Below are 234,011 nucleotides of genomic sequence, written 5' to 3'. Positions count from 1 at the left end.
TTTTGAAATGAAAAGTTAGTGGCACACACACACTGATCACAATCAGAGTGTTTAAAACTGTTAACCAGTGATGGGCCACATTTCTGTCAGTTCGTTCTTGTTTTCGAACAAGTGAAAGAAAATGTTTGTTGGGAAAGAAAAACAAGATTGCAACCAGACCAATAATTAACGCTGTGGAAAAAAGAATAGAAAATAACCCAACTTTGTGTTTTGACTTTAATACGACCTTGCTATGCCATACTACTATGTCTTTAGATGCTGTAGAATAAACAATGGATGCACAGTTGTAGTTGTTTAAAATGTCCACTAGAGGGAAGCAAAACATAATTTTGATTAGGAGATAGAAATGGTGTATATACTCAGATTAGTTTCTCACTGCTAGCTGAAGCTAAATGTTACATTAGCCGAGTGCATCACTGTGAACAAACCCAGAATGGAAGCAGCATGTTTAGTGAACAGGACTTCTTGCTGTTATGCAAACGCAGTTTATCCCAGCAGCCGTAGATCAGTGGTTTGTGAGATGGCTCCCAGAAGGACACTTATTGCTTTTGTCTCAGTTGTACTGAGTGTTTATCAGAATATCTCAGCACACTGACATGTTGGTATTATCACACCTGTCAGCTGCAGTTTGGGTCACAGAAACCTTACAAAGTTACTTTAAACCAAAGTTATTTATGATCAGCCTCAGCCAATGAATCTGAGACAGACAAAAACCATGTTTTCCACAACGTTTGATGCTTCAACGTTGTGAGATGAGATTTTTTTCTATGCTATATTAGAGCATAATATAAAGCTTTTTCAGTGAAACTTTGAGTTTCAATTTTGAAAGTGTTTTATTTTTCAAGATTTCTGCACTGTAGGACCAAAAAGCAGTTTCTGGTTTACATCTTGAGTGCCTGGGACCAGTTCTTTACCAGAGCTTGAAGGTTGTAACCACTGTTTGTTTTCTTAGTGTCCATTTGCTTGAAAGAGTTGGCTAAACTCTTCATGGAAAAAGAAATCTGGCCATGATTCAATTTTTTTATATTTTGAGCCAAGTTATAATTTTTGCCTCATGACACGGTGCTCTTTGCTCCATCTGGTTCTGGAAAAAAAAAGTTTTATCACCAAACTGCTTTTGGGTTGATGGCTAAAGTCACTCTGATGGTTTGATGCTGGTTGCTTTGGAGAGGCAGCTCTGCAGATGGATGGTCTCAGGATGCTTTTGCTCTTGGCACCAAACAAGATTCAACTTTTCCTCTCAGTTTTACAGTTTTCTCACTCTAAAGGAGCTTCACTGAAAAACACCTTTCTCTCAGTCCCACAGTCCAACCCTGGTACTTCATGGAGAATGTCAGTCTGTCCTGATGTACTTCTTGGACAGAAGTGGATCTTTTCTGGTTTTCTTAGTCTGTGCAGAAAAAAACACAACTGACCAAAAATGAATTTGTGTTCTCAGTGATTGGTAATAATAATAATAATAATAATAATAATAATAATAATAATAATAATAATAATAATAATAATAATAATAATAATAATAATAATAAAATACTCCGCATATGTTTTCAGAATCTCGTATAGAAGAATCCAGACTATCAATTCATAGGATTTTCTGCCAACATCTTGGTCCCAGATGCTACACCACACCTTCAGGGGTTTATGGAAATGATTGATTGGTCAGAGATTATTTAGCAGGAAAATAAGATGAAAACAAGACTGGGCAGGTGGTCATAATGTTATACACTGATGGATGTCCATGGGCTTTCTCCAAAGCCTCTGAACATGGAATTGTTTTCCTCTTTCAAAATATCATGGACTGCAGAAAACGAACTGATGGTAATTTTGATTTCACCCGCTAGGTGGTGGAAGAGCACCGCTTATCCTCACATCCACGAGCTGTTGGATTTAATCATAGATTTTAAATTAAATTTGTTCAATACACGGGCTCATGATCTTATTTGGTTGGCTGTCTAATAGATCTTTTTCATCACACTCAACCTTTTGTGAAGTTTGAGGATCTGGACATAGTGATTCAAATATTTGCAGTAAAGGTTGTATTTACAGTGTCTTTTAGGCACGTGGGTCAAAATTCTCGGACACAAATGAAGAAAGTGAGGCTCAAATTTCTTTTGGAGAATCGTTTTATTACTTCGGCTGACTGGAGCTCAGCTGCAGGAGCTGGAGAGGAAAGAGACTTTATCCTGGTTTAAGAGAAAAGACGTGGGAAGCTCCAGAGGGAACGGGCTTCAGGAGCGGTAACTCTGTAACACCGGAGTGAAATTTGCAGTCACCAGGGCGGCGGTGGTGACAGAGTAAAGGGAGAAGGGAGATAGGCAGAGAGGGAGAGGGGAGCAGATACTTGGGAACGCATCGCAGCAGGACAGACAGTCGACTCTGAAGGCGCTCAGCCGGCGACGGAGACGGAGGAGGAAGGTAGGACAGCCTGATAACGACCCGACCATCCCGCAGAGTTGGAGAATGTAGGAAAAGTTAGAGGCATGACCGGAAAGGCGCAGCATTTATGGTCCGGTTAAGCTCGGCGTAATTGATGACTTTTTGTATTGCTCAGTTGTAGTTCCATTTCTATTTTGGTATTGTGGTGTGTGTGTGTGTGTGTGTGTGTTCAGAGCTTGAGCATTATTAATAGTTACTTTATCAAGAAAAGCCTTTTTTATGCGGCGATAATCCAAAGAAATTGGACTGAAGGACAATAGAATAAAATCGCTCTGGCGTTTTTATTCGATCCATCCGTCTAGTCTGTTCAGTGATCGATTTAAAACACAAATTCCTTCAAATCTATTTTAATATTAAGTGTGAAATATGAGTTGCTTTGCGTGTTTGCTCAGAGGTGTCAGGTGTGCAGCGTTAGCTCAGGTAGCTGAGTGGGGAGTCCAGGTGTCTCTGTACGGAGGGCCAAAAGAGCCACAATACTTAATACAATATTTTATTTATGTGATTACTAAAAATACAAATGTATTAAATAAATAAATGCATGTGTATATGTACTTATTAAATATGTCAATATGAATAAAAAGTTAATTTAAAAGGGGAAAAGTACAAAGCAAAATAATTCTATTCATTGATGTCTAAATATGTATTTTTAAAGTCAGTGTATATTTTATGCCTCCATTGTGTGTTTGAAAAATACATTCCCATATAATTACTTACATCTCTATTTATTTTATCATGCTACCATGAACTGATCTAAACTCTTGGGTTTGCTGTTAGGCCCTGACTTCTGATTTGCCATCCTGAATACCAGCTAACCTGCAGACCAATCACCTTGTCCATTGCAAAATTAGCCCCACCCACAAGATTCATGATTTGTTGTGAATAATAATCAGTGTATGGAAATTTTAAATTTTATTTGTGTCTTTAAGGACACCCAAGACTACTTCAGGGAGCAAACACAAGAAAAATTTATAAAATTGAAACATTGAAACAATATACAAAAGATTACAAGATCAAGAAGTTATTCACGCATGAATTTATTGTATTTATTTTTGGTCATTTAATTGATGTTGATGATCACATGCAGCATTTATAAAAGGAACTCCAAATTTCTTAGGATTGTGGCACTCCTGGGGCTCCATACTTCTGGGTATTGCCTTGACAACCACTTATTTATTCATGTGTCACCTGAACTCAACTCACATCAGCTCAAAGGAGAATACTGAACACCTGAACAGTTTTATTGTTTGCATGGTTTACAACAGGCTACATGTGTTTCAGTTGTAACCAAACTGTAGAGTGATACAACATGGACGTATTATTATTTGACTTTATTCACTGAATAACAACTTACATTTGAATAATAGATAATATTTAACATTTTGATGCTTTGCAACAAATTTATGCTTAATCTTTATGGTTTGAGCTCTTTTCTGTGTTCTGTGGGGAGAAGCAGGACATAAATTCTACTTATTTCTGAAATCTTATTTTTTCAACTTAATGTTTGCCATCTGCATAGATTAATAGTTTCCAGTTCAGCAATTTAAAGGACATAAACCATACAATAATATTTGCAGTCAGATGTCGCCTATAAACAGCAGCACAGAATGTACCACATCCATAAATCAGCCTCAACATCGCAGAGGAAGAAATTGTTACAAAACAGCATTAAACACAGATTTGTTCCTTCTTATTTAGAAATAAATACAGCAAACATGTAATGTATTGTTATTTTTGTTAATATTTACATGAAGGTAAAATTAAACTTCAGCCAACATTATGTGTTATAAAAGTTATATATTTGCTAAAGAGTTTCTTATCTATTTAAAAATTAACAAAATGTATATTACCTTACTCTATTTTTAAGATAATGAATAAATCTATAAATGGTAGAAAAAAATCTTACTAATATTTTCAAAACAAACAGATTATAAAACCTTTGACTGTTTACTGAAAGTAAAATGTGTCAGTGTCTTAACAAGCCCACGCGCATAATATAGAATTTAATATTACTCTTTGTTGTTATGGCAACTTAAGACCATAAAATGAAAACATTAATGAGAGTCTAATAGTTGTTGCTCCTCTTTTATTGCCAGCTTCTATTGTAGCATTTCAATCAGTTAAATAATTTATTCATGAATCCAAAGTCATGAATAAGATTCAAACTTTAGCACACCTTTGGTTTACTAATGCTAATTAATTAAAATATAACTTAAGGCAAAATTATGTTAATGCTAACCCTCATACATTTAACATTGTGAAAGTAAGAAACTGAGACAATAGTACCTATACTTCATAATAAAATTACTCCAGCAAGAGTAATAAGTACAATATAGTAAAATACTCCTAAAAGTACATATTTTCCAAAAAGATACTCAAGTAAACATAACTAGTTACTTCCCTACTCTGCTGTTTGGCGTAGGAGGTTAAAAAAAACATGCTGAACACACCATTCCTACACTAAAACACGGTGGTGGCAGCATCATGTTGTGGAGATTCTTTGTTTTAGCAAAACTTTTGAGCTTTTTTAGAGGGGATGAGAACTCAGATGGAGCTACAGTAAATACAGCAGAGGTAAATCTATTAGAGGCTGAGAAAGACTTGGACTGGGGGGACGTTCATCATTCAGGACCCTGAACGCATCACCGTTAGAACAGTGATGAGTTTGTAGACCTGCTGTCACTTCTCCTGTTTTAACAGATTTAATTTCAAATTTGTATTTATGCTCAATGTTGTCCGTCTTTGTCTTCATGTGAATGTTTCACACCTGTTACCGCTTCAAGATGGAAAACTTGAGAGTTTTCTAGTTTTCACACACATATAGAAAATGTAACTTTAAAATAATATGAATTAAAATAATCATCTAATTGTAATATATTTATGATAAAATGCTTTAGGTTCTTTGTTTTGGAAGTCATGTTTCTGGCAGTTTGTCCTCTCAGAGCCTCTGTCACTCTAAATTCATTCAGAAACAAGACGGTTGGAGAAAACCCTCCTGAAACGGAGAGCCCATTTTTAGCAGACGCCTTGACTGACAGGCTCAAATGGAACTCAATAAGAGGGATCGAGAAATGAATTGCAGATACAGTAACTCCTCAGGACTGTCATCTGAAGTTTCACACTCGAAGCAGAGCATCAGGACGGCTGTTATGTAAAGATGAAAAACTGTAAACTTATGGAGAAAAATGAGTATAAAGTAAATAAAGAACTGAAAGCTGATAAATATTTCAAGGAAGAATCAGTTTCTCACCAAACTGTTAGAATAGCTATAATTCAGGAAGTACGTAATGATTGAAAACTGATCTGTAAATCCTCTGCAACAATGTTTAGGTTTATTTGAATAATAAACCTTGCTATTGTTCAACCAGATTTTTAGATTTTGTTGATTTACTTACACTTTTTCCTGAACTTTATTTGCTATGTGAGGAAATGATGACTATTTATAGAAACAAGTTGTACTTGAGTTTGTATAAAGTAGTTAAATAGTTTATTAATTCATGTTAAGTAGAGTAGCATTTATCAGAGAGTCACGCTTTGTGCACATTCACCAGGGTTATCAGTACTATAATACAGTTTAGTAGGCTGACTGTATGATAAACACACAGAAGGGATTCTGTATTGGAATACATATTACACTCGTCCATTTTATTAGGTACGCCATGCCAGTACCAGGTTGAACACCTTTCATACTTTCATATATATTCACTAAGGTGTGGGAAACATTCCTTTGAGATTTTGGCCCATATTGACAGGATTGTTGCTAATTTATCAGCTTCAAATGCATGATAATAAAAATCCCTGATGTAGTCTGTTGGGTTGAGATGTGGTGACACCTCAGGACCCTGGATTATAGTAAACTCATTTACAACAAACCAGTAAGAGAATATTTGAGCTTTGTGACATGGTGCTTTGTCCTGCTGGAAGCAGCAATCAGCGGTCAGGAGGCACAAAGCTCGTCCATTAAGACGTCCACCACACCATTACACTGCCATGACCAGCAGCCTGAACCGCTGATACGAGGCTGGACGGATCCTCGCTCTTATGTTGACACCATATTGTGAACCTGCCATCTGAATCCTGCAGCATAGAAATTTGTCGGACGAGGGAACGTTTTGCAGCAGTCATCGACCAATTTAGTAGATAGTATAGAAATTGTAACCTGATTGCTGTTCTGTGATGACAGGAGTAGCACTCAGTGTGGTCATTACCTGATATCGTCCATCTGTTTCAAGGTCTGATGTGTTGTTCTATTTCATATACCTTACAAGTAACTAGTGGTTATTTCAAGCTGCTGTCTGATGCCTTTCTGCCATCTTTACTCCAATTTGTCTGTTGTCCTCTGACCTCTGACATCTACAAGGCATCTTGATTCACAAGACAGTCAACCAGTACATGGTTAGTGATATTTTGACTGTTCTGTGTAAACTTGAGATGATGTGAAAATCTCAGTGGTTCAGCAGTTTTTGAAGTACTCAGACTCATCTGGTATCAACAACCTTGCAATGTTGACAATCCCCCTTCCTCCTCATTCTGATGCTCAGGTTGAACTTCAGAAACTCGCCACACTGGATGCCTAAATGCATTCAGTTGCTGTTTGTGTTTAACACCTGGAGCTCATTGGAGCTTGACATATCCCTGCCGTATTTTCACTTCCTTCTGCTTCTGTCTGTTGAAGTGGCTGAGATGACAAGTTTGACGGACAATCAGCAAATATGGAGCTTTTAACGGCAATAACGCAGCACAGTTTTACTGGTAATTTTAAAACTCCTTAATCTGTTTCAATCTGTTGGAAGAAAGCTTCATCCATGTGTTCTTTTTGTCTTTTGGTATCTACATAACATTCTCTGTATCCCATGATTACGATCACTGTCTGCTTTCCACTTTTCCAATTTTCCCAGCCAGGTCTCTGGTGGTCCAGCTGCGTGTGGTCATTAAATCAGCCAAGGCTCTCAAGCAGAACCGCAGAAAAAAAAAAATCCTGTAGAAGAGGGGACGGCGGTGAAGATGGTTTTACTCTGCCAGTTGTTTTACAGCATTGCTTTCAGATCCTTACACATATAAAGCTATGTTTTCTCTGAATTAATAATGGGATACAGATGGTTAAATATGAAATCATTGACAGTTCGTATCTAACATTGCTTGAAATACAGCAGGTGCCTATTAGCTAATAGGTATTTGTTCTTGCCTTGAATGATTTCAGAAATTGTAAAGTTTTTAAGGAATGTTTTGTAGGTTCTCATTTATAAATTGCAGAGGAATTCATAGAAGATTTATTTATTTTTTCATGTTTTCCCTTCACAGTTTCATTTAGAACAAAAACAGAAATAGTGTAGTTCCGGTTCTGACAGGTCATAGTTAGTCTTTATGCCTGAACGGGGGCTGAGAGCGTGCAGGGAAAGACGGCGCAGGAGACACAATAAGAGTCAACAGGACTGGAGGCAGGACTGAACAAGGAGAGAGGTCAAGTGTTGAGCTTCAAAGGTCATCCATCCTGAAGAGCAGCTGCTAAATGGTGCGTTTTGGTCTTTCAAGCAGAAGAGACGGTCAGCTGTTGGTAGAATGAACAACCTTATTCCAAAAACGAAGGAAACTAAAGGTGATGGATGTGTCACTGTTGGCTTTTAGCATCAATCTGACACGGTCGTGCATATTTATACTCTCTGTATCCACACAGGTCTCTTCTGGTCGAGCTGCTCCAGGCTCACTGCGTCAGAGAATGGAAAGCTGACAAAAAGCTTCTCTGCTTTTTGTCAGAGAAGCTTTTACCCTAGAGCATTTAAACGAGTGAAAAACATTTAAAAAATTTTGGAGCTTTTTATGTAACACAACCAATCTCATAATTTTAGATGTAGAAAAGGTTCTTTTTTTTTAAATAAACGTTTTGGCAGATGTGAGGTCTATGTGGGCTGAAATGATTTGCATAAAGCTAATCTGTGATCGATTCCAGTCTGATTGTTAGCATCATAATGTACTGCCAATGAGCAGGAGAAGACACGAATAAACAGGTAGCGCTACTGTAGGGTAGTATCTGCCAGCTCTTCGATGTTTTGTTCATTTTCATAAGAGCCAAATACAGAATTTTTAATATAATACCACCAGGGATTAATAAAAAAAACATACATTTTTAATTCAAAGATGTACAACCATTGCTTGTTTGCACAAAGCAAAAATCAACTCTTTTGAGCATTATCATGTTGTAACTTTATTCCCTCATCAAAAACATGCCTTGGTTCTTTCATGAATGGTTGAGAAATCTTTTCATCTCCATGGCAACCATTCATCTGTGCAAAACACCTAGTTGGACTTAGCCTCGCCTTAGAGGCACAGCTCCTCCTCAGAGCTGCAGTTTCCACCTCACAGGCCACCTTTCCCCTGCCACTCCTCCACTCAGCTCCTTCAGACTAGCCAGCACCAATTAGTGAAACTGCACATCTGCTGAGCTCCGTTTAGGAGCTACGGCTTAGTGCAACGCTGGTAAAAATGTTGCTAAAGGGTTAATAGAAGAGTGATGTTATGACGACTTCCTGAAGGCAGAGTTTCAGAAAGAACAGAAGTTTTAAAAGAGACATCCATCCATCCGTCCGTCCGTCCGTCCGTCCGTCCGTCCGTCCGTCCGTCCGTCCGTCCATCCATCCATCCATCCATCCATCCATCCGTCCATCCATTCATCCATCCATCCATCCATTCATCCATCATCTACACTCACTTATCCTTGCAGTCATGAACAAGGCAGGACCCCAAGAGTTCACCGTAGACATGCCACTAGTCCATCCCAGGGTGACACAGACTATTTGGTCTCTAAATTGTCCTACATGGCCGTGTGTCTCTACTAACAGTTAAGTTTTTGTACTATCAACTGCTCCAATGTGCAACAGCCTGATAAGACATTTCACATAACACAAATGTGCTGTAATGTCGAGGCGACATCATTTTTGACTTTTATGTTCCGTTTGCTTTCTCTTGTAAGAATGTATTTCCAAAGTGAATAATTAGCAGTCAGCTTTGTGCTCAGGGCATGCCTGGTGACTCTATGAGCCACCTTGTTCTTTTCACCCAGCTCCTGTTGCAGGAATCAGGTTTGCTGAGTAAGACTTTTATAGAATTGTGTCATGTTGTAGATGAAGAGATTGGAGGGTTGGGATATTCTCAGCTCATCAGAGCATTGCCTTCATCCCATCTTTCTTGACAAAGCCGAAGTGTCTGCCGCTCTGTGTTTGATCAGTGTGTTAATGAGTGATGTCCTTTTGATGAGCGCTGAGAGTGGACAGACTTCTCATTGATTTGCTGTGATAATCCAGATCTGGCTTCAGGCTGAGGCCCAGCGTGCTTCCTGTGAGAGGGGTGCCTACGAGGTTGAGCCGAGTCAGACACAATTGCCTTGTAATCAATAATATTGAGTGCTGTAAGCCAGCAGGATTCAGGCATGTGGCCTTTTTTGGAGGAACATGTTGGGTGCAGACGTTGCCCATAATGGCTCTGAGACATTAAGTCACATCTTAATACACATACATGTACATCTAAAAAAAAATGTAACATTGAGAAAACGTCTTTATGCAACTCATTTCAGAAAGTGAAACGAATATATAGATTAGATATCTATGCCTTTTTTCTCTAATCTTGATGTCTCAGTACAGCCAATCCTCCAGGGGTTCGGGTCAGGCCAGTTTGCTGGTCAGTTGAACCAGTACCACCATGGCCACTTGGTCACTGGATGACATGCTGACCCAGATCATCACTGACTAGAAGCTTCACACTGGATGTGAATTTGCTGCCTCTCCAGTCTTCCTCCAGACTCTGGAATCTTAATTTCCAAATAAAATGCAAAATTCATTCTTCCCCATGACCATGTAACCTACTGACCCAGACTGACCGATCACTCAGAGACTCAGAAAACCTTTGTAGGTGTTTAGAGGTAATTAGCTGGTTAGACAAGCTAGACAAAAGAATATTGGTATGTTTATCTACCTTTCTACACCACAAAATAAACAGTTTTTAACATGTTATGGATAAAATGTAACCAAGTAGGTAGAATGATAACACTAAGAGCTGATTTTTAGTAATGAATCAAAAGAGTCGATTGCCATCAAGTGAGACCGGCTAGATGGCGACTTATCTTCTCAAAAATAGGAGAAATATTAAGAAGAGGAACCAAATCAGCCCACTTATGCTGAGGCATCATATTTATTTGAATGACAACACTGAGGACAGTTTGAATACTGAGTTTGTTTCTGCTTCTGTTATGATTCTGTTCGGTAGATTTGCTAGCAGTGTTTAGTTCAGTTATTTATTTATTTTTGTTTAAAAAAAATAAAAATTTGACTAAAATATTACACAAAAATAGGAATACCTGCTTTTGCAACAGAACAAATACATACAAATAAGGCTTCTCATAACCAAATGCAACAACATTTATTAACATTCATATTTGCCAAGTTAAGCTTAAAGATAACAAATTATGAGCCATTTGGGAACCAAAATAACTTGATCTTCATTGGGAGTCGAGCAAAAAGAGCCAAAGTTTCCATCTCTAGTTAACACAAATCTTGAAAATGACTCCTGTGATGCAGATTTATCTCTGAAAAGTCTCTGGTTTAAAATCATGATGGTATATTTGAAGATAGAAATTGTACTTCTTTCCACTGTAAGCATCAATTAACAAAACTTGATGGTATTGTCATGGTTTTTCCTGCTATACTGCATAATTGTTTGCAATGCACCATCAGTTTAGGAAGAAGGGATTCTGAAATGTACCAGTTATCTTTAAGGCCAAAGTTCAATACATTTCTTTATGATTTTAATAAAAACAACAGTAAGGTAGATCATGTCCAGGTGAAAAAAACAACCTTAAACAAAAACACTGAGGTTAGGCAGATGTGATGGAGGATGCTTGAGAGAACATGAGTTCATTGCCTCAGTTGGGGCAAAGGGTAGTAAAGGTTTGATAGATGGTGACATTGCAGGCAGTGAAGTGAAGCAGAGCTGCAGATGCTGACCATCATCTAAGCTTTATGCTCTCCACTGTGACTCCATGATCCAATTAAAGGGCTTCTTTCATTCTGATCACCTCCTCTGGATTTGGCTGGATTTTAGAATTTAAATCATTAAGTTGGACTGAATACTGAGACCTAAAAGCCTTTCTGACAGCAGCTGACAGCACTTTTTTATTTCTTTGACCATTAGAAACCCTTCGAAAGCTTTGCATGAGGGAGTTCAGTTTTTCCATGAAATAATCAGGCCTTTTCATGAACGATGGCACCCACAATCTGTTATTGATGAATTGGTTTTAATTTTTGAGTGTGGAAGCTAACACCAGGCCTCATGCTCGGAAAGCAAAAGGCGCTTTGATTGCCACCCTCCCCCCCACATTCTCTCCACACCACATTGTGAGTGGAGTGATTGGAGCGACGCGTACTGTATTCACCATAAAACACATTACTTTGTCAGACAATAGCCTGGGTCTGCTATATAAGGCCATAAAATGAAACTAATTAACATGCCATTTTCTGTTATAATATTTCAAGAGCTACCATAACTTAACAATAGTGGAATACATAGTATGTTGAACAGAGGAGCAGCAGGAAGTGCTGTTCAAGACGAATGCAACATTTTCCTCACTATAGTTAGAAGGAACATATTGTTCCAGAAACGCAGGATAACAAAATAAAGATGGACTCCGATTTGTTATGCTCCAAATATTAGGAGGTGACATTTAAGAAACTTTAATTTAAATTGGCATTTCAGAGACAAACAACTTGTTTATTAAGAATTTAAAGCTTAAAGAAGCTTTAATTGCTTTAAAATTGGTTGAATTGTTCAAGGAGAGTACAGAGTAGCTTTCTGGTGAATATTTTGATAGTCTTGGCTTCTTTCTATGTACAGATACATCTACACAGTGTAGTCTAAAATGTAACCATAATAATTATTTCAAAAGATTTTCCACCTTTAATGTGACTTTAGTTGAAACATTTACTCACTATAAATTATGATGAACCTGGAATAAAGTCCAGCTGTCAAATTCATAACTTTTGTCTAGTTAAAGGCACAATTTGCAAAGGATAAAAGAAAAGGGCAAAATAATCAAAATCTTTTTATTGTGGAAAAGTGTGGAGTGTTTCTACTAATTATTAACCTCCTTTTAAGTGTGAAGCATTTTTATACTAAAAATAAAACTGTGTTTTTGGACATCAAAATAGGCATATTTTTAAATAGAAAATGGTGTGAAAAGCTCAACAAGTTATGCTTTTCTGCAGACCAAGTAGATTTTGTCTACAGAAGCAGGAGGAAGATGGCTCAGTGCTGAGCCTGGTCTAAATTACAAGAGCCATGTCTGGAACAAAGTAACTCCTCAGCTTAGCCACAGTCAAACCTGGTAGTAGCAGCATCATGACCTGGTGTTAATTTTCTGGTTGTTTTCGATAAAGTGATGGAATTACAAACAGTTTGTCACTCAGATCCACTCAACAGCTCCAGGTTTCAGGTAGAAAGTTAAAAGTTTGTTCAGGAAATACTGAATATCATGTTTAATTGACCAGATTCATATTGTTACATTGGTTTAAACTGAGACTTGTGCATTTCTGTGATGCACAAATCCTGCTGTTACAATGAGGAGAGACTCAAAAGTTCAACTGCCTGGTGGGTTTCAAACTCTGTGCTGATAATCACTGACAGCAACAAGGAACGACACACTCCTTCACTAAACTTTACAATATAGATTATTACCATAACTTTTAAGTTATAATAAAATTAGATTCTGTTTCCCACATTTTGTCACCGTCAAGACTAGTTTGCTTAGTGTGGTGCATATGTACTGCTACACTGGGTAAATGATAAACCTTGATACATATTCAGACAAGGCAGGTAAATAAGCATTATCATCCTTGTCTTTAAGGATCAATTATTGAAGAAAAGACTTACAACCACAACAGTCATATCCAGGTAATTAGACGAGTCTTTGCCATGGCAGCAGATGAGCTCTTAGTCTGTTTGTGCTGCATTTTGCCAGACTGCTGGATCGAAGCCATGAACACAGAGTGGCTTGGATCAGACTTAACTGACTTCTTCAAGGTCTCAGCTGTCTGAAGATGAAAGGTTGCTCAGTGTTGTTTCTGCAGTTTTACTGCACAGGCTGACAATGGCCTGCGGTCTCAGTTTGTGTTTCAGGTTAAGCGAGTCACACCAGCAGTGAAAGGAAGAACTCTGCACTTATTCACTAAAACACTCCGCATACACAACCTCAAATCACCAACAAGATTCGAACCTTTCTGATTCAAAATGAGCTGCTGGGGTTTCCTCTGCAAAGAACCAAAGTTATATTTAAATCCTAGTCTGAAATCAGTTTGTCATGTGTGTGTGAACTTATTTTAGAGTTATGGGGCAAAGTGTGTAATTCAAAAGACCATCCAAGTTTTCCTCACACCCAGCTGGTCTGTCTGTCTCAGCCTGTAATCATCATTCATAATGATGAAGCCATCATCTCCAAAATGTCCCCAAGCGTTAGAGAAAGGAATGGTGACAAGTCAAGGAGGCGTGTGTGTGCGTGTGTGTGTGTTTGTTTTTTACAGCTACAAAATGGACAGGCAAACCCAAAGTAAGGTCTCCTCGAAATATAAATCAATGTTATTGTTCAATAATATTAAATAGATGTTATATTATTTAATCGTTAAAGACACATTGGGCTGCATGGTGGTGCAGGTTTCTGTCTTCCTGCTGTTGGGCTTAATTGACTGTCTTTTCGTGACAGGGAGGAACTCTAATTATGTTAAAACATATTAAAACAGAAAGCTGACATTTTTATCTCTTGTGTTGTAGGGTGGATTCACATCAGCCCTCTTTGGTCCATTTTAATCCAACTTTAGTTTATTTGCTTTGAAAGTCCGGTTTGTTTGGGGGGGGAGATATGGACCAAAAAAAAATAAAATCTCTGGTCCTACAAAAAGGTCTCGCTTCAGTTGAAGTGAACTCTGGTTTGGTCCAAATGTGTATGTGAACGTCAAGCGGACCAGACACCGCTCTATAAACAGGAAGTGGACTACAGCGCAGAGCATTCTGGGTAAATACAACCTAAACAAGCATGAGTCCAGCGCAAGCAGGAGAAATGGCTCATGGTCTTTTACCAAAGAGAAATCCTGCAAAGGCTAAAATCTGACTGAGGACGTTTATCTCAGTGTCTTCAGAGGTTTTTATGTCATTTCCCTCAGTTGTTCCTGGTGCAGCGCCCCCACAGGCGAAGGTGGGAACACGTTTTTCAATTAGTTTGATTCGTTTGACTCAGGGAAGTATGAAAGCACCTACTGAAAATGTAATGATTGTTGCAATTTTGGTCCCCAGTCGAACCGAGTTAACTGGACTATCAGGTGTAAAAACAGCTTTAGATACGATGAATCCATTGTTAGCTGTGTAATGTGAATAAACATGTGTACAACTGAAACCTTTAGAGTATCTCGTTTGTTATAGGATCAAATTTTTAACCTGATCAGGTAAAAGGAGGAAGCGGTCAGGAGTTTTAAAATGGGTCACAGAGAAGACAACAGAGTCGAATAAGGTAGGGAGCATTGCACATCGCCATGCAGGCTGCATGCTCACAGGAAACAGAACAGAATAATTCACAGGAAACAGGAATCCAAATGAAAACAAATGTATCTTTTATAAACACGTGAACAGCTCATAGAAACACCTACATTCACAGAGTGATCTCATATATTTATACAACACACACTGACAGACCATTCTTTACCTCAGATTTTGTTTTCACTCCCCTGTATGTATGAGCTACTCTGTATAAATTGAATAACCTACATATTTCTGCATATTTTTCATCTTTAAGAGCACAATGGCACAAAACCGTGTTTCTGCTGGATGTGTCACCTTTAACTCTGCTGTCAGTTTACTCTGAAGTTCTTATCATAACATATATGCAACAAATTAGCGTAACAAGTTTTAGTAAGAAAAAAAGATAGTGCAGAAGGAGAAAAAGGTAAATCAGTATCAGAATAATTTATTATAGATTATTACAGAAATGTGTTTTAAAGTAGTGCTTTTCCTGCACATGTTCCGGCTCTTTATTCATTTTGCATTCAGAGTTTATGATTTTCTTTAACAGTCTTTATTTTTGCACAACATGGTTTACAGAAAATAAACTAACCATGAAACTGATTTTTTTCTGTTTGTGTTTTTCCTGCAGGTGTTGGTGATGTCGTGGGGTTCGTGTGTGGGTTTAGGGGGCAGGATGACGGCTGCCAAGATCCTCCTTCCCTTCCTTGTTCTTCAGTCATTTTGTGAAGGTGAGTCCTTCTTCCTATAAACAATAACTGTGCAAAGCTGCAAAGACTAGAGTTTCATTTTTTGAGATTTAATGTAAGAGAAAGGTATTCAGGCTGCATAACTTAAAAGGTGATCACAGGTTCTGAGCTCAGTGCATGTGCTTTATTTTAAAGTCTTCATATTCTCAGTTGCAGAAAGTGGAACATAACGCTTTCTTGCAGTTTTCTTCTGTGTAAATCTGTGAATTTAGACTTCAGTTATTTAAAAAACTGTAAGACCTATGTAAAATAAAAAGAAAAGCTTTAAAGAATCTACAGGGCTATGAATAAATGTTTCTCTTATAAACGGTGAAAAACAAATTGCTTGAGGTTTGATCACAAAACTTTAAAGTAGTTCTTCCCAAGCTATTTGTAGCAAAAGCAGCGCCTCCATAAACTCTAGTGCCACCATCCTGGCATACATTTTAAAATGGAAATAAAATCACCTGAGCTTTTTTTCCAGGCTGCTGAGTCGTCACATAAAGACAAAACTAAGAAAAGAACATATTGTTCCTGTTTATTGGCACAGCAGATTTGAATGGTGAAATTTCCGATGTAGAAAACCAGTGAAGTTTTCCTGAGGTTTTAATTCCAGGCAGAGAAATCACTGCACTCTCATCAACAATGACTTCAATTGTTGATGAAGGATAGATTTGCACTTCTGATGGTTTGAATCTTATTTACTATTTTACTTACAGCACTGTACCTTTGTTTGTGAACATTTGGTGTTTGAAAGAATTCAAGAAAAACTCCTGGTATATTTTTGATGAGGAAGTAAAATCATAAAATGATGTAAAACTCAAAAAACTTGATTTCACACAACACCCCTCCTTCAAGGTGTTACTACGCCTTTTCTCCTCTATCTTGTTGCTCCCTTCGTCCCTGGTTTCTTTCATCAAGCTCATTAGCACACTGACCTTGTGCTAGCTTCCAGCGCTGCCTCTCTGAACCAGCAAATTGGATTGATGATCACGGTTGTGATTATTTTGTTGCTGTAATCCATCTGCATTTCTCTATTCATCCGGTGCTGACTCACCGTAATTAAGCCACAGGTACAGAGACAAGCCCATTAACCCGTCTTTCTCGCCACCTTGCATCCAATAAAGTACACTCCAGGCCACACTGACAAGCCAGAGATGAGCATCTTATTCCGCTCATAAGGACACATGACAGCAGGAAAACCTCCTGCTTTGAAAGCAAAGACTCAGTCACTCAAGCATTCTCACTTTAAACAGTTTTGAGTCGTCCCTCATCAGCTTCCGAGTGTCGGTTGTCGACCACACAACTCAGTTGATCAAAGACCATTTGTTCACTGATCTTTTAAAATAACCTGTGTGTATCATACCGCCTCCTGACACCACAGAGAGCTGCCCAAACACAATTAACCCAAAAACAGCCATTTAAAGAGTATAGTGCTTGACTGGAATAAAACCTTGTTTTCAGATCAGAAAGAGGTAATTCAGAATAAAGTTACTGGAAGAATAAAACCAGAAACGATGTAAAACACTCATTTAAAAATAAAAAAAATACTGCAGGCTTTAAAAAAAAAATTTCATAGATTAATCAGCAATATTTTCAAGTAGAAGTTAAACCTGCAGGCTTTGTTCTCCGATTATAATGTACATGTAGTAATTATAAATAATTTCAGATTTTATATGTCTAGTATTTTGATACTCTGCCCTCCTCATATGTTTCTGTTAGTGGGAGCTAATGTTTATGTGAGCTATGCTACTTTAGCAAAACTCAGATGACCCAGCTTTCTACTAGCATGTAAACGCACCATCTACAAATCTGGGAGCTCCCGAAGCGTGAAATGAGTCTCAAAAATACTCCTGCACTCGTAAACGGATATGTACGTAAATGCAGTTTTACGTGTGTGTACCAGGTGACTTGTGTGTACTTTTTCAACATTTGTAGGTTTATTTTATTTTTAAGGTTTACAAATCCAGGATTACACACGCACAGATATTTTTACACACGCACAGATATTTTTACACACGCACAGATATTTTTACACACGCACAGATACTTTGAGACTATTTTCACTCCATATGAAACGACTGATATTTTTAAGAAGGGTCTATTTTACACAGGAGTGGTGTGTCCAGTGTTCTGTATACACTGCAAAAACACAAAATCTTATGAATCATTTTTTTCTAGTTTTAATGCAAATATCTTAGTGCACTTAAAATAATACAAAACTAATTTACAAGTAACTTGTAATAGGAACTTGTTATAAGTCAATAATTCCTTAGATTTGATGAGTTGATAACTGGAACCAATCTGCTAATAATCTGCTAATAATCTGCCAGTGGAACAAGACACTTTTCCCATATTATCAGTCATGATAATATGGGAAAAGTGTCTTCATTTAGGAACTTGTCTAGAGTCAATAATTTCTTAATATTGATTAATAAAGTACTAATTATAAGTTACATAATCTGCCAGTGGCACAAGACACTTTTTCCATATTATAATTTATGGGAAAGATGCACTTTTTCCCTCATAAATATGGGAAAATTAATAATATGGGAGAGTGGAACAAGGCACTTTTCCCATATTGTAATACAAAACACGTTTTTGTTGAAAAGTTACTTGTACATTAATTTTATCTTATTTCAGGTGTACTAAGATACTCGTACTAAGATTTTGTGGTTTTGCAGTGTAGTGTTGGTTTTCTGCATGTTTTTGATTCAGACCTGTTTACTCTGAGAATTTAGTGTAGGTTTTCATTTTGTGCCAATCTCTTTTTAGTTTCAGATGATTGACTGGATAGAGCTTTGTGAGAAATTCAAAGTTTGGAGTTTTGTTTTATTAAATTTAAAATTCTCTACTTTCTCCCTGAGCTGCTGTGGTCCTCGGTCTTCATGATGCTTTTTGTTCACAAATTTCTCTTATTATAACATGGTTGTAATTTTGAAAAGACTTGTATCTGTATTGACTAAAAGTAATCCCAGAATAAAGCTCCCTGTCCCTCTCCTACAGCAGTAATTCAGCATACATTGCACTCAGTGATGCCAACCAAGTGGTACACAGGTAAATGTCTGCAGTGAAACTCAGGTGAATTGTGGCGCGTTGCACTCAGTGATGACAACAGGGATGTAATCATCGTTGTCACTGCAGGTCATGAGGGAATTAATTTTGGAGAAGAGCTCTGCTTCAGCCTAATATTTTCCCAGCTTCTGTTGATTATTATGCCCATTTGCTCATTAGAGTGTCACAGAAAAAGTGCCAAATGTTTAATGTAGCCATTTTAAAAAGTACGTTTCAGACCCATTCTGCATCCCAGCAGCTGCAGAGGGAAAGCAGATGGTGAAATTAAAGATTTACCTTTGCTTTCAAGAGGATGAAGACAGTTTCAAATGAAACATGTGTAACAATACATACAGTGGAGTTATGAATCCCTGGTCTGTGGCCAATATACAGTGTAGTTCAATCTGAGTCTGGACTCACCATGCAGTCATCTGATGAAATACAAAATGAAAAAGTAAAGAAATGACTCAACAACAAAATATACAACTTATATAGTGAACTGGTAAAAAATGACCACAAAGTTGGTTTGTGAAAATCTGCCTGACTGGAGATCCACTCAGTGCACATTTTATGTCAGAATCTTTCAGCGACAAGTTAACTAAAAGGTTTGCACTGTTCACAAATGAGGCCAAATTTATGTCTTCTGACACACAAGCTGCTGTAAACTAACATGTCATGATGATAAAATAATATCACAACAGATTAAAATATTCAGGAGAAAATGATATGATGCGTTCCACAAAAAATCTGTACATCCAACATACAGTACAGACCAAAAGTTTGGACACATTTTCTCATTGAATTCAATGAGAAAGTGTGTCCAAACTTTTGGTCTGTACTGTATATCTAATATATTTTAGGTTTAACATCTGCTGAGTAATTCATTTGGAGACGTCACATGTGGAAAAACATTCTAACAGGGTCTTTATCTAATAAACAGATGGATTGGATTGATGATTTTGGTTATGGTTATTTTTTTGTGATTGTTGATGCTATGAGGTATAAATACCTTTATTCATAGCTAAACAACTGATGCACTGAAAATACAGAAGCAAAACTTTGCAGCTTTTAAAGTGACTCATTCTGCAGGTTAGTTTAACCTAAATAGTGTTCATGTGCTTCAGTTCAGACACCTTACATTACAACACGTTTTCTCTATAAATGAATATTAATGTTTGAGATTAGTTGGACATCTGCATCTTCAAATATCAAACTTTCTATCATCTGAATTCTGTATTCTGTTTTCAATGGCCTGAATATCTCAAAATATTGTAGGCATGAACCCAACAGACTCAGTTCAAGCAGCTTTTAGACCATGATGTTTTAAAATACATTTAGTATTTAGAAATCGTTGTCTTGATTTAGCAGACCAAGCGGTTTGCTTTTCTCCATGGTCTAGTCCTAAAACCTACAGTGATTTTTAAACATATTTTGTGAGCAGAAATGGAGTCAGCAGACGATGAAATACTGTTATTATATTCATCATTGTGAATTACTTTTTTCCTTCTTCTCCACAGGCTCCAATCAGCCGCCACGCTTCCTGAACTACTTTTTTTCAACTTACCTCCTCATCTATGAAGACATGCCTATTGGTGAGTTTGTCAAGTGTCAACATGTTACATTAGATGTGTGAATGGAGACTTTAGAAGAGTTCTTCACTTCTTTTTAAACCTAAATACTGCTCAAAGCTCCTGCTGACAGATGCTGTGGCAAAACACTGAGAGGCTTTATGTATTCTGTGCATTCTTTTCCAATGATATGGCAATCTAGAGTTTGAACTTCCGATAAACATCACAGACCTCTTGGACTGGATGTGATATAAATTGAAATGGCTTTAGTTACATTCTTTTCATTTTTTTGTCCAAGAACTTTTTTATGTGGGTCATTTTTTTCTGAAAATCAAAGACAAGGTTGTGTCCAGTTCCTGGTGGAGCCGTTATTCTCGTATTTATAATGCTTGGTTGGTTGCAGTGATTGACAGGGCAATTTTAAGATGTCTAGCTTTTCATCCTCTCTTAGTGCGTTATTGGCTTAGAATTAAAATCCCTTTTATAGGATTGATTTTTCTTGAAGTTTACCTTTTTTCATCTCATGATCTTTACTCTTCTCCACTCTGTCAACACTCCAAGTGCGAGTATTTTATCGTTCTCGTCCTCAGTTGTTTTCTGTGAGTGGGAACATGTCTCATATTTCCTGTCTCTTTCCCAGTTTTGTCCTCTACATTATTGTTCATGTATATTTGTCCCTTGACGAGGACAATGTGTGACATACACTCAGAAAAAATCTAGTATGGTTTGAATTTTCATTGGTTCATGGAGGTCTGGCTGTTGTCACAGATGGGTGGTCTCAAAGAGCAGCTGAAGATTGTTTCTCTTCAGCTGGTTATCACAGCATAAATTTATCTAATGTAGAATCAGTTAATTAATAGCAAGTGGATGCAAAGGTTTGGGGTGCAAATGTGTTAAAAATTTATTTTTATACACGGTTTCTATAGAAAAGTTAACATTCAGGGACAATAAAAGAACTGAAGAAGGAATAATCTTTAAAAGTAAGAACTGTTAATAAAGACTGATGAAGACATTACAAGTTTATGCTTTTATAAAAGAAGAATCATGAGCAAAAGATGAAAGAACTAGAGAAGACAAGTTATTGAGAACTGTTTAAACTCAGATTGTCATCCCCTAATCAAACGTTTGACAGTTTGCATTAAAAATTAAAAATCTGTAGGAAAATTTTACATTCATGTCATTTTCTGTCAGACATTTACACTCTGATGTCCCTCTGATGGTAAAGGCAAAATGATTTCTGTCTCTGAACGTGGCAGGATTGTTCTGCTGCACAAACAATCCACTCACTGTGCTGCAGTAAGGCGGCCATTTTTACATTTCTGCAGTGGTTTGGACCAAAAGGTCCAGTGAGAAATCACAAAAAAAATCCCCTGCGCTAAATTGGAGGATCTGATAAGACTCTCATTTCCCAAGGGACATGGAGCACAAAACATGGGACACTAAAGAATCATCTGGACAGTCCTGATGGCCTCCAACATTAAGCAGACTGTTACATTTTATGTATTTTTATGTTTTAATATTCTTATTTTTATGCTTGTGTTTTTGTGAAGCATTTTGTGATTTTAATGTCTGTGATCGGTGCTATTTAAATACATTTTACTGACTTTTACTTTCTTACTTATAAAGAAATCCTTCTCTTATTTTAACACTTTTAGCTCTTTTTGGGAGCTTTTGATCTATGGTTTTAAACTTTTAACCAGCTTACTTGTTTATTTTTTAGTTTTTCAATAAAGGGCCTATTTTTTCTTCTTTTTTGCATTGTGTGGCCCGACTTATAACCTGCTTACAACTGGGAACATAGTTTGGAAAACCTTTTAGAGCATAGCACTCAAGTGAGGAAGCATAGCACTGCCTCACTTGAGGAAGTGATTACATTATGAGATTTTTTTTTTTTTTTTGCAGTCTAGCCTCATTTGAATCTGTTGTATTGGTTGTAAAGAAAAAGTCGGTGTAAATTCAGTGTGAAAAGGCCCCTGGACACCTGATTAGTTTATTCTGAAGGTTTTACACTGTAGAGTCCAACTATCACTCTGCCAGCAGTAAATCATTAACATTATGAGCTCAAGGACCTTTGCTCTATATAAACGCAAAGTTGTTTTTTAAAGTGTAAGACCATTCTAGACGCAGGGCTTTGTTCATAAAGTGAGCTTGTGTGCTAACCAAAGAGGGACATGGATGTGTTTCCCCAACCAATATGCTTGGATTGCCCTCTGGCCATGAGTTACTGCTCTCCTGTGAGGCAGCTGGGCCTCGGTCCAGTCCCGCCCTCCACCAGCCCATTGAGCTGTCAGTCATGTCCTTGGCCTGCTCAGTAATGGCTTCCCCCAGTGATGTGACTGTGAGGCTGGATTGAGTGATCAGACAGTGACAATTTGTCAAGATTATTGTTTATTAGCTCAGCAGATGTCCTCATCGAGGTGGTCCTTCGGTTCAAACACACACACACACACACACACACACACGCCCACACACGCCCATGAGTAAATGCTTCCATAATCTTTGGTGCTGGATGACGAAGTTATGCTTTTTTTAAATTTAGAATTACACGTCATCCTGTAAACTTGCCCAAACAAGTATACGTACCTGCTGTTTTTTTCATTAAGAACGTAAAGTAACAAGTAACTCTTAGAACTGGTGTTTTTCAAAGTGAGGTCACTGTGGGGCCTCAGAAAGTTGTCTGGAAAATGAGGGAAAAAAATAAAAAAGAATCCTGCACATTTTTAAATCTTAAATTCAAAAGTTAAAATATTTTTATTTAAATGTTGTTTCTGATCTCATTTTCTGATTGGCTGCCAGTCAGATCCATTAAGTGGATTTTCTCCTGAACCCAAAGCCAAACCTAACCCATAGCAATGGAAACATTTCGGACAAGAAAAAGACCATAGGGAATCCCAGATAAAACTTATAATCAATAGAGAGAAGTGTGATGAAAAGTTGTATTATCTGGTAACAAAGTCATAAGACATTATCTGATAAGAAAATTTTACACCATTGAACTCATGGCCATCTAAAATCAGAAGGTATGAGGCAGCATTTATGCTAAATGGCTAATAATTATTGAGTGTTGAGTAAAAAAAGTTCTAAAAGTTGATGATTATTTATTTTCTAGAGTTGTCTGTGGGTTTGCACAGGGGCCCCTGCCCAGAGGTTAATGCTCTTTGGGGGGCCATGGCATGGAAAGGTTTGAGAACTCCTGTTTAACCAAACTGTACAACCCCAACACATCGCTCAGGTTTCCAGAACTGCTCACATTAAGTTATCATGGGTCTAATTTGGTGACGTCCTGGCGGTGATGGAGCAGCATCTGGTTCATGTGAGTAGTTTGTGACGTGACAGCAGCACAAAGGAAATATTGATACTGTAGGACAGAGATGAGGAAAACACTCCTCCAGTCAAACTGATCCACCACACTCTGGTGGCGCTACTCCACCCTGCTTAGCGAGCATATCAGAAAGCTCAGTGCGTGACCTCTTTAGCAGCAGACTCAGCACTCCGTAGCGTGAAGGCAAAGATCTAAACACGGCTGTTTGATGTCATTTCAGAAGCAGCAGGTTCACAAAGGAAACTGTGTGGAAAAATGTTGTCAAGATGTAAAACATAATCGACAGAAGGACCTGGCTGGGTGTGAATTCACACTGCTGACATGCGCTGAATAATGCATCTTACATCCCAGTTTTGTCCTGTCTCTATTGTCAGCAGGAAAAAGAAAACATTCTCACTTTAATGCATGGATGACACACGACCAAGGAGATGGAAGTTGTGTATCTGTTGCAACATGTCTTAGATTCCTAGATTCAGATACACGTGTGTGTGTGTGTGTGTGTGTGTGTGTGTGTGTGTGTGTGTGTGTGTGTGCGTGTGTGTGTGTGTGTGTGTGTGTTGTGTGAGGGAAATGAAATGTGTAATTAGACAGAGACAACACTTTGATTAAGCGCTCTCATCTTCTAATCCACTTTGCCCTGATTCGGCAGATTAAGCCCTCTGCTGAGTAATTAACTTATGGAAATACAATATTTGTTGGAAATAAGAAACTTCCACAGCCTGCTGGAGTGTTTGCTAATGTTGTGTATTGTGTAGTCTGTGCAGACTTAACGTATTAATGTGTTTGGAATAAATTATTGCATATGGTCCAAATCAATTGTTTTCACTGAGAGAGTGAGAAACCTCAGAGAAGTGAGAGTAGAGCAGAGGTGAAACTTGTGGCAAATTTGATTACTTTAATGATGCTGAAGGATTTAAAACAGTTGTTGTGTTCATTGCAGTGAATCCATTAGCTCCTGGTACTCCAATGTTTCTTTTACCTTTCCCAGCCTGACATAAACTCTGTTTCCTGCAGGGGTTTTGCTCATGCATCAGTTTCATTATTAGCAGGCTGTAAACTTGATGAAATGCAGATGAGAAGAAGCTTGAGTTCTTCTCCATGTATCTCAGACTTGGGCCAGTCAGTGTTGCCTTTGCTTTTTCTTTCTGTCCTCCTGCTGCTGCATTAGTTATCATATTGGTGAGTCTGTAGGAGGTTTCCTCACCTTGACATGTTTCCATGCTTTAGCCCAGGTCTTCTGTATACTCCCTATCAGCCACTGTGAACTCAGGAAAACTTTGAATGCAGCATCATGTTCTGGTTTGTTCATCTAAATAGGCTCTATAGATAAAAACAGTTTAAGTCTATATTTGACTTAAAATAATCAAAAAATAGGTTGATGCCAAACAAAGCAACTCATTAGTAATGAGTTGTTGTCATCACAGCACGCTCATTGTGGGGATGTGTGGGGGTGTGTGTATTCCTGAAACCTGGATATTCTTCCATACTCCTGGAACTTTCTGCTGTATCAGCCTGTTAAAGTCTTTAATGCCAGCATTGCCACTGGGACAGCTTTGGGTTTCGCACTTCAGCTCAGTTTGTTCCCGTACTTCTTGTTCTTCTCGTGCTTCTTTTCTGCTGTTCAATTTTCCTTGTTGTTTTGTTAGGATGAGATAAAAGAACTGCTTCTCTTTCTCTACTCTAATTCTAAAAGTGAGAATCCAAGTCTGAAGCTTCAGTGTAACTGACCAGGGGTGTGTTAATCCTTAAAATAACTACATTTGGTTTTGACCTGTAAGGGTGACTGCTAATTAGGCAGCTGACCAAGTGAGAATGCACAGAAAGCGGTGTGCTTAGACGTAGCCTGAGCTAACAATGGTTTTAAATGTAGCATCCTGAAACAACTGCCCTTCTGTGTTTTCTGCTAATATTCATGCATTGGATTATGGGATGGATTGTTCACAGTAGCAAGAACATTTTCAGGAAAGGTCAAAAAATGTACATGTTGCAAGACATCAAAACTCATCTCTGGTTCCTCCATGATGTGACTTTTGTACTGAAAGAGCTGGTAGATACTTTCAGCCCAAGGACAATTTCCTAAAACTTCTTGTTCCAAAACCAGACTGATAATCCCAAATTAGCTGCCTTACAGTCTTTGACTGTTTATAAAAGATTTCTACAGAAGAGGTCATCACACATCACAGTGGAAAACAAATATCTCAGTAATTTCTGGGATACCTGGGGAATCCAACACAGCATCTGTAGCGCTTCCATGTGGCTGCGGGTGAAAACAAGACGATCTGTGTGAATGAAACAAAACAACATCCTCCATTACTCCAGAAATGATTGACCCAGAAGTTTCTTTTGTCTGCTAAATCTCTAAACATTATTAATTGTCTGACTGCAGTTTTAAAGTCCAGGCTGTAGAAGCAACACCTATTGTATAAACATTATTCTGAAATTTGCACTTGATTGCATTTGATTTTTCTGCCTTTATTCTTTGTTTTCTTAAAACTGGAAAAATATCATCTCAAAGCAAAATATACATCTTAAAATGTCATTTGAACATAAAATGTTTCATCTTTTTAAAGTGCTGCACAGACATCATAACATTGTCCCTAATGCATCTAATGTGCAAATATACTGGCTGCAGCAGATGTCTCCTAGTCAAACCAGTAGCCTCTGGGTTGGATCCCACTAACAGGATTTAGTTTTAAAACCCACTCCTTTTCCCACAGTGGGCGGGTATCCATGCTGGTTCTCTCTACACTTCAGAAGTTGTTCCACTATTTCATAAAAATGTAGTTTAGATGTGTGAGCAGAATTACATTTTGTAAAAGCAATGGCTTAAATAGCCAGGCTTTTTGTTGGTGTCTTAACATTCATTATGTATCGTTGCCTGAGTTTGTGCTTCTTTAAAAATACGAAAAAGACATAATAATTAACTACCATACAATTACTTTAAGACAAATACAAAACTTAACTATATTAAAAAATGTATGATTGTATTTTGTTTGTACGTTAATATTTGTGCATCTCATATGCTGTACTCGTAAAACTTTTAGATGCAGCTTCTAATCTGAAAAACGATATTTAGATATTTTTCAAAAATATTCTGTTGCTAATTTCATCTGTCAGATTGGTCTAGTCAAAGACCTATATCCAATTGAGAATGTGTGGCAAGATTTGAAAAGCGATGTTTCCAGACAACCTCCATCCAATCCGACTGACTTTTGTTTTGTAAAGCTTGTGCATCTACATCAGCTGGAAACGGTAATATAACTTGAATAAATATATATATTTTACTGAAGAATATGTGAAAACTACCCTATTTTTCAGTATAACTTGGTCTTTATGAAAATCCTGGAGACAGCTTTGTCCCCTTCTGTCCTAGAAACACTTCAAGAAGCTGAAAGGTGACAGAGTTGGTTTTGCTCCAGAGCCTCTGGCTTGTCAGAGACCCGTTGGCTGATTTTACAATAAATTATTTGTAACAGAAAGAAGCGAAACATTTTCAGAGACAAACACAACAAACCTAGATCTTTTATTTTATCTGACTAAAATGAAAGAACTGAATAATTTTTTTACTGTTTGTTTTTTGTTAGGTCTGTTGGATCTAAATGAGTCGATTTAATTGAATATAGCCCAATTTCTGTTTTCTCTCAGAATAGCAGGCTGAGATAAAAGTGGGAATGTGAATAACTGTGTGTGATATCAAAAGTCACTTAAATTTAGCTGTAGAAACTGGATGACCATTACTAGCTGGCAGTGGTTAGATTATCTGACCAGATAACACTTTGAGTTAGACTTAAAACACAAGGACAGAGGACATTATAAATGTATCTGGTCCTTATCAAAGTTTTAATGTATAAATCTAACCTTGGGTGTAGAGAAACACACAGTGCATCCCATGTGTCATTATTTCATAAATTACAATAAAGCCAGAAGGGAGAAACAGTGTAGAAAAATGGAGTTCTGCTTGTTTAGAGGGAAAGTAGCAGCCAGGTTCTGATCAAATCAACTTCATTTTCAATGTGATAAAAACAGGAGCTTTGGTCAATTTGTGATATAACATATTCAGATGTTAGTGTGCATTCACACCAGCTCTGCCTGGTCCACATTAGTTCCTTTTCTCTGGAGAATCTGATTGGTTTGAGGAGATGTGGATGCAGAATCACACAGTGATGTGGACCAAAAAAGTGAACTCTGGTCCTCTTAAAGTCTTGGTCCCGGTTTGGTTGAAGTGAACTTTGGCGCAGTACGAATGCATAGCTGAACATCAAGCAGACCCAAAAGGCCTTCTGGGTAAATACAACCAACACAAACACTCGTGTGAAGCTTTGGAAGGAGAGAATGCTTGTGTTTTTTTCCCCCACAGACAAAAGGGTTTTAAATCCTGCAGCAGGTGACTTGTTGAGCTTTGCTGAAGAATCATCAAATCTTCACCAGCTTCCCTCTGTTTTTGTGATGAGTTGATAACTCTTGTTTTTGTTGGCTTAGTTGCAAAAGTCAAAACTTTCCCACTTAGACTGCAAACTCATCACTTCAGCTTGTGGGTTGATCAAATTTACCCACCACTTCATAAATGAGCCAACATTCAGTCAGTTGGTTACAATTTCCACTTGTGTTCCATATTAATAAAGTGCTGCAGCTTAACTTTTCCACTTCTTCTATCACATTATTTTAGTCTCCCAATTTGGACAGTTTGCTTACTTATGCATGTGAGTGTGCATGCGTGTTTGTCTACACATGCCTGCATTACTGGGTTCTCCAGCGCGCGCTGCTGGTGGCAGATCAGCTTCGTGCAGCTGCTTATCGGGCCCAGGTGGGTCACGGCTGATACCTGCCTGAGCCACATAGAGCAGCTAACCTGGAAATTGATGTTTCACATCAGCGACCACCTCTCTTTGCTCGAATGCAGAGAGGCAGCGGAAATGAGAAGGGGAATTTAAACGTGAATGTGTGTGGGGGCATTTCTGTATGTTTGTTTGTGTTTGTTTCTTCTTCTCTTTGTGGCTTTGAAAACGGAGGGACTGTCAAAATATAAAATGTTAAAATAAAACTCCAGATTTTTCAACTTGAGTTTTTGTAACTGTTTTAGTATTTGGAATAAAGGACATAGAAAACACATGGGTACATTTCTGAGTGGCTCTACTGTCTTTTCATGAGTCTGAAACCAATGAAATTTAAGTTTGGGACATAAAGCAACTTATTTTACCTCACTGAGATGTATTATAAAAACATATCAGTGAAAAGTTTATCTATTTCAGTAACTTCACATGCTGTTAAAATCAGATATGTACTCTCACTTTATAAAAAAGCACATAACTTTTTTTTTTTACCGGATATTAAATGAGACAAAACTTTTCCAGTTTCTGTCAGTTAGAAATATATGATCTTTTTATTTGCTGAGGTTAAAACTCAATGTGTTAGAATAATTATCTAAGTTCATTTACTTGTGAGATTATTTGAAAGGTTATGTTTTCATATTATTATTTTGTGTGTAGTTTACTTGACTCCTTTTCTTCTGTGAAATACTATTAACCATTTTTAGGATGTTTGCCTGGAGGCTAGAGACGTTTACACATTCCTGTGGTATCAGCTTTCTGTGGGGCTGATTGGTTGCAGTCAGTCTCATGCCCTTGTAAGGGCATGTCCACAGAAGGTTCCAGAACACCCTGTAGAAAAAGGTCATTGGTCAAATTCTTTGTGTGACTATGTGAAAAAGCCCAACCTCCTTCCTTGTATTTTCTAATAAAGCCAAATGCAGAGAAAGATTGGGCAGAGTTGATTCCAGACAGTGTTTGTCAGCGGTGTTCCGTGTCTCGGGTCTACTCTCCTCTTCTGCAGAAAAGTAAATTGTGTCTCTGGTTGATTCTTTGCAGGTTAGGAATTAAAATAAACCTAACACAATGGAATAAAAATCTAATAAAATTCTCAGTTCAGATTCCAAGTTCAGAACAAATGCTAACCAAACAAATCACAAAAATCTGTTTCATGTTTGACATAAAGCATAATCATCAAGACTTTTGGGAAGATATTCTGTGCACGGATGAAACAAAAGCTGATGTTTTTTAGATGGTGTGTAAATCATTATATCGGGGGTTACTTGTAAAAACTGATGGAAACTTGAGAGAGCTACGAGGAAAATGTCCAGCCAATATTCTTTACTCTGAGCTAAAGATAGACTTGGGTCATGCAACAGGTCAATTATCCAAAGCACCTGTTGGCAATCCAGCCTCTCCATGGCTGTAACAGACAAGGGGGAGGTTTTTGGTTTAGTCATTCTGGTCTTAAATCCAAAAATAATCTTGAGTCATGGTCTGAAATAAGTAATTTTTTCCTGTTTCACTGAACTAAAATCACTCCCACCTTTAACCTAAAACTGTCACAGTAATGTGTTTTAATCCCAGACTGCCTTTAAGGTTCAGATTTGACATGATTATATGTCGTTCCCTTCAGAAAAACTGATATTTTGAAAACTTCAAGCAGTGTATCATCTGGTATCAATGAGTTGTTTATGTAAAAAAGAAAAAAAGAACTGTTGCTTACCAGCAGCTCAAAGTTCAGAAACATCTCAGTTCATCTTGTGGCTGTTTATTTAGTCCAACTTTTCTTCACTTTGCTCTAATATGATCTGCTTCATAAAACGCTCAACCTTCAGTCTCTGTTTCTAGTTACTTGCAGAATAAAATTGCATTAGTTGCTTGCAGAGTAACATCGGTGCTGGTGATGTGTATGTAAAGGTTATCTTGTCCTTGTCCTTGTCTTGAACGCTGACATTTGTTCTCATAAAGGCCAGAGATTCAGTTCCAGAGAGGGAGAACCGACAAGAGGGTTGATCGCTTCCTGTCAGCTCATTTACAGGCTGATCTCAACCTGAAAGCCTTTTTATTATTTCTTCTTTTAATAAATTCTTTTTGTTGGTTTGGTACAGAATTTGTAAAAATGTATTTTAAATGTATGTAGTCTATGGATGCCACGAGTATAATAATTTATGCACAATTTTTTTCTTTTTCTTGCTCACTTTACTTGTATTTCTTTCAGAACAAAATGTGTACATGTCCTGATAATTCGATTTGGACTTTCAGGCCTAAAATGAACTTTAAAATGATTTAGACGTTCAAAATGCACCCAGTCTTGTGTAAGTTGGCAACAGAAGTGAGTAAGTAGTGAAAATGAACTTTATCCAGCCAGTTGGTGATACATTGTTACTTAGCCATGATAAATGCAAAAACATTTTGCTAGCTAGTTAGCAAGTTTATATTAGTACGTATTGGAGGTTGCAGAAAACAAAGGTGGGTGGATGCTTTCATGCAGCACAATGAGCCTAAACATACAGCCAGAGTAACAATTAAATGGTTAAGACTGGTCCAACACTTCTGAAGCAAATGACAGAATCACATCTTTAGTATGCAGTCAAGTTCTCCAGAGTCCTGCTAATGACCTGATTATCTGACTCAGGTGTGTTGAAATAAAGACACATCTAAAAGGAGCAGAACAATCGCCCCGAAGGCCTGGATTTGTCCTCAGTTCAATTAGGATATGTGTCCAACACCCAAACGGAGGAAACCTGCGATGAATTTGTTTCATCTTCAATTCAAATTCAGCTCTTCTGTCAAAAGTTGGAATCTGGCAGATCAGAACTCAAAGAAAAGCTGCAAATGGTATCAACAACAAAAAAAATCCTGATGGGTGGATTTCTAATCAAGACTGACAGAAATAAAATAAAAAAATAGGAAATGCAACATTTTACATTATAAGACTTAATGATCTAGAAAAGATTAAACACACAAAATTTAGAGCTATTAAATCCAGATCAGCACAAAACAAATAACATAAAAGCTCATTAAGAAGGCAGCTTCACTTTTTGTGTAAACATTTTTGCTCTTATTGAGAAAGAGAGCAGAAAGAAATAGAAAGCAGATCAGAGACAGACGTCTCCAAAACTGATCAGCTGCAGCAGCTGCCATTTCACGTCTCATCTCTGTTTTTATGATTCACCTCAACGCTGTGTCCTTTTTCCCAGATTGACCGGAGAGGTCAATTGCCAATTTGCCAGTGTCAATGTCTTTTTCAGGAAACAATATTAATTTTGCCTAATTAGAACCTGAAGCTAATGAGCGCCACAGATAATGAGTTAATTTATTATCCATAAAACAAGTGTGGTGTGTTATGGGTTTGACAAAACGCTCAGATCGCTGCCACTGCACATCAAATTCAGTCTGCGCTTTAGTAAAAATTAGGGACACACAAGAGATTTATGCACACACCATCAGCTTTAACACACTCAACTTCTCTTTGTCTCAGTCACAGACGCAGTGCAGAAACACACAGTTGCTTTAATATCTTTGGGGGGACATTCCAGTGGCAGAATGTCCCCTCTGGCTCATTGCCCTGACCTTTACCATTACAACTGAAGAGGTAACATAAACCCTTACCCAAACATAATTCAGACCTCTAATCTGAAAGCTCAAACCTTATCATCCACTTTTTAGTTTGTGAAGATGATTGTATGAGAGCTCTTAGTAAAAACCAGGAGACACCAGAGTTTGAAGAATCTTTTAGTAAGATTGAAAATCAAGGTAACAGTTCAAAAAGGAACCATAGTTTTAAGGGTGGGATGATATGAACCAAACTCAACACACTGCCTGGCAAAAATATCACATTATATTATTTCACTTGACCACCATTATCTTTGCTTATGGTACATTTTCACTGTGGGATTGTTTCAATAAACTTCTGCAATGTGACAAGATTTATGTCCATTTTGTGTCACATTCATTCTTACCAAGATTTATGGATGTTGGGAGAATAGAAATGCTTTTAGTTTCACTATTAAACAAAACTCTGAGCTCTGCTGTTCTTCTTTTATTTGGTTTCACCAAACATTTAGGTGATCGCCAATCATATCGTCATCCAAGATTTCTTTTTGACTAAGTTTCTTCTGTTCGATGCATGCTGTAATGCGTTGGACAGTTCTTTTTCCAATTTTAGTTTCTGCATCTCTTTAGATGATCTGACCCTTCTGAAACAGACCAACATGGTTTCCATGAACACAGGATTTGACTTTCCACATGGTTGTTTAAGAAATGAGAAGCTACTCATTGCATCAGTTGGTGTTAAATAACTTGTCAGCTGAAAGATAATCAATCCTGCAGTGATTAGACTCAAATACATTTGCTTAGTTAAATCAAAGTGGCAAGGTGGTTTGTCAATATTTTTGCATGCTATCTCTAGTAACCTCTTGAAAATTCAAATCTGCTCTTAACCACTGTATTGTCTCTGTTCAACCCTAAGACACAGTAGAAAATTCAAATCTTATGACTTTGTGAAGGAGTCACACAATACTAATTTGCTGTCTTAATCTGTGATTTAATAAAAAGTGTGTAATTGAGAGTATCCTGCAGGTTTTGTCCCTTTAATGATCTAAAATCAGTTCTGTAGGTAAGAATCCCTCTTGTCTGCACTGCAGGTCTTGCTTATCAGCTTTGAAGGATTTTCAGATGAGCTTTTCTGTTCCTCTTTGAAATCCAACTACAGTGTAATCTCTAATGGTCCTTCTGTACTTTTTTACCTTTTTTTTTTACAGTTTTTTTGTTAAACGGTGTGAATTAAAATTGAATTTTAAAGGGAGAATAATAAGAAAACTAAAGGTGTTGAAATGATAAGGAGGGGAAGAAAAATGGACGAACAGAGAAGGGAGGAACAGTGAGCCGTCACAAAATGTAGATGCAAAAGTCATGCACATGGAAAGATTGGAATAAAGGCTGGGCAAAAGGGGGAGATGGATGTAAGAGATACTTTGCAGCAGATGGACATAAGTGAGAAAGAGATTCTGTGGAAAGATGGAGATGCACAACTACCCCTGCCTATATAAAGTCCAGCTGGCCTTGGCCTGTTTGTGCAGTTATTCAGCTGCAATGAGCTGAGATGGACCCAATCATGCAGGATCAGACATGCTGGTGCGCTGTCTGGACAACAGTATTACTTTACAACTGTTGTACCATACGGATCAGCAAGAAAAACACCATTATGATGGAGAGCAACAATCTAGTGTGGCGCAGTGGAGATGTGTTGGTTTTTATGTGAGTGAAAGGTTAACCTGTGTGACTCCAGGGAGAGGGGATGAAAACACACAACACAAATTCTCTTTGTTGTGCCATGAAGGAGTTTTCTGTTGTAAATTTTGTGTTCAGTGAACAGGAGTAGTGGTAGAGTAAATATATCAATAAGAACTACACTTAAAAATGCATTTAAAAGCATGTTTAAATAAACAGAACTATGGTAATGTTGAATAGCCCCATGCTATGTGGCAAAGGTGCAGTTTTGTGTATTTTTCAGCCATTTTATAGCATAATTGGTTAACTACAGTATGTTACCTTCAGTTGTTGTAAAAATTTATCAAATATGTCTTGAAAAAATTCTGAAACTCAGTTGTCAGGAGATCATCACACTTGTCCTCTATTAACTTTTAACAACATTTTTACCAGAGTTTCACCAAGAAGTAGCTCTTATAATAAACTCAGCAGACACTCAGTTCCACCAGATGTTTGCTATTTGCTGCTGGCTAGTCTGAAGGAGCTGAGTGGGGGCGTCCTGGGTGACGACTGCTCTGTGAGGTGGAAGCTTGGAAGTTTGAAAACTCTAGCTGTGAGGAGGAGCTGCACCTATAAGGCGGTGCTTGGTCCCACCAAGCGTTTTGCACAGTTGAATAGTTGCCATGGTGATTAAAGGACTTCTCCAACATGCCTGCAATTAGACCTTTTTTCACGACTGCAGATGGTAACCAGTTTTGATACTGCAGAAACAAACTTTTCTTTCTGCCCTATTGCTGACCGTTTCTATGTTGATTCTCCCCAACGCTGCTTTTCTTACAAATCGGATTTTACAAAATGTAAACTGTTTTGTTCTTTACCTTTCATGTTTCTAAACTAATACTCAACCAACCCAGCATGAGAAACAGAAGTAGCTGCTAGCCTCAAAGTTTCCAAATCCTGACTCTTGACCCTTGGTCCTGCCACTCTGCAGCGTCCACATCTACATTTGCAGGCTGGCAGAAACTGGAGCAGACTCATAATTCAGTAACACAGGGGCCAATTGATAAGCATGTAAACAGAGAGAAAGGGGATGAAGGTCAAGAGGGAGAGGCTTTTGTTTTAATGTGATTCTATCTGTGTGTGTGTGTAGCTTCACAATAATGGTGGCATGTTCCATTACCCGCCTGTGATTTAGCTGATTCTCAGATAATTGTCAGGCCTGGTGAGGTCAGCAGAGGGCGGGTGTGTGTAAGAGGGGTTCGGACCGAAAACAGAGCCGCTAACGGCAAAATGGAAACCAAATTAAAAACTAAAGTGAGCAGCTGAACCAGATGAAAGGAGCAACATGTGAAGACGGAAGGAGCAGAAAAGATTTGGGCAGGCGTCAGAAAGTGTCATTGTTGACAGATATTTGTGAAAGCCGGCAGCAATGGTACAATTGTGAGCGGATGTGTGTGTTTGCGGTGCCGTTGTGATGGCGACAGGCCGGAGTGGCTCTGCCGTCACTCCAGAAACCTCCGAAGAACTCAGCGAGCTGTCCGCTTGCTTCAGAGCAGCCTGCGTCCCTCTGTCTGGCCTCCACAACCAAGACAAACCGTCACAAAAACATGACAAAATGCAAGAGGGAGAGAGAGAGAGGTGGGGAAGTTTGAGACGGTGATGGGATGTCGTGGAATGAGGCGAGAGCAAAAAGCTTTCCTGTGTGTTTGCAGGCAGAACTGAGCTGCGTGAGAATCTGCAGTGACAGGTCTGCTTCTTCTCACCAATGCGGGGGACAACTGTCTGCTAATGTCCTTCACTGTCCTTCATCTTTCACAATGTGATTGGTTAGTCACAGCCTTGTCACTCAGTGTTTTCATCATATCACCACTTGGATGTCTTAAAAACCAATCCTGGGCTGTATGTTGGCTCCCACGCCTCGCTCTCATCAGTTCATTCCACACTTTGCTGAATCAGCCTTATTAGAGCGAGGCGATAAATGATTCACATCTTCAAAGTAGTGTCAACATTGAAAGTTGTTGAAGTGATGAGAAGTCTTTTGTTTTGCTTTCACTTTTTTTTGTTTTTACTAATATATTTCTCAAGAAATGTTTTTATGACAACCAGACATGAGTAAAACTGAAAAAGTTGCTTTAAAAGCCCTCAACGCCTGAGGTTGTCCTATTCTGTCTCTCAACTTATTGTGGAAAATCTTGGCACATTTTTTTCAGTTTATTGAGGTTTGCAAACTTAAATGCAACTTAAGGCATTTCAGTCATGCTGAGGTCAAAACTAGATTTTTTCTTTGCAACCCATTAACTTGTGGCTTTGCTGTTTTCTTATTCTAGATTTGCTTCTGTTTGACATCATGGGATAATTCAGGCATCTGTTGCCAGACAGTCGGCCTCAACTTTGTTCCCACAGTACTTTAATTTATGTATGGTCAATTTATGAATGGTTTGTGTTGTTGCTATGCTATGTTTGATTTTTATCAAACATGGTTCTGTTTATTATGATTAAACATCTGCTCTTTGGTCTCATGCGTCATAAGGACGTAGTTTAAGAAATGTTGTGGTTTGTTCCCAGGATCTTCCAGCTTCTCTTTACAAAGAAGAAACTTTCTTCTCGCAACTGTTTTAAATAAACCATACTTTACACATTTTTAATTTTCTAGTAATCCTGTTTAATCAATTTTAAACAGATGTTACTATTTCTTGACTTGCCATGTCCGTATGTTAAAAAACAGATTTTACAAATACATTTGTTTTTGATTCAAGCCTCCAGCATCCTGGGGTAAGTGAAGCATCTGGAAAGCAGAGTTTGATAGGAAGCTATGCTGATATTGGGTCTTTGCTGCATATTTGAGTTGGTTTGATTCTGGATCAGTAGAGTTGTGGTAAAAATTTTTCGACATCCCAACATAAATAATAAAATATGTACCAAGGACCCTACTGTGACACTACAGTGTTTAAATGTCTAGTCATTGATATGGAGGCCATATTTTGCTATGCTTGTGGGGTTTTTTATTGACTTCCCTGCATGATCTGACCTTGGGATGAATCGGCTGGGGCTTCCACTCTGCAGCAGGTGCTTCAAATGTCTTTTGCTTGTGAATAATCTTTCTTCCTCTGAAATGACAGACTTCAGAATCACATTATGACCTCTCCCAGATTGATAGGTAGCAACAATGGCTTCTCTAAGGTCTTTGCTGGTGTGTACTGCCTTTGCCTGATGGTCACACACACACACCTGTATGCTACAGAGCAGAAAACTGACAAAAGTACTGTCCGTGCATATCCTAAACATTTTACTTTGAAACCAGACAAGAACAGAGAGGGTGTAATTAGTTTTTCCACTCACTGTGCTACAGACTGCATCAGCGCTTTCATCCATCCATAGTCTGTTCAGGCTTATCCTTGTAGGAATGCAGGAGCGTTGGTGACATCTCCAGCCTGGACAGGCCACCAGTCCACCACAGGACAATACAGAGACACACAGGACAAACGGCCATGCACACACACACAACAGTCAAGTTTTTACACTGATAGGAACAGAGTCGCTGGAAACAGGATCAGTAGAAGACTAAATGTCTAGTTCCACTAGTTTAATAAAAATATGTTTCATTAGGATATTTGTCTACATTTACACATCTATGTAATGTTTCCGTTCTGTGTAAGTCATTGTGGTGAAAAGCATATCTTTCCACATATCATAAGTGACTTACTGGTGTAGACCTGCAGTGAAAACCTGGAGATGGTAAAAATGGTGATGAAAAATGTGATGTTCTCTACATATCAGTGTTGTTTACAGTCACATGTGTGCTCCATGTCGAGTGGACAGTCCTACAACATAACAGAAGAGCTTGACTGTGTGTTTTCGAAGGTGTGTATTTCACTCTAGAAGGGCTAAAGGAATAGCAGAGAGTGTTCTCCACCCGTCCATGACAGATTTAGTCATAAATCTATTGGATTAATACACGGCCTCCCAAGGACTCTCACTGTGTGCATTATTGAAACACAGGAGTCACTAAAAGCCACACCTAAGCCACTATTTGTCTCTCTTTCTCTCTCTGCCATCGCAGTTATTGATGTCGCAAATACAGGGATGTTTACACACCTACACACACCCGACCATAGGAAGAACATGAATTTAAAAACAATTAATGAATGAAAGATTAGAAGCAAATGTGATTTTGTAATTGCCTTGTTGGACTGCAATTACTTGTTTTAAATTTAGCAGTTTAGGTTTTTTTAGTTCATATCTAGAAGTATTAATTCTTGACAACACAAAAAGCAACTGAAATAATGATTTCATTTAAAAGCTATAAATCCCTTAAACCTATTAACTGCTTGTGCCGTCGTGGATGGATTTGGAGCTTAACCGACTGTTTTCAGGCAGTACCACAGAACCTCAACTGGTTTTAAGTCCAGACTTTTGCTAGGCCACTCTAAATCCTCAATTTGGCTCTTTTTTTTCAGCCAATCAAAGGTAGACTTGCTGGGTTGTCCATATCAATATCAACCTATTTAACTTCATTGTGCTGGAGCTTAAATCATAACCTGAGTTTTGCAGAGGATTTTCCAGTAGCCAGAAGAATTTCTGTTGCCATAAGTTTCTACATATTGATGCAGAAAAGCAGCCTCAGACCATCATACTACAGATTTGACTGTAATGTTCTTTTTTTTTTTTTTTTACAATGCTGTGTTATTTCTCCAGACATGATGGGCTGGAAGAACATTTCACTTTTTTCTTTTCACTCCACAAAATATTTCCCCTAAAATCTTGAGGATTATCCAGATGTCATGCAGTCGATGAGCGATCTGTCCCAGTGTTGTTTTTAGACTTGAATGATGAGTATTAACCTTAACTGAGCCAAGTGGGGCCTGCTGTGTTTTAGATGCTCTTCTGGGTTTTTTCTGGCCTCTTGGATAAGTCATGGGATATAAATCTGTGGGCTTACGTTTTGAAATTTTTTGGCCTTCTCCGTCTTCTCTACTGGTTCTAAGTGATTTCTTAACTCGACATGGGGGACAGACATCAGAAAACTTAACTTACTTAACTTTGTTTGATCTGAGACATTTTAAGTGAGAAAAAAATAGAAGAAATCTGTGAAGGAACAGACACTTATTCATATCATGTAAGACATGTTATTGCACTATTTTGTTCGTTGGTAGCATGTAATATAAACATACAAACATAATCAACCTGCTACTTTTATTTATTTATTGCTTCATAACCCTACAATATCTGAGTATTATCTGCTAATATTCATCTTTCAGCTGTAAGAGATTCACCCTAAATGCAAACATGTACAGCTCTCTTTGTATGGAAATGGATGTTCAAACGCTTTCCAGCCACTGGGCCATTATCATTCCAGATAGATCTTCTTAGTTTATTTCCACGTCTAAGTGGTTTCCCAAAGGCAACTTAAATCTTTAGACAATAAGAGCGCTCACAGCACCTCAGGCCGAGAAAGTAGTGATGAGTTGATTTCAGCTCATTTCCATCTTATTTCTAAAGGAATAGAAGAAAGATTAATTTATTGTGCGTTATACTGGTGGGGAAAGCAGGAGATAATGCACATGCCCCCAAAGAAGGTCTTAAAAGGATGAGCCTGAAAGAATGACTTAAATCCCCTGATGAGATCTGACTCCTCAATTACTGGTAAAGTTCTTCATAGGAGCTGGGTTGACTTACGGGTCAAACGTTGGTGTGAATGATGAAAATTTCAGCTCAGAGGTGAACTCTGCTTGATCAATACTAATATCCAGGTTATATTTTTGCTCAGTGAAGAACATTTATGTAAAGCTCACACCAAAACATTTTCTTGTCTTGACTGTATCGTCTAAAGGCAACAAAAAGTCTGTATTATGAGGAATATGCCTAACCCTCAAGTTCATGACACAATGGTTGAAAAGTGAAGTTATTTAGACAGATAGCAAAGGAAAATTTTACAAAAGATAACATTTTGTGGTTTTAATATTGGATAGTTATATGGTTATTATGTGTTTTAATGTGTTTTGTTTTTGATTTATGAAAGTGTGAAGTGCATCCCCAATATTCACGAGGGTCAGGGAGTTTAACCTGTGAATACCTAAAGACTGCAAATACCTGAAACACTTACAACTGCCAGTTTTAATCGTTTAAGTACCAAATATACCTTAATATGCATTAATTCAGACATTGGAAACCACTTTAATACCCCAGAAGCTAATTTACTGCCTACCGTATCTCCACTCTTCGGGGTTCAGCCAATCAGCACCAAAGAAAATATTAATGAAGCTTTGGGATTGGCTGCTTTCTAAATGCCAGACAGTATGCTCTCATATCTCAGATAACAGTGATTTTTACACATTAAAAAATGTTAAAAAGAGTATTTTATTCTCATATAAGCCGTGGAAGGAGTCCAGAATTAACATTTTAATCATGTATATCATTAGAATAATTTGATGCTATATTGAATATCAAAAAATATGATATTGATGTTTTTTTCTAAACAAAAGCCTGAAAATTTAAAACTAATAAAGATATAATATCTTATGCTTGTTGCTGTCTGGATGTTATCATCTTTGTATGATTGTTTTCTCATTGATTATCAAATTTTCCAGAAAGAACCCAATTCTAGTCTAGTTCTAGTCAGAAGGTCCTCCATGACAGATCCTTTGAAGCATCACATGCTAATTTCTTCCCATTAATCTGTATGTTGACAAATCCTCCACTCCATGGTGAAAATGCAGCGTACCAAACGAGCTCATCCTGCAACTTAGCTGAAGAGTGCGTTTGCTTATGTGAATTTTTGAAGAGTGATTGATGTGAGGCAGTGTTGCTCCATATAGGCCTTGTTGATGTGTTTGAAGGCTCTCTTTTGTCAGCAGATAGTGCAGTAACTTGAGTGGCACCACACTGACTCATCAGCCTGGTGATTGCATGACTTCAGCCCCAAGTCTGACTAGCCCTGAGTGAGAGACCATCCATCAAGAATTTATACAGACCGAGTACAGATCACCGTGCTCTCCAGCTGGTCCTGTGCTCTCAGTGAGACTTAACACTGATCTGAGGTGGCTTCATCTTTTCTTCTGTTTGTCCCTGCTGTGGTAGACAGCTGAACACTGCCCATATACCCATTAAGCCTTTTGTGCCCCATAAAATTCATCGCCATAATTCAGAGCATGGCTGAAATTGCAGAGCTGACAGCGCCTGTCCCAGTGAATCAGAACTCAGATGAACGAGAGGTCTGGAGATGTCACCAACATAATAAATGGGAGTTTGGCCCACAGCCGCTTTTGTTTGAGAAGCCTGCGGCCCCAGGGCAGGGCAAAGGCTAGTCCCCGTCTAACGCGTGCAACTGCTATTGATCCAGCAGGGATCGATGTCCTCTGGCGGCTGATTTAGTTCCCCTCCACTACCTGCTCCGTCTCTCCTGTAAGCTAGCACTAAGTACGAATTTCACATGTTGCTGTCAGCATGTTATCAAATCTTTCATCTCTTTTTTCTGTCTTTTGCTCTGCACTTTTCAGTTCTTCAGCTGTTTTACTTTTTAAGTCTTTTTTTATCCTTATGAAAAAAAGAATTATAATTTCTCTCTCAACGTCAAACATTTTGAGAGGAACTAATAGTAATGAAGCTACTGTTGTTTTTAGTATTAACCACATTTATTTCATATTTTCTTTCTTCTTTTGGGAGATTCCCTTTGACTCTGAACTGGTTTCTTGTTGTTCTCATTTTTACACCTTTTAGATAAATTTCTTCAACATTGAAATATTATGAAAAACATATTTGATACTAATTCATACATTAGTTAGACAGATTTGCACAAAAAGCCATAAACATTACTGACATTTTTAACTGATAGACCAACAAAGAAATACAAAATATTGCTGGTTGCCAAAGTGTTTTATAGCAATAAATCTTAAAAGTGAGGCATGCATTTGTATTTGCAGCTCTCCTGAGTCAACACAGCATCCTTGATCTGTAAAGGGTAAATGAAACAAAGGAAGGATAAACTGTCCACAAAAAGCTGCAATGAGAAGAAGTTGAGTTTCCCCAGATGCTTTATGTGCTTGCTGCTTCGCCGTGGCTCTATAGAGGAAGTGTGAGACTGCAGAGGAAGCCGTGGGTTCGCAGGACAATAGGAGAGAGGGGGGAAGTTGAACGATGGTTCTTTCAGTCCATTGCTCCTGTCACGGAGAAAGTGTTGCAGAGTGGAGGGGTAGGGGCGGCCATTAATGTTCACTGTATCATTCATAACAGTAGTACCGGCATCACTTCCTGCTAAATACCATCGTTTGTCAGAGAAAAGGGCTCAGTGTTACAGATAAGCATTAGAGGAATATCAGCTGTGCACACACACACTTTAACGATGACAATATCTGTGAGGGACTTCCTGTCCTGTTGAAATGAAAACATGCAGCTCTTCTTTTTACATGTTTGGTTTTATCTTTGGAGCCTTTTCCACATAAATGTTTCACTGCTGGTCAGAGCTGATTGACTGTTTGGGAGAAATTACAAGATCAGCACGGTTTCCTTCTTCCTTACAGAAATCTGTTTTCTGACTCAAACTTCTCACAGAACGAGATAAGAACGACAAGATGGGTTTCTAGAAACTCATTCTAGAGAAAATTCACTAAATAATACAATTTTGTACATTTTGCGATCAATGATCTGTGTTTGTTTTTCTGTTTACCCATGCACTATAACCCCAAACAGATATGTCAACGTGTCCATGTAGCCCGGCAGATCAAATCTGTTTTCAGGCTCAAATATTTCCTCTCCAAAATCACAGCCGGGGCAGAAGTGCTAAAAAATATTCCCAATAAATCAATATTTGATGTGAATATTTTCAGCTGTCTTCTGGCTATACACCTTTGTCCCTCCTCTACCAGACGCATTAATAAATGTAATATAATTATATTAATGTGTATTAAATTGTGATAATCTCATATGCATCAAAATAATCAGCATCTTTCAGTGAACAGTGTTTTCAATCTGCATGTCACAAACAGAACCGGCTTATAAATATTCACTGCTGTTTGGTTTGGTTGTAATTTACATAAAAATACATAAGTAAAGGCAGCCTTTCCCCTAAATGCATGAATAATAACTAATGTAAACATTAGTGAACTGCTGTGGTGCATGTTGACTTTTTGCTTGGTCAGACTGTTGATCTTTGGATGCAGTTTGCTTGCAGACATTCAGTGTTCTTGAAAAATCACTTTTGAAGTGGAACACCTGCTCTGTTCTTCCTGGATTTCTCCATTGAGTTAATTCACACTCAGACATTTCAGTAAAGTGTTGGGTTTTCTAAAGTTCTAAAGTTTATGTTTTAAAAGAAAATCTTGAGAAAAGGATGTGTGTCTTCTCATTCTGTAGCTGCCAGATGAAACATTCTGACCCTGGTTCTGCTGGAGGTTTGTTCCGGTTAATGGAGAGTTGTTTCTCTCCACTATTGCCACATGCATTCCAAGGAAAAGTCCATTTCCTGGGTTGCTGAGATATCTATTTGCCAACTGGCATTTGGCCAAGTCGAGATTGGATTAGATTGTATGTAATTGAATCAGAATCTGTCCAGATGATTGGAAACGTCTCAGTTTTATCACTGTTGTTCCCTCGAGTCACCATTTTTAATCTTTCACTTAAGTGCATGTCTACTCACAGGAAGCTGATAGTTATTTTATAGTTGAGAAACCCAAAAGGAGGAGAGAAAAAAAAAACATTATTGATGACTACGAAGTAAAATGCTTAATTTGCAACGTCTTCAACCAAATTATAACTCATACTGAAAGCTGCTGAATTTGCATAAATCTCATTAGACTGCAATGAAAGGGGTTCATAAATCGTTATATTAATTAGTCATTTTTTGCCACCCTTTCATAGGAAAATGGAGTGTATTAATAAAACGAGAGGGGAGGGTGATTGTGAAGCCTAATTGGTTGCTGTGTTAAGAGGTTTGGTGCTCGACTGACAGGTTTGATTTAGTCTGGCTTCACTTCTTTTGTCTGACTAAGTACCTTCAGAGAGGAGTGGGGGCGAGTGTAGGTATGAACATACATACAAGCATTCACATGAGGAATTTACAATCTGCATATTTAAGAAGATCTACCAGGCAAAGAAGGACTGAATCAAAATGCAGATGTTTACTGTCCAATGTCAGCATTCCTCAGAGATTTGCTCTCATATTTATTTTCATTAAGCCGTTTTTCTCTGTCGTGTCTTTGGGCAAAACGCTTCTCCCACCTGCTTTGCAGAAAATTCAGAAGGAATCATTGAATTTTGACAAATTAACTGGACTCTCCTGTAAAATATGAAATATCTTTGTCACTGCAAAGATCCTCAGCAGAGTGAGATGTGTGACTACGTAAGAGTTTTGTACCTTGCAGAGTCAGAAAGGACTGCTAATGCTACACAGGGTCATAGCAAAAGTGTTTTCATTTTAGAAAAAAAATATTTTCATCACTATTACCTGTGGACATGTGAGCAACTTTCAGTTTCTTTTTAACAAAACCATTTTACAAAATAATGTTATACCACTGGGAATTAACATTCCCAGGCTAACAGTTAGCTGCTACCCGGCTTGCATGACACCAAGCGGGAGGTGTGCTCACCTGGACACACCTGGACACCACTTCTACCTGAGACCCAGGGGCCAAAGGTCGCACAAGCCCTCACCTGTAAACTAGTTTTGCACTGAAAACAGTTTTGATGCCTTTGACTGAACAGGAAAAAGAAACTACTGACCTATTGTTAATAAAAGTTGACCAAGGAAAACATTTGATGCCGATTGATTGATTGATTGATTGATTGATTGATTGATTGATTGATTGATTGATTGATTGATTGATTGATTGATTGATTGATTTCTAGAACCAAAGAAGAACCACAAGTTGATTGTTTTACTCACTTTCATTTCTCACACCTTCGTTCACCACTCTGGGCTTATTATCTGTCTGAAAAACATTAAATCATATGTAACTCATCAAGAAATTACTGCACTTTGTAAGTTTTTTTTTATTATTATTATCGTAGTCATGATTTCCACTTTCAGTGAGAAAAACAATTCAAAAAATTGACTTTCTTAGAACTTTCTCTTTTAATGCTTTTTATTTCAGTTTTCTTTTGTCCTTATTGCATGTATGGGAAATGTCAACAAGACAAACGGAAACATTCTTCTACCCTATACGACCTCTGACCCTTGCCCCTCTCCTGCAGGGTCTTCGGTTGCCCAGCTTAAAGCAATGGATCCGGAGGGGGAGCCGCTCATATACGGTGTTTCAGGAGAAGAAGCCATGAAGTATTTTTCTGTGAATAAGGAAACGGGCGTGGTCTGGCTCCGACAGCAGCTCGACCGTGAGGTAAAACATTCAAACATACAGTAGATCCTGAATTCTGCGCCTGGGAATACAGAGAAACATTTAGAAGATATGAGATGGAGAGTAAATTTTCCAGTGACAACAGAGAGCAGCACAGCATATAGAGTTATTTTCTGAAACATGCTTTTCTGTTTGACTGCTCTGCTCTCTTCATGTATGTCACGTCTCCATGGAAATGTGATGCTGATGTCTCTCTTTCTGCACCAGACCAAGTCAGAGATGCAGGTCGAGTTCTACGTGAGCGACCTTCAGGAGGTACGAGGCAGGTCTGATCTGTGATTTTCATGTCACATGCTGAGATCGTGAATATAGCCTGACCACAAGTCGCCTCCATTTCTCTCTCATCTGTCTCACTTAACAAAATTTATGTGCAAAAATCAACTAACTTTCAGCCCACGCTCCCCTTGATCATTTATAATTCCCTCTGCACCATTTTTTGCTGTTAATCTGAGTCCAGCCGTTTTGTGCCTGATGCATATATGATCTCCTCCCTCAGGTGGTGAAAGATACAGTAAACATCCAGATTGGAGACGTGAATGATAATGCACCAAACTTCCATGGGCAGCCGTACACGGTTCATATCCCTGAGGTAAGAAATTAATTGCATATGGAGAAATAAACAAAAATTTGAGCCCATGTTTCATTTCTCTTATCTGTAGTTAACCAAAGTTTTCTTGCAGAAAATTTAATATTTTAAATAAGACAGATTAATGTAAAATGTCCCATATCTGTTCATGCTGATGTTTGTTGTCTGGTAAAAGTGTTCATTGTTTTCCATATTTGTCACATTGTATGGAGCCATGTCAGGAACACAGGGGACATTTTGTTCTTTTGCGTTTCCATGTAAAATTACTGCTTTCCCATTCAATACTTTTGCATTTCCTCACAATAATGTTCTACTCAGTTCATGCAGCCTCTTGAAGTATTTCTTCTACAATATATGGTTTTTGTAAAGGTTTCTGATGTTAATTTCACATTTGTGAAATATCTAAAGTTTTATGTCTTTTTCTTGTGGATGCACCACAAACTTATGTTCAAAATGTAAAAGCAAAACACGTCAATCAAAGGATTTCCATCCCTTTCTGTTTTCACTAAGACATAAACAGAAACTTATCACATAAAAATAACTCAAGGAGTTATTTTCCTGTTATAATATAATATCTCCATCTGACAGTTTTGATTGCGTCTTTTCCATGTTGGCAGTCTAAATAGTTCATTCTAATCTCCACCTTACACAAACAAACATGAACATCAGTTAATAGATTGACTTCCAATCAGTTTCTGCACCAAAGAGTAAAGAATGAAGACACATTTTTTCACTGAGGAGCTTTAAAGTGCGAATTTAACACAAAGTAACGTAATGATTTCAAAACCTCCTGGTGAAACTGAGGAGCAGTTTCTGCTGCAGATGTTGTCCTCCAGCTCATGTTTAGACAGTCAGAATAGCCTCCTTTAAATAAAGGGAAAAGCCTCCCGGCAGCGGAAACCTTAATCTGCACTACAGTAGCGCTTCCTCCAACTTCTCTGTCCTCTTTCCTCCTGCCACCTCCCTCCTCCTCTCTGTTTCTCCATCTTTGTGTCTACTCCCTGCTTTCTCCTCCATCTAATCCTTGATATGAAGTAATTGCCAGAGTGAAGTGAAGGACTTCAAACAGGGGCTTGAATCTACACACAAAACACACCCACGTTTTGTTGTGCTTACACTGAGCATATACCTCTCTCTGAGTTCTCACCAAATCTTCAAAGCCACTTTCTTTTCCTCTCCCTGATCCATAAAGTCAGACAAATAAATGGGAGAAATAAGGAGCATTTAGATGAGGCTGTTTAGATCACCCACAGCTCAACTGATTTTCTCAGGCCAGCTCGTCGTTTTTTGGGACCTGATGATGTTAAATCAGAGCGTTTGATTCACCTGCAGTCATTATGCTAGTTCAGGAGCTCCGCTCATCAAACTCTGAATTAAAACTAGACATGCACCACTTTTTGTGCAGGAGCAACAGAAAAGTTCACTGAATTACAGAAATCATTTTTTTCATCCTTTCATCTCATATCTTCCAGGATATATTGTAGTATTTGGTGATGTTGGTCTGTTAGTTTTGATAGACAGAATATTCATAATTTATAAAATACACAGAGTGACTCCTCTACAGTTGATGATACTAACTGTTCAAACAGAACTAAGTGTTGGTTCGATAAAACACTAAAGTCTTTTTCTCTTGAGCTTCTCTGGGTGACTTCTAATCTGTCATGGAGACACATGGTGAAACTTTGCCTCGGCTCATGAATGCTTCATGAATGTTCAGGGCAGAAACATTTCCTAAATTACATTACTGTTACATTTTAGAGCTGGATGGCAGCTCTTTAACAACTCTAACAACATTCTCCACTCAAAAAGTCACATTTGACAGCTGCACCTTTTAAAAACTGCAGTCTGAAGTCCGTCATGCTTTATCCGCTTTGAAAAGCCTGTAGTTGACATTAGGCAGCGCATGAATATAGGAATAAAATGATCTTTCTGTGACAAATTATGTAATCATCAGTCTTGTAAACATTTATACAGCTGAAGTTATGGCCAAACACTGGATAAGTATATATGTCAGTGCTTGTGCAGTCTATTAGCATCAGTAGAGAAAAGGACATTTCTCCAGAATATTTCTGTCTGAGAAACAGTTTCCAAGTTATTCTGTTTTTATTTAGTGCTGCCATTAAACACTATTTACTATTTAAGTGACAGATTACAAGTTTGGCAGAGGTGAATGTTTCCCGACTGTGTGGTCCATAACTTTTTAATGTTTGCTGTAGTATCATAAGAATGGCCACACAGATGCTTCTTAAACTTCACTCTGTAATAAAAGACTCCAGGTAATTTGAAAATGATGTAAAGATGATTTACCTCTGTGCTAAGTGAGCATCATTACAAAACACGTCTGCTTCTTTAAAGTTAAGGCAACTTTTATTACACTTGGTCACAAACGCATCATTCTTCCTCATTCACCAGGTTACAGGTTACTTATCTTTTTTATGAGATTATTTGCTCTTTGTTTTTCCATAAATATTAGAACTCAAAGTGAGCAGAAGAGTCTTAACACTATTTAATGCAATTTAAGTGGCGTGTGTACTCCACTTAAAGTTACATAAATTAAATATATTAATAGTTCTTTAAAATTAAAGTACATTCTGTTCTGTTCATATTGCTATTCAACAGTAACCAATTTCTGCTAGTTCTCTTTGAATTCAAAATATATTTATCAATAAATAATAAGTAGAAGTATCTGTGCAGATTGTTTTTAAAGGTGATGCATACAGTAGACTATATGCATTTGGTGAGAAAATATTAACTTTACTCTTGTGAGACTTGAGAACTGACTTGAACAGATGACCTGTGAACGTCTCAAGGTGTGACACCAGTATTTAAATTCAGACATGAGGATCTGTTCAGAACCTGAAATGGGTCAGAACATCTCCTCCTAGAATACTGCACTCATCTGCATTTTCTAACTTGAACCGAAACACAGTCATAATCACACGCAGAGTTTGCGTATTTGAATACTGTATCAGAATACTGCAGGTGCAACATGTTTATTCATCAGTCTAAATGATTTGGCGTGCCTGGCTTGCTTGATAAATGAGACACGGCAAATTCGTTCTGATTTCTTCGTGTCACAATAATAATGCAGCACAAATTCCAATCTGTGCACAGAGAGCCCTTTATTAAGCTTTGCAACTCTTCCACTTGTCTCTGACAGACTGGGAAGTCGACAAATGCACATTGTTCATCTCCCTCTAACCTTTTCTGCACCTTATCTGGTTTCCCCACGACTTTCTGTACCTGCATTTTTATGGCCTCATTACCTCTGTGACCCTGGCTGACCTCTAGCGGGCAGAGCAAACATGCTGGGACATCACTTCATCATGCTGTCACTCACTGGACATGCCACAGTAACTGGGGTTAGAACACCATCAGCACATCAGAGACAAAGAGGGGAAAAGATGATGGACGTGAGAGATGAAGGAGCACGAATGAAAGACTGCCAAGAAATTCAAATTATGTGGTTTTACACAACTAAAATGTCACAGAAAATAGGAGATTGACTGAGGCAAGCAGAAAATAGCAGAGTATGTTGTTTGCTGGTGTGGAGCGATAGATGGGAGCCGCAGCGCTGATGAGAAGTTTACCTCGGGCAGAAAGGCCTTGTTAATGTGGGGCTTGAAATGTTTGACCCTTTTCCTTCCTGCAGGGAGAAAACACCAGCCACCAAACAACTGCAATGAATTAGAAAAACAAGAACTTTTTGTACTGGTTTAAATTTATTGTGGATATTATCTATTCATGGAGAGTCTGCTCACAGACTTGAGTGTGTGTAAATAACTGAAGGTAATGTAAAGCACTGTGGTGTCCTCTTGATGAGATAAAGCATTTTACAGTTACAGATCATTTACCATTAATGTTTGATTTCTCTTAGCATTCTGTTTGCTGCCATCAAGTTTCTTTATTCTGACTTAATATTTGATCACTTTCCTATCAAAAAGGTCCAAAGATTTAAGCACAGTCTACAAATTGGCCATATGGTTTATTCTTGCAGAAATTTAAATTTATCCACTTTTCCATGTCTTTTTGGGAAAAACTTTTCCTGTTGAGACCCTTAGCTAAGTCCAAGTATCAATTATCTGACAGAAACTCTCCCACTATGATGAAAAGAAACCAATTAGGAGTTTCAGGAACAACGACCTGCCATGAATTGAAAACTGCAGTGTTAAGGTCCGCAGTGCAGCCAGATTTCCATCTCAGCTGAAATGAAATGAATCTATTTGGGATGGATGTCTGAAGGTGGATGTGTTCCTCTGCCAGTGGTGCTGGTGCGTCACATCGATTGGATGTAAAGATTAAGACAGTAATTCACGGACTCATCTCTTTGGAGATTTTTCCATTTATTGGAACTCCAAATTGGAATAAAATTCACCCATTTGCATTTTTTTCCATTGTGCTGATATAAAACTTTAATAACTAGTTGGCTAAAACTTAAGTTAAAACAAATGAGTGTTTCAACCAGACGTTGAATCCAAACAAGCATCCAAAGTGATTTTGAACTGGATAAAGCAGGCTAACGTCAATCTGTGAATTTTCAGACTCAGACCTGGACATGGACATTGTTACTTAAATTTGGTGATGGTTCCCAATTTAGAGAATTTATTCCTTAAAGTTGGGTCTTCGCCTGGAAAATATTCATTTTAAGTAAACTCTTCCATTTCCATGAACAGTCAGCCAGAATTATGCCAGAAGCTTGTTGTTGGCCACAAAAACTGCATGTCCTCTGCATCTTACAGAGGGACATTTAATGTTACATTAATGGTGATTTAGCTGCAGGTTTATGTTATGTTTAATTATGATGACATGTGACGTTAGAGAAAATTCTCAATGAATTCAAACGTGATCATTGTGATCATTCCCCTGCACAAGGAATGCTTCAAGTTCATCTTTAAAGGCCCGTAATTAATAATAAGACATGACCATAGTGAGTGTGTGTGAAGAGGTTGGCCTGTTCAGCAGAGAGCAGACAGAAATGTGAGTATGAAGGTGAGCAGTGCAGTCTGTGTGTTAATGTGGTTTTAATTTGTGGCTCCATAAAGAGGGTGGAGGGGAGCAGGTGGGCTGCGAGCATTTCCTCTGTCACTGCTAATGAGCTGGCCAGATTTACAACATACACATCCTCTGGCAGCCAGCAGTTACTGAACAAAACAACGAGAGCGACAACTTTTACTAGAAATAATGTTTGGAAACACTGCACTTCACTGCCAAGCCGATGTTGAGTGACAGACTGAGCATAAAACATACCGATATGCACTTTTCATATTCTGTCAGTGGGACAGCTGACTCTATCGTCCGCAGAGCAAAAGGTTTCTGTTCAGCCGGCTGTGAGTCCACTTCAGCTCCAACAGCCTCCCCATCTACCTACATGCAGGTCCGTCCAGCTGGCTGACCCTCACACACTCCCACTGGGAGCCCGCATTTATCTTAGAGCCACTCTGAGGGGATCAAACACCACATAACGTCCTTTTTATGCATTTTCAACAGATGTCCAACAGTTTTGTCTATAATAGTTTTTCACACCCTTATTCTTCAGTTTCTGTTAGTCCTCTGTTTTAAGTCTGAGGTTTTACACTTTTATACTTTTATGAGATACATATTGATGTTCTAAAAACAGCTCAGATCAAACATTTACCTGCTTTCATCATGGGCTTTAATTGGACCCTTAATGAGGGATTTCAGTTTTGATTTTGTGAAAAAAGTCATTTGGCCCCACTGTAAAACCTATCATTGGATAAGTGAAGGTGAAATGTTAATTATTGTTTGTTGAGTCATCACTCCCCTCTGAAAAAATAACTTCAATTATTTAGAGTTCCTAAAATAACAAAAAGTTTTTATTTTTAATTAATGCATGTTATTTTCCTGCAGGAACTGCGTGTGTTGTCATTTTGGTTAAAGGTCCAGCTAAAGGCATAACTCTAAAAGTATTTCCTTATACCATAAGTTAAACTTTCAAATAAAAAGTAGTTCTGTCTCGTTTTATCTTCTTGTCAATATTCCCCTTCATCGTTTACTTCAGTAGATGTGTTGAGGTATCCAGCCTTCGATAACACAGTGATGACCCATATAACATCATACTGCAGACTTTTCAATAGTCTTTATGGAAGGTGCATAGAAGGATTTCATATGTTTGCTGCAAGGCACATCGGTCTGAGGCTCCAAAATGATAGATGACTAAACTTTATCTGTTTACTGTCTCTCAGGTGTGTCAAGCAGATGAAGAAATCTCTCCTCAGCCTCTATTTTCTATTAGTGGTATCTCACTGTCCCTCTGTAACCTGCGCTAAGCTGTTCTGAGCTAACGCTGGTGTTTTCAACCCTGTTGCACAATGCAGAAACTCTCTGGGTAAAAGTCAGATACTGAAAGGAACTAAGGCCTCACATTCAGGAGTAATGTTGCTTCATTTGGGTTAATAGCTTTCACAATAATATTTTACTGTTACATTACTTTATTCTTCGGAGAACGCTACGTTTATTATCGTCTTGTAAAGCTTTGGATTCTGCTCAGTGCTGCCGGTGTGTGAACAGTTTGGGAAAGAGATGAATTCAAAGCAGAATCATTTCAGCCTCCCAACAATTGGCTGCTACTTTCTGCAAAACAAAAATCAGAGTTGAATATAACAGCATTTCACAAACACACACACTCACACACACTTATTTCAGACAATATTGGCAGAGAGTTTGAGAGCTTCTATTATGCCTCTGAATGAGTTGTTTAGGGCTTGATGTGGGCTCTGGCAGCGTAACAGAGGCACCTGCTATTTGATGTGCCCTCTGTTGCTGTCAGGTACAACATAGATGAATCTGTTATATTCCTTTCTTCTTTGCCTTTGTTTGCTTCTAAAAGCTAAAATTCAATCCCTAATCTTTGGTAGCCATGCCCTGTATCTTAGTAGTTTACCATATCAGAAGGTAATTTGTTTATCAGGTGGCACTAAGATTTCTCTTGCAGCAGCTTTTGGAGATCATTGAAATGTGTTTTTGGTGTTCAAAACATTTTCTTTGATATGAAGGCAGAACACATCTGTGATACTAACTGGATGTACAGTACTCTGCAAAAAATATTCTCAAACTCTTTCATTTTCATTTTTAATTTGTGCACAAGACCAGCAAAACATTGGATAATTGTGATTACAGAAAAGGATGCATGATCCTCAACATTTTTTTCCCTTTAAAGCCATTAATCTGTAGATCCACATTTTCCTACGACTCTTTGGGGATCTGTTTCTATCTGCTTTGCGCGTCTAGTTGCTGAAGTTTTTGTCCACTTTTAGAGTTGATTTTAATCTTTTAGTGTTTGCTTTTAAAATAAAAATTAGTACAAATCAACACTTTGCTTCACAGCTTTGTATGACTTCCCAATACACTTTGAAGCTTGAGGTTGTAATATAATAAAATACGATTCTGGATTAAAACAAACTAATTTCTTCTATACATAACCAAACACACTACCCTCTGTAGTCAAGGTTTGATTTTGCTGATAATTATTTGAAACTCTTCCTTCTAACAGTGAGATTGAATGCAGTGAACTGAGAGATGTCTGGTTGACAGGATCAGGCCTCAAAGTGAATTCTCCCTGACATTAAGACCGTGAGCCTGTCGGGAGGAATGGAGGGATTTAGGAAGGGAGAAGAGGAAAAATGGATAAAGCGAGAGACTTAAATGAGAAGCAGTCAGTATTTTGCTCATCTTTGGCCCTGCTTATAATATCTGTCATCAACAGAAAGAAATGAGTGAAGTTTTTCTCCAGATCTTTTCTCCAGATTTCAGTGGCATTAAAACGCCTGTTTTTTCCTCACCTTATATTTTATTCTCAAATATGTAGACAATGGAAATTTCCATTCAAAATGATTTCTCAGGTTTTCTTTCCATCTGCTACATCATTATTTCTGACAGCACTGATTAGAAAATTCCTCTTGCTCATCCTTCACAAGATCATCAAACTTCTACGCTAACTTTCCTATCAGTTAGGTAATACAGATAGACTACATATGGCCAATTTGTTGAGTCCCAGGATGTTTAACCAGCTGTTTGTCCACATATTTCATGCAGAAAGAGTTTCTCCATCATAGCAGTCATTAAAATTTGCAAGAACAAAGAATATAATCAGAGAGCTGTCTGTCTTATGAATGCTGATTCATTTTTGGGCTAAAGTGAGCGCTTGAGGGCAAATGGCTGCCTAAGTGAGCTGTCAAAGAGACTGTTTGCCCTGTACAACAATTTTTCTGTCCATCCTTTCCAGTCCAGAGGTTAATGCAACAAATACTGCCAGCGCATCATGCATGCTGTCACTCGTGAAGGTAAATCACTTCCTATGCCTCTCTTTATCTTTCTGTCATTTACTTTATCCCGCTAAGCATGAAGAGCACCTTGCTTTTGGTTCTGTACAGTGATGGGTGCAGATTTGGCTGTCAGGAAGGCGAACTGTGTTTATGAGTGAGCAAAGTGTGTTTTAGAGACAGAAAGGCGTACAGAGAGGGGGAGCTGTAGGGAGAAAAGTAAGAAGGAGGCGCACACAGAAAGACGGAGTTAAGACTGAGGAGGGAGAAAGGAAGGCTCCCAACGCCATTAAAGTTTGATTCACTCCTCATTTTTATGAATAAATCAAACTGTCGTTCCCTTTCTGCCATTCTTTCAAGTGTGCACTCCCCACCCCACCATGGCCACTTGCACTCTGCCTTTGGCACTCTCCTACTCTTAGCAGGCACCATTGTGAATTCTGACAAGGTTTCGCTCGCATGAAAGACAGACATGCTTCCTGCCAGTCTCTCAGTATTTTGCACCTGCTTTGGTTGATGGCATGAAAAAATATTTGTCCCCTGAAAGATTGTCTATTAAACACTAAGTTTGTCTTTGAAAATAACACTTGTTTCGTCTAAAACCAAAAATGTTTCCTTTTTTCATAACTTATGAAAAAAGGAAAAACAGAAGAAATCTTTTATTGTGGAATATATATTTTTTTACCTCTGTAAAATGTAGACCTGTGAACATTGTTTGAGGAAATGTTCTTTCCTCAGGGGGAACAAAAACAGCCTTGATAACTATAGTCAACTAAATTTTATTTATTTAATTTTGCCAATCAAATCACTCTTTTATGAGTTTTTTCTCATTTAACAGTAGATAGACAGGAGGAAGGGCAGAGAGAAGCCAGGAATCGAACCGGTGACCGCTGCGCTGAGGATGTTAGCTTCCTTTAACTGGTGCACCTGCGCTAGCTGTGTACCATATGGCGCACTAATTATCCTTTTTCTAATACTTAAATACACAAATCCTTTCTATTCTTGTTTATTTCTGTCCAAAGTTTCCCTAAGTACATATTTATAGCCTTTTTTATTTAGAAAAAAATTTAAAAGCCTTGTTACGTCTTTTATTCAGCTAACAGCACAGATTTAGGCTTGACAGTGTTAAAGTAGGTCACAGCAGGCGGAAGTGGGAATCACAGCAAACTTCTAATCTATTTAATTTAACAGATGTTTATGCTCCTACTCACAGCCCATCTTTGTCAAATATCTGCTTAATTGTCAGGCTGTCAGTCTGTGCACAGTCAGATGTGTCTGAGAGCTTAATTGTTTCTTCATCCCATCCCTCCACTAGAGAGCAGATTAAAGATGGTGATTTCTAAAAATGGACAGTAACTTTTCAGTTGATATAAAACATGTTTTTAATTAAAACAATGAGATAATTTTAAGATTACTTGACTTTCATTCTCTATCCATTTTTTCTCCCCCTGTGCCTTTTATGACAGAAAAGTTATCCATTGGTGTCCAAACTTTTTGCTCTGGGAACAAAAATTGGCAAATTTAAACTACTGCGCTGCCAATAGTTTAAATTTGCCTTTGTTTTGGCAAATTTCTTTAAATTAAAAATAATTTAGAGATCCAAAACATATAAAAGGGCTTTGGACTATTGCCTTATTAAAAGAAAACAGTATCAGGTAGCTTTCTGTTATTATAAACTCTTGTGTTGTTAGGAATATTCCAGGCTGACCTCAAATATTAAAATAAAGGCTATTTTAAATTTTTTAGGGTACATAAAGTACATCGTCTCGTCTGTCAGCTCTTACAGTGAGGCTCACAGAAGCTCCTGCTGCTGCTATTGGTAAAAAAGTGATGAACTTGATGTTCTCTAACAAATGATTAATCTGTCAGAGGAACAATAATCTCAACCACCCAAGTTTCTATGTTCTAACAGACAAGCTGTTTTGTTTTGTCAGTATGTTCATGTTCTCAACAATACAGCTGTAAGTGAGAGTTGGAGGAGTGGGCAGGACTAAACAGAGACAGAAGGCTTATACTATCCAGGAATTTCTCATTAACATGCAGCTGTCAAAATGCCCAATGTTAGAGTCAGAAGTGGGAAAGCTCCATCCCACCATAAATTATTTCTAAGCAGTAAAACAGCTTCTCCTACTTTAGCCAGCTAAATGTTTGTATTCTGTCAAATTAAAAGCCAAACTTGTTGGACGGAAGATATAAAATTTCAATAAAAATCTTTCATATGTCAATCTTCATCATTCCAAAAAGGAGAGTGTTCTCTTAATGTCATGCTTTATTTCCTCATTTGTCATAACTAAACTGAAACAGCCACAAACGTTAACTCTCGTTACCCACAATCCCTTTCCTCTCCTTCTCAGCTTTGCATTCTGGGATGTCTCCAACATTAATTAATGAAGTTGTTCATTTGACAGCCACTGCTCCGCTTCTCTCCATCGTCTGTTCAGACCAAGCCTGGAGAAAGCGTAGATGAAAAGTGGATTTGAGTGGGACAGGGGTAAAAATCACAAGTGGTGATAATAATTAATAGACTAACCAAAGAGAGATGAAACCCTGTAGACTGTAATAAAGATACTTTATTAGAAACCTGCACAGTAGTAATTTCAGAAGTCTGCTGGTCTGAATGAGGGAACTGAAAAAGTCTGAAGAGCAAAGAGGATTGAGAAAGATGTTAAGAGTCTCTGACATCTCAGAGCACATTCAGCTCCTCACAGCTGATACCAGGTCTCATCAATAAGATGTCATTTAATTTGACAACACGTTGCCACATAATAATTGAGAGAGAGAGAAAAATGAGTTGAGTTAAATATGGGGATACATGCTTCCTTTCCATAAATGATTTTTATCATTTTCAATTGAGTTTGCTGTAGTAAGGATACAGTTATTCCTTTCATGCTGTGATTTTTCCCTTTGCTTATCTCTGTTAACCAGCAATAAAAGAGTAAAAAGAACAGAACAAATATGGGAAAAATATTAATGTCTTCATATCAACCAGGCATTTAAAAGTATTTGCTGATAGAGTCTCAATCTAACACCTACAAACACCTGATCACTACGTATTAGTTTATTAAAACCTCTTAGCTGTCATGATGACACTGGTGTCCTCATTGACCTGTTGGATAACGTGTAGGTGTTACCATGGATACCAGGGTTTGTACCTTACACAGGGCATCAGGATCTGCTATGAAAAGAAAATCGTCAGGATGCTCCTGACATCAGCATGTACCACCTAGCTAAGTGCTGCACAGCAAAATGTCTTCAGATAGTGATGGAGAAGCACAACAAACTTCAGATGATGAGTTTGTTTCCATTCCTCTGACATGAGGATCAACATTTTCACCAAGTTTCTCTGCTCTTTGTGCACAAATTAATGAAATGCTTGAAATGCACAGCTATATTTTTTTTTCTGTAATGTTATAGAACAGAAACTCCTGATATTATTCATGAACTTTCTGGATTTCCTGCGTAATCATGTAAAATGATGTGGACACACCATTTTTCCAGTTCTTTGTGTGTTCAGCATGTTCTTGATTGCTTGCTTAAATTCTCATATTAATGAATATATAAAAAGTGATGAAAATAGTTTGTGTGTTTGCTAGTTTTGAGAGGAATAGATATTCTGTGCCTCCAGCAGGTTAACAATAAAACCCTAAATGTTGAAACTGCAACCCTACCAACCCACCAGTGGTGTTCCTCAGAGTTCTGTCTTTAGGCTCTTCTTTTTCATCTGATATCTTCTGACTATTTTGCAACATTTGTCACAAACCTAATATTAGTTTTCATTAATATGCAGATGACATCCATCTCTACCTTTCCTCTAAGCCTTTTACTCCAGTTGGTTCAGATTTTTGCTAACAGAAGTTTCTCTATAATCCAAATAATTCTTGACATTTATGAACTTTATGAGCTCCTCAGTACGCACCCCATTCAGTCTTAAACTCTGTTCATTACGCTTAACAGATTTCTTAGCAGAGAGAACTATGAGCCAAGTACAATATCAGATGCAGCTACTCCACATATTTCTGTTTTTGGATATGTTTCATCGAGACATTGATATCTGAAGGTGAGTTTTAATAGAAAGAACTTGTTCTTACTACTGCTTGTAGAGAAAGTGCTATGTTGTGTTTACAACACGTCAGGCGATGAGGCCCTACGGCTCACTGCATCTTTTATGATGACATCAATACTTCATCCATATGGGCTTATCAATAATATTGACAAATACAAAATCTTGTACAGTGTTGTCAGTTATATATAGCTTTATATTCTGTGTTTTGTTCCAGGATAATTACTTGGTCTGAGTATTCTGCATCAGTTCTGAAAAATATGTTGATCATGTTTGTATTTTGATTTTTTATCTTCAGAGTATTTGGAAATCTTTTTTGATTTTTACTTTAAAGTAGATGTTTTGAAATTTAAGTGAAAAGGGTAAAATGAAGTCAACACTTTACAGCTGCAGCATATATGATGGTGGCTCGGTTGCAAAGTCTAAATTCTGCCATGAACGATATTACAAGCTGCCCACGTACATCCATATACAGAAATTACAGGCCTCACTTCATCTGGTCTCTGAATCCTCCATGAATTCAAAAAATACTGTGGACTGATTAAAGTCTGGGTTTTATGGGCAACTGTGACAAATATGGCAAAATAAATAAATAAACCCAGACTTTCTCCTCCCCCTAGGCAACAGACGTTTATATGATAATCAGCTCTAGTCTAATTTGCATTCAATTCTATTTTAAAAAATGACTTCTTTAAAAAGAGAGATGGTGAAGAATAGGAAACATTATGAGAAAGAGATTTCCTTCTAGAGAAAGAAAATAAGCTTGATCGTTTATTGTTTACTCTTATTCATCAGGTAGTTGAGGATTCATGTCATAAATTGAGAAAGTGACTTCCACATCTCTAAATAAAATGATAATCATGGTTTATTTTCCACACACAGATGATCATTATAAGCTCCTGATTTTACTAAACCTGCTCCTTCTACTTTGATCTGCCTCTGGTTCTTATCAGGAACTTTAATCTGGAAAGAAATTTGGCTTCTACTTTTACAACTTGATTTCTGTTTTAGCTAAATGACTGTGTTTTTTGTAAATATTAAGTTTCTCCAAAACCTACAAAATACCCAAAATAATTGAAAAGTTTAAGAACAAGTTAATCATAGATTTTTTTTTTTTTGCAAACGTTGAATAACGTAAAATGTTTCTTGTCTTTAAAGTAGCTAAACTTTTACACCTAAACTCTGGTCTCAGACTTATCTTCTCTAGTTAGGTAAAAACGTTTTCATAAAATGAAGCCCATTGTTGTCTTGATCCAGCTGAGAAAACCAGCACAAGAACTCACAAATACATTGTTAATGTCTTGGTCTCAGTCCGGGACGAAGGAGGCCTGAAGACCAGAGTTTGCTCATCGATCGAATGTTTCAAAGCCCCGGAAACAGAATTGCACCTGAGACTCCAAGAAAATGTGTTTACTGTCAGCACTGACACAGTTTGACAATTTCAAAATGCGAAATTATGCATGGCTTTAGGTGAAAGCTGTCTATATTTATGCAAATGGTTCCATCCCAAAAGCATGCAGTTCTTAAACAGTATGTGTATCACTGTTTGTGCTCCAGTAGAGTTAAAAGGTTACTGTCTCTTGAAAGTTGGTGGTAATTCCAACAAAGTAGAAGAAACCGTAAAGAAAAAAAAAGAAAAGTGCTGCATTGCTGGTTTTACAAAAGAGAAGTCAGAAATATCACAGCAGGTAAAAATTACCCCTTTCTTCCATTAAAGCCTTCCTGACATTTAAATGATTCCTGGAATCCACGAAATATTCTTTAAAAAGCATGTAAAATTCTGTTTAAAATTTAACATGCAGAAAAAGAGCATTCTGATTAAGCTTCAGATTTAATGATGAATAATGACTCATTGTGTGGCTGTGATTGGGTGCACTGGTGACGGGCTTTCCTGCCTGCCAGTTCTGCTCCCAGTGAGCAGGAAACCTGACATGTAGAGAGAAACTGGAGCCAAAAAAACAACCTCAGAGTAGCCTTCTCCTTAGTGCTGTAGAAAATAATAAGACATGTTTAAGTACATATTTTAAACTTGATAACTTTTAATCTGTAAATAATTCAGTTTAATTTGGGTTTTAAAGCTAAAGACTCATTTGTTCACTCTGTCATTTGTCCCTTAATTTTAGATTTGTTGTTCATGCTGCTTTTATTGACATTTTATCTCCTTGTAATTGTTCAACACTTTGTTTGAAAACACTTATTATTATTATTATTATTATTATTATTATTATTATTATTATTATTATTATTATTATTATTATTAAGGCTCATCATATGCAGCAGTACATTAAAAACGTATACACCATTTATTGATTTAGAAACTCCATCCTAAAATAATAAATTTTTAGAGTTTTGTCATATAAAATAGGTCCTGAGAGAGTAGTTCTTTTTTCTGCCACTTTTGTGTTTTCTGTGTGTGATAGTGACAACTTCAGCCTCATGCTAAAACACTTCAGGTTTCCAACATGTCCTCTGTGTGTCTCTGTTGATATGTCATCGGTGCTGTTTGCTTCGTGAATGAGCCTCTGAGACAGAGTACATCACAACGCTGTGCAAAACGATGTGCTGCTTGCTTCTGGATGTAGCAGTAAGTGGATCTGGGCCAATGTACACTCATCTGCCATTTTATTAAGTACATCTGGTCAGTTGTTCAACATGAACAGCAAATAAGCCAATCACATGGCAGAAACTAAATGTGTTTAGGCTTTTGGACACAGTGAAGATGACTTGCTGAAGTTCAAGTGAGCCTCAGAACGGTCTGAGCATGGAAAGAGGATGTAGGTGAATTTGAGCGTGGCATGGCTGTCAGTGGCAGACCAGCTGGTCTGAGTGTTTCAGAACTTGGGGATTCTCTGAGATCTGTCACACCTTAAGTTCCTTAGTACCAAGTAGTGTTTACATACCACAGACTCAGTACTTTTACTGAACATTTCCGTCTCTTTTTGTCCATAATGTACTCATCTTCTGATTGCTACATCCTGCAGGGTTATATACTGTTGTAAAAATATTAGTTCTTTGTCATTATTTATTGATTACATTGATTTGACTTATCATTTACTCAAATGTTGCCCTTTGACTTTATATTTCTAGACAATCTGGTTTCAGACTAAGATGACATCCTGACGGTTGAAGTGAACTTCCACATTGCAGCATTCATAGTACACAGAAAGTTCATTTCCTGTTGGAGACGACAGTTTGCAAAGATAAGGTTGTTTTTGCAGGGTTGCAAAAACACCATACATGTGCAAAGCATGTAGGAAATAAATATAAGCAAGATCATTTTCTTTCTTTGTCAGAGAATGTTCTGACCTACCAACTATGAAACTCTTTGCATTTTCTCCTTGCTGGAAAGTAATTAAAGATCTGGAAGACTCTCTAATTCTTTTGATTTCTTGGCTGTTCTTTTAAATAAACAAAGTTTTCTACTATGCACCAAGTCACAGAGCTCAAATAATCTCAAACTGGTTTTCTTGAACATACGTTCACTGCACCCCACAGTCACCAGACTTAAATCCAACGGAGCACTTTGGGGTTTAATGAAGTGAAGCGTCACTCCATGACTGCAGCCAACAGTTTGGCAGCAACAAAGTCTCTGAGGAATGTTTCTGACACCTTGTTGAATCATCAACAGTCCTTGTCATTCTGAAGGCTGCAAGACCAGCAAGGTGTACTTAGTATATCGTCCAGTGAGTGTAGCTGAATGCTAACCTGTGTCAATAAAGCTTGGCCATGTACTTCAGCCTGTGTTTTATTCTGAATTGATATGGATAACACTCTACAGCTGATAGAAAGCGGGTACAGAAGTTGCTGATTTGGCCCGTCCTTGTACCCGTCCCCTGGGATCCACCCATCTGTCTCTCTCTGGCTCGGTGGATCCCTGCGGCATGCTGGGCCTGATTACCTTTACATTTAAACAAACAGCTCCGGCTCTTCGGAGGCAGCCAGCCATGAGTACTGACAGGGGGGGGGGCTGAGGTCAGGCAGTTGGTGGAGAAGACTGATTAGGTGATAAAAATGTTATTTATTTTCCTTACTGATAAAAGGTTCTGTCCGTACACAGAAACACACACACCATTTTGTACTCTGCCACAGAAAGACCCTCCATCTGCTGAAGTGATTGTCTAACATTTAAGCGGTTAAATACCACACATCGTTGGTCCATCCTAACAAAAAAGACGCTGCAAAACCGAATGTCGATTTTACAAGATGTCCGCTCTCTCATGGAAGAGTGATTGAAACACCATTACCAATTAGTACTCTACATTCTCACACATACTGTCTTTCACTTTATCACATCCACACAGACAAACTCGCTGCGAGACTGTCCTTGTCTCACTCCCTTTGCTGTCTGATGGTGAGAAATCATTTTATCCAGCTGAGTGCTTCCACAGAAATTTGCTCCGTCTGGCCAACGAGTGGACCAGGCGGAAACAAGTGCAAGAGCAAGATGGAAAGAAAGGAGGTTATAATGGGAAACACTTTTTACCATCAGTTTCTGTACAGTACACAAAGACTCTGTCCATAATACTGTACGTCTGGCATTATGTCTTCCTGACCAATTTACCAGAAATCTATTGGATACAGGAGGTCAAATGAATTGTCAAGAAAAGGCTAACTGTCAGTTCTGAAAAGAAAGGACCCAAATGATCACAGGTCTGGAAAAGCAAGAGCAAGCTTGAAATTAGTTCATGGAGGTTCAAAGTACAGAAGCACCACAAGAAAAAAACACAAGAGGACTGGATAGAAATCAAAGTAAGAGACAAACTGCTCTCTAAAACAACTCAGTCAGTCTGACAGAAAGAAAAATCACCTGGAGTCTAAAGCACAATTAGTAGATTTCTGTCTATAAAACATGTTATTTTTCACATCAATATACTGATATTATGAATCCTTTCTAAAAGAATTTACAACAAAATGCAGACAGAAATCAGAACAAAGTGTCAGACATCTTTCTCATTCTCTGTTGTATAAAAATATCACAGAAACAAGCACATCAACTAATCCGCTAGATATTTTGAAGTGTAGCGTTTGAACTCAGCTTAATGAAAAGAGCAAGGAACAGGCAATGAGTTGGGAAAATTCAGCATTTAACATGACAAAGAACTAAAATACTGATAATAATCTAAGGAAATTTGTTTAAATGTACATGTAGCACAATAACAGACTAAGAAACTAAATGCAAAGGGATGAATCTATATGGCAAAATCATTCTACCAATAAAATACCAACACAAAACAAACATCTGCTGATTGTGTCGGTGTATAAGGAAGTAAGTTTGTTGTTTGCTTTCGTAGCAGCTTCATCTATTACAGAAAAGCTTTACAGAAGGTTCAAAATGTTTGTTTAATGGGTTGAGGGCAGGAGGATTAAGTTCTCCCACAAAAACATCCCTCATCTATGTTGTAATTGACTTTGCTTTGTGCTCTGGTGTGCAGGAAGGAACCCTCCTCAAACTGTTCCCACAAAACTGGATCCATGAAAATCTTCATTTCACTGAAGCCCGACTCTTAAAAAACGGCTCCACAACAAACTTTACACTGGATGCAATGCATTCTGGGAATCACCTTTTCCTGGTGCACACATCTGTGACCACGGAGGTGATTGCAATAATGTATGTATAAAGTAAGCTAAGCATCGCTCTGGGTTTTTAGCGGGTTAGTGGGTTTTTTCTCATAAATTTTCATTTTTGCTAAAAAAGAAACCATGTAGATGAAGGACGTTTAGTTCAGTGAATCTGAATAATTGATAAGCTAATTTCAGATGTGAAATATAGCTTTTGAGTGTAACCTCAGTGATTAATGTAGGTGCTGTTGTTGATTCATCATTTCTGCCACAGCTGCTTTTGAGTCACTACCAGCAACTTAAACTTTTTCCCTTGACACAGGAGTCTATCTCTGTGCTTTGTGTCCAGACAGCAGATAACCAGGGAATCTCATTTAACAGGAATTCTGGTTTTCCACTTAAATTTAGTGATTTGCTGCTTTTCACATTTAGCAATTGCTTTGGTTAGATTTCCTTCTTCATAACAGATCAGTTAAACCGTTTCACATTAGCATACTTATATGGAGATGTCTTGTGCAATTGTGCCCGTTATGACAGCGTTAAACAAAAATGCTTTTCATAATTTAAAGTTTTAAAATCATTTAAAAAAATATTTGGTCACTTGGTAATAGCAAAGAATGTATAAATTATACTAAACAGTGATTGAATAAGTCTTAAATTTTTCTTCACTCTATATAATTTCTCATTTTTTTCTTTCTTTGTTACAATACATGACGGCACGTAAGTTATAATAATGTCAATGGCAGCATGACAGGGCGGCGCATGTGGGCGGCGTTGATGGAGGGGACAGCGGTGGAGAGAGGCTGGGAGTGAAAGGGTGAACGGAGCCGGTGCAATCACATGCCTGCTGGGTTGGAAGCGGAGAGCAGACAGTTGGGGAGGAACTGAGAAAGTTGTGCGCAGTGTAGGTGTAATCATGGCTCTATTGTGGGAAACAGTTGGGCCTCTGAAGCTGCCAGCAGCAGGGGGGTGCAGTCCGACCGCTGCCCCTTCAAATCACCATGTCTTTAACATTTCTGACTAAATAAGAACAAAAAGCTGTACTCAGAAGTCTTACAGTTTGCAACGGCTTTTACCAGATTGGACAAAAGTTAGCTTGAACACATTGCTTGGTGAAGAGGGATTTTTGGCTCTCATTACTCAGCTGATCATTTATTGGGGCAGTTGGAAGCAAGACACACATACGGCTGTTTAGCAGGAAGACATTATTTGATCAGTTAGCCAATCATTAGAATATTGGTCAACAATGTCTTCCTAATGGAGGAGAAGCTAACCCTTGTTGCCTTGGAGAATGGTGGGTTTTTGACTTGGATGGTATGGCTTACTGCCTAAGGCTCTATTGTATCAGCTGACAACATGAGTGTTTACAAAGTAACCAAATAGAATTTATTGCTTATTATAAAAGGAAATGGAGAGTAAGAACCAGAGCTGGATAACATGTTGGAAAAGGAAGGGGCCATTCCCAAAATGCTAGCAGGAAATTGTCCAGATTCTGTCTTGGTAGCTTAAAGCAGATTCAGATTCTATTATTGAAGCTAAAGAGCTCCTGAAAACCAGCCACATCCCATAATCCACTCTGCACCAGAGTTTATGCTATACACAATGTAATCTGGTAACCTGGTAACTACTAATCCCAGAGATGTATGCTTGTCACTCCAGATAATAGACCTACAGCTCTGGAGTTAGCAGCAGGTGTTACTGTTGCAGAGCATCACATGATGCACATGGCTTAGCGGCTTAGCATGGCAGCTCGTTTCATGTCGACTCGTTCACACTTTTCTTGAACTAATCTGAAGACAACAGGAAGTTGTTCGGTCTCTCTCGGTATGGACAGGAGAACTTCTGTGCATCATGTGCATCAGCTGACCTCACTCTGATTTCATGTGACCTTCAACATTGTGGCTGAGTTGTTCTTATTTCCAGTCGCTTTGCTGTAATTCCACTAATAGTTGATGCTGGAATATTTAATGGTGAGAACATTTCAGAAATGGACTTATTGCTCTGGTGGTTTTCTCACAGAACTTTTCCGGAATTAACTGAGCTGCAGGGAGAGACCCATTCCTTCCCACATGTTTGTAGAAATAACCAACCTGCCTGGTTCCTGGATTTCATGCATCTGTGACCAGCGGAGTGATTGGAACCTCTGGATTCAATGTTTTGGGTGGATGACTGAATACTTTTGGAAATATAATGTGTTTCCAATCAAACATGGATGGCAATATTTTACACTGATGTGTGAAACCTGTTTGTAAAAACAAAAAAATGAACCTTTGTAGCTTCTCCACTCTGCTGTTAAAACATTTCCGCATCTGATATTGTTTGTTTGTCTGTCTTTCTGTGTATTTGTGACTGTTATTGGCCCACCTTAACACCTCCCTCTTGGTGTTAAGGTGGATGGGTAGTTCAGAGCTTCTTCAGGAATGTATGGAGTCAGATGAAGATTACATCAACTACAGGAAATTACCACCTTAATCCTGGAGAGGATGGCTACATGTGCTTTTACTGCGTCGTAGTAAGAGTCACCACAGCGAAGATGAAGATGTTTTCTAAAGCTGTTCTCAGTATCAGCAATGCAACATTGTCCTGTTTGGTTTTTTATAAAGTCTAATCAACTAAACTGTTTAAATAGGTTATTTTTAACATGGTAACTTTATGTTTCAGTGCAATTTTGACTTTTTCATGTAAATTTGTTTAGTTCTGCAATTTCTGCAACCTCGTCATATTTAAGTTCTATACAGAAAGCATCTAATTATTTATAATAGTATAAATGTTTTTGCGAAACTTTTGGAAAGATGATTTCTTATGTTTCATGCAAACATTTTAGTAATAGTCTAGAGTATGAAATAAATATTGTCCACTATTTCCTATAGTAAGTATTTATTGGTAAAGACACTCAAATGGTTATCTGCAAAATCAATAACTGATAACAGAATTTCACAGAACTGCAGCTCCTGCCTGTCGACGGTGATCTGTGGATCATTTGACTGAAAACCACATGTTGAATATATAAGATTTTCAGAGAAAAAAATCTATACTGTGTCTGTGTTGTTCAAAGTAGAACAAGACAAACTAAAGTCTAAACGTCAGTGAAGTGATTTACTGCTTCGAACTGCTTAAGGTCATCCTGAAGTCAAGCTGGAACTTTCATAGGAAACTCAAGGAATACGAATTAGCTGTGATACAAGTACAGCTGTTGGATTAATATTTTTGTTGGTTATTTTTATTTATTTTTTTTGCATGTCATTGTTTCACTTAATATGATTTCATACATTTTTTCCCTTCTGCACTGGAAGCAACTGATTTGTCTTTCTGCTTCACTCAGTTAAAGTACAGCTTAATATTGAGCAGCAACACCAACATGAATCTAACTAATCTAGTTTAAACTCTCCAGCCTTCCACTGCAGTGACTCCCTGAGAAAGGAGAGAAAAGCTAACCTTTGACCTCTGGAATCCATTAGACTCTCAGAAAGCTCTCAGTGGACTCCCTGATAGCACGTCAGCGTTCAAAACCTTGTAATCCTAATGTCTGTCTAGCTTTGACTCAATGGGCCCTCAGAGATCCATCTGCCATGTAGACCCAGAAATATGACTCACATCATCTTCACCAGCTGCTCCTTTAAACTGAGAGCATAACAAACACCAGGTTTCACAGCAAGGCCAGAGTTAAGACTAAATAAATATGCTCTCGTTTTATAGTGTTTCTTTCTTGTCTCAGACATGAATCCCTTTTGTTATTAATTGATTTTTTTTCTCCTATTACCATCTTTCTCCACTTTCTCCCATTTATGACATTTCTCTTGTTCCAGTCTTATTTTGAGAATTTTACTTGGCAAAAAGCACCATATATCACTCCAACACCTAAATATTACTTTCATATACTTTGTCATGTCAGAAGACATCCTTTACTGCCTACTATTGTTAGCAATATTTCACATTTATTACTGGTCTGCCTATATACTCAACTTCTTCACTGGGAAACCGTTTTTCCCAGACTCAGACTGTTCTGGTCACACTGTGTGTTACGTCATTATGTTTGACATTGGGACATAATTTGGTGCATATTCAGAGTCAGGTCAGATTAAAGGGTCAGTCTTAAATCTTGAATATTAAAATTTGCAAACATCACACCTGAAACGGTCCAAAAATATTCATACCATTGCAACCTTATCACATTTATTCACATTACAAAAAATGTCAAATTCATCATATTTTACCAATATTCTGAATCAGACCAACAGAATGCTGTGAAGAATTGTGAAATGGAAGAAAAGGACATCGATGGTATTTCATTCTTTTTTACATATATATAAATAAAATCTAATGTTGCTTGAATTTGCGTTTGGCTGCATTTAATTGCCTCAATTTTGGAACCCTAAATTCAAAAGCCTGTTGAATATTAAATATTAATGCTGCAAATTTATTTGCTAAACCATTTTTATCATGGAACAAGATTTGAAATATTGTAGCTAAAATCATACAAAGGGATGTAAAAACTCTCCCAAAACGTTGAATCTTTTCTTTTAAATGTTTTCTCTGCGTTTTGCGTCTCCTCTTCTGTTTCTATTAGCAGCAGCTCTCAGACGGGACGACGGCGGTTCTTGCGGTGCACTTCAGATAAGACACAGCAGGGAACACTCTACATCCCTCTTCAACTGTCTCACCCTTTAACATTCCTCTTCCCTGTGGAAATGGCCTCCATTTATTCAAAAGCTACAAAGCGCTGTCAAGCCATATACGCAGGAATATGAGCCGTGACTAACCAATTGGCTTTTGCACCCAGGAAGGAATAGAGGGGGACACATGCGACGCCTCGCCATGGTATCGATGCGATGCCAGCCAGCTCAGCTGCCTCTGGTCTCACTGGGCAAAAACATGTGACCGGATGGTCTGGAAGGTTAAAAAAACTAAAACATCTATAGTTCATGTTTTGTCATTCATTTTCATTTCAGATACAGACAAAGAATCCACTGATTGTGAACTCCAACAAAACTCAGTGAGATCTTTAGACTTTTTTTCTGAGAACCTGACACTTGAAGCGAGATTTTTAACGGTTGTTTTTGGATTGTGCTTCTTAATTAAATGCACCATTTATGCTGATGGAGCATTTTGACCTTCAGCGCCTCGAGGGATAACAGGAAGATGAGAATGAATAATGTGAATGTGTATTTGACAGATGCTCATTCTGTCTGAGGAGAGGCCAGAGAGTCCAGATTAGCTGCTCACACACCTGCGCAACGCTAAGCCTGCTAACCTCTGAGGCAGCCAGAGCTCACATACACACACACACACACACCCCCACACACACACACACACACACACCCACACACACACACACACACACACACACATGCACAGAGCTGGTCATCTGCACTTCTCAAAGTTCTGACTCTAGATCTGTATTTAAACATTTTCCAAGTCTGGATTAGTATAGAAAAATAAATATAGAATAAGGAGAAATATTTGTCTCTCAAGACTTTATCTTTCACACCATTTGCACAAATATAACAGTTTAAGATAAATAAATGTCTTTAGACTAATTTGTTGATTTCAAATTAAAAACATTCTTCTTTTTGTCCATACATGAATACATTTGAAACAAAATGTTTACATAGTTTAACTGACATTTGAGTTAATTGGAGGCTCGCCTGTGGATGTATTTTAAGGTCACACCTGAAACACTTTATTGTTTGACACATTTGGAAAGTCAGAATAATCGATCCAGATAACAGGAAGAGGATTGTTCATCTGTAAAAGTCTGATTCATCCTTGGGAACAATTTGAAGGCGCCGCGTTCATCTGAACTAACAATTATACCAAGTATACACATAATGGGAATGTCCAGCGATCATACCGCTAAGGAGGAAGACGGACTCTGTGTCCCACAGATGAACAGGTTCTGGTACGAAATGTGTAAATCCATTCCACAACAAAAGTCAAAGACCTTGTGCAACTTTTTTCTGCAAGGCCACTCAGCAAGGAAGAAGCCAAAAGAAACATAAAAAACAGACTGCAGTTTGCAGATGAACACAGAGACAAAACAACTTCTGGACACAGTCCTGAGGTCTGACGAGACAGTTTGGCCATAATGACCACTGTTAGATTTGGAGGAAGAGCACGGAGGTTCATACCATCCTAACTGTGAAGTACGGTGGTGGCAGCATCATGTTGTGCAGTTGTTTTACTGCAGGAGAGACTAGTCCACTTCATACAGTAGTCGGCATCATGAGGACAGAACATTATGTAGGAATATTGTAGCAACTTAAAGACATCGGCCAGAAAAAGCTCGGAGCAGATTGGTTTTCCAGACAGACAGTGACCCATACAGAAAAAGGTCGTTACAAAATGGCTTTGGGACAACAAAGTCTGTGTCTTAGCTGATCTAGAGAGAATATGTGTGCAGATCTGAAAAGGTTTGTGACAGTGATTGAGCCTTCAAACCTGAGACGGTTCCACTGGTTCTGTCAGGAGGAACGGACCAGAACTCCAGAAAACCACTGAGAGATACTTCTGGAAAGAAACTCAAAATGTTTGACCCAATTCATACAGTTTATGCCAAATACTGAGGAAACATAGGAAAACTTCTGACTTTGATGATGTTAATACATAAACCGATGACACATTCGCTGCCTCATTATTCTGACATTTAGCAAATAGAAATAAATTTGGTAATTCTGACGTAAAACAAGAAGTTTGATCGGATTCAAATTCACATGGTGAGAAAAAAATTGTGCATCTTTTAATTCTGTATATGTAAACTTCAGTTTTCAACAATATATCAGACCATGTTTTCTTTCATCTGTTCTTCCATCCTTCCAGTTTGTGCTTTTTTCAAAGTTCCACAAACACAAAGTCTTTTTCTGTGTTTGCATTTTTCATATGAGCTAACATGGACTGAGCCATCTGACAATCAGACACTGGAAAAATCCAGGATTTAAAAATGAGGATCATGTTGGAATCGTGCTCTCGTCAGCGCTTTGAACAGTTGCTGCACCTCTTTGAACGTAGCGCCTCTGTCAAATCTGGCAGATCAAAACAGGTATTTGTGAGTGTGTTTACATGTCGGAACGGGACGTGGGTCTGTTGTTCCGGGCCTCGGGGCATTCGACACCGGGCGATGGTAATGACTCACTGTTTTACAGGATGCTGTTCACAGAGATAAAAGCCGCTGCGCTTTAGGGGAAGAAAATAATGTCCTTTTACAAACATTTAAAGACATCTCAGACTCATTCTGAAAATGAAGCATGCACAAACTCACTCAGCAATAGCTTACCTATCAGTCTGTCTCCTTGACATCAAAGCAAAGTTGATAATGTTGGCATCCATGACGTGCCGAGATACAGATGCATACATGGATGTGTGCACACAAGCAGCCGGCTCTGGGGGGATTCAGGGGTTTTTCTGCATTTCTTTAACAACCAGACGAGTTGAAGAGAATAATGAATATATCAAGCAAATGTGTCACAGGTTCAGATGCTGTTTATGTTTATAGGCAGTCATGTTATTTATTCTACTCCTTATCTCAGCACCTGTAAAATGATATTTGCTTTAGCTGCGCTCAAAGTTTCACCAAATCAGAGCTGAGAGGAAGTTTGTGAAGTTTTAGGAGTGGAAAATGAACTGAAGTAACCTACTCAAGAGAAGAATTAGTGTTGAGTAAAATGTAAAACTACACAAATCAAGTTCTACTCTAGCTATAATGCAGAAGGATTACAAGTGGGCAGTAAGTACTTACATTTGCCTCAGTAACTTTTTTGAAAAAAAGGAATACTTTTACTGTGCTGTAGTTTTACATTTACTTTAGTAAAGAATATTCAGAAGTTATTTCATATATTACATGGTGAACACTATACCTACTGCAGAAATTGGTTTTATAAGTTTTATGTCTTTAAAAATTGATATGGAAAAATGTTTCCTCTGCCTGGATTTTTTATTTAGTTTTTTTTAGTCTTGAAAATGAAACTTGCACATATTTTATGGTTTTGTCTGAGTACATCTTTTTTACGTATGTCATTATCAGTTAGTCAATAGTTAAGTAGTTTTTATTTTATTTTATTTTAACCAAATACTATTTTACTTCAGTAAAGTAAGTAATAACTAGCTACTCTGCTGCTCTAAGAGCAGGAAGTTGTTTTTTCTGTTCAGTGTGCAACAGGCTGTAATCTCATTCTAGATGTCCTTAATTAAATATGTTTTTATGACCACTGCAATAAAATAAAATATATCCACATGTTATGAGAAACATGGGAATCCTCATTGTTTCTCATCCTGCTCTGTTTTTCCAATAACACCAACAGTTCAGATGAACCACATTGTAGCTGCTATAAATCAATCATATTCCTTTGTTTTCCTGAATACAATAAGAGTTGTTGCTAGAGTTACAGCATTTTTATCCCCATTTAAAAACTTTTTTTTTTAAACATGTGCTTTATAAAACATAATGCATGAATATTCAACCGTCTCACCTGCTCGTCCTTGCAGGGTTGCGTTCTGATGCATAATTGTGAACTTGAAATAGAATTGGTTAAAACAACATTTCACACTTTTCAGATGTTTGTGAAAATATTTTAAAACAATGGTAAACTTTATTTTTTAAAGTTAAAACTTCTTCAACTCAAATGTTTGATGGATCAAATTGTCTGCAGATATTTAAAGAGTCCTAATAACACGATCAGGACAGAAGTTGATTTTATTGGCTGTATTAATCCCAGTAAATATGTTTGTTTATTCTGGGCCTGTTCTCACTGCTGTCGTTCAGAACACGCCGGTGGGCCGATCGATATTCATGGTGAACGCCACAGATCCGGACCAAGGCACCGGCGGCAGCGTTCTCTTCTCTTTCCAGCCTCCTTCTTCCTTCTTTGCCATCGACGGAGCCCGAGGCACCGTGACCGTCACCAAAACGCTGGACTATGAGACAACAGCTGCCTACCAGCTCACCGTAAACGCCACGGTCAGCTAGCTTACTATACCTTTAATAAACAACCATACATCTATGTGCATTAAACAATCTGATTGTGTCTTTTGGTTTTATTAGGATCAAGACAAAGTGAGACCTCTGTCCAAACTTGCAAACTTGGCCATCACCATCACTGATGTCCAAGATATGGACCCTATTTTCACCAACCTACCCTACAGTACCAACATAGAAGAGGACATTCCTCTGGTCAGTACTTCAATCCAAATATTCAAGCTTATAAGGAATTTCAGCAACTTTATGGTGGAATCAGTTAAAATATAAGTAAATCTCTTTATAACAAAACATCATGAAATTTCACATGAACACTATTTCAAAAAACACCTTTCAGTGGGGATGACAAAGTATTTAATACAAAAGCAAATTCCAGCTGTTTTTCAAAAATCTAAATTAAGATTTTGTTTTGTTTTGTTAAAGTATCTGATAATTTTACATTTTTGAAATGTAGAATCTTGTTTTATTTCTTGTATCAGGCCTTAATGGAGGTGAACAGAGTCTATTCTGAGGTATTTTTGCTCGTTTATTTTAACTGAAGGACCTGGACTACATTTTATTGTCTGTAGTTAGAAAAATTAAAGACGTACACTGGTTATTTCCTGGATAACTTAATACTGAACAGAGAGTTATTAAAGCTGCTGTTGATCATTGAAACCTTTTCTATATTTGTGGAAAGAAGAGAATTGGCCATTTCACTGATATTTTTAGCGTGAGGACCAAATAAAAAAGAAAAAATCAAACATGGACCAAATTACTTCACTCCAAGACATAATTGACAAAGATGTTTTTAGAAACCTGTAGTCTGTATTTGAAAACCAAAAGTGAATTTCTGTTAAAATCACGTTTTGTTCTGTGTATTCTCTCATTTGTTTAACCTGCTTCTACATCCTTAAAACTACACACTTTGTGTCAGAAACGTCAAAAATTCTCCTATGGTCCAACTCTAATGCTTCCCTTTCAAACCTGTTCAGCTTAGAAGCGTCATGGCCAAGTCATCTGCTCTGTTTCAGTGCAGTTCATGGCATTGACTAATATGTGTTAAAGCTGCTGCTTGACATCTGTCATTTGATTTATTACACCAAAACCCCACTGATGTCCCTTTAAGGACCTTTACCTTTCCTCTGATAGTCATTGTCTCCAGCTCAATTTTAGGTATCCCATGGAGTTCCCTGTCAACAAATAACTGAAGCATTCCAGAGAGTTCAGGGTTTACTCCAGGCTGAAAAGGAAAGGTTACTTCAGCTGCTTGGATACAGGATCTTCTTTTTTTGGTTGTGATTGAAACGCTAAAAGGAGAAGATACTGAGGGAGAGGGTGGAAGGCTTGGAGGACCAGTAAATCTACTGCTCTGCCTTTTGGGGTTATCTCTTTATTTATCCCAACAGACAGGAGTGGTGTCTGCATTTCTTTAACTTAGGCCCCAAACCATCAATTCATCTATTTTCCGTCCTGCCATTACTTCACCTGCGTCGAGTTGAGCAGTTTATTGCCTTTCAGTCAATAACTGTGGCCTCACATTTAGAAGAACTGGCTCTCATCCTCAGCGGTTCAAACTCAGCTACAGACAGTTCAGCAGCAGATAGAGAATCATGGCTCAGATCAGAACCACAGCACCTGCAACAAAGTGAAACAGCTTCTTGGATTCACAGGGCAGACAGTCTCCTCACCAGGGTGTGCCTCAGGATCGGTCTTGTCCTTGAACGTCACAACAGGATTGCTGATGAAGGTCAGCCTTGGCAAAGACTAAATCTGCACCGAAAACAAATTCAGCTTCAAGTTTCACTTTGACATCAGAATTCACACTTTGAAAAGTAGCTGTGTTACTATGTAGTGCTGCAGAAACTCCTCTGTAAAATACCCAGAGGCTCATGGTCATCAACCTTCTCTAAGAACTACGTTTCTCACCGGTCCTGCTCCTTAATATCAAAGAAGTTCATTTAGCTTAAAATATATAGCTAAGGAGAAGGCCTAAATTATAATCACATCAGGATTCTCCACCTTTCGGAGTATTTCCTGTAGAACCGCCTCAGCCGGAGGTCTGCATACAGCACTGCAGGTGTGTCAGGTTGTAATTACTGCAGGAAATTTACCGTTCTGCCTCTGGGATGTTAGGCCTCCAGCAAAGGTCAGAAGTCTGTGAAAGGCATGAATTGCTAAGCAGTGGGGTCTCCCTGTGACCTTACCTTAGTCATTATTGCAATTGGGTTTGTAATGGCCATCTAATATACTGTCTGTTTCCCTGAGCACCGTTACACTCAGTCTCTGTTCTTAGCTCCTTGACTTAGCACCAGGTGGCTAATAGTCGAGCTATTGATGTTTCCACTTGCTTGGAGGGAATTATCCTCATGAGGATGATGCTGTCTATTTTCCTTCTTTCTGTTTCTGCTCCTCAATCACTCCATTTCCTTCCATCCCAGCCTCAGTTCCTCACCCAGGCCAGCGAGGCTCACACGGCCACTGGCTTATCCTGGTCCGCAGCCTCTACGCAACGTAGTAGAAATGTCAAGTGCTACATTTGCATGCATATTAACAGGGCGTGACGGCGCCGACGCCCCGTGTCTCCCTGACTCCCTGATTCATCAACTGTCACCAGGAAGGTCAAACAGGAAGAACTGAGGCGGGATGATACAGAAACAAAACGTTAGACTGACGACAAACGAAGGGAAGTAAACCTACTGGAGGATTAGAGACTGAAACAACTATTGTTGGGATAACAACAATAATTTAAAAAAACATCAATTACAAAAGCATAACTTTTACACTGGAAAATTTTGAAAAATTGTATCTCTAGTGGATTTTAAAAATCATGATGTCAAACTTTAAAAGTGAAACAATCTGGAGCATCACAGTTCCTTCACCGCACTTCAGACATGAAGTGGATTTTATGTTCCTTTGTTTGCTGAACTCTTCAAGAATTTATGTTCCTTCATATTTACAAACATGTGTTACTCATTCTTTACAAGAAAACATTATTCCTCATAAATCCAAACAGATTTTTTTAGATATTCTAAAATTTAAAGATGGAAATAAAATTTATTTTGATTCTTCAATTTTAACGTTTTCATTATAGTTTAGATTTGGGTATAGGCAACATTCTGTCATTCTTTAAATGAAATATTCAGATAGTTTCTGATCCTGAAATGTTAACAATAAACTTTAATAGATGAAAATTGTAAAATCCAAAATTTATTGCTATGATTTTGACTTTTCATATTTTTCTATTGTCAGTTGCATGACTTCATGAATAAATGTCCTCTAAATTTATAGTTCCAGATGTCATTGCACAAATATTGTTGGCAGTTTAGCAGAAAACAATATTTGTGCTGTAGTGACAAAGTAATAAAAAACACTCAGATATTTTGATCAACATAAAATATTTTTTAAGAAATGATTAAGAAATTCTTTGGTTGCATTTGTTTAGGATTTGTTTCACACTATTTTTATTAAAAGTTGTATTTTTTATGTAAAATTCTGCTTCTCCAGTACATGCATTCATTTCCAGGTTTTTTTTACACATCCTCTCCTGGCGGTCTGATATATGGCTGACTGTACTTTTATTAAGACGTGGTGATGTAGGCCAGCAGTACACGCCTCCAGTGACCTCATGTAATCTAACAGACACGTGTCATTTCCACTCTGCACTGTTTGCCATTGATAAGCTGCTGATGTTGTACGCTGACAGAAGCCGTGTCAGCTGCTGTAAAAGCTCGACATTTACACATGAGGCCATCAAACTCAAACCTGTGTCACACAGGTCATCTCACAAAGTTTGAATTCAGAAAAAAGCCTTTCTATCTCTGTCTTCTTCTCCGTGAGTTTGCTTCTCAGACGTTGTCTTTTCTTTTCTCCGAGGGCCAATCAACCTGTCATCCAGGGAAAACGTTTGACAAACCTGGAAAATGTTATTTAATTATTTATTTGTTGTTGTTGTTTTTTAGATGAAATCACAGGTCTGTGTTTTTAACAGTTATGGCTGTGAATCTATGCTCTAACTGACATTAAGCTCCTTCTAGGACAAACACACAATTTGGCTGTCAAACCAATGAGAAGGAAAGAGAAGGAGAAAAGGAGGTGGGGGAGAAACGCACTGTATAGCAAGAAATGGAAGGATGGTTGGCGTGTGTATGTGTGTGTGTCTTAGCATTTCTCACAATGTGGGCGTGTGTGTGTGTTCGTGAGAGAGAGTGTGCACCCCAAGGGGGGAGGGATTGTATGTGATGGCTGATTGAACAGATTCCACTTGTGTGGACAGCTCAAGAATATTGCTCACATTACTTCAGCATCACTTCCTCTTACTTTTCTCTACATCTTTCCTCGATGTTTGTAGGCGCATATGTGTGTGTGTGTGTGTGTGTGTGTGTGTGTGTGTGTGTGTGTGTGTGTGTGTGTGTGTGTGTGTGTGTGTGTGTGTGTGTGGGTGGGTGTGTGTGTGTGTGTGTGTGTGTGTGTGGGTGGGTGGGTGTGTGTGTGTGTGTGTGTGTGTGTGTGTAGGGGTGTGTGTGTGGGTGTGTTTCCCTCTCAGCTGGGGAATGGGTCTCCTTTTTAAAAGGCTTGTAATTGATTCTGGTGTAATTGGTCAATGACAGGAGATGCTTTGGCAGAAATGGAGCATAAACATGTCTTAGACACAATTTGCAGGATCAATGGGAGGCAGCCCTGAGGTGTGAGCGAGAGAGGCGATGACGGAGGGCGGGAGGGAGGAAGGATACAAGGAAGCAGGAAGTACTGTGTCGCTGCAGCATGGGGGGTTTTAAGCATCACCACCGTGTCTGATTGAGGCACAGAGACTGAAAAAATGTTGCAGATCAAAGGCTTTTCAAACAGCTTTCTTTCTTTTTCTTATTCTGTTTTTTCCCTTCTTTTTTTGAGCTGTCATACTGTGATTTGTTGAGGGAGCGGACTCATCCGCACAGCAGGAGAGCTTCAGAGAAATGCAAGAAAAATAAACACCAAATACATCTGATATTAAACATAAAGAAAAGAAAAAAATGTTTGACTACCTGTATAAGATTCCCAGTATTTTTAATATTTTGTCTTTGTAACATCCATGGAAATATTTTTAGCTTTCATTGTCAGTTTATGTGTTCCAAAACATCTCAAGAGCGCAACAAAGGCAAAAGAAAGCTCTTGTGTTTACGTCACTTTAAAGTGAACCTTTGGTAATTGTGAGATTTAGGGAACACAACCTGCAGCCAAGATTGCTTACGACTGTCTATTTGAATATTTCCAACATAAACTTTAATATGCAATAATTCCCTGGTTGGAGAACCGTCTTCGCTCTACTGCAGAAGTTAACATCCACAGTGTATCCAGCACCACGCCATGCTTCACTGCAAAAACACTAAATCTAACCAACTATTTAAATTCTCATTTCTAGTTCAAATATCTTAATTCTGTTTTTAAAAAAGGGGAAACCAACTTATCCATTATAACGAGACTATTTCCCATGTCATAAATTAAATAATCTCCCAGTGGAGTTTGTACTTTTTATCAATATTAAGGATTTATTAACTTAAAACAAGCTTGTATATCTTCGTGAAAAGTTACTGTACATGGAAGCAGTGACAGATGTGCTTTATATCTGACAGAAAAAACACCAAGAAAACACAAAGTGAACTGCAGCAGTAGAAAGAGAGACTGCTAAACATGAAACTCTGAACCAGGTTTCCTTTATTTGGGGAAGAAAACTGCAGTAATAGTTTCGTCACCATGTGAATACTGAAGCGCTGAGCCAGATAAAATCACAAAGTCAATGGCAAAAATAACTCCAACAATTGCTGCAGGTAAGTTCCAAAGCTAAATACATTAGTATCATATTTGCTACTTTCTATGGATCAGAACATACAGAGAGAACAAAACCCAATAACAGCAGTCATTGCAAATAAAGCATAAATGGAAAGAAACAAGAAACAAATAGCAGCCTTGTCCTCTAGTAGCAAACTTACAGATACATTGTTAGTTTTTAATGTTAGAATAAATTAGAAACTAATGCAAACTAATGCCTGGATGTAACCTGGACTCTGTGCTCTCTGTCTCTGCAGGGGTATGAAGTGAGGAAGATAACAGCCATTGACCAGGATCTGGGCCAACCGAGAGGAATCGGCTACACCATCGTCTCAGGTCAGAACCACAGAACTGATCGGATGTCAGTAACTCTGAGAGGAATTTCCTCTTCATCAGTCTGATCAACTCAGCGATCAGCAGCAGGTGTGATCAGAACGCTTTAGGGGGATTTAACTTCAACACAACAGTTTTTAAGTATGTTTTCTTATTTAACAGAGCAGAAATCAGCCCACATTTAGTTTTTATTTTCTTTCTCAAGTTGGCTTATTCCATCAAAATAGGATTATGATTTGTCAAAGTGACAAACTAAGCAAAAAAAAGTGTGTATTTAATATCCCTGCCCTGTGTTGGTATTACTAAAGAAGATAAAAACAGTTTGCATGGTGACGATAAGGATGAAGCTGTGATCCTGCTTGGTTCTCCTTCTTCTGCCAAGAATGATGTTTATGCCTCCAAGTTATGCTCTCTACCTGTTTGTTAGGACGATATCGCAAATATTCATGGAAAGAAAAGAATTCCACTAAATTTTAGTGGAGAAATAAAGTTTTAAAACTTGGTTTTCATCCAGATTTCACCTCTGGAAAGACGGAGTTATCACTGCTGTAAAACGATGTGAAGTGCTGCTGCTGCTGCTGCTGCTGAAACGATGCTGTTGTTTATGTGAGGTTTGTGGTTTTACTATGAAATGAACTGAAATCAGATTATTGTGCAGCGGCTGCATTCTGCAGGGAGTGTGGCTCATTATGCAGCAGGCCTGTAACATAAACATTGCTCCTAAATGAATCATTCTATTGAATCCCTTTAACGTTTTTATTATGCAGCTAAATTTATAAGCTGCATCACAGCCAACAACCACAGATTTCACATACATATTAAAAAATAACATATGGATTTAAAGAGTTTATGATGGTTTATTTGTCATCATGTACAAATAACTTCTTGTTGTCATCAAAAAGTGATGACTACTAATGGCAACAAAATTATAAAATAGTTTAGGAAAATCATATTGAAGTGAAAAATTATTGCTTTTGTCAGAGTATGTCCAAGTCCTGTTTTTATTATTAAAATTCCCACGCTTGGTACGTCTTTAAACAAATCAATTTATGTTAAAAACATAATTTAAGTTTTTAACACACTGCCTGCAGTGGTGGTTTTTGATATGGGAGACATGGGCAGTTTCCCAGGGTGGCATTAGAAAGGGGAGGAGCACTATCAAATAAATAAATACAAAAATATATTCATCTGTCAGTTGTGGTTGACCATGCCTGACTGCTGGTTTAGGGTGCTGCACTTGTGTGTTGGGTTTGGTTTTCTCCCAGCTTCACGCTGAGTAATATGAAGAAACATCTACACTTTGGTTCATCTTTCCACAGAACTTTATCCCAGAAATCTTGTGGTTCATTCAGATGAAACTTTGCAAACTTTAGTTGTTTACAGAGAAAATGTTTTCTCCTACAAACCTTTTTAGATGCATCATCCTCAGTTTTTTATTCTACCTCTACTTCCATGAGATGCACCTTTTGCTCCAACTTTTTGTCAGATTAATTTTGAGTTTAAACATTATGACTGTACATGTGTTTGTGTTTGCGCTGTGGTCACTGGTCCTTCAGTGCTGTGCAGCAGAGTCCACCACCATGAACCCTCTGCTCTCATTTGCTGCTCTCAGCCACTCGGTCTTACTTACCGTCTGCTGCCACATGTTGTATTGTTGTGTGTGTTGTGTTTGTTGCAAAGCCGAATGACTGAGTTAAGCTCTAGAGGAGAAGAGCATTAAAAAGACATTAATTAGGTGGCGCGATGTATTCCCAGTCGTTGCAAAATCAAGAGTTATAGCACCGCAACGATGGATTGATAAAATCATTATAAGTTTAATAATGCAAGATGAAGGGTGATGCGGTGCCAGAGTTAAAGGTAAGAAGTGAAGGTTTCCAGAAGCAGCGGTGTGCCGGTGTTTTCCTGCATTTGCTTGCGCTCACACACACATCCTTATGTCTCCATGTACCCTGACTCCTGAGTTCTGCTGCAGTCGGATCCGGCCGTGCTTGTTTGCAGACTTGAGCCTGACTCTGCATGACGCCTCTCCAGCATTCCTGCTCCTCGCCCCGAGAGTCCTCGGAGAGCGCGGCTCGCTCCTGCGGGACTCGTCTCATTAGCTCAGTAATTAAGATAAACGAGAGTTTAATTGCAGCTGTGATCAACACTAATGATTGTGGGACTCAAGATGAGGATTTCCTCTCCCTGCTCTAATCAGAGGGAGGATCAGGGACTGGATGTGTACAGGCGATAGAATCACAGTGGCGCTCTGCCGGCAGCGTTGCAGTCGTTATTGTTGCTGTGATGGGGACGAGTGAAGCCCGGTCCTCAGGGTTTCATTAAACCCGTTTTACACTTCTGACCTAGTGGTCTCATATTACATCAAACCATCGTACTCATGGTTATGATGTTGACCTTTCAAAATGGTTCATTACTTGCACAACTTCTGAAAAAAAAAGAAATGTGCACAAAAATGTTTACCAGATACAAAACGCTCGTTATTATTTGCTGGGAAGAGGTTACATGTTTTCTACTGCTATAAAAATATTACTGTTTTCAAAAATGTTCAACATTTTAAATGCTAGAATGTTTTACTTTGTATCACTTTACCAATCAGCAGTCTGTTAGAAATGAAACAGATCATCTGTTTAAGGCTGAGGCTCATAATTGGCACATTAAGAACAAGATGGCGGACAGATGAACGATTCACCAGGTGTTCAGGTCTCTCTTCTGAGAAGTAACTGATGCTCCTGGGAACCAAATATCTGCTCACTTTGTCTTTTATTCCCGACTGCGACAACTCCACTTACTGTTGAGGATATCTAATTACTGTTTCTCATTAAAGTAGAACTTCTAACTTTACATTTGCGTAATTCAAATTGACCGTCTAGTGTCATATTGACTAAACACTAAAGTATAAACTTATTATATATCGTTACTGAACAAATGGGGAACGCTGAAAGAAAAATCTGAAAAAAATCTGAAATCTGAAAGAAAACGTCGACAGAAAAGCAACAAACACACGTCATAAATGCACATATTCATTTTTTTCTAATAAACCCATATCACTCATGAGCTAAATAGCTAAAAGTAATAATGAACATTCCCAATATACCAACGATGGGCTTTGGCTTGAAACGACGGCCATCATCCACTCACACCCACCCAGAGGAAAAACACACCAGCAGCACAGAGAGAAGTACTGAGCTCCACTAACAGGAAGTGGGACTGACTGTCCTCAGACCAAACGGCTTCGCTCACAGATCCGTCCTCATAACACAAGCCTGGACATATTCTACGTACTTCACAAAACCTTTTTATAACCACAAACCTCAGCGTTTGCATTTTACATGGAATACCAATAGAAGGTTGTGTGTTAAAAGGAATGAAAAAGCTACATTCTGATTGGATTCAGGTGTGGACTTTGACTGGACCACACAGAGAACGATGCTACCACCATGTGTCCTTGGTTTTCATGATCCAGATTGTTTGCTAATGTTCTCTAACAAACATCAGAGACTTTTAAGGAACTGTTGGATTTATAATGAGAATAAATAACACACTAGTGTAATCCAGTTACTGCTTCCCAAAGAACGTTGATTCCACTGAACTTCATTTAGTTGTAACAGAGTAAAAGGGAACAGAGAACAAGTGAAGGACATTTTTTAGATTTTCATTTGTAAAAAATCAGAAAACTCAGAAGAGACTGAGGAAGAGGACAAATATGATTCTTTTGAAACTTAAAATGCGTCTAAGGCTGGATATAAACGTCAGCTCACTAAAAACTACTTTCCATCTCACAGTTTGTGATTTTTATGTCAGAAGTTATAGGCCAACAAATCGTGTCCAAAGAAAAGCTGTCTGCTGGGATCGGAGTTAACCTCATGGAAAGTGTTGCCTGTCTGCTTTGCTGTAATAATAGTGTAAGAATAGGCAGAACACAAGTCAGCCTTGCATCTCGTGGAATGAAGGCTCGTCTCTTAGCCGATCGCCTGTCTGTGCAGGAGGCTGTTTTTCTTTGCAACATGCAGCCATGACTAATCCCCTCTGTCTCAGGATCTATGCATCTATATTTATTCTCTCCATTTCTCTTTCATTGTCTTCATGTTGCAAAAGTTCCAAAAAATCTGTTTTTTTATGCAAATTGTAAAGAATTTGACTCGATGACAACATCATTCTGCACTGGGTTAAGGTTTTATATAGGCCACACACCAGAAGCTCATACTTGCAAAATATGGATGTTTTGTCCCCTGATGCCACATGTGTGATACAGGCCAGCTGTGTTCGGTGTAGCAGGTTCCACAGGGGACCATGCACTCTGTCTTTAAGCATCACACTGCAAAGAGGTCAGACGCCATTTCCCGCCTGGACACACTGATAAGTAGCAAAGGCGATTATTTCTCTTGTCTGTCTTTCCACATGTATCTTTATCCTTCAGCACCGCTACACCCTGATGCTCTGATTCCACGCTCTTCCTTCCTAACTCGTATCGGCAGCCATGCTGTAATGTGGCCAGCTCTAATACCTGTAATTCTATTGGGAGCCCTTATTGTTACTGTGGTGTCAGTGGGATTTCCTCTGCTTTTTCAATTAGACGCTCTGAGGCTCTCTGCTCTGCGCTGCAGTGTAATCTCTGAGAGAAGAGAGATTAGTCTCAGGAACACTGATCGCAGCGTGGCCCAAAGTTTTCCTTATGTTTGCAGAGTAACAATGCAGAACAATAACAAGTTCAGAGCTCAGGTTTCATTGACTGATGCAAGAGTTGTTTGAACTTGACCCATTTTCAAATCATAGACAAAAGGCAGCATTAAGTCATTTTGAATATTTTAGTTGCGCTCTGAAATTAGTTCTGCAAACCGTTGTTCCTCCCAGATGAACCTTAACAATGGAAAATCTGATCATTTATTTCATTAATTAAATTTGCAAAGTAAAACCCAAATTGGATAGTTGTGTTTCACTGAGTGATGTATTTCAAGTGTCAATGTCTGTTCATTTTCAATGGCTTGAAAGTTAATAAAAGCCTCAAATTCAGATCCTTGCAAAAATGAAATATTACAAAAACAAATATGCTTAAAAAAGTTATTTTTAAGCACAAATAGGACTTTATTGCTATGTTATGTATTATATAATCATAGGAAGATGGCTGACTTTTACACCAAAAGGTGATTCCTGAAGAAGCTGTGTTTCAGGTCGCAGACATTTTAATGATAAGTTGGGTTAAAGGAAAACGTGTGGCACTCTATAGATGTATGCAGGAAATAGGCAACAACTGTCACACTTCTTGGTTAAGCCATTCCTAAACCAGAGACAATGTCAGAAGAATCTAATGTTGGATAAGAAGAGCTTGGACTGACTGAGATGTCTAAAGTCTCCATGAGTTTTACCTTTACAAATGAAATACTGAGATCAATACATTTTTCAATGATTTTCTAATTTATTGTGATTCACCTTCACTTTTATTTATCTGGTGGTAACAGATGGTTTTGCTCACCTGTTAAAATATTCATCTTGATCGAATGAAGGACAGTTTCGGGTGTCCAGCTTCATCTTCTGTTTTGCCAATCTCCAAGCTTCACGCTGAGTAATATGAAGAAATATCTATACTTTGGTTCATCTTTCCAGAAAACTTTATCCCAGAAATCTTGTGGTTCATTCAGATGAATCTTTGCAAACTTTAGTTGTTTACAGAGAAAATGTTTTCTTCTACAAACCTTTTCTATAATTCTGTATTTTTGTGGTCTATTCTTGAAACTGCAGAAAACTTTGAATGTAAAAGACCAACTCTGTCTATGGTTGGAGACAAAACTTTTCACTCCGGCTCTCAAACAAAATAGATTATTCAGACATTTCAGATAAATCGGGACTTCCAGCTGAATGGTCAGGAATCAGTTGCTGTAATTGTTTTGTAAGAAGTGACTTAAAGATTGCGGAGTGATGCAGAAAGCTCTCAGAAGTCTCTAAGTAGATAATAAAGCTGCACACTCTGCCTAACCTGAAAATTGTTCAGATTGCATCTCTTCTGACATTAAAAAGAACCAATATGCCAGACTACTTTTTAATATATATGTATTTCTTTACAACTTTAAAAAGTCTAAATCAAAGCTGTTCATCTCTCTGTTGTGGAGCTTTGGGCCCATCCAATCAGTCCTGCTTCTGTCACCACGGTTACCATGCAGCAGCTGCTTGTCCTCTACAGAATAAAAACATCTTAACTTTTTTGCAAACAGTTAGCATTACGTTGCTAATATTAAGGGATAACAGACTCATAGCAAACAGAGCAATAAGTCAACTAGCGTGATCCACAGGTACAGACTGACTCGTTCTAAATCTGCCACTGTTTAGCTTTGACTTCATCTCTGAAGAGAAACTTTTGATGGAGCGGTTTGAGTTTGCATGAAGTGCTGCTTGTTGGCAGCGTAGAAGCCGCCCCACGGCTATCATCGCTGCACATAACGTAAAGAAAAACATACATCTGCACTGATAGCTGTCACACGCTGAGAGATGTTTCAGACACACAGTGCAGCAAACTTACAACTTCAATAATGTAGTTTTAAGACAATAATAAATCTCATCATTAACATGACTTGCCTGGAGGCGTCATCCTTAAAAGTGACACTAATTTTTGTACATTTATCAAAAAATGCTAAATCTTAGCCCCGAGACTGTGAGCAGTGGCTGCATGCCATGTCACATTACTCGAATGTTCCAGCGCCCCCGAAGTGTTGTCACAAACTGGAGAAAACAGTTGTCACCAGCTTAGGCATCGCTATGACACTCAGTGCTGTCCACAGATGATCAGTATTTGAAGGAAATCATTTTCACCAACTTGTCATACAACCCATTGAACTCATTTGATCAGATTTTAATTTCCTCTGTTCTTTTGGCCGATTCAAAAAGGCAATTTCTGCTTTTCTATTCCCATTTTAACCTCTTGATTTTTTGTCTTCCATGTCATCACACTCAGTCCTGTTCTGTTAGAGTCAAGGAGAGCATTTTAATAATGAAATGGATTGTCACTTCACTGGATGTGTCATTAGAATCTGGATGTTTGTGCCAGTTTTCTACAATCACTGCTGTTTTGGAGATGACTTCTTTAATAGGAGGAAATTATTGGAATTACTTGTATCTGGTCATGAAAAACTGGATATTGAAGCTATTTTGATTCATAATATTTTGGGGAACTAATAGATGTTGAGGTTTTGTGTGTGTGTGTGTGTCGGGGTGTGTGTGTGTATGTGAGTGTGCATTCAAGTGTACAGGCTGCTTTAGACAAAATCATGGCATGTTTTCTCATTTTCCAGTTCAGTACTGTTCGTAATGCGAGAGCATGGCTAAGCCCCTGGAGTCCCGTATCACAGATTCAAACTCAGACAGTTAGCACAACACACACACACACACACACACACACACACACACACACACACACGTACGTACACAGACAGAGTCTTGAAATTCAAGCCTCAAATACTGACACATTAACACATGCATGAGAAAACAAAAATACACAAACTAACTTTGAATATCAAGTGACAGGTTTCTTGAATGTGTGTACGTGCAGCAATTTTCTGCCCCTGGGGGTCTAATCACACTGTCCTGGCAGATCACTGGAGAACACTTTGTATCAGCAATTAGCATAGGGTTATAATTCCTATCCCACTGAGACCACTGAGTCACTCTGTGGAAGTTCACTGCATCTCTTAAAAGGCGAATATGTCATTATTTTTTACAACGTTTCCTATTCGGTCAGATTCAGGCATGTAGCTCTTGATAGCTGCATTCAACTTTATGACCAAAATCAGGAAATATGTGAAAAAAGTATGAAAGACAAAAAGTGAGCACAAGGCCATCAAGAACACAGCCAAAGACAGAAGTAGCGTTAGCAAAGCTTGCAGATCAAATGTAAGTTCATGGAGTGAAGATTTATATGTGTTACTTTTTTTTAATTAAAAGGATAGTCACGAGAACATTTGTTAGATTAGAGACCCAACAAACTGGCACCATTTGGAGGATTTAAAAATGGCTTCTGTAGCAATATATTTTTAAAATTTTGATTTTTCTTACCTTATTAACATTATGCTCACAAACAGCCACAGTCTCATCTTGGTCTAACTGATCACTATTGGTTCATACCCCTTAGGTTTCGGTTGTTCTGTCCCCTAAGAATATGTTTCCTAATCAAAGTTTTTGCAAAAAGAGATGTATCAGATATCCGTCCTCTCTTCCTCTGTTCAGCAAAGCTCAGCCATGTTTCTTACATAAACGGTACATAAATGTGCTTCATTCTTGTTTTGCATCAGCAGTCAGTCAGACATGTTCACCATGTTCCAGTCCATTTTAGACAATAAGACTTTTTGTTGTTTGTCTACAGCCATCCAACTCTGATTTGGAATGATGCGCTCCAAGATGGTTCTGTTATGAACACATCGTCTTCGTTTGTCCCTTCCTGTTTTAGAAAGAACAAAACTCTATTTGTAAATTACTTTCCCTCTTTAAAACAATCAATGGAAAGGGCAATTATGAGTTATTTTCATAGTTTTATGTTTTTTATATATGAAACATGATAATGGCTGCCCTTTAAGTCACGCTCCACACTGCAGAGCTAAGGTGAAAGGTCAAGCCTGTGAACTTAAAGCAATGAATCAGTGCAACTTCACTATGCGTGCAGAGATTAGCATCAACAAACTGCTACGGTGCTAATCGACCTTACATGTGTGTATTTACAGGTGTGTGTTTTTACACACTGGTCACTGTTTGCTGGTGCCTGGTGGTGCGGCTGAGGAGCGGCTGTTTGTGAAGATTGGCATTCTAGTCAGGCTACTGAAGCTGACAAAGCAATTTAGAGGCACGCTGCTCTCGCTGCGTGGGTCTGATCCATGATGTATGTTACCTCCACCTCCAACAAATATTTAACATCGACTTCATGCCAGCCTCTGCAATCCAGTTAAAAACACCGTGTCAGGCTGTTCCCAGTGGTGGAAAACACAGAGTGACAGGCTTTTATCATGTTAGTTGTGTTTGTCTTGCGATGACGCGCTTGTAGTGCTAATAGGCAACTTGACTCAGACACTAAATGATTATCACATTGAGTGTATTACAAAGAGGAGAGTTCTCGTTATTGATCCTGTGCTTTATTGTCTTCCTTCTTCCTGGAGAGTTCATTATGTATGTTTGAGACCAGGGAAGAAAAAGGTTCCTTGATGATCAAGTAGAAGATATTTTATTCATAACCAACCTGTGGAAATGATGCGTGGCCATTTAAAGCAAGCAAAGGAGTAGAAAAAGCAGCATTTACATTAAATCAGACTTAAAGTGAGAGCATTCCTTCTCCTGTGACTGTCAACATTCATTCTCTGAACATGTTTTAGTTTTTATTCCAGACCAGTTTCATCAAAAAAATCTGTCAATGTTATAATGGAATATTGAGGAATTTTTTTTGTTTACTTCACATGATGTATTCTCAAAAAAAAAAACTCCCAGCTCTGAAATTTTACTCTAAAGACAGCAGCTTTTTATGCCATTTCACAAGATGAAATAGCTGAAAATGGCTGAAAGCTGAAAATTGAAATTGCACAAAATATGCCACGACGAGCATAGTTATGGCTTGCTTTGTGGAGTCTTCATTATGGTGGCAAATAGCAAAATCATTGTGGTGATACTTCAAAGCCATTTTTAAACTGCTCCTAAGCTACTTTTTGCACTTTAAGATGTCCTTTATTTTTTACAGAAATACCAAGCTATTACACTGTATTCAGTAAATGTATTGTTAGCAATCAGAAGATTTGGAGTCACCTCTGTGTCATCTGTGGTGCCGTCTTCTCCAACACAAACCTTTGTAAGATTCATAAATAGGATGCTGTAAATGCTGATTCTTGTTGTTAATAACGGTGGAGGTAGAAACTCAACCCTCACATGGTGGGAGGGAGGTGAGTGGACCACGTTTGACCAATTTTCATATCAACAAGGACATTTTGTCTAATAGTCTTCAGATCATCATCGAGAATAAGATGCAGGACAAATAAAATAATCACATTCTACCTCTAGAGACTAATTTCCAGCCACCTTTGAGTTTTTGTTTCTTTAACTGTGGTTCCTGCAGCCTGGATTTGCATGGCATGTGCATATGTGACTGTAGTGTCTATGATCCTGAAGCCACCATTAGTCTGTAAGCTTTGGAAATAACCTTCTAGAAGCTTCTGGTGAACTGGTACCAGAAGGTGATTTTAGAAGTCAGCAGTAAATCTCAGAGGGAGTTTAGAGGTCAGGCTCAGTTATATTCACAGGTATCATTTCCCAAATAGCAACCTGTCTTAGAAACTGAAGGGTGGAGAAATCAGTGAGAATACTGAAGGTTTTGGACACGAGGAAGGAGGTGTTTATGTAGTGAAGTTGATAAATCAGAGGCTTTTTTTCACTTTTGAAGATTAAGTCTGCTGTTGTGACATTGCTTTGCTTGGAATTATTAAAAAAGTTAGCTGTGTCATTTTCTGTTCAAACATCAGCATCAAGATTCCTTAGTAATAACAGTATTAAATATTCATCATAGACCATCATTGCCTTTCAAATGTTTTTGCACCCAAAAGAAAAATGTTGTTGTGTTGAGATTTTATGTGACAGACCCAGAGTCTGCATCATGCTGCCACTACCATCGGTGGTAAGACTAGAAAACTGATGATCTCCCTCCATTCTGACTGAGCTGCCGTTCAAAGAGGAATGGCCAGAGTATTCTGTCTCTAGATGAGCAAAATGATAACAGAAACACTGCTGTATCTGTAATAGCAGTGTTGAGGTTGAATACAAATGCACGCCACACTTTTCAGATTTTTAAACAAACACTTTAAAGTTTGTTTATGTCACTTTTTATGTCAAATATTTCAGGAGCGTGAATTATTTTGGAAGTCACTAAATTACAATTCTCATCTTGAATCCCTGAGTAATGTAGAAATTGTACATCAGCTGTTGATGAATTTTTTTCTTAGTGAACATTTAAACTGATGGTGTACCAGATTAAACTCAGCTGTACTTTTGCCGCTGTGCTGCTTTTCTATGGCTTCTGGCTTCAGTCCAGATTAATCATCCACAGACTCTGCTCTCTGCTGGCCAGCCGCCGCTCCTCTGCTCCGCTTCTGCTGTCATTTCCTTCCTCTCATTCTGAAACAGGAACAGGACAGTAATGGAGCAGAGAGTGGGAAGTGCAGGAACAGGTATGGGTTAATATGCTGACCCCCAGCCGTTGTTCACTATAAATCTGTTTCTCTACAGTCTCAGCGTTTACAATAAGCTCTTTTTCTATTACAGCACCACGCAGGGGTCAGGGTTTGGACAATTTAGGAAGACATCATCTGAAAATACACAATTTTTTCTTAAATGGTGTCGTTTTTCTCAAATCTGGATCAGTTTTATAACCTTTGAATACAATAAGGGATTAAAAACTAAATTAATCTAAATCTTATTAGTAAAGTCTGCATTATATGAGGTGATGTAAATGATGTGAAACGTTTATTGATGTTTGAATTATTATTTTTTTGTGTAAATGTTGGACCTGCATGTGCATCTAAGAACTATATAACAAGTTTATTTTAATAACTCAGCTGGAAAAGTAAAACATATTATATGGAATAATTGCATAGTTTTAAATTTCAAGTGTCAGTTTAGATGATTATGGCTCGCAGCCAAAAATTCAATTCAGTTTCTCAGAACATTAGATCATTACATAAAACCAAAGTGATTTTCTTTTCCTATACAAATGTACATATAATGACAAATCTGTACAGTCAACACCTGCTATTTTCGGGGGTTAAGGATCACAGCTGCTAAAATCCACAAATACTTTCCTCCCTAAAAACATTTTTAACTGCCTATTTAAATAACAATTCTACAAAAGTAAATTAGTTCTAGGTCTTCCATGCAGTCAGAACCATCTTTTTCTATCGTATAATTTTTGTGTTGTTATATCATATGATAGCGTTTAATTGCCTAGAGTCCTAAAAGCAGGCATCCAGTTACAATGAGGCCAAATGATTCATCTGAATTGACAGGAACATGGGAGACGCCACAACAGCGCCAACGAGAGAAAAGCTCATGTAAAGGTGAAGAGGTGCAAGCTATTTATTGTACTTTCATTTAGTACCTCTGTCTGCTGGGTGTAATTAAGCAGCCATTGGCCTCATGATGCCTTAGAGAACTTGTCAAAGAGGAGTGTGAAAGTTAACAAGATGGTAATTTGTAGAGGAGGCGAGGGAATAAGAAAATATGAGAAGAGGGCTCAAGTGGGCCTTATTCTAATATTTTAACCAGTTTAATTGAAGAGAGCAGAGAGCACCAGAGGCACTGGACTTGTTAATGAGGACAGTGCAGCGCTGATAATTTGAAATGCTCCTATCTGAAGCAGTGCATGGGCTAGTGAATACAATCAACTCATACAAAATGTGTAAATGTTGAATCACCCTTGCAGGAAACCTTGCAAAAATATTAAATAGAAATATATTATAAATATTAAAGACAAATATATAAAAAGGTGGATATATTTTCAAAACATCCATTTTAGAAAATAATTGTTTTTAACAAAATAACCACTGGTTGGTCTTGCCAACAGTCACTTTAAAATAGACATAACTGAAGCATTTTTAATTTCTACTTTACTTTGATGGATTGAACAATGTTTAACTATAAATTTTGAATTATTAATCCATTGCTTTCTGTTTCCCAGGGGCACAGATATAACCTAACACAAAAGAGCATTTATTTTAGCCAATCTTTAAAAACAGGAAGAGTTTAGAAAATTTGAATTTAAGTAGGAACTCCAAACATGGTTATATCCAGAGTCAAACCAATAATACAAAAGATTTTTAATGTTGAATGTGTTTTTTTTCCTTGATGAATGAATATAATTAACTTGAAGGTCGGATCTATCTGTGGTTTGCGGAGTGCGGTTTATTTCCATCCAGTGTTATTTATTTTTCACCGGGATCTTGATCATCATCATTGATGGGGATGAAGATGGGAGTCATCATCAACGATGATTCCTCCAGGACACCCAGAGATTCTGAATGGGGTTCAGATCTGGGCTGTTTTAGCCGACTGTAAAAGTGACGCCTCATGCTTCCTGAAACAGTTCGAGTCTGATGAATCCTGGCATTGTCTTCATGGAAATTAGAAAAGAAACAATCCATAGATGGAAAAACTCACTCTTCAGGATATTCAGGTAGTTTGCTGACCTCATGATGTTGCTGAACTTTGACCTGACCAACTGCAGCAACCCTGAGGGCTGTAGATTAGACACAACAGGTGAATCTGGGTAAGAGGAGCGCATCTACTTACTCTGATGCGCTCCTCAGTCTGGAAGAGGGTAAATCTTTACTCATTCGATCACATGACTTTCTTCCATCGCTCCAAAGTCCAACCTTCATGCTGCCTTGCATGTTGAAGCCTTTTTCTCCTCTTAGACTCACTGATTAGTGATTTTCTGGCTACACAGATTTTCAGTCCCAATCCTTTGGGTTCACATTGTGTGAATGGAAATCCTCTTACTTTCACTGTTAAATATAGCCTTGGGCTCTGCTGTTGTTTTTTCTTCAGTTTGATTTCACTAAACATGAAGATTTGTTTTTCTTACCACATTTCTTTCTTGAAGACAATGGTCCTTCACTTTCCGTCCAGATTTTAATAATATGTTGAACAGTTCTTCACCCAGTTTTAGTTTCAAATATCAGCTTAGATATTTTCTCTGCTTTAAGCCAATGAGCTGACCATTCTTGAATAGACTAACATCTTTTCTGTGACCACAGGATGTCATTTCACATGGTTGTTTAAGACAGCGAGTTACTCATTGCATCATCGGGAGTTAGACAACTTGTTGCCTGCTGAAAGATAAAAGCTTATCTGGTGATTTTCCATGGGAGGCTTGTCATTCTCTCAGTTAAGTCCCTGTAGTATATTTAGTTAATGTTCTCTTGTAATGTTCTTATCAATATGCAGACTGTCATAATTGTGAATTTGAATTGATTTTTAACTCTAAAGTTTTAAAAAGTGTATAGTGACCAATGTATGGATGCTGAAGTAAAAACAGAACAGCACCAGAACAAAAGACGGATCCAGAATACAAAAGGTGTGGACAGGTTGGAGGTGTTTGACCAGCCCAAGGCAGGTAGACAGATAAAAGACCATATCCATATTGTATGAAACACCACCGTCCTTCCTGCATAGCTCCTGTTACAGCCCAGGAATTGTATTGATTTCTCCACAATCCCAGTGTTGTCTGTCTCCCTGACTGCTGTGTGTCTCTCTGTTATCTCCTTTCTAGGAAACACCAACAGTGTTTTTGCCCTGGACTACATCAGCGGCTCCCTGACGGTGAACGGCCAGCTGGACAGAGAAAACCCGCTCTACTCAGCAGGATTCACTCTCAGGGTCAAGGTGAGCGGCCGAACGAGAGGCAGCTGAGGAGCGGGAGGGCAGAGCCTGGAGAGCAGATCGAAACTCCTTCACAAGAGGATCAAGAGCTTTTGATATGTTAGTGTAATAAATCAATGCAGCGTCTGGACATGATACAGTCTCAGAGGACTCACCAGCTGGCATCCCACCCTGGACCACTGTGTGCTTTGTGATGCGACAGCCTGCCTTGGATTTACAATATGACCACAATCAATGTGCCTCTAAATAATCACTCTAACAGGTGGTTTTATATACTCACTGGCAACGTTATTTGTTTATGCAAACTGCAAATCAGCATGGCAGCAACACAATACCTTTATTCATCCAGACATGTTAAAGGGGCAGTGTTAGGTATTGTCTAGACACATGGAGCCATTTTATATCACAATCAAGTAACTATGTTACCTCAGTTGTTATAAAAAATACTACATATTTATCAAATATAACTTAAAAGAAACTGACTTTGAATTTAATGCCTTGAAATTGGGCCTCTGTCTCTTTAGAAACGTCTGCTTTTACTGAAACTCCACCTTCAGGAAGTCATCACAACATGGCTCCTGTATTAACCCTTCAGCAACGTTTTCACCAGCGTTGCTCTGAGATGCAGCTCCTATAATGAGCTCAGTAGATGTGCATTTCTGTTAGGTGTCTGCTCTTTGCTGCTGAAGGAGCTGAGTGAGAGGGCTGGGTGCTTCTCCAAGGAGGAGCTGCGTCTTGAAGGCGGTGCTAGGTTCACCCAGGCGCTTTGCACAGGGTAATGGTTGCCATGGAGATTCAAAGATCAAGGCAACACTCTAGGCATGTTTTTGATGAGGGAATAACATGATGTGAACGTTCACTTGCTGGAGCTCAAACCAAATACTAAAATGAGAAAGAAAAGAGATTCAATGACTTTGAACAAAACACAAAGTCAGACTTAGAAGAAGCTCCTAGTTTGATGCATTTAATGAATTGGGTAAATATTTTGTAAACATTTTATTTGCCAATTGTAGATCAGAGCTGATCAAGGAGAACCTGGAAGGTCCTAATCTCTGGCTGATTGATTTGTGCGTCTATTTATGGCATTAATTCATCCCTATCTATTAATTACAACACAAGAAAATAAGAGCATCTCACAGCTTCACTGTTATGTACTTATTTAGAGTTTATAAAAAGATGATTTAGATACAGTTTGCTCTAAGATTTAATACAAAGAGGGCTGGGCTGATACAAACCAGCTTCAGTTGTCTTTTTAATTAAAATCAATAATTACAAACAAGAAAGTAGCCAGCGTGAACATTGTGAAAAAGAGCAAATGTAGTCCAAAAATGTATTTATAAGATATGGATTTTTTTTCCTTCTAAATTTTCCCTGCTTCCCTCTGCTTCTGCTTTCTTACCTGCTGTTGGTATTGATTATGCTGTGCCATAGTAATACAACTAATTTCTCAACTTCAGGCAGCTTAGATAGCAGAGAACAGGCAGAGGTGGAGGTCAAACGATTCAGGAGAGTTGGAGGCTAAGCTACTTTGATTACCCAGAGATGAGCATGCTGCTGGTGGCCACTCTGCTACTTACTGTGACCTTTCTTTATCAATAAAACACAACACTTCACACACTTCATGCTCCTTTTTTTTTGGAGACTTTACATTTCCAATACTGAAGCAGCCAGAAACGGGGATTTGTGTTTGTGTCCTCTCAGAGGGACTCTTTCCCTCTTGAATCAGACTGAATTGCTCTTCTGGCCTCAGTTTGAGGCAATTTCTATGATTGCTTGGAGGTCACTTGTTCACCTTTTGATCCAATAAATAAACAGCTGTAAATATCTTGTGAGATTGCGTGCTGACCGCCCTTATATAGAATGACATTTGGAGTCCAATCAAATTTCTTTTATACCTTTTTTCTGTTTTTCTTTTTTGCCACTCTTTTGTTGCTCTCTGTAAGGCCACAGAGTTGAAGGATGATCGCAGTCCGTCAGACGCGACAGTGATGACCACCTTCACCATCCTGTTAATTGACAAGAATGACAACGCCCCAAAGTTCAACAGCTCCGAATACCGGGTTCGCATCACTGAACTGGCCCAAGTGGGCTTTGCTCTGCCGCTCTTCATCCAGGTGGAAGATAAAGACGAGGTGAGCGAATCACTTCCTACAGCATCATGACATGTTTAGATACTCTATTAGGGTGGGGGCTCTTCTAGTCAAATATCACATGCATGGAAATTTAAACGAGGGAATTATTTTGTTGAAAAGTCTAATTAGTGCATGCAGACACAAAGACAAGAAAAAAACTGTAGAGAAATTATTTTTGCTTTTTGTTATACTGAAACAGAGAACTACTTTCACAAATCAAACAAACATGTTCATATCCGTCTGTAGAAACAACTCTAATGGCACCTCAACATCTTAACTGTTTCGAAATCTATTCATCTAATTTAAGTATAGTTTAACTAAAGTTGCAGATGACTGCAGGAAATTTCTTCAGATATCATTGTTAGCTTATGCGTTTGTTTTTCCTCCCAGCCTGCTTTGGGAAAGAGGGCTGGGAAGAAAAGGGTAATAGTTTGCATTCTCATTTATAATGCAAACTATATGGATTTTTTTTCTGTCCATAAAGTGTTTTAAAAAATGAACATGACCTGAATAAATACAAGAGTTACTTTTTAAATTCTATTTGGAAAAACCTACTCAAACCAAATTTACCTGATGTAAAAATGTAATTGATCCTAAGACATATTACTGGTAGTGTCAGGCTTGGCAACAATAGCTAACTTGCATAGTGAGTGACCTTAAGGATTTATATTAACTGGCAATAAGTCTCTTACATTCATAAGTTGGATTTTCCTTCAGCATAGTCTCATAAAGAACAGAACTCGTCAGTTTGCCACCATCATGTTTGGTTGTGGAAATATTGTGTTAGTTTCATGTCAGATTTTATGGGACACTCATGTTCCTAAAATTTTTACTTTTTTCACGTCAATATACAGAATATTTTTCCAAAATTCTGGAGATCATCAGCTTATGTTTTGTGGACTGTGAGATGGGCCTATGCGAGATGTTAGAAACGCCTCTGTAGACGGCTTCGTTACACAGTCTCGTTTCTCTGTAGTTAAGATCATCGATCATCTCTACTGTGTGTTTTTTGTGACTCAAGAAGACAAGCGCTTCACTATATTATGTAAATTGCGTATTGTGTTGAGCAGTAAACAGGTCTGTGTGTCTTTTGTGAAATTATTGGGGTTTTTTTCAAAATACTGTTTCTGTCATTAAGAAAACAACTTTTTTTTATTTAGATTATCTCTCATGCAAAACATAACAAAAAACCCTAAAAGATCTGTAAGCTAACAAATATTTCCGCCATACTTTCCACACTACACTTTCTGTGATTAGTTGACTGACTATTTTGTCAGTATTTTCATGTAAGTTGTATAGATACTGTCTGTGTCTTTAAAAAAACAATATCTGCTCTTCAAAATGACATAACATCTGCTCTATTAATATGCAAAGCAGCCTAGCCTCATCCCACCGCTGCCTGTCGGAAGCCTGCGTTCTCTCTTTGCTGTTTCCTCTCTCAGAAGAGTAAATACACACAACGCAACAGAAGAATAATTTATTGGACTAATATTGTGCAAATATCTTAGTACACTTGAAAAAAGACTAAACTAACTTACAAGTAACTTTTCAGCAGTATATAGAAGCATGTTGTAAGCCAAAAATTCCTTAATATAAATTAAAAAGTACTATTTCTTAATACAGAATCTCCTTGTAGAAAGAGATTCACCTTCCTGTTAGTAGGTGAATCTCAGGCTCAAGTCTTTTACAGCTTCCAACAGGTTTTCTTCCAGTATTACTCTGTATTTCACTCCATCCATCTTGCTCAGATCATGATCTGAGTGGTGTGTTTGCTCTCCTCCATAAAAAGACTTCTGTATGTTGATCAGAAAGCTTAAAGTCACACACTGTTGAGTTGGGGTTATGTACTCTGAGCTCTTCTACATTTTTGCTCATTTTAAATGTTGAACAATGAACAAAAACATCTTTAAATTTTTTTTAAGTAGTTGTTAGTTAGCATTAGCATTGTGATCTAACATGATCAGTATACTTTCCACTATATGCAGTAACCTTTAGACACTAATTTGTACAGAGAAAACTGTTTTCACGTCTGCTGTGCTACTCGGTCTCCCTCTTTTCCTGCTCCTCTCACACACACACGTGCTCGCTCACACCAGCGCATTGGACTCAACTACAATTTAATTTGCTCTGGAAGAGATGGGATAGAGCATCAAATTATACCTAACGAGGAAAATCAATCACCACGGGTGGAGATAAGCTGAAAGCTAGTCAACTCTGATTGATTCAGGCACAGCAGCTGCCAGGGTGGAATTTGACAGATAACTGCAAGTCAAGTGGATAGAGAAATAGGTGGAGACACGTGGAGAGCAGAGGAGAGAAGAAGGGAGGACAAGAAAAACTGAGATGATTGAACAGAAAGTCACCTGCAACAGAGGAAAGTTAGAAGTCTGAATCATTGGTGAAACATGGTGAAAGAGGGAGAGAAAAGAAGAGAAAATGCGAGAAGGGAAGATAGTGGAAGTATTTAGAGCCTGGTCTGTTTATCCATTCAAATGAAGTTGTGTTTATGTCTGTGTGGCTCTTTCTAGCAGAGACAAGAATACAGTGAGTGTGGCTGCATGTAGGGCTGGTGATGATCAGGGCGTTTTGCATGTGATAAGAGGCAGCTCTGTAGATTTGCATATATTCTACACAAACCGTGGTGATACTCAACTCTTTCCCAGGCTTTAGAAAAACTTGTCAATAATAGAGGTGCAGAAAAAATATGATTTTATAGGGAATCACAATTTCTGGTGATGGGAAATTCAAATCAATTAAAATGCTGAAAAAATCTATTTAAATTTTTTTTTATGTCTATGCTGCTCCTATTTGCATATCATGTGTCCACTCAGCCACTGTATGTATTGTGAATAATTATTTAATATATGTTTCTTTATTTTACAACAAGCCAGGCAGCTAAACTAACCTAATGCTGGCAATTTAAATTGCAGAATTTTATTCACCAACCTATTTTTGTTTACATAAAAACTGAATTTGATACAGTATGGAACATAATTTGAACTATATGTAGATTGTTTGAATAGAAAAATTTGTGTCTGAATCAAAAATCAGAATAGTATTGAATCACTTGACACTGAAAAATTCACATCTCTGGTCAATTGGCATGTTGAAACAGTTCAGGATGATTTACTCATGAAAAATGTGAAAAATTTAATTAATACCTTTGCAGGGAAATTGGTGAATGTTTCTTACTTTTAAAATGTTTGAATTAGTTCTATAAACTAGTAGTTAGTGATACTTGCTTTGACGTAAACCATCTGAATTGTAATCAGAGGAAATAATGATATAGGTCATTTGGCAGTTACCCAGAGTGGCACCATAAAGGAGGGAACACAAACACCAGATAAAATAGAGTCAGTTGTGCTTTGATTGAGTTTCCTGTTGGTTTATAGGCATTTGCAGTCAGTTGGTACCTGTGTGTGTTCAGCAGGGGTCCCTTGCTTGCTGCTGAGGATAAAGACACATTTTTTAGTTGAACTGCACTGCAATTTATCCATTTCAGAATCTCATTTTCTTATTTTAATTGGTTGGGGGGCAGCAGGAGGAGAGGCTCGCCCAGGGCGCCATTCAAGCGATAACTGCCACTGATTATAACCACAAACTGGAATGTGTTTTATGTGACAGACCAGCACAAAATAATGCATAATTGTTAAATAGAATGAAAACGGATGCATGGTTTTTAATATTTTACACCCATACATACCTGAAAGGTGAAGCCTGTGTAAATACTGGGCTGAACCACATTTGACTGACATTGTGTCTGTTGGGGTTTGCTCCTATCAGCTTTGCTCATGTAGATAGGGAATCTGTGAACATCAACATTCAGGTTCTAAGCTGCTTGCATGTCTGGACTTTAACTGCACCATTAACACATAAACATGCTCTGATCTAAAGCAGTGTTGTTCAGTCTGTCGTCAAAAACTTTATCCTGCAAAGTTTAGATTTGACCCTGAATTGTTCTTTATTAGACTTCTGTTGAACTTAACAATGGCAGGGCCAGAAGGAGCGACATTAAATCCTACCCGAATCTGTTGGCTAAGACCCAAAACGAGCTGGATCCATTTTAGCATCCGATCCGACGTAAAATCGAGTCAGTTGATGTACGCAGCAATTAGAATAGGTTAAAGTTAATGCAGATTGCTCACAATTCCCTGCAACTGCATTTCCAACAGTCAGACCAAAGTAAACTGAGATCCATTTTGTTCAGAGCTACTCAGCAATTTGACAGTAATGTTATGAGTGAGACAGAAAGTGAGTTAAAGTGGAAAGGTAAAACACATCTGCTTTGGGGGAAAATACAAACTTGCAAAAAGAAGTAGAGTACTCACCCATGATAGAACCTCAGGAGTACAGAAAGAAATGAAAAAAGAAAAAATGATTTTTGTTCGACCAGCTTTCAGTTCACCGCCGGCTGGATCTGCTTGTGTTTACACTGGCAGGATTTCAGGTACATAGTTTCACTCTCACGAGTCCAGCAGTCCATAGAGGGACTGTCGTATTGAAAAACCTGGTCAGAGCATGAAAAGTCGGATTTAAGCTGCATGTTTTAGACCTACGAATAAGAGTCAATACAGTGGGAACGTTATATCAATCGGAGGTGACTAAAGTTAGTACTGCTTATTGTTGTAAGTTAACCAAAATTACATCAGACTTTTTCTTTGGTCCTCAGCCTGATCTGACCAGGGATGAGATGTTAAGACACATGCTGTCATTTACCTGCTGGTTGTCAAGGTGATGTCCTGAAAACAATGTGATCTGCATTGATCATTGGTGTCTTCTTGATTTGTGGCAAACTGTTAATAGGAACTTGCATGTTTTTCTCCCGCAGTATCTTTGTCATTGCATCTCTTCCATTAATGTCATACTTGTTGATTGCTTTACTAACAGTTGTTTTGTCTGGAGAGTTTTCCATGTTAGCTGTTGAGCTCTGCAGCTCCTCCAGGGTTACCAAAGGCCTGTTGGCAAAACACTTAGTGATGTAGATTTAAAACTTAAAACCCATCTGCTTACTGTTAATTGTTCATAAGGAACTAAAACTATGTGATTTTTTATTTTCTAACACATTTAGTTCCTGTTATTGACTTTAAACCTCCATGTAATTCTCAACACAGTCGTTCACAACTCGGTACACCTGTACTGCAATCTCACTTTTTCTAAGTGTGAGAAAATACAGAGAGACATTTAATTTCTCTGTCTCACATTGTTACTTCTCGCTCCGTGTGTGATCCTTTCTGCTCGGCTGGCATCTGTAAAACTTTTCCTGCCAGAACTTGTCATTGAACTTTGTGGCAGTCGTGTCTGACAGGATGCTTTTATTGGGGGCTTCTAGAGGCAGTAGCAAATGGACGGGCAATTACGTTTATGGGCAGTTTGAGGTGACATCCCTGCATATTGGATGGTCTTTTAAATAGGAGCCATCAGCTACAATGGTTCTCCCAGAGCTGAAAACAAAAACAAGGGGGCTATTTGAACTGTCAGCATAATGCCAACCAACCACTCCACTCGTCTCCCTCCGTTCGCCACAATGACTGTGTGATTGGCTGCCCTGCAGCTTTATATATCAAACACAGGAGCGCTTTGGCGAAGGTTTCTTACCTGAAGACAGCCAGAGCTATTTCAGTGCTGTGATGTCACTCCCCAAATTGGTTTAGATTCCCCTTGTGATGCTTTCACTCTGTAAAAGTTCTGCTGCAAGGAGACTTAAGAGAAAGATGATTTTATTTTTTGAGTTTCATGTAAACTGATCAGACAATTCTAAGCTTGTTCTAAACAGCAGCCCACTACTTCATCACATAGTAATTCTAACAGACTTCCCAGTTCAGATAATCTGCATATCATAAACATTGTGTTGGCAACTTGCACTGTGTCAGCTGGAAACAGAAAAGCAGGGAAATGTATCTGTATTGAGGCAGATAGTCATGGCTGTCATCTATGTTCACGTCAAGCTTTTTTTCTGCTCATAAGTCATAAAATACAATGATTACAGCTCACTGTTTTAACAGCCTTTGCCTTCTTGGTGATCATTCACTCAGCTTCAATTCAACACATTTGTGGATAAGTTTTTTGGGTTTATTATACGCTGCATCTAAAAATGAGTCAGAATGAATAGCCCTGGCAATATACTTATGATATACAAGAGAAAAAATATAAAGTCTGAACAATAACTTTTAGCTGCAGATAGTTTTATATGTTCATTTGTTATGTATTCCTATATTTTTTCTTTCTTTTTATGTAGCATATATATATACAGTATATAGTGTAATAGCAAATAAACATATGCAAGCTGAACGCAGAGTCCCCTGCCATTGGTGCAGAATTAATTCAGACAATAAATGCATGCATTGATTGTACGTAAGGAAATGACTACAGAAAATAGCTGCTGTACTAAAACTTGCTCATAACTACAGTTGGAGCAATAATTAAAAAGGTTAAAACAAGTGAAAGTGTCAGAAACGAGGATGGATAATGATCCAGGTTTACATTTTGTTACCACTCTCAGTAGGAAGGATGGTAATGGAGGTAGAACCAGGGGGTGACCCCAGGAATACGACATTTCAGTCCCACAGGGACGAATCTAAACATGGAGTTTGCTGAACTCCTCTTGGACTCTATGCTACTGTTTGCTTTTGACTGATGCAACTAAGACTGAGCTTTTTAGCATCAACCAAAGGATGAAGATGTGGGAGAAAACTGTTTAATCATGGAGGAGGATCTGTGATGATGTTGTCCTGGAAGGCCTGTCAGAGTACAGGCCATCATTAACTGTCAGGATATTATACAAAATTAAGCTCTTTTTTTCTCTCTGCATAAATAAATAATACAAAAATCCAGTAGACTGGGCTAAAAAGAGGAAGTTTACCTACCTATCATAAACTATCAATCATTTTGGTGCAGAACTAGCAATTGTTGCAGCCTTGCACTGCAGTTGGACCACAGCACTAGATCATCATTAATCAGATCCTCCACTAAACGTCTTGCTTCAGTGGGTACACAGGATTTCATCTAAAATGTCTCAAAGGGGAATTTTGCTCTCAATAAATGTAGGATTAGTTGTGTTTGTCTAAAACGAGTCAAAAGACTCATTGTAGAGGTTTTTTTTTCAGATATTCTGAAATAGACTCATCAGACTTTGACGTTCAGAGCTCCTTTTGTATTTGTGTTTCAGTTTTGAAATGTCCTTCTTATCCTGTCTGTTGGCAGGGGGTGAACAGTATGTTCCAGGTGTTTCTGACTGGGAACAATTCGGAGTACTTCACCATCTCCCCCACGGCGGTGCAGGGGCGTGCCGACATCCGTGTCAGGGTTGCCCTGCCACTGGACTATGAACAGATTCGGAGCTTCAGCTTCTCAGTGAGTTTTCCTTCTTCTTTTGGGTGCTTTTGCAAAATGTCTTACTATGTTCTTTCACGGAAAATACTTATGGTTGTGGGACTCCAGTTGAGACAAATACATTGCAGCAAAGTAATGGAAATTCTTGCTAATATGCGAAGAATGATGATAGAAGAGCAATTTAACAACTCATCAGATCTCAATGGGGACAAAACTCATTTTGGATAACTATACTTATATTGTCTTGGTGATGTGTTAGGGATTAAAGGATGCAGCATCATTGAATCAGTTTGTTTATTTGGATCCCCATCAGCCGTTAGTAAACTACATCCAAAGACATCACACAAACTGTATTTTTCTAGTCTTTGATAATTAACAGTAATATCAAATATATATGTCAGGCCTTCAAACTAGACACATCATTAGACATCAGTGGTAATTATGCTACTAAAATGTGCTAACTGAGAAGATTTTTACATTTTTCAGGGGATTTGACATTTAAAGGCTAAAAGGTCATTTTTCTCAGCCCTCCACAAACCCGTGGGAAACCCCGTCTCTTTGAAACTTAGGCTTAGGGCTAACTGTGAAGGGCAGGCGGGGCGTTGGGGTTCAGGCTTAACGTGTTTGAATGTCATCTGAAGATTCACTGTTACATCAGCATGTCTTTCTGTTCTTTATGCATTCTGTTTACTCTTCCTGGCTGTGTTTCATCAGCTTTATGCCAACGAGTCCATGTCGGATCACGTGGGATTTGCACGCGTCTTCATCGAACTGATCAATGAAAACGACAACCGGCCCATCTTCAGCAAACCTCTGTACAACATCAGCCTTCCAGAAAACACACCACCTGGTACCTCGCTGCTGCAAATCCTGGTGAGTTCTCACACTGATTACACACACTGGATGCTACAAATTACTCACTGGGTGGATTTTAGTCATGACTTTTACACTGCTTGTTTCATTAGGAGTAAAAGTCTTCCAGTTGTCTTCCACTTCTGACTGGGTCCCCTTGAGACTTCAGCGTATGTGGGATTATTTATGGCGACTGAAGATAGGCTGCTTCAGATGAAAGTACAGGGCTGTGGTTAGCTTAATAGCATTCATTGCGGTCATTTAAGGAAAATCCATTGTAGTGTTTTCTCCAGTCAGCTTGTGCAGAGGGAGCATTGTTTTGGCAGGATAAAGGATTCTGGTGATTACCCTGAAACTGCTGCTTATAGCTGCAAATTGAATCCTTGTGTTGTACATTTAAACTTGTTTGCTGTTTACAAAAATGAAACCCATAACAGTACTTCACGAATAACACTTCAAATTGGATTTCTGTTTGCCTTAAAATTAGCTTTTTACACTGAGCTAACATTACAGATGTAAATAAAATGATAAACAGCAGTGTTTATTCCCTGCAGGCCTTATTTATTTGGCTTTCCTTCTGCCAGGTGAAGTGATCTTAAAACCACTCCTTCAGTTTCCATTCACAGCAGCAGCAGCAGCAGCCATGTTTTAACCGTATCGGAAAATATCTCCAAAAATCTCCCCATAACTCTACATTATTATTCATTACCAGTCACTTCTGTGACAATCCACAATTCACTAGATACAAGTGCCAAAAAACATGGTGTGAAAATCAATAGTGTTTATAGACTGGGCGCTCATGAAATGGAGATTGGATGGCCTAATACCCGATACGTCTTGCTGATGTTGGCCCCATGCCGGAGCGTGTGGCCCGCCTTTGAATCCTGATTGCTGGCAGCCGAGCGAAAGCAGACTGTAAACAGAATGAGATGTGACACTTTGTGTGAGATCTGTGCTCTGGCATGAAGTGTGTCACCTCAGCACTGCTGCTGTGGGAGAAAACAAGGCGCGGAAAGGCAAGCCTTTCTGCAAACACGGTTAATGCTTCTGGTTTGTTTAAACTTGATTACTGGAATATAGATACAAATACAAGTTTTAGAGCAGTTTTATCACATTGCACATAAACATTGAACTTGTGTCAGAGATGCAGGAGTCCAGCAATCATAACGTAGTTTGACAACATTTCAAAAGTCTTTAGTCAGTAGAACGTGTCATCAAGGAGAATACAGCATGAACAGAGGAACAGGAGGTTTCCTATATGTTTTTATTTTCACACACACGCATTCACGCACCTACACACACACACACACACACACACACACACACACACACACACACACACACACACACACAATTTCCAGCAAGAAAAACGTGTAGGCATCAACTTATTTGTCTTTGGATCTGAGCAATCAGACCTCAGTGCCGTCCCAAAGCCTCCTGGCTGCTCTTTGCATCTGTACTTCATTTGAATCTTTAGTCGCTCTAAACCACAAGGTGGAACCTGAAGATGGGATGTGACTGGGACCATGGCCAACCTGTAATTAAACTCACTGATTCCTACAATATTCACAGTTCTACAGAATCCATCCAGTTCTAAAATGGTTAAGGAGGAAATTATGTTTTATTTTAACATCACAGTTTTTATATAAAATATTATGTATTGATGATGTCGAGATGAATTCATGTCTCTAGGGATGAAAAATGGAAGACTTTTAAGACTCCTGCAGCATTTTGAAAACTTGATCCACATATGTAGTTAAAACAAAGTCTTGTAGTTTGTGTTTCTGGAAAATATCTAGAGTAGAATTAAAGAATCTCCTAATTTCTGCTCTCATTACTGTGACTTCCAGTTCAGTGATATGGACTTAAAGGTTTATCACAATATTTTGTTGTGCTATTATGATAATGACAACACTATAAGAACTATTTGTTTTATACCCCACAAATACAAACACTGCTGTTAAAAAATATTCCCATTTGTAATACACTTCTTTAGGACACCAGTCACATAAAGAAGTGTATCACTAAACTGCACACAGTAACTGCATTTAATCATATTTTATAATTTATTGATATTTGTTTATACTCTCATTGAATAAACAGTGGAGAAAATGAGAAAACTAACAATCCTGACAATACAGACAGTTTTGGGGGGAAAGGTCTAGATATCATTCATTTTAATTTATTGATTCAATAATAAATCAAAATTCTTATATGACATTTATTACGATAATTGATAAATGATACAATAACTTCCCACCCTACTTCTACTCTCTCTAGTCAGTAGTAATGTGTCTTTGATGTGTTTTTATTAAGATGAGTATTTCTGGCTGAGATTATTAAATAATGCAAGATTCTGCCTTTAATAAAAACTGGATATTTTTTGTTTCTGTCATTAATAAATGTACCTTTACCTTCTGCTTTGCTGTGATGTTTGGGATGTTTGGTTCATCTGAATCGTGCTCCAGTCTTTCCAGGCTTTGTTAAAACATAAGCAGGTTTTGTTTTTTGGTTTTTTTATTACAGAGGCATTTACAAAAAAAATCCCAGGTTAACATGAAAGTGTGGCAGAATTAATGTGATCTTGACTGGACATGTTGTGTGTATGCTGCATGTAAGTGGATTAAACACACAGAACAGTCTGTAATCAGCCTGAAGGTCACATGGTGGCTGAATCCACAGCCATCCGTCTCTGGAGGCCACCTCTTCATTAATTCCTGCACAAAATTAACATTTACTTTTTATTTGCAATTTTAGGTTTTAGTTATGTTTGTTTATCTTTGTTGGAAATAATTTGTTGCCTTACACAGCTGTAATCCATTAACAGTCCAGTGTTTATTCCAGTCCTGGGCTCTGATTAAACAGAGCTGCTCGTACATGCTGTGTGTGAACAATGAGGTATTTTATTAATTTCTCACCCAGAATAATGAATTTATCTTGTTTGGATCCCGACCTTTGACCTGAACACCCAATCCCATAACACCTATAATAAAACCCCCATTACTCACCAAAACTCTGAGCTACCAGGAGGAGAAAGTTACAATAATGAATAACGGACATAAATTATGATTAGTGTCTATAAATGTCTATCCAAGCTGGAGCAGGAAACATCCTCCACTCAGTAATGTATGATCTTGTAGAAAAAGCATTCATCACTTTGTCTCAGCTCCACACAGTTTGTACAACACACAGCACCGGATGGATAAAAGAAATAATTGGAGTATGATGCAACATCTTCACAACTTTGAGAAGAAATGCTGTGCTGAGTAAATGTACGGCTCAGCTTTATGAATATTACTAACACATTTTCTTTATGGGAGTCCCTGTTGGGTATAGAGAGGCAGATGAAATGTCGTCCCAGCAGACAGATGGACACTATAATGAGGTGAACGACTGCAATACCTGGAAACCATTAGCAATCTGTTAGTGAAACAGAGAGGCAAGAGCTGAGGCTACACTGTTAATAAGAAATGAAAGGAGGCAAATCTTCTGAAACCAGAGGAGTTCAGGGAGGGACTGGGCGGCCAAGGACGAAAAACAGGAAAAAATGACTCAGGCACAAAATGTAATCACAGTAAATATTTAAAGTGACAAATAAGGTTTTGTGTAACCTCCAGTGGGCAAAGAGAAACAATTTTATTGTCCAACATTTCATTTGTCACTTCAGCGTCAGATTCCAGAAACGCTTAAAAAAGTATTAAAAATGCAATTAATTTTGCTAAAAAAAATGTAACGAGTTAAAATCTATGTAATAGATTCATCAAAATTAATGTGTTCATTTTTTAAGTTTAGATTTTTAAGGAAAGAGATCAATTTGATACAATTTGTAGAACACAGCTGTAACATAAACATGTAAAAAGTGAAGTGTTGGGAATACGTTTTGGAATTATTTATGGGATGTCGATGTTTATTTCTGAAATAAATTAATTCTGAAATAAGTATTTGGAGTTTTTTCAAGTCAGATGTTTTGTTGAAAGAAAATCAGGTTATGAATAGATCTGAGGTTTCCAGCAGAAATATTCTTTTGGATTTTTAGAAATAAATGTTTTAAAGTATAGTTTCTCATCTTTTCCTCTTAAGGTCTCCATTACATTTCAACTCTCTCTATAGAAGTAACTCAGAGTTCCTCCAGTCTTTTCCCACATTAAAACCGTCTCTGGTCTTCCCTCCAGTCAGGAGGTGTTTTCCAGGAGTTGGCTGTGTGATTGGAATAATGAAATGAATTTATCTCTGGAGCCGCCGCGGCTGTGAAGACATCCTCGCCACTTTGTTGGAGTCATTGTTAAAAAGTGTTCAGCTCGTATCTCTCGCCGGTTTGCTGTGTCTCTTATCTGGTGGTCTGCAGATAATAGAAACAGGCAGTTCAATCTTGTCACCACACAGCGTTTGCTTTGAGCGCCCCCCACCTGTTGGTTAATGGTTTAGAGAAACAGAGGAGTCTTAAAAGTGCGCTCCCCGCTATCCGATACATGAAAGTGTCCAAGAAAACTAAAACATGCTGCTGCAGTTAGCTTCAGGCAGCTGCTCTGGACCCAAAGATTTAACACTGGTCTCATAGCATTGTGTGTCTGGCATGAACGCTAATGAGAATATATGCACCACTGATTAGTTTGATCAAAAAGTTTTAAATATATACACTTGCATAAAGGTCTCTACCTTCCATGCTTTTCAACATTTTGTCATATTTTTACAACGAAGTGTCAGAACCCACAGGAGAGTGAATGTTTACAAAAAATACCTATCAGATTTATTTATCATTTCTACATTTTTACAAGATGGATATTCTGATATGTAAAGTTATAAATTTGCAAGAAAAAATGTTTCATTTTCTATGAACAAAGGCAAAAATTCACTTTAAAAAAATATATCTTCTGTTGTTGAAGAGTCGTAAGTTTGTGAAATTTTCTAACATTGTAAAGTCAGAAATTTGTAAGAAAAGTTTAGAGATTATGCCAGGGAGATTATAAAGTCAGACATTTTGTGAAAAAAAATCTCAGCAGTTTTCAAAGGTGTAAGTAATAAATTTAGGGAATGCACATCTGGACATTTTCCAGTGATATTTATGACTTCAACATTAAAGAATTTCCATGTTTTTTTCTGTAAATATGTGAAATTAATTTCAGATTTTCATGGTTTTTTTGTCCTACATGGCCAATTTATTTATTTATTTATTACTTTAATCTAAAATGCTTTAAATAGGATTTAATATTCTGTCTTGCATTTTGACCAGTCAAATGTTTGGGTTGGAAAGTGGATTATTGGTCTCTGTTCAGTTTAAAAAAATTAATAAATTCTGTATCGAGTTCAGTACCAACATTGGTACCAACATATCTGGATGTTACTGATCTTTTAGACTATGGATGCAATGTAAGCATTCATTCAATCTTCATATTAACTGTAAAGTTTGTTTAAATGATAAAACATTTAGCTGCAGCAGGTAATGTTTTATTTGAGACAAACAGGAAAATTCCTGTTTTAGTGAAACTGCTTTCTGTACCACACTTCTGTAAACCTGAGAGTGGAACCGAAAACATTTGAAGCTCATATAGGAGCCGCTAAGAAGTTAAGGTGAGAGATAATCTGACAAGCCCTTATCATGGCCTCCATCAGTCGGACTGTCAGGAACTGAACATCTTCACTGTGGTTCTGTTTGTTATCCCTGCGGCCGTGTTTAGAGACGGAATCTGTTTCCTGTTCTGCATTTGGACTTCAGGTCATCTGTATTTTGACAGCCAGTAATTGGTTTCCTTTTCTTCACTTCTCAAAGATCTTGCTGAAAAATAATAATAATAATTTTAGGAGCCAATCAATTCAAATTCAGACTCAAACAGGATAGAAATACAGAGCAGCTTTAACCTGCCGCCCAATCTGAGATGAAGGATAATCTGCAGCTGAACCTTCTCCTCCGTTTAATCTGAGTTTAGACTCTAAGCTGCTGCCTGGAAAACAAAGCCAGTCCTCTTGATTTCATCTACAGCTCAGAGTGGAGTTTATTTCTGAACAGTAAATGGTTGAACTAACCTAAGAACACCACACATCTCTGTTCATGTGAATCCGTTTTAGATGTCAGCAAACATACACACACACACACACACACACACACACCAGCCATGCAGGCACCCGGTGTTTGCCTGCTGGCTTCACCTCTGATGGGAAGAAACACATCATTTAACCAAACTGGTCAGCTGAGAACTAATTTCTCTTTTGTAGTTACTGCCTGAGGGCCCCGGGGTTTGCAGAGTTTATATTGGCAATCAACAATAGTGAGACTTTCCATGCAGAACCTTCTTAAAAACTTAGTTTGGTTTTCAACGCTGATCTTCTGCTACCTGGTTGGCTTCTTATCTGAAGAATTTCTCCACTCCAGCTTAGGATCTCTACTGTTGAGCATCAAAGGAAGAAAGAAGAAAGTATAGTTATTTGAAAATAAACAGCGATATTAATTTTGATTAAAATGTGATCCTGGCCTGGGCTGTATACTACAGAACGCTATTTACAGACACCAGTCATCACAAATACAATCGGATTCTGCTAAAATAAATTTATAATTAACACTGTGAGCCAATAAAGCTGATTTTGATACCATTGAGTTTTACACTTTACTCTCATCACCTCAGTGTAAGCATGTGGTATGTGTCTGTATGTAGGAAGGTCAGTGGAAGACATATCAACATTGCTGTAAACAGGACAATGGAAGTGCAAGTTTTGAATTTGAGTCTTTCTTGAAGTTTAAGTTGAAGGGTGCAGGGATAATGCAAACTAATGCCACTAATAGTAACTACATAGATAAATCTTAAACATGTTTCACATAGATATGTATATTTCTCTCTGCTTATCCATGTGTTTCATCTTGTGTGTGCTGGTAACAATCATGGATTATTTCCTGATTAGTAGATTTTTCAGTTGGAGGAAGGAATCTGGTGACTTCTTGTCCTCAATGAGTTAAACTACGAATTAATTTCCTTCCTGTGCAACTTCTGACTGGCTATAAAGAGAATATCATTCAGGGTTGTGCCGTTGGTTAAAGTGAAACTGTGACATTTGTGGTTTCTGCAGGTAGATCTTGGTCAGTATTGAGATAACTGAAGGTTGTCCCTCAGTCTTGAACTCAGCTAGAGAAAGATTTTGTCCCAGCAGTAGAAGTGGTGGGAAGTGTTTGTCAGGTTTCTGTCAAATTGTGCAGTTGGTCAATGAAAACACAGCTAGTGCTGTGTTTTTGTCTAATTTCCTCAATAATCTTCAGTTTATGAATGCAAAACACTTCTTATCTGTACTGACTGTATTGTCAGTATTTATCAGAGCAAAGGAGGAACATTATCTCACCTCCCTTTCTGTCTGAGCTACCATTATCTTTTAGATTCCCATTGTGGCGATCACAAGCACCATTAGGAACCGTCTCCAGCTTTAATATCCGCAGCTTTCCTTTTCTCATTAAATCTTACCCTTTCTCTGCACCCCACCTCTTTAACTTTACCATTACCTCAAACTTCCACACTATAAAATTTTTAAGCTGCCATGGTGACTAGGGGCAAACGCATAATACCCTTGTGTCATGGACTCAGGGCCATGGCGTGAAGTGACAGCAAATCCCTGCACATAGCAATCTCAGCCATCCATCTGAATGAAGGCCCTCTGTGTCTGAAGTTGAAAGTCTTTGGCAAGCAGTTGGCAAAGTGACTGGGCCACGCTGTCATGGTGATTGTTTGTTGGGAGAAAGTGAGCGGGTCGGTGAGTGATTGAAGAGGGAGGAGGCAGGAGATGGCTATCATCTTTCTCTCCATTCCTGCTGCATTGAGAGGGGCTGGACTGTAGAGGCAGCAGCGACTCCAACACTCAACCCAGCTGCTGTCACCGCTTCGATAGCTGTCACATTAACACCCCTGCTGCTATCACTGGAGCACTTATGGACCTGTCAGTCACCTGGGAGCAGAGGAGGAGGAGGCATTTAGGGGCAAGGGTGTGCTAAAGGAGATATGTAGAGTAGAGAGGAGACAGTGGAGCTGCAGGCACGCTCTGATGCAGAGGAAAAGTTTACACAAAGAAAATGGAGGAAGAATCGAAAACATTGGATGTAAAAATGTGGAGAACTCCGTTGAATTCAGTGTAGTCTTCAAAAGACTTGATATTAAAACCCTTTGTGCATATTGTACATTGCAAACATATTCATACAACATGAAGTTTGTACATTTACGTCACAATAAAAACACCAACTTCAACTTATGCATTTGTATTGAAACAATCTAATTTGTAATATGTGTCTTTGCTGAACTTTTGGTGTAAAAAACACAATACAAGATTAGAAAAGCAAATGAAAACATAACAATTAAAAAAACATGCTTACATGGAAAAGTTACTAAGACAGCTAGTGCTAAACTGTTCGTTGGAACAAAAATGTTTAATCTATCACAACTTTAATGGTTGTTTTTTCACATTTTTATCATCAAGAACCTGAAATGTTTTCATGTTCTTGATAATTATCTCAGTCTCAGTGAGAGAGATAGAACCAGTGAATGTTAACTTTTAAGTCTTCTCAAAATCTTTACATTGGACTAAGGTCTGGACTTTGAGCTTGAGGGGGCGTGGCCAAACACAGCTTATTTACATAAAAGTGACAGATCCCTAAAACAGCTCATTACCAGCAGAACTCAAAATAAGCAGAACTAAGGAGGTGGAATCTGATTATCTGGGAATCATTTTTTGCATAAAGTATAATGAAAATGTTTGTACAGAATATAGACCTGTTCTAACTTTTGTTTACATTTTGTTTAAAGCAAAAACGTAAAAGGTCCACTTTAATATACTAACATTTATAATTATAATCTTCTCATTATGTGCATGGTCCTATTTGCTGTAAAATTAAAATAAAAGCAAAAAAAAGTTGTTAGTGAAAGATGAATATTTTACTCAACCATTCACTGACACAAATTTACAAAAAAATAAAAAAATGCACAGATGTTCCTGAAAACACATAACTGTACAGCCATACTTTCTCTCATGCTGGAGCTCAGGCCCACAGACAGCGAGTGCTCCACTCCCACTCTGCTGCTCCAGCTCCCAGACTCAGCTCGCTCTCGGTCCGCCTCTGAATCACCGTGACCAGCACCGTGCTCTGCAGAGGGGACAGCAGACACGTTCAAGTTTGGCCCCTCAACTGACTGCAGAGCCACTGAAGTGAAACTCTATTACCACAGGCTCCCCTGCTGCGATCCATCAGCAGCGTCACTGCGGCCCGCGCGCATGGAGCATGCACACGGGAATGTTTGTGTTCGCAGAGACAAATTGTGTTAATGTGGCAGATTCCTGAGTGCTGCTCTTTACGCGGTATTTTTCTGTCACCTCTTTCATCTGCAAAACGTATGACAGAAGTTGTTGCTGTTTGCATGGCAGCGGTGGGTTTTGTGGGCAAGAATGTATCACTTTTCCCATCAGACTTAATCCAATCAACACCTCCAGAAAGTGAAGCGAGGCTTTCATGTTTTATCGTACAGTCGCAGACAGCTGTTGGAGTGAGAAATTTAAGAAAAGAGGCAAAACACAGTCGTGACAGATCGTGTTATGCAGAGCCACACCAGACTTAAATGTATGCAGAGGAATAGCAGAATCAAAAAAAGACAGGAGCATATTCCTTATTCAGCTTTAATTGAGGTATCAACGTTACATATTTCTATACTTATCACTGAACATGTGTTAGTTCTTTTAAAAGTCTTTAAGTTGCTGTGTATTAAAAAATTCTGAGGGATCAGGACTTTACAACATGGATCAGAGGAAGCCTGAATGGAGCCACGTTGTGAAGTTTTCAAAGCAGAAAAGTATGAGACTCACTAATTTATTTCAGCTTCTTTCATTGAAATATGATGAGCAACATGCTTAAAAATAAATATTGTGCTGCATCTCTTTTCTAATAACACATGAATATTTTATAAGCTAAAAAAATAATAATCTCCATTGTTGAAAATCAAGATCAGCATCTTGTGGTGGATCCCGTCGGATTTGTTCCTTTTGGGATGTGACATTATGACATTTTCAGCAGCAGACAGCGAAGCGCTGCAGGCGGATCAGTAGCACAAACACTTTCTGATTATAAAGTCAGGATGTTATGGAGAATTAGGTTCTGTTCCAAAACTTTCCAAGCTCTTTCCAGGGAAAAAGGAAATAAAGTATTGACAACTGTTGTATTTCCAGACATTTTCTCACAACAATCAGCAGAAATGTCTGTCTGCATTTCTGTCCATTTGATATGCTGTCTGTCTGTCCATTTATCCAGCCATCTGTCCGTCCATCATTCCTGTCTTCCCTCCTTCCTGTATGTCTGTAGTTTTTCTGGTTTCTAGTAGAACTTCAAGCACTTATTAAAACAGATATGGAACCCTGGAAGTTTTGGTCTATTTTTTTTTTTATTTTGTATAAAATTTTAAGGAAAATCATAAAGGATTTTCCTTATTATCCTGCAACCATTTCTGTGTTGTCTCTGAAGCCTCCTCCTACCTAAACCAAGACTTCTGTACCCGTTGGTGGGAACATCTTGGAGGGAACTTGTCCTTGGTAGACCGAACCCAGCACCCACTTTTCAGTGAACTGAAACTTGGAGTAATTTAAACTCTGAACACATGTCCTGTTTTTTTTTTCACCTCAGATTAGCTCCTGACCAAAGTACTCTACTGTAGCTTGGTGCAGAGTTGATGTATTGCTTCCTTCTTGCAGCTCTGGGTTTTATTTCTAGACGCAGCAGTTCATGTTGCCGGTCGGAAATGGATTTTCCAACTTGTTATTGTGTCTGTCTCGCTGTTCTGATCATGTTGACATGAAATTTTAAGTGTTTTTTTTTTGTTGCAGTCGTTAAATGTGGCCTGTCCTCAATGCACTGAGATTTTCTCAGATTTATGATGATCAGTGTTAAGATGTGATCAATTGCTTTTGCTCATAAAGCTCAGGTTCTTTTATGCCAAGAACTCAAAATTCTTCAGAGATGTTCTACTTTTCAATTCTGTATGTAAATTTAGCTTTTCTTTGCATCATTTCTGGTGTTTTTGACTTAATTAATGTCCAGATTTTTTTCATTTGCTGAAAAAATTAAAAAAATTCTTTGTTGGCCAGAAACTCATGTGAACATTAGCATTAAAAACAGAAGGACTGATCTAACCGTGTCTTTCCTCATCTTTTCCTTCCAGGCCACAGATGGAGACGTCGGCCCTTTTGGAATTGTCCGTTACTATTTCAGCGACGATCCAGACCAGTGAGATTAAACACATTTTAACACACATGTGAAATACTTCACAAAAACATACAGCTATAAAATCTGCTCATTAATTATGGGCCTGGTTAACAAATAAATGACTCTGTTTTTGGCAAACCACTCTTAGAAACAGCTTTGCTTCAGAATTGATTGGTGATTATTTTTACATCTATTCTCTTTAAGTCCAGAGGAACATTTAATGAACTATAAATTCTCAAAATGTTTTATTTTTCTTTAATGAATGAAAATAAACCTTTCATAAGAGAAATATAGAAAGCAGAAAAATCTTAATCTTATAAAATGACTTTCCCAGAACCTTTAACCTCTGCCCTGCTGAAAAGGTATGGAAAACAAAAAAATAAAATAAGTAGTTCTACAATAAATGTAAATATTTGTGCAGAATCGTGTCTGGAAATTAATGGCTAAAATTGCCCTTCAAAAAACATTTATTATTGTGAGTAGTGTCTCATGTAAAATTTTCACTAATTTTAGAAATTTCAGTTGTCTACAGTGTAATAACGCTTTTCTGAAAAATAGGTACAAATAATTTGTTAAATAGGACATTCTTGCCAATGGCAGGTGGATGTGATGTAAAAAAAAAAAACTGTAAGTAAAGAGGAAGTTGTCTAATCTCAGCTGTTTGTCGTCCTGCAGGTTTTCGTTGGATGCAGAAACAGGCTGGGTCATTCTGCAGGCCAGCCTGGACTATGAGTTAATGCGGCGTTTCACTCTGACCGTGCTGGCGAGGGACGGCGGCGGGGAGGAAACCACCGGAAGGATCCGTGTCAACGTGCTGGACATCAACGACAACACGCCGCTCTTCCAGAAGGAGGCGTACGTGGGTTCACTGCGGGAGAACGAGCAGGCGGTGCAGTCTGTGGCGCGGATCAGGGTGAGGTGTCGTTAACAGGCATGCAAACTAATCACATACTGGTTTATATAATAAAATTACGAGTTGGTCTTTTTGTCCAAAAGAACATCCAATTACTGTTCTCTTTATAGCAGCTCTAAAGTGCTTCATAAACACACACCTGGTTTCAGGTATTAACCCTTTACGCCAAAACCAACATTTATGAAGGTATAAAAATGCTGTTTAGATGTTTTATCTAACCTATTCCAACCTGAAATGCTACTCAGTTAAATAGACCTCAACATGTTTCCTATTTTTTTAGTTTTAGGCTCAAAGAACTTTGGAGAGAATTCACAAATCGTTGTTTCTGCACCGCATTCATGCAGCACATTTCACGTCAAAGCGTCCAGCAGAAGGAAACATTTTGCACCTATTTAGGCATCAGGCCACAGTTGTTCTCTCATCAGCAACTGATGAAAGTGATTAAAGAGAGAAATTGCTTTTTTTAAATTATTATTTTAAGCAACAGGGAATTCCAGTTATTCTTTATGAAACTTTGGGGAGGAGGATTAATGTCAGAGTTGTTAAATCAGTAAGTAATACTTTAAAAACGGCGTAATGATGCATTGTGCTATCTCATTAATTCAGAAATGGAAAAAAAAACTTTAACTGGCATCAAAATATATCAGATGGTAAAAATATTACATTTCATTCAATAAACATCCTGAACTTGTAATTGTGTGTGAAAATGAAACTATTGTTTGCATTTACACTCAGGCACATCATTAAGACTGCCTTTTATTTTAGTACCATGGAAAGACTTGAAGCAATAGAGAAATGTGCAGGATTTCTCTGATACAATAAAAAACTCAGCATTATCAACCCCTCAGTCCCTGCATGCCAGGTATACAACACACCTATAACCCAATGATAACATTATGTCACACACGATATTGAGTCACTCACCATGACATGTTGGATGCTTGAAACTGAAAGTGAAACTGACAACTTTACCTATTTTTTGTCTGTTTGGTCTCCATCTAATCAACCCTCCATTGTCTCCATCACACTCTCTATACCTGCATGTAAAGAACTTGTTAGTTTGAAACATAGGTTTTTACTTCATTTTAACTTTAAAAATTATTTAATTCAAACTCAAAATTAGACAATTTTAGAAAAATATTTACAATAATATCAGATAGATATTTTGAAAAATTATGAGATTATGCAAAGAGAAGATAAATTCTACCTTCGTTGGTATTCTTGTGCTGTTTTTTTTTTCTTTTTTAAGAAGCCAGGAGTGTAAGAGGTTGTTCTTTTGTTCTTCTTCTGCTCCATACTTACAGCCTGTTTTCTGCAGATGGTATTTTTTCCCCTTAGATCTGCGTACGGTTAATAGATGTGATCTTTCAAAATGTAAAACTATGTGTTTCATTCACATAACAAAAGTTAAAATTGGTAAAACTTTTTCTTAATTGTATGCAGAATGCCCCATTAAAAGAGAATTGTCTGTACGTATGTGTCACTAGTAAGTAACTTATAGTGTTTTCTGTTTTATTTTATTGTAAATCCATTTTTGTAACTTGTTAAGGGTCTGCAGATGTGAATTAGCTTATTCTATAATCTGGAACAATTCATGAAATTGTAACATTTATGTCTCAGCTGTACAATGTCCCTTTATAAATAAAGTTTATTAATATTATTATCAGCACAGAAAGATGCTCTTAGCTACAGTAAGTGATGATACTTTTGTAGAAAATCTCCTTTTCCATCTTCTACCCATCAGTCGGTAGAACTTAAAATAAAATAACTACAATGATGCATCATATTCACATGCCAACATGTTTGAACGAATCCAAAAATTTATTTTTCTTTTTCAGTTCTTGTTGTCACTACCGTCTGTTTTCCTGGTTTCACTGTAAAACCTGCACTACTGTGTTAATGTGCATTGTGTTTCAAAAAGAAAACCAGTTAGCTTCAGTGTGTTGGCCATCAGTCAATGCCACACAAAAGGCAGAGCTACACAGGCACAATTGTAACTAATGGCTCAGCGTTTGCTTTGATTGCACCCAGCAGAGAAAAACATCCCTTGAGGCTTGCTCGGCTGTACGGCGCACCGTGTGAACTGGTCTCAACGCTTGGCTCGCTGTGTTTGATTATTCTGAACGCTGCTGATATTAATACGTCGCCCAAGAGGAAAACAGAAGTCAGACACACAATTGTGTGTGTCAGCGGTTTGCCAGCGAACTTAGATGCTTTACACACAAGTGTTCGCACACCGCTCTGGGAAGACAAAGCAAAGAGAGGATTTCCTGCTCTGTGCTTCTTGCCTCAGAGGTTTTTGCCTCCTACTGCAGAGGTTCTGCTTTCATTCATTTTCCCTATACTTATTCCTTTTCCCCTCATCTTTTTGATTTGCTGCCCCCGACTCGTTTTACCTTTGAGTGGGAAACAACTGTCTAGTGTGGAAGTGTTTGTTAAAAATTGATTTAGAAGGACAGCCTGGAAAGGAAAGCCACTGCTTAAGAAGTTGTGGGGGAAGAAAGGTATTGCTTACTCAACATTTTGGCATTAAATAAAAGCATAGCGATATGTCTGTTGTGCAGAGATACAAATGAGTGTTTCTGACAACCTGTCCAGCTTCTAATGATGCCAGTAAGGCCCAGTAGACTCTCCTCACAGCCGGAGGACTCATTTTAAAGTTCCTGCCAAATCAACAATAATGAGCCGGTGTCATCATCGCGGTGAAAGCTGCTGCGGATTAGTCCTTCAACAAACGGTTTCATCTTTCTTCTGCCTGCTTGGCTTGTCGTGGCTCAGTTGGTGTTCATCCAACACTGACGTCTGCACCACTAATAGCCAGAATCAGCTTTAATCCATCCACTAACATGCCACCGTTGACTGACAGCTTCCTGGCTGCAGACTCATGCTCAGACCTAAATACTTCATATAGTTCAAACATTTAAATTGAAAGATGAGCATTGTGTACAGCAACATCTGCTGTGCTACAACTTGTTTTTTATGTCTTACTATTAAAACTTCAACTAATGCATTATGTTATAAGTACCACTCCCCACTAACATCTGCCCACTTACAGGCTACTGATGAGGATTCTCCTCCCAACAACTTCCTGACGTACACCATCATTTCAGCTTCAGCTTTCCCTCAATACTTCAGCATCATCATGGTGGAAGGCTATGCAGGTACGTTTACTCTCATCTCTACAAACTTGTCTTTGGTTCAACCTCAAAATACATTATTTTAGTCAAAGAATTTCTACATTTTTGATTGTATCTTAAAAAGCGAAACAGTTCCTGGGAGCACCTCTAAAATAGTTCAAACTGTCTGAAAGCAGCAGGGGTGTACTCAGTTTCTCACATCTTAGTTTAATTAACAACGGAAACAAAAATGAACCTTTTCCATTCCTGCTCTTTCTGCCCCAGTTATAAGCGTGACCAGGCCTCTCGACTATGAGATGGTTCCCAAGGGGTTGATCTATTTGACAGTGATGGCCAAAGATGGAGGAAATCCGCCGCTTAACAGCACCGTCTCGGTCACAGTGGAGGTTATAGTAAGTACAACCTCGTCAGTGAATTAAATAAAGCTGCATTCCGTCAATGTAAGTTGCCAGTTGATATTTGAGTGAAATATTAGGGGGATACATGCACAGCAATCCCTGGTATTTGGGCACCACAACTACCAGGGAACAGTTAAATTCTGCAAATACTTGAGACCCTCCAGACATTCTTATCACTGCTTATTTTCTAGTTTAAACACCAAATATATCTTAAAATGTGTTAATACTCAGCAGTGGAAACTGTCTTAGTGCTGCCCTAGAAGCTGACATCCACAGTCTTCCTTATTTCTTAGTTCATCGGTTCAGCCAATCAGCACCATGGAAAATTAGTGGCGCTTCAGCCCATAGAGTATCAGGTAGCATTGTGCCCAGGTGTGCCAGCTTCCCAAGCTACATTTTCTTTGCAATATTTTATATATGGTTTATGGAAAAAATCCGTGAATAGGCAAATTTTCCGCAAATGTTTTGGAGTTATGATCCTCATAAACAATCTGTTAATAGGTGAATCCATGAGTACCGAAACACTAAGTTTCCATATGGGTGGGCAGACTAGATCAGTAAAATATTTAGGGTGGCACAACTAATAAAAAGAAAAAAAATACCACCCTGAATCCTCCTGGAGGTGAAACAGTAGGTTTCACTCTAAAAATCTGAATTTAAATCTATAATTTTGACTTTGCGTGGGTTTTGTGGGGAAGATCCGTTCCAGTTCATCCTTTAAGTCTTGATAAGTGTAAGTAAGCTTTCAGTGACACATCTTCTTCTCTGTTTTATTCCTTCCTCTCTGATCATTAGTATAGCATTAAACAACCTTTTGTTTTCCTTTTGTTGTTTTCTATTGACTTTTAAATTAAAAACTCATATATTGACCTTTGCTTAGAAACTGTAAATGCAGCCATCAAACCACAATGAGCGGATGAGGTTCATAGTCGCCAGGCCCCCAGTCTCATTTCCCATGGAAGACATCCATTATACATCTTACTTTTTATTCATGAAAGGAGAAACGGCAGAGAAGAATGGATGAATGTCCTTTGATATGCACAGACCATTAGGAATTCCTATACGCATCCCGCATGAGGGAGAAAAGCTGCTAAGACCAGTCGGGATAGATGTTCACAGTCCAGCGTTCCCCCTACGTCTCTCTGCCTGTGTCTCTCTCTGTCGTGACTCTCACCACAGGGGTTTATCAGCAGCTGGCAGCATCACACTCACACAATGCTTTGCACCAGTGTAACTCGGAGCCCAAATGGATAATTGTCCCAGTGACTGTTGTTAAAGTGTTAACATTTCTCAGCAGCTCACACAGTGGGGATCTTCTCTGCAAATAGCCAGACAACTGGAAATGTTGGTGTGAAATGGAGTCTTATTCATGAGTGGGAGGCTGTGAGACATTTAAATGCTCTTACTGAAGCTGTTTTAATGCAGCTGTTGATCCATGTTAAAGGAATTTATCTGTCATTTCATCCCTTTACATTTAATTTTATTACAAACTAAGTTATTACTTTTCAAATTCACCACCGTAAGCATCAATTTATATATCCAACCATTTATTCATTCTCTTCTGCTTATCCAAGAAGAAGAGTAACAGGTTCAGGAAGGAACCCCATACTGTACATCTCTCTCACTAGACACACTGGGATCCACCAGAATGATCTGACCAACACACACACTCACATCTAAGGAGAATTTAGAGAAACTATTTAACCTGACAGTTATGTTTTGGGACGGTGGGAGGAAGCCGGAGTACCCGGTTAGAACCCACACATGCACAGGGAGAACATGCACAGGAATCTAACCAGGAACTTCTTGCTGCAAGGCAACAGTGCTACCAACTGGGCAGCCCAGCTATCTGTGGATCTCCGACTCCGTCCCATCATTCATGAACAAGACACCGTACTTGAACTTCTCCACTGATTCTGGACCTAAGGCCTCATTCTTTGACTTGATCCTGCATCATCTTTGTTGCCACCGTAGCATTTTATTGTGACCTTTATGTTACAATTTCTAGAAGTTGCATCTGTGATGGAGGTTTTAAACATGACCCGTTCAGTAAGCATGTCTCCAGCCTTCCTTGGAAATTGAAGATCTCCTCAACAGAGTCGTCTGATAAATGATCCCAGTTCACGTCACGACTCGTTTGGTTCTATCAGGTTTGTCCTGCAGTCTACTCTGCTACCAGAGCCAACTCACTACCACAAGGTACTCAAATGACTTCTGCCTCTCTGATGGTACGGTTACAAAACTGCTTATTGTCCTTTCTCTGAAGGTGACCTGATTCTAAGAACACTTATGAACCACCTTAGACAGAAGTTCAGTAACAAGATATGTCCTGATTAGGGAGGCCATTCCTCCCAGTCACACCCCTCAAGTAACACCAGGTATCTCCAGATGGTACCTCCAGTGAACTATTTAGAAACATCAAGAAGCCCAGCAAAGTATGTCTGTGTCTTCCAAAAGCCAGATTACGCTGCAGGGAATTAGCATGGCTAGACCCTTCCTACAACCTGGCTTACATGGTTTTCTCCTCAGTCTTTGCCATTATAGGGCTTTTCAATTACTTTTTCAGTCTGAACCCAGTCAAGCATGATAAGTCAAAGCCTAACCCAGGGGCCTGGTACCAGGAGTGTGTCCTGGTTTCCCTAATCCTGATGATCTTCACCTTGTGGTCTGCCATTCATAGAGATTATTGAAATATTTACCAAGAAATAACATCGAGCTCATTAACCGTACTTAAATGTCATCTTCTGGTTCAACATGTTTTGTTTAGAGCCTGACTGTCAACTAAGACACTCATCGTAAAACCTTTTCCTACTTTTCTTGACTTAATTCCCACAGATGTTAAGCTAAATCTCAAGTCACAGTTTAAACTGCAACTAGCCAGACAGTTTTTCAATCTTTATGTTTTTTTTGAGTTTCTCCCACTATTTAGTGCATCAAAATGAACTGTTGTTTATGCTTATTCCCACCTGCAGGATGAAAATGATAATCCACCTGAGTTCAGCAAACCGTCTTACATCGTCAAAATCCCAGAGAACCTTAATGCTGGTGAGTTTGATGCGTTTTCTTCATGTATTTTAGCCTAAAACTGTTTCAACCATCCAAATGTTGAAACGTTCCACTCTTTCAAGACTTGACAGCAGTGAATTCTCCTATTTTTTTAGCTTTGAAAGTATCTAACTGTTTTCCTGCAAAAAATAGAACTGAATGGAAGTAGGAATAAAATGATTCCTAGTTAGCCATGTGCTAATTGAAGGCTAACTAGCTCTCCTCACTTTTAGTACAAAAATGCCATTCAAAATGTAAAGGGTTCACAGGGGATTTTGTTTTCACAGTGGTTTGCTAAAGTATAGAAACCCTTTAGTTTATTTATTTATTTTGCAATCTTTTAATTACACCCACAAACTTTTTTTATAAGTTTTAACACTGTCTCACTACAGCTGGTCTCATTAGCCGAACCACCATGAGCCGAAATGAGGAAGACCATCGATGTTAGCTTGTGTGGTAGCACTAAAATGGTTTCCTCCAAGCGTATTAAAGCATATTATGTGATACTTTATGTTGCAACTATTGCAATTGGCTGTTATGAGCAAATGTTAATTTTTCATGGGTGGTTGCGATACCTATCCTACCCTAATACCTGGTGCCCAATGTATCTGATACAATAAGATAAAGCTTTCTGTTCTAATAAATTTGTATTGATGACAGAATCAATTAAAAGATATATATGTTTTAAGTTAAGCAGTCATATCAGATGTAGATGAGTTGGCTTTCCGTTTGCTGTACCAGGACTGTTGTAGTTAAAGTTGGCTTGCAGAAACTTGTTCTGTAGAGTTCGTAATTTGTCCTTCACATGTGCCAGTAATGAATTCACCTGAGATGTAAAACAATATTTAGAAGCTTAACTCTACCTGTAAGGCAGATGTGTGTGGATCAGTGTTATCCAGAAGTTGGTGAACTGGGAAAATTAAATTAAATGTGCTTTTTATTCAAAGAATGCCTGTTTTTAAACTGCCTGTTAACTTGAAATCAGCTCAGTTTCTTACTGCAGTAAATGCAAATCTCTCCAATTAGATTTGCGGGTTGCACAACAAACACAACTCTCAAGCACTCTGTTAAGTGTATTTGCATATTCAACCAAAAGCTTTGTGTTGTTTTGGATATTTTTTCTGCAGCTTCAGGTGTGTCATGTTTTAAAACATCTGTATTCTCTAACCTGTGCCGTCTGTGTTTTGTTTCAATACTGTTTGGAAATACTCTCTCAGAATGTGGGATATTGGCTCCTCAAGGGAAATCGCTAGCTGCTGCGCTCATTCTCATGCATGTGAAGCCTCTTTTCTTCCCAGACAATAGATTAGTTTCCAGTCGCAAGAGGAAAATGGGATATTTGACCGCCCCTTTCTCTCTCTTTTAGCTGCAGCAGACGCTGACCATGCTTTATGTTTTGCACACTATTTAGTGGAGCACTTCTTTGAACGGTTTGAAGGAACGCTGAGGTTTAGAGCAGTATTCGGCCCTGAGGTGGAGCCCTAAGGCTGGCTCTACTAGACGGAGCTTAGGGCTTGCCCTGCGGCTCTGGCAAGCATCTCATCCCCTTACCAGCCTAGCTATTGATCAGCTCTGTGCCAAATAACAGTCTAATAATCCACTAATCCATAAATCCACTCACTCCCATGCCATCAGTGTCACTGTGGATGGGAGCGGTGAAGAAATTAGCTCTAACAACGCTGTTGCAGACTGTCTCTGCAGCTTGTCTTTCTCTGATTGTTTCCTCTTTTAACTGCACTCGACAACATCTCTTCTCATACAATGAGTTGTAACTTTCTTTGTGTCTCTCTCTTCCACATTACTCATTTTACAAAGGGGCAACAGTACTGGTTGTAAATGCAACTGATTTGGATGCCTCGCGGGAGTTTGGCCAGGCGTCCCTTATCTACTCCCTGGAAGGTTCCTCTCAGTTTCGTCTTAACTCACGCTCAGGTATGTTGGTGTGTGCATTTTAATACAGTTTGCTTCTGTCACCTCAAGCTAACTAATATGTGGATTTTCTACCTGCCCAAGTCTGTTTAGATCAGCTTTTACTCGAGACGTTTACTTTGTTGGCGTTCTGCTTTGTGATGCCCTGATCACTCATCTGTGAATGTTTCCACTTTTTATTACTTCTCGGTTTATCCTGAAATGTTCAATTCCTGCGATGTTGGCGGTATGAGTGTTTTCTGCTGCTTTTTTTCTGTTTCAGGAGAGATCACAACCACAGCCCTGCTGGACCGAGAGCAGAAGTCAGAGTACATCCTGATAGTGAGAGCTGTGGACGGAGGAGTCGGGCCTCAGCAGAAGACAGGCATTGCCACTGTAACAACCTTACAGTCATCTTCTAAATGAACAAATTGTCTTAGCAAAGTCTTGTTTTTGTTTCAGTATCTCATTGGTTTACTTATTTTTGCCTTTTTGTCAAAAGGCAGCCTATGCCATGATAAAACTCTGCCAAATTTTCAAACATTTGAGTCAAAATATTAACTAGTATAAATGATGGAAAACTCAAATCTGATATAACATTCATGCCCCTGATGAGTTGATGTAATATTTTCACTTGAGTCCTGTGTTTTTAAATTTGTGTTGGATATCATGATCTTTCATTACATCAGTACTATATGAAGAAGATTATGCGATCTCCTTTCCACCCTGATTTAGGTGAACATCACCATCCTTGACATCAATGATAACGCCCCAACGTGGCGAGACGAGCCGTATGAAGCCAACGTTGTGGAGATGAGTCCAATCAACACCGATGTTATCTCTGTGAGTCCATCCTACCAACCTTACTGTACCACCCAGGTATTCATAGCAATAGTGGTAAACAACAACAAAAAAATATTTTATTTTGTCCTCATGTTCTATAATTAGTTACTAGTAAGTCAAAGACAACAATGATTCATACGCCTAACCTTCATCTGTCCGTAATGTCTTCCACTTCCCTGAGATCGGGTCATTGAAGCAACAGGGAAATAAAATCACAAACATTCCTGTGCCAAGCAACACTCCAGCTCCTTCTGGAGGATCCCAAGGAAGAATTTAGAGTTCTTTTAGTGAGTTCTGGGTTTTTTCTCTTGGTCCCCTCCCCATGGCATAGGTCTAGAAAAGCATTAAGAGGAGCTCTGCTTTAAGCTTCCCCCAGCTGAAGCATCTCCTCACCATTTCTATAAGACTGAGTCCAGACACCCTGAGGAGAAAAGTAATTTTGGTCTCTGTAAAAGAAATATCTTGTCACAGTTACAGCAGCTGTCTGAAAGTAGAAAAGTAAGAGCAAAACTCTTTCCAGCTTCACAGCATCCAGAACCAGAATCAGAGGAAATAATCATCCAAACATGCAACAGCTCGATCAAAGCGAACCAGTCTGAACCAACATAGCAGAGTTACTCCTACATGTTGCAACCATTAGCGGTGCAATTCTAGAAATACAAGAATCAGATAGGCCTCTAAAGACGACAGTACTTTCCTGTAACATTCCTAGATGGCAGACGGCTACAACAAGCATCTTACTGGAGTTACTTCAGCTGAAGCACAGCACTAACTATGTACATTTTTATTGTTTAAGGTCAGTAAAATCAATTTCTTTTCCAGAAATGGAGGAAGACTTCAATATAAAAACATTTCTTTAAAAAGAGCTGTATATCTGGGCTTCCTAAATCTTTAACATAACTGCCCCAGAACATCCGGACTCCACTATATAACATCTTAAAAGTTTTCAACTATGGATTGCACATAAAAAAAAAACAATGAGATCAAATATTTAAGACTGCTTATTAGAAAAGAAAAATACATTCCTCTTATTCAGCTGCAGTTTTACTGTAATTGAGGAAGGAGGGAGGCGTCGGCTTCCCGTACTGATAGACTAATATCCGGAGCAGTTTAGGTCGAGTGAACTCCGCTATTACCCCAAACTCTCTCCCTGTCCTGTTGGTGTCTTTGGCAGTGTGTTGTTTGTAATTAAGTCCTGATTGTCCATTAATTAAGGAGGCGTCACTGAGTGTAATTAAAGGAGTCTGATTGCTAATTAAAGTGTAGCCTGTAGTTATATGCATAACAAACTATTCAGCTTCCAGGCAGAAGAGGAGGCGAGGAGCCGTCTTGCGGAGCAGAGTGTGAAACGAAGAAGAGTTGTGGAAAATCAAATGAAGGCGACGGACTCCTCTCTGCCAAAACATTGCTACTTTTTCCACTTTGTTGGATCTGTTCCTCAGTTGACTTCATTCACGGTGCATCCAGCGATGCAATGCATACTCTATGTGAATGTCTGCCCTCAGTGGACAGACACTATTGCCCCTCTGTACACTTTTCAATGAATTTGACCATCCAGGCTCACAGTTCAGTAATTGGCCCCAGTGTAGCCCAGGTCCATCCAGTGTTTCTATGGCGACTGGAAGCCACCTGCTGATTCCTTGTGGAGGTGTCCAGTGAGCCGATGAATTTGGTGGCTGTGCCCAGTCCAAGGATCAACCCACTCAAATCTCTCCTCTCCCCACTATCAGCCTGTAGCCTCTTACATTCAGCTCCAACATCTACTACTAAACCCGTTCTCCTTCCCTCTCCCACCAGAACCAGCTTTGATCAGCCGGTCAAATGTAAATTTGCTCACAATCTCTGAATGTTTTTGGTCAGACAGGTATCGATTACTTGAACGCGCCTCATCCAGACATTTCTCCACTATTTTTTTCACCTTCCTTGTATTTGCTAATCAATGAGTCTCAGAGATGCCAGCCTAACATGTCGTCTTAATAATTAAACGCTCACAAAAGCCTTTGTTCCTCTAATGACCAATTAACCATTTTCCAGCAATTTTAGTCAGCACTCTGAATAATTGATCGGCTCTTTAAAAATCAGCCAGTGTTTTAGCTCGGCTTCAGGCTCTTCACTCGGATCATCCATCACAATCGCATGTCAGAAAAAAACTGCAGCCACTTTTCTTTTAGCTGGATGAGTTACAGCATCTGGAAGTTGCAGTGCCTAGGAAATGAACTTTCATATCACAACCACAGACATCCATGCATTTTGTGGGATTGTGTGTTGTACCTCAACTTAATCATGTACAATTGCAAAGATGAGACATCTGAAGTGTTTGGAAAGTAGTTTGTCTGGAAAGTTCGGTTAGTTTGGGGAGGTGTGAATGCGCAGTTGAACTCTGAAGCAGACCAAAAATTGTGACCTCTGGTCCTCTTAAAGCAAGGGTCTCAAACTCCAGTCCTCGAGGGCCGCAGACCTACAGTTTTTAGATGCGCCACAGGTACAAAGCACTGGAATTAAATGGCTTAATTACCTCCTCCTTGTGTAGACCAGTTCTCCAGAGCCTTGCTAATGACCTAATTATTCTATTCAGGCGTGGTGCAGCAGAGGCACATCTAAAAGTTGCAGGACTGCGGCCCCTTGAGGACTGGAGTTTGAGACCCCTGTCTTAAAGGTTAAGAAGACCAGAGTTCTCAATTTTTGGTTAGGACCTAAACTCAGCCTGGGTGAAGTGACCTCTGCTGCGGTTTGAGCTCCTACGGAGACTGGAGACGGCTCCAAATGCAGGAAGAGTTTTTGGAGTGGTCTCTAAAAGCTGCTCAGTAAGGTTGTATTATCCATGGCATTCTGGGTAAGTACAACCAAAAGAAACAAGTGTGTCTAGCGCTAGCTAGTTCGTGGTCTCCAGCCAAAGACAAAAGAGAAATTCTCCAAATGCTAAAATCTGACGCCACTCCATTAAAAAAAAAATGTGCTCAGTGTCTTCTTCAGAGGTTTTCATGTCATTTAGTTCAGTTGTTCTTGGTGCAGCGCCCCCACAGGTAAGGAGGGCAACAGGTTTTCAAAGGATTTGGTTTGTTTGACACGGTGCAGTGTGAAAAAGAACAACACCAACTGAAAATAGAACAAATGTTGCAGTTTTGGTTCCCAATCAAACTTCTGACTGTAACTGGACTTAAAGGTGTTGACTCAGTGGGCAACAAGCTAAAGCCTTCAGTTTCTTATTTCTAAAAAAGTTTGAAAACCATTCAACTCATTTTCCTTCTGCTTCACAAGTATTCAGCACTTTGCTGAATTGTATTAGTGGCATACCAACAGGAAGGTTGTGGCTGAAATGGGACAAAATGTGAAGCTCTGGTTGGTAATGAGGCTTTATGTGAAGATGCACAGCGGACTGGATGCTGTTTTATCAATACTCTTTCAGTTTCTCTTACTCCTGTGGTCTGTTTGCTTTGTTTCCTCTTTTTTCTCTCCTTCCATTTTCTTGTCATAAATCATTCCTGTTCAAAAAGCTTCATCTACCTTTTGCTCTTTCCCCACACTAAAGGTGTTGGCAGTGGACCCAGATAATGGAGAAAACGGGACAGTGGTGTACAGCATCAGTCCTGCAAACCCCTTCTACACCATCGACAGCAGAACCGGGAAGATCCGGACCAGCGGCGTCACTCTGGACCGGGAAAGCACCAGAGACACGGAGCTGATGAGGACCATCATTGTGTCTGCTGCCGACCGTGAGTACTTTCCTTACATCTCTGTATGTTTGCAGTTTGCACATTTGTACCTTCTGCTCTATAAATGTGCCTAACTCAGGGGGTTCCAAATTGCAGCCCATTTAGAGGGCCATTTCCGGTCCTCCAAATCATTTTGTGCGGCCCCTGAGAATTCTGGAATGGAGCAAATCTTTCTTTCTAGCAAACTCTATCTTTTAGGATAACATTTTCACTGACAAATAAAGTCTGAATGAAAACACATTAGGTACATCAAAACTGATTTCTCATTTATTAGCCAGGTTTCTGTATCCATCTTAATATGTCAGTAAATAAAACCATAAACTTGAAAGTAAACTTTTCCATTGACTAATACAGCAAAAGCTTTAGAAGAGTGTCCATTATCCCATTCCTGTTGCTGAGAAAAGTCTGAAAAACGTTTTATAGCACAAAAACAAAATAAAATCAATAAATATTGGAAATTATGTGTACCTTATAATAAAACATTTGTGAAATACGTTTTTGATTCCACAAATCACTTTTTTACAGAAATATGTTGTGTTTAAGTTCAAATTGAGAAGATAAAAATACAAAAAAAAATTTATCTATAGAAAGATTTAGTTTTTTACCTTTGTGGTAAAAAGTTTGGACACCACTGGTCTAACTTATCAAAGCAACCTGGAAACAAACTGCTGTAATTCATCCTCCATGCTGTTCTGTCGGTGGACTCTACGGACCAGGACATGAACTCTTATGTTGTAATGTGTGTGTGTGTGTGTGTGTGTATATGTGTGTTTTGTCCTTATGTGCCCTTCTGGCGCCCTCTGCAGGTGGCACACCTCCACTGCGTACGTCGGCCAGCACCACGGTGTCTGTCAACCTGCTGGATCTGAACGATAACGACCCGACCTTCCTCAACCTGCCGTCTGTTGCAGAAGTGCCAGAGGGACTTCCCATTGGAAACTCGTTTTTTAGGGTAAAACTAATTTAAGTTTTCATGTATAAAGGCATAATGCACAAATATATGGATGGTTTTTATATCTTTATAGCTTGTCTATCTGAAGTTTATGAAAGTAATATAATTTTTTTCCTGCTATAGGTGCAGGTAGTGGACCCAGATAAGGATGCGAATGGCCGCATTACGATGGCGCTGCAGTTATGTGTGCCCCGCCTTGACTTCTACCTCAACACCTCCACCGGCGTTCTCACCTCCACGGCGGTGCTGGACCGGGAACAGATCGGCCAGTATCAGCTGAGGATCATCGCACACGACGCCGGGGAGTTTCCTCGGACCTCCACTTCAACGCTCACTGTTTCAGGTGACTTTTGATTGGCTCTCTCTGCTTGAGAAACTTCCAAACCTGCTGACTGAACCGTTTTTTATTGTGCTGACTTAATTAATTATGGCAGATGGTGAGCTTCATGCATCTCGGGAAGCTACTGAGGAATATGCTGCCACCTCCTGGTGGGTTTTATAAATGCAGATGAGATGAAGGGAAATGAAAATGCAGTACAGCTTCATTCACATAATAAGAATTGTTTTGTCTTTTACAGGTTTAGTCTCAAACATACAAAAACTCACAACTGTAATCCAGATGCTAGATGAAGCAAAAACAGAGACAGTTTGTGTGAAAAACTAAAAACATCCCATCAGATATTTAATGCTTTCTGTATGATTTTTTCAGTCTTTCATATCATTGTGCAGAAGTTTTACATCATTTTTCTTTATGCTGGTTAGCCGGTTTAAGCTGGTTATTTGTGTGATCCAGTTTCAGCCAAACTTCGGCCGCAGACTCGTGGTTTCACATTTGACTGATAAACTTCTCTACCTCGGTCCCATCTTTAATGAACATCGTTTTAAACGTATTGTGGTTCCTTTAGGAGCAAAAATAGAAAACTATGTAGTGCTGAACGTTTATGTTTTTGCTTCCAACTCTTATAAGAAACCATTATTATATTATTATATTGCATTGTCCAGAATTTGAGCCTATCTGAGGCCTGTGTGTGTGGAGTTTTTTTTTTTTTTTTGCAGTTTCACTGAACTTTGCATGGTCTGCCCTTGGGTACATTTTCCAGAGTTCCCACTACTTGGAGAACTTTCAGCTGTTTTAAATGTTCATTAGTGATAAAGAAATGTCCCCTCTTAAAAAGATGCACTTCCTATTTTGACATAACAAGTTAAAGTCATTTCAGCCCTTTGCTATTTTGTACGTATTCAGTTTTGGTCTTTTCATACTGAGCTTTCTGTTGGGTATAAATCAGGACTCTGGACTGACCAGCTGAGGATTTTATGACGTTTGGTGTCTGATTTGACAAACTGAATAAATTTTCGAGGTTCTGCTGCAGGAAAATGTGATTTTCTTGTAAATATTTACAACTACCAGGTCATTTAGAGTAACTTGGGTTTTCTCAGGGACTATAATCTGACAGAGGATCAGAAACAACATAAATGAGATGAGTGTAATGCAGGCCTTTCAGTTTATATTATTGAATAATTCATTGGGATATATAAAGATTCTCTGACAATTTATCTTTACATTTAAAAATATTTGACTACAGATAAAATGATGTGTTACTGTTTAAAATAAAGAACAAAAATCACCATGCTTAGATATGAAATAGGGAGGCTGCACCTTACCACCCTTGCCAGATTGATGCGCAGCAACATTTGCTTCTTTAAGATCATTCATCTCTTTCCACCTTGGCATTAACAAACTACCAAAACTCCTGCTTTTCTGCACCTACTAAGCTGTTAATTTTCCCTCTTAAGCTTCAACTGTCGCCTCCAAAATGTTTAAATGTCAAAGACACCAGTGTCACCATGACAGTTAGGAGGTTATAAATGACAAAGGAGTTTTATTCCATTTAAAACTAGGTTTACTTTAGACAGACAAACTCATTTCCAGTGAACCCAGTTAACATTAGCTACTTTAGCTGTACTCTGCTGCATTACTTGTCCTCATGTACATCTATCTGTGTGCTGGTGTGTCTCTGTCTGTGTGTGTTGGTGTGTGTTGGTCAGTTCTGGATGTAAATGATGAGACGCCCACCTTCAGCCCCAGACTATACAATGTCTCCCTGATGGAGAACGTCCCCAGAGACTACGTTGTTGCTCGACTCGTCTGCTTTGACAAAGACGCTGGTCTCAACGCAGAGCTTAGCTACTTCATCACAGGTCAGAGGTCACAGCGGTTACATGTTTTGTGTTTGCGGGTTACATGTTGTGCATTTCTATGAACTAATGCATTGTAGCGTGAAGCTTCAGTACTTCCATTCATCCATGTCTGTGGAAGTTTGTTGATCTCTTCTAAATAAATGCGGTGGTTTTGTTGCTGTATTTAGTCTGGAATTCTGTTTTGGTTTTTTTGCAGGAGGGAATCAAGACGGTAAATTCAGCGTCGGTTTCCGAGACGGCATTGTGAGGACTGTGGTGGGCTTGGACAGAGAGACTCAGGCGGCTTACACTCTGGTCATCGAGGCGATAGGTGGGTCAAAAGTTTACATCCTTCCGTCTGAAATGAATGTTCTGTTTGCAAAAGTCTCCATGTCTCCAACTGTTTTGTTTAGACCAGCAGACAGCATCACATTGTTTTGAAATGGAAAGAAAATGATGATTTGAAAGTAAAAAATCTGAAAAGTGTGGCTTGTGTTTAGATTCAGCCCCACTGACTCTTTTATAGATATATTTGTCATGTGAGCCAAAATCACCAAAATGTTGCATTTTTTACCTATGAAACAATAAACTGAACATGAACTATTTTAATTAAACCAATAAAATATTTTTTGTAGGAACTTCAAATATGTTTTGCACATTTTCCTTGTTAAGTAAAAGGCATTCAGTCTGCTTATTATTAAACAGAAAAATATTTTGTTTATTATCAGTGAAAACAGAATGTAGGTCAGGTTTTTATTTGAAAACACTTGCTGTAGACAAAATGTTTTAATGCAGCAGCTTACAGATTTGGGTGAACCAAGGTTTACTTTAGAGGATGCCAGTGAGGAGATGTGGTCCTAGTTACCATGACAACAGAAGGACAGCAGAAAATTTGGAAAATATTATAACTTTGAGTTTCATCTGACATTTTTGTAAGTAGATGTTAATTTGAAAATCTCAGTTTTGTCCTAATTTATTCCTGAATTGGGGCCAGAGGGTCGCACAAAATCAGATGACAAATGACATCCGTGTCCAGACTTTAACTAGGCCATTCTGACACAGTTATTTTGATGTAACCATTCCATGCAGCTCTGCTTGGAGATTCAGTTTGATCTTTATTTAGCTCTTTTCAAATCAAACTGACGTCATCACTGCTGCTGAAAGGAGACATGATGCTGCCGCCACCGGGGCGAAATGCAGCTCAGACACAGAGCCCAGATATTTGGAACAGACTAAGAGCTGAGCTGTGGACATCTGCAGCTCCTCCAGAGGCATGATGTCAAACCCATTCTTCATTTCTTCTCATTCACATTTATGCTGTAGAATATTTTAAAGTTTGAGTTGATTATGTGGATAATAGTTGATGACTACTTTTGCATGGTACTGTAAATGTTTGTCAGGTTGTTTTCAGCAGTGAGTTTTCTCTTATAAATAAAAGTTCCTTTTTCTGTGTTTCTTGTTTCTGAACATATGATGGGAAACCGCTGCTTGTGGTGATTTCAGACTCTTGCCCAACAGCTTTTGTTCCTGTTTGAAAAACATCTCTGGGGTTTTCCTTTTTGTCAGGAGCATTGAATCAGGGCAGCTTACCTGCTGGAGGCACCGGAGAGTCCAGCAGAGACGATGTGAAATAATGCAAGACAAGAGAGTTACAGCTGCTCTGATTTTCAGTCATAATTCATTCCATTATGAAAAATTCTAAAATAGTTTTGAAATGGCAAAATATGTTAGAAGATTTTCTGCATGGATCTGTGAATGAAAGAGACAATAGTAGCAATTAGCAGCAGTAGAGGCAGCGAGTGATTTAATGTGCTTTTCTCAAGGTTTATTTGATTAGATTTAACAATAATAATCAAACTGGATCTAAACACTGCAGCAGTTTAGGGTGTGCTGATATATATTGAACGTTTTCTGAATGTTTTTGGTGTTTTTGTCATTCAGACAACGGTCCGGCAGACAGCCGAAGGACGGGAACGGCCACCGTGTCTGTGGAGGTTCAGGACGTCAACGACAACCGGCCCATCTTCCTCCAAAACAGCTATGAGACCAGCATTCTGGAAACCGTGCCCATCGGAACCAGCATCCTTCAGGTGGGGCGTGCCTGGACGCTAACAGCACTTTAACTAATTCAAGGCTCAGTTTGAGTCATTTATGAAGGTCAGGTATTTTGGCCAATATGAATTCGCTTCTGTTTTTCTAGTTCTTTCTAAAATGATCAATACCTCTGGTAAAGACGGGTAAAAAAACTTTAAAAGTGGATTTATCTTTTATTGCAGAGCCAAGACACCACATGTATAAAAACAGAGTCCAGTTTGTTACTAATTGTGTACAGTGGAGGTTCTGTGATGCTGTGGGCCTGATTGTACTCTGAAGGCCTAAAATTGAATGTGTCACCATTGGATTTATTCTGATATAATATAGCTGCATTAGATTAATTACTGTGTTAGAAACACGTTATCATTTTGAACAAGCATTTCTCTCTCTCAGTCGTGTTGTAGAAGGTGTTGCTTTTCCTGGTTTTGGAAAATGATGCAGATCAATTCCAGCCAAACCATCTGAGATGATTTTATTATTATTTTTATACTATTTTACATCAAGATCAGACGGAGTTTGGTCAGTGTGGCTCAGAAATGTGTTGAAAACATCCAGTTTTCCCCAACGGCTGTTTGAGTCCCTAATAAAGTTTTTTTCCGGTGTTCTGCATCACGCCTCGTTGTCACTCATCTTAGAGAATTTTATAACAAAAACATCAAAGAAATTTCAAGCAACAGCTTCAAAAGCTGCTTTTATCTAATCAGTGATCAGTCGGGTACGGTCAGTCAGATTTCAGTGACGTAGTCGAGCAGACAGGGCGTAGTGATGTGGGGCTCCATGTTGGGGTCTGGCTGCGGCGTCTCCGAGGCGACAGGCCGGGTCACACGCGTCCTGTCGCGCTGGTGCGGCCGGCGGTAAGGCGGTCGCCTGAAGGACAGGTTGTAAGAGCGGCGGTATGATCCCAGTCTCCTCCACGTCTTTAACTGTGGCTCAGAGGACAAGCCTCTGCCGCGGGTCAGTCTCTCCCCCGGGGCGCAGCTCCTCTCCAGGTCACCCTCCGAGGTCGTCTCCGAGCGCCTGTACACCGCCAGGAAGGCCGCTAGGCCGGCCAGCAGCAGGGACAGACCCAGCACCACCATGATGGTGAACTCTGGGTCATGCGTATCTGAGGGATGAGACGGAGGCTGCAGGACGGAGGGAGAGGAGGTGGTGGTGGCTGACAGGATGGAGGCAGTGATGTTCCCACCAGGAGAGGTGGAGGTGGTGTTGGAGTCTGAGTCGGTGGTGTTCATGTTGTCTCTGCCCTGGATGGAGAAAAACATTGTTACATAGCATGGATCAATGTTTAAAAAAAAATTATGAGCAAGTTTATTTTCTCCTTGTTTTTCTTTAATCACTATTAGAAACGTCTTTTTGTGGATCATGACTTCATCGTCTGTAGTGAATTCTGTTTGGATGTGGAGTCACAGCTAACAGTGGTGGGATTGGGATGCAATGAGCTCCTTCAAACTTCCTTCATAAGTTCATAATTATAATTTTCAGCCATTATGTCCTGAATTAATGTGTCTGATTACTTCTAGTGCAGAATTATGACAAATGTCTCCAGTCAACGACATAAAAGTCGGATCAAATGTGACATGAGAGCCTTCAGACTGCAGACACTTTGAAAGCAATAAGATAAATATCTGAATTAGTTCCACATATGGAAGTTATAGATCAGGTTTTTGGGGTGAAAAGTCAGAACCGGGCTGATCAGACTGCAGGGAAAAAGCCAGATTTGAGTTTTATTTGCCTGCTGCGAGAATGTATCCTTAGAAAGGCCTAGTCAAAGCCTGGACATGAATTTAAATGAGAGCTTGTGACGTGACTAAACATAGTTGAGTTGTTTTGCAAAGAAGAACAGACAAACTTTTCAGCCTCTAGACGTTCAAAGCTGTTAGAGACACACTCCAAAACTTTGAGCAAATATTGACTTATTACTGACTTACAACAAATTTCTGCCATATTTTTTTATGATTTTAACTTTTTTTTGTGTGTTGCACATTGAAATTCGTGGTTGCTACCAGACAGAATGTGGAAAGCGGATATGAAAGCTATTACACTGCATCAAAATGCCATTTCAGCTCCGGACTTGGACAGTCAAGCCTTATGAAGCTAATGGAGGTTCATTTGAGGGTTTATTTTCTATATTAAAATCATACAACCAAGGGCCTACAATATACATACACACACAATAACGCATAGAAATAACTGCATGCACGTGTAGACGCAGCGAGTGTTCGGCATTTGCAGCAATTATGTAGCTATTAAATCAAGGACTACAAAACAGTCAATGGTTGACAGGCTTTCTTCAATGTAAAACAAATTGGGTTTATTAAAACGCCCCTTGTAAAATGCAAAACAGCCACCAACTCTTCCTCCGCCTCCCCCCTCATTCAGCGCGCCCCCATCTTCAGCACGGTAACATTTGTAAATGTCATCATCCTTAATTCAGCGGAGACAAAGCATGGCTTATCGGTTTAAGGGAAACACATTGGGACGTGAAATTATTTTTAAGACCAAATGCCAGGAAAGCTGTGAAAAGGCCAGTGGAGCAGGATGACTCGTTAGAGCATCAGTTCATTAGTCAGCGCCTCCATGCACATCGCATTCACACACACATTTACACACGCAGTCACACACCGGACTGGAGAACCAACTTTCTGTCTCACCTTCAGGTACTGCAGCCGCCACATTCTGGTGGTTTGAACCTTGGCAGCTCCTGTAGTTCTCTTTGGACCATTCCTGACATCTCACTGCTCAGCTATGATCAACCTCCTTCATTTCTGCACATGTTCACCAACATTAAAGTTGAACTGTTTCAGGGTTCCTGCTAAGGCTGGAAAACTGGAATTGCGTTTATTTGAATTCCCACGTCTGGGATCTGAGAGGATGGAAAATATTTATGTTTGGAGAAAATTTCCTATCAATTATTGATGTTCCATCCATCAATCTGAATCTGATCCATCCATCCATACATCCAACTATCCATCCATCCATACATCCATCCATCCATACCCACAGTTTGTGCTTTTTGCAGGTTTAATAAATCCTGCCCTCTGTCAGAAATGTTGTCATAATTTTTTTAAAAAGGTCTGTATATAATCTTTAAAGATAAAAATAACTTGATGACTTCAGAAGTTTAAGTTTGGAAAAGTCTGAAATATTGATGCGTATCTTTAAAGTTCTTCATAGTGACAAAGCTTTTCTTCTTTTACAGTCTTTTCTTTTTTTGGCTTAGTTTTACTCTTTTGTATTCTATTTATTTGTATTTTTTTATCTTGAACCAATAAGTGGATGTGTTAATGAGTGGGTGAATGATTGTGACTTTGTGGATTCTAATATTTCTAATTATTTTTCCTGTAAAGCCAAATCTCTCTGCTCTCTGTCCACATTCTCAGCCACATGTCAGAAAACTGCAGCAGCTCTGAGCCTCATTCCTGTTTCAGTCTGTTCACACTCGGTCCAGGCTGCAGGATGCTTTAACAAACCCTTTGCTAGTTTCAACTTTCCTAGTTCAGTTCTGTTAAGTGGAATAATAAAAAACTTTCTTTTAGGAAGAAGTGTCATTAATATAAAATGAATGGCTGGTAGAAAACATACTCACTCCGTCTGAATCTCTTTAGTGCAGCACCTTTCTGGCTTCCAGTAACTGTGGTAGAACCTGTTCTTTGTGAATCCATATAGTAGTTGTTTTTCTGCCTTAAAGTGCTGCTTTCCCAGAAACGGAGTGGGGAAGCGCTGGGGAGGAAAACAGGGAACAGCAAAGAAAAGGGGGCAAAATGTGTGCAGCACAATAAAATGTCCATTTTTCTGCTGTTCCAGCGGAAAGGAGCTAAAGGCAAGGCAATGTATTTTAGTCAAAGGTTTTGTGAATAATTTCTCTTTTCATGCTTCACAAGATCACATTTAAAACGACGTGTGCAACAAGTTCTTGCTCTCTGTGGCCCCTGTTGTAGGGCCAGAGTGGTTCACTCCGCTGTGTAACACTCTATTCATCACTCAGCAGTCTGACCCCCCAGTGTCGTCCTCCTCCTCCTCTTCCTCCCTCTACTCCTCTTTCTCCTCTCCTCTCCACGTCCCTTTATGAAGCTAATGAGACTGAAGTTGGGCCCCTCTGCATACAGGCAGAGTGAGAGAGCAAAGGAGGACACACAGGCAGAGGCAGACGTCTCACAGCACCGGTTTCTGCTCAAACCTCCATACATTCATACAGTAACCTGAGAAAATACCCAGATTCCATCAATTGCTCCTAATTTTGGGAGGTTATAATCACAAACATCAATATATTTTGTTTTTAAAATGTTATTTATTATTATTTTACCAACAAAAAACTGAAAAGTGTGGCCTGCATTTGTATTTAACTTTACTCTGATTGGCCAAAATGAAATTTCCCACAATTGATGTTGGGGAAACAGCAAAAATCTAGCATGGTACAAAAAGATTAAAACCTTCCCACCACAACGCAGCAGGGCAAGTCTTTAACCGTAGATTATAAAAATGGTTACATAAATCTGTGTTTCTCAAAGTGGGGGGCGCTGACCTGTTGGCGGTCCACCAGGAAGTGTTAGGGCGGTCAGAGACAGCTGGAGGAAAATCACAAATCTGATTCTAATTTGTTTTTTAGAATGTTTATAATGTTTATAATTATAATTTTTAGTCTAAATTGTTTTCAATTGTTATTATGAAATATTAGTTGAAATAATTTATTGAAATGTTATTTGCCATGAACAAGCTGAGATGTTTGATAATAACGATATGGAGGACACTACTGTAAAAACCCTTAAGGACTGGTTTCCAACTAAAATCAGAAGTTTAACGCATTTATGCGAAACCGATGTGGTAACGATTGAATAGTGACTAAAAGTTAGAAAAAACATTCTAAAAGTTGATGCTACTGTCCATATTTTTGGTTTTGTGAAGCCTTCTGTAAAATTTATATTCAGGTTTCTGCATTCTGCTAAACTTGAAGCCTCATCCAGAGAGTCGGTGACAGCCGGAGGATACTGAACTGTCATCAGGTCCGTCTCACTCGGCGCCAGCAGCCGTGGACCTCTGTAGATTCAGAAGCCAATCTTCTGACACGGCCCATTCAGCAGCAGCGCAGCATGCTGCAGTATTTATCTGTGTGTGCTGCAGAGCTGGGCTGTGTGTGCAGAGGCCAGCCTGGCTGCCTGCATCTAACTGGAGGACAAGGAGGGCATCATTGCCAGGCTACGGTGGTTGTTGTGGCAACATGAGGCTGGGTACCAGGGGATGTGGACTGAATGACAATGTGGACTGTAAAGACTCCGAAATACCCAAACCGTTCAGGACTCTGAGTTTTATCTTCTGTAGTGAACATTTAGACTGTGAGAAAAAAAAATTATGTAATATTGATATCTCTGCTGGTCAGAAGTTTACATCAACTGCTCATGTTTTTCAACATTTCATTTCATTTTTTTTATGTGACAGTTTGGGTCTGCTTGAAGAACAGAACAGCTGCTAACGTGTAAATCTGGAAGTCTCTGCATTAGATCTTCATTCTGTTCCTTTGCCTTGTTCTGAGTATTGATCAGAATTTGAGTGCTTGCAAAAAAATAGTTGAGATTAAGTTTTTGTAGCATTTCACGTTCATATCAGAATAGCTTAGGAATCCCAAATGAGTGACTTTCAAGCTACTGTTAGTGGATGTGGATGTAGTACCTAATATAAAGCACTGCTGTGTGATTTTAAGTAACTATTTCTGCTGTTTCCGTTTCTCTGCACAGGTTCAAGCCACAGATGCAGATCAGGGAGAAAATGGCAGAGTTCTGTACAGGATCATCACTGGTGAGTCTCTCTGCTGAGTTCCTGCTAAATATGCCTAAAACCACATTTTAAATGTCTCACTGTCAGGACTTGAAAAGTCCAGATCAACATAGTGTAGTTTTGTTTAGCAGTTCTGCAAAATTATTTCCAACGAAGAACAAAATTCAAACTTATTTCTGACTTGGTGGCTGTTCTCTAGAATCTTAAGGTCTCTTTCACCCAAAGGGGAAAACCAGGATCGTTTGTTGTTTAAGGAAGTGTGTTTCTTAAAAATAGAAGGCCAGTCGGTGAACCCAGTGTCACCCACAGCATGCTTTCAAACAGGATTTTTAGTGTTTGCCTTGTTTGATCCTCTTTGCTTCAACCTTATGAATTGTTACAGCACAACACTAAGGGCTCTCCTAATGGCAAAGAGAGAGTCTGCAGCAGGGAATCATGGGTAGCACAGATGTACTAGTAATGGTTTTGTTTTAAAATTTCTTTGTCTTTTTTTCTTTTCTTTTACTGAGTATGTGTTCTGAAGTAAAGGTCGAACAGTCTTCACTTTTCATTGTGAGATTATGTTACTGCAATTCAGTTCAGTTCATTTCTGTACAGTAGCACCACCTGATGTTTCAAGGTCATTTACAAAAACAAGCGAGTAAATGCCAGAAAATTCAGTTTCATATTCAAAATGTAAATAAACTAAATTAAATTGAGATTTGACTCAAACTTGGAGTATTTCAAAGATGATCTGTTGTCTCACTTCCCTTCTCTTTTGTCTCTTCATGGCCTCTTTCTGTTTGTGCCTGTGGCTGCAGGGAACAACAACAACCAGTTCAGCATAAACAGGCAGAGCGGCCAGGTGACCAGAGGCGTCCGGGCGCTGGACCGGGAGACCAGCAGCTCCCACGTGTTGGAGGTGGAGGCCTTCAACAGCGATGAAGGCAGCATGCGGAGCTCTGTCAGGGTGAGACGCTCAGGCTGTAAGAAGTGTGTGAACTGCTCCCAGCAGACCACTGGTTCATGCTTAAAGTGTCGCAAACATTATCAGTGTTTCAGGGTTCTCACCGTCAATCTAGTTTAATTCCCACATTCTGACTCAAAGGTTGAAGCTAAATTCAGCGCTAGTCAAGCCCAGCCTTTCCTAATGTGTAAAGTAGTAAATACGTTCTCCTGCAGGTGATCATATATGTTGAAGATGCCAATGATGAGGTGCCAGTATTCACCCAGCAGCAGTACAACCGTCTGGGCCTGAGAGAAACCGCCGGAATCGGAACCTCTGTGATCGTAGTACGAGCCACCGACCCCGACACCGGTGAGTCTGACCACAGGCTCTGCTGGCCTGTGGATTATCAACCTGGCCACTAGTTGGTGCTGTTCCACCAGAAATTCTTCTTTTTTTTTTTTTTTACCTTGTTTATCTCCGATGTGTGGAAAACCGTTGGGTTTTCTGTAACTGGCATTTAAAGTCTTACTACTTCCACAGTTTGTACTTCCTCTCTTCACTTCCCTTGGTGTTAAATTGTCTCAGCGGCACATCTGGTGATTCTGACAAACATTTTCCAAAACATCAGAGTGGCCATGAAACTGAAATAAACACTTCCTAATAAGGTTTTTTATAAATGTAAATTCAGGTCAGAGGAAGTTTCAAACATAGCTCTGTTACGAGAACTTTGAAATCAAGTCGAGTTTATTTGTGTTGCTAATTTCAGCAGCAAGGCACCAAAAAAACATAAAACCCAAAAAAATTAAGAAACAAGATATAAACATTACATTTTGCCAAATCCCATCAAAATGATCATGTAAGTATCATATATTGACCAATGTTCCAGCTATTATGAATCATGGCAGCTCTAACCAGGAGGGTGTTAGCCTTGATTTAAAGTCGTTCAGTGTTACAGCAGTTTTGCAGTTTTCTAGAAGTTTGTTCCAGATTTGTGGTACATAGAAGCTGAATGCTGCTTCTCTATGTTTGGTTCTGGTTCTGGGGATGCAGAGCAGAACCAGAACCAGAAGACCTGACAGGTCTGGAAGGTTGATCCAACAACAGCAGATCTTTAAAGGATTATTTTGCTAAATTGTTCAATGATTTATAAACTAACAACAATATTTTAAAGTCGACACTTTAAAACAAAACTCCCTGTTAAAAAAATATTTGTAATAATGTGATTCTGGATTCTGAATGTCTGTGTTTTTGTCCTGCTGTTCAGGTGATGGCGGCGCTGTTGCCTACTCCATAGTGTCCGGTTCAGACCGTAAGTTTGAAGTGGACGTCAGCACCGGTCTGGTCACCACTGTGGACTACCTGGACTACGAGACCAAGACATCCTACCTCATGAACCTGTCGGCCACCGACCAGGCGCCGCCGTTTCACCGGGGCTTCTGCACCGTCTACGTCACCTTACTGAACGAGCTGGACGAAGCCGTGGCCTTCTTCTCCCCAGGCTACGAGGCTTCCCTCCGGGAAAACATCGCCACGGGAACGGAGGTGGTTCAGGTCCAGGCCCGGTCTGCCGACAACCTGAACCAGCTGACCTATCGCTTTGACCCCGACACGTCGCCGGCAGCCTTAGCCCTCTTCAAGATAGACAGCGTCACGGTGAGCAGAGAAAAGTCTGACATCATATTCTTATTACACACTTAATTATAAATATATCAACATTTTTCACACTACAGTCACAAAATTGTATTCTAAAGGGATTTCATGTGAACAACCACCACTACATAGTGCATAATTGTGAAGTGGAAAGAAATAATATAGTTTTAATGATATTCAAGCCATTTCTTAGTCTCACCTAATGAACTTTTGGTCTATTTACTGTTATTGGAGGAAAACTGACACAGCACATAACCCTGAACAGACTGTCCTCATGGAGAAACATGGTGGTGGCTGCATCATGCTTTGGAGATTGACAAAACTCAGTTTGAAGCTGCAAAAGAACATAAACATCCAGGCACAGCCGCAGTTAAATGGTCTAGTCAAACTCTGTGATAAAATGATGAATCAATCCAACATGACTAAGCTTCAGGAAACAGAATGTGCAACATTAGCGATGTTTTTTATGCGTGTTTTGAAGAGTTGCATTGGAAATGGTTGATGGAAAAAGAAAAATTTGAAATAACTTCCTCAGTTTTCAAAAACAATATTACACTCGCATGAGATGGTGTTTGACCTTTTCAACAAAGAGTTAATGCAATAAAGGTCAAATGGAAACGCATTTTCTGAATTGGTTCTGATGGAACAAACGCTGCCAACCACTGGTGGGTCTGTGCCCTACCAGAGGCATGAAACTGATATTTCAATGACCAAGCCTCCAGCTCAGATGGGAGGACTCTCCATTTTTCTCAGATGTGTTGTTCATGCTACTTTACAACCTCTACATCTTGTTTATTAAGCCATAGATAATATCAATATCTGATTAAATTATGTTTGGATTTTTATTTTGAAAGTTCACTAGAGTCTCTAGATATAAATCTGGTGGAAATTTGTGACTGTAACTACAACAAAAGGGGGTTTGAGAAACTATCAGTCTCTGTTGGATGAATAATGAAGAATTCCACATTTGTAAAAATCCGCAAGCTTTATGTTTTCTTCCACTTCACAGTTGTGCTTTACTTTGTGTTTTTCTTGGACAAACTCCAATGAAATACATCATCTGTGGTTGTGAAATAACAAAACCTGAAGAACCATAAGCAGTGTGAATAGACTGCCTCTGTAATGTCTCATCATCATTTTCTGCCGTCTTGTTTCTGGATGAATGAAATCTGATAAAAGAGCTCAATGCTTTGAAGTTCTTCCGTTCCTTTTGTCTGTGGATTTCCCTGATAGCTCTTCATTTTTCTGTGTTTTGTGACTCTTGACCTTTTGTTTGTGGCGTTCCAGGGCCGCATCACGGTAACAGGCCTGCTGGACAGAGAAAAGGGAGATTTGTACACTCTGACTGTGGTAGCTGACAACGGAGGACCTAAGAAGGACTCCACTGTGGTACGTCGCTTCACTTTGGAGTTTTGCAGCTTTCATCCTAACATTCAGCTTCATTGTCATTTTAAATGTATTGTGTCTGATCTGTTGTAGAATAATGGCATTCTTCTTTTATCAAATGCATCCCTCTGTGGATCTGTAGAAGGTAAGGTTCTGTTAGAGCAAAAAGCCTGTTTGTTTTTGTTCCATTCATTTTAAAGGTAAGTACCAATCTTCAGCCTGTGATGGAAGCTACAGATAATTTTGCTGCTTCCCAGGTTTCCATCACCATTCTGGATGAAAATGACAACAGTCCTGTGTTTGACATAACGTCTGATACGTCTGTGAGCATCCCAGAAAACACGGCCATGGGGAAAAGAGTGGCAGTGGTGCTGGCAAAGGACAGTGATGCCGGCTTAAATGGACTGGTGAGGCTTTACTTTAGCACTTCTACTAGTCACACCAGTGATTCTGAATTTGAAACTGCCAGACATTTCTGATGCACTATGAATAAACTAAATATGCAAAGTAGCAAAGCAAAGATTTCTATCTCCACTTGTACATCTATTTTATTTCTAACTTTAAAAACATTTTAAGTAGACCAAAGATCACTTTTGCAATCATGGAGAAGGTGGCACCACATGGAGGTTAAAGGTCATTGCATTTCATTTTGAAATCAAGGTGTAAGAGTCTGCAGGAAGATTGGAGAGGCACAGAATCCTGGTTGCTTCAGGTCCGGTTCAAAGTTTCTACAGTCAGGGATGGTTTTGGGAGGCATGTCAACTGCTGGTCTGGTCCGCTGGGTTTTATCAAATCCAACACCAGCGCAGCCGTCTAGCAGGAAATTATAGAACACATCCTGCTTCCCTCTGCTGGACAGCTTTATGGAGATGCAGAGTTCATTTCCCAGCAGGACGTTTCACCAGCCCACACTGCCAGCAGAACCAAAAGTGTTTCAATGGTGTTTCTGGGCTTGGTTAGTCATGAAAATGACCTGATCCAAATCCCACAGAGAAACTGTTGGGAAGAAGATGAAAATGACTGACACCAGAAAACATTTGCATCTCTCATTAAAACAACCTGGGATTCCATAAAACTTCAGCAGAGACGCAGCTCACTCTCCTCCATGTCACTCTGCATTACTGCAGCAATTCATGCAAAATGAGCCTGACAGAGTACTGAGTTTATATACTGTACTGTAGACAAAGCTTTCAGTAGATGACATTTCTTTATTAAAAGTAATTTCCACACTCCTATTTACAGCACCATGGAAATCATCAGAAACAATAGAAAGATGCCATTTTAATGTATTTACTATAACAATTCAGCCTTTTGATGGATTTGTATATCCTGATATTGAATAGAAACCAGGTATGTCATTAAGGACAGATGTGAGGGAAAATAACCCAACATAGGAAGAACTTTTGTCACCAACAATTAAACACACTGCAGTATTTTTGTATGTTTGGAGCAACTTGCAACATGGAGACTAGAACAAACTCAGGTTATTTTTTATTGGCTTTGATTTGTCACCAATGATCTTCTCTCAGGTGAATTTCACCCTGGTGGCTGGAAACATGGAGGATGTGTTCAAGATCAAAACAGTGAATAACAGCTATGGAGAGGTTTACGTCAACGCTGCTCTGGACCGGGAGTCCGTAGATCGCTACCTACTGAAGGTCAGGCAGCCGCGCTGTGTAGTTATGACATGTTTCAACCTTTATTGATATACATTTTTAATATTCACTCTTTTGCAGGTCCGTGCCACTGATAATGGTTCACCGACCAGATACACAGACCACTCACTGACCGTCAACATCCTGGACGTCAATGACAATGCTCCTGTCATTGAAAGCCAGCGGGGATACAACGTCAGCGTGAACGAGGTGAGGATGAGGTCTATCCCTGGAAGCCAGTCTAAGTTTACTTTTCAATCATTGTTACAAAAAGCTTTAGGTTTAGAGATTCAGGCCCAGGTTTGCTGTGAAGTTTGATCATTTTGTGTTTTGCAGAACGTGGGAGGAGGCACCTCAGTCCTGCGAGTGATTGCTACAGACAGGGACATTGGTCCAAATGCCATGCTGTTTTATTACATCACGGCTGGAAACCAGGACCTGACCTTCCGCATGGACCGCATGACCGGAGAGATGGTGACCCGGCCGGCCCCACCGGACCGAGAGCGACAGCAGGAGTATCGCCTCAACGTCACTGTGGAGGACGACGGCATGCCGCCGCTGTCGGTAAGATTCAGATACGGGAATGCTGAACCTAAATGTTTCTTACTTTTATTTTGAAGTTTCTCTTTGTAGTTGAAATAAAAGTTTCTATTTTGTACTCTGTCATTTCCTGTAAGCAACAAGTGTGTTATTCCTATGTTCTCCTTATTTGTACCTTATATAGAGTAGCATTGTCTTCTTCATATTCCTGATACATTTGACTGATGAAGCAACAACCAATGAAGTCATTTTTTGAAACAGCACATTTTATATTCAGACAATCAATCATCAATATTGTTGACTTCATGCTGATCTTTGAATGACTGTATGAATGAATAGATGTATGCATGGCCATAAGCTTCTCTTCAGGTAGGAAATTCATTTTTATTTTTTGACTCCATGCTCTGCAATGCAGGTGATTTTTTTTTGTTTTTTTCAGTTTTCAATGGAGGTAAAGAAAAACTTTGATGATTATTGTGGAAAAACTGACATTCTTGTTGTGGAGAAGCAGCATGAAGCTGAACTTAACTGAGGTTGGCAAATTTCAGCCAGAAAAAACAAAGAACACCTTTATATGATCTTGAGCTTGAAATAATGCATAATGATTTAATAAAACTGAAACCATAATCTGAAGAAAGTGTTGAGCCATACTTAATATCTGAAGTGTTTCATCTGTAATTAAACACTTCAGATATTATATGATTCTTCATACTTTCAGTATTAAGTTTGTTTCATTATCTTCAGATAACCAATTTTCATAATATACATTATCAGTCCATGAGACTGAATGATACAACCAAAAAGAGAGCAGTTATATAGATTTTGTATTTTCAGTTGTCATAAAATAAAATTTTTAAATGCAACAAATGAACATACGTACATTTCCATCATATTTCCTGTTTTTCAATTGATGCAGTTTTAAATGTTGCCTCCTTTTGATCAGCAGGAACTAAAAATGAAATTTTGCCAAACTAGTGTCTGATAATATTTCATAGTTGTTTGTTTATTAACATATATTTTTCATTTTTTCATTAAATGAATGATCATGAATCTGATAACATGATGCCATGTTCAAGATGAATCTGAAGCATAAAACAAACTCCATGTCTCACTGATTTCAAAGAGGAAATTTTAATTTAGTCTTTAGTTACAGGACAACTCTGTGTTTTAAGTGATGTTTGACAATCAGTACCAATGAACATCTGTCTTATTGGTGTCCTTTGACCTTAGAAAGTGATTTTCTGCTTTAACAGAAAAGTTTTATTTGATTTTCTGTCCAATTGTTGTTCATATCTAATCAAGAGAAAATTTGTTGCTTGGCCGTTTACACATCACATTATTTTTATTTTTACTCTTTACTCTCCTGATAAAGATCTTAACCTTTGACCTGCAATTGTTCAGATATGTTCCATCCAAAACAGTTCAGAACTTCCTCTTCCTCCATCACAAAATTATTACCAAGTTATCATTTTTAACCCCTTAATTTCCTGCCAATATTTCTTTACTTCATATACAGTATATTCCTACAAAACTTAATTTCTACGTTTACTCAATGGAAGACTCGGTACTCATCACACTCTATGTAAGATAAAGCAAATAGTACACATATGAACACGGATACCCCAGAAAATTGAAGGCAGTTCAAGCTGGCAGCTTAGACTCAGGAAGCTCGTTGTTTTGTCAACAGGAAAACCACAAGACGTAGTTCCTAAAAGACAACAGTGAACATTGCCTTTTCTCTTTAAAAAGCTTTTTTGATGCGTCTGTTAAGATAAGAGACGTTGCTGCTATACCCTTCAGGACGTGGGTGGCCCAAATCGTGAGATAAATAAGGTTCCTGTTAATGTGCAGAGAAGACCTTCTAGCTCTGGCTCCTCTTATAAAAACATTGTTTTCATCGGTTTCTGTCCTCTGTGCCTGCCCCTCTCTGGTGAACAGCATCTCAGAGGCACACAAGTGGAACAGCCTTGTTTTATCTGCTACGACTCCCTGGACAGCAGCATGTCCGTGTAGAGAAGTGGTTTTGTAGATCTGTCATTTGAGAGGAACAAGGACTTCACAGACGGCACACAATGCTTCGAGAGTTTCGTTTTTATTGTACAGAATACCAACAGGGCTGTTTAAAAGCAAGAAATATCCCGTCATGCAAGCTTTTTACAGTATAAAAACACACAGGTACAATATAAAAGTCATCAAGCGTACAAAAATTATTTTTCACCAGAAATCAATTCTTAAAACTTTAATCCCTTCTTTACACTCAAATATCCAGCCACAAACTCGTGAGCAGGCTCATGTCTAAACAAAACAAATTGTTACTCTGTCCTATAAACCTGTTAAACATTTTCTTCTTCAGATGATTTCCGCTTGGCATCCGCTGTATGCATTTTACCCCAGATTAAAAATAACACTAAAAGTGGGTTAACAAAGTCACGTGGGCAAAGTGATGCAGCAACATCTCAGTGTTGCTACGACTGACATTTCAAACCTTTTGCTCAAAGTATTTTACAGTTTTGGCTTATCAGACCTCATTGCACACATAAAAAAGTAGGATTGAACCTTTACCCTGATAGACATAAACACAGTGAAATCCAGAGGAAGTGGCAGTGAGTTAAACTCCTGGAAGATTTTTCTTTTGTTTGTTGCGGTAGTATCTGTGAGGCTACATTCAAGAAAAATAAATGATTTTTTTCTCCATAATTATACACAGAGACAACAATTAAATCTTCCTCTAAAAATGAAATATATTTTTAATTATGCAAGTATGTTTAAGGCTATGATGCAGTTGTAAAAGTACAGGACGGAAGGAAAGTATTCAGAGAAACAGAAGCGGTACTCAGGTCTGTCTGAGGTAGCACAAAGGCAGAAAGGAATGCAGAGAAGAAATCATACAAAAAGAAATGTAATGCCACGTTTTGGAGAATATTTGGTCTTATCACACCTAAAACCTCTTTCACAAAACAGTTCTATCATAAAACAACCTCTCAGTAGAACTTATTGCCATAAGTTTCTACTTGCTGGGGAATGGATATTGGGGAGTGCCATGGGACCAACTGGTGCCTCTGATGCACATCGGTGCCTTTCTATTGGAAATTCAATAGAAAATAATACGAGCACAGTTTTTGTCTTACACCAATGTGTTCTGCCCTGAACAACCTGCACCAGACTCATCTGCCCACTGAGCACCAGTGGCTCCGTCACGCCCCCACTGGGTGCCTCTCCCAGTCTGAATTAAGTGCTTGGTTTGGTTTTATGTTAAATCTTGTGTTCATCTGGTGGCACAGACTGATGTTTACAAGCTCTACATCATACCCCACAAAGACAATAAACCTCACACAAGTCGACAGTTGAGGTATAGTCGCAACTTTGATTGGTGGTTCTGTTAGCAAACACAAACATGACAAATGAGCATCTGAGTCTGTCTGTCTGTAAAATAAGACTGTAGCTACATAACGCTGTGGAGCCATAAAGCCCGAACCCTTTGGTACGGCGAGTATTTCTGCTGTGCTTGGCAGAAAACGGTAGAATTATTCCTGCCACCTTTACCACCTTGGAGCCACAAGTTCTGGCTTTGAACTGTTTGATGAAAGAGTTGATGGCTACATCCTGTTAATCTTGTCAACTTTTCAGTGCCATTGTTACCTCGCTTGGCAACTCAGAGTTGTAGTTTGACTAACATCAAACCCCTTTTACCTCTCCAGTCCTTACAGAAAAACCCAGCCAGACGATGTCACAGTCTTTGCTTGAAGTATTTTGTAAAAGAGGCCGTCAATGCCAGCTAACCCTTACATAAGTCCTGTTGATTCCTTGTTTGGAAGCTGAGAAGTATAACAGTGGTGGGTTGACTTTAACCCTTCTTGCTGCTTTGGTCCTTTCAGAAAACAGATAGATGGCCAAAAGTTCTGCTTTAAGAGTTTTGAAAGGGGCTTCAGAGTCTGTTGGTTTGATTCCTGAACATGAACTCTATAATGACAGGTGATTTTATGAAACTGTTTATCTGACAGTTCTCTAATGACCAGCAAAAGAAAACTGCTGCATTCACAATAGGAGGTTTGACGGTATAAATTTGACCACCTAGAAAGTTCACATGACAGAGAGCAGAGTTCAGGCGATTTGAACTCTGTGGGGATTTGAGCTCACAAGAACTTGCTGCTTAAATGATTTTCTGTAAAAGCTGAGTAGATCACTCTCTGCCTGCTTATAGCAAGACTCCCACTTTCAACACTTCTCACAAGGTTAACAAAAGACACCAGCAGAGGCAGGTCTGTGATCAGATGCAACCTGTTGGCCTGCAGATGTTGTTGCAGGTGGAAATGGTATGTGGGTCAGAAACGCAGCGCTCCTCCCTCCTGCAGTCCAGACAATGAACAGATGACAAATCCAGACAGGAACAATACGTGTTTATGCAGTTATTGTGAGAGAGCTCATGAGGATAGTATTGGTATTAAAATGAATGGAAGAACAGAAGAGCTGCAGGAATCTTTCCAGGGCAACAGTTTAGGTGAAGAACGGGCTTTAAATCTGCACCAGGTCTGGATTCTCAGGGATGACGTCTGAAAAGGAAAACAAGTGAAAAAAACAAGTGAGGACATAGAAATCAGTGGCATCCACAAAAAAACCAATCACTTTGAGACATTCTGCTGACAGATGTGAAATAACATATGAAGGCGTCTGCAGATTCAGCACTGCACTTCCTGGACAAATATGACAGAACTCTCCAAAAAGCGAATGACAACATTTGTGTGTTTCACGTTTTTTTTCACCACATCGATTCAAACGTGGGCAGACACAGACTGATAACATTCACAGAATGACTGGTGTTTTGCTGGAAACTGTAAAAAAGAGAGAAAAAAGCAGAACCAAGAGTCGAACCCAGAGTTGCAACATTGAGATAACAGGGAAGTTCATGTTAAACTCTGCAAAGCTGAAAGTCAGAAGGACCAAAATGATGAAGACGAAAGCTGAAGATTCTTCACAGCACCAAACCTCAGTGTATGTAGTTCTACAAAACATCTGGAAGAGATATGTCAGCGGAAATCCTTCATGATTCAGAATACTTCATTTTTCAAGGTATTAAAAATATTTGAACCTTCCCTGTTGCAGTAGAAAGCAACAGGAAATGTAGTGTTGTGTAGTTCTGCTACATGAAAGAGAAATTGTAGCTCAGGCCAAAACTTCAGGAACTGCATAAGCAAACTGAATTTACCCAGTTTTACCTCACAAAACTCACTCGTTACAATATCCAAATGAGAATCTACGGGATGTGCTGATCAAACTTTCCATGACTTTGATGATCTGCTGCTAACATCTCTGTACCAGAAACCACAGAACACCATCAGAGGTGTTTTGTAGTCTGTAGTTATTTGTCATTTTAAAAAGGAACATTGATATTAAATCAGGAGTTACAAATCAGTTAAAGTAATGAAGAGCCTGCTAGAGCGTACTGCAGAGAGCAACAATGTGGGTCACAGACCTCTGCACTGCCTGGTATTCTTTTTGAATTGCTGTAGAGCAAGTCTTTCATCTGCTGAGATATGTCTTCAAGGAAGTTCAATAATCCGTCTGCCCAGGTGCCCGTAGATTTAAAAAAACACAGCTGGAATGGAAACTCTTCCACGTTCCTAAGGTTTGATGTTCTATGTTCGGTCAGGGAAAAGCAACAGAAGAGGATGTTGGGCTGAAAACTGAGTAGACAGAAAATGACATCTGATGGGAAGAAGCTCTCCTAGAGGTGGATGTGACAGACAAGTTAAACCTGTCAGCTTTATCAGCATCTGCCAGGATGTTTAACGTGTGAACGTGAATTTTTTTTTTTGCAAGACAGGATATTTCAGCTGATATTGATGGAGTCATAGTCGTACTGGATTGCATCAGACTCTAGATTTTGAAATTTAAACTTTCTGACTCATTACCTTGTGCAATACCTTCACGCGATGCTGCAAGCACCGCTGTTGGTAGCTTGAGGAAGAAGTGAATCTGAAAACTTCTACACGTACAAATTAGTTCCTCACTGCATCATGTAGAACAAAATGTTGTTTTTTAAAAGATGAACTAAATGATAATGTTCTCTTATTTAGTTTTCCAGTCATTTATGACAGTGAGAACTGAACTGATGGAGCCTGATTGGATCTGTGGTTCTTCAGTCGCCTCAGTTTGGCCAAAGTAAAAAATCTGAAGGTCCAACAGAAAGACAAGAACCAGCAGAACTCTGCAGTTTAGTGGGAAGACAGTGGGGAGTTTTCTTTAAAGAAAATGCTAAGTTTGTCTGACTTTTCAAAAGAGAATCTAGCCTAAAAGAATATGTAATCATTAAAGCAATCTTTTGTCATTTTTCTTTTTTCTCAATAAAACCCAGCATGGCAGCGAGGATTCAGTAGAGAGGATTCGGTTAAAGACTCAAAGGTTGATTTAGAGCTGAAGGTAAACTGTGTCAGGTCAGGCAGATGAGCTGAAAGATGAGATTAAATCCACCGGGGTAGTCTGCTGGTTAACTTTGAAAGTCATTTATGACTCAGCCAGAGTCTTGACCTAGAAAACCTAGAATTTAAATCAACCCGAAACCGGATCTACGCTTTACATTGCAAGCTTACACTTTTCTGCAAGGAACTTAAAGACTTTCAGAAAGTGCTGCTTGATTTTTCTCCTCTTAAAACCCTTTTACAATATTTATTAAGGATTAATGAGCAAAAATTGACAAAATACATTTGGAGGATGTCATATGTGGGTACAATTATAATACTTGCAATAAGAACACCAATAATTTTAAAATGATTGTATTTTGTAATATAAATAAAACGAGACAATCTTTCTTTCCTTTAATGCATCATATATCCTGTACACACCTGAAAAACAAAAAAAATCTGTTTGGGAGGATTCATGCATAAATGTACAAACCCTAAACTAATACCTTTCTGAAGCTCCTATTGATCCATTTCAGTCTTGTTCAGTTCACACCTGGCTCCAGGTACAAATGAACCTGTTTAACCTGAAATAAGGTTCAGCAGGAGTTTCCTCACATTTACTCCTTTTCATCATTTAGGTATTTTTCATTCAGTTTCCAAATAATTTACTTTCCAAAAGTATCAGTCAGGAGAAGGGCACAAGATATCTACTGCATTATAGAACTAAAGGTTTGTCTGACATGAATCAGGGTCAGGGAGGCTGCCAACGTGCTGAGAGCCTGTAACACTGCCATATGTTGGACGAAGGAGGAGGGTCAAAAAATCAGAACTTGTATTGTGGTTGGATTAATCAAAGCTGGACTGTTGGGCCACAAATTTCCTCACAATCTAGTAGATTGTAAAACTTCAGCTGGACAAAGTCACTAAGGCAAGACATGGGATGCTGATGGAGTTCCACTGGATGCAGAATCAAGAAATGATTCAACTATTACTCCAAAAGTCTGTTACATTTTCTTTTATCTCCAAACAGACTTGTTTTTTTCTTTTCAACTGCAGTCACAATATGAAGGCACAGATTCCTTCTGTTCCTACCTTCGGATGGGAAGAAAACGTCACCATGTGCGGGAGGAGAGAGGGGCGTTCCCGGGTCCGACAATAAGTGGCGACTGGTCTCAGAGGGCTGACGGGTCATGATCTGAGAAACAGTCCGGGTCTTTATCTGTGGGGATCCGATCAGAAACACTGGATTCTCGTGGCCCTGAGCTTCACTAAACACACAAGAAGGAGAAGTTTGTAAGAAACCACAGCGTGACTCACAGCTCTGTTTCAAAACTCATCTGTTCCTCAGGACAGACGCCTAATGTTTGTCTCTTTGTAGTAAATAAATTAGTGAATAGTAAATGACAAAACAATGCCCCAAACAATCCACACATAAATGTAATTTCTGTAAAATAATCCTAAAAGAACTTCATTATTCTGGTCAAACAGGATCACTCGGTTAAAATGACCAGTTTTGCAATACCTGTTGTCATGACAACATTGTGGTGTTTTCATGTACATGCTTTTATAATCCTACCACTGTTATGTGAGACTCCAAATTATTCCCACTCTTCTCCATTTTGCTCCTCCATGGACCCAAACATTGTATTTCAGATTATCTTCCATTGTACTCAAGTATTTTTATCAATGTAGCAGATACATTATTTTACAGCTACTGAAATATAACTTAAGCTTTAATTTAGTCATACATTGCCTTCTAAAGAATTTATATTAACCCCCATTTCCTTTGATTGTTGTTCTGATTACCGTTTGACTCTTAGATACTGAACCAAAATAACCCTTAAGAGAGCTCCCACTGGTGCATGATATTTACTGGAGTCACGTCACCATATTTCCTTGTGGTAAACAATGATTACCGTAATCACAGAAAAATACTTCATGAGTTGTTAAAGTACAAAAATGAACACACACTGTACGAAACCCCAAAAGATTGGCCACAAAAACCCCAAAGGAATGAAACGGCGAGCACCCGTTCTGAGGAGCGACTTTGTTTCGATACGCTGTGGGAAAACGTACCTGTCCATCCGCACCAGCTCCTGTCCACCTGGGAGAGAGGAAACAGGAAATGAGCCTTTGTGACTGACCTGAAGCACAGCAGAGTGAATGCGCTTCCTACTGTGTGAACTAGAGTTAATCCACCACAGCCACAGGAAACGTGTCACACCGAGCACTTTGGGAAACCCGGCTTTAAAACATATAGACGTTTTCTGAGTTTGTGTTCTGCTGTGAATATTTGCTCACCAACTTACAGAAGTCTTATGATTTGAAGATTTTGGCACAGTTAAATGTTAAAAATCTGATTTTTTATTTATTAGGTGAAAGAGAAGCAATCCAAACCAACCTGACCCAATGTGGAAGTACAACTCCCCACCTTTTCTATTGATGATTTAATGGTGATTTCAGCTCCACCAACCATAGGCTGGTTGGTGGAGCCAGCCTGTGGCTCCACCAATATGCCACCATATTACTCTCAGACAGGAGAATTATGAAATCACATAAATAGAATCTGTCTGACAACATGAAGTAGGCTTAAAGATTTTAAATAACATGTTATGCTCTGGCATAACCCTAAAAATATCTGTTTATGAACATAAACCTTCCAATGTGTCTAAATTAAAACTTTTCCTCCACAGGGATGTAGAAGACATTCCAGAAGCTTCATGGTTTTTGTTCCCTCCAGGAGTAAAGCCTACTTTTTCACAATGTTTTTCCTTAATAATATATAATATGTCCCTGAAACAAGGGTGCCAGAAAGCAAAGACAAGAATTCTGTAAGAAGGCAAGTAATTTTTCACAGCAGTGCATTGCAGTGTAGTACATACGTCTGTTTGACCGTGAATTCTCTCGCTGTTTGTAGACCAGGACCAGAATAAGAGGCAGCGACAGCAGAGCCAGAATGCAAGCAGCTAAGGCTAAAGCCACGGGCACCGAGGCTGCTGAAGGAAAAGAAAGAATTTAAAAACAGAATAACTTTGCAGTCATATTCTGCTTTTAAAGGCCTGAGTTAGTTTCATACCTGGTGGAGGTGTGGGATCCCAGAACGTGCAGCTGGTCACCCCGTCTCTCTCTAAAAAAATAAAATATTCACAAGAATGAGTTCTTGGGCCACTTTACTTTACTATACATCAAACAGTTCATTAGACTATAAGCAGATAAAAAATCTGGAGCTGGGATGAGATAAAACTTGTAAGACCCTCAGTAATTTTAAATTGTATGTCCAGCCTGCTTGCTCTGCTTACTTGGTGTAACTTGAAGAATAATGTGGCTGTGGGTACTCTGCTGGGCTGTTTGTTGCTTGTGATCGATCTTAACGTCCAGGGCTATGCAGCAGTAGCGGCCCTGGTCGGCGTGGGTCACATTCCTGAGAATCACCCACATGTTTTCATTCGTATAGTTCATCTCCACTCCTAGATTCGAGTTGCGGGGTTTATGGCTGACATTGCGTGGAGTTTCCCCTTTTTTACAGTGCAGGTCGGTGTGGGGCGTGAAGAGCCAGAGATCCCTTACGTGGTGATCGGGATGTAAGTTGGCATTTTTCTGGTTGCACACTAGCTTGGCAGTCACCCCCTCTGGACAGGTGTAGTACCGGTGGGCAGAGGACACGGTCAGTGGGGAGCTGGAGTGGCTTGGTGCCACTTTCGCTGGAGAGAGAAGACAAAAACAGATGAGTCTAATTGTACTTCCTGGTAAAATAAAGGTTAAATTGAACATAATTTTAAAAAGATGGATTTATTTCAAAGCCGGTTGTGGGAGAGTTGTCACTTTTGCTTTGATCCAATATGAGTAGTATGGACCCTGCATGTTTTGTGTGGGTTATTCTGGCTGTTCTGGTTCTCCCCCAACATCCAAACAATGTCTTAGTTAACTGACCGTCCTAACTTCAGGTATGAATGTTTACAGCGCAGCTGTACTGTGTCTCTGTTTAGGTGAAAACTGAGACACAGAACAGAAAAGGAAGGATAAACTGACTTTATACGGCGTTTTTTTACATTCTGTCAAATGTATTTTATTAAAATTTTGCATATCAGAAATGCTCAAAGTAGGGTATAGTTGTAATTTCTAAGAAAACTAAAACATTGTTTTTACAGCTTGAAGTTTCTTTGGTGTTCTTCTATGCAGCTTTAAACATTGTGAGACTTTTATTTGCAAAACACATAAAACTCAGTCAGATTGGATGCAGAGCTCCATACAAACCAGCTTCCCTGTCGATGCTGAAAAACATCATGTTTCACCAACATAATGAGTTCAGTTTTTGTTGACTTTGCATGTAATCTCATCTGACCAAAGTATTTCCATATGTTTGTCACTTATACGGCTTGTTGCAAACTGCAAACAACTATGAAGTACTTTTAGGTCTATCACCAAAAATCCTAATAGAATTCATCGATTGTTGCATTTTTAGCATGAACAAATGTGAAAGAGTTGAGGTGTTAGAATTACTTTTTCAAGGCACTCTATGTATTTGGGCTGAAGACTAAAATTGGAAAATGATTGTGAAAGAAAGAAGGTGTTTGTGTGCAGTGGAAAACAAAAAAAACCTGAGAGGAAGGGGAAAAAAACTCCCCAATATTTATAGATTAAAGATGATGAAGAATAACTCTGCAGGAAAAACAAAAAGTCACATTTTGTTGAGGGTATTTTATCCCTGCAAGAACTAGATTTTTCAGAATAAATATTAAGGGAATTTACATTAGGAAGTTGCACAGAACCAAATAAAAATCTTCAGAATTAAAACTTCCAAAGTAATTCTGAAAAGCAGAGATCAGGGTTTCCATCCTGGGAGCATTTTGCTACATTACCACCTCACTTCTGCTGTTATTGGTGGGATGTTTTTTGCTGGTTTATTGCCGGTTGAACAGGATAAAATCTTTCAGTGGAAAAAAGGATTAAGATAACCATCAGGAGTCTGAGAAACTTGAGATCCCAAAACTGAAAGAGCCAGAAAGAACATAAAAATACACCTCAACAGGTACGATTGTAACAAGATCTTATGCCATAATGAATTTACATATCAGAGAAATGTGAAAGCAGTTTCAACATGTTGGGGAAAAGGAAATCAAATCATTTTGGCTGCATGTAAGAAACTAAATGATCCATGAATCCAAAAGAGTGTGTGAACTTTAGACACCATCTACATGTTTCTCTTCAGTCAACAGAATGTTTTTCCAAAGGTTTGTTATGATTCAAAGTTTTTTTGGCAAATGTGGACCCTGACTGACTAATAGCTGTATCCTCCCATCAGTTCTTGATTTTCTTTTAGGAGAAACATTTCTTGCTGCTTGAGGCCAAGCAGCAAGAAATGCTGCTTGACTGGATTCTGCAGTCAAGAATCCACTTAAGTGGTTTCTTGACTGCAGTTTCAGCCCTTACCAGGCTTGCGTGTTGCTGGTATAAAAGCATCACAATTTGTTCATGATTTAATAATTCCAAACATAAATGTTACATTTTAAGTTAAATGATCATTTAAAATTAAATTAGCTTTTACATTATTTTTGTCTTGTGACAAAATTTGTTGATCTGAAATAATTAAGTAGGACCAAAACCAAAAGCATGAAATATGTAAGGGGAAAGAAGCCTTTTCACATCATGGAAGCGTAAAAATCTCATTTTGAAATAAGAAAGGAAGTAGTTTTTGAATAATCCTCTTAGCTAACAAAACATTCTCCAGCTAGCCAACAAGCTAGCTTTGAAGAAGCCTCAACCACATTTAATCATATGTGCTGCAGCATTTTGGTTCTCCTGATTGAAAGTTGTAGACAAAAATACAAGAGCTGCCACCTTTTGTAACATAAACAGCATTCACTGATGCTTTCATCCACCCAAACAGCAGTGGTAGCAAAAAACGAGAATCTATTTTTGGGTTTGCAGGTGTTAAAAATTAGAGTTACTATGCCATCACTTGATTTTAAACCCCTACTGAAAACTGTTGGAATATGAAATAATTGGACAAGCTAATGAATTATTAATCTCTTCATAGTTTGTAATATAGATGCTGCTAAATATCTGGATTTGTTTTGAAACAGGACTAAACACTCAAATGTTTCTTCTTGTCTCAACTGTCTGGATTTGACAGATCAGGTTCTGCTAAAAAATGAAGAAGTAAAACTCTATTTATTTAGTGAATCACATCTTTATTTAGAAGATGGAATTCATGCCTGATACCACAACATGTCACAGACATAACACCACAAACAAACCTCTGTAGTAACTAGTAATCTTAGCATGCTGCAAAAACTGCTGGGTAAAAACAACCCAACTTGTAACCCAGTGCTGGATCAAATATGGACCGACCCAACGCTGGGTTATGGCAACCAAAGGTTGGGTTACAACTCATAACCCAACACAAGGGTTATTATACCACTATATCTGGATAAAAAATAAATATTTATTTTAAATGTCACCATGTAAAAACAATCTGAATATACCCAACCACTGACCCAACAGAATTATTCAATCTGCAGAGTAAATTTCTGACCCAACTCTTGAGTTATGATTTTTGACCCAATATTTGGTCAAACCAACCCAACCTAAAACCCAACATCTTCTACACAGCAAATGGGTTTTGAAAATAACCCAGAATATTTTACTGTGCAGCGATCCAGAGTCAAAACTCGGCATTTCATGACCAGATTCTGCTGCTTTCGCGTTTTTTCCTGCCTTTGGGTCAACACGGTTTGTTTTCTCCATTTTGTGGCTTCAAGCCGCAGTTAGAAATGGTGCAACGTCTGCTGACTGAAACAAACACTGAGCTCCTCTGGAGCCAAAGTTTCTCATTTAGTATGTGATACCAATGAAAATAACACAGTGGAATGATGTTACCATATAGCGCTAATAAACATGTTGGGTTGTTGTGGTGTTGTGATGCAATAGCAGTTTATCTGCACATATTTGTATTTTCAAACATCAGGAAGTGCATGACAGCTGTGAGCCCCTCTTACATATTGTACCTGTCTCACTCATGAGTTCTGTTTTTAACCACATCCTGTTTTAACTTCTTTATACGTACTTGCAGTAAAAAGCATTAGAGGTTGTGTATTTTCATGAACATGACTTTATTTTTGCTGAAACAAAATAAACGTCTGACCGAAGCTGCAGTCTGACACCTGCGCAGACACTTGACCACTCTAGAACTTCTCGAATATCTCAGTGAAATAAATGACAGGCACAGCCAATGTAAAGAACCAACAGAGCAAACCTGCCTGTGTCTGCAGCAGACTACAGAGTCGGTGCAGCATTCAAAACTGCAACGTGCTGCAAGGACAGGAAGAGTATGTGGAAGTGTGTACGAGCCAACTACAAAAAAAGTGAGGGGGCGAGCAGCATCAATAGAGAAGTATGAGGAATAGTAATAGTTTAAGTCACAAGTTACAGTAAGTGTCTGAATATGTAGATGTGGAGGGAGGAGAGCGGCCAGCGGTGAGTTTGAGGAGTGGACTTCCTTCCTGAGTTTCTTCGGCTCCTGAAAACGTCCCCCTGTCTTCTCCTCACAGCTAAAATCTCAATTTTTTTTACAGTTACTGCAGTCTTACCTGCACCATCCATTATGAATTAGCTCACTCCATCAGAGACTTTTCTAAACGTTCACACATAAAAATCTAAAAAGCACATGCACTCTTCCACATTTTTAATTTTAACAAGCTGATCTTACTCAGCTACATCAAGCTGAGTAAGTTTGGATGAAGAGCATACAGTTTCAAGTCTTGAAACAGATTCTCAATTTGATTTAGGTCTGGACTTTGACTGGGCCACTCTAACACACAAATTGCCTTTCATTGTACCTCTGCTAGAATCAGCTGACCGCTCCAGTCAGAAGTCTTTTACAGACAGGTTTTCTTCCAGGGTCGTCCTGTTCCCTTCCCTCCAACTCTGACCAGATTCTCTGTCCATCCCCATAGAATACTGCTGCCACCACCATGCTTCAATGAGTTGATGGTTGTTAGAAGACCTGAACACATTCTTCCACATTTTTGCTATCCCCAACATGCTCCTTTCAAACTTTAAACAGGATTTCTTATGGCTTTCTTCTCACCACTTTTACATAAAATCTGCATCGGGTCCACAGATTCCCCTTCCTGCTGTTTGTTCTCCAATATCCTCCAACAAACAAAGCTGGACTTACTACCTATGGGACTTCTGAAGGCAACTGGATGAACTTATTACTCAGAGGCATCAGATGAAAGGAGAGATGTAAATTCTTGATTTCAATTTGTAGAAAATCCATCCATCCATTTTCTGTATGCCCTTGTCCCTAGTGGGGTCGGTAGTGGTGCTGGTGCTTATGTACACCCTGGACAGGTCAGCAGTCTGATGCAGATTTGTAGAAAATGTTTAAAAGAGTGTATAATTGTGCACCACTTTGTTTTAATCACATAAACATACATGTTAGTTAGAATGATGCTTCTTTTACTGTTTATTTAAAGTGTTTCCAAAATCTGCATACGTGGGACGTATTGCAACATATCTGAAAGTTTGCTTGGCAAGACAGCTGTTTCAGCAACTTCCTGGGATTTAACTAGACTTTGGTCATGAACATGGTGTGTTTAAGTTTCAGAGAATGCACACATGCTCCAAGCAAGGAAAGCATTCTGGGGTTTGGGCTTAAATCAGGAAGCACAGCAGCTTGTTTAAACGCAGTTTAAAATGTTTCGCTAACAATCAGCTGGAAAGGAAGTGCAGTAGCTTAATATGCTGCAACCTTTGCTCTTTGACTATCCGTGAATGTGTGTATACATGTCAAGTGTACATCCTGTGTGTGCCTCGCAGTATTTTCCTGTCAGGCAGCTGAATTCTACAATCGCTATTGTGTGCAAGGAGAAGCAATAGGAAGAGCGTGGAGGGTGATTAAGGTGAAACTGGTATCCTCTGGCTGTTCCTGTCTGCTCTGCGGGACAATGGGGCGTCTCTTCTGTTTCACACCCACCCCGCCTTCCTCACAAACCCGGCTGCCTTTTCTCGCCTGATTTACATAAGGCTTGAGTTTCTGGTTGAAATGGGTTCAGATTAGAGGGTCACAGGTTCACACAGATTGTGTTTCAGAGATATCACTCCAACAAGACAGGGCTTTTGTGGGGAGGCGTTTGGAGGGAGGCTGTGAAGATGCCAAGTGAGTGTAGTTTACCTGTACCAACCTCAGAACTGTTCTGATCCACCAGAACTTATAAACACACAGCAAGCTAATTGATATCTGCAGGGAGAATGTTTCTGACAGATTTGTTGTTGGCTCTCTCATATCTAGATTTCTGCTCCTGTGATCCCCTGGGGGTCCCAGGAACAGGCCCTCTTTGTTTGGCTGACACCTGTTGCCACTGACAGCTTTCTCACTCTCAAAGTTGAAGCGTTTGATATCTGACTCATCTAAGGATATTCATCTCTCCAAAATGTTCTAAATTACTCCAACGCAACCATATTGCACTAATTCCCAGATCTTTCCCATCATAGGATGTTGGCAAAACCAGAAGGAGTGTCCGCTCCGTGAACAAAGAGCAGAAGGAGTTCTGGTAGAAACTTCTAGTATGACAGTAAAAAGGGGATCAGCAACAGAAAGTGTTTGAATCTTAGTCACAGTAGGAAGTGGTTAACTGTCAGCAGGTCATCATGTTCAGAAAAGCTCGACATCTGCCTAAGGTTACTTATTTTCCATTTTCAGTGAAGAAATCTGAAAACCAGGACATCTTTTCATCAGTGATTAGGTGATTTTTGGGTGCTTTCCCTCAAACCATACATTAGACTCGTGTCTATTTGTGGTTCAGTATTTGAAGATTCATCTGTTTCTAGATTTTTCTTTTTAATATAGCTCCAAATTATTTTTTGGGAAATGTACGTATTTGCAGATTTTGTCTAAAATATTAAAAAGGAAGCTGAAATATCTTGGCATTAATCTACTTGACATTCTGTTGGCTGGCATCTGCAAAGCAACCAATCCAAAGCCACCAATCACTTCCCTTGGAGCTGTCCCACTTGTACAAAAAAAACAGTCCTAGTACAGTACAAAGATTTCCAGTCCTGCAAAATATGAATAATAATGATACCACAACTGCAGAAATGCAGCCAATCAGCTGGCTTTATTCAGCAACACCTCAGTAACTAAAATCAGCAGCTTTGAAAGGTGATGGCAGAAATCTAAAATGAAAAATCAAATCTACACTAACATTACTTGTGATGTTTTTTGTTCTTTGTTTATTCTGTGTGTCAAAACAACAAAGACATGAATCTGTGGTTTTCTACTTGCTAAAAAAGTGTCGTTACGCTCTACTGGCGCCACATGCTTCCTGAGGAGGAGAGACTGCCACAAAGTCAGTGACTCTAAATAGATAACTTTTATCAGGTGGAATTATGATTTGAATTTAAGTGCAATACAGAACAACTACACCCTAATTGGAATTTATATAGATTAATTAAACTATATTTTATAAACTGGATCTGTACAGCGACTTGTGATGACATTTGCTGTGAACTGATGATAAATAAACTGTATTGAAATTAATTGAGATTAAATGTTAGACATTACAGCTGTAATAATTGTTGTGTTTTATGATTTAGAGGAAGTAGGAATCATAGTTTTTCTTTAAACTAAAGAAATTAGATCATGTTTTTGTGTATCTTTGGTTATCACTATGAAATCTCACCACGGATCACCAAAGATAGTTTTTTCATGTTGTTCTTGAACAGTCAAGGCTCTAACGTTGTGGTTAATGCCGTGACCCTGGGCTGCTGAGAAAAATCACCCACATGGGGGACAAAGTGTTCCCAGCAGCGTGGAGGTCACTGGTGGTAACATCAAGACATAAATCGCTGCATGCTAAACGTGACAAATATGTAGACCTTTAAAGATGATCGCAGGCAAAAAACTCCCAAAACAATAGAAGTGCCCCCGCCTCCACTCTCCTATTATTACTAATGCAGCACATGCAGGATATGCCCACACAACTGTTGCACAATCATTCACCAGCTTCCTCCCTCGCTCTGCAGGCGGCTTATCGTCAATGAGATTGATTACGGAAACCTGCTCCCTAATAAAGATGCACTCATTTAGCTCAGAATCGATGTGTGCACAACAAGAACCGCAGCAGGACAGGAAGCAAAGCAGTAAAGAATCTTAGAGTGGTTTCGTAATGTATGGAGTGCTGAAAGTGTCACTATGTAATGAATATTCTTGAATTGAAACTAAACTAAAAATAAATAGATGTTATGAATAATTTAGGTAAGCATCCATGTCTTAAAAATTTAACATTTACAACTAATTACTTACAAAATAAGAGTCAGACCAAAAAATTGGTCCCGTTCATTTGGAGTGTCAAACAGGCCACAATTTACAAAATCCTTTCCTCAATATATTTGTCATAATTAAAATTTAGTTGAAAATAATGAAATCTTATTAGGTCAAACTTTTACCTCTTACTATTTAGCATTTTTCAGAATGTAGTCAATTATTTTAGACAACCTGTGAGAAACAGTGGTTTGATCATTTTTAAAGGACCAAAATGTAAAAATTATCAAAAATAATCACTAATATTACTCATCTTTAAATTAAACTGAAAATGAACCAATTTAAATAAATAAACTGAAATTATTTTGTTGTGTGAAATATTTCAAACAGCCACTGTGGCTCTTTAAATGGAGCCTCGCTTCTGATTGGTTGACCTGCACAGTAAGTCTCCTTCAGACCAATTATCTTAACCAGAACAACATTAGTGATCCAATGGATTAAAATGTTTATATTTTAGTGGTTTTTATTAATAAAATCTTATAAATGACAATTACTATTAATAGACTACTTAAATTAATTATTTACACACTTCAGTTACCATGTAATGATTTACTCTATTTACTTCTCACATTGTGGCCTTTTTGGACCTCCGTACATTGTATGTTCTTCATCGACTCCTTTTTTTCTCTGCCATTGTCCGCAACAAGAAGCTAAATGCTTATCTGGGAGGAAAAGAGCCTCTGATTGCAGCTGGCTTTCTCTCAGGTCTTGCAGAGTGGAAATCCATTACTGGCAGAGGCGCAACGACTGTTTTCATCATTGCCTTAAAATGAAGGAAACAAAGAGGAGATCACAGAAACGGGGTGAGGGCATTTCGAATCGGTCTTGTTATGTATTAATGGAGCCTCTCAGAAAAAGAGACTGGGAGCCTGAATCCCAGGATGTCCCAGTGTAGACATGTTTGGGCTAATGTTTTGGAGTCCTTACAATACTAATGACTTTTAAAGAGGCACATTAAAAGTTACTGATATTTTGGTACCAGTGTTGTAAGGTGCAACCCACCAGATGGGATGATGAGCAATATTTGACCAAAATGAGATTTTATATTTTATTTCCTGACAAACTAAAAACTCCCATTTATACTTTTCACAAGCAGAGAAACTTTATTTTAAAGAAATAATCAGATCTAAACTTCTAGTGCCAAAAAAAAATACTGAGATACTTTTTCCACAAATGTAACGTTTCGTGACTCAAAACAGTATTTTAAACAATATCTGCAGGATTCTCTAAAGTTTGAATCAAATTCCAACTTTCCTGTTTTGAACACCAATCATTAGATAGTCTCTGTGGTCATAAATCCCTAACAGTTCTAACGCGGCTAAGATTTAGAAGTATCTAAAGTTTTTTTTAGAGGTTTGCCAATCTATTGAGAAGTCTATTAGCCAATTTTGTCAACACAACCGGGCGAGTCAGAAACTACTTCCTTCCTTATGTCAAAATAAATGCTTTTTTGAGAAACTGTTGGCTTCCACAAGGTCAGGAGATTTTTATTTTTCACAAAAAAAAATCTAGGACAGATCTAGAACTCGTGGGAAATCTGAACGAGGCCCGCCTACTCCAACATGCGTCACATGAGTCTCACCATGCCCACATTCAATTTCTGTAAAGATTACACAGACAGACAACAGTCCTACAAGATGTTCACGTTTCTGGAGCTTCAGATGCAGATTCAGCAATGACCAAGATCCATAGTGACACAACGCCATCTATTTTTTTTTCATTTATTTGATTAGGACACTGCATATTAATTAATATTGGCACAATTCATTTGTACAGTATCTAAATTTTATCCTTTATCCTAAGACAAATCAGCAGGAAAAACAAACAGATAGGAACTACTGGTGGGGACAGATTCCCTCATGGTCAATGCAGTGGTAGATGAAACCATTTCATAGTTGGGAGAGTTGGGTATGAAATAACCAAACAGTGACAAAGGGGCAACATGATCAGCACATGTCGACTGGTCCAGACAGAAGCTAAATATAAGCAGTTGAGTATTTGGGTCATAAACTGGTAGTAAGAAAATAAATTGAAATTGAGCAGCAAGTTTAGGATGTATGTGAATTCTACTTTTCAAACATTAACAACAAACCATTCTGCAGCCTGAACACAATGGAGCCCATCATTTAACCCAAGAGTCCCGTAGGGAAATATTGGCTCCCTAAATGGATAAATGGAAATATGGTTTTAAAAAAGATAATAAAATAAAAAAAATTTGAGCACTTTAATTATTATTTCTATTTAAAAATAAACTAACACACACTGGCAGAGGGAAATTGTTTGTTTACAGGAATGAAATGACGTTTAAAGGGATGAAATTATTGTTAATGATGACCCAGTCAACATCACTCATTCACTTCTGACCCCTAAATGTGTCCCAGTGTGTGAGTTTAGCAACTCTTTGGTACTTTGAGATAATTTTACCCATATTTAAGGTGTTTGAAGGAATCAACTCCTTTGAGTTTGCATATCTAAATAGACTTATCCATGGAGCCTGAGTGATAACAGCGCCTGCTGAGGCACCAGCTGCTCAGCTCTCTCCTCCAGCACAAGGCCAAATATGCAGAAAGCCGCTGCTCATTAGGGCCAGCATGCCGCAATGCCTTTCTCCTTTCCCGTTATTTCTAGACATGTAGATAAAAAAAGAAAAGAAAAGAAACAAAGGTCGCCCCAAAGTGCTGCATGTGTTTCGGTTGGTTCCCCGCAGGGAGGGTCGTTTAAAGCCGCTCCGCGCCAGATGTTCCGTCTCAAAACAACAGCAGCAACCCGAGAAATGTGGAAAATGTTTTCACCTCAGAGTTTTTTACAGAAGCACTCCAGCATAAACTGTGATGCTGCGCAGCTGTTTGTGAAAAAAAAAGAAGAAAAAAAGCTTCAGAGGAGAGGAGGTGGTTAAGTTACACCAGGCTGGAGCTGTCAGCATTAAAACACCATCTGGGTAGAGTTACTGCTAAACACATTAAAACTTCTGCTAAGTTTCTACAATAACATAATGAAAAAAGTCATAAATCCTCAGGGCTTAAATGTGACAACAAGTCCTAACACCCGCGGGGTGTTTAGAAAGTATTAAAAGGGTCAGATGTCAGCGGGATTTACGCGCTCACCTTCAGCAACAGCAACCAGAAAACAGACGATCCAAAACATGGGCTTTCTCAGCCAAACGGAAGTCCGTCGCCTCTCCATGGCCGGCAGGACTTTAAAAACAAAACCAAACGAAGCAGAAGTGCAGAATGTGTTCAGCTGTTGGACCTCTTTGCTCTCCGTCTGTTCTCGTTTCACTCGTAGTAAAATGAAGAGCCGAGCAGAAAGGGGCGTTTCTAGTGAAACGAGGAGTGGTTAAGCCACGCCCCTTCTCTGGCTGTTCGCTCGGATCTCCTGAAGCACAAAAACATCGAGAAAAAATAAGGATAAAACATCTACATATTCTAAATATACTTTAAAAATCATCTAAAATTATTAAAGATGGTTCTAGTCATACCTTATTCAACCTTAACACATTAACCTCAAGATTCAATGTATGTTGGTAAATAAATTATCTCCAACTGTTCTGTCCCCTTTACTCTGATACCCATAAAAATAATAATTTATATGTTTGTTTTGTCATATAAATAACAAAAGAATGTCCCTTTCAATCACCACCTATAAGCTGAAATGTTTAAGTTTCACCTTTAAGAATGAAATCAACAGATCAGTCATCTGAAGTCAGAACTCCAAGTGGTAAATGCAGAAGGTCCTAAAAGTCCAACATGGCCGCCTTGCATACAGAACCAACGCATGGCTGCAGTAAAACAAACATACAAACAAAAAACTATTCTTCCAATGTCTTCTATCTCTTCAAACCTTTAACAAAATACTAATAAACTATTATTGTGAATGCTGTAGGCATTAAGACTCTTGATTTCCTCCACTTTTCTACAAACACTTTTCACCGTTTAACTCCTTCTACATACTTGGCTCTATTTTAAGAAATCAACCTTTACCATATTCCGTTCGTTCAGGAAAGTACGGCTATGTTTTTTGGTATCAACATCTTCTACAGTTTATGAAATATTCACTGTTTTGTGATCATCTTGGGCAACATTGAAAAAAAGAAAAAACATTTCCGACCTTTGTGACATTCCCAAATCCAAGTTTTGACTTCAACACAACATTTAATGTTGAAACCAAAGGTTTACATACACCACATAAAAACACACATGCACTTTTTCCACACTGTCTGAAGTTAAATCAGACTAAAGTTCTCCTGTCTTGTGTCAGTTAAAATTACCAAAAATATTTCTGTTTGTTAAATAACAAGGAAAATATGTTAAGGGTTTATTTATTTATACATTTCGTCAGTATTTGGTCGTATGTGGTCTATCTATTCTGTGTATGTAAACATGTAGTTCAACTGTTTCCCACGCAGTCACAAGCTGCCAAACTCAGCTCATTTTAGAAGTTCCTAAAATATTTCTTGCTGCCCTTCTCTTTGGCAGTGTTTCTAAAAAACAAAGGTCAATGTGTTTTAACAAGTCATCCTTTGAGTTGTTATCTTGGTACCATGAGTAATCGCTTCACTTTTATTATCTTAATATTTCCCCTGAATGCCAATAAAAGCAACTCAGTTACCACCAGTGGTGCATCTGTCATTGGTTGAGAAAATAAGGATTAGGATAATACATTTCTGCATGCAGTTGTTAGAACAAGCTTTGAAAAAATAAGATGTTCCTTATTCCAAGTCTGCTTGGTATTAAGAACATTTTTATGGTCTGGTCAGATAGTCTAGTAACTATCAGAGGTAAGATCCTGCAGAAAAATGATCCACCAAATCAATCAGAATGGAGCTTAATAATCTAAATCAGTTTGGCCCTGTAAACTTCTAAAAAATTATGATACATGATGACCAGTGAGCAACTAAAATACCCGAGTGACCTGCTGCTTGTATTATTTATATCGTGGGTCAAATAACCTGTTTTTTGTTGTTTTGTTTTTTGGGAGTTTTTTTGCTTATAGTAAATTGTGATTATTTTATAGTAACTTAACTGGTATGAAATGACCCCTGGCAGACACTGGTGGGTACAAAACAGTGAAATCACAATTTGAAACCACAATTTCAAAACAATGGATTACCAAACGGTGAAATCCGCAGCAGTGACCATCTTATGATGAAATAACATCTTAAAAACAAAGATTTACACATAAAACACTTTGTACCAGAGATTCAAAGTACAACATTTTTTAAGACTGTGGAACAAACTCATAAAGAAGCAGAGGGGCTTATTGGTTCATGTGTGTTGGTTTTCCTCACACCATTTACTCAAAGCACATGTTTTGTGGTCTTAACATACTGTGATTTTTATTAACTGTGCTTTGATGTACTATAAATGAAATATCATAAAATTCAGTTTCAAAGCCTGATTTTAAGTTCCCAAAGTTCTTAAAACCACCTGCGTGTTTGTTCCGCCAACAGAACCGTTGTCTCCAAAATGTTGTCCAGTCGCTCACATGGTGGAAAAATGGCAAATTATAGTGTCCCTTTCAAAAGTGGGACAATAACAAGATTCCAACCTTCATTTCTCACTATACGCCTCAATAATATCTTCCAGACCTCTACCACCGTCTACATTCGAATCGTGGACGAGAACGACAACGCCCCGGATTTTCCAGAGGAGGAGTATGTCACGGTGCTGAGCGAGGGACCCGACACAGTGGGGGCCACCATCGCCACGGTAACAGCAATTGACCCAGATGAAGGTCTGAATGGGACCTTGCGGTACGCAATCACCCAGGGCAACCTGATCCAGACGTTCAACATCAACAGCATCACGGTGAGGCGTCTACACCGTCATAGAAGGGACAACGACAAGAAAACAAACAAATAACTGTGTGTGTGGGTGTGTGTGTGTGTGTGTGTTCAGGGGAGAATTACTGCTGTGAAGGAGCTGGACTACGAGATCAGCAAGGGGCATTATGCATTGGTTGTCACAGCTACTGACCAGTGTCCAAAACCTGCTCTTCGCCTGACATCTAGCACAACAGTATTGATCATTTTTTATCGTCTGTAGTAGATAATCCAGATTCCCATCACCAGCTCTTGCTTTGTGGGGGTTTGAATAAAAATCTGTCTCCTTCCTGCTTCCAGGTGTCGGTAAACGTCTTGGACGTGAACGACGTGACGCCAACCTTCCCCAGACAGTACGAGGGTCCCTTTGAGGTAACGGAGGGCCAGCCGGGCCCGCGGGTGTGGACCCTCAGAGCAAGCGATGAAGACTCCGGTCTCAACGGCAAAGTGGAGTACAGCATCACCGGTGGAGATAACCAGAGTCAGTGCCCCTCTGTTTGTTTTCTCGGAGCATCTAAAACCATTTCTGTTCCCCTCTGAGGTTTTCTCTGCCTCGCTATCAGATGAGTTCATGATCTCTCCTGTGGAGGGTGAGCTTCGGGTGAGGAGGGACGTGGAGCTGGACAGAGAGACCACAGCTTTCTACAACATCACGGTCACGGCGCGGGACCTGGGAACGCCGTCGCGCAACAGTTCGGTGAGTCGCTTTACGTCAGCAGCCGTCGGCGCAAGCAGACGCAACTTTCTCATCATATCCTCTTCCTTAAATGGGAACTTACAAGCATCACTTCTGTATTATAATATCTCTTTGCATGGATTCTAACGTCACAATGCCCACAAAATGCTTTCTATATTCTTAATTTTCAGAAAACTGCTGTAGGAATACATTCCTCTGTATTTTTACTGTTTCCAAGCCAGAAAAGCAGAAGATGAGACATGAATTTCAAACATTGTGTATAGTGGATGAAAGGTAGAGGTAGAACAACTATAGACAATTTCAAAGCTGTTTTTGTGTTCAATAATACACACACTTTTTAAAATTCAACTGAAAAACAATAGATATACTAGGGGGAAATATAAAATGGAAAAAATGTTCAATAGCCTCCTTGCAGGAGTGTACACACTATAAAATGAAAACTTTGATGACTCAGTTACAGCATTCGGTCTGTGTGAGGTCACCCTGTAATCAGCTATAATGAATGTGATGAACCTGAAGGAAGGTTCAGCTTTTCTTGTTGGCTTTTCTCGACTTCTTCACATTTCATCTTTTAGCCAACTCTGTGGTTGGCGGAGGAGTTTCAGAGAATCAGAAAAATCTCTCTTTAAGCTGATACGAGTCAAACAAGATGACAAAAACTACAGAACAAGCTTTAGAAATTTGAAACAAGTGGTTCTGTTCTGTGTGTGATGACAATCTCCTGTATTTTTTTTATTTTGAATGGAGCAATTAAGTTTTGCAAGAGGCCAGAAGGTTGAGTTATGGTGAAACTAAAAGAATAACGTACATGCAGTAAAACACGGTGGTGGCTGCATCATTGTCTGAAGATTCTGTTCTTTGTGTTTAAAATTTTGGATTTTGTGAAGGTTATGAACAGCTATGACCTCTGAGCTATAAGTACCAAATACAACATCAGTAACCCTTAGGTGACTGAAGGCTAAAGATAAGAGAAGATTTTATTTTTCAATCATGCATCCAAAATGATGAAAAGACTGAATGACTTCAGCAGAGGAGAGTGACAGAAAATCTATGGAGCCATCAGAGGATGTGGACTAAAGATGTTCTCACAATCAGAGAGATTCAGAGAATGATTGCAAGACAGAGTGGACGAATCTAAACATGACTAGAGAGGAGAACTGAATTTATTACTAAGTATTACTTAATAAACTTTGTGAAACAATATTTTCTATGAACACTTGAGATTCCCTGAACATTGCTGCTTCTGGTCCTCAGGTGGTGGTGGGCGTCTACGTTCTGGACATCAACGATAACGACCCCGTCATCCTTAACTTGCCCTACAACACCAGTGTGAGTGAAGGTGCGGCCATACACACCTCCGTGGCCAGAGTTCAAGCTCGGGATGCAGACAGCGGACGTAATGCGCTTCTAACTTACAACATCACCGCTGGAAACCCGAGCGGAGCCTTCTACATCAACGACACGGTAACAAAAACCCAAAAACTCTGAAGCAGGACACATTTGTCTGTTCTTCTCCTCTGATTCAGGAGGGCCACACCTTCATGTTAGTCTTAAAAACATGCAGCCTGTTGGTGAGAGCAGCTAGTATTAGAAAGATGTGCACAGATGTTTCCTAATTCTCTCCTTCTGTAATCAGCTAAAGAGAACAGAAAGTTCCAGCTGTAACCATTTCAACTATTCTTACATAAACATGGAAACTTCCACATATCACTGACTGCAAGTTTGTTACAGAACCGCCCGAAAAATTCCCATAATAGTCCATAAACATAGTTAGATGTCTAGAGTCAGAGTCAGATCAACATGGCCTCCCAGCTGTTCGCAGAAATAAATCTGTTTCTTCGTCCACATCTAAACATTTCCAGCGTCTTGCAGCAGTTTTCATAAATCTTGAGCTTTTTCATGTTTTGTCACATTACAAGCACAGACCTTGAAATATTTTATACAGATTAAAGTGATGGACCAACACAAATGAACATCATTTTCAAGTGGAAGGACAAACAGCACAGGTTTTCATTTTCATTGTTTCATCAGTGAAAATCTGAAAGGTGTGGTGTGCATCCAGCTCCCTCCAGTCAAAGAACCACCTTTCTCTCCAAACACAGCTTGTAGTGTTAACCTGTCTGTCTTCTTTGGACTGCTCAGTCGTCGGGGAACATTTTCAAATCTTGCCACAGATTGTGAATTAGATTTAGGTCTGTACTTTGTCTAGGCCTCTCAAACGAACACACCCTTAAAGATTTGCGGCTGTAATTGCATCTAAAAGCGACTTTACTACAACGTTTTAAATCAGAGAGCTGAAGACAAACACAGGCCACACTTCTCAGATTTTTATTAGTGTCATTAGTTTTGAAACCATGTCTCCTTTTTCTTCCACATCACAGTTACCCTCTACCACATTTAAACCCATTAAACATGTTGCTCTTCAAAACTTCGACTTGCACCCTGAACTGTCTGCTCTGTGGTTTTCTTACATATGACACATCCTGACTTATGTAGTGATATGTCCTTCATGCCTGCAGCTCTGACTCATCTCTGTCCCACATAGTCAGGTGTTGTGCAGGTGAACAGACCGCTGGATAGAGAGTTGGTGGCGGAGTACACGCTAACCATCACTGTGAAGGATAATCCAGAGAACCCCCGCATCGCTCGCAGGGTAATCCCCCTTTCCACAGTCTTAATGTCTCGGCAATTTTCAATCTTTTAAGCATGCTAAGCAGTTTAATACATTTTAATCTACATGTTGTATAAAAATGTGTCATTTTCAAAAGGTCTTTTTTTGTCCTTTACCTGTAAACAACCAGGACTCTTCCCAGGAATCATGTTGCTTCCATGTTTTCTGCTTTACAAAGATAATTAAAAAACATCTGCCATAATGCTCGTTAGCGATGGATTCTCTTACCAGAAACTCATCTCATTAAGTTAAAATAAACACATTCAAGTACAATGAAACCAAGTGTGAACAATCTTTGCAAGCAGTTAATACAGGGGTGTCTTTGTGGCGTGTTTTCTAAACGGAAGCCAACATGCAGGTATGCTAAGAAAAGGCCGTGTAGAGAAAGGTGAGAAACTGAACTTGCAAAGGTATGCATCAAGTTAACCACCAAGTCTGCAGCACAGTTCTGCAGGGCCTGCCCGGCCAAGCTGCAAGGCTGTACAAGGTTGATTTTTAAAGGGCTTAAATGATGTTTACTTCATTTTCTCTGAAGCACCTAGCTGGGTCGCAGCTGATCCGTTGTTACTGCCTCATCTGGGACACATGTGATCATACAGCCAAGAAAACCATCTTGCATGGAACTGGTTGGGCTCTGGGGGGAGTTAGATGAGGGAAATGCAGAAATAACAGCTCAGCTCAGGCAGACTTTTAATGTTCTCTCACTCTTTCATCTTTTGTTTCAATAAAACCAGGACTCTGACTTTTTGGTTATCACCATTCTGGATGAAAATGACAACAGGCCCGTGTTCACGAGAACCAGCTACAGAGCTGAAATCACTGAGAACTCACCAGCAGGTATCTACCTTCTTCCTTTGATTTGACTAGGACAATCCACATGTGCAGTATTGAAACTTCGCAGTGTTGTCTCCACCACTTCCTGACTTTGTTTATGCATAGCTCATGCTTGCTTTTTTCCACTTTGCGGTTTAGACAGATTAACTCACAGCTGTAATTTTCTCTGTGCCTTTAAAGGGCATTAGTTCATGTTGTTTAACACATGAACCAATCAGTAATCAGAATCCTAACAGAGCAGCTGGTTACGAATGGGTGAATTTAAAAACATAAGAAGTTTACCGAGAGCTACTCACATTTTATCACACAACAACCAGGATTTACAATTTACTTTATTTGAATTTCACATCACAGACCAAGAAAAATGTTTTCCTTTACCTTCAGCACAATTGTGAAGGAAAAGGAAAATTATAACTTAAAAATAAATCCTGCGTTTAAATTCAGATCCAATGAATGAATACTTCATACACCATTTTGAACATCAGGCAACAATGATGCACATTTTGAAGTATTGCATTAGAAAAACAAAGTTGATGGAAACGGCAAAATTCTAAATAACTTCCTCAATTTTGGCAAAATTTTTTAGGTTTGTTTTTGACTTTTCTGAAAAAGAGTGACAGGGAGATAGAGACACATTTGCCAAATAAGTTCTGATGTAGCGAAAGCTCCCATCCACTGATGGGTCTGTGCCTTACCAGAGGCACGAAATGCAGAAGAGTCCAAACCTTCAATAGATGAGGACTCTTTCTGTTTTTCTGAAATGTGTGGTTCTTGCTAGTTTTTAACCTCTACTTCTTGTTTATTAACGCGTAACGTCAACATTTGACTAAGTTACGCTTTGAGTAGCCTGGTTGATTGCTCCAAACCAGTAGATGGAAACATGGATGATTAGCATTTCCTTCTGGCTACAGTGGCTTTCTTCATACCACTCTTCCATAACCTTCACTTCCCAGTAGTGCCCTGATATTGATCTTATTTGGCTTATTGGTACTTTTGAGACGTGCAGTAGAAGGACCTTCCTCTAATGTTTTCTGATCTGTAATTTCCAAACTGTTGATGAAATCTGTCTTTCTTCACATCGCTACATGTTCTTCAGGCAGCACAGTGACTGTTTTAAATGGGCCTGTTCTGGCTGAAGACAAAGACATCGGGCCAAATGCTGTGGTGAAATATCGACTGTTGGGGCCAAGGGTCGACCTCTTCATTGTTGACTCTAACACTGGTAACCTCATTTCTCTGGAGACAGTTAGCATGAAGCCATGCTGAAACAGTAAAGCTAATGTCTCTGAATATCTCCTCAGGGGTCCTACTGGTGCGTCAGGGAGCAAGGTTGGATCGTGAAGCCTTCCAGGACCCTCGAGTAGAGCTGATTCTGGTTGGGGAAGACGTAGGAGGGTTAAACAACAGCGTCCCTCTCACCGTCACAATACTGGACCAGAATGACAATCCTCCTGTCTTCAGCCCGTCTAGCTTCAGCGTCCGACTGCCTGAGAACAGCCCCACTGGTGCGTTTGGTTGATGTGTGTGACACGTCTGAGACGGACCTGGTCTCACATGAGATGTTTGCCAGGTTTAACTCGTGTCTGAAAACATTACCGCCTCACTGGTTGTTGTTAAGGTTTATTTGATGGAACTGTAGATGTCTTCCCACTTTCTTACCTGTCTTTGTCACCTCCAGGCGTTGTGGTGACTCAGCTCTCCGCCACCGACGCGGACTCTGGCGCCAACGGTTGGCTGATGTACCGTTTAGAGAGCGGTGCTCAGGACCGCTTTGTGGTTGACCCGATATCTGGTGCCGTCCTGGTGGGTAACACCACACTTGACAGAGAGGAGCGTGGGTCGTACCGCCTCGTTGTGATGGCAACTGATCGCGGCACGCCCCCTTTGTCCGGTACAGCCACGCTGACGGTTATTCTGGATGACATTAATGACTCCAGACCACGTTTTATAGAACCTATAACCATGATAAACGTCAACGAGTCGACCCCACCAGGTGTGGTAGTAGCTACCCTCACCGCTGAAGACCCAGATCTCAATCCAAGGCTAGAGTACTACATCATTTCAGTGGAGGCAAAGGATGATGGGAACAATCCAGTGCTTGGCTTACAGAACTCCTTCGGCATTGATTTACACACAGGTTGGCTTTGGTTTTCTGAAACATTTGTTATTTAAACAATGGTTTTTTTATTGACCTTTTGCATGTCACATCATGCTTTTCAGAAAGTGAGCCATTCCACTATGATGGACATCAAAACAACCTATGCATCTGTTAAATCCTGTAAAAATAGTCAAAAAAATGCAATTTGAAGACAAATATCACTTTTATTTAGTTGACTTCACTGTAAAAATGGTCATTGCATTGTGGTGAAGGTCTGTGTCTGATCATTACCTGTTAACCATGGAGAAAATGCCACAGCATCATGTAGCCTACCATGTATGAAAAAATAGTCAGCATCTAGAGTTTTGTATACTTTTAAGTCTGCTGCAGTGTTAGGAGAAATTATGTTTATGACAAAGTGATATAAATCAAGTGGCATGAATTCAGGCAAAAGCAAGTATTTCCAGCCTCTGTACATATCGTTGCCTAGGAGCCCCAGCAGGTGTGCTATATCTGCAGACAAGTTAGCTTGACTTGAACAAGTAGCAGAACAAGTAGCACACCTATTTTGGCAAAAACAATTTGAGAAATATATCGCAGTCACTCCATTCAGTACCCCCATCCCAGACTTCAAACATCTGTCAAGGTGCCTCATCGTGATTAGGTGACATAGTGGCAAAGGGTCAATATGAGAACGCTGATGTGGTGGGTTAAATTAGACGTTTGAAACTGCTGACATGTTTTTGGGAATTTCTAGGTGCAGTATTTGTTCGTAACCCCCTGAACAGAGAGCTGGTAGCTACGTTTGAGATAATCGTGTCTGTCCATGACAACGCCAGTCAGGTTATTGACAAGTCCGGCAGTGTTCCTAACGGTAAGTCCAGGTTGTGCTTACCTTCAGATTCTGATTCTGATTCATCCTCCATATGTACCGTATTTAAGTCTCTCTGGAGGATAGGTCACATCAATCAAAAGATTTGTCATGAAGAGGAAAAAACTCAATCTTATTGTGATTCAAGTTAAAGTCCACAAAGATTTTTGCACATTTTTTACATTTGTGACGGAAGGACAGAAACTCCTTTCGCCTGCTGTGCCTCACACACAACCAGTTGCCATCCAGATTGTCACCAAGTCATGGAGATTTGGTGAACATAACCACACTTTGCTTCACTTGAACTTCGGAGATTTGACGGTGGCCAGCTGGAACTGGGAATTCATCTAGAAGTTTTTGGTGACAGTTCTAGTTGCTTCTTCATGCCACCCTTCCATGACCTTCACTTCCCAATACTACCCTGCTATTGGTCTTATTTGATCACCATAAAATTAAAAGACAAAATGTAAAATTATTAATGTCTGTTATTGCTCTGTTTGCCAGATTTACTTGTCTTTTCCATTTGGAATAGAGAATGGTAAGACATATGGGTCTCTGAGTCATGTCATATTCAAGTTGTGGTGAAATTAAATCATAGATTACAAATTCGAAGTTGTATAAGACTTTGATCAACATTAAAATGGTTTGTTTAAGTTTATTTTGAAGAGTTTTGTCAGAGTGAATCAAGGATTTTTCTAAATAATTCAGTCTGTTTCTCTTGCAGTAAAAGTTATATATTTTTTTTTTACTCATCTTTACGATGGACGATGTTGCATTCTTATAATATTTTCATTGCTTATTTCTTTTCCTTTCAGCGAGACTAACGATCAACGTACTGGATGTCAACGACAACGCCCCTCGATTCCGGCCCTTTGGAGTCACCAACTTCACAGAGCAGATTTTGGAAGGAGCTCAGCCGGGCACAACGCTGCTGTCGGTGTCCGCTGTAGACCCCGATAAAGGTCCAAACGGCCAGGTCATTTATCAGCTGCTGCACCTGCCAAGAGGAGGCTATGTCAGACTGGAGGACTCTTCCATGGGTAAGATCACCCATAAGTTTTGCAGAACAAATGCAGCATAGATATTTACTGTAGAACTGCTGCTGCTTTTTTAGGGAAGATTGTGGCCAATCAGACGGTGGATTTTGAGCAAGTGCAGTGGCTGAATTTCACCATTCGGGCTCAGGATCACGGGACGCCTCCGAGAAGCGCCGAGCTCCCGGTTTATTTACGGATAGTTGACGTCAACGACAACAACCCAGTGTTTCTGCAGCCGTCCTATCAGGTACAGGACTGGTCAGATCTGTAGGGCTGCTGGTTTTAAAATGGTTCCCATAAACTGGAGAAATTTAGTGAACAGAAAAACGTAAAATCAAATTTTTCGAGCTTTATATCATGTTATAATGTTATTCCTTGCGACTTTCCCACTCAGCTCCTTCAGACTAGCCAGTAGCAATTGGCAAACACCTGGTGGAACTGTGCATTTCTCAGTGAAACGCTGGTAAAACGTTACTAAAAGGGTTAATGGAGAAGTGATGTTATGATAACTTCCTTAAGGTAAAGTTTCAGAAAGAGCAGGAGTTTTTAAAGAGACAGAGACCCTATTTCAAGGCGTTAAATTACAAAGTCAAATTTAATATTTGACATATATAAGATTTTTATAACAACTGAAGGTAACATAGTTATTTTACTAATATAAAATGGCACTATATGCCTGGAAAACACCAATACTAATACTGTCCCGTGACTAATCATTACTACTTTTAATAACGAACAAGTTCAGTTCAATGACTTGGAATACCATCAAAAAAGTTCATTTATTTCATCCATCCAAGTCTTTGCTCCAAAAAGTGTTGTGTCCAAGGATCCTAATTGAAAGTTCAGTGGAAGAAAAAAGTGCAGCTGAAAAAGGTTTATTAATAACAGGATAACTGCACGTTTACACAAAATCCAAGCTGCTAGATGTCCAATTTGAGGCTCAACAGTGGCTGGTGATAAAACCTGGTGGACCAGAACCAGCAGGTGACTTTCAACCCAAATCAAGTCCAAACTCAGCACTTGGAGCACAGCAGCATCTTCATTACGCTCGTCAGCAGAAGGAAGCAGGACACGCTTCTGTCAACAGGAAGATGAGAGACCACTGTGGAATCAGATACCCAGAAATCTGTAGGTTGACCTGCACAAAAGAAGAACTTCAAATCCATCATGGTGATCAAAGAATGAGCGGTGGAATACTGTAAAATCAAATAGTCTTAATACATGAGCATAATAAAGGGAAGTTTGGTGGCAGGAAAAGAGGAGTAGAAAAAGGGAATTGCTGCTAAATGAGGTTAGACAGCTTCATGAGTTCATATATATGCTCACACATTTCATTAAGCCTCCTACATTTCTGTATAAAAATGCTTTTTTAGTTGTCTGATATGATATTGTAATATTCTAATCTAACTAAATGCTTGGTTTTCATTGGTTTAAACCACAATCATCCAGATGAACAGAGATATGCTTGGTATATCATCGTTTGTAATGAATCTGTACAGAATGAGGTTCACATTTAGAACTGAACTGAATAAAGGAAGTGTTTGTTGTTGTTCTGATTGGCTGACATGCAGCTGATTCTCACACGATGTTTGTCTTGTTTTAAGGAACCCGTCTTTGAGAACGTGGACTTGGGCACCACCATAGCTCGTGTCAGAGCCACAGATGCTGATTCTGGACTTTTTGCTGTCATCGAGTACAGCCTTGTGGACGGAGAGGGCAAGTTTGGCATCAAACCTTCCACTGTAAGGTCATTCACAAGCTGCAATTCAGCCTTTTCCTTACTGTTCAGTAAATTACAGAGCAACTTCTTCAAGCTGGAGTCCTGTTATTTACTTTTGTTGGTTTTGGTTATGTATACTTTGTGTTGCAAGAGTTGTTATTTAAATAACCTTTTGACCGCGTACAGAAAAGCCAGACAGTTCCTCTTTTACAACCTTACACAAAAGATAAGCATGCATTGACGGTTAAGAGGCGGCCTGCTGTGTTTGCTCTTCTCGGGTTGCTGAAAGTGATCCGGTCTGGAAATGGAAGCTCACACTGTCCCAATGCACAGTTTACATTTTCAGCTCTTCGCTCTGATAACGCCACCACTCCCACTAAGTACTTCCTTCCTAATCATTCCTTTTCCTCTTTCTTTGTAAGGGAGAAATCTACATTCTGTCCCCTCTGGACAGGGAGACCAAGGACCACTACACTCTGACTGCTGTTGCACGAGACAACCCAGGAGGGAGCCCTAACAACCGAAGAGAGAACTCTGTTCAGGTAGAAACAACTATCACATCAAACCAACTGAAACATTGTTAGAGTTTTTCAAAACTGCAATATGTCTAAAAAACATGTTTCATTATTTTCAGATGTTAAATTAGACTAAACTTTACTGGTTTTAGTATTCCAATATTCATATTTTTATATTTTCATATTCTAAATGTCATAATAAGGAGAATATTTAGAAGACTTTGTTTGGTACTTTAAAGGGGCAGTATTATGTAAAACTGACGTTTTTGAGCTTCACATCATGTTATAATGTTATTTCTTCATCCAGATCATACCTGGAGTTTTACTTTTATTCTTTCATGCATGTTTGACGATTCTTTGACTCTCCCATGGCAACCATTCAGCTGTGCTAAACATTTGGATGAACCTAGCGCCACCTGTTAGACGCAGCTCCTTCTTGGAGTTTTCACATCACAGAACAGCCCAACTCAGCTCCTTCAGACTAGCCAGCAGCAATTGGCAAACTCTTGGTGGAAACGCGCTTCTGCTGAGCTCATTACAACTACATATTGGCAGATGTTTACCATGATTGTGTGAAAACTGACTAAATCATCTTTATCTGTGAATCATCAGGTTCTAGTGACGGTGCTGGATGTAAACGACTACCGACCGCGCTTCACAAAGCGAGTGTATAACACCAGTGTGTTTGAGAACGAGCCCAGCGGTACGTCTGTGATAACCATCTCCGCCATTGACCTGGACGAAGGAGAGAATGCCGCCTTAATCTACAGCATACTTGGGCCAAATTTAGGTAAGAATTGACCAAAACAACATTTTCTTTGCCAGAATATTCATGCCACTTCAACTTTTTCACATTTTGCCAAATTAGAACTACAAATGTCCGTGTAGTTTGTGAGCTATTTTATTGATTGTTTTTGTGGAATCATTTTTGGTGCAGTGTGTTCATCAGTCATGGTGTCTTTTTGGGTTTTCAGATGCCTTCTCCCTTGATCCAATCACCGGACTGGTGCGATCACGCCGCCTGCTCCAGTCTTCTGAGCGTTTCAACTTCACCGTTGTAGCTACGGACCAGGGGCGTCCTCCCCTATGGGGCACTGCAGACCTGATCATCACAGTCATAGACGTCAACGACAACAGACCTGTGTTTGTCAGGCCAGCTAATGGAACCATTATTCATATCTCTGAGGTATCGGCTCCCCTAATGCTAAGCTAATGTTAGCATGTTTATTCTGTTTTCATGTGACTCATTGATAATTCAGGTGGGAAAGTTTTTTATTTTCGGTGTTGAGGTGAATTGTGTGAAGAAGTTGTTTTCCCATTTGATCCATTTTGTTATAAAACTTGTTGATCAGAGTTTCAGCTGCTCTCTGCACAACTCTACCCGACTCAAACAGGATCAGGAGCTAAAGCAGTGAATGACACAGATGATTTAAAATGCAATTTTAGATCAGATTGGATCAATATATAAATGACATCCGAGAAAACAGCAGAAATCACAACATAATACATAAAAAATAAAATCCTTAAACCAACAGAACTTTTATTCATTTGTTTCACAAAGCAGATTTTTGTCTCGTTTGATGAACTTCCAGCTAATAGTGGGAAAATCAAGCCTGGAGACTTTTATGTAATGCAATACTTCAGTATAGCAGGTGACGTGATTTTTTAAAAGGTGAAGATCTACTCCTCTTAGCAAAAGATGCTATAGCAGTTTTTTATTTTCTTTCTTATTTTTGCAAAAAATGGTAACAAATTAAAGACCAAGGCTAAAATTTGCAAGTCCTGGGAGAAAGAATAGGTCTACAAAACTATCTCAAACTGTATTGAATCTGAGTTTTGATTACTTTTTTGCAACTCTTCCTTTGTGCAGGAGCAGCCTCCAGGCCTGCCTGTGTATGAGGTCCATGCCACCGACTCAGACGAGGGCGTGAACGGAGAGGTCCGCTACGCCTTCCTGCAGACTGGCGCTGGGAACAGAGACTGGGAAAACTTCCACATCGACGCCATGTCTGGGGTCATCACCACTACGGTGAAACTGGACAGGGAGAAACAAGCGCTGCTCAGCGTGAGTCCGCCTTGTCCTGCAGCTCCTGCATCCAACACAGGGCCATTGCGCTGCCCTCAGTAACTGTGTGCAAATCACTCCTCAGCTTATCATCGTGGCCCGTGACATGGGCCAACCAGTGCCTTATGAGACCACCCAGCCTCTGCAGGTGGCGCTGTTGGATATTGACGATAATGAACCGGTCTTCCTCAAGCCACCAGTAATGTTGAGCTGTAATTTATGTGTGCAGTTTACGGATGTTTGCATGTTGTGATGGTTTGTTTTCTCCGCAGCGTGGCAGCTTACCCTACCAGAAGCTGACAGTACCAGAACACTCTCCCTCTGGTACCGTGGTGGGAAACGTAACCAGAGCTGTGGACGCCGATGAGGGCTCCAACGCCATCGTCTACTATTTCATTGCAGGTATGAAACATTCAATGGTGGAGGAAATATTCAAACTCTGTACTTAAATAAAACTACAAATTAACAAACAAAACTGTATTCTAGTAAAAGTACTTGCTTTTAAAAAGTATTCAATAAGTATTGAAAGTAGAAATACTTCTTGAATTTATTACCTAATCCAATGATATAGAATATTATTAACTGTATGCATATTTTCTTTAATATATCAATATTATTGTACCGTTTTAAAGAGTAATGCTGCAGATAAATGCATGTTTTTATTGGGTTTATGATTTGTGACACAGTTTACACTTTATGATTCTGTGCATCAAAAATTCTGGGAAGTCCTGCAGACTTAAATGTCACTTAGCCTAATAAGAAAGAGGAATAATTATACATTTTAAAGTTTTCATTTAACTCAAAGCAAAAAAGCAATTTGTTATTTTAACTGCAGTAAACATGTTCAAGTAAAAGTTTTAATAAACAAAGAGAAAAATGCATGAATGTAACATGTAATTCAACATTACAGAAATACAGTGGAGTAAAAGTCCAAAGTACCCTCAATTAAATCTAGTTAAGTAAAGTACAGATATATAGAAAATGTATTTAAATACAATAAGTACATCCCACCACTGAATGTTAGTGTTTTGTGTTTTATGATGAAAAATATGAATTTATCTATGGTGATTTCATCCTGGTTTCAAGGGGTTTTCCTGAACGTATTGTCTGAGCACATGAAAGCATTCGCACTTCAAAAGCAAAAGAATAACGTAGACATTTCCAAAGATTCATCTTCACAGAAATCTGTTTCATGTCCTGCTGAAGGAGGAAACAGTGATGCAAACTTTGGCCTGAGTCTTGATGGAGAGCTGAAGGTTCTGAGGGATCTGGACCGGGAGGAGATCCCGGCCTACTCCATCATCATCAAGGCTTCCAGCAACAGGAGCTGGACCCCTCCCAAAGGTCAGAGGTCACTAAGGGCCAAAGCACTGAACCCAGCTCTAGACCCGAGCCTTCTGGAAGTCCGGATCGAACTAGACGACATAAACGACCAGACACCACGGTTTGCTAAGGCAGAATACACAGCAGGTAACAGATGCTGCTGCTGGCTGGTGAATCATCGTCTGGTATAAAACCAGACTAACCTTTGGTTTGTGTTTTTGTTTCAGGCGTTGCAGCAAATGCTAAAGTTGGCTCAGATCTCATCAGGTTGGTGGCTACAGATAACGACATCGGGAACAACAGCGTGGTCCAGTACCATATCGTTACAATCCGCTACTTCCAGACCCAGAGCAACGGCAGCGAGGATGTGGGCAACATCTTCACCATTGGTGAGAAATCACAGTTTAGTCAGTAGACATTAGATCTAGTTTCTGACAGACTCTTTGAAACGAAAAACTTTGGCGTTACATTAAAATCTAGTCCTGGTGTTCTTGACTGTTCTGGATTAGCAGGAGAGCTCTGCTGTTCCTGCTCCCACTTTAATTCAATGCTCTAGGGAAAGATTAACTGATGTGGGTCTGATTGATTTCAGACAGAAGTAAAACCTCTTATTGCACTTATATCTGTCCGCTTGTCAAAAACACACGTATTTTTGGCAATTATGTGTTTGTAGAATAGAAAAATCTTACAAAAACAAGCAATGTTTCAGGATGTTAGTGTTTTTGTTTGACGAATCTGTTCAGCTCCATGTGCAGTGTGTGATTCCTCACGCCTTGGAACACATAATGAGAATAATTGGATCTTCATGTGAGATTTTGGCTCCCACAGAATGACTCGCTTCCTTTTCCATGTCATCGCAGGTCTGACGGACGGAATGATCCGAACTTACGACCTCTTCACAGCTTACAATCCAGGCTACTTCCAGCTTGAGATCTTAGCTTGTGACCTCGCCGGCCACAGTTCAACCACCAATGTGAACATCTATATCCTCCGAGACGACCAGCGGGTCAAGATCGTCTTTAACGAGATACCAGACTGGGTCCGTGAGAACCAGGACAATTTCATCAGCCTGCTGTCCAACATCACAGGAGCTATCGTCAACCTGGACGACATTCAGGTGAGACTTCCTCATCTTCACTCTGTTTTTAATAAACAGTCTTAAAAAGTACAGATCTGTATTTTGTTGGGATTTTGTGTCAGACAAAAAGAAAGCAGCAAATCTCTGCTTATCTGCTACAGAAGAAAGGCTTAAAAAATAAAATTATGGCATGTATTTACATTTATTTTACATATCATTGGAACATTTGAGATAATTTATTTTTCTAAATAAACAACCTTTATAAAGTAAAAGGGTAAAATAAAATGTAATAAAAGCAAAGCTGAAAAACAGGCTTCATGGATGCAGAGCAGAGAGAACAAGGAAGGATCATAAATCCCCTACTTCAACGTCTCTCTGTCCAGGCAGAGATTTAAAGAGGAGTAGCAATAGCAAATGAGGTGGAGTAGCAGAGCTGCTAACAGCTGATGTCATCCGTATTATGTTATGCTTTTAGCAAGTTATGAGAGTCATGATTCTGTTACACAGCAGCAGTCTTCAGTTAGAGGCCTCTTCAGATTTGCAGTGAGACTGACTGCTACTGGTTTTCCTTCTTGTCCACAGCATCAGCATCCAGGTTCACTCTGAACACAAATACGGGGGGGGAGAATGTATGCTGGTTAATCAGATAAAATTCCAATAAAAATACAATGAAGTTTTTATTGTAAAGCAAATTGTGGGATAAAAGGCCACTGTGTATGATACTTTTAATATGTCATAATATGTAGTTCCATGTGGACAAGAAGGGCAGAGTGAGCTACTCTCAGACCGACATGCTGATCCACGTCGTCAACAATCAGACCAACACCATCCTGGATGTGGAAAGGTTGTTTTTTTATTCGCCTTTAAGTTCTGTGATCATTCAGGTTCTGATCATTCAGGTTCTGATCATTCAGGTTCTGATCATAATGACTAGGAACCGTGCTGTGTGATCCTAGAGTCATCCAGATGATCGATGAGAACAAGGAGCAGCTGAGGAGTTTGTTCCGGACGTACAACGTGGTGGACGTTCAGCCTGCCATCGGTGACAAACTGCCTGATGACATCTCCACCCTGCAGGTCTGCACAGCTGCTATCCATGAGCTCATACACTGTGGAAGTTTTTCACTGCTGGTTTTCTGTTTTCTTTCACGTTCCCAGCTGGTGATCATTATCCTGGCCGTGCTGCTGTGCTTGGCGGGGATTTTGTTTGTAACAATGAACTGGCATTATCGCAGAGTGTAAGAATCCTGCAGATATTTCCACTGTAGCAGATTTCTTTTCAATGCGGATTGCGGAGTGATTTAAAAGCAGCCAAGGCGCAAATGTTTTAATCTGCAAACTAACGTCTTTATCTTCTCCTGATGTTTTCCCTGCAGACACCAGAGGAAGCTTAAAGCTATTGTTGCAGGATCAACAGGTGAGGGGGCAGCTTTACACACAGCCTTGTTAGCTGTTGGCAAACGCTACTTTGGAACTAATGCATAACAGCTTTTCCTATTATTTCGTTTACCTATGCAGGAAACCAAGGTCTAATGGATATTCTGGATATGCCAAACACTAACAAGTACTCGTTTGAGGGGTGAGATCTATGTCCTGAGTGGCGTACTTTCTTTATTAAAAGAGTTTGGCGATTTTTATATTATTTTACCAATTTATCTTCTTTGTCACTAGATTTATTGACATTTCAGACCCTCTCGCGATTTTCTCGTTGAAAAAAAAAAAGACTAGCGACAAATCTGGCAACTTTTTCTTCATGTTATTGGAGACTTTTATGGCGTTTTCAACTTTTGACTCACCACCAGGTGGGACTGTGGCAGACTGAAACTGTTTTGTACCCGAACCGGGCTGAGTGACAAAGGTACCAAACTGTACCACTGTAATAAATAGAAAAATATAACTGCAGTAGCCACCCTTCAACCCAAAGAGGGCAGCGCTGAGTCAGTTTTAGGCAAAATATTGCAGGATTAATCAAATTTACACAAAAATGTAAAAATTCACACTGAAACATAAATATAGTAAAAGTATAGAACCCTAAGTAACCTATTTAGACAGTTTATTTGCAAACAAAAAGTTGACTTGGGGGTTAGTTGCACGCTTCTTCCTGCAGAGCGAATCCCGTGTGGATGGATCCATTCTGCCGTAACTTGGAGCTTGCTGCTCAGGCTGATCATGAAGACGACCTGCCAGAGAACCTGAGTGAGATCACCGACCTGTGGAACAGCCCGGCGCGCACACACGTCAGTATCAACATTCATCTGGCTTCACTGCTCAGCTTACTCCTACAGTCTGGGATTTATGGATTACTTTGAGTTGTTCTCTTTCCAGGATGGACTGAATCTCCAACCTATAACTTTAGTGTTTCCTAGAACAATAATTGGTACAATAATAGTTGGTAATTCAGAATTGATTACTATGATGACTGTGTGGTTTTCCTTTCAGGGGACCTTTGGTCGCGAGCCTCAAGCGAGGCCAGAGGACGATCGCTACCTGAGAGCCGCCATTCAGGAGTACGACAACATCGCTAAGCTGGGTCAGATTATGAGGGAAGGGCCCATCAAGGTAAGACGCATCAAAGGAAGCAAACATGCAGAAACACTGATGTATGTACTCATCCTAACTCCAATCAACAAGCACTGAGCGGTGGAGTCAAAGACAGTTACTCATGTCCTGACTGCAGGCTGTTGGTTCAGGGGTTGAAGTTCGGGCTTATGGGGCGGATTGTGTCAGTTTGTCTGATCCTAACTGCCGTCCTGTCAGGGTTCTCTACTGAAGGTGGTTCTGGATGACTATCTGAGGCTGAAAAAGCTCTTTGCAGCGCGGCTCGCCACCGTTTCCACCGGCCAAGGAGAAGGAGATAAGTCATCAGTTACTGAGGTGGGCCTGGAAGAAAAACCGCTGAGCTCTCTGCATCTGGTCTTCTTCACTGCCACTCAGAGTGATCGAACTGTTCTTCTGATTCCCTCTCTCGTGTTCTGATGGTGCACATTTTCACTACTTCTGCTTCATGTCTGGAATCATGAAGCAGAAGTTCATGATTCTGAACTTCTGCTCTTTTTAAATCATTGCAAGACTTCTAACACAAGATTTGTCAAAATACTGACATTTCTACTCTTCTACTCGATACTTGGTGCATTTACTCTCTTCGATGTGCACCAGATCTGTTGGAACTCTGCTTATCCTTTGATCCATCTCTTAATCTGTTTCACACTTGTCTATTTTTACTTTTTACATTTATTCAGTTGAAATGATCCCTTCTTTTGCATTTTCAAACATATCTATGTACACAACTTGTGAAAAAAAGAAAGTACATGCTCTTTATCTGTTATAAATGAGAGTACAAAAAGAAGCTGATTCTACAGTGTCATTGTAAATTATACAGAGATGAAGACAAAATGGAAAGTACACCCTTGCTTTTTCTGAAGGATATAAGAATTGATCATCAGCAAGTCTGAGCAACTCAGAAAGATTTGGTTTTGGCATTTTGCGTCTTTAAAGCATAATGAACTCAACCCCAAGATGGAAAGGCATCAACAAAGCATCAATTTTCAAACAATCTAATGTGGAGAACATTTAGGACAGCTGATGATTTTCCCAGGAGTTGATGACTCAGCAGACAGTGCAATGCTCAAAGAAATTGCAAAACACCAACTGAGTGATCTAGCACAGTTAGAAAAAGAATCAACGGGTATGATTTCTTTGAGAAGGCTGTCGGGAAAAACCCTGTCCTCTCTTGCAGCATGATTTAGGTCTGCAAAGTTGCATCTGAATGAACCACAAGACTTGTGTAACGGTGTTCTTTAGGAAGACGAGAACAAAGAGCTGTACATATTTCATGCTTCAATGCTCAGCACCATTTTTGGACAAACTCGAACAGACCACATCAGCACAAACGACTCATACCAACTATCAAACACGGTGGTAGAGGAGTGGTGATTTGGCCTTGCAACCAGAGCAGGGTAGCCATTGAGACGATCACATTTGCATTTTATTGTATAGCAGATGAAGCCGTCTTATCTTCTCAGGGTTCAAGCTAGACGCAAACTGGGTCAATAACTGCCTGACGGAAATGTCTGCAAACCTCTGAACTGAAGCAACGGGTTTAAGATGATTAGTCTAAAATTAATTTCTAATAATATGAGGAAGGAAAAAGTTATATTGTTGAAAGTGATTCTCTGAAGATTTATGTTCTTTGTCAAATAAAGAATGTCAGTGTGGGATCTGTTGTGTGGTTTGGTACATTTATGGCGCATTCAGACCAGCCCGTTCAGTCCACTTTCATCCAACTCCAGTTCGTTTGCCTGGGAAGTCCAGTCCATTTGGGGAGTTGTGAATGCATAACTGAACCCAGAGCTACATACATAGCTCTGGGTTTGGTTGAAGTGAACTCTGGGGTGGTTTGAATGCATATGTGAACACTGGGCAGACTGGAGATTGTTCAAAAAGCAGGAAGTGGACTATCGCGCAGGGCATTCTGGGTAAATACAACCAAAACAAACATGCAAGTCCAGTGTTAACAGGAGAAATACCTCAAGATTTTTTACAGTACAAAAAAGAAATCCTACAAACGCTAAAATCTGATGCTGCCACTTATGTTTTCATTTTGTGAAGAAGAAAGTTGTACAGTGTTTTCTTCACCAAGTCTTGGTGCAGTGCACCCACAGGTGAGGGGTGGAACAGGTTACTCAGAGTTTCGTTTGTTTGACACAGCAAACCTCATCAGCTGAAAGTGTAACAAATGTTACCTATAGCAGGGTGGCTAGACCTGGCTCTATTGGTCCATGCAGTTCGGGGGTTTTTCCAAACCAATTGAGTAACAGTTCTAGTTGGTGGGTTGCCATATAGTCAGCTGGTCCAAGAGCCCAAAAAGTTGCACAAGCTCACAAGATTTTATAAATGGTGGATCAGATTATAACAAGTGAGTTGCTTTTGTGACACAACCAGACAGTCTTGTGACATCAACCCAACTCTGGACAGTCCAGAGAAATAGGTACTAAAAACGGCCTGAACCACATAGCTGGTATTAGTGGAAACCCCTTGTGGAGTCGAGTTGTGCTGAGCTGGCACTAGTGGAAAAGGGCAATCAGAGGAGAGTACTTTCTTTATCTTACAAATGTATTCCTGGCAACCTTCTGTGCTTAGCCTCACGCTACCTTACTGACTCTCTTTCTCTATCTGTCTCTAAAAGCTAATCCAGAGTGATCTGGACGACGATGAAGATGAGAATTTGGACTTGGCTGGTGGACGCGGCACTCTGCGGTTCAAGCACAAACTTCCCGTGGAGCTAAAGGGGCCTGAAGGCGTCCATGTGGTCCATGGCAGCACAGGCACCCTCCTGACCTCAGATATCAACAGCCTGCCGGAGGACGACCAGCGGGCTCTGGCACGTTCTCTAGAGGCGCTGAACGCAGATGGCGGCTTGTACTCAGAAAGAAACGCTCGCACGGAGTCGGCTAAATCCACCCCGATGCACCGCCACAAGGACGGGGACACCCTGTCAGAGAGTCCCCTGGAGATCACAGAGTTATGACTAGCCGAGGCCTCGCTGGTCTGAGGGTAACCGGGCTTGTGTGTGTCCTTGTGCCTCCATCCTCCTGAAAAGGACTGGAGGGGAAGTGTTTGTAGTCTAGGGAAGCTCTTCAGCCAGTGCTTCAGTGAAACATCCTGCAAGAGGACACTCACACTGAGTGTGAGCTGGTTTGACTGGCTCTTTCATCGATGAAAATGGTCACAGTACCACTTTGTAAAGTTTTAATCCACCTGCAGGATCCCGTCTTCAGCAAGACAAAAGGTTTCCCTCGCAGTCATTAAAATGCTGAGTGAACGAGATGGAGCGGGCAACATTTGCTCCAACCATGACCTTAAACTCATCTAAAAGGTGCCTCATTCTCATGAATCCTTTTGAAACTTATGCCTGGACTGCAGACACTCACACAAAAACACACACATACATCAATCTACACACACTCAGACCAGCAGATGGCCTCTAAAGGGAAACCGAGAACATAAAATAATCAGGCAGATTTTTAGAGAATTGCTTTGGCAACATGATTACAGTCAGTGTACCATAGTGTGGACGGAAATAGCAATGGATGTTTCAATAGTTTGGAAATAACTGAGGAATTTTTCATTGTTTTCTCAGTGATTTTACACAAATTACAGAAGAATGAGGGTGAAGAAGCTCCTGATGGAAGCAAAAAACTTGGAAACGCTCTTGGGCAGGTGATTATGGTCAGCACAGAAACAAGATGTTCCAAATACATGGTGGACAGTTCCTTAGAAATGATGAGGAAGATTAAAAAAGGTTTTATCAAAAAGGAAATAAAATATTTCTAAAAGCAAATAAAATTTTTATAGACATTAAGATGGCAATGTGCCCAGTGATTTTACACTGCCACGTGGGGTCAGGGGGGACTCACTGTCAAGCTCAAAGTGAGAAATTTTGCTTTATTTTTATTTTTGTATTTAAAAAAAACATTGAATCAAAAGATATTTTTGAAGAAAAATGTTGTCTTACCAAAACCGTTAAGGAAGTCATGTTGGATGTTTGGCGTATGAGTATATAGTGTTATGGTGACATGTCCATTTGTTTCCCTTGTATAACAGATGTTTCTGTTGAGTGGTGTGTAATGGAAAAAAAATATGTTTTATATTCCTGTTTTGTAAGTTTGTTTCTTTTTTTTATTATTGTTGTCACCAGCCATGAGATCTGTGTTGGGAAATGTTGTGGGATGATCTGTGCTAATTAAAATATGCAAATGGTCTCTGATTCGAGTGTCTGCAGTAATGTGATGCCTGATGCACCACAAGGACGAAACCTGAGCTTAATACCTGGAGTCATAATGGTTGATAAAGCAACGTTTGATACACACATTATATTTGCCTTTTTGTTCATTTGGATAAGTTTTAGCTAGTTGATTTTTTTTAAAGATTTGTATAAAACATTAAACCTCTAAATAATTTGAGCTGGACCTGTTGAAAGAATCCTCTAAAGCAAAATTTGTCCAGAGGAAAATACTTTTTTTAATAAACACAAGTAAGTGCAACAGTTTGGAAATACTGCCACCCGGTGGTCCAAAATTATAAATGTGCACCAGAGACATAAAAAGTTAACAGATTGTTTCGGACAACTCCATAATTTTATTGTTTCCAGGTAACATAGAAAAGTTTTTTATCAGGAAACTAAGTTACACCGCAGAGGATTTGGCTCTTAGCTGCCCGGTCTCATCGGCTGGTGGCGGTTCCTGTCGCCGTGGTGGTGCCAGTGATGGCCATTTTCTTCAACGTCCTGTTTAACTGGAGGAAACAAAAGGAGAAATGAATGAAACAGGGAATGTGTTTCGTTTTAAATACTTGGAAAACTTTCTAGTCCAGTTTTCTAGATTAAAGCTCTACAGCCGTTTTAAACTTTGTGAATCTACTTACTTCCTCAAACTTGTGGATCTGTCTGATGAAAAAGTCTCCGTACCGACGAGCAACTTTTGTGTCGGCAATGTGGATCATGTCCTGTTAAACATAAAACCGTTTTTCATCTACAATTAAATTGTATGCATAAACATATATAAAAAGACATATGTTTGTGTATAAATTAATTTAAATTCCTGGGAGTTTTCACTATCTTTCAATTACAGATATTTTCCTCCATACACATCTCTGCTGTTGTTTCTGCTTTTCTCTGTCCAACTTAATGTTTCGGACCAATAAAGTCAACCTGAGTAATTAGAAAAAAGCAGTTTTCAGTTGAGGATTTCAATCATTAAAGGAAAAAAACTTCAAACTAACCTGGTCATCAGATAAAAGGCAACTATCTACTTTGGTGAAAATGTCCTTTTTTTTAATAATGAAACCACATTTTTAGGAAGTTGAGTTTAATTTCTCCAGCTGAATTCATACCTGATTATTACCGAACCAGAATCATATGAATAAAACCTGTAATGGCTGAAAGATCTCGAAAAGAAATATTTCAACAGAATAACTTAAAAACAGTAGAAAAGCAAATGTTTTGGAGTGGCAGAGCCAAACTCGATTCAATTTAAGTCAATGCAAGTACAGGGGGTTCCGAAGCGCAGCCTGGGGGCCAGATCTGGCCCTTAATATCATTTTGTGAGGCTCCTGATTAAAGTTTAAGACTGGTAACATGTTTTCCCTCCGGAATAGAAAGTTGACGAAGATACATACTATTTAGATTTTTTTTTTTACATTTTTCACAGAAAATGTAGAAACAGAAAACATGAGTTAAAATATTCTACAAGTTTATTACCATGTTTTTTTTCTTAACTTTTAGCTTTACAGTAAATATATGTATTTCTACATTCCTCTTCAACTAAAATCTGAGTTATTTTATTCCATTATGTATAAATTATTATTGTTTAATGAGTTAAAAATCTTGAGCAAACAGAAGAAATCTGTCAGGATGTGAAGACTTTTTCACAGCTCTGTAAACAGAAACAGGAAGTAGAACTTTTACCTTGTCGATGTAAAAGTCGACCTCGGATGCAGACTGGAACTCTCCGTCCAGCGCCGAGATGCCGCTGGTCCACACCAGGTTCTTCATCTTGTGTTTGAAGACGAGCAGCTGGATGCGGAACTCCTGCTCCGACATGTCCAGGAAGCCCGCCAGCTTGGCCACTGGCATGGTGGTGTACAGCTTCAGGAAGCTGTCGGCATGGTAACAGAAGGGTTAAACAGCCGCTGTGTAATCTGGAGAAGAGATGCTAAACATCCATCACCTCCGAATGGTGGAGAGCTGAGCCTGCTGCTGCACCTCCTCAGCGAACACCTTGAGCTGCTGCTGGAAGGGCTCCTTGTGGTAGTTGGGGTGAACGTTGTCATAGTTTGGCACCACAGGCGACAGGAACTTAGGACAGGCAAAGCTGAACAGCTCCTCAAACACCTGCAGGTCTCTGAAATGAGAACAGAACAAAGTCCATGAAGAACTGACAGGAAGTACTGCAGTACCGGCTAATAATAATAATCAGAAGGAGCAGAGACTAAGACACATTTGTGTGAAAATTACAGAACTGACTTCTTCAACTAGCAGCTAGTCACTATTCCATATTCAGTCTCTGAGATTTCACCATTTTTACATTTTTCCTCATTAAATCTCCTTCAAAATCTACATGTAGAAGAAAGAAAAAGGCAGACAGATTGGACAAACATTTTTATACTTTAAAGAACTTAAATTACTCGCCACATCAGTCATGGATTTTAGTTTGACATCACAGCAGAGACAGCAGTAATAGAAGTCAGTAATACTGTCACCTGCAGGTGGGAGTTTTTGAAGATTTTTGAGGAAAATCTGCAATAAACTCATGATTATGCTTTGCTATGCATTGATTTTGCCTGAATTTGCAAAATTGCAAATTCGTATTTTCAGTTTAATGAATTTTGTGGCCTTCCAGTGGTTTGAATTTGTCAGTTTCGTCTCCCAGGGTAAAAATTTTGTTAGCCCACATCGTCTCTCACCCTTTCTGCATGCGCAGCATCTTGTCTCCGTATTTCTCCCTCAGCTGGGTGTGGATGCTCTCGTCGATGCGCATGGGGTACATGGTGAGGGCGATGGCCAGGAGGCCGTGCATCTGCTCGTTTTGCTTATTGATCTAAAAACATCCCAGGCGATGAAAAGTTTCAATCCCATCACTTTACATCAGTAAAATTAAACCATCACGGCTGTACTGACCATCTCGTATTTGTAGGTTGACCTCTGGAACATGTTCCTCGTCCTCTGGATGTAGAGCAGGATGTTGGCAAACACTCGGATGGCGTCCTGGTAGCGCCGCATCATCAGGTAGGCAAATCCTACATAGTAGTAGGTGGTGATCTGGCACTCCGGCACGCGGGAGTACATGCTCTGAAGGACAGGAAGTGCGATCAGGCCGCTGAACACCAACAAGTCTCTCCAACAGGAAGTCTCTCTCTCACCTTCTTGTTGAGCTCGATGTTCTCCAGGACTTTGATGGCCTGGTAGTAATCGCCCAGCAGGGAGTGCAGCCGCAGCAGACCCACCAGGCTGAAGTAGCCCAGCATCTTGTACAGGGAGTGGCGGCCATATTCCCCAGCAACACTCTCTGGATCTCCTGCAGCCGACCAATGGGTGACAGCCTTCAGTCATCTATGTTACCTTTGCTTTAAACGTTGAGCCTAAATGTAACACCAGAACATGAGCTTACCTCCGCTGGTGTAGACCTCCAGCTGCCGGTTGATGTTGCTCTTGTCCACCAGGGAGTGGAGGACGTTGAGGACGCTGTGGACGTTCCAGATCTTCGGGTTGTTCCTCAGAAACTCGATTTCCTCCTCGGACTTCTTGGCTGTTTTGCAGCGGTACTGACTGAAGGACTGGAACTGTGGAGGAAACGGAGCAGGTTTCCTGTTTCCATTAAACTAGACATGAACTGATCCAATGTTAATATCTGGATCAGTCAGGATCCATAAGGGCACATCTATTCTGTCTAGTTCTATACTTTACACTCTGAGCGACATCATGCTTTATTATTTATCTTATATTACATTTTAAATTCCTAACTGCACTTTCTGAACCATTTGAAAGATGATTTGCAGTAGGCCTTTCACAAAAAGTAATAAATCAGTTAATTATATGATAAATTAAAATGAACTCAATTTCCTTTTGCATTATTTATCATTTTTCTTCTGTTCTACCAAAAACTGGATGACAAGTCTTCAGTCTGGTGCTTTGGTTTCAGATGGCTCTGTTTTTGAAGGACAGATTTGTGACTTTACAATTCATTTTGTTTGTTTTTTTATTTATTTTAGATATTTAAAATGTCTTCCAGTTAAAGTGTTGAATGTTCATTAAAATTTTAAGTTTATTGACCTTTGAGAACGTATTCTTCCATTCTTATGCCAATCACACTAAATTAGTAGAAAATGCTCTCAAAACAATATTATCATTTATTGGAATAATTACTGGAACAATTTATTGTCCAGAAAATTTATTACCATGACAGTATAGTTGTTGGTGTATTCAAGTGTACTTTACTGGTTCAGAGTTGTCAAATAAATGTGTAATTCAGTACATTTATGTTTGTGTTAAAAAAAAACATTTTAAGTCAAGTCAGCTGTTTTTCTGTATCGGATCGGTACTGGCCGATGCAGATGTGATACAGATATCGCATTGGAAGAGAAAAAAGTGGATCGGTGCATCCCTAAATAAAACACAAACTATAGAATTTTATCATTTCATTCCATGATTAAAGTTCGTAATATGATGCACACCTGGTAGATGAACTCATCAATGATGTCCCATAGCCACTGGTTTGGCAGCTCCAGAGGGGCGGGGCCGTCTGCATCTGTTCACAGCCACATGTTGTCATATAACTGATGCATCTACGGCATCTAAAGCTACGGCACCAGGATGGTTGCACTCACTGAGGATGTAGTTGAAGAGGTTGCAGTAGTTGTAGTACGACTCAAACCTCTGCTCCAAAGTGGGTCCACCCTAATCACACAGAGACGACGGTTCTGAGAGAATGTTTGCAGCTCCAGAACCCGACCAGACGTTAACGTCACGCCGATACTCACGCTGACTTTAGCGTAGATGTGTCTGTAATAGAGCTCCTTATAGAGGATGAGGAAAACAGCATCTGTGCAAGTGACAAACACCAAAATCAGCTTTACGTGAGCAGGAAGTAACACCTTTACAGGAGAAGTCTAAAGTTTAGAGTACCTCAGGTATTTCAAACTACATTATCCATTTAAACATTTTTTCACACTGAAGAACTCCAAAAAAAAACTCATTTTGATGTATTTCATTAATAAAACACTAAAATTTTGCAATTAAACCAGATATTTACACACACATTATGAGAAGACACCGTCCTGAGACCTTGGCTGATTTCTTTTGACTTCCCCATCGAGTCAAAACAAAGAAGAAAAAAAATCACAATGTAAACTTCTGATTTTCAAAAGATTAATAAATCTCTGACAGATTTGATTTCTGATTAAACTAAAATACCTTATTATTTAAGTAAATAGAAATAGTTTTGGTAATTTTGACTGAGCTGAAACTAAAGAAGTTTGGTCTGATTAAACTTCAGGCAGTGAGAGAAAAAAGTTGCATGTCAACTTCTGGTTTGAACTGTAATCTGATTGGATGATGCTCTCACCATTGCCAACAAGCGAGGCGATGCCTTCAGCTTCAGGCCACGGGGAAGTTTTGAAGAAACGATCAGTCAACTTGTTCCAGCTGTTTAGAAGCAAAGCAAAATCAAGATTAAACATTCTTCATGCCAACACACACACACACACCTCAGCTGTCTCTATGAAGCGTTAGGCTCACCTGTTCTCGTAGACGTCCTGAATCTCGTAGATCTTCTGCTCAATGCTCTCGCTGGACACGCGGTTGGACTGCAGCTCATAAACCTTCTGGTCGATTAGATCAGAGATGGTTTTGTGGAAATACTGCAGGAAGTTCTTGATGACCTCTGGAATGACGTGGTAGGTCTGCTGCTCGTACTGCCGCTCATACGCCAGATCTGCTTTAGGATCACCTGCGAATAGAAGAACTTTGTTTAGAGAGGCTTCAGGTGTCCAACTGCAGGTGAATCCAATTAAATTAGACAGAAACATTAACTCTTTTCAGTAATTTCACATAAAAAGTGAAAATTGAAGATTAATTTCAAGCAACCATATTTTACTATCTTGTTTGTTATGAATCTAAACAGAGTTTCCCTTTTGAATTCATTGATTAAGATAATTTCACAATTTCCAAAACACACTAATGTATTTAGATTCATATCAATTTATCCTGATTAAAAACATTCAAAACGTTCAAACATTTACTCTTATATTTACCTGTGTGCAGATCGTAGTCATTTGAGTAGGCATAAGGATCGTACTGTGGAGAAAAAGATGTTATTTGAGTATTTAGCTGATGCTGGAATATTTGTCAGTTTACTTTACTGTAGTACAAGTACAGTAAACAGTAGCGTCGGTTTACTGTACTGCATATCTATCTTAACCTTCTTAAACTCAGTTATCTGACATTAGATACAGCTAACAGATGTAGCTTACTCCGTAGAATCAACAATATTGGCTCTCATGCTAGCTAGCTACCTACAGTTACACCGGCTGGAACTGCTGCTAGGTGCTAAGCGGCTAGCCCGTGTGTCACAAATATTTCAAAATCAGATTTCCAATATGTCGAATCGATCATAAATACTTACTTCCTCCTCTTCGTGGTACGACATTCTGGTGGGATTCAATCCAAACTCGCAGATTAATAGAATAACCGGCCAGCAGCGGGACCCAACAAGCTAACGCCGCTAAACCACGCAGCTGGCGCTGGAGAGACGGGAGGAAGCGGAAAGAGCATGCTGTGACGTAAGCCAGAAACACAGCTGTGGAGCATTGTGGGAACTTGAGTCTCTGGGCAGATAAATACCAAGTTGAACGTTTTGAAATCAGAAAGTTCCTTTACAGCTGATCTTAAGCTTCTGTGGGATGAAGGATGTTTGAAACACGATTTAATTCAAATTAATTTAGTTTTTCATATGAAAACAATTAGGGGAGGAGAACTAAGCGAATTAACCCGGTAAAGAATACGCTATCTAGTTAATAAATGCACATATGATTGCTTGGTTATTTAATAGTTCATTAAATACATAAATGATTGCATATAAAAATATGTCATCATAATTTGTCCATGTTACATGTTGAAGGATTATTCACAACTAGAGTAAAAATGGGGCTTGATGTACATTTTTGGTACATCAAAATCTCTCTCAGTGTTTTATTTTTTAGTTGAGAAAAAAAATAAAACACGTATCATTTTCCTTCCACTTCACAATTTTGCTCTACTTTGCTTGCTTCATCACATAAAATCCAAAAAGGTTTGCTGTAACAGAATGTAAAAAAAACAGCAAAATTGTGCATCTGTTTTATTAACACTCAAAGTTAACAGAAAAAGTTGACAAATTGTGTCTTTAAAATAACACATAGTATAAAATATTATAATGAAGGCTAAATTGAGCATGATCTTCCAGCAGCTATTACTCCTAAACACCGTTAGGTGGCGTCATAGCAGCAGGTAGGTGTCCTAATTGGATGCTCGGATGGTGGAGAACCGTTGAGTTGCTCAGATTAACATTCAGTTCATCGTAACTTCAACTTGAAGTAAAGAGCCTGAACTTCCACATGATGGTACTTTAGATCTGGAGTTAGTTTGTGGTTGGCGGTCAGATTCAGATTTTCTTTGGTTTGTCTTTAAGCTCTAAATGGAAGATTGTTGGATATTTTGGGAATTTTTCTAACTGTGTCCAGATTTCCCTTGAGGATATTCATTCAAACTTAGAAATCATCCATAAACAATCGAATCCAGACAGAGTGTGTCCCAAAATCTGAGTTTTTCCTATCTGACCTCTCCTCTTCTTTTTTATCTATTGAGTGAAAATCATCATAATAGAGGAAAAAATGCCATTTTGAGTGAGTTGGACGAAAGACAAGATTACCTGATGTGTTTGGCTCGCCCACCGGCAGCAGACGGAATCCCTAACCGACACCTACCTCCTACCTGCCTGCCTTTCTGCCCACCGGCTGCGCAGCTGCCTGCATCCCGATAAGGAATCAGGAGGGAAAGGGGTGTGGAAGCTGGATCTGAAAGAGGAGAGAAAGAGGGAGAGAGGTAGAGAGAAAGAGAGAGACTGAGGGAGGGGGAAAGGTCAGGGCTGGGGGGGGGGGGGGGTGTTATTACTCTGCCAGAAATAAGGAGAGTTTCTACAGAAGCGCTTTGGCAGACGAAAACAAGGAAACGGAGCGAAACCAACCAGCCTGTTCACCGCAGGTACTTTCCGCAAGAGGCAGAGTGGATTTTTCTCTTTTTGCCTTTTTTTCTATCGCTTTTCTCCACGTTAATTTCTCTGGTGCTGAAGTGAAGTTCGCGCAGTGGAGCGCAGGGAACTTTGGACCGTGCGTAATTGTGGAGAGTTTTTCTTGTTGCGCTGCGTCAGGATGCGCGTCTGGCCGCTGCTGGCTCTCCTCTGCCTGATGTGCGCAGGACGCGCTCAGAAGTTCTCCGCTCTCACGGTATGAAGCCGCAACAGGCACAGATTGATTCACTTTATTTCATTTAGGACCAAAAATATTGATTTGGATTTAAATTTTGATGGGTTTGATTTGCAGTTATTGAAATCTGGTTTATCACAAAATGATTACATAAGACCAATAAAGCTGACACACAGAAATGTCAGCTTATGAAAAGTCTGTCCTTGAACACTCAACATTCTGCATGGATTATTGCCTCTGTGCGGTGGCAGGTATTTAGAATAAGCTGCGTCATTAAATCAGGTTTTGGTGCTTTTGAGGCTGGTCGGCACCAGGTTCAACCTCTCCATAAAGCTTGTCAGTAACTGTTCACATGAAGTTCTCTAAAATGTCCGGAGAGATGACTGCGATGACTCTGGACTCGATAAAACCCATTGGACCGACAGCAGCAGATGACATAACACTCTAAACCATCACTGACGGAAGTTTTGTTTAGTGTGTGGAAGGTTTTGAAGCTTCTTCTCCATCTGCAGTCAACGCCCCTTTTAATTGTAAATTAAAAACTGGACCTTTTCAATTCACAATTTCAGCAAGGCTGCAGTAACTGGTGTTGCTTCTGCACCTTTTGCCAAAATGTTTTCCCTCCACTAGACCAACATCTTTAGCATTGACCGTTTGTGGCACAGAGAGGCAGTCTGCTGGACAACTATAAAGTCTGCAGTCCTCCACATGAATATGTAAGCATAGAAATAATTTAATACTTTTATATAAATCCTCCCTTTATTAGTCTTATGTAATCAAAATTTTCTGATAAACGGAATTTTGAGGTTTTCATAGTAAAACTTAATACATGTCACAATGAGTGTAATGAATCTGTACAGTACATAAATTAAATTTTTTTCAACTGAAACACTGAAATAAATAAACTTTCAACTATTTTCTAATTTATTTAAATCCACCTGTATGTCATAGGATACATGATGTCCTACCAGAAGATCAAACTCTAACCATCAAAACATTTTTGCAACATTTTCACGTGGGTCAGTGAAAATTCAGTTACAGAATAACAATGTGTTTGAAAAACAAAACGGATTAACTACCAAATTAATAAAAGTGTCTTGATTGCCTTCTTCAGCAAACACACCCCAAATAAGTAATAACCTATCTTTAGTAAATGGTTGTTCTGGTTTCCTCCTGATATTTTCAACATGCTGTAATGTTGAATTATGTTAAAAAATAACTGTAAGACATAATAGATGTTCAGAAATGCACCATAATTTTATGTTTGGTGCATGTTTAAAACCAAACAATGGCAGTCTTTCATCTTGCATAGCAATCTGCAGTTGCAGATTATGAATAGGATGAGCACCTGCTTCTGGACGTCTTCCCTCTGCAGAACCAAACACACTCCATCAACAAAACGCTGCAAAACGCTGCAAAACGCTGATCCTATGAAGGAAAATAAAGATCCCAAGCAAATTTTAGCTTGATTTTTCTCAAATGTTGTTTTAAATAATCTCTGCTCAGTAAAGATTATTCCTCATTAGATTTGACTAGTTCAGTTATTTCAGATTTTGAACAAGAGATGATCACATTTAGTCCAGCTCGCCTCACCCCACAAGAACTAGAAAATAGCACATTTGTCAGCTGTGCCCAGAACAAGTTTGCTATAACGCAGAGCTGATGGAGTAAGTTTCCCCTGCTTGTTGCTGAATACTGGGAGAGTAGGTTACTTGGAGTAATAACTCTGCTGGAGTTATTATTACTGATAATTGCATGCATTTTAAGGGGGGCATAAAGATGGGCTTGCCCAGGGCACTATTCCTGTTAGAACCACCACTGCTTGTCAAACTAACAGAGTTCAAGAGTTACAGTCTTGTTAGATAGAACAACTTGCTAAAAATAAAAATAGGTAACACTTGCCTTAAACATTGGCAAAAAAACTTTCACACTCAGGATGATTTGATGCTTTTGATGTGCATATATGCAGCAGAAGCACGGATCGACAGGCCTGAGCAGCCGGTGCACATGGCATTGTTTACAGCCACAGGACTCCAGCAGCCTGTTCAGTTTTTCCATCAACTGCTAAAAAATCACCATTTTGAGAGGAGGTGGGATTTCATTGGCCTGATCAGGTTCAGTTACAGTGCCAAAGAAGGATTAGCAGGGAGAGGAATGTGCTCGGTCATCCCCCCTCACCGCCGGGTCGGCTGATGTGGCAGCTGCCTCCCCAGGAACATCATTTACGGTTTGCGTTAAGATGTCCAAGAGTTATTAACCTGTGAGTGAAAAGGTTGAAATCCTCTCTCTGCGGCAGCGCGCTGAAGCGGTGGAATGTGGGAGTAATTGTTTCACCAAGCCAACGTTCCTCCAAAATTTACACATCCACTCACACTAAATCTGCTCAGTGAGTGGGTGTCGTGATTCCTGCTTCAAAAATGGAATCAGAGGATTTTCAGGTCATAAAGCAGTTGCCCAGGAACAGATGTGTTTGTGGTGTGTTTTCACATCACATCACATCAAAGTCTGATGGGAGAACTGCAAGAATGAGAAGCATCCCTGTTGATTTGTGTGTTGGCCTGATATCAGTGTGAAGCAGCAGACCGACTTCTGACTCATTGTTTCAGTCCTGGTTTCATGTTAACAGCTGAGTAATTTGCTAATTTTGTGGGTTATTTTCCAAGATTATTTGTGTGACAGATTTTTTCTTTTTCCAAGGGGAAATAGGAGTTTGCAAGGATGTGTGAAAAGAAGGACACACAGAAAAAAAAGAAAATTTCAATGTGATATGTTGTGACTTGGAAAATTATTCTTACCTCAGAAACTTTTCCACATTTTGTCGTGTCACAACCACATCCTTTGCTGTATTTTTGGGGATTTATGTGACAAACTACATCAAGATGATACATGGTTCTCAGGTTTTACCAACTCATTTTTCTTTTCAACCTCAATGATTCAGTACTTAGCAAAGCCATGTCTCTCAGTGCTTAAAGCTAAAAATGTTGAGGTTTATCTAGAGACTCTTTTGCTAGTTTATCTGCACAATATACCTCACCCTTTTACAGAATACGAGTTGTCAAGCCTTATTGCCAGATACTGTCAATTGGATGTTGGTCTGGACTTTGACTAGGCCATTTTAACAGATGAATATTCTTTGATCTAAACTGTTCCGCTGTATGTTTAGTGTTGGACTTCCGCCGATGTCTACGGTCTTCTTCTGCCTCTAACAAGTTTTCTACATATAAATTCAAAAAATAACAATTTATTGAAAAGTTAATTGATTTCAGTAACTCAATCAAGAAAGTGAAACACATTATGTAGATTAATTGGACTAAAATTGATTTTTTAACCCTTCATTTCTCTTAATCATGATTATTTACAGCTAACAACAAATGAAAACACAACATTTAAGATTAAATTTTTCTTTTAATCATCTGAGAAACAAGACTCACCTGGACATATACTCTAGTTTATTGAATATGACCATACTTGGATTTTCCTTTACTGAACTCCGTCCATCTTCCCATGAACTCTGATCAGCTTCCCCGCAGTATGATGCAGCCACTACCTTACAGCCCGATGTGGTGTTCAGACTGATGTGCAGTGTCACAAAACGTTTACTGTCATTCAGCCGACAGCACAACGAGATTCAGAATGCTTCTCAATGGACACATTTAAAATAAGAATAAAAACAAGATGAAAGGGAAAAAACCCTAACATACCTCAATCTAATCAACCTAGTTTAAAACCCCAACCAATACCCATTTAAATCTCTCACAGCATATGAAAATAAACTCTTTAACAACTTGAGGAAAAAAACTAAACTGTGTTTTTTCTACCAACTATACAAATGGTGCAACATATGAAGAACGTCTGTTTCAAAGTTCCTTATGGGTTCAGTGGCCATTGTGCCTCCAGAACGCCTCCCACCTGTGCAAAGAGACGTTCTCTTTGTCCTCGTTCCTCCATCAACGTCTGCTCACAATAACTCTTCTTTCTTCAAACATCTTTTTCTGGTCGTTATAAAAGGCTGCTTAGAGGCTGACACTTTCTTCCCTTTCCACCACGCTGGAAACTAATGATTCCCCTTCCTTGCATCAATGTGGGAAACTCCTGCTAAGGCCATTTAGCGCATTAGCTGCAGCTCTGGGCCAGGGCTCCCGCTGATCCTGCAGGGCCGGAGTGTGAGGGGCTTCTTCAGGGGCTGGAAGCGGGGGGCCTCCCAGCCCACGGGGCCTTCATTGGCTCACAAAGGGCTCTCCGCTGGAGGCTTGCCTCTGCTGTACGCCATTCAGCCCCACAATACCGCAGAGCCGGGGGGAGGTAATAGGATTTGATTTGTATGCCGGCTGATTTGGGAGGAAAAAAAAAAATTCCCTCGCACTTTGCACGTCTCGCCGTCTTTCAGCCGTCTGTTGTTCCCTGGCCAGCCTCTTCTGTTCTTTGAGCAGATGCAAACAGCATCTTCCAAGTGAGATCACACAAAGAAAGAAAAACTGAAAAGAAAGAGCAAAAAGAGAGAATATGAGAAGCAGCTGTTTGCAAGTAGACAAGAAAAGGATTTGGGCAGATTTGAGTCTCAATATGTGTCCTGTCTTGTATGGAGCGGTTTTCTGAGGAATCAGGGTGGAAGCTTGTGCAGTGTGCAGAAGCAGAGGCCATTCATCATCATGCTGTAGAGCACAGCAATGGGCTGAACTGGCTGGAAGGAAACATGTTGGTCAGAAACCATACTACATCAGAAGGAGCTTCTCAGCACTGTTACCTTCTAAAGCTTCTTGTTCCAACTCATTCTCATGTCCTTCGTGTTGTCCCACCCCATCATGGAGACTGTTAGCAGGAAATCTGATGGTAAATCTGGGTGGCGGATTTCGTGGTTGGCTGATTTCATGGCTTGCTGTGTTTTCCCAGGCTGTGATCTCAAAGCTTTATGGTAAACCTGCAGGCGTTTTGCGCTCCGCTGTGCGCTGTATAGTGACCATTTAGCAGGATGCTGAGCTGCTGAAAGACTCAGTTAGGGTTGTCAGTCTGCTGGCTGCTAGGGGGCCTGTTGCTGCTGCGCTGAGAGCTGGAGGGCCAATGCAAGCCTTTTGGTCAAACACACACACACGCACTCGCCCACACACAGGATGGCTACTAGTGCCTTTGCAAAAGACACCATAGAATAAAAGGGAACTGAGAGAGATGGAGAAACTGGAGGATGAGAGGAAGGGTGTGAAAAAGTCATGAGAAGAGGAAACGGAGAACCATCGGGACGGAAAATGAGACTTTAGATCAAATCACATCTAGGAGACTTAGGATGCGTTCACATTACCCTTGTTTAGTCGCCTTAATCAGACTCAAGTCTGTTTCTTAACTTTCCCTTTATGATCAGTGGCTCAGAGCAATGGATGCAAAAAATTATATTTATGCACCATGAAAACAGGAAAATATACATTAATTATTGCTGGAAAAGCAAATGAATAGCATTTTTAATAAAAATTTATTTTGAAGAAAATTGCATTTCTGGAGATTTATTTCTCACCATCATTGTTTTTTATTGTTTTGTTTTGTTTTTCTTTGTTTTTGAATAAATTTACTCAATTTAAAGGTTGGATTTTTCTAAATTTTACTATTTAAGACTATTTTAATGCATAAAAGGTGTTTAGTTTTTATCCACATTGTTACCAGAAGAAACAATATATTTCTTCTCATCTTTATGTAGCCTTTGAAAGAGCACAACAGTGCAGTATTTCATATTCATATTTAAACATCAAAGTACAGCGGTAGTTCTTCAAATGACGGGACGTGTTTGGATGCTGGGAGACGGATCGTCCAGAATCCCAGTTGGACCACACCAGAATCAGCTGCTGAGTTTTTCTGTCGCTCTGACCTGTGATTTTTCATGCTTTAGATTTCTTTGTGGGAAGCCGTTAGCTTTGTAGTTTAACTCTCATCATTCATCATAGATTCTACAAGCCAGAAACACCAAATTGCTCCTTCCTTTAGGTTCAGGATCTAAAAGAGACATCAGTGCACACCTGTGATATCAGAGCGCTCTGTGATGCTTTGTCGTTGTAAAACATATTTAAAGCTGATATGCATCGCCTCATAAAATGTGACTTTTTTTATGTGTCTCAGCACAAATCCCTCGTGGCTTCTCCTCCGATGTGTCTGAACGGGCCTTTCCACTCTGATCTCCCCACACAAAGATTTATGAGCCGGGCTGACAGAGTGGGCTGTGGGACCCCCACCCCCCACCACCCCACTGAGGCCCAGGGCAAATCCACCCCCCCTACCTGCCCTCTCCCAGGTGCATGCAGCCCTGCAGCCATACCTGTCTTCATGAGGGGTGCAGGAGGGGGGCAGCCACCAATTCTCATCTCTCCCTTCATTTGTAAAATGTCAGACGCTACAAATTTTCTTTTTATTGCTGATGATCCCGACCGCCCTCTTCCTGGAACAATGTCTTCTCTGATTCTGATTTCCAGTTTCTGTCTGGTTCACGCCTCGGATCGGTGACGGAAAAGACAGGCAAAGCTTTTGGGAAGTGATGGAGGGAGATTTTGAGCATTTCTCAGCACAAAAGAGGAGAAGTGTCTCAACAGGAGGAAACAGAGAGTTCCCGTCTTTATCTCTGAATGTGACTGCACCTGTGTTGGAACGGGTGAGGAGTTTGGATTTTTCCACCTTACCCACTTCATTATGCCTCCCAAAGTAAAAGCATTGCACAAAAACTGGATGAAAAGCTGAGCGATGTGTTCTGTATTCAGTCTTTTATTTATTGTAGCACTCATGCTTGTTGCCACCCCCCACACACACCCCTACACACACACACCCTTCTCTTGGGGTTTCAGGCTGCTGCTGCTGCAGACACAATGGTGGCATTGACTCAGGTGATCCGACGCGTTCTGTCCTTGTTTCTCTTTTCATGGCTGAGCAGGACGTGTTTAGCAGTGAGGCCAGGTGAATACCTGTGCAATGTTTGTACAGACAAAGAGAAGCGGATGTGTCTGTCAAGTCTTCTGCAGGACCATGAAGAAAAATAAACCTCAGCCACATTTGTTGACTTTACTTTGCACTGATTTGTTTCTGCTTCTTTGTGTCTTAAGAAACAAATGCTACGCTTTGTTTTCTTCTCACAAGACTGATGGACAGTTTGCACGACGTCCTCCAAGGACTTCTGTCCTGAAAGCAGCTGCAGGTGCATCACAATAAATTTGAATATTATCAATGGCTTACTTGAGTTAACTGAATAAGTACAAAATGTGAAAATCATATATTGTACACTGCACAAACACAAAATCTTTTTTTCTATTTTCTAGTGCAGATATTTTACACTAGAAATAAGACAAAGCTAACACAAATAACTTTTCAACAAGAAATAGATGTTAATAAATGTTTTAAGTCAATAATTCCTTAACATTGATGAAAAAGTATTTGATCCACTTTCAGATGGGAAAAATATCTTTTTAGAGAAATAATCTGTCGGTAGAAGTAGAAATTCCACAGGCAGTTCTTATTTATTGCTGAAAAGTTATTTGTAAGTGTAATAACATATTTGAACAGGATATCATCTCCTAACTGAATCCCATAAAATTCTCAGTTTTTGTTGCAAACTGTAATGATTCAGAGATTACTGCCTCCCAGAAATAGCCTGCTTGTCCAACTTTTCCCTGATGCTCCACTCCTTTCTTACTTTTGCAGTTTCTGCGGGTGGATCAGGATAAGGAGTGCAACATGGAATGCACCGGAGCGCCGCGGAAGCCCCTGTGTGCCTCTGACGGCCGGACCTTCACATCTCGCTGCGAGTACCTCCGAGCCAAGTGCCGCGACCCCCAGCTGGAGGTCAGCCGAGGGCCGTGCAAAGGTCAGGTCACGAGTCACGCTTCAGCGCTGCCTGGGGGTGGAGGGGCTGTGGGGGTCGGGAAGGTTTGCATTAGAAGCCACTTCAGTGTAATTAAATCTTTGAGATGGAGGAGCACTCAGAAAAATAAAGGGGCGGGGAAGGGGGGAGGGGTTCGGTCTGAATGGATCCAAGATTTTAAGTTTTGTTTGCTAATACAATAAACATAAAATGATTTGATTTATTTGAAACTTATTAACTGGTTTGAATGATTTCAGCTCCGCAGTGGTCTGCCAAGACTCACTGGTCTCATCAAAGTGATGTGAAGCTCTGTGCTTCAGATGCATTCGTTCCCCTCAAACCTTTTCAGCGTTTTGTCATGTGACAACCACAAACTTTAGTTTATTTACTAGAATAAATCAACACTGAGGCTGTGTTCGGGTCAAATGCAACCCAAATCTGATTTTTTTGCCCATATGTATTTTCACTGCCGTCTGAAAGACCCACTTCCGATCTTTTCACCCCCACAAAAATCTGATCTATCCCACTTCTATATGTGGAACTAATTCGGATCTGTATCTGTTTTTAGAGCGTCTGCAGTCTGAACGGTCATGTTGTATTTAATCAAACGGTGTGTCATAATTCTGCACCAGAAGCCAGAAGCAGTAAATCAGGAAGTTAGAAATGGCTGAAAATTATAATTATGAACTCATAAAAGAAGTCAGTGAAGCATCACATCACAATCCCACCACTCTTAGCTCTGACATCCAGACTTCTCTACTGAAGCTGCAGTCAATGCTCCACAAAAGGTCGTTGCTGTTAGCTGTGCTTTCTTTTTGTTAGCTATTATCTTGTGATGATACGCTTCACGGCTGAATAAAGTTTAATATCGATCCACAGACGGTGGCATCCATTATCACTTCACCAGAAGACTGAAGGGGCTTCTAGAAAGCATAGACTCAGGAAAGCTGGATATAAATGTGAACAAGCACAATACTTTTAATAAAACAACAATTTAAAACCCGGTAGCATTTTGTTCCATGAAAAAATATGAGAAACTTGAGAATTTAACACATTTATTAGTGAGGGATGAAAAGCCAGAGGGTCAAGCAACTCATAGACTCGTTCACTGTTCACCCAACGCTTCGCCCCCCACACCTCCCCCGTCTCACCAGCTTCATAGACCAGTTCGTCGCTCGACAGACTGGAGACAATGCCCCTTTCTTATCATGCTAGAACACTAATGCAGAGAATGCAAGTGAAAAGGTTCGCTTTAAAAAAGTCTCCTATGATGGAAAACCGCTCAACGATTTTGCACCCATGGTGGGTTTCCATGGCAGTCTTTCTGAGCAGACATCTGGACGTAGCTGACAGTGACGCTACGCAAAATAGGGGCTTCCAACTAGGAAGCTGAAAAGACAAGAGTCCATGAAATTGGTTATGTATGCATCAGTAGCATTAGCTCCCTCATCTCTCCCCCTGCCTCTGGACTGAAAGGCCCGGCGATGGAGAGCGGATCGGCTGGAGAAATAAACCAGAGGGCCGGTCTGCTTTGAAAGCACAGGGATGGTATTGTGTTCAAGGATGGTGAGAGTGGCACCACATTTGTTTCCTATCACCGCGCTCAGACGATTCTAGTGTCTCGTAATTTTTTCCAGACATTTTCGCCTCGGAGGACGACGGCTTTTTAGATTTTCCACTGCAGCTAACTTTAGAGCTCCTGAGCTCACTGCGCTCCCTCCATCCGGAACATCCTGCATCTCCCATCGGTGTCGCCTGAAACACGTGGCCACCCTCCAGACTGAGACACACCAGCACCAGCAAGTGTCCAGTGGACGCTCAAATGTGTGCTGGTGAATACTTTCCAACTTACTGTGAGTCATTGTTTTAATGAGATTTGAAGCTGTCAGCCAGAGAGGCACTGCTTGGCAGGCTGCTGATGTGTCACAACAAGTTACCATCAAACTCATCGCTGCTCCACATTTTCCTGAGTGTTTGCACAGCTGGTGCTGCTGGCCAGGTAAGCTGAGTCACCTGAGGAATGACGGGATGAGCCTCGGCCCCACTGCAACATGTGAAAACTCAAGGTGTGCACAGGTGAAAAGTTCCCGACCCGCATTTTCTGCTGAGAAGCGCTGTAATCCAGATGGTTGAACTTTAAGGCGATAGTAATGCAGACGTTAAAGGACGGGTTTGGTTTTCCTCCTGCATCAGCCCTTTTTTTAGGGTGACTGGAATATTTGGCTGGATCAAAAAGAGCTGCTTCCCCTGGTAATGGCTTTACCACCAGGTTTTCCGGACTCATTCCCAATAAGACTCGTGTTCCTGCTTCGGCTCCCAGCCGCACAAACATCTGCAGCTTCCGAAATGTCTTGAACCACTTCCCCCTCCTGTGTCTCCTCCCTCCCCCGACGTTGTTTCTGTTTTTCTTTCATGATCTCCAAGATTCAGCATCTCCCTCTGACTCTTTAAGTATGTTGGTTTCATAGTTGTGGAGTATTTAAAAAATAAATAAAAAAATAGCTACGCTGTGGGCTGAATTATGGCTGTCTCTGATGTTTAGCAACTGTTGTGATTTGTGTTCTCCTCAGAAACATCCAGATGTGTCGCAGAAAAGAAGTACACAGAGCAACAAGCCAAGAAACAGGCCTTTGTTCCCGTATGCAACCCTGACGGCACTTACAGCGAGGTAATGAGCAACATTGCATAAGTTAAGCTTAAATTCCTAATTAAAGCCAAAACATTCACCCAGAGAAGCGATTCGTTGTTTGGACTTTGCCAGAAAGTAACACTTGAAAGCCTACTTTTATAGGTTCAGTGCCACAGCTACACCGGATACTGCTGGTGTGTCACACCCAACGGGCGACCAATCAGTGGGTCTTCTGTCGTCAATAAAAAACCTCGATGCCAAGGTGGGTAAACTCTGAATTTAATACGTTAAGGAATCTTACCATCCTCAAATCCAGACCTACAACTTTTAGATGTATCTGAGTCAAACAACAAGTTCATCAGCAGGACTCTGGAGACCTGGACCGTATACTGAGGAGCCTGATTCAGGCGCGTTGGACCAGGGACTCTTAGACGCATCTAAAAGTTGCAGGACATGGTCATTGAATTTTAAACATCTTGAATCTTTTCTTCATTGTCACGCTACAACCACAAACTTCAATGTGTTTTTTTAACAGACTGTGAGATATAATGTTTTTTGAAGCACTAGTGTCATTTATTTAAAAGTAATTGGACAGAAGAGGGGGGGACGTGTAGCAAATGGCCCGCGTCGAGGACTTCAGCCTCTGCACATGGCGTTCTACCAGCTGAACGACACAGGATATAAATTTTATATCCTTATATTTACTGGATTCAGTGTCTGGACTTTGACTGGACCATTCTAACACATCCAGCTGTCTCCTGGATTTCCCTTTATTCTGAGCGTGACTGTGGCTCAGTGGGAGGAGAGCTTATCTTGCAGTCTCCAGCTTACAGTACGAGTTTGATTCCTGTCACACATTGCCGAGCCCCTGAGCAAGGAACTTAACCCCAAGTCGCCTGTCATTAGAAAAGGGAATCTAAATTCAGTCCATTTAACATTTAGTTCCAACCATCTTTCTATAAACTTTGATCAGCCTCCCTGTCACTGGTAAATAAAGGTATTCCCACAGCATAATGGTGCCACCACCCTGTATCGCCATGCACATGCCCGTTGTGTTTGCTGCATGGATTGTGGCAAAATCCACTGAGGGACATTTTTATTGTACTTTTTCAACATATTTCTAGAGTGTTTGACTTATAGTTGTCATGGCAACAAATTCTCCAGTCAGAGTTGTGGATCTCTGCTTCTCTTCCTTTGCTACCTTGGGCCTCTTGGCTGCTTTTGCAATGATTACTCTTGTTAATCACCCTGTCTGGGTAGATGGACCTCTGTGTGTTGCCAGGTTGGTAAATCCTCTCTCCATGTTCAGATGATGGATTGAACTTTGAAGCCATTTTGTTTTAGAACTCTTCTTTAAACTTCTCCACAACTTTCTCTCTGACCTGCCGGCCATGTTCCTTCGTCGTCATGATTCTATTCTTCATTTTATGGGTTGATGATATATGAATCCCTAACAGAACAACATTGCATTTTAAGTTTCTAAAGAGAGGACATAGGGATCTAGTTGTAGGCTCAATCCAGGCAGGAAAATTGCTCAACTCTCCAGGCTGCGGTCTAAACAAGCCGGTTAGAAAATCCACGATGCAGAGTTAAGCAACAAAGTTTGTACTGTAAGGAATGTCAAAATTTTTGGAGGACAGTCCCTACTACACAACCCCCTAAATAATGCCACATGTCCTGTCTGCACATCCCTGTGACCGCCTGGGAGGCTGTCGGTGTTTCACTAATCAGAGGGTCTCAACCCAGCAGCAGCTGGTGCAAAGCAACTTCCAAATCTACATTAAGCGTAGAGATCAGATACAAAAGGGTCCAGATGGGGCCCAGTGGTAATGTTGGAGTGGTGCACCAAGACAGTTTACCTCTGTTCTGAATACATCTGTTGGTTTTTAGGTTCCAAACAGGACCGAGCGGCTCCTGTAGAACCGAGACCAGGTGAGAAGATTACAGAAACACCCTGATTCATCAGAAATGCATGTTCAGTCTGACGTTGTTGGTGTCATCTGTTGTAGTGACAGCATGATTTTATATTTGATTGTGAAGTTAACATTAACAGCTTTTGGCAGTAGAAGCTAAACAGCCGATAGAAAGGAAGCAGGACTGAATGATTACCTGCAGCCAGTTGGATCAGCTTAACAAACGAAAATATAATGTCTTAAAATCCTCAGAATCCACTATTTAAAGTAAAAGCGGCTCAGATTTTTTTGTAATTGTGACTCCATTGTTTTTTAGGCTCAAAACAAGACAGAGGGACCTCCATAGATCCAAAACCAGGTGAGAAAAATGAACTAACTATGTATTTAGCCTTTTCCCCTTGATATAAACTATCGGTGTGACTATTTGACAGCAGGCAGCTCTTATTGTCATACATATTAGATTTTTCCAACATTTCCTATTCAATTTCATCCAGGTCTTTAGATCATAATACCTAAATTAAGTTTCATGTGCCACGTCAGGAAATGTGTAAGAAAAACCCAGCCAAAGGTTGACTGAACATGGACATCAGGGCATAACACAATGACTACCCAAGAAAAAATATTGTGATTAGCAAAGCCTCCATCTTGATTGGGTTATTAAAAGGCAATTATTTATATACAATGTATCCATTAGGAGCAGCAGAACAAGGAGGAATGTCTGAAAAGCATCTACACTGAGACCTAACACACCAGTACTATACCCAGTGTTTTAAAAGTCCAGGCCATCTGAAATTAATGCTTGCGACAAAAACTATAATTCAAAAGACAAAAACTTTAGCGTCATTAAGGTCGACCTTGTAAGTTCTGCTCTGATTCTCACCAGTATTTGTACTCCAACAACAGAATACTTTATATATGAGCAAGCTGAGAAAAAGTTCTGAGGGTTTACCAAAAATACTGTAAAGTAGTTGTTCAATATTACATCACACAAACGCTGTAAGACCAGCTACTGTGGAAGCTAATGCTACACATTTGTAGTGTTTGTATCAGTCAAACTCTTGATATACAATCTGTTGTTTGTTTTACTCAAACACTGAGAAAAAAATGTGTCATTAGCTGATTGTTGAGCATAAACACCCAGGACAAACATTAGATTCATTATTGTAGCTGTGGAATAAGCCATGTAGTCTCCTCACTTAGCTTTTGGTTGTTCTTTCCAAAAGTCTTCAGTTTTTCAAACTTACAGACCTCACTTACTGCACATTTCCAGTTTGGGGAAATAAAAGTCGTCATTTCGTCCTTTTCTGCTCACACAATAAACATTCATACATATTCCCATTACAAAAGCCTTTGTTTTACAAAAAACAATACATTTTCTGTGTAGAACAATAGCAGTGACGCTCCATGGGTCCTAACCAGACGTCATCATCCATATGCGGTTATAAGATAGGATTGAATTAGATACTAAATTGTCCATTTTAATAAAGGCATATTTCCTTCAGCATCTAGCAAGAAAAGACCATATAAACATGTTCTAAAATGAACAAAGTTCATAGCTAAAACAACACATTTTGAGTTGTACTTTAATGATTTCTTCATGATTTATTACTTAAAGATTTTTAGGTTTATGCTCTGAGCTGTATAGTTTGTCAAAATCTAGATTTATTCTCATTCTGTACTTGAAAATCCTTAGCATGACCAATTTATGTGTTTTTTACCCGCTGATATCTGCCACAGAAATCACATGGAGAAGATTTGTATTAAATCTGTTATTTTCTTGGTTTGAATTCGTTTCTAGGAGAGAATTTGTGGTTTACTGTAACGGACCAAAAGCAGCTTAACCTGCTACCTTCACCAGGCAATAAAATCAACAAGCCTCATGAGCCTCTTGTTTAACATTTTTTACTCTTCAACTTGGTTCTTTTTCAGCCGGAGCCTCCAGAGACACAAGGAAACATCCACCGATTAAACTCCAGCCTAATTCCACTCTGTCTCTCATTAAACCTCTGACTTTTTCCAGATAAACAACCACTATGTTTTCCTTTGTTTCAGCACCAGAATTTGTTAAATCTGCTCAACTTGTTTAGCAGATGGAATTTGAAGTTTTCCCAAAGAGCTTGATTTGGGTTTGGTTGGATAGATTCCTGATGCGATAACGTGTACGGGCAATCATTTGTGTTATTCATGCCAACGTGACTGTGTGCGTTCCCTCTGTTACAGTGTCCATCTTAGCCAGGTCGTTACACATATATCAAGTGAGGAGGAGTGTGGGAAGGAGGGTGAGGGAGGGACAGGGACAGGCTGTGGTTCAGTCTGAACTGGTTGGATAAACAGCGTGGTGAAAAGAAGAATAAACTGTAGGTTTGTGGTGTGCCAGCACCGAAAATAACTGTGATTGCATTAATATTTTGATTTAAAAGAACCCCATCAGAACCCAAAGCGCTTCACAACACCCAGTGACTTGCAAAATGATTCATTGCCCTTGATGTTTTCCACATTCTGTCACGTTACGACCGCAAACTTCAGTGTATTTTACCGGAACTGTATGTGACTGTACATGTATGAACACAACATAGCCCAGCATTGTGAGGTGAAAAGGTTTACAACCTTTTTTACCATTTCTATTCACCCCACTTCTAGTCTAATAACCCAAAATTAAATCTAGGGTAACCAATTGCTTTCTGAACTCACCCAATTACAGTCATATTTTGTTGTGTTGATAGACCAACACAAAGTGGTGCATAAAAGTGGAAAAAAGAGTGGTTTAAATTTGTTTTTTACAAATTTTATCAAATCTGGGATGCAGTTATTTTCAGCCCACTTTAACTCTGATACCCATAAATAAAACACTATAAAATCAAATTCCCCTCAGAAGTAAATAGAGCCACCTAATTAGTAAGTAGAGTCCATCTGTAAGTAATTTAATTTCAGTTTAAATCCAGCTTTTCTTCAAAGGCCACACATCTTTCTCAAGCCTTCGACGTCTACTGGCTCTTTTTCACTTGACATGCCTCCACTCTGCGCTAACGGCCGCGTGGAACCAGAACCTTTTCATCTACTTCACTGGGTTCTGTGCTGAGTCAGCTGAAAATGCTTCAACAGAAGAATGTCTGTCACTGACTCCCTTACAGTAATTCAACTGAACATTTGTAAGGACAATGAACAGAAAGTTGAGCTAACATGGTTTCCATGTCCTCCATTGTTATGATTTTGTCATGTATAGATCACGTTGCACTACTTCTTGGTTCTGGGTCCACACGACTTTTGAAAAAAACACCCACTAGAGTTCAGTTGTAATGGAAAATGATTTGAGCCAAGCAGAGTCACGATGCTGATGGAAAAAATCCTTTTCAGAGCTCTGTTCCAGCCAACATTTGAGCATGGAAAGAGGATGGCAAAACTGCAAACCTACCTAAAGCTGGAGTCCCACATAGAGCAGCAGGTCAGTGGGCGGCTAACCTAGTAATAAGACAGTAACCTTATAGTCAGAGCTACAATGCAAAGGTTTAGGCTACATTTATAAGACCGCTGACTAGAAACGTTCAGTATTTTCAGATGTTGATAGAAACCTTGAATCTGCTGTAGTTGTCATGCCAGGCCTCTAGATGGCGCTGTGATCTTAGCATGATGTCAACATCCACTTTAGAGCTTTAGCTTCCAGCTCATTCAGAAAATGGCAACGCTTCTCCTATTCTGATTAACAAAGTGTTCATGTAAAACATATATAGGCTATTCCACATCATAAATTGAACAGGTGAAGTAGTACAGAGTAATGCTGTTGTTATCTGCTCAGCCATGCGTATAACAAACCCTGCAGCCATTCGTTCTGCACATACAGTATGTGCTTTCACAAGCGCAGAGTACTTCACACCTCTGCGGGAGTGTTTCCAAAAAGTTCTACTCCAAAACCTGCTTTCAAAAATGCACTGGAATAAACCTGCAGCTAAATCACAACAAAAATGTGTAAACAAGGAGATAGATCAGAGCAAAATAATTAAAATAACGGCAGAATCCTAAATCTGAGAATCTTGGAGACAGTTGAGAATTCTTGTTCACATCTTGAGCTATTTTGAAAAGATGAAGACTCATAGATTACAGTCTTTATTAGCTAAGCTGGTCATGCCTAATGACGTGCAGGTGGTTCTGCAAACTATTGACTCAAATGGACTGAATCCAACTCCAGTTTTATTTGTTACATATTCTGAATAAAATTGACCTTTTTCTCATTACTGCCTAATTATGCTCCACTTTTTGTTGATTTATTGCATAATTTCTTTTAATGAAATGGATAAAAGTCAGTGGTTTTCATTTAGCACCATGTGACAAACTTCAAGGTGCTTTAATATTTCTGCAATGCAGCAGTTTTACATCAGAACATAAGGCTTTAAACACCAAGCACCTTGCTTTAAGCACAATTTAGTTGCTTGACTTAAATCTTTTTTTCACATTCGGGAGTCATATGCAGCTGACGACTGACAAACGGCAGTAAAACTAATGCCTTATGACCACAAATAGCATGGGGGTTTCCTGGCAGATGCTAAGAGAGGTGTTACAGTCGTGTAAAAGGCCACGAAGTAAAGATCCGTTATTAGTGGTTTACTGTAAATCCAACTCATAAATATGCCTTTGAAATTGAGTGGGATAATAGCCTGTCTGACTCAGTCACAGTAACTGATTGCATTTCAACACAGTGAACAGGCATGAGAAGATGAATGGCTGGCAGAACAACCTTGCCTTTAAAGTAAATTCTTGATTTTCAGTTGAAATTAATTGTTGAAGAAAGTTTTTATTCCCATTAAGCTCCTGGTTGTGGAGCTGTATGTTAGTGAAGCAGTTTGTGAAACACCTCAGTGTTGCAGAGTGACCCAGCCTGAGGTTAACCACACCGACTGTCATGGTCTTCACCCCGAGCCTCCCTCCCTGCCTCTCTCCCACCACAGAACAAACAAACAAAAACCAAACACATATACTCAGATTTCCCTCTGGTAACTGGTTCACCTCACACTTGCCAGCTGCAGTTTTCACCTATAAATTTTCCCACCTCTCTACAGCTTTTTTATCCACACGAAAAGATGGAAAAAAAAGCAGGAATGACTGGTTCCAGTTCTCCTCATCTTTAACGGGTCTCTGCTTTACCCTTTTTAGCATTACAAGTCAACTCTTTCACACACCCAACTTGTTTCCATTCTGTTCTCTTCACTCGTTCCCCCTTCATCTTTCCTGTCTGGGCAACGTGCAAAATCACATTGTAATGTGTTGTCTGACCTTGCTAACATTTGTAATTGTAGTCTCTTTGCAAATATTCTCCATTCTAAACGCAGAACCTATCCCGGTGGAGCCACCATCTCCTCCAGAGGAAGAAGGTAAGCTGCTCTTCATCATCAATAAAGTCTTACAGTTGTTGTGGGGATGATGAGGGAAGAGGAGTTCAGAATGACAACAGAAGCAGCAGAAAAGATGGCAGAAAGAGAGTCCATGGAAACCTTAGGCACAACGATTAGAATGCACTTTAAGAGCATTCAGGAAACATGTTTTCTGCAAACTAAAGTCTGTAAACATAATAATTCTTTATGGGAGTGTAAAATAACTTTGTTTCTCTAAATATGTGTCTCTATGTGAAAACTATGTGTCTCTATGGAGGATAATCTTCAGGATGAACAATCCTCGAATGGAAAGGACCAACCTTCAGTCACGTGTCTCTGCAACAGAGCCTATTTCTGTGAATCTCACAAAGTTTATTTTTACGAAGTTTAATCTTAAAATAAACACAGACTATAACACAAACCAAATCTAATCTCAACTTCCACATTTCACACACTCATTGTGCTCTCAAATGAAGCCAGTTACAAGATTTTAATGTGCAGCTAGGATTAAGTTACTGCTTGTGAAGAGAGCAAGAGTTTTTTAAAACAGACAAATCTTTTCTGCTGACCTGTGCCGCACACTGGATTTGGACTATTTACATTCAAGTCAACATTTTGAATTTGACAAGGAATACTAGGATCACCTGATCCTGACTTACTGCACCAAAAGAAACGCATCAGTGATGCAGTTACATGAAAAATGATCCAATGATTCAGACTTTAGTCCATAAATCACAACGTTCTTGTAACATAAGCATTGAAATGTAAACATCTTTCTCCTAAAATGTTGGTTTCATAATTCTGCCAAATCTTCCTCCCACTCTGATGATCCGTGCCTGGATCAAGACTCTGGGCGCTGAACTTATTTTAAGAGGCTCCTTTTCTCGATATCATTAGCTGCCATCTCCTCCTTTAGCCAGTGGAGACGACACGTTTCTGCCTCCAGACCTTGTCTTACTCTTTGTACATTCCAGGTTGTCACTGACTTCTGACTTCTTCTTTTTCTTGCCATGTTTTTAGTTCTGTCATAAATACCTGCACTGTTGACTTGTCATAGTTTGTTGGCCTCTGCTGCGATCGCCATGAGTCTGTTGGATACCATGAGGCCACCCTTATCCAGTCTGAATGAGATTCCAGAGGCCTTGACTTGTTCTAGTGAGGTAGATCAGTGAGTCGGTGTTTCAATCTTGAGGCCATTCATGTGAAGGAGATACTTGATGATGGCTCCACTTCTTATCTGGTAGTTTTTGTAACTTTTTGTGTTGATCTGGTTGAGGAAAGTCAGGTCAAAGCACAACTTCATCAGCTTAATATAAACTTTTGAAACCTTTACAACTTTTAGTTTCCTGTTTTACCATTCCAGGCAAGAGAGTATCCATCGCCTCAGTTTCTGGTAGTCAGTTATGCAAAGATTATTAGAACCTCAATGAATGACATTTTTCCACTTTTATCAACAGCAGCCACATGTAGCTTACTTTGTCCTCTCCTGAAGTCTGTGTTTCATAGCATGTAGCTTGAGTTTTATTACCTGGATTTTCTCAGATAATATGCATATGTGTTTTGGACTCCTGTTAACAATGCTGTGTTAATGATTTCTTTCAGACGTCACTTCTCCGTACCCTGACCTGTGGTCAGTGCACTTAAACAGCAACCGGCAGAACAGATCCAGAGCATCACGTGAGTTTCTTTAATGCTGAACTTTGAGATGTCTTCAAATCTCAGCAGAAAGTCCATGTTGAGTTTGTCTGACGTGTGTAAGCAATCATAGTTTGAGGCTGTTCCTGTCTTTTAAGGACTGATGGTGGGTTGTGAAACCAATAGATCTTGGTGTTGAAGTGCATCAGGCTTTGAGTATCTGTTTCACTGTGGTTTCTTGTATTGCTTCAAACCTGTAATTATCACCACATGGCACAAACGCAGGATCTCCAGCTCTTCTCATTTTACGCACGTGTGTGTTTATCTTTATACCCCTTCCATGCTCATGGGGGAAATATGTTGGTTTCTGTATTTTAGACTGGCCCATAGATGAGAACCTTCTGTGTATGTGTGGGTCTGTGCGTGAATCCCATTATCATAATTTACAGCCAATAATAAGCCTGAGAAATGCTGCATTGGTGGTTTTGATTACGATATGCTCTTTGGAGTATTGGGGTGAAAAAAACACCCCGACCCCAACAAAGTGAGCCCATAAAGAGGCACAGAGTGAAGAGAGTTAGCTTAGAAAGTGCAGAGGTATTTCATTTGGTCTCTTTTGTGTGGCTGAAGATACCCTGTGAAAATAAACAAAGAAAAAGAATATCCATAATCCCACAGCGGCTTCAGAGCCTTGAGGCATGCAGCAAAGAGAGCGAGAGCTTGGCAATAAAAGCTCGTATACTAAAAAGTCCTCCTTTCTTTTCTGACTTCAGTGCTCTTATCTCCCTTGGAAAGCTGCATGAAAGCACGCTGCACTCTCTGTGAAATATAGTTTCTCTCCTATCCAGCACGCTGCGTTTTCTTTGTATGTAACAAAAGACAAGATCATAAAAAATTGTGTTATTATTGGAAATTTGGAGCAAGTACACATATACTTGGTAATGATCACTCTGCTTTCTCTCTCTCTCTCTCTCTCTCTCTCTCTCTCTCTCTCACACACACACACACACACACCTACAAAGGGCATAAGGAGTGTCCAAATATTTACTTAACTTGGGGCAAAGGGAGCTGTACTTAGTCATTAGCCTGTTAATGTCTATAAACAGTGCAATGAGGGGCTGATATAGCAGTCTACTCACAATGTCTCCAAAGACTCATCCTCAGAAAGTACCTCAAATATAACAAGTGTGCTGAGAGGACAGCTGCTTTTATTTAGCAAATGAATGAAAATAAATCAGAACCATTGCATGTGATGGAAATCCAGCACGGTTTGCCAGATCTGATTGAGATCTTCTTAATAAAATATAAACACATCATTTTGTTTACACAGAGTGTGCGTAAGAAGGTTTTCCGAAAAGTCCTGTCACTTGGACCACCTAAGTTAAAATTGATGTTTTTGTACAGAGCTTAGTAAGGAAGCATTGGATGATCTGTGTGTGAACTCTGAACTCTGTCCAGCTTCATCATGTGACCAGGAGCAACAGTCGGCCCTGGAGGAGAGGAGGCAGCGAAATAATGACGCCGTGTTTGTGCCAGACTGCGCCCAAGGCGGCTTTTATAAACCTGTCCAATGCCACCCCTCCACTGGCTACTGTTGGTGCGTGCTTGTGGATACTGGACGGCCAATACCAGGAACTTCAACCAGGTGGGCAACCAGAAATGTTATTTATCCATGTTTGGAGGGGATATGTACCTACTTTAACTGGAGAGCCTGCAGTCAGTGAACATTATTAACTGAAGTAAACGTCCCAACTCCCACTCTTCTGGAGGGAGACTAAAGATTTTCCTCTATTTCTTCATATAACATTTGTAGAACTTTTATGAAAGTTATTTTCTTGGGGTGTTGATTAAATTGACCTTGTACTTTTAAGGAATATTTATGAAACTTACCAAGTACTTTCAAGGAACTTTCCCAGGAGTCTCCTGGAACTTTTATGAAACTTATTCAGTACTTTCCTGGATCTTTTATGGAATTTATTAGCTTATTTTCAAGGATCTTTTCTAGAACTTTCCTGAAAATTTGATGACATTAACTGGATACTTTAATGAAACCTTCCTGGAACATTTATGAAACCTATGGTTAAGAAACTTTAATTGAATGTTTGTGAAATTTACCAGGTACTTTAATGGAACTTACCTGCTACTTTCTTGAAGTTTTTATGAACGTTTTATGAGACTTACCAAGTACCTTCATGGAACTTTTTTCAAAGTAAGAAAGTTACAGAAAGTTACCTTTCTTACCTTTCTGAAAGTTTCAGGTACTTTCATGAAACTTGCCTGGAATGTTTATAAAACTTCTTAACTTTCATTGAACATTTCTGAAACATTCCAAGTTTCAATGAAATTCCCTGGAGGATTTATGAAACTTCAGGTTCTTTCCTGTAGCTTTTATGGAACCTTTTGGTACCAGGCCAGTACCAGGCCAGTACCAGGCCAGTGCCATGACGGTTCCATGAAACGACCCGCTAAACTTGCACATCTGACCTTGACATGCTGACAGACATCTGTGTTGCTGATACCAGAGATGGACTCAGTGGACTGGATAACAGCAGGTCAAAGGTCAGGCAAGCTGACAGTTGAGGACTAGCTACATTCTTATTAAGCTGCATTGCAAGGTATCACATTAACAGGACTCCAGGCAGAGTGCCAGCCAGCACATTAGGGCACATATGGAAGTGAGGTTTTTCCTCCTTGTCACTGGCCAGTTTTTTGACCCCATCAAACAGCAGCTAGAAGGACAACACTATCTGTCAGGGAGGCTGTGGAGGCATCCTTGTGTCCCACGCTCCCTGGCTGCCTCTCTTTTTCTAACACCATCCCTCCCCTTTCTGTCCTCATTCCACTTCCAACTTCTTCCCCTCTTTTTGGATGAGTTTCACAGCCCCTGGTTCACCACAGAATGATCATTTGGATCCCTAAGATTTAAGTGACCGGGGTCACTGGAACACAGGATTCTTCAGATTTTACGATGAGGGCTTCAATGTTGTAAACAATCCCTTAGGTCCCATGCAACCTTGACTTGATTCACATTTTTTTACAGGTACGAACAGCCAAAGTGTGACGGTAATGCCAGAGCTCATCCAACTAAACCAAAGGACCATTATAAAAGCAGACATCTCCAAGGTATTTCTCCAGTTACTGGAATTTGTCTTTATTTTTCCTCTTCCTTCAGACCACATGGGGATGTTTTTAACATCTTGGCCTCAAACTTCTGCCAAGCTTCCAATGCTTTGATAACAATGTGTGTGTTTGTGCCTGTTAGTGTGTGTAGACATCATTAGCACTGATGGTCAAGGAAAAGCTTGATAAAGAGCAGAGGATTACCAGATAGCACCCTTCACTGGTCAATAAGCAGGCAGACAGAGACGGATTGGGGGAGGATTAATCTTCAACTGACACTGGAGATGAAGGACAGCGAATGAAAGCAGTGAGGAGGAACAGCAGGGAGGTGAGCTGCAGATAATGGATAATAGGATGCCAGAGACAGGTGGTGGTACTATGACTGATAGCAATGCAGATAGCTAAATTAAAAGCAGAAGATCGGTTTAGGGTAATGTTCATACCTTTGTCTTAATTACATAAAACTGCTTTAAGGGGAACTTTTGCAGGATAAAATCAGATTGCTTGCATCTGACTGCAATGTTTGCAGATGTGTCTGAATGGATTTGGGAGAATTTAGAAACAAAACACAAACAGGACAGAATGTTTGTTTGAAAGCAGTTGTAGACACTGTGAATGAAGATGGAAAAAGCCTTAAAGTTATTTTTGTTAGAAGTAGAAAAGCTTAGAGAAATCAACTTTCAATTTGTGTACATTTCATTGGTTCAAGAAGCTCTTAATTTGAAATGTGTGATTCCTTGTTTTTCTGGGACATAAGTCAACCTGACACACTGAGGTCTATTACTCTTAGCTAGCCTTGAAAACAAGAAAGATAAGAAAATATGACATAAGTGCAATAATGATGAAATTGGAAAACGGGACAGCAACATTAAAAGAAACTGTGTGCATTTGTCAGATTAAACTACCTTTTTACAATTTTTATTTTTTGCAACAATTAAAGAAAATCTGGCCTGAAACAAACAGTGAATGACTGGAGAGAAGCACCTTATGATCAATGTGAAGCACGGTGGAGGACATGTGGTGCTATGGGCCTGATTTTTTCCCCTTAAAAGCCGTAGGATCTTTGTTGAAGTGCATGACTTCTTTCAGTGACGATGTTTTCATGCAGAGCAGTTTGCTGAACTGTTTGGCTAACAGCAGCATTCTTACTCTTTATTTTTGATATGATATGTTAATAATTCAGCTTTTATCTCTCTGCAGCACCTCACTCAATCTCTTTTTCACTTCAGCCCTGTTGGAATTAACTTTGACATAAAAACTTTAGGCTAAAAAGTGATTTGTTTTTTTGTTTTAGAGTTGTGGTTTTCAGCCTGTGCATGTAAACAAATCCTAGTTAAATCCGAGTATTTCTCGGCAAATCAGCTGTTTTTTATGTTTTTTTTTGTTTATTTTTGTTGGTTTGGTAAACATTTTAATAATCCAGCAGCATGTGAACAGAGCAGCCTCTGTTCCCTCCTCATCCACAGCTGTTTATGTAACACAGTGCCAGGGAACGCTGCAGGGAATGCGCTCGCCTCGCAGGTGCTGCATTTAGCAGAACAGCTCTGCGTCTCAGCGCAGGCGGCATCAGGGACGTTTCATAAGAAGCACAGAGACAATTAGCTCACAGATAAATTCTTCTTAGAAAGCCAAATATCTCTCATCTCTACTCTCAAGTGGCATGTGTGGAGATAGAAAACTGTGCTATTGGAAAGACCTCATGCTCGAGACATCCTGACTGTTGTGATACAACAAATAATACTTTATGCACTGATGGACACAGACTTCATTCTAAACCCGCCAAATTTACATGCATAATGTGAACCAAGTTTTCCAATTATGAAAGAAGCCAAAACATAGTGAAAAACAAACAAAGCATCTTGTTTTCTTCATAAGCAGTTGCGTCAACGACTGTAAACGTCGTCACAGAGCAAACACAGAATAATTATAAATGTTGCCTTTACATGGCTGCAGCCCATTTGCAGCTGAAGCGCTGGTGTTGAGAGGTTTATGGGGCGAGAAGCAAGAACGGAGCGCCTTGCCATGGAAGGGGGGGAGAGGAAAGCCAAGCCGCTGGAGCGGGATGGCTGGGCAGCACTGGGGCAGGCGTCGTGAGCTGTGGCTGTGAGTGCTGACAGAGTTCTGCTCCGTGTGGCTCCACAGAAAAACACTGCTTCTTATTAGCAGCCATGCACAGGAGCACACACACACGCACACACGCACACGCACGCACACACACACACACACACACACACCCACTGGCCAGTCGCTTAAAAGACATGTAGAGTCTGGTTCAGCAATTAGGCTTTTTTTTTCATTTACATCGTCTTGCAAACCCATTCATACTCCTTGAAGCCTTTCAGATTTCCTCCCAGTATAAACACAAACCAACGTATTTCACTGGTTCTGAGTCATAAACTAACACAAACGTAAACATAATTGTGAAGTGACATGAAAATAATACAAGGTTTTGAATATGTTTTCCATAAAGAAATCTGATGCATGTCCTCAAATATATCTGACAGGGTGACTTTTAGGGAAGATTGGCAGAATTCAGTTCAGTTCAGTTCAATTCAATTCAGTTCAGTTCAGTTCAGTTCAATTCAATTCAATTCAATTCAATTCAGTTCAGTTCAGTTCAGTTCAGTTCAATTCAGTTCAGTTCAATTCAATTCAATTCAGTTCAGTTCAGTTCAATTAAATTCAGTTCAATTCAATTCAATTCAATTCAATTCAATTCAATTCAATGATGCATACTGCAAAAAAACCAGCCCTACCAAGTATTGTCTAGTTTCTAGTGCAAATATTTTAGTAATAGGATAAAACTAACTTACCAGTAACTTTTCAACAATAAATAGGAGCTTGTTTTACGTCAATTATTCCTTATTGATGAAAAAAGAACAACTTCCATTGGCAGATTATTTTACTAAGATGACATTTTCCCATGTTACAAGTGAAATAATCTCTCAGTAGAACTTGTTCTTTGTCATCAATATTAAGGAATAATCTACTTAAAACAATCTCCAATTTATTGCTGAAAAATTACTTCTCAGTTATTTTCTTTTATTTGAAGTGTACTAAGATATCTGCACGAGAAATAGACAAAAAATACTTGATAAGACTTTGTGTGTTTGCAGTGAAGGCTTTAAGATTCTGTGGTGTGTCTGTCAAACTTGTGTATAATACAGCTACACTAATTATAAAAAGAGACATGAGCCATTTGCCACTGCAGCTCTAAAATAAACGTAAAACAGCCAAACTCAATTTCCTTAGAGCGACTGCAGGCACATTACTGTCCTACAGTTAAACACTGTCCAGACAGACATTGGCGCTAGTCTCTCTCAGTCCCCAAAGAAAAAGCTTTTACTGCCAAGAGGAAGCAGCTAACGCTTGACGCGCTCAGATTCCAGAGTCCGTCCTCTGCAGCACCTTCGGCTCGGCGCTGAACGCTCACAAGTGAGAGCCTGGAGGAGGCTGGGTGTTCACTGGGATGCTGGTCACCACCTGTTAGAGGCCCAAAGCTGCCATTATCTCCTGCACAGGAGAATCTGGCCCTGCAGGCGAGGGCCGTAAAAACAGCAGGAACCTGCGCAGGACTTCTTGTTCTCTGCAGGCGCAGATTGTGAGAAAGCAGGAAGAATCTCTCAGGCCTTCGTCGCCTTCAGTTTTTGTGGAGCATCCTTGGTCAAGTTGCTCTTAAAACTTTATGACCTGACAGACAATTACTGTCATTAGGGTCATTCTACCACTGAATTTTCTCAACTTTCCGCAAGTAATAATCCTTCAATGTTTGTTTTTACCAGGTAGCAATCATGGATTTTACTTTATAACATGATCTTGCTTATTTTAGTTATTTTTAGTACTAACTGTACCACAAAATACCCGCTTTGGGGTTGTTTTGACTGCTGAAGGAAAGCCTTTATTTTTTATTCTGAACCAAGTGAGTCTGTGACACTGTAAATCGTTTCCTCCTGCTGCTCAGAACAATCTTTACTGGAGAAAGTAAGATGATGTATTTACTCCTCTCTTGGTTTTATGTGCTTTTCATATTAAGACAACATGATTTGCCTCTTCTTCTCAACATTTATCAGGTTCCTAATAGTGACTGTACTGCATTTTTTGCAAAGCCAGTGAACTGCATCCAGCATGCTCCTACAAACTCTGGTCTGTGGTGGATTTTTGCAGGCTGTCCTGGGGCAAAGAAAACAGAGTTCTTGACGAGTGTTCTTGACGCGCTGTCGACAGACATGGTGCATGCTGTCACAGATCCAGCATCCGCCGGAAGGTATGGAAGTGAAAACGTTCCTCTTGCAATTACTTATCACATCAGTGGCCACAGTTTTTCACCTCGAGGCATGAAGGCAGTTTACCCTCCTAACAAGCAGAAACATTCATATTACGGTAGTTAATAATATGATGAAATAGCACAGGATCAATGAATGGAAAAATAAACTGGAATGTCATTAATAAGTTCATTTATTTCAGTAATTCAGTTCACAAAGTGAAGCTCAAAACAAAGGCAAAAGGAGCCCCAACCAACAACAACTATTGAGTTCATAGTATGTACAGTAATGGATACACTTGTACCATTTTTATTGTTTTTTTATAATAATTTATAATAATACCAATTTGTTAGAAACTGGAGGTTGGATTTTTATGATTGTCAAAATTAACAGAAATAAAAGTTAGACACATGTGAATGAATCTGAATAGCATAGATATTTTATTTTAGTTAAATTACTGAAATAAATCCACTTTTCAATGATGTTCAGACTGACTGACATGCAGCTGTCCCTCAGGATGGCCGAGCCTGACCCCAGCCACACTCTGGAGGAGAGAGTCGTCCACTGGTACTTCAGCCAGCTTGACAAAAACGGCAGCGGAGACATCGGAAAGAAGGAGATCAAGCCTTTCAAGCGCTTCCTGCGCAAAAAGTCCAAGCCGAAGAAGTGTGTGAAGAAGTTTGTGGAGTACTGTGACATCAGCAACGACAAGGCGCTGTCGCTGCAGGAGCTCATGGGCTGCCTCGGGGTGACCAAGGAAGACGGTAAGCTGCATAAAAAACGGCTGGAAAATCCCTTCACTTTACAGATCCCAACTATCTGCTGCTGAAAACCTAAATCAAAACTAATTCAATCTGCTTATTACAGAATACATTTGGATCACAACAGAACTGGGTTACTAACATGAAGAGAAATGTAATTTAAACCAAAATAATTGACTGAGTTAAACCAGCACGCCTCAGGTGGGAGATTTTCAACCAATCAGATTCAAACTTTACTCTTTTGTTTGCTCCCTATCTTTAAACTCCAATAACAGAGTTTTGATTAAATTTCTGATTTATGAAAACGATTCCGTAGGTAAAACTCCACATCTGAGGTGTGTGTGTGTTTCAGTAAATAGTTGGAGACCTTTACTGTTCGGCAAGTGTTGAAGCAGCCTAAATAACCCTAAATCTTGCTTTAAAAAATAAAACCTTATTCTTTTATCAATAAGTATATATACAAAAACTGCAACATTTTTTCCCCAGGTGCCAAATTCAACAAAATCTGTCCAAAAATGGGACGTTGGTAGAAAAAAAAGAAAAAACTGGGACATCTATGTTGTTGTAAATCTGTCATTTTATTACTGCAGCACAACTAAAGCAATATTCCTTATTAAAGGCTCTGTTTATTAGCAAAGTGAGGTCTGAACTTTTCTACTTTGTTGTTCATTTTTAGGTTGCTGAAGTTAAAAACCTGCTTTTGTCTTACAGGTGCCAAATCGGGGGAAGACCTGCCTTCCAGTAAACTAGTAAGTAAAAATTAATGGGAAAATTAGATGCATGATCTGAGTTAAATTACTGAAATCAGTTTTGTTTACATAGTTAAAAAGCTGGCTTGGCTATTAGCTCGTTAGCGGAAGTGTACCCACCACTGTGTAATATTATCTGTGATGTGAATCCTGAATATGGAGTTAGGTGAACTGTAAAAACATGAACCAGTTTGTTTAACAGGATTTAATTTTCCCTCCACAGAACCCCGTGAGGAAACAGGGCTAACTTCTGACGCTCTGAGTCCCAGAATCTACCCTCACCAATCGGCAACAGTGGAAACTATAGTATTTGCACTTTGTACTTTAAGAAAAAAAAAAGAAAATGTAAATTCACTTTGTAGAAATTAGATATTTAAACAGACTGCTGAATCTGTGAACGGTGTAGTTAACGTTTTATGTCCTTACATCCAAGAAATACTTAACACATACAATGTATGTGTCCTTTGTGTGTCTAAAAATTTACTTTTAAAAAAGCAGAGCAGGTTTTTATGTTTGATGCTAGATTTTTTTTTGCCCCAGTTAGTTTTCAAGGCAGATATTTGTATAGTTTGCTCTGTAGCATCAATAAATTAGACCACATCATCTTGTCTGCTTATCTGTTACATATGTTTTTGTGTTTTGTAAAGCAGTTTGCAAGAATGTATTAATAATCATGCAGTAAATCATAAAAATGTCTCATATGTTTGCATATATTCATCTTTATTAGAAATAAAGAACTCTTTTATACATGTTGTGGTGTGGGTCTGTCTCATTGATTATAAATAAAGTTAAATCAGGCAGTCTCTTTGTTTTCCTGAAACCTGCTTCATGTTTTACAGTTTATCTTGTCATATAAATCTTACATTATATTTGCTTTTTTGTGGGTTTTTTACACGGCCTTTAATAAAACAGCTTGTCGACATCTTCTCAAAGAGCCAAGTATTAGTTACACACAGCAGAGGTTGTATATCTTTCGGTTTAACAAAGGTTTGCCAGTTCCCTTGAGCCAATATGTTTAAACTGGAAGAACAAGTGATGCTGTTCTTGTTACAGATTTTCCTCACGTACTGAAAACACATGATGTGCAGCCTCGTTCGTATGTTTCTATTAAATATGGATTTAGGGAATCTAATTAGTTTTAAGGATTCAGAAGTATGTTTTCAGACTATTTTGAACATTTTGTATGTAATTAACTGCTCTTCAAAAAAGGAAATACTGACAAACACCAGATATGTGATCACCTTAAATCAAAATATGGCTGAAAACTAATCCAGCCGCCTGGCTAAACATTAAAAAGTTTAAAACATAATCTGAGAAACAAGACTGGATAAGGATTCAAGCTTTAAGGGATATGAAGGCGACTGGGATCTGAAACTGGAGAATATTGCTGCAAGGCAGCAATATAATTGGTCCACTGTGCTGACCAACTGTGAACCATTATCACCAAAATCTCCAGATGGGAAACAGGTGAGAATAAATACTGAATGCAGATCAGCTGTGGACATGAACACGGAAAGCTGGAAAATAAATTCTGAGTCTATTAAAATGAAAAGACTAAACAGATCAGCAAACAATCAATACACAAGAATCAGCTACAATGTGAAAAAAAGAGAAAGTTGACAAAACTGAACTAAAGTCATTTGGATTATGATGAACTAATTGTTTGAAAGGTATTCCAAAAAATGCCTTTTCTTTCCCACCATTAATATTGGAAATGTAGACTGTTATTTATCTTCCAAGGGATGTGAGAGTCTTTTAGAGTATCATGAACTCTTTGAACTCCAGGATATTTTACAGAAAAATGTGTGGCTGGTGCCAGAAAACTGAAAATCATGGGGAATTCTAGCAGAATAATGATGTAAAACATGTCATTAAATTAAAAATGGTTCTAGGGGAAAAAATTGAAGCCATTTGTTGCAATATTGATTTTGTAAAAAAAAACATTTACTGGTGGATGATGTTTTTTCCTTCTTAATAAATGCCTTCCCTCTGGGTGCTTATAATTACGACCCCAGTCACTCTGAGGTTTGAAAAGATTCTCTGTTGAGCAACAACATTCAGCTCAGACCAGCTTTGACTCACACCACTGTGCATTGTTTTGTTCCTGCCTGATTATGCTGGGGCTGCTAAGTAATCAGCCGTGGCTTTTCGCCCTTATAAATCTGTGAAGTGCTGAGCCGCTGACCTCAGACTGACCCGCTCGCTCTGGCTTAACCTCTAATTTATGATTAACACATCAGTCTCTTTTCTGTGATCTAATCCAGCCCAATGGTCTGGGTTTAACACCCCAGGGAAACACAGAGGAGAGATCATTACTGACAGTGGATTAGTGCTGGATAACCTTTGACCTTTTTAAATGCCCTCTTTCCACAGCATTAGAAGTTGTTGAACTGAATCCAGAAAAACCCACAAAAGTAATGTGCCAATTTGGTTTTTAATGAGAAACAAAATTAATAATTATTTCTCAATGTCTTGCATTTTGTAAACAGAGAACTCAAAATCCTGATCTTAATTAAAACATTTAGCTAAGTGCGCTAAATGTTTTCAATGTTAGCAAAAGCGCTAAACTAAAAATTAGCCCCACTATCAGCACATTAGCGGATTGGTGAAAGTGTGCCCACTTCTGGCCTTCCACATCACCGGGGTCCAACCAATCAGCGCCAAGAAAAATGAAATCCGCTCCTGGATTGGCTGTTTTACAAACACCAGCCAATAACGTACCAAGTAGCATTGTATCAAAGTATTTTTACTTCCTAAGCTGCATTTTCTTTCAGATATTTTAGAACTGGACACAATCTTGAGTCCAGTTCAAAATGAAAATCTCTGAACCGTTAAAAGGCAGAAAACAGATTTAGACTGAATTCTCTTCAGCCATATCATCTGTTGACGCTGATCCTGTTACAGGTGCAGCAATTTCAAGGGTCCTGAAGATCCAGCCTTCCTCCTACACAATGCTGAACTCTCATCAAGAGGAATTTTTCTCTCCTCTGGGCAGCGATGTATGTAAACACTTTTTATGATTTGGCTGGATGTCAGGGCCTGGTTTTCCCAACATGTTCCCTTGATGGCTTGGACTCCAGCCTGAACTGATGGAGTGGCTGAAGAAAAGCCCCCAAACCTTTTGGCACCATCACCAGAACCTTCTCACCATTGGCAGAACCTCCTCATCTCGCTCTCTTTAACCCTGCTTCTTCACTCCTCTCACTCCCATATACACAAACACACTCTGCAAGCACAGAGATACCATTGAGCATCAGCCGCTGGCACACATTTGTGTGTTTTAATGGGCAAAAGGAGGCATCCAATCGCCCTGCTGGCAGGCTGTGGACTGCGGACTCATGAAGAAATTACTGTCAGAAGCCATCAGGGCTTTAATAGCCTCTGGCCCAGCAGCGGCTTCCCCCGCTGCCCCAGAGGGGCTCTGGTCTGCGGGTAAATAGCTCGGGGACGGCCTGCACCCTGGGACCTTCTCTGTTCAGCTCTCACTCACACACACCTGAGGAGTCCAGGCAGCGCAGCAGAACACAGACACTGCACTGAAGAAAATGAATTAGTGAGAAAGATAAACTACTGAATGCAGGTGGTACACTTCATACAAAAGGCCTTTTGATAAATGATGTCTCCCCTAAAAAGTGCACATTTTCAGCTGACTTAAAGCGGGTTGAAAACAAGAAGGTTGTACTTTATATTCTCCTTTTAACATTCATTTATGTTGGGATGCCACAATGATGATTTTGTTTGTCGCTCACTCCATCCCAGCCCAGATTTCTTTACTGCACTCACCTGCACACTTTATGATACAAACACTAGTGAAAGTGTGTCCACTACTGGTCTTCTCTGGTTGTAGAGGTTCAGTCAATCAGCGCCAAGGAAAATTTATTTTGCCCCCTGATTGGCTGCTTTGCAAATGTTAGCCAATAGTAAATCAAGACATTTTGATGTGTAACTTTGCAAAATGTAATGTATCAATTGTTGATTGTGTTCTATGACTTTGTAGTTTTGTATATTTATGATGTAAAGCACTTTGAACGGCCCTGTTGCTGAAATGTACCATGCAAGATATTCATGTTGAATTCATATGGAGTTTAAAGTCCTTGAAACGATCTTCCTCTAACGTGTCACTTCTGTAAAACTATCTGAAGCATGTGATCATAACGCTCCCTCTTAACAGTTTACTAAGTTATTCATATTTTATGAATTGATTTGTCTTTTATTGCATCATATTAAAAAAATGCAACAAATTTTCCTATGATTTTATGTGATAGAGCAACACAAAGTTATGCATGAATGTGAAGGGGAAAGAAAAGGCTGTTTTTTTTATTTACTTATTTGTTTCTGAAAAGAAAAACAACACATTTCACTCCAATTACAGTAGCAAATCTTATTAACTAAATCATCATCAAAAATAATTTATTTCATTAACTTGACACTAAATGAAACACATTGCATGAATTAATTTCACACTGACTGATGTTTTCAAGTCTATATTTCTGTTGATTATGATGATTTTACGCTTACAGCAAAAGAAAACATGACATTCGAGATGATTAAATCAGACCAATAAAATTAATAATTTATGAAAAGTACACTCATGCCTGCTTAACTCTGAAGACCCAGATACAGAAAACATAAAGAAAAAAATGTGAAGCTTTCCAGATGGCTCTGTAGCTTGGAGATGGAAATATAACATTTATTTTTTTTGTAAGGTTTATATAAAAAATATTTAGCTTTTTTGTGCAACAGGGTTTTACTGAGATTAAAATATAGACACAGATGGATTCTGTTTACTGATTAGACAACTTCTCATGATAACTGGATTTTATTTAGGAGTCCAGGAGGGATGAATGCAAATTTACACCACATTTCTTTTGATATTTTTTCTTTAAAAAAGTCCAAATGCCATGGAAATGTTTACTTAAAATCTACAGTAAATCCCTACAAACAGAATACACTCTGTTGGTCCTTTATGTTTAATCCTAATAAAATGTAATGAAGTTTGTAGTTGCAACATGACGAAATGTGGGGACGTTTAAGGGATACAAAGATTTTTGGAAAGCACTATATGGATAATTTTGAAGAAATTAAGAACATGAAGATTTATTTGAAGTAATTATCTAAATGACCAAGTATTAACAAAATTATGGCACATTAGAGTAAAACAGGAAATGGGCACATCAGCTATCAGGACACTGTGAATAACGTTAAGTTGACTGTGTGTCCATTGTTGTTGTCCAGCCTCAGTTCTTCTCATGCTGTGTTACTTGACATGGATGCATCGCTGCCAAAACAGCAAACCATGCGAGATAAAACGCTGCGCTCCAGATAGGAGTGTCTGCAGCATTAAGGGAAAAACCGAAGGGGGAGCGTCGTCCTCTGCACCCACTGGTGACATGTGCAACATTTCTCATTTATGTGTTCCAGCTGAACGGAGCGGCTGCCAAGTCCAGGATCTGGGCTGACATCAGAATTTCCCGCAGTGATAAAGAGACTTTTGTTTGATAGAGGGAGGAGAGAAAAAAATAACTGGGATGCAGACAGAGTGATATGGGCAATTAGAGGAATGAAACTCCCACAAGACAACAGGCAGGGTGCTTGTATCTGTGACCTCAACAGCTACAAATACCTACAGTTTGAACAAGAAGTGCAAATTGTTTGACAGGAAGTGAAGTAATAATGTTTCCAACAAAGCCTGCTGATCTGAGGCTGATATTTTCTCTCATCTCTGAATATTCAGGAGGATTGCAACACCAGGGTCTGCAGACGGGGAACGAGCATGCAGGGTACCGGCCCTTTAATCTCACACTGCCCACCCTTTGACATGATATAACTGTAACTTATTTGAGCAGGAGAGGCGCTAGCTGTGTGATGGGGGTGGCAGTGAAGGTGGGAGGGGGGGAAGCTGTCGGGTCTAAACCCAGGGGATTAACAGGGTGACTTCTCCTCAGGAATGCTCCTCTGACAGCCAAGGCCCGCCCACCCACAGCTGCCTGCAGCAGACAGGTGCACGGCCGGGGCCAGGCGGGCGGTGGATGGGTGTCTGTGGGAGTGGGGGTTCATACTGCCATGAGTCCAGACAGATAACAGCATCAACAACTGAGCCCAACAAATTAACCGGGACAGTCAGTACGCCCCTGAAAAACATAATCCTGGAAAAAAACTCAAAAAGTTACATCTACACAGCAGGCCAATCTGATCCATCTTTTTTCACGGCAAGCTGAAATCCCAACTCCAATCTCTTTGCCTACTAAAGAAATCCGATCTGTGCCACGTCTATGTGTGGAACTAAATTGGATATGTAACTTATTGTTTTCAAAGTGTCTGCATTCTGAACAATCATGTCACATTTTATCCACTTTCTTCACTTCCAGTATCTGAGATTTGGTATCGGCCAATACTGATCTGATGCAGAAAAACAGGACAAATTGAGCTAAAGCTTTTTCTTTTGTTAGACAGAGACATAAAAGTACTAAAGGTTGAAGGTTGTTTGGCCTAGCTTCACAAGTACATATAAAAACTACATAACTCTGATTTGTTAGGTGTGTTGACTGCAACAGTTGCAGTAATCAATGTGACTAAAAATAAACGCATGACTGAGCTTTTCTAGGTTTTTTTGGGACATTTTCTAATCCTGGAAATGTTCTTCAGGTGATAGAAGGCCAACTTTGTAACTGAC

General features: G+C 39.3%; 4 protein-coding genes and 1 long non-coding RNA gene across 19 annotated transcripts; 2 read left to right on the top strand and 3 right to left on the bottom strand.

Moving 5' to 3' along the window:
* Positions 1-2,339: 2,339 nt before the first annotated feature.
* cdh23 (cadherin related 23) lies at positions 2,340-190,832 on the top strand. 7 transcript variants are annotated; one of them, XM_023327714.1, is made up of 69 exons: positions 2,340-2,415; positions 15,614-15,713; positions 20,282-20,356; positions 44,858-45,000; positions 45,226-45,273; positions 45,515-45,607; positions 72,258-72,452; positions 72,537-72,665; positions 78,515-78,593; positions 92,869-92,981; positions 94,922-95,110; positions 102,311-102,460; positions 103,154-103,312; positions 114,460-114,524; positions 115,179-115,416; positions 118,472-118,577; positions 118,818-118,945; positions 121,924-121,996; positions 123,812-123,928; positions 124,188-124,300; positions 124,640-124,747; positions 128,277-128,460; positions 129,267-129,412; positions 129,536-129,755; positions 131,459-131,611; positions 131,808-131,921; positions 133,532-133,680; positions 139,414-139,474; positions 140,254-140,402; positions 140,615-140,750; positions 141,646-142,034; positions 143,319-143,420; positions 143,560-143,562; positions 143,675-143,824; positions 144,947-145,075; positions 145,154-145,282; positions 145,409-145,636; positions 168,922-169,143; positions 169,234-169,353; positions 169,458-169,638; positions 169,721-169,854; positions 171,109-171,318; positions 172,400-172,507; positions 173,260-173,362; positions 174,456-174,581; positions 174,661-174,864; positions 175,038-175,496; positions 176,215-176,331; positions 177,144-177,368; positions 177,443-177,612; positions 178,970-179,107; positions 179,508-179,627; positions 180,213-180,390; positions 180,575-180,786; positions 181,471-181,665; positions 181,751-181,864; positions 181,938-182,067; positions 182,872-183,135; positions 183,216-183,377; positions 183,849-184,105; positions 184,813-184,910; positions 185,023-185,143; positions 185,225-185,304; positions 185,443-185,483; positions 185,585-185,645; positions 186,174-186,303; positions 186,506-186,625; positions 186,824-186,940; positions 189,252-190,832. In XM_023327714.1, the coding sequence occupies exons 2-69, from the start codon at positions 15,623-15,625 to the stop codon at positions 189,591-189,593; spliced, it is 10,113 nt and encodes a 3,370-aa protein (XP_023183482.1). In that variant the 5' UTR covers positions 2,340-2,415; positions 15,614-15,622; the 3' UTR covers positions 189,594-190,832. The 7 variants fall into 7 exon arrangements, with proteins under 7 accessions (XP_023183482.1, XP_023183483.1, XP_023183484.1 ...); XM_023327715.1 differs by lacking the exon at positions 186,824-186,940; XM_023327716.1 differs by lacking the exons at positions 185,225-185,304; positions 185,443-185,483; positions 185,585-185,645; ... (2 more) ...; positions 186,824-186,940; positions 189,252-190,832 and having other exon boundaries at positions 185,001-185,090.
* LOC111606643 lies at positions 89,380-99,526 on the bottom strand. Of its 7 annotated transcripts, none has more exons than XR_002752188.1 (5): positions 99,439-99,526; positions 98,814-98,916; positions 98,524-98,557; positions 94,874-94,984; positions 89,380-89,717 (listed from the first exon to the last, which is right to left on the bottom strand). It is a non-coding gene; the product is annotated as an uncharacterized LOC111606643 (long non-coding RNA). The 7 variants fall into 7 exon arrangements; XR_002752187.1 differs by having other exon boundaries at positions 98,524-98,554; XR_002752186.1 differs by lacking the exon at positions 89,380-89,717 and adding an exon at positions 93,785-93,860 and having other exon boundaries at positions 98,524-98,554.
* Positions 147,686-166,630, bottom strand: vsir (V-set immunoregulatory receptor). Of its 2 annotated transcripts, none has more exons than XM_014471434.2 (7): positions 166,441-166,630; positions 155,310-155,711; positions 155,087-155,137; positions 154,893-155,006; positions 154,087-154,114; positions 153,103-153,278; positions 147,686-150,162 (listed from the first exon to the last, which is right to left on the bottom strand). In XM_014471434.2, exons 1-7 carry the CDS (start codon positions 166,517-166,519, stop codon positions 150,125-150,127), a joined length of 888 nt encoding a protein of 295 aa, XP_014326920.1. In that variant the 5' UTR covers positions 166,520-166,630; the 3' UTR covers positions 147,686-150,124. The 2 variants fall into 2 exon arrangements, with proteins under 2 accessions (XP_014326920.1, XP_023183489.1); XM_023327721.1 differs by having other exon boundaries at positions 154,893-155,003.
* Positions 190,833-191,180: 348 nt separating the features above from the next.
* Positions 191,181-197,388, bottom strand: eif3l (eukaryotic translation initiation factor 3 subunit L). The gene is made up of 15 exons (XM_005806107.3): positions 197,245-197,388; positions 196,874-196,916; positions 196,359-196,569; positions 196,186-196,265; positions 195,602-195,663; positions 195,449-195,518; positions 195,296-195,369; positions 194,233-194,404; positions 193,985-194,139; positions 193,743-193,913; positions 193,529-193,662; positions 192,793-192,966; positions 192,531-192,720; positions 191,489-191,569; positions 191,181-191,359 (listed from the first exon to the last, which is right to left on the bottom strand). The coding sequence occupies exons 1-15, from the start codon at positions 197,266-197,268 to the stop codon at positions 191,288-191,290; spliced, it is 1,713 nt and encodes a 570-aa protein (XP_005806164.1). The 5' UTR covers positions 197,269-197,388; the 3' UTR covers positions 191,181-191,287.
* A 1,386-nt stretch (positions 197,389-198,774) lies between these two features.
* On the top strand, positions 198,775-227,666 carry smoc2 (SPARC related modular calcium binding 2). Of its 2 annotated transcripts, none has more exons than XM_023327967.1 (14): positions 198,775-199,102; positions 206,747-206,909; positions 209,477-209,574; positions 209,698-209,797; positions 211,426-211,467; positions 211,765-211,806; positions 216,770-216,811; positions 218,414-218,488; positions 219,905-220,091; positions 221,487-221,569; positions 225,731-225,830; positions 226,345-226,592; positions 227,301-227,338; positions 227,562-227,666. In XM_023327967.1, the coding sequence occupies exons 1-14, from the start codon at positions 199,028-199,030 to the stop codon at positions 227,583-227,585; spliced, it is 1,317 nt and encodes a 438-aa protein (XP_023183735.1). In that variant the 5' UTR covers positions 198,775-199,027; the 3' UTR covers positions 227,586-227,666. The 2 variants fall into 2 exon arrangements, with proteins under 2 accessions (XP_023183735.1, XP_014326921.1); XM_014471435.2 differs by having other exon boundaries at positions 216,737-216,811.
* The last annotated feature ends 6,345 nt before the right edge of the window (positions 227,667-234,011 follow it).

This window comes from Xiphophorus maculatus, chromosome 22 (genome assembly GCF_002775205.1).
Source record: "Xiphophorus maculatus strain JP 163 A chromosome 22, X_maculatus-5.0-male, whole genome shotgun sequence".
NCBI classification, from domain to species: Eukaryota; Metazoa; Chordata; class Actinopteri; order Cyprinodontiformes; family Poeciliidae; genus Xiphophorus; species Xiphophorus maculatus.
This window is presented reverse-complemented; position numbering and strand designations above follow the sequence as displayed.

Coding starts and splice junctions, on each gene's coding strand:
- cdh23 (XM_023327714.1), top strand. CDS start 15,623: ATGTCGTGGGGTTCGTGTGTGGGTTTAGGGGGCAGGATGACGGCTGCC. Junction 173,363..174,455: donor CACTGAGAACTCACCAGCAG/GTATCTACCTTC, acceptor CATGTTCTTCAG/GCAGCACAGTGACTGTTTTA. Junction 185,144..185,224: donor ATGACATCTCCACCCTGCAG/GTCTGCACAGCT, acceptor TCACGTTCCCAG/CTGGTGATCATTATCCTGGC.
- vsir (XM_014471434.2), bottom strand. CDS start 166,519: ATGGAGAGGCGACGGACTTCCGTTTGGCTGAGAAAGCCCATGTTTTGG. Junction 155,712..166,440: donor TCTGGTTGCTGTTGCTGAAG/GTGAGCGCGTAA, acceptor TTCTCTCTCCAG/CGAAAGTGGCACCAAGCCAC. Junction 155,007..155,086: donor GGATCCCACACCTCCACCAG/GTATGAAACTAA, acceptor CTTTTCCTTCAG/CAGCCTCGGTGCCCGTGGCT.
- eif3l (XM_005806107.3), bottom strand. CDS start 197,268: ATGTCGTACCACGAAGAGGAGGAA. Junction 193,914..193,984: donor ACATCGAGCTCAACAAGAAG/GTGAGAGAGAGA, acceptor CCTGTCCTTCAG/AGCATGTACTCCCGCGTGCC. Junction 192,967..193,528: donor ATGCTGCGCATGCAGAAAGG/GTGAGAGACGAT, acceptor TTCTCATTTCAG/AGACCTGCAGGTGTTTGAGG.
- smoc2 (XM_014471435.2), top strand. CDS start 199,028: ATGCGCGTCTGGCCGCTGCTGGCTCTCCTCTGCCTGATGTGCGCAGGA. Junction 211,468..211,764: donor TCCTGTAGAACCGAGACCAG/GTGAGAAGATTA, acceptor ATTGTTTTTTAG/GCTCAAAACAAGACAGAGGG. Junction 225,831..226,344: donor GATCCAGCATCCGCCGGAAG/GTATGGAAGTGA, acceptor GCTGTCCCTCAG/GATGGCCGAGCCTGACCCCA.